Source organism: Notechis scutatus, chromosome 2 (genome assembly GCF_049901735.1).
Source record: "Notechis scutatus isolate UNSWTSFEM ecotype Mainland chromosome 2, rNotScu1.2, whole genome shotgun sequence".
Taxonomy (NCBI): Eukaryota; Metazoa; Chordata; class Lepidosauria; order Squamata; family Elapidae; genus Notechis; species Notechis scutatus.
In genome coordinates, this window is record NC_142010.1 from 110,051,945 (window position 1) to 110,267,845 (window position 215,901).

At 40.2% G+C, this 215,901-nt stretch overlaps 3 protein-coding genes and 3 long non-coding RNA genes across 12 annotated transcripts; 3 read left to right on the forward strand and 3 right to left on the reverse strand.

Moving 5' to 3' along the window:
• Window positions 1-1,812: 1,812 nt before the first annotated feature.
• LOC148132174 (uncharacterized) lies at window positions 1,813-16,667 on the reverse strand. Its single transcript, XR_015747661.1, has 2 exons — window positions 15,840-16,667; window positions 1,813-2,954 (listed from the first exon to the last, which is right to left on the reverse strand). It is a non-coding gene; the product is annotated as an uncharacterized LOC148132174 (long non-coding RNA).
• Window positions 16,668-18,526: 1,859 nt separating this feature from the next.
• Window positions 18,527-29,434, reverse strand: LOC113412097 (uncharacterized). 2 transcript variants are annotated; one of them, XR_015747660.1, is made up of 4 exons: window positions 29,309-29,427; window positions 22,058-22,196; window positions 21,273-21,420; window positions 18,527-18,759 (listed from the first exon to the last, which is right to left on the reverse strand). It is a non-coding gene; the product is annotated as an uncharacterized LOC113412097 (long non-coding RNA). The 2 variants fall into 2 exon arrangements; XR_003370874.2 differs by lacking the exon at window positions 22,058-22,196 and having other exon boundaries at window positions 29,309-29,434.
• Window positions 29,435-29,456: 22 nt separating this feature from the next.
• Window positions 29,457-53,224, forward strand: PRPSAP1 (phosphoribosyl pyrophosphate synthetase associated protein 1). Of its 5 annotated transcripts, none has more exons than XM_087955740.1 (11): window positions 29,457-29,568; window positions 30,931-31,042; window positions 35,054-35,106; window positions 38,121-38,187; window positions 39,631-39,803; window positions 41,085-41,200; window positions 42,315-42,370; window positions 43,465-43,610; window positions 45,304-45,374; window positions 46,355-46,501; window positions 48,148-53,224. In XM_087955740.1, exons 2-11 carry the CDS (start codon window positions 30,960-30,962, stop codon window positions 48,304-48,306), a joined length of 1,071 nt encoding a protein of 356 aa, XP_087811866.1. In that variant the 5' UTR covers window positions 29,457-29,568; window positions 30,931-30,959; the 3' UTR covers window positions 48,307-53,224. The 5 variants fall into 5 exon arrangements, with proteins under 5 accessions (XP_087811866.1, XP_026523297.1, XP_026523298.1 ...); XM_026667512.2 differs by having other exon boundaries at window positions 29,463-29,615; XM_026667513.2 differs by lacking the exon at window positions 29,457-29,568 and adding an exon at window positions 29,672-30,448.
• Window positions 53,225-60,085: 6,861 nt separating this feature from the next.
• QRICH2 (glutamine rich 2) lies at window positions 60,086-124,539 on the forward strand. Its single transcript, XM_087954186.1, is given in 23 exon segments — window positions 60,086-61,093; window positions 66,924-67,028; window positions 69,235-69,306; window positions 70,081-70,182; window positions 74,937-75,051; window positions 75,223-75,294; window positions 75,424-77,689; window positions 77,692-78,815; window positions 80,061-80,155; window positions 83,166-83,266; window positions 85,581-85,695; window positions 88,120-88,365; window positions 90,253-90,375; window positions 95,523-95,597; window positions 96,794-96,958; window positions 101,989-102,110; window positions 106,080-106,145; window positions 106,401-106,502; window positions 108,327-108,530; window positions 113,119-113,287; window positions 119,991-120,078; window positions 120,620-120,745; window positions 124,092-124,539. Coding segments are annotated over 23 exon segments (6,471 nt in total). The 5' UTR covers window positions 60,086-60,406; the 3' UTR covers window positions 124,223-124,539.
• A 30,738-nt stretch (window positions 124,540-155,277) lies between these two features.
• On the reverse strand, window positions 155,278-188,781 carry UBALD2 (UBA like domain containing 2). Of its 2 annotated transcripts, XM_026667510.2 has the most exons (3): window positions 188,173-188,778; window positions 186,603-186,665; window positions 155,278-157,138 (listed from the first exon to the last, which is right to left on the reverse strand). In XM_026667510.2, exons 1-3 carry the CDS (start codon window positions 188,290-188,292, stop codon window positions 156,818-156,820), a joined length of 504 nt encoding a protein of 167 aa, XP_026523295.1. In that variant the 5' UTR covers window positions 188,293-188,778; the 3' UTR covers window positions 155,278-156,817. The 2 variants fall into 2 exon arrangements, with proteins under 2 accessions (XP_026523295.1, XP_087811868.1); XM_087955742.1 differs by lacking the exon at window positions 186,603-186,665 and having other exon boundaries at window positions 188,173-188,781.
• A 4,472-nt stretch (window positions 188,782-193,253) lies between these two features.
• LOC148132175 (uncharacterized) lies at window positions 193,254-199,715 on the forward strand. The gene is made up of 3 exons (XR_015747314.1): window positions 193,254-193,429; window positions 198,296-198,383; window positions 198,902-199,715. It is a non-coding gene; the product is annotated as an uncharacterized LOC148132175 (long non-coding RNA).
• The last annotated feature ends 16,186 nt before the right edge of the window (window positions 199,716-215,901 follow it).

Sequence of the window (215,901 nt, forward strand, 5' to 3'; positions counted from 1 at the left end):
CCAGGTGCAAGCGCCCGCGAGTTAAAAGGAAGCCGAAAGTTGCTGGGAAGTTGCTCGGTCTCGGGCTTCAGGCTTAAACTTTGCACAGGCAAAGTTTGCAGGCGGAGCGTCTTCCCGCCAAGGAGCGGGAAGGTTCGCCCGGCGGGCGGGCGGGCTGCTTGAGGAGGCGACCGGCGGTGCGGTTCGGGTTTCCCTCCGCTGTGCGGCCTGGGCCAGGCGCGAGCCCGCGAGGAAAAGGAAGCCGCAAGTTGCTGGGAAGTTGCTCGGGTGCTGGGAGCAGGCTTTAAAGTGCCGCCCAAGCAGGACCGCCGAGCCCGGAACGGGCACCAAGGCAGGGCAAGGCTCCACCAGCAGCGGCCTAGCTTTAGATGGCTCCAAGCAGCCCGCCCGCCTGCCGGGCGGAACCCTTCCCGCTCCTCGGCCGGAAGACGCTCCCGCCTGCAGACTTTGCCTTTGCAAAGTTTAAGCCTGGAAGCCCCGGAAAAAAGGGGGATCGCGGGACTCACCTTTGGAGAGGTCGCACTCGAAGGTGATTTCGAACTCCCAGCCGAGGCCTTTGCAAAGTTCTTCTTTTCTTTCCTACCCGAGAGTGCTCCGCACTGTTTTGCAGCTTTGGGGGCCACGCGGCGCAGGGCAATACGCCACGCCCAGCTATTTTTTTTCAGGGGCGGGCCGGATTGGACAGACCAAGGGGCGGATGTGGCCCGCGGGCCGTAGTTTGCCCACCCCTGCTCTAGAAAGAATGCAGAGAAGAGCAACAAAGATGATTAGGGGACTGGAGGCTAAAACATATGAAGAACAGTTTCAGGAACTGGGTATGTCTAGTCTAATGAAAAGAAGGACTAGGGGAGACATGATAGCAGTGTTCCAATATCTCGGGGTCTGCCACAAAGAAGAGGGAGTCGAGCTATTCTCCAAAGCACCTGAGGGCAGGACAAGAAGCAATGGGTGGAAGCTAATCAAGGAGAGAAGCAACCTAGAACTAAGGAAAAATTTCCTGAGAGTTAGAACAATTGATCAGTGGAACAACTTGCCTCCAGAAGTTGTGAATGCTCCAACACTGGAAGTTTTTAAAAGGATATTGGATAACCATTTGTCTGAAATGGTGTAGGGTTTCCTGCCTAGGCAGGGGGTTGGACTAGAAGACCTCCAAGGTCCCTTCCAACTCTGTCTATTCTATTCTATTCTATTCTATTCTATTCTATTCTATTCTATTCTATTCTATTCTATTCCTTCCACTGAAACCTAACAGATGTCAGTGGTTCTGAAAATTACCTTGCCTGGGCCGTGAACATCGAACATTATACAGAGCCACTGATATTTGCATAGCAACTCCTTCCAGAAGAAAAGGTAAGCATATTACCGTATTCCGAAAGAAAAAGAAACCTTCATAAAGTGGCTTGAAACATCTTAAAAATTAAGGTATTTCTTATGGCATGTCTTGCTTGGATCCCTTTTTTTAAAAAAAAGAAAGATGAAAACCTATGGGGGAGGGGATATCCAGAGCTGTCCAAAATCCCCTATAAAATATTGTGCTGTGGCATATTTTAAGCATAATACTACTAGATGCCTCCTTGTTTCTATGATAAGTGGATAACTATTATCACCCATTACTTATTAAACAACTAGTAAAGACACAAGGTTTGCTGAAAAAAGAAAACCCCAAGGTTGTAAGACCTAGCACAGAAAAAGATATGCTAAGTAAAATTTTAGCAGCTGAACTTCTGCCTGGGAGGCTCTCTAACACAGAAGTAGTAAGAGCAGGTTGCTAGAAATAGCAGCAGTCCAAACCAAATAACTCACAAAAACATGGAATTGTCAGGTATTTATTTCCATTTGTTGATTCCAGAGGTGTGGATGTCTTCAAATAATTATTTACCCTTCCTCCCATTTTCATAACTCTCTATGCACAGTAACACTATTTTGCTTTGATCCACTGATTCTAAAGTAATTGATTGCCCAGCAACAATTGCACAGCGAGTCTGGCTAAAGCCTGATTGAGAGCTTATACTGTATATGATTCCAATAGAAGAGAATATATGTAGCTCAGGACTGAATCATGGAATCTTTGGTACTCTCTGAACTTGAATGTTTGATTGTAAATGTTTCATTATCCAACTAGGCTAGTCAGTAGGGGGTTTGCTGCCTTTTTACATACAGTAGTTTGCTCTTTTAATGTTGATGGGAGAGGTTTTCTTTTAGAAGTTCCTTGATTAAGGTATTGTTTTTCACTTGATTGTTTGATGTTAATTCTTGCTTATCTGAATGTAGCTGCTGGATTTGTTCTGGCCTTTTTGTTTCTTTCTTAGGTTTTTTTAATTGTCTTTTTTGAATGGTGTGTAAATGTGGTTTGTATGTCTACTGATGGCTGATTTGTCCAAATGTCAAGTTTCTAGGAATTCCCTAGTGTTTTTGGATTTAGCTTGGTTTAGGTTGCTCACAGTTTCCCTCTTGAAACAGTGGCTGAATCTGTCCATGTGTTATGAGAGTAAGGAATTTTCATCATGCCGTTTGACTGCTAGTTGATGTTCATGGATGTACTCTACTAATATTCTGTCTGTTTGTCCTACATAGTGGCTGTTAAAGTTGTTACACTCTATGTTATAGATTCCTATTTTTAATTCTTGGGCCAGTGGTTCTTTCGGTTTACTTTACATGATATGTAAACATTTAGTGTAAAACATTTAATTAGTTTTGTGCTCCAGTGATGCTGTGTGATTGTAATAATCGGTTGATTGTTTCCAAGATGTTTTTGACTTGTTGTTTTCTTCTTTCCTTGTGAATGTTATTCCTTTGATGATGTTGTTTCGTGTATCTTTTCTCTTCCCCTTTTTATGATGAAGATTATCATTTGCAAACTAGATCCATACTTTTGGTTGCATGTGTGGGAGTACTTTAAACATTGCGGTCCCACATATACAACCAAACATATGGATCCAGTATATTAACAATACCTGTAATAAAAAAAACAAAAAACCAACACATTATTCTTCCTGGATGTCATCATCTGCAGAGGAAAAAACAAATTAGAAATGCAAGTCTATCAAAAAATAACCCATACTAACCAAGTATTCTATTACCAAAATAATAACCGAGCAATGTAAGAACACTATTCAGACAAACAAAAACGCAGAGCACTAGAAAAAGGAAACAGACCACCTACACAACATCTTCCAAAAAATGGATTTTTTAAAAATAAAAAAGTGCCTAACCACTTAATCCACTTCAACACAACCAACCAAGCTACGTAAAGGTTAACAGCAGGGGTGGGATTCTACCAGTTCGCACCTATTCACTACAACTGGTTGTTAACATTCTAAGCAGTTTGGAGAACCAGTTGTTAGAAGAAATTACTGGCCTAATCCTGTAAGGAAGGCAGGAAGGAAACATTCTGGTGTTGCTTACAGAAACTGCCTCTCCATTAACCCTTATTACATTCTTGACAGGACTGGACTTCCTGTCTCAGGAACGTCTCTGGAGTTTTTTCCCCTCCTTTGCTGTTACTTTGCTTGTGTGGAGTGACCATTCAAAGTTACAATGGCACTGAAAAAAGTGACTTATGACCATTTTTCACAGTTACAACTGTTGCAGCATCCCCACAGTCATGAGACGCTAGGCAAGGAGATGCGTGCCTTGATGTGAGTGATATTGGGTTGGCCACGTCCAGCCAATAACATGACCACCAAGCCACGCCCACCAACTAAGCCATGCCCACAGAACCAGTTGTTAAAAAATTTGAATCCCACCCCTGGATAACAGTACCATACATAAAAAACATTTTAGAAACAACCAACATATTATTGCAACTATATAGCATCACCATAGTGCACAATTGACAAATAAAAATAAATAAAATACAAATAAATAAACAAACCAATTAAAACCCTCCAAACCATCTTACATAAATCCAAAGACCCAGTAGCCCAGGAAGAAGAAGAAAACAAGAGCCACCTACAATATACAGTCAATATGTAGAACAGATAGACAAAAGACAAGCAGAGCACATCCATGAACACCAACCAGCAATCAGAAGACACTATGAAAACTCAGTCTCACAGACTTAATCATAGTTTCAGCAGAAAAACTGTGAACATCCTAGGTGAAGCTAAATCTAAAAACACAATACCCAGTTGATTAAGACCAGGATGTGATGTTACTTTCAACTGCTTTCTGATAAAGTTCAAAGGTGGATAGATAGAATCAGCAATGCTCCTTGATTCAGCCAGTTACTTTGGGATGCATTTTGAAGAGAGGATAAAGCTTGAGCTCTCCTGAGCCTTAAATCTAGGCCTGCATTCTTTAAAAAAAAAATCCTTGCATGTTTTTGCTTTACTTATTCAAACAATTGATTTTATGCTATTTATACCTTGAACACATTCCTCCTCCTCTTTTAAAAAAAGTCATTGCATTTTTAACACAGAAAACTCTAATTGGTTTTATTCCTTTTTAAAAGCAAGTGTTGCCTGTTTTATTTGTTTTTTTCTGATTAATTTTTTAAACCAATGGAATCATGCTCTCCTTTCTTGCTTAGCAGAAACTATATACAGCCACAAACTCTCAGTGCATAATCCCAAAGTTGTATCATCGCTCATGCTGATAGCTCTTTGTCTCTTTATTGTGCAACCAAGAATTCCCCCCCCCCCTGAAATTGAGCATTGAGTGAAGCCAAATAAGTCTGTGGCAAAATATTATAAACCTCTTTACCTATTTATATGTCAAGTAAAGGTCAACAGATTATAAAATTCTTTAGATCTAGGGTTAGGATTAGATTTGGGCTCTTAGGTTATCTTTGAAGTATGCTGACTGTGAGAAGTGAGGCAGAGGCCAACTGAGAATTGCCATTTAAGGGACTTCCTGCCAATAGAGGCTTTTTCATATCTTTTAGTTGTGTGCCCAAATCCTGAGAGCAAAAAAACAGCCCACTGGAGGTTTTGGCCCCACACAGGACAGAATTCTTCCAGTGGTGAGAGCAAAAGGACTACTTGATGGAGAGTGTCAGCTTCATGCAGGGTCAAATCCCTCTAGTTATCTTTCACACCATTTAACAACCCAGAAGATTGCTTAATGACAGCAACCAGAAGTGCTGGGATTGCGGTTTTTTTAATAAAGCAGTCGTGTGATGTCTCACTTCACTCAAGGACCAAAGATTCTGGTCTCAATTGTGGTTATATGTCAAGATTACCTGTAATGTCCAACTCAGAATTACTTCAGATCCCCAACAAAAATTCCCTTCATACATAATGAAATAAAAAATAATGCCTATCCATGTACCCTGTACACTCACGTGTTTAATTCATATTGTGTTACAGTAATTGTCTGATTCATTTCAAAAATGAAATACCTAATCTGAGTAGGTGTTTTTTGATTGCAAAATTGCCTTTGTGCTGTATTCCACTTTCAAATCCTTTTGCAAGCTGGGAGGTGAAAGCAAATGATAGCAGGCTGACTATTCTAGAACCAAGCCTTCTTCTAACATGGTTGTATTCTATTCTGGGCGGACACCTGGAACACACTAAAACCCAGAAGTACCCACAAGATCTGGAGAGCTGCAATATTGCACAAGAAAATAATAGCTTTGCTCTCGTTAACAGTTGTACTGACACAGAATTAAGGTGGGGGGGGGAGGCCAAGCTGTCAAATTTAAATGTGTTTTAACTATCTGAATTAATTTTAGTTAATACAAGATAATTTGTGACGTATTTGGTTATCATTTTAGTGATACCAAATTCATTACCAGTCACTGGCAAAGTTCTTAAAAATTCAGGGAGATATTCAAAGATGCATCTCCCTATACAAAAAAATATAAACAAACATCAGCAGTTGATCAAGGAAATTTTTTATGATGTTTTATTTTATAAGACGAAATTACCAAATACCAGATTCCTTATCAGATTCCTTAATATCATCACAATGGCAGACCTTCTAATGTACTAGAAAAGATTGCTAAAATTCAGGGAGATATTGAGATATATCTGCCTTAAAAGTAGACTATACTTAATTGTATAGCACGGTCAAACATCAGGAGTTGACCACAGGTAAAGCTAACAGACAAAAAAAGGTTTAGTTTAGTATATAGATGCTATCCATATATTAACCTTCAATATATTATATTGAAATTATTACTTCTGCGGTGTCTTTGGGAGATGCTGTATCCAAGAATTCTGGGGGCACAGACTGAAATCAATCAACAATCACTGGTCTGAATTTTATGATTAACAAAAAGTATTGACAACGATGCATGCTTCTTATGCAGGCCAATGCAGTATGCATATTTGAAACTACCATAGAAGGGGCTAAGATCTTTATATGGAAAGGTGGTTTGATCATTTGTTTCTTAGCCAGAAATGTTAAACTATATACCCTTGTCTTTCCCAAGTAGCAGCAGATCAGCAAGCTGAGAAATAACTAGCTTTTCATTATCTGTAGTTTACCTTAATAGTGCTTAAGAAAGCTAAGCAGGGAGAGATCTAAGGTAGGTAATATTGGAATGAGAATTTACCAAACATTTTCCAAAAGGATGTTGAGAGGTTTAAAAAATGTAGATTAGAAAGTAATATAGTAATAATAATTAACCAAGAAAACTGCATGGAGATTTTTGTGACACTAGTGACAAGTTTTAGCTTTTGATTTTATCATCTGAAAATTTCCCCAGTCATATATCAGAAGTCATAAGCAAGGAGTAAGTCATAGGCATGGACTATTTCCCCATCCTTGAGTTCATGCAATATAATTCTGTTTAATTTCTCCTGCTACTTGCCTTAGGCAACATGTTACAACAGCTCATGCCCTCATTACTACTCCTTTGAAGTGCTCCAAAGTACTTGCCATAGCATTGCCTTTAAAGACCGTGAGAAGCTGAGTTAATCTAAAATGCAGTGGTCATCTCATTCCCATTATTAGGAACATATTAACATACAGTGTGGGCCCTGCATTGGCCACTAATTAACTTCTAGGTGCAACTGAAGCACTGGTTTTGATGCACTGCTGCTGAATTGGCCTAATCTATCTAGAAAAAAAAAAATATGGATTCCCATTATTGGAAAATAGAAGCTGAAGCCGGGAAAGGCCTCTTTTCAATATCGATTCACTCTCCTATGGATGCCATCCCTAACTACAATCAAGAAGACATTGAAAATGGAGCTGTTCCCAATTATTTTCCCCTGTTTGGGATAATCTTTTGTTTTATTGCTGTTTTGATTCAAAGTTACAAATTTTTGTTTTATGATTTTAAGTTTATTGTAGATGTTCTCAAACTGTTGTTTATGTAAATTGCTGAGAGTTGAACCTATTGCAACTCAATAAAACAAATATCATTTAATATTTATTTTAAAAATAAAAATAAACAATATATATTTGCCTAATAATAGTAATAGTAAAGTTACCAATGTCTCTCCTTGCTTTTAATAGTGTATATTAACTTATTAATTTAGCTGGTTCTTTAGTCTGTCATATTCCCTTTCCATTACACATTTTTTATGGATTCTAAATTAATCACACACACACACACACACACACACACACACACACACAAACAAACAAGTATAGGTTTCCCCTTTTTTACTATTTTGAGTGTAACACCTTAATGATTAGAATATACCTTTATTTCCTCATCTTAATTCCCAGTGAACCATTAATCATTACATCTTTTCAATTGGATTCTGCAGCATATTTCCCCCCCTTTATTTTTAATAAGAGTTATCAGTATCTATATTACCCTATTTTCTAAATATTTTTAGTTGCAGAAATATTCTTATTACCCCTTGTCACCCTGCAGAATCCTCTTTTTAATTCATCAACCATTATCTCTGAAAAAAACAATTTCTTTTCAACCTTTTACTATTTCTGTATTTATTTATTTCATATGCCTGTTTCTTACTGTTCCTCCTCCCCCTCTTTTCCCCATATCTTTTCTCATTCCAGCTTATATCCCTCTCTTTCTTAATATCTTCCTTTCCCCTTTTCTGCTGGGTCTTTCTGCCTTTCCTGACTTCACAAGTATTCCCTCTTTTAATTGCCTTCTTAAATCTCAACTTTTTAACCTTCCTTCTTTCCCCACTTCTTTGTAGCGTTCTTTGTTTTAATTGTCTATTTAAAATGTCTTCTCCTTGAATCGACTCCTCCTCCTCTGAAACTCTTTCTTCTTGTTCTTCAATAGCCATTTCCATTTTTTCTAGGATAGAGCAAAGTGATTAGCCTCTTTCCTGTAGTAATTCTCTCATATTTTTAAGTTCCATTTTTAATTCCCGAAGAGATATCATCATTACACGCTCCTATATTTTATGATTGTTAAAGTCCACAAAGAAAAACCACTTTTACTTTCCTTCTTTCTTCTTTCAATTTTCTAAGGTTCTCAGTTATTCCAGTCCAAAGTTTATACCAAAAACATCAGTCAGTCCCACAAACAGTCTTTCCTTGCTTTTTTTTTTTTTTTCTGGTTCTGCTTTCACTTTCTAAAATTCTTACTTTGTTTCAATATTTCTGTAATGTTATATCCACACAAGTTCATTCAAAAACAGGATGCTTTCCCTTTTATTTGAGCCAAATTTTTGTCAAGAGGTGACACTCTCCATTATACAAAGTCTTCACCTTTTTCCCCTATTTTTTTATTTAAGGTTTTTCGAACCTCAATATTCCAACGCAGTCCAGTCTCCAATTTGTAAACTTTGTTATTATTATTCTTTGACAATCTTAAGTCCAGCTTTATTTTATGCCTGTTTATTCCCAAAATATTTTAGTCCAATTTTGTTAAATCTTTAATTCCAGCTTCTTCCTTTCCCGGTTCGAAGCCCCGCTTAGCTGTTAAAAATATTTTCTTTTCTTCTCTCTGTCCCTTTGTAATTTCGCCGCTCACTTTTCTTTTCTTAAAAGTTCTATGTTACCTTAATCCCGGGGGTTTAGTTGTATTGCCCAGTTGTCCTGGTTAAGATGTTATCCACCTCTTTCTTCCCTCCTGCACAAAGCTTAATCCAGCTGAGTCGTCCTCTTCGGGGTGGCCATTTTAGACCACCGCAGCAGTCGTCTTCGGGGGGGAAAAAAACAAGCCCAAGGGGGAGATGTGGCTCCCCACAATCTGGCTTGCTGCTTCCCCTTACTCCGCTGCCCCTCCAAGGCAGTTTCAGCCCCTAATCATAACAATTGGGGCTCTCCGACGAAAGAGCACGGACCATAGCCGCAGAGAGTTGCGATCTACCGTCCGTCAGCGAGGAGGCTGTATGTATTTGAAATAATTGAAATGAAACAAAAAGATGCTTCGATTGAGATTAATGAAAGAGGCCAGAATTAATGTGTTTGTTTCTCTTCTTATTGAAAATTTGAAATGGAAAAGGTAATAATAGAATTAAGTATCCATATATGAATGTATAATTGCTGTCATATTTCTATGTAAAGGTGAGAATCTATAAAAAAAAGTGTAATGGAAAGGGAATATGACAGACTAAAGAACCAGCTAAATTAATAAGTTAATATATACTATTAAAAGCAAGGAGAGACATTGGTAACTTTATTATTACTATTATTAGGCAAATACATATTGTTTATTTTTATTTTTAAAATAAATATTAAAGAATTATATTTGAAATAATTGAAATGAAACAAAAAGATGTTTCGATTGAGATTAATGAAAGAGGCTAGAATTAATGTGTTTGTTTCTCTCCTTACTGAAAATTTGGAATGGAAAAGGTAATAATAGAATTAAGTATGCATATATGAATGTATAATTGCTGTCATATTTGTATGTAAAGGTGACGACCCGGAAATATGTTGTCCACTAAAAAGAGATTTTTGTTTTCAAACTGAAAAACTGAATAAAATTTGTTTAAAAAATAAATAAATAAAACAAATATCAGAGTTAGGAAATGCTCAAGCAGCACTGCACACTACAGTAATCCACAGAAATCATTATGGCTCTAGAAAAACCTGTATGCATTTTCAATCAGGTGTTACGACATCTCAAAGATTATTCTAGTTCTGAAACCATAAATTGTGAGGCAAGGACGGCGACATTATGCAACCCACCATTTATATTGGCCCAAGTAGGGCAATCAGTCTACAAAGCGATGTGCAATTCCCTTTGGAATTCTTCAGGGTTAGTAAAAATACCAGTACATTATGTAACATGTGTCAGGGGACCAAGGAACATGCACATGCAAAGCCCCAAGGCTGTGGACCTGTTGTATAGGCTTTGTAGCCCAAAGGGTCTGTGAAGGTCCTCTGTGTCTGGAGAACAGGAGAAACTATCTCATCCCCCCTTCTTCTGCTTTTCCTTCTCTAGCCCACCAACCCCACCAAGTTTCTTCATCTACGACACCACTAGAAAGAAAGGGTGTGGCAACCCAAATTTTGTAGAAGAACTTGTAAAAAACCTGCAAATACCATGTTGTTCTGCTCTTTTAAGGCAACAAGAATTGCCCATGCTACAAGTGCCAGCTGAGCATGGAAGACAAGGTGAAGAAACTACAAACAAAACTTCCATCATCTAGCTTCTCAAGAAAGATAAGGAATTCATTAATTGGACATAAGAATCTTTCAGAATTATAGTGGTACCAAGCAGGGTGGGATACCACAGGGTTAACAACTGGTTCGGGTTTACGAGCTTCCCTGCCTGCTGTGAGCCACCTGCCTGTCAATCCTCATTAGCACGTCATTAGCATGCGAGAAGCAGCCTTTGAAACAGCCCTCTTTTCTTGTTTTTAACTACAGCTGTGCCTAGTTTGGCAGCTGAAGTTGAAAAATCAGGAAATAAAGATCAGGTAAGAACCTGGGTGGGTGGCTGGGCAAAAACATCAGCAGACATAGAACCGGTTCTATGTCTGCTTCTCTTCAGAGCTACCAGTTCTACAGAGGTGGACAAACAACATACGTGACCAAGCCATCTGTAAAATTGTGTCTTTCTGCAGTCCACCCTTGTTCATTATGTTTCTGGATGAGAAGCAGCTGTTATAAACTTCAGAGACTGAAAAGTTCTGAATGTGAGATGAGAACAAGGACTATTTTTTCCATTGTTTGAGATACCAAACATACTACAAGAAACTCTGCCTGAATGTTACTCTATTTATTTTCTAAGGCAGCAATGCATTGTATCTGTTTTGCACTTTTTTCCTGTGTAATTTTCTCTATACACATTGAATCATATTTTATATAGTAATATAGTAATTCCTTATTCTTCATCCTCTCGTCTGTAGCACCAGCTGTTTCTTTAATTCTAGTAACTAGGTTTATACATGAAATGGGAAGTGTGTTTTGCTTCAAGAATCATTTGGAACCAGCCAGTTGAAAAGAAATGAAACCTGGAAGAAGCTTCTCTGTATTTGTCAAAAAGTAAATATGGGGGCTACAATTGCACCGTGGAAACCCCATATCTTTTTAATGTACACTGGACTTGTCACCCACATTGAAAAAGGGCTGGGGTTTAACCATGCAGTTGTGGGTGCAAACTGACCTTTATTTTTTAATCTCCCCACCTCTGGACACCTCTGCCTGGAACATTTTGGTACTTTTAGGTTTCACATGAAACAAAATTCACAACAATCCTGAAATTATTTTATGCAGTGTGTTGCACAAAGTGCTTCATTTCTTCCTCCTCCTGTCCTTTAATCTTCTTAAGCAGATTTTCCCTGAGCTGTAGGAATATTTGAAGTAGCAAATATTCTTGGTCTATGGAAAGCTTTCCATAAGTGATATGTGTTTATTTTCTTTTACCTAGACTTATTCTTAAGTAGACCTAGGTCTAGTTATGTGGGAACTACAACACAGTATTAGAAATTATATTAAAAGTTAAGTTTTGAGGCGATATTTGTTATACAGATCTCCAAGTATTTTATGGAAATACTAAGGCTTAAGCAACGAAGTGATTAACAGCAGAGTTGCTTCTTTGAGCTTTTAGTCAGCCAAAAAAAAAAAAAGTAGCAGACAAAGGAATGGGGCAATGCAATGGAGAGCTTTGAAGATCAAGACTTCTGTCATTGTATTTTAGTGTTATATAGAAATGCTCCAAACAAATAAGCAAGAATAAAAGAGGATTTCTTCTGCATCCCAGAATAGAAGCCCAGGGAAAGATTTAAAGAATGTCACATATCACTGTGACAAGAGCATATTCTATCTGGAGGTAAGGTTAAAAAAAAGGGGGGGCAGAAGGTCAGTTTGTGAATCAGAATGTTGTTGAGGAGAGGAAAAGAAAGGCAACACGTTTGCAATTATACCAAAGGAATAAAATGATCACTCTGTGAATTCAGTTTGGAAGCAAAGGAAGACAAATAATTGAAGGGTGTAAGTGGAATAATTACTTAATTTTAATGTATGTGTCTTATTTTAGCTGAGTTAAAATATAGGGTTTTTTAATGATTCAATAAGTTGTGTGAATCCAGTCAGTGAACAATGGTACATAAAATAGTATCTGAGACTTATGGATATCTCATTTCCTCTGTTCCTGGAGAACTTCTGAATGTTATCCCTGCATGGGACATACAGGTGGAACTCAAAAAATTAGAATATCGTGCAAAAGTTCATTTATTTCAGTAATGTAACTTAAAAGGTGAAACTAATATATGAGATAGACTCATTACATGCAAAGCAAGATAGTTCAAGCCGTGATTTGTCATAATTGAGATGATTATGACTTACAGCTCATGAAAACCCCAAATCCACAATCTCAGAAAATTAGAATATTGTGAAAAGGTTCAATATTCTAGGCTCAAAGTGTCCCATTCTAACCAGCTAATTAAGCCATAACACCTGCAAAGGGTTCCTGAGCCTTTAAATGGTCTCTCAGTCTGGTTCAGTAGGAATCACAATCGTGGGAAAGACTGCTGACCTGACAGTTGTGCAGAAAACCATTATTGACACCCTCCATAAGGAGGGAAAGCCTCAAAAGGTATTTGCAAAAGAAGTTGGATATTCCCAAAGTGCTGTATCAAAGCACATTAATAGAAAGTTATGTGGAAGGGAAAAGTGTGGAAGAAAAAGGTGTACAAGCAGCAGGGATGACCGCAGCCTGGAGGATTGTCAGGAAAAGGCCATTCAAAAGTGTTGGGGACTTTCACAAGGAGTGGACTGAGGCTGGAGTCAGTGCATCAACAGCCACCACACACAGACGGATCCTGAACATGGGCTTCAAATGTCGTATTCCTCTTGTCAAGCCGCTCCTGAACAACGTCAGAAGCGTCTTACCTGGGCTAACGAAAAACAGAACTGGTCTGTTGCTCAGTAGTCCAAAGTCCTCTTTTCTGATGAGAGCAACTTTTGCATCTCATTTGGAAACCAAGGACCCAGAGTCTGGAGGAAGAATAGAGAGGCACACACTGCAAGATGCTTGAAGTCCAGTGTGAAGTTTCCAGTCTTGTTGATTTGGGGAGCCATGTCATCTGCTGGTGTTGGTCCAATGTGCTTCATTAAGTCCAGGGTCAATGCAGCCGTCTACCAGGAGATTTTGGAGCACTTCATGCTTCCTTCTACAGACAAGCTTTATGGGGATGCTGACTTCATTTTCCAGCAGGACTTGGCACCTGCCCACACTGCCAAAAGCACCAAAACCTGGTTCAATGACCGTGGGATTACTGTCTTGATTGGCCAGCAAACTCGCCTGACCTGAACCCCATAGAGAATCTATGGGGCATTGCCAAGAGAAAGATGAGAGACATGAGACCAAACAATGCAGAAGAGCTGAAGGCCGCTGTTGAAGCATCCTGATCTTTCATAACACCTCAGCAGTGCCACAGGCTGATAGCTTCCATGTCACACCTCATTGAGGCAGTAATTGCTGCAAAAGGGCCCCAAACCAAGTACTGAGTACATATGCATGCTTATACTTTTCAGAGGTCCAATATTGTTCTATGTACAATCCTTGTTTTATTGATTGCATGTAATATTCTAATTTTCTGAGATTGTGGATTTGGGGTTTTCATGAACTGTAAGCCATAATCATCACAATTATGACAAATCACAGCTTGAACTATCTTGCTTTGCATGTAATGAGTCTATCTCATATATTAGTTTTACCTTTTAAGTTGCATTACTGAAATAAATGAACTTTTGCACGATATTCTAATTTTTTGAGTTTCACCTATATACAATTTTTTGATGTTTTAAGTTACATTTTTTTATTAAAAAAAACATTGATGTGACTTCGTAGTTCCATCAGGATTCACAGTGGTGTAATCAATAAAGATACCGACATATTACCAGTGCCAATTGGCATGTTACCAGTTATCAGTATCAGCACACTGTAAAAAGGAAAATGCACACTGAGAGTGGAAATATTGTGCCATTTTCATTTTTGTGAAGCTGTAATGATCTGATTAACTTTCTTATTTTCTTTGGTACTTCTTTGAAATCTCCCATTTCAGATGGTCTGTGAATGCAGGGAACAAAGTTACAAACAACAGGAGAAGCCCAACTGCACAAGAACAAAGAAAAGAAATAAGCAAATCTGAGTAATCTTGTTCTATTGGCTTTTGCTGCTCCTTTTTTCCCAAACAGATCAAACATGTCCTGAGATGGTCATGTCACAGATGAATGGATGCATCCTGAATGAAATACCCATGAATCTCTTAGGTCAGGCAATATACATGCATGAAGGACTCCCCTCCCCCAAAAGATTATGGGAAAAAGGATGGAGGGGAATGTCCTTTGGGGGAAAATAGCCCTAGATATCAGAATGCAAATAGACTTAAATTGATTCAGGGATTTTCACTGGTTGGTGTTGAGGAGATTCAGTTTCCTTCAATAAGTTACACAAAACATGAATAGAGTTATCTTAACTAGAAGTATAGGTGGGCTTGTTGCAAATAAACAAGAAAGCCATGGTGGCACAGTGATCAGAATGCAGTATTGCAGGCTAACTCACTGTTGACTGCCAGGAGTTCGATTCTGACCAACTCAATGTTGACACAGCCTTCCATCCTTCCGAGGACCCAGATTGTTGGGGGCATTATGGTGACTCTGTAAACCTCTTAGTGAGGTCTGTAAGACAATGTGAAGTGGTATATAAGGCTAAAGTGCTATTGCTAAAGTAAGCACTCAAGGAACCTTGCAATAATATGGTTCTTCTCTTCAATGATGTGCTCCTTTTTCAATTGAAACCATGACAACTTTCATTAATATTAGCATTTTGCAGAAGCAAACCCTCCAGAGTGGCCGGAAAAGAAAGTTCTGTTCTACAGGAAAAGAACACGAATTTCTAGATATTTTAATGAGGACATGTGCCACTATTGTAGCACATAGGCACAGAAACTTCTCTGTTCAAAACAAGCAATGCCAAAGGATCTGGAAATGAAAGCAACTGCTGTGACCTTACAAATTGAGAGCAAAACATTCAAGCTAGACACAAGGGTTATCGCTGCTTATTGTAAAGCCACAAACAACAGAGGACAACTGGTTGCATAAGAACAAAGGCAGTTGGCAAATCCCAGCAAACTTATTATATTTATTTTATATATATTTTTTCTGTAAACATATCAACAAGTTTAGTCACAAGGTGGTCATGTCACAGTGAATGGATGCATTGTGAGTGAATTATATCAGCATTTTAGATCAGACAATGTAAATGCATGAAGGAATACATGAAGGCCACCCTTCCTTCTGATTACGGGAAAAAGATAAATAGTGATGGCTTTTTAAAATAACACTGAGGACACAATGCAATTACAGAAGTTCTGGAATTCTGCATTGAAAATCCAAACTAACTTCTCTAATTATAAAATCTAAAGTAACTGGAACTGATTTTCCATTTCATTAGACTCAGGCAAGACAGCACAAATGTTCAATTTATTCAGTAATAAACTGAAGTTAGCTATCAGCAAAATAGAGATACCGTGAATAGGCAGCTTGCAAGTCTGGAAAAGTACCTGGAGCTATATTCCTCTTGCAGAGGCATATACACAGTTCGGGTCATGGATTCATCTATATCACTCGAGGCCTAGGTGTCACTGGATGCATTCAACCATCTCTATCTCACTTCGCAGTTGCAACTCCCAGGGGATGGCCTGATCACCTTGGTACATGATCTTTGGGTTATTGCAGTGCACTCTATAAGGGTCTGCCCTTTGAAGATGGAAACTAGAGTTAGTGAAAAATACAGCGGCAAGCCTGTTATCTGGAACAGTCTTAACAGACCAAGCAACACTAGCTAGCCCTAGAAGAATTGCACCAGATGCCTGTAACATTACCCCTTGGATGAGGATATTGGATGAGGATATTACACTCTGTAGCAGCAGAGAGGGGCTTTCCTGAGTCTCCTAGGGCTGAGCAGCACATTATTGGGAGAATGGGGGATGAGCCCAGCTGTACAATACCTTTCCCTAGAGGCCTGGCTGTTGGCAATACTACCTGCCTTTTGGTACCAGGTAGTTTTCCTTGCTGTAACTTATGACTTTTGTCTTTTAAGTGCCTCTCTGTCAGGGTAATTTATTTGTGTATTTTAAAGAGTATGATTTAAAATAATCTATTACTTATTTGGCTTTATTGTATTATCTTATTACTTGTTGCCACACTGTTGGAATAATAACTGGCCTAAATGTTTAAATTGGTCAATAATCAGACAGGTTGTCTGTCTGGGCTGAATCAGGTAATGATAATCTGTATATGTTAGCATGTTACAGTCTTCTAATTTTGTGTAAAAGTATCTTCTCTATTTTTAAAATTATAATTATTGCTAGTATTATATGTTTATCCCACTTTTTTAAATACAGTATACTGTAACTCAAAGTGGTAAATGTACCTAATACTCCTATTCTCAGCTTGTCATTAATCCATACAGTAACATAGCTTTCCTATTCTAATATACAGCTTTATTATTTGTTCTGTGCTTTCATCAGGTCAGAAGTATACATTGACTTACATCCTTGTAAAAATGTCAAGCTGTTATTCAGAGCAGTTCATCCCTCTGTACGTTAAATGAAGCACAAGCTTATATTTATTCAGTCACAATATAGGATTTCTCTGTGAGAAAATGAATGTACTTCTACTAATTCAAATAGGGTTTTTTTGTTCTCTATGCAAGATTTTCTCATATTCTTTGATTTTTCTGAAAGAGAATTACCTAAAATAAATATTCCCTGAAAGTTTAATGTCTTGTATCTATTGAGTTTAAAAACATTTAAAACTAATTTATTTTCATAGTCCATGTATTTTTTTTCCTTACAACATTTAAATAACTGTCAGGAAGAACATCAAATCTTGCTGAAGCTGCTTCATTGCAAACTATGCTTCTCAAATTATACAAAATGCAAATGAAAGGCAATTATGTACTACATAACATACATGTCAATGGAATAATTTTCTTCAATTCATGGAATAATAAATAAACATTAGTTCCAGCAGTTAATAAAAAAGTAGGACAATTGATTAAGGATTTTATTGCATAACAATAACTGAGACTCAGCACAGGGTGACATCCAAGTCATGCCAATGTCTCTTGTATACCATCAATCAATGGTTGTTGTTGGACCTACATTAATGTAGCATTAAAAAAGAATGAAATCAGTAATGAGAGAAAGCAGTAAGAAAAAGTGCAAGTATATTGCAATAGAATCAATGCTACAATTGAGCCAACAATTTATAAGTTTTTAAAAAAGCACAAAAGAAAGCAGAAGAATTTTAGTTAAGAACTGTAAAAGCCTTCCTCAAGAAAGCATTAGGGATGTTGGGCAAACACTGTATTGGAAAAGCTTCTCATAGTACTGGTACCAACATGGAAAATCGAACTTGGGAAAACTGCACTGCCTACTAAACCATCTATGCAGGTATCCTGTTTGAAAGCTTGCCTCTGAGGTTTTTACTGCTCCAAGTTCCCCCAAAGAGGATCTCTTGAATATTAGGATTTTCCCACTTCCCTGCTATATCTGTATTTTTCTACTTATACTCTAGAAGTTCTCCTAATTCGCCAAAGTAATTTCAGAGAGGTAAGAAGAAACTGTAAAAAAGATGAAAATCCATTCCACCAGTGCTCAATCATTAGCTTAGATAAAGTAACCGTCCCTCTGTTTAAATTCAGTTAATAAATAAAACTCTATTGAGAAATTATGCTCATTTCCAATTCAAGCTTGCCTTTGTTTCTTTCTCAGCTGGGGAAATTGAGTCAGTTACACATTTGACTTGGCTGCCCATTTTATCTGACATGGCACATTGATTGGATGAAGCCTTGATTATCTAACTGTCCTACAGGTCAGATAATGAGAAACGTATCCTTCCTACCAGCAGATTCATTCTTAGAAATTTTTGGGTGGGAGGGGAGGGAAGACACTGTCCATCAGCTTTGCTGTTCAGAAGCTCTTTGTATAATGTGTAACACTACAGATCTCATGGAATTCTATCACTTAATGTAGTAAGCGAAGTATTTCTGTGTATTCTTTGTTTTCCCACTATTTTTCTTTTAATTACATCCATTGTATAAAGCAGGGGTCTCCAACCTTGGCAACTTTAAGACTTGGGGACTTCAATTCCCAGAATCCCTCAGCCAGCAGCTGGCTGAGGGATTCTGGGAATTGAAGTCCCCAAGTCTTAAAGTTGCCAAGGTTGGAGACCTCTGGTAGAGAGAACTTCTACTCTTTTGACCATCTGTAAAGTATGTTTTTTATTTCATTAGTAACAAGATTAGCATCAGCACCAGCCATCCCTGGGCTAAACTTAACAATAAAAGTTAATCCAGCATAGAGTAGCTGAACTAGCTACCATTTAAATGTCTCATAGTGTGTTCTATAAGGGATGAGTCTAAGTCATATTCAGAATTCAGAACAGGGCAACACACAGTGGGACACAAGAGTTACACTGAAATCAAAGAAATGGTAGAATAGACTCATTAAAGAAAGGATACAAAAGGAGGGACAAAATGAAATGTGAATGACAAAAAAATTAAAATATTTTAAATTAAGTAATTCAATTGAACTGTTGAATTATTCCCACAGCAAGTTATTGCAAGTTAAATTATTCCTAGGCCAGTTGTCTCATTTCGTTCAGAACAATGGTCTGGCAGCGTTAATTATTTAGTTAACAACCTTTTGGCAGAGAAAACCCTTCAAAGAACAGATTATGTAGATCTTCCTCAAATTTATTGTTAGATTTAAACAGCAACCACAACTTGCGTTTTACAGTAGAAAGCCTGCAGATAAAATAATTTCAGCTAGAAATTAAATTAGTTGGAGCAGTACACTTTAGAGTTAGCATACACTGCAAAATGTACATATTGCTGCCCACCCTTCAGCAAATACTGAATGGATTCACACATTAAAGTGATTTGTATTTTTTAAAAATTGTATTATACACGTGAAACTACACACAGGTGTGCAGCACGCACACACACAGAATGTGGAAAAAAGGAAAAAAAACCAAAATCTTTTTCTATATCAGGGGTGTCAAACTCATGTCGTCATGGCAGCGTCACATGACGTATCAGGACTTTTTCGCTAATGTGGGGGTGGACATGGCCAGCACGTGACGCATCCGGTCCGCGAGTTTGATAGCCCTGTTCTATATTCTCAGCAAGTGTAATCAACATTAATAGCTTATCACCATCTCTTAAAATAAAACCCATATCTTTGTCCTATTACTCATATCCTTCTTTATAAATCAATCTCATCACACCATCTTAGCCAGCAAAAGTCCATTAAGGATTATCAAAAGTAACTACAGTATTAATAAACTATATCTAATAAACCTAGTTTGAACATTTCCTTTTACTTTTATATAGTATTTTCTTTTCTAGCAATCTATTTATTTTAGCCTTGATCAAATAAAACAATTTATCTTTCCACTTTTTCCTGAAAATCTTTAGTCCCCTCAAACAATTTCCTAACATCTGCCTTTTTCATATTCTTTGAAAGCCCTTTTTGTAATTAAAGTATTAAAAGGTTATCCATATCGCAGTGTTCGTATTCTTTTTGTTCTCAAGAAATCAATGACAACTTCAACAAAGTCCCTTTAATAAATATTAATATATAAGGAGAATATTCACATCATTCTTCTGGTTTAGTAGTTGTGTCTCTTTTAAATTGTTAAATAATCAACAAGTCTCATTTGCAAATGCAATTTTGGGGGGGTTTATCTACTATTTCATCTTTTTTCATCTCTTATATGCTGCCATTTTCAAATCCACATTCAAATAAATTTGTTTTATCCAATGGAATTTGTTTCTCTTCAGTGACATCATCCATTTTTTCTATAATAACAGATAAAATTATTTTTGGAGCCCAATAATCATAGATTTCTCTTCAAGAATTTATTGATAAATTTATTTCCTTCCTGTGCCCTCTAGTGACCAATTTTCAAAGTCACCTTATCAATTCAAAATGCAAACAGATATCTTTCCACAGAAAGGATTCTTATAGTTACTGTAATTTCAAAGTTCTAATTCAAATCCATCTCGACCCTTAATCCATTTAAAAATTTCTCAAATAGCACTTTTGCCACATATTTAAAAAATATTTTTTTGCAAAAGCCTGAATTATAATTAAAACTTTTTTCTTAAAAATTGAAGAAAAATTTAGTATGATTACAGTTGCAGTTCTGAAGGTCCTTAACCTTTAAAAAGCAACAACGCCAACAAAAAGTAAACTCCAAAATGATTAAGTGAGGTTCACAGTTGAACCGTGAAAGGCTGCAGTGGCTATGAGTTTGGTGGAATCCTGAAAATATCAGCTGTTTGAAAGCAATGAGAAACCTCAGTTACCACTCTTACCCCAGCTGTCCATTGTATATATGGGCAATCTCAAGCTCTCTCCTTTCTCTAGAGAGATTTCAATGGTCTAGATCAAAGATCTTCAAACTTGGCAAGTTTAAGACTTGTGGACTTCAACTCCCAGAATTCCTGAACATGAAGCTATCAAATTAGAAGACCCCTGGTCTAGATCCAGCATCCAGTTGCTGTTTTCAACCACGTTTTCTGCTGTTTGTTGGGTATCAGTTTACCTTACCATTTCCTCACCAGAAATCTCCTGAGCCAGAATTTTTATCAATCAGCTTCCAGTAGCCTTACATTCTAAACACTGCATTTATTTATGACTAGATCTTATGTATTATCAATTTTTAAGCACATAATGTTGTCATACAGTAAATCATATTAATACTCTTAAAACCACATTAATGTTTACAGTTGTTTTTAATTATCACAAAGTGTTCAGAAGTCTTCATCAAATAATTTCTTTCGCCATAACAATTCTGTTGTGTTACACAAAGGTTATGCTTTATTTGCAGCAAAATTGTTGCATTTAAATTCAGTTAAATGTATTTTATCGTATTTTGATTTAAAATAGCTAAAAATAGAACAAAGTATATGGCAAAGTTACCTATGTAGAATCATTCATAGTATGAATTCAGTCAATTATTTATGTAGTTGGTTTGAGCGCCGGGCTTGGTGATTTGGTTGCAAACGTTTCATCCCCATTAGAGGAGATGTCTTCTGTGCTCTTTGGATTGTGCTACCAACCTGAGTTACTAATATTCAAAGACATCGTCAATTATTATTTGGAAAGCAGAATAAAATATAAAATTAATTGGAATACTGTATCCTAATGAAGGGTTTAAGAATAATCACACCTGAAATAAAATTTCCTCTTTCCTCATTAACACATATCCACTCATTACAACTATTAGAACAGATGGAAAACCAGAGGGAATCCTGCCCATTAACTCTTATGCAGGGCTATCAAATCAAGACTGAAAGATGCAGACAACAAGTTGGCAGCAAAATGGTTCAGAAAACCGTTTTACTGCTAACCATCGATCATCCATATTTTTGCACCACAAGATTTGGCGGCCCACTTTTCACTGCATTTCTGGAGAGCTGCTAACAAGATCAAACCTTCAAAATGTTTAATAGTTTCTTTCTAAATTATGGTCACGGATAATTGATTCAGAACATTCCTGTTAAGTGACAGCATATGTGCCTTATTTTGGGGGGGGGGGAGCCAGGCAGTTTAGTCTCCCCACAACCACAAGCAATGTCAGCGCGTGCACAGTCAAGTTCATCTAACACCAACGGACAGGCTTGACTCTTTGTTGAACAAATCTGATCTTTCCTTTCCTTGCCAGCGCCACCCTCATATATTATATACGCCAGCACTCCACATACCTTGGAACGACATCCCTTGTCAATAAACCACTCTCCACGCTGATTGGTAATATGGGAATTGTAGTCCAACTCAACTGCAAGATTTCCAGACTGCTACCATATAGGTCTAGCAGGTGCATACATACATATCTATCATACGCTGCTCAAAAAAATAAAGGGAACACAAAAATAAGACATCTTAGATCTGAATGAAATATTCTGATTAAATACTTGTGCATTACATAGTTGAATGTGCTGACAACAAAATCACACAAAAATTATCAATGGAAATCAAATTTAACAACCCATGGTCTGGATTTGGAGTTACACTCAAAATTAAAGTGGAAAAAAACACTACAGGTTGATCCAACTTTGAAGTAATGTTCTTAAAACAAGTCAAAATGAGGATCAGTAGTGTGTGTGGCCTCCACGTGCCTGTATGACCTCCCTACAATGCCTGGGCATGCTCCTGATGAGCTGGCGGATGATCTCCTGAGGGATCTCCTCCCACACCTGGACTAAAGCATCCCCCAACTCCTGGACAGTCTGTGGTGCAACGTGGCGTTGGTGGATGGAGCGAGACATGATGTCCCAGATATGCTCAATTGGATTCAGGTCTGGGGAACAGGCGGGCCAGTCCATAGCATCAATGCCCTCGTCTTGCAGGAACTGCTGACACACTCCAGCCACATGAGGTCTAGCATTGTCTTGCATTAGGAGGAACCCAGGGCCAACCACACCAGCATATGGTCTCACAAGGGGTCTGAGGATCTCATCTCGGTACCTAATGGCAGTCAGGCTACCTCTGGCAAGCACATGAAGGGCTGTGCGGCCCCCTAAAGAAATGCCACCCAAAAGAGAAAGTGAGAAAAGAAGCAAGAAACAGCTTTGGATTATTGGATGATTCCTAGAACTTTGGATGGAGGATCCTAATGAAATAACATAAAATCAATTGGGGGTTGTTTAAAAAATTTTTAAATGGCATCACTCCTTGAAGAGTTAAAAATGAGACTTAAAGAACAAAAAGAAGAAGCACAAGACGAAAGAGGATCTTTTGGCTTCGTATTTCAATTTTTAGAAATTGAGATCTTGAACTATTAAAAACAACAAGAAACGCTGGCAGAACAAGAAGGGAGGGACAACGAAGAAGCCATCTTCAATGACCAAGCAATTTTAAGCGGGGTAAAAAAGGGAAAGGGGGAAAGGGAGTTAAAAACTTAAGCACTGAAGCAAAAACCAAAAAAAAAGAGTAATTTGAAAAGTAATCATAATATCAAGAAGCAAAAGGGAGGATCACAGAAGGGAGAATCAGATAGAAAGGGGAATAAAAAGGGGAGGGGGAAGAAGAGGGGGAAGATGGAAAGGAAAAGAAGCTATAAAGGACAGAAACAAGATATAGAGAAACAGGAAATACGTACAAGAATTAAAGGTATAAACCTATTTAAAAGACACAGAGACAATGGTTAAAATTTAACTTAAGGAGAGGATTCTGCAAAGGTGCGTAGGATAGCATTGTTATACTAGAAATAGAAAAGAGTTAGAAAATATGTTAGATGATTAAACTGATAGAAAAAAATTATATTGATGTGTAGTGGAATATTTGTTTGTAAAGAGAATAAGGCTCTCAATGATTTAAAAAGAACATTTAATAAAAACTGAAAAGAAACATGGAAGATTTTGATCAGTTGATAAGATGAATTTGAATAAGAATAATTTTATTGACTATGTTAATAACTATTGTTTGGTTTTTTATTTAAAGACAGTAATAAGTAAAATATGAAATATAGATGATTAAAGTGAAAGACAACTGATATTACTAGGTAATGTTTGTTAAAAGAAATAGAAATGTAAAAGATTGTTACTAATATTAATGGCAGAGCTGTACTTGAATAGAATAATTATTCCATTTACTATTGTTATACATATATACACAGATATATATACATATATACTTTTTTAAGAATTTAGTGTGTATTTTTAAGGGAATGTACCAAGCAGAATTCGATTGAAAATAGGTATGTGTTATAAAATAGAGGTTAGAAAATGAATGTTATAACTGTAAAGATGTAACTTAAATTTTTAAATAAGATTTGAAAAAAGATACAAAAGTCTAGTAATTATAGGGGAAAATTTGTTTTATGAGAAAAGATAATATGAAATTGTAAACAGGACAGACGAAAGTATAAAAACATTGATTTAATCAAATGAAAGATTTTAAAAATTAGAAAAAGATATGTAATTGAATTAAGAAAGGAACGAGATAATTTAAAATAAGGCTATAGGAAGTAAAGGGAAAAGCTATTGAAAAAATTGTGAAAATAGTTATAAGATATGGATTAGAATGTATAAGATAAATATGTGTATTGAGTTTATGTCTGTATGGAGAAGTGATAACCCGGGGTCACACTGTTCTCAAAAAAAAGATATTTTATTTGTATTTGTATGTTTTGTGAAAACTTAAAACAAAACTTTTATTAAAGAAATGCCACCCCACACCATTACTGACCCACTGCCAAACTGGTCATGCTGGAGGATGTTGCAGGCAGCAGAACATTCTCCACGGCGTCTCCAAACCCTGTCGCGTCCGTCACATGTGCTCAGTGTGAACCTGCTTTCATCTGTGAAGAGCACAGGGCGCCTGTGGCAAATTTGCCAATCTTGGTGTTCTCTGGCAAATGCCAAACGTCCTGCACGGTGTTGGGCTGTAAGCACAACCCCCACCTGTGGACGTCGGGCCCTCATACCACCCTCATGGAGTCTGTTTCTGACCGTTTGAGCAGCCACATGCACATTTGTGGCCCGCTGGAGGTCATTTTGCAGGGCTCTGGCAGTGCTCCTCCTGTCCTTCCTTGCACAAAGGCGGAGGTAGTGGTCCTGATGCTGGGTTGTTGCCCTCCTACAGCTTCCTCCACGTCTCCTGATGTGCTGGCTTGTCTCCTGGTAGCGCCTCCATGTTCTGGACACTATGCTGACAGACACAGCAAACCTTCTTGCCACAGCTCACATTGATGTGCCATCCTGGATGAGCTGCACTACCTGAGCCACTTGTGTGGGTTGTAGACTCCGTCTCATGCTACCACTAGAGCAGGGGTGGGCAAACTTTTTGGCTTGGGGGCCGCATTGACTTTTAAAATTTGACAGACGGGCCGGGTCAGCACAAGATACAATACATATAAAAAACTGCATTTGTTAACAGTACATATCAAACATAAACAGAAAAAAGCATTAAAGTATTAACATATTTTAATGAGCACAGTGTTGTTGATCAGTCATTTTTGCCAGTGCATCGAAGTCTGGTGGTAATTCTGTTGTGGCAATTCTCAGAACAGATCTGAGGTGTTCATCACTCATCTGGGATCTGTGGGGTGCTTTGTTGGTGTTCATCACACTAAAAGTCTGTTCACACACATATGTAGAGCCAAACAACACCAGCATCCTCTGTGCTATCTTCTGGATGTTTGTAAATTTGGCTGCACTTAATGAAGCATAAAACTCATCCAGTTTCAGGGAGTTGAACTTCTCCTTTAACACCATATCACATTGGAGATCAATCAGTTCCAACTGCAATTCCTGTGGCACCGTTTCTGGGTCTTGTGAGAAGGGACATGACACCAGCTGAAGTGCCCAGTCAATTTTTCCAAAATCACAAAACCGACGGCAGAATTCTTCATGCAGGTCATCCAGTGATTTCCTATATTTTTTCACATGTTGCGGGGCCTCTTTTAACGTAGCCAGTGTGGGGAAATGAGCAAATGACTTGTCTGACATTTGCTTGAAAATAAAACTAGCCTGGTTTTGAAGGCTCTGATGTTTCTTGCATTTCATGCACAAACTGGTTTTTCCCTTTAGCTTCACATTCAGCTCGTTCATGTGTGTCAGTATGTCCACAGTAAAAGCTAAATCACAAAGCCAATCTGTGTCATTCAGCTCAGGAAAATTGTCAGTGTTCTCAAGTAGCTCCAAAAATGAAATAATCTCCTGTTTGAACTCCCACACACGTTGACATACTTTTCCCAAACTTAACCAGCGGACATTAGAATGGTAAAGCAAGTCCCTGTGATCAGCGTCAGTTTCTTCAAGAAAATGAATAAACTGGACGATGATGAAGTCCCCTCGCTCGAATAAAGTTAACGAGTTTCACAACTGGCTTCACTACGTGGTCAAGCTGCAACACGGATTTACACAGTGCTTCCTGGTGAATTATGCAGTGTAGGAAAATTACCTCCTGCTCAGGGTTGTCCTCTTTCACCCTGTCCTGGATTCTTTTGAGCATCCCGACGTTTTTTCCTGTCAGATTTGGTGATCCATCTGTGGTAACATTGGCGGCGTACTCCAAGGTAACTTGTGCCTCTGTATGACCGCTGACACGCTGTTAAATAAATCGACTCCCGTGTTTTTCCTTCCAGGGATTCCATAGCCAAAAACTCCTCTGTTATCTCGAAATTTTCATTAATCCCTCTGATAAAAATTAAAAGCTGAGCGGTGTCCTTTATGTCATTGCTTTCGTCCAGTGCCAAAGAATATAATGTAAATGACTCCGCTTTTTGTTTAGCTTGCTAGTTAAGTGTTCGTCAATTACTTCAACACGGCGAGTCACTGACCTGCGTGATAAGCTAATTTTTTCAAATTTGTTCTTGCTCTCGGGACATAAAATACTTGCTGTCTCTACCATGCACTCTTTAAGAAATTCCCCTTGGAGAAAGGCTTGCTGGCTTTTGCTAGTTTGAATGCCAGTAAATAACTTGTCTTCGTGCTTGCTTCTTGGATGGAAGTTGCTCGGTTAAAGGAAGTTGCTCAGGTTTTGCTGAGTCTGCAAGCTAGCTACCAACCTATGAGCGGTAGCCGTACGTTCTTGCGTTGAAAGGTTGCTGGCGTAATTAGCATGCTTGGTGGAGAAGTGACGGCTGATGTTGTATTCTTTGAAAACTGCAATGGTTTCTTGGCAAATAAGACATACAGCCTTTGACCGGACTTCAGTAAAAAGTATTTAGGTGTCCATTCTTTATTAAACACCCAGCACTCACTGTCGACTTTTCTTTTCTTTGACATTGCTGCGGATGGGTTCTGATCTGACCAGTAGAAGAAGAGCGATAATTGGAAATGGCTCGGGCTCTGCAAAATCAAGTCACTGTGCCTAATGCGCAGACATGATATTCTTCCGATTAAAATCGAATTCCTTTTTTGGGAATCGCCCACCCCCTTCCCCCCTTCTTCTCCTCCTTCCCCTCCCCTCAGAAGCCCCCTGAGTCAGGAGTTGCTACCGCCGGTACGGCTCGGCGCGGCTCCAGTCCGCGTTGCCTCGGGAAGGGAAAGGCAAAAAGGAAGAGCCGCGCGGCGCTTGCAACGGCAGCAGCGGCACCGGAGGATCAGGCTCAGCAGCTCCTGGTTTTGCCTTTCCTTCCCAAGGCAATGCGGGACTGGCGCAGGAGCTGCGCGCCGGCGTAAAACTCCTGACAGCCCAGCCGGACACCTGAGCGGAGCCCGGGCGGAACTGCCTGTTGCTGCTGCGGGCGTCTGGCTGCCCAAGTAAAGAACCGCACCAGCTCAGGGCAACTGTGAGGAGCAAGAGGGGAAGCCAAGGTGCTCATTTCATAGCAGTCAACTTCGCTCTCTTTTGTTCCAGTTAGGTGTTCCCAGAATGCACAAGGAGCATGAAGGGAGGCAACAAGGGCATGTGATGGGTCCCTCCACGGTCCCCTCCCAGGTGACAGCCAGGGCTTTGGCACCTATTTTTTTCCTGAGAGGTGTGGTGTCTGCCTCCCTTCATACTCCTTGTGGAGGGACACACATGCCCCGTCACCCCTGCCGCCACTACGTTTGCTCGGCTTCTTCCATGGGGGCACTCTTAAAGTCGACCAATAAGTGGTCCCGGAACATCCGCCCACCTGCCCGGCACCCGCCCTCCCGGAGCACGCTTTCTTCCTTCTCCTGGAGAACGTGCCTCTTCCAGCCCGGCTAGCCAGCAGGTGACCACATGTCCTGGGGCTTGTCGCGAGATGCCTGCAGCATGCTCTGTTCTATGTGTCAGGCCCAGCAAGTCCGAGCAGCCGGCGCATAGAACAGGGTGGTGCCGGACCATTGGAGAAGCGGAGCAAAGCCGGAGATTAGTAGCTGCCTCTTTCGGGGCAGAAAGCTTCCCCCAACCAGCCGGCTGGTCTCCTCCTCCTTGGCCATACAGAACAAACAGGCAGAGAAGGAGGAGAGCAGCTGGCCAGTTGGGGGAGGCTTCTTGTGCTGCGAAAGAGACGGATAATGATCTCCGGCTCCGCTCTGCTTCTCCAACATCCGGCGCCGCCCTGTTCTGTGCGCCGGCTGCTCAGACTTGCTGGGCCTGACACCAAACATGGCAGCGCCGGATGTTGGAGAAGCAGAGCAGAGCCGGAGATCATTAGCCGCCTCTTTCGCAGCACAAGAACAGGGTGGTGCCGGACCATTGGAGAAGCGGAGCAAAGCCGGAGATTAGTAGCTGCCTCTTTCGGCGAAGAAAGCTTCCCCCAACCAGCCGGGGGGTCGTCTCCTTCTCTGGCGGTTTGTTCTGTATGGCGGGGAGGAGACAAGCCGAGAAGCGCGCTGCCAGGCGGGGGCCACGTGGCGCAGGGCAACACGCCACGCACAGCCCTGGCAAGGGAAAGCAGTGGGCGTTCCCCGGGCGGCGGCCTCGGCCCCGCCACCAGGGAAGCGGCTGCCCAGCTCCGGAGCTTATCCACACCTGACCGGCTGGAAAGGGTGTGTAGCGTTGATGTTGTGTGTGCGATTTTTTTGGCGCGCGGCGCAGGGTCTCTTTTGGCCGGCCCCGATTTTTTTTTCAGAGGTGGGCCGGATTAAAAAGACCAACGGGCCAGATGTGCCCCGCGGGTCGTAGTTTGCCCAACCCTGCACTAGAGTGAAAGCACCGCCAACATTCAAACGTGACCAAAACCATCAGCCAGAAAGCATAGGAACTGAGAAGTGGTCTGTGGTCACCACCTGCAAAACCACTCCTTTATTGGGGATGTCTTGCTAACTGCCTATGCTTTCTAAAACCTCTTGTCTATTCCATTTGCACAACAGCATGTGAAATTGATTGTCAGTCAGTGTTGCTACCTAAGTGGACAGTTTGATTTCACAGAAGTGTGATTGATTTGGAGTTATATTGTGTTGTTTAAGTGTTCCCTTTATTTTTTTGAGCAGTGTATAATACCTATCATACATATATATCATACATATCTATTATATACAAATCTACCATACATATCTATACCTATCTATCATACACACGTCTAGCATACATACATTCAGGCGCGGCTCAGGTTTGTAACAAACCGCCTTCCAGACACCTCTGTCTGACGCTCTTCTCCTCTAGGTTCAAGTTGCAGTAATTAAGCACTTTTCTCTACGCACCTCAAGCACGAAATTCTAACTCCGCCCACTTCCGTTGCAACGACTATTAAGTTCCTCTCAAAGGAGATTTCCCCTGTTAACGGTTACTTGGCCCGCCAACACAGCTAACCTTCTTTATTGATGGAAAAGAATCCTCCACGGTTTAAAAAAAGGTGCATGAAACCGTAGGCTGAGTGGCCGGCGTTTTAATTTTTAAGAGGTGAGTCGACCGAAGCTTGCCCGTGCGCTAAAGGGGAAAAGCGGTAGGTAGGTAGGTTAGCGACGGACCGTTTCTCCTCTGCCCTCACTCAATATGTCTGCGTTTTACAGCCGAGAGCAGCGAAGCGCTAAGACAAAATGGCCGCTGGGAGCGGGAGGGGGCGCTCTAGCGCGGCGTCTCTGTGTTCTTCGGAGCGTGCTGGCGGATTTGAGCCTCGCCGAGTTTGAGGCTGGGACCGAGCTCGAAGTTCACACTGCCGCCTCAGTGACGGGAGCTGCCTCTGCTTCTCTGGAAGCTTCTGCTCGAATCCTCCGACCTGTCTCATCCGATTTCTCTGTCCTCGCTCTTTCTGCGCGCGCCCGTGTGTGTGTGTTTGTGTCTCCGCGCCTTCTCCCCACGACTTCACTCCGAAACCTGCCTCGGCTTCGGTCCGCCTTTTCATCCCGCTCTCCGCTACCCGTCTGGCTCCCTCTATTTTTCTAGTGGGGAAAAGTTCTCCTTTCATTTCGCCTCAGTCCGAACCGTGTCTCTGGGACCTCTGGATCAGCTACATAGGTTCACTCCTCAGCCCCCCTCCTCCCCCAAAGTCCCAGGAAGGTGGCTTCCTTCCTTATTTCTCCAACCCGTTTTTCATTTCTCCATCTCTTCTGGATTGGGGCATTCCTGCCTTCCCTCTTTGCCCCACAGAGTCGCTACCAGGAAGACCCTATCCTGCCCTGCCTGCTTACCTGTAACTAACTTTATTCGGGGCTGCCAGAGGGGACAACACCCCCCCCCCATTATCCCTTTTGTCTAGAGAAATTGGCTCTCCTCCTGTGTGTCTTCCCTGTTTGGTATGTAACCAAATTGCATTGCTTCATTGCTTGTTGCCTTCGCTGCCTAATCGCACTGAGGACAGTCCTCTCACCTTTTTTTTTTTTTTTTTGGCAACACACGTAAAAAAAAATCTTCTTTTCTCTCTGATCAACTTCTCTGGCCTGTGATATTTCCACTTTGTTGATAATCAGTGTGACGGTTTGTTAAGACTTTCTGACTACCTGGAGGCAAACGCCCAGCCTTGCCTCCATTGTTGTATGTCTTACTGAAGGGCTTTTCCTCTCACCTAATGTTTTAAGTTCTGCTGCTGCTTTGAATGTAACTTTTTTTTTCCTGATTACCCTAATAATTGGAAAACGGCAAGTCTTTCCTAATCAGAATTCTTTTTATCGCTATCATTATCTCAGTGCGGTGTGGGTGATATTAGTATTTGGAGAACTAAGGAGGATGCCAAGGAAACTGCTGTTACCTTATAAATCTGTGTTTTCTCACTCTCGAGTTCGAAGGGGGTTGCATGATTCTTTGGCAATGAATGCAGCCAGAAGTGGCTACCGGGTCTTCTCAGCAAATTCCTCAGCAGCCTGCACAGAACTAGCCAAGAGGATCACTGAGTGAGTGTTATTACAATTTTTAGCATTGTGTTCTCTCATTCTTTTTTCTTAATGACTTTTAGTCCTTGGCAATTACTATAAGACAATGCAAATTCTCTTGTAGTAATTGCCAAGGAGAAGCAGGTTTACCACAGTTTTTTCAGTATAATTCAAGAACGTGTATTACTCAAAACTGAAGGCTCTTACTGATTTTCATTTAAAGAAGCAAAGTCTTGTAACAATTATTAAATTACAGCTGGTATTTTAAATATTTTAGATTGGACTTGGCAGCAAGCATTCATATATTTATGTGCATGTTTTAGTTCCATGCGTACAGCTGAGAAATAAAACCTATTACATCTATATGTTAATCAATATAGTACTTTATATTGTTGCTGGGCAATTTAAATATATTGTTTAACTGCTTTTTTCCTTTGTATAATTTACTACATTTAGGTTGTACTGTTGAGCTCCTGCACAGCCCACCTAATAGTTCAGTGGCTGATTTTGACAGCCAACCAAAATTTGTATTGGGTAATAATGATATTAATTTTAAGGTGTTATGGAGCTAGAAGAGATCACATTTCTTTTTAGTGTATCTCTGAGGTTTTACAAGATTAGAGGTAAAAAAAATTCTCTGCTCTCAAGAAACTTTTTAGAGTCAAAGCTGAGTGCCTATGTTCTGCCACTAGGGACTTAGTGTTAAGATTCTATAGGCCCCAATTTTTACTGATTAAACCATTAGTCGACAACATGATGGCTAATTTGAAAGCTATTAACAGAATAATCTCATTGACTTTCCATTAATCACACAGATGAGAAGCTGGGGTGTTGATATTGTTAGTTTCAGCTTACTTGAGCTGCCTTCTGTTGAGAGAATGCTTTTGTTATTTTGGAGCCTTATTTTCTTATATGCAAGTTTAAAACATTGCATGTGCATTATTTTTTTTGAGATTGGAAATAAGTAGATACAGGGATTTCATATATTGTATCAGTTTTTTCTCTCATACATACGTTGTCTATCAAAATTTGTTAAAACAGCATTGAGTAGATACCTAATAGGTAATGCTGGAAAACCTTTTCTTCATATCTAATGCCTTACTAGCTTTTACTCATTCTTCTGTTCAGTTTTTTTATATATATCTACAGTTCTGGACTGTCTCCTACAGCTGTCTTTTATGACTTGGGTGTCAGTTTCATTCAGTGGGGCTTCTTTAATTTTTTCCTTGTAGAGAAGGATATGTCAGTTCTTGTTATATCACCTCATTTGTTCTGATAAATCTCATTTGAGATGATGTAAACTCTATAAAGGTAGTAACCATTTTAATATTTTAAAGAACTCAATGCTGTCCTATATATATTTATACAAAGTCTTACCATATTGAGTGGGTTTGCATTGATTAGCTTCATAAATTAGCAGCCTAATTTTGACTAGTAAGATTGACAGAGGAAGCAATGTTGCTGCCATCAACTAGTATGGAAACCTGCTAAAGTGCTTCCGTGAGGTCGAGCAGCATAAAGGTTGGGATCACTGTTTTAAGAATCAATGCTGTCCTATATTATTTATACAAAGTCTTACCATATTGAGTGGGTTTGCATTGATTAGAGCGCCTAATTTTGACTAGTAAGATTTTGGAAACTTGCTAGCATTAGCTGATTTTCAGTCAGTTTCCTGAACAGCTAAATAGGCAACTTCCCCAAAAGCTGTATTAGCATGCCCTTGAAGGAGTATTACTTTCCATGAAAAATATCAGACCTACCTCTTCCAAAAATCTCTGTATAACTAAAACTGAAAATATGTTCATTATGAACTAATAATGTTAACCCTTGAAATATTCTCAATATATATAACATAAGAACAAAATTAATATTTCAATATTAATAATAGTAAAAAGTGTTTGTATAATTTATAAACCATCTCTTTACTGCTAGTTCTACATTTTGCCTTTTATTAAACATGGCTTCTCCATATTCAAGTACTCTAGCCTCAAATGCTATAAGTTTAACTTGTGTTTAATCATTTCAAAATATTACTGATCATAAGAAGAAAAGCCCCATCCAATAAAAAGAATAGGTAGACCTAAATTATATCCAATAGAATTTACTGTATATTGGACTTGTAGTGCAAGCTGGTTCTCTGTTCTGAATGATGTTAGAGTAGATTGCTAGCTTCTAATTTCTTAATTGTATGAAGCTTTTCAAGTAAAATGAAAACAGACTTAAAATGTACATAATGTTGCAATTAAAAAGCAGAACAGAACTACCATATACCATTTTTTTCTCTATAAATATGACGTTCTGTTCTTCAACCTGAGTAATATTTCCCTCTGTTAAGAACATCTTATGCTAATATTTTCAGAAAGATCCCAGATTTATTTCCTCTTACTCTGCTATTAAATGTTTATTTTGATGAAGAGGAAATAAAAAAAATCATTGGAGAGATAATAATTTGTACATTTTGTCTTATGTTTTGTCTAATGTTTTGTATACCTATATAAGTTTTTGGTGCACAAACAGCCACATGAGTTTCTTAAAGAACCCAAGATAAATAGGGAATAATAAGGTTCCTGTATCTCAGGATCAGCTTTTGGTAACCACAGATCTTAGTCTCTTTCCTTACATTTTGGTTCCAGCCTATAAATCAATAAAGTGATAGGACCAAAAAGTAAGGAAAGAGATAACAACAAGAACAAGAACAACAACAACAACAACAATAACAATAACCCAGTGCTGAACTATTCAGAGACAACCTGATTCTAGGTTTGGGTGTTATGCATAACAGAATAGCTCTCTTGCTCTGTTCTATTGAGAGTCAATCTTTACACAGCCTTCACCATTAATCAAAACTTTACATGATTAGGTGATTGTCACTGAAAGACTAAAGCAATACAGATGGTCCTTGACTTACAGTAGTAATTGACCCCAGAATTTTATGGTTGGTTGTTGCGGTTATAACTCAAAGCATCACATAACAGTTGTAAGTCGATGAATATCTGTAGAGATATGGCTTGATGAACTATATTCAGAAGTACCATATGTATTTTTAATGCAAAGTTGCTATTAGAGAGAATTGTTTTTTAACGCAAAGAACAGTGAATGCTTATCAAAAAAATAATATGTAGGCATTTTTAGATTTTATTTTAGATATAACATTTATTAGATTTACATTTATTTTACTGACTGAATTCTCTTTTGAAATTTTGCATGAACAAGGCACTGAAAATTATTAGAAGACTTGCTCAGAATTTCTTTTAAGAACATCATATTTGTTAGTGCAGAGCATTGTAAATAAATAAATCACATTTTGTTAACTCCTCCCAAAGTAATTGGAAGACTTTAGAGGTTTAACTTGCAGATATAATATAATTAGAAATGAATATAGTGTTAAAATAGGACTGGTACAAAATCAGTTTCTTTAGGTAGCCCATAATTACATAGTTATTTGTTTTTTATTCTTAGAAAGCTGTAGATTGTTTAATCAATACAAGGTTCAAACAACGTCCCAAATCCACATTTTAAAACCCATTAAGGAAGATTGCAAGATGATCATTGAAAATGATATTCACATTTTATTATGATTTGTGATTTAAATATTTTTAAATATTTTAAATAACTAAATTTAACTTGATGTAAATATAAAGTTAATATTGGGCTAGGTGGCAAAATAATTGCTGTATAATTGCTTTATACAGTAGCAAATCAGATCAGTGGCTGGGAATAATAATGGTTTTATGTTATCTCAAGGAACAGAGATAATACTAGCCCCAAATACCAGTTGTCTAGAAACACAAGTTCTGTGTGGCAAGGTTGTGTTTATGGACTCCCGTAAAAATCTGGTTGCCATTGTTGGAATAGTATGCTGGAAAAGAGATGCCTTGATTTGATTCAGCTTTGCACATCTAATGTTTATAGAGTAATAAAGTTTAATTTTTGTAGACAGGTGAACTTCACTGTTCTAATAATTGCACAATAAACAGTTTCATATTAAAGCTATTGTGCAGAATCTAAATCTTGAAAATGCTTCTCTTTTAGGCGTCTTGGTGCTGAACTTGGAAAATCCGTGGTGTACCAAGAAACTAATGGAGGTATGTCAGCATGATAAAAATATGTGAGATACAAGCCTAGATACAATCAGATAAACAATTTAAAACGCCACAGCGTACGCAAGCTGATCATTCTTTGTTACATTTAGAAACTCGCAAAAAAGAAAAACTACTCGACCAGACCAATCTAGTCTACATGAGTAACAATAATACAATAAAAACAATAAAGGTTAAAAGTTAAAGGTGGCAAGCATGATGAAGTTCACACTCCCTTGCCAGAGGCCTGGGTAAAAAGGTCTTCATGGCTCTTCTGAATAACGGCAGAGTGGACGCTATCCAAATCTCACAGGAAATCTAGTTCCTGAGGACAGGCACTGCTATAGAAAAGGCATGCTTTTAGGGTCCCAACAGATGACATTGTTGAATCAGACAAACTTGGAATATGCTTATCCTGTAGGATTGAATCGAATGGCAGATGTCAGAAGCAGGCAGTCGCTCAAGTAATCATGTCTTGTGCCATGTAGGGCTTTATAGGTAACAACCGGCGCCTTGAATCATGCTTGGAAGCATACCAGAAATAAATGCAGCCCACAAAGCAGAAGTGTTACGTGGGTGTACAAAGGCATGGCCATCACTGTTCACACTGCCACATTCTGGACCAGTTGAACTTTCCAGGTGCAATTCAAGGCCAGCCCCATGTTCAGCACAATGAACAACTCAAGCCACAAGGTGACTACCGGTAGGTCATGAGTGACAGGAGCTCCAATCTAGGAAAATGGCACAACACGTATACTAGATAGAATTGACATTCATTCCTGGCCGCAGCTGGCATCTGTTTCTCAAGCAAGAAGTCTCCCAGACTGCAGGCCATCCTTAAAGGGGGAAGTGCTATTCCATCCAAGATCAGAGATGGAATATCCCAAGATCTGAGGGGTCCAAAGACCCATAGATACAGTAGGTATAAGCAAAACATACAAAAAACAATAAACAAGTTTGAAACCCAAAGATAGTTTCTGTTCATGATCCTATTTATTCTTTTCTGATTTTAAGATGGCCAATGAGATTCAGGTAGTCCTGGACTTACGACCACAATTGGGCCCAAAATTTATGTTGCTAAGGGAGACATTTGTTAAGTGAGTTTTGCCCCATTTTATGACTCTTCTTTCCACAGTTGTTAAGTGTATCGTTGCAGTTAGGTTAGTAACATGGTTGTTAAGTGAATCTGGCTTTCCTATTGACTTTACTTGTGAGAAAGTTGCAAAAGGTGATCATCAACCGTCATAAATACGAACTAGTTGCCAATAACTAATTGCTGAATTTTGATCCCTTGACCATGGGGGAGCTGCAATAGTCTTAAGTGTGAAAAATGGTCATATCACTTTTTTCAATGCCACTGTAATTTTGAACGGTCACTAAATGAACTGTTGTAAGTCAAGGACTACCTGTAATCCATTTTTGATTACCTTGTTGCTTCCACAACATTTTGAAACATTTCTATATTTCTGTCCATGAGTGGGTAACTATTGAACTAGATTCATTTCTGTGTGGTGGAACTACTTAGACGTTGTTTATTCTTATAAAATTACCATAATGGGCTTTACAGTGTATTTCTAAACAAAATTTACCATGTGTTTATCCCCTGTTTTTTCAAGGATTCAAAGTTTTAGCCATGCAACAATCTTGTGAGATAAACAGACCTGAGATTTTCATAACTGAGTGCAGATAGGAATCTGTTTCTAAAGTCATGGACTGGAACATGATTTTTCCTACATCTGAGTTGCTATACAGGTAGCCCTTACTTAACCACAATTAGGACTGGCAACTCTATCATTGAATAACATGATTGTTAAATGAAACATCATTTGATGATAATGAACTTACATTCTCGCTTTTACCACGGTTGTTCAGCCAATAACCCACAGTCATCAAACAAGACATCAAGTGATTGTGACTTGCAATTTTATTGCCAACTTCTGCATATTGGAAGTTAGCTGTGTAGCATGCAAATGGTGATCATATGACTTCAGGGACACTGTAAATGTCATAAATGCGAGAACCAGTCATGTTTTTTTACAGCAAAGACATCACTTTCAACAATTGCTGAACAGAGCAATCATTAAGCAAGATCTTCCTGTATCTACTATCAATATTTCAGATTTGAGCTAGCTGCATCAGAATTTTTGAATGGAGGGTGTCTTGACATTGGGGCTGTGCAGAGCTGAAATGTGATTTGGAATGTTCACCCAGCTTTACAGCTGCATGTTTTCTTGGTCTTCTGCCCAGCAACAGAAGCATGACAACTATCTGATGATGATACTATTGCTTATAAAAGTTGATAAATTGAAAGATCTATATAGGAATTAAAAAATAATGAAAACTTTCATCACAGCACCTGGAGGCAATGACGTATATGTATTCTTAACTAATGTGTGCAGGTTTGCTTTGAGAAGCTGTTTGATAAATTATATATTTCCCTCCCTGCCATAATGGGAAATCTTGTCGGAAGAATTATGAATGTAATAAATCTTCTGTTCAAAAGGCATTTTATATAAAATGAGGATTTATTTATTACGATTATTTAACTCGTGCATTAGAACCTCTAGGAGCTCAAAATGGTATACTCAGCATTCTATCCCTCAATTCCTTGTCTCTGCAACAGCCATTTGAGATAGACAGAGACTCCTCCATTGCTAAGAGCAGACTTGAATCTGGCTTTCCCTAGTTCAACTTTCAAAACAGCTAGAAAGAGGTGGAGAGTAGCTAGAGCTAAGGATAGACAGACAGGGATGGCTTGGCAAAGTGAACAGAATGTATTCACATCAGAAAATATTTGTGGTGTAAAAACCTTTGTCCTTAAATTTAATATATAATAACATATTTCTTTTAAGATTCAAATGTCATTCATTTCTGTAGGATATGTTTTCATTAGACTAGAATAGGTTTCTAATGGATTATTTTTAACCCCATCCAACCCATGTATTTCATTGCTGCTATAAGTTTAAGGATACCGTTAGACAGTCTTACAAAGTTTGTTTAATTATCTGTGTTGTCTACAGAAACAAGAGTTGAAATAAAAGAGTCAGTCCGAGGACAAGATGTATTCATTATTCAGACAATTCCCAGGTGAGAGTTTTGTACATTATCCTTGAACTGTGAAGATTAAAATGCATTTTCTTGGATAAAGGAACTGTCCTGTTGAGCTTACTGGTCCTGTATGAAATTTCTTCTAACAAATCAACAAATGCAAATACACTTCTCCCAACCTCACCACTAACCCCTTGCTGACAATGATAATTGCAATGTTAATAATTGTGCTAGTTAAATTTTTCTTCATTGTGAGCTAAGACAGCTTAGTCTGGCCTAGAGAAATGTTGATATCACTTTTAAAAACCACAAGTAATTTTAAAAGAAATTAAAACCAGTTGGCTGAGGGAACATAGAGCTCATTGGTGCCTATTAGTACTAAATGGTCTACCTCTGTTCTGGGATTCCTTAGTTCAAATGCACTATGTACAAGTTAAATATTTAGATTAATTAATTGTATACAAAATGTTGTGTCCTAGAACATGGTCTTAAGAACATGAATTGCAAAAGTTTGTTAATGATTTACAAACTATTTTTCTAAGCTGCTTCTCTACTGTACTCATTTTCATATACATGAATTTCTGTTAGGTTTCTACAGAATCCCAAGTTTCTTGTATACATAGTTGGGAAAATATCAAGTTAAGATAAAAAAGCTGACTAGTTTGTTGTGATATTAAAAAGCATTAATTTTTTTAAATAATTGTATTTGTATTGATAATAGCTGAATTCACATACCACACTGAATAATAACCTGGGGTATTTATTTCAGATTGGCATCATATGTAATCCCAGCTATTACAATTTGTAATCTGTGCCTTAATTTTATGCATGGACTATTCAGCAAACCATGATATAGTGTAAAACAGGGGTCCCCAACCGCCGGTCCACGGACTGGTACCGGGCAGCGGAACAAGTCTTACCGGGTCGCTGGTTGCTGGGCGCCGCCATCTTTTTGATAAAAAGTGCTTCTGGTGAGCTTTTCGGGTAGAAAGCTCACCGGAAGCACTTTTTCATCAAAAAAGATGGTGCTCAGCAGCCTCGGTGAGCTTTCCGGTAGAAAGCCATTTCTACCGAAAAGCTCACCGAAGCGTGGCGCGCCATCTTTTGATGAAAAGTGCTTCCAGTGAGGTCACCGGAAGCACTTTTTCATCAAAAGAAGTGAGGCGCGCTCGGTGAGCTTTTCCGGCAGAAAGCCATTTCTACCCGAAGAAGCTCACCAAGAAGCCGCGCCATCTTTTGATGAAAAAGTGCTTCCGGTGAGGTCACCGGAAGCACTTTTTCGTCAAAAGATGGCGGCGCTCAATTGATTTTTGTATTGGCAAAAGCCAATATGCAGCTGATACCGGTACCGGGCCGCGGCATAAAAAAGGTTGGGGATCACTGGTGTAAAACATAACCCTAATTGATTTTTGTATTGGCAAAAGCCAATATTGTAAGATTATGGACACAGGGATAACCTATTTGTATTTTCTTCCTTTTCAGAGATGTGAACACTGCAGTAATGGAACTGTTGATTATGGCTTATGCACTGAAAACATCCTGTGCCAAAACCATCACAGGTGTAATTCCCTACTTCCCTTATAGCAAACAAAGCAAAATGAGGAAGAGAGGCTCAATAGTCTGTAAACTCCTTGCTTCCATGTTGGCCAAATCAGGTAAATGGGCTAATTAGAGGCAACATTGGTTTTAGTTCTCACAGTTCATCTATGTGATGTTTGATCTGTCCCCAAAGATAGCGACAAATATAACTGATTTTGTAGAGTTTTGCCTTCTACTATAAGAAGACCTTTCTTTCAAAAAGTTATCAGAATATTTATTAAAAAGAAAACATGTTTAGAATCATATTGATTTTTGAAAGAGAGTTCATTACACACTAGTGAACAAGGATTAGAAGTTTCACAGATTCCAAGATTGTGTGCTTTAATCTTAATGTGTGCACACGCTTAGGGTATGACAAATCTTTGTGTTAAAAATATCTGTAATTTTTCCTTGTTTATGCCCTTCTGTGATATTTCCTATATTTGTGAGTAAGAAAGGAGGGGATACAAAATGCAAACGGTTCAGCTGCTCCTTTTTTAAATCAATAATGCAAAACAAAAAGCTACAAGTGGTCATTCTGTTAGTATATCATAAGAAAAATATCCTGCAAATAGAAGTACTCCTCGACTTACAACAGCTCATTTAGTGACCATTCCAAGTTACAACAGCACTGAAAAAAGTGATTTATGACCGTTTTTCACACAACCATGGTACATCCCACGGTCATGTGATCAGATTTTAGCCATTTGATAACTGACTCATTTTTATGATGGTTGCAGTGTCCCAGGTCATGTGGATCACCTTTTGTAACCTTTTGACAAGCAAAGTCAAAAGGGAATCCAGATTCATTTAACAGCCTTGTTACTAATTTAACACTGCAATTATTCACTTAATATCTTGGAAAATAAGTCATAAAATAGGGCAAAACCCACTTAACAAATGTTTCACTTAGCAACAGAAACTTTGGGCTCAATAGTGATTGTAAATTGAGGACTACCTGTAACCACAAATAATTGGACTGGAGGTAGTTCATTTCTTAATGACTTCACCAATGTTAATCAGCTTCCTTGGTGCTAAGATCATTATACCATTTCCTTTTAATCTGAAAAAGTTTTTATTAAATATCCCTTATTTGCTTCTTAGAGTACGAATCTTTCCTGAAACACTGAAGAATGTGTATTCAGGTTATAACAGACATTAGGAACGCACATTATGATTATAGAGTCTTTCTTCAATAACTAAATGTTATTTTAAACATTAAAATGAGATTTTCTGCCTTGTGATTTAAATCCATCCTGATAGCAAGCATCTTCATTAATTCCAGCTTAAATAATTAGATATCCATCTGTAATTGTTGGAAGTTGTATATCTAATATTTTACATTTGTTGGTTTTTAGGTTTAAGTCACATCATCACTATGGATCTTCATCAAAAAGAAATACAGGGTTTTTTTAGCTTTCCTGTTGATAACTTGAGAGCATCACCTTTCTTGCTTCAGTATATTCAGGAAGAGGTATAAAGTAATTTTGATCTCTTGATAGTCATAACCTTTGTTCTATTAGAAGATGATGTTTTTATATCTATATTAACTGAGGCAATACAATAATTAAAAAACAACTTTTTGAGTGCTGAGTATTGTTACACCTGCTCCCAGATTCAGTTTATGGTCATTCACACATGCAGCCTATCAAGACATGCAGATTTTGCAACTACCTGGGTTTTCTTCCTGGGTTTTCCAGATAGTTGTGACTAAAGCATGTGAGACACGCAGCCCCATTGAACAGCCAGGAAATAATTAGGAACACACAGAAATCCCTTTTAACCAGACACTGAGGCATGTCAAGTTCTGATGGAATAAATGGAGACCTAATGATTCAAAACGACAACAAAACTACCAATTAAACCTGCAGTTGCTCTCACACATTCATCCCCATTACCAACATCCTTCTCGGTTGCCAGGCACTAGCTAGATAGACTGAAACTGCCATGTCTGAGATGATTCAAACAGTGGGCGGGTTTCAGGATCCCTTTTATCCCACAAATCTCTTGCCTTGTTGATTTACAAGTATGGTAACTTTCAGTGGGATGGGGGAGTCTGAATGTTAAATTGCCAATCTCCCTTGTATGTCTGCTGCTATGTCTCTATGTATGCGTTTGTAGATGTATATATGTATGTATGTATGTATTATGTATGAATTAAATTTATTTGCTGCCCATCTCACAACCAGGTGACTCTGAGCAGTATCATTTCTTTTCTGATCCTTAATAATCTGGTTTGTACTTAACCTACCTCCTGAAGAGATCTTTTTGACAAGATTCCTTGTTCCTGTCTTCTTTGTGTACATGCCTGCTTCATATTCACATGATGGCATCTTCATCCTGGCCTCACATTCTCACATAACTTAGCCTCATGTTCTAGTATTATAATGGGTACTCCCCTCACACAGTTAAATAAAAAGGAAATGTAATTATTTTATAGTAGTGGATTTGGCACTTATTTAAAGGTTACTGAGTATGGTGGTCCTTAAATGATTTTTCCCATGTCACATAAAAAATAATTACTTATAAAAACAATTACTTTCAGAAACAAACTGCTTTAAAATCAAAATATTTTCTCTCTCTTTTAGATTCCTGATTATAGGAATGCAGTTATAGTAGCAAAGAGTCCTGATGCTGCTAAGAGGTATTTATTTTGATATGAATACAGGTAGTCCTTGATTTATGAGTGTAATTGAGTCCAGAATTATAGTTGCAAGTCATGGTGGTCATTAAGCAGCTCACCATGTAGCCATGTCCAGTTTTACAACCTGTTTTACAACCTGTTAAGCAAATGCGTTGGTTGATAAATGAATCCATATTATTCAATGAGCATTTTTTGCTGAAACTAGAAGTGCCAGAAACCACTGAAAATTTTGGTCATGTGACTGTAGGACCTGCAAACAGTCATAAAAATGATTCTGTTGCCAAGCACCCCAAATACAATCATATGTCCACAGGGGAATGTGCGGCCATTGAAAATCCAGAACTGGTTGTAGGGAATCTGTCATAACTTCAAATGGTTGCTAAGTGACAGGTTGTTAAGCAAAGACTACTATATTACAAAAATTCCTGTCTGAAAAATTCCACCTAGTAGGACTGTCAAATTATATTTTTCTCTTTAGATCTGGGTTTATGCACAACCATAGAAATTGGACCTTGTATGCCAATAACTATTTGTGACTTCCAACTTTTAGGGAATCATTCTCCAAATAATAGCCCTCAAAATGGATCTCTAATAAGTGGAATTAAATGGATATATGCACTGAATCTCTTTAGGGTAGAAATTTTTAATTAAGGTCACCAAATTAAAGATTAGATTATCTTTTATGCATATGTCAGTATGCTAAATAATAGCTAAAAATATTTTTCCTGGAAACCCAATAAGACATTCTTTACAAATGAAAATACAAGAGCTCTTTTGTACATCCATGAATGCTTAAAAGAGCTTTGGTGGGTGATTGTGATTTTGAAAGGCATTGTGCTCAGAAAGCATTTTTCAACTAATATATACTTAATAGAAAAAATATGCTTATTGTGGGGAAAAAATCAAAGGGCCAAAAGCATCTGTACTATTTTGCTGAAAGGAAGCATAATTTTGCGTTTCATCAATAATTGATGAAAAAGAATGCATTTTTTCTTTCTGAGGCTTCACCTTGTTTGAAAAATGGGTAAATTAATGTATGTTTAGAGCTTCTCAGAGAGAAAGTCTTGACTAAGACTTGGTTCTTACTTACGCAGGGCCCAGTCTTATGCTGAACGACTGCGGTTAGGCCTGGCAGTTATCCATGGAGAAGCTCAGTGCACAGAACAAGACATGGATGATGGACGTCACTCTCCTCCAACAGTAAAAAATACTACTTTGTGCACTGGCCTGGAGCTACCCTGTATGTTGTTACATTTTTCTATATTTGTACACAGTAGCTTGTCAAACTAAACTTGTCCACTCACATTGTCAAATTATATTTTTCTCTTTAGAATTATACATCAGGGGACAATCTGAAATCTGTTATATTTGGCTAAAAGTCAAGTTGTCAAGTATAGGATTTATCTGTATTTACACTGCATTTCTTCATGGGGGCTTATATGATTAAACATATCTAAGTATAGAAATAGCATATTGAAAATAACTAATAACATTTTAGGGGATGCGGTGGCTTAGTGGGTAAGACACTGAACTTGTCGATCAGAAAGGTCGGCAGTTTGGCGCTTTGAATCTCTAGCACCGCGTAACTGAATGAGCTCCTGTTACTTGTCCCAGCTTCTGCCAACCTAGCAGTTCAAAAGCATGTGAAAATGCAAGTAGAAAAATAGGGACCATTTTGGTGGGAAGGTAAAAGCATTCCGTGTGCCTTTGGTGTTTAGTCACGGAGATGTCTTCGGACAGCGCTGGCTCTTTGGCTTTGTAGCAGAGATGAGCACCGCCCCCTAGAGCTGGAAACTACTAGCACATATGTGCAAGTGGAACTTTTACCTAATAACATTTACTGCTTTTTGGTTTATGACAACAAAACTTTACCAATTAAACCTGCAGTTGCTTTCACACACACATTCATCCCCATTACCAACATCCTTTTCGGCTGCCAGGCACTAGCTAGACAAAATATCTACAGTGGAATCCTTTATAAAATCACTGAGCATGTAAAACATAATATTTCTAAATATTGGGTAGGTTTGTACCTTTAGGTAGTATCCCATGTTTACAGTACATATTGCAATAGGTAAAGAAATGTGTATAATTACTACTGCTAGCATTATGATTTGGATTGCAGTATAATCAACTGAAGGTTAATAGCAAATTATTTGCATCAGTGTTGCAAGATTATGAAGCAACATTTGCCAGTAAAATATTAGTAAATTTGTGTTTAGCAAATCATAGTTTTTAAATGGTAGATAGCTATCTGTTTATTGTAGACAGAAATGCTAATTTTGTGGAAGCTAGCTTGCATTTGGTTTGTTTGTAATTAAAATGTTTTTTGAAAGTTATCGCCACAAATGGGCATGGTGGAACTCACTTCCAAGTATCCACTGATGCAAAATTAATCTGCCTACACAACTGCCTCCTACAGTAATAATAATGTTGAATGAAATCTTATTTGGAGTGGTACAATATCAGCTACTTTACTATATGCCTGTATTATTTTGTCTGATTTTTTTAACATTTAGATCCCAAGTCTGGTTGATTCCAACTGTTTCATTTCAGTCTTTGGTTGTAATTTTTTAAAATGTCAGATAGGCAAACATTAATGCTTAGGGTATTTGGGGTTTAAAAGGGGAAGATATTTATTTCATGTAGGGAGCTTGTAATATATTGTCTACATATGTATATACATTAATTCACATATAGAGTAATTGGTTCTGTTTTGGTTACAATCCAATTAAAGAGATATCTTTAATTATTTCCTTATTGGTTATAATCCAATTGTAATCAATAAGGAAATAATTAAAGATATCTCTTTACTGATGCAGAATGAATACTACAGTAAAACACTATGCTATGCATTAATTTACAAAGCAAATAAGAACATGTATACCTACCATACAATATATCTATGATTCTGGTTTATTTCCCTCCTTTAGTTATGATGGCCAAAGAGAAACCACCCATAACAGTAGTTGGAGACGTTGGAGGTAGAATTGCCATAATTGTGGTAAGGAATGAAAAGGCCAGAGAGTGAATGTGAACATCTTCAGTTTGAACTTTGCTTAATTATTTATATCTGAATATAGCTTGGATTTTAGTTCTGGGCTCAAAGCCAATAATGATTATGCTGACACTTTTAAGCAGTCATGCAATATCCCTTTCCACTTTTGCTGTGCTTAATTAAAAACACATGTTCTACATCATTCATACTATCCTGTTTGTAATAGGACATAGTATTGGTTTCTGAAATCTGTATGTTTTGATAAATATGTAAACAAAACACAATTCTAAAGCGTTAACAGTATATATAGTTTTCCTATTCTGAAGGATTGACTGATAGGTTTTACATTAAGTCTTACTAAGGTTATATTATATTCTATATTACTGTAGCAAGTTTCAGCAAGATAGCTTTTTATATCTTTTTAAATTATAATATGAATTTGGTATGTTGTTTCATTATGTTACTAAATTCAGTGGTATTGTAGATAAATCTGGCTTCCTGATACTAGGTATGTCAGTTGACAGAATCTAAAAATTTATCAAAATATAAAGGCACCATGAAACAGAATCTAAAAATTGGTTGAAATTGAAACAGGGTGACCTTTTTCGAAGATATTAGAGATTCCAGGTGGTCACTAGAACATGGTGTATTTCTAAATCAGGGCAGCTATTTTGTAAATCTAACCTTGAGAGAGAGAGATAACTAACAATGCAGTCAAAGTTAAATTTAATTTTTTGAAGATGATTTGTTTTTTAAACAGACTTTCAGATATTTTTGGTGAAACATTATTACATCTTAAGATGCAATCTATATTGCACTGATAGAAAATACTTGTTAAAATGTTTGTGGCTGGACGAACATTAGGCAAATATTTTTAATTCTTCAGATCTTTTTGAATTTACATTAGTGCTAAAGCATTTGAGGCAAGAGCATAGTTCCTTTTATCCTTTTTCCAGAATTTAACTGGGATATACTTTTCTTCTCAGGATGACATAATTGATGATGTTGAAAGTTTTGTAGCAGCTGCTGAAATCCTGAAAGAACGTGGCGCTTACAAAATCTTTATCATGGCCACTCATGGTCTCTTGTCTGCTGATGCTCCACGTCTAATTGAAGAGTCCTCAATTGATGAGGCAAGTTTTCTGTAGGCAATCGATTAATAACTTGAATGTCTCCCCACTCCCCCACCAAAAAAAAACAAAGAACAAAAAACAAAACTAGAACCAAAAAACTTTCCCTAAAGCAAAAGAACATTTTTTTTGGGGGGGGGGGGGGTCTAATTTAGTATATACATGAATATATGTATATATAACACACAGTAAATCCATGCAAAGCATTTGAAAGCAATAAAGCCTTTTCATCCAACTACTTCAAGGTCAGTTCAACTGTTCCCAGTTGTCTCTGCCTGTAGGTGTATGCCTTAGCTACTTTACTTTGCGGGCACCTCTAGGGAAAGTGTTATTTGCAGCTTTGTTTTGAGTCTCTTGTCTAAAGAGTTCTGGTTTTGAAATATCCCATAGTTATTAGCAATTAGCCGATATAAATGTGTAGAGGACACTGCTACTGTGTGTATACAGAGCCCAAAGAGAAATTCTAGCACTTCCTACTTGCATTCACCTCATTCTGCCTTAAATAACCTGTGGCAGAGAGCAGGCTTTCTTGGGTTAAAAGAATAAGTTGAAATTGGAAACTAAGTGTCATTAGTCTGTCATTTCAGAAAAGTAATAGCTGAAAACAAAATGTTCAGACAGGAGAGAGATATATGAATATATGTTTTTTTGTGCCTTAAGGTCCCTGCTTTTCTCCTTTTCAGCACAGTTTGCTCTTCATATAGCCATAATTCAGTGCTGAATGTTTGCAGACTATGGAAACAAAGGGTCTGTTTTGATGCCTTCCTGTCCAAATAATCTGCCCTTTCTGATCTGCATATAATTTTCCTCACCTAAAGAAAAGTTGTGCCTCCCAATTGTTTTTCTGAATTAATGGTGGAGGGGAGGGAAGAAGTGATTGCCAGTGGCAGCAGTCAGATGCATTTCTTCAAGTAGGAAATATAACAGAGCAGTACAGAGGGTATAGTGGTGCATTGTGTCTACCAATTTAAGATTATCTACACACACAGCTACATGTCAGATGATGTAGTCAATTATAGAGTTGACAGAATGTTAACTGCGAAAATAAGGAGTGCCATGCTGCTGTACTAAGGTGCCACCAGTTAAATCAATGGGACCTATAATTACCACTCTTGGGTACTACAACCCAAGTGTCATAAACCTTCATAAATATGAGTCAATTGGCAAGCATCCAAATGTAAATCACATGAGGATGCTGCAATGGTCATAAGTGAAAATGGTCATAGTTCACTTTTTTTAGTGATGTTGAACTTTGAACGATCACTAAGTGAACTGTTGTATTTTACCCTTTACTTCTGTTTGCACCAGTGACAACACCATTGGTGATCCAGCTGATCGATTTGCTTTCTCATATCCAAAACAAATTTATTTTTAATTTTATATGTCTTGCAGTAATTCTGTTAACTGCATTTCAAACTATGCCAAGGGACATCACAAATACTTTAATCTCAAATCTAGCTACAATTCCTTCTTATCTGATGAAATCTTACATACATAATCTGTTTCCCAATGATAATTCCAAAGAGCTGCTGGAGTTCTTCCAAAGAGAATTGGTTTTTTTCTTAGGTAATATTTTTCATGGATGGATTCTAAATGAGATATTTCAATCATGTTTTCTGATGCTGTTTTCTTTTACTATACTTTGATAGGTTGTGGTCACCAATACAGTTCCTCACGAAGTACAAAAACTGCAGTGTCCCAAGATAAAGACTGTGGATATCAGCTTGATCCTCTCTGAAGCTATTCGCCGAATCCACAATGGGGAGTCTATGGCTTACCTCTTCCGCAATATTACCATGGATGATTAAATTTATTTTTTCTCATTCTACCATCAGTTTCCTCAAAGAGAAGGGAAAACAATATGTATATGAGCAAGAGTGCCATAAAGTTGATTATTTTAAAAAATATAACAGGGCTGAGTATTTTGAGCTGAGGTTCACAAATCCTGCATGGAGACTGGATCAGGGTGCAGGTAGGCATTGGAATATATTGTTAAAACTATTTGTATGATGCTAGTTGTGGCTGTTTGCTCTTATTATATCTTGTGTATCATGAGAGGCAATTGGGGGATGACTTTAACAGTGCACTGAGATTTGCTCTACCTGCATATCATCAAATCACACAAAAATATTTTTTCCTTGCCATCTTTGGAGCCATTTTTAACATCATGGTAGCAGCAAATTAAACGGTTTCCAATGATTTATTTCCATCAACAATAACTTGGTATGATGCTATCTGGTTTCAAAGTTGAGGTAAAAAATTGAATGTGCTACCTCTTTTTTGTTAGAGAATATGTTGTAATCCTGACTAGCTGCTTGAAAGAGAATATATAATGGTTATTACAGTGTGTGCTAAAATGTATAGTTCAATGGGATTTGTATTCTGTGTTTGTGTATGGCACAAGATGGAAATTTTAGTTAGAAGATAAAGAGAATTCGGTGCAACCCTATCTTGTGCCATACACATCTTTATTCACTGGTATAGAATGGTTAACCTAGTGAAATGATCTCTGATTTTTAGAGCACTAAGTTAGTAATCACACACACGCTACAGTATTTTAACACTAAGGCCTTTACTGGGATGATTGAGCCTCTTTTCCAGTGCAGTGATTCTTGAGCATTTTATTAGGCATTTAGCTTCTGGTTTAGAAGTAAAACTATCTACTTCCACACAGTTTCCTTTTTTCCTCTGGTATGTGTTCCTAGGATGCCAAAATTTCATCTCTTGAATTTACTCCAGAGGTCTCTTCTCTGCTTTGAATTTGCTTGATTAATTGTTGCATATCTTCAGAGCTTCAGACTAGAAAATTAGATCTTGATGTCATCTATTGCAAGTTGTTTGAATTAGGTTTGAATTGCATATATGATAGCAAAAGGGAAGCATGTTTTCCTTTTTCCACAGAACACACCTTGAATTTTCTAAAATATAAGAGCATCAACTTCCTTCAGAAAAGTTCATGAAGCCATCCATTCTTAATGCCGTTTTATTTCAACTTATAGGAAGGCAAGAAGTGGATTTGCGAAAAATGCTACCCACAATGCAGATAAGCCTAAATCAGACCAAATTTTACTCAGCTTCCTTAACCTATAATTTTTTGGATTGGTTTGTTTTGCTTCTTTGGGGATTTATTGATTCCTATATCTGCTCCAATATTTTGTACCTTTTCACACTTAAATTGGAGACAATGTATTGGAAGTGTTTCCCCGCTTCTTCCTCCCGCCCCATTATTTTGCACTTCCTTGTATTCCTTATCTTGCTGCTCTTCTAGCCATTCCAATTCATTTTGGCCTCTTCAACTTGCAGTTCTTTGTCTTTTTAAATTTGCTATTATCTGTCTTTTCAGTTTAGTAAAATGTCCTTTTGATTAGTGTTCTTTGGCAGCTTGATCATTACAAGAAATGCCTAAAATAGGGTTTCTGGATCCTGCATGTAATGATTAAAATAGTGGGAAGACTTGCCTTCAAGAAATTGATGCTTTTTTACATCTTTTCTCATTAATACTGTTATTACATATAACCTCTAAAAAGTATACATGCAACCATCATTTTTCTCGTAGCCCAGATGCTTTATTTGTTTAAACAGCTCTTCATACCTCATCCCTTATATAAAAGATTTCTCAGTTGTATTGACCATATTGAAGTCGTGTTCTCTTTTCACAAAATTTTTAAAAGTATTTAATACCAGGCAAGGTATAAATCAACTGTTAACTCATAAATATTGTTATTAATTATCCCATTATTGTGATTTTCTTACTAACAGTGTTAATCACTTAATGGTATTATAGCATCTTATATATTATTGTCCAAGTCTTCATGATCATGGAAATATTGTTCACCGCTTTAGTGTATATTGTTCTCATATTCCTGCTTTAAAGGAAGAGAAAAAGATTATTCTTTGCTATAGCCAACCTAGTCCCAAAACATGGGTAAATATGAATCTTAAGAGCATCTAATTCACTAATAATATCAAAAGCACAGCCATAGCAATAGTCAACAGTTATATGCTGAATGCTGAAAGTACAGAAATATTACCCCAGATTCACAAGCAATATATGTTGGCACAACTAATTAAGTGCCTTAACTATGGGATGGTGATTCTAATGCACATCAGTGATTGCCAGAAGAGATCTCACATGATCTTCTAGACAGATTAACCAAAAACAACTAATGTTATCTCAGAAGGTTTCTCTGCATGACTTATAAAAAAATATAGGCAAGATAACATAACATTCTTTCTTTGTTTACTATTGAGAAAAGGGAACTCTTCTTAATTTCCCTTACATTTTTTCACCCATCGAAGCATATTTAAGTAACTTTCAATTCATATTCAAGGATAAAGAAGACTGGAAGTCCAGAAAGGGTCTTGGCTGTTCAGCAAACCAATCCCTTTGTTTATCTATACCAGCTTACAACTCAGCTACCTTTTTACATATCTCTCACGAGTGCAGAGATATGTAAATCTAAACATGGGGACATCTTGTTCTTATTTCAGTCTGGTTAACAAATCAGAGTATTCTGAGGTAAAAAGCAATATTATGAGGTAGTCTCACAAATCATAAATGATGACTGATTTAGAAAAGTCATGTTTAATCCATTGTTATGATTTTCATAGGTTGGTCTTAGGTTCAAAGTTCAAACACTTCTGATTTTAAGTCTCTACTTTTTAAGGGTAAACAGTATTGGCTGAACTGTAGGTGAAGTCCAGAAATGTGATTTCTAAACTCAAACAAATGGAGATTTATGCTGCATGTTTATTACCTGTTTTACAACAATCAATGGCATCCATATATAGTCGAGTAAAAATATAGATCTATGCAAATACTGCAGCATTAAAACAATATTTGGCATTTTGATCTGCTTTAAGCAAATTGTCATGGTCATGAAGTTCAGATCACAGATTCCAGAGCAAGAGTGATGACTGATTAGGATTAAAGTAACATAAGTCAGGCATGGCATTTATCTTTTGTGAGATAGTATAAATATGTCCTTATTAAGCACAGAAATCTATCTGCTTTTAAACTGGTGGAATTTTTAAATAAAGATGAAAAAGGAATGCCTCTCTTGTTATACCACCCTGAATTCATGGGAAGATTCTGCCTCTTATTAAGCTATCTTTTGAATCCTTTTGTTAGTTCATGGCTTTTTAAGAAGCTTGATTTTAGATTTATAATTCTCCCATAGTATTGGAGATCTCAGTGTCAGCAACCAAATCTTCTGATTATGATTTTATCTTTCCTGGTATAACCTTCCTAACATTTTATTATCCTCAAAACTGTGTGCAAGATCCTATTTTAAATGGATACCAAAGCTGCAATGGCAAGGCTTGGGATAGGGTTTGGGTTGTAATCTAGCTAGTGATCTGATAATGACAGTTTTATAAGGCAAGTGTTCCTTGGCTTTTTAATCAGATATTTAAAATACCTTTTTCAAATTCACTCCTTGGTCTTTAATAGTACAAATATTTCCTCTCCTTCATACTTCTGTCTTGTTTTTGTTCTGCACTTCATATAGGTATAAAGGGAAGGGGAGCAGCTTAATTAAATTAGTAGCTAATTAAACTCCCTTAAGTTGAGGATGTGAGACAAGATGAAATAAGTTGTCAGTTTGGTTTCTGAAATATTCTGACCCATGAGAAAATTGGTTATGGACAACACAATGTGAAACAAGAGGGAGCAAAACCACAGGGCTTCTGAAAAATTAAATATTAATCATTTTGAAGAGAAGATGGGCCATTATATTTTAATTAACATTCAAGTGACTGTAATTGGTAACTTTCCAAAACAACAAAAAGAGTAATACTCTTGAACATTTCCCCAAACGTAAGATACTGAGTTCAGAAAACCAATGCTTCAATAAGGGAAGTGCTAAATTGAAGGAAAACATGGAGATACATATGTAAGGGATTCATAGCTAACAAGTGCATGCTAAAGTACAATTTAGATCTAACACAATGTGAAATGTCCATTGTTTGTAGGCTGCACATATTCAATTCAAAGCAAAATTTAAAAATAGATCATGTAAAAACACAAAAATGAAAGCTGAAACAATTTTCAATCTAGTACAATGCCCACTGCCTTTATAGAAGTAGATGCAATTGAACTACTAGCCTACTAGCCTATTTCATGTAATGCTAGTTTTAGTGCTACTTGTTCTTTGTTCTCCATTTAAATCTGAAGTTTGAAGAAATATTCCTTTGTCGTCTTTGGTGCATCATTATAGTTCTAAAAGTAGTTCCATAAATGAAGGGGAGATGATGTATTCAGAATAATTTTGCAATGCTTAATCAGTGAGAAGTGACTTCATATTGTTGAAGTCCATTGATGATGCAGTGGGTAGTATAAAAAGCTACTGCCATGTCCACTTGTTCAGTTAGAGATCTGATAGGATTTTTTATGAATCCAATATATATCAAGCCTGATTATTGCAGCTTGTTCTCAATTTTACATGCTTGCTTCTAGGAGCCTCAAACCTTTTAATTATCTTCTAATAAATATATACAGAAGCATATTATCTTTTCAGTTTTGGAATGAAAGAACATACAAGCACTGTGTAGTATTTTTATGACTTTGGAGGAGCCAAATCCTTATAACTCACAGTTTCATGTCTTCCTTAGAATCTCCATTCAAATGGTTAGGCAAATGTTTTAAATATTCTACCCTTTCCAGTGTCTGAGCTACTGCAGTTACATAATGTTGAACGTGATATTAAATGAGATCCCCTCTTTAAATGGTCAAATTGATTAATTGATTTATCTGCCACCTTACCAAAAGATCACTCAGGACAACTGGCAGTTTAAAAGTGACTCGGAAATTCAAAGTAAAAACAATAAAAACATTTAAAACATGAATATTAAAAGGACCAGTAAAGGCTTGGCAAAAAGATGCATTTTTACAGATTTACTAAAAATACGGAGTAGAATGGAACTTAAAGCAATTTCCATGAGCGATGCAAGAGAAAATCTTTTCCCACGTGCCTGATAGCAAGATTTTGTGAGCAATAGGGATTATCGTCCAAAAGACCTCCAGATCTTACCTCAGGTTTTTAATGGGAAAGGCAATCTATCAGCTGCTTAATTTTAAATTGCCATGGATAATACCAGTAGTAATTTGCAACTTCCAGTCAACTAGAGAAGGGGCTGTAGAATCTACCCCAGATATGTCATTTGGTACAACTTTTGTATACTCCAGAGAACATTGGAGCTGGGAAGGCTAAGAGGCTTAATTGATTACTATGAATGATAAGGTCAAAGTTACTGGTTATCCCTCATGTATTTAAGAATTCATTTTTACCTTCAGTTGGGGTACTTTAAGATCCTTTGCAGATTGTAGCCAGGTCTTTTAAGAAGTCAGTGCAGTTCTGGGTTTTGGGTCGTGTGTCCTCTTCCCTTACATTGACTGATGCTGTTTACCAAGGCAAGGGTGAAGTGTGTGAACAAGAGGAAATTCAGAGTTTATTTTGGCAGGTAAGAGCACAATACTTGGTACTATACTTGAATCTGGCTCTGTGCTCCATTTGATGTGGTGTGCTGCCATCTGCAGGACACATGAGAATCTTAATGTTCAGATGCTGTTTTAAGCATAATTAATGTCTCAAACTGCTTCCTACCCATATTCCCCCATAAGTGAAAGTTTTATCATGACTTCTAAGTAAATTCATACAGGGTCAAAATCAATTGCCTTTGGCTGCCGTGGGACTTAGAAAAATAGGTGAGGGGATATGTCAATGGAACAACCTATGAAAGGGAAACAAGGAGAATTTATTTTTCTGTTGCTCTGATATTGAAAAGCAGACTTCCTTTCCAAATGGCTGCCCTCCAGATGCAATGAATGCCATCTTCAGTGTGGTGCAAACCAACAGGTCCTTGATACTTACTATCTCTCACATCTCCCCTCGGTGGTCATAGGATCTTCAACTTGTTTCAGAAAAAAAATGTCTTACAGATGTCTACATTCCTGAAAATATACAGAACTATATGTTCCATTCTGGTCTTACTGCTTCTCAGCTCCAAGAGCATCAATCACAGTGGCTGGGCAGCGTCCATTTAAATACCTTGTTTGTTTGACATGGCAAATGGCTTCATCTCCCTCACAGTCAATCAGGCTAGAAGTGCTGTTTTGATTAACACGAGTAGCAAATATGGCAAAGAAATCCTCTTGATCATCCATTATACTCTCGGAATTCAGCAGGGACTTCCTTCTCATTAAGAAACAAATATTTAGCATGAATTTATGTATTTATTACATCAATATGTATAGATACCCATCTTGCAATCATGACTCCAGGCAGCGAACATAGGAGAAAAAAACCAAAACTAATGAATAGTAGCATGAACAGTGACACAATAATAATATAATCACTGTTATTAAAACAGAAGTAGATACTAGCATATGTCTGCCAAGTAGTAAAGTATCTGTCCTGTGGTATGAGAGTATGCCTGGCTTCAATGGGAAGTACAGAAGACAGTTGCTACTCTTTCACATCTTATTACGAAGATATCCAATTATAGGTTAGAAAAACTTCACAAAATCTAATGTTTCTTTTCCAGCATCAAGATGCTGACCTTACATAGGTACAAACTCTATACAATTATAGAACAGTTATATGATCAATAAAGTTCTTCCAAATTGATTCAGTGTTGTGTTGAATTATTCAACGTACAGTGAATACCACACCTAATTCTTGCAATGTTCTCCTGTTTTTTCCCCCAAAGGGGAAAAAAAAAAGCTTGAGCCCAGGCATATTTATCCAAAAATGAATCTATTGGAGTCTCCAAGTGATGGTGAATAATACTTTAAAGATTAATGATAGAGAGATTTTTACTGCTAAATTTGGTGGCTGCTCTTAAAAAGCAGAGTAAAAAGCTAAGACTTCACTCTGATTGACCATATGTGGTTGGCTTATTGTCCATACTGATACATTACAGCAGTAATTCTCAAAAGTGGTGTCTGGAGACTCCTGGGACTCCCTGACTTTCAGGGGATCTGCAAAGTCAAATACCGTATATGCCGGCGTATAAGACGACCCGGCGTATAAGACGACCCCCCAACATTTCCACTCAAAATATAGTTTGTTATATACTTGCCCCCTCTTCCGCACGCCTTCCACTTTTGCACTTTTTTTTTTTTTTTTGAGGCACTTTTGTCTACCGTGGAAACGAATCCCGTGAAGCTGAAAGGAGCAGCCAGCCTTCTCCCAGCTCCCAAGGAAACGAGGCTTGCACCACCCGGGCTCCGCTGAGGTATCCGGCTGGGGCTGTCAGGAGTTGTTACCGCTGGCGCGGCTCCGCGCGGCTCCAGTCCCGCGTTGCCTCGGGAAGGGAAAGGCAAAAGGAAGAACGCGCGGCACTTTGCAATGGCAGCAGCGGCTCCTGGTTTTGCCTTTCCCTTCCCGAGGCAACGCGGACTGGAGCGCGCGAGCCGCGCCAGCGGTAACAACTCCTGACAGCCCCAGCCGGATACCTCAGCGGAGCTCGGGCGGTGCGAGCCTCGTTTCCTTGGGAGCTGGGAGAAGGCTGGCTGCTCCTTTGGCTTCACGGGATTCGCTTCCACGGTGCGCAAAGTGCCTCAGCCGCGGGCAGCCGCAGTGCTTCCCAATTACTATTTGCCGGCGTATAAGGCGACCCGGCATATAAGACGACCCCCCCCAATTGGAGGCATCTTTTTCAGGGCAAAAAAGTCATCTTATACGCCGGCAAATACGGTATTTTAAAATTTTAATTTTTAATAAAGTAAATTTTAAATAGACATAACCCACACAAATCAAAGCTCTTTGGGGTCCTCAATCATTTTTAAGAATGTAAAGGGATCCTGAGATAAAACATCTCAGATCTGCTGCTGTAATGTATCCTGCTGATAAATAAGCCAAAGACATCCAGTCAGTTTGGCAATGTCTTTAACTTATTGACTATTAGACTAGCTGGAGTAGGGTTTAAAGTAGCTCCTTGATTTTGCAGCTATAAATTAATTTTCAAAAGCAAATTGGAAATGTTAATGTCCATGTTTTAAATTTTATTTTCAGAATAAATTCCAGCTTCTAGCATTTGTACTGAATTTGATTTAAAGTATACGAGAGCTTTTAATAGCCACAAATTTCAAATCAGCCTCCAATGATCTGGTGTAAGTGACATGATACAAAGGCTAATGGGACTCTTATTCCTTATATGACAACTTTTCTCATTGCAGTTTGCTGAATGTTGGTTTCTGAAATTCTTCCTTGTATATACAGCTGACAGAAGAACTATCCCTTTTGCCCTCTGCATTTGGCTCTCAAAATGTCTGAATGAAAAGAATTATGGTTCATATATAAAACAAAGCTTCATTTAGCTAGATTCACACAACAGATTAAATCATAAACCATTGTTTACAAAATACAATGACTGTATTAGCACCACATATTACTTTTTAACCAAAGCACTCAATGCCTAGAATGTTATGAGAGTGAGGTAAAATGAGGGACATAATTGAAGATTTGGTAAGGAAACGGAGCTTTACAGCTGCTCTCAGTTACCTGAACCATGTAATTTTAAAATATATTCATAACTAGGCAAAGTTGATTAGATATAAGGTTATAATCTATATTTTCAAAGTGAAGACATGCATTCATACCCGCAAATTGAAGGGACACTTTCTGAGCCCAGTAATACGTATTCTTTCATCCTGCCTCCAGCAGTTGACCCTTTACAATTACTCCTTGACTTTAAAGAGGTATGTAGTAAATCTGCTCAAGTAGTAAATCTGCCCAAATAAGGACTAAAGGTGAATATATTCCATTTACATTTAATAAAATATAACAAGTATCTTCTTTATTCAATATATTGTCACAGTCAAAAAATGTAATTTTACAACGTGAAGAACAGGAATGTCTGGCCCAGGATAAAAAAAATTCAAGAAGAAAAGGAGCGGGGAGAAGAGGAGAGAAGGAGAAGAAGTGAAAGAAAACTAGACTGTCTCAGCTAGGGGCTGAGGATCAGACAAAGACAGCATCATAGCAAATCATTACTAGGGATATTCCTTCGGCAGTTGGCGGGATGAGGCTATAAAATAACTTTGGTTGACTTAGCCTTAGCATCACTGACCACCACAGCAGCGGTCCCCAAAACGGAGCTTCATGCATACGCATGAGTGCCCGCCACTGGCGCAAATGAAGCTGAGCGCATGCGCTCACCCACTTGCGCGGTGCAGGGTGGGGGAATTGGGAACCCCTGATTTAGAAGGAAGGCCAAGCCTAGCAAAGACTGCACCGTCAAAGCAATCTTTGAAAAATCTTTCAGGACCAGCTCCTTGCCAAAACTATGGTCACAAGCCACGGTCATCCCCATCTTCAAAAAGGGAGACCCCAGCCTAGTTAAAAATTAACAGACCAATCTCCTTATGCTTCGTCACCTGTAAAGTCATGGAATCAATTATTAACCAATCCATCATCCTCCACTTAGAAACAAACAACCTACTCTCTAATAAACAATTTGATTTCAGAAAAAAACTATCCTGTAATCTGCAACTCTTACACTGCAAAAATATATGGACTACACAACTCAATCAGGGCAAAGCAATAGATGCAATCTACATAGGCTTCTGTAAAGCCTTTGATTCAGTGGTACATGACAAACTACCACTAAAACTAAAATCTTATGGTATCTCTGGACACCTACATAACTGGATAGAAGCATTCCTGTCAAACAGACAACAAATGGTCAAAATTGGGAGTGTCCTATCAAATTCTGTACCTGTCAATAGTGGTGTCCCCCAAGGCAGTGTTCTAGGACCAATTCTCTTCACACTCTACATAAATAACCTCTGTGATTATATTAAGAGCAGCTGCGTTCTCTTCACTGATGATGTAAAGCTATTCAACACCACAGACAATACTACTACCCTCCAAAAAGTATCAGAATGGTCAATCAAATGGCAACTTCAAATCTCAACAAATAAATGCTCTGCCTTACATATTGGCAGAAAAAAATATCAGAAAATAAAATACAAACTAAATAGTCAAGACCTTGTTCATGATCCAAACTTTGTCAAGGACCTTGGAGTACTCATCTCTAATGATCTAAGTGCTAGAGCCCACTGTAACTACATAGCCAAAAAGGCATTAAGAGTTGTTAATCTAATCCTACGTAGCTTCTTCTCTGGTAATATCATACTACGAACTAGAGCATACAAAACATTTGCTAGACCTATACTTGAATACAGCTGATCAGTCTGGAACCCATAGCATGTATCTGATTGAAAAAGTTCAGAAATATTTCACAAGAAGAGTTCTCCACTCCTCTACTCATTGCAGAATACCTTATGCCACCAGACTCGAAATTCTAGACCTACAAAACCTTGAATTACGCCGTCTTCGGTCTGATCTAAGTATGGTATATAAAATCAAACATTGCAATTTCCTACCTGTCAATGAATACTTCAGCTTCAACCATAACAACACAAGAGCAAACAATAGATACAAACTCAAGGTTAACCGCACTAAACTCGATTGCAGGAAATACGACTTCAGCAGCAGAGTAGTCAATGTCTGGAATACTCTACCTGACTCTGTGGTTTCGTCCCCAAACCCCAAAAACTTTAACCTTAGACTGTCTACTATTTACCTCATCCCTTTCCTAAGAGGTCTGTAGGGGGTGTGCATAAGCGCACCAACGTGCCTACCGTCCCTGTCCTATTGTTTCTTTTTATTTTTCTTATATGTACCCATTTCATGTATTCATAACTATGTATATACTTATACCTATTCTCTTGTAAGCGATTGACAAATCAAATAAATACTAAAATACTAAAAATACTTATCACTCACCAGATTTCATCCACTTGGTTTTTGTCTGCTAGAACAGAGTCCCCCACCCCACCCCAAGCTTTCCGGACCGGCGGCGGAGGGGCAAAAGGGATGGTTCCGCGCGAGCGGCTGGCAAGCGGGCGCACAGCTCCATTTGCACGAGCAGCGATGCCCGCGCGCCTGCCGCTCATGCAAGTGAAACGCGCGCGCGTGCTCGCCCGCTGCTCGTGCGAGTGAGGATGCGCGCTTTCGCTCGACAGCCGTTTCCCCAGCCCAGTTGAAAAAACTGCTCAGAGGTTGGGACCCGCTGCTTCTACAGTATTTTAACATCACTCTGACGGGGAAAATAAAGTCTTTTGATTGTATGTACATGAGATATATTCTTCATATTTGTATGTATAACTGTGAGCGACGGTGTCCGCCTTTAATCTCAGAGGAATCTTTTTTCTCGGAAACGACGGCTGCTGTGACAGGGAAAACTAAACGTGAAGTAAACGCTTCGTATTAACATTTCAAATTCTCCATCGGACCCTTCTTCGTGCGGCTCGCGGCCGTAAACGTACGCGTAACCGTCCCGAGTCGCCTAGCAACCACGAACGCCCGAACTGCATTCAATCGGCAGAGGCAATGGAGTAAACAAAAGCACATGGGCAGGGACGACGGCGAATCCCCGAGCCGGAAGGTTTTGTTACGCCACCAATGGAATGTGAGAACTGACACAGGGCTGGATTGTGAGGCGGAGAAGATTCGGGTCGCTAGGAGGAGCGAGAGACGCCCTCTTCTATCCCGGCTTTAACTAGCGGGTGTACGGAAGGGTTCCGTAAATCGGATCCCGTTCGTGAAAGAACAGAATAGTCTTAAGAATATTAGAGAAGAAAGCATAGTAATAATAGTCCTAGGCTGCTTTTTTAGGATGCGAATTTGCTCTTTTTGTTTTGCCGCAGAAAAAGAATCAGTCTTGTGAAGGAGAAAGATCCATTAGTGGTAGAAGTGCTTTCCTAACCAGAAGGTTATATTTTCTAAGAGTCAGTATATGAGCAACAGATGTATATAGTTACATTGGAAAACAGATTTTATATATTTATTTTTTAAAGAATTTTTCAAGCAATTGTCCCACTTAGAATTCGTTACCAAAATGTCTATCAAAGTCACATTATATGAATTGGCAGATCTCTCCATAGGGACCCCGGAGATTGGCATTATCAATTTCAATGCCCTCCATGCTCTCCTCCATGCTGTCATCAGCTACCTCAACATTCAAGATATCAAAGCAGATGTAAAGATGGACAGAGGTCCTCCAACCAAGCCAGAGATGGCCTTGCTTTCTGCTACAACTGAGACAGAACCTAGTGATTTATTGGGCCAAGAGGCATTACCAAAAGAGAAGGAGGACAAGGGAGGCACTTTGAGAGAGGAGCCGGATTCTCGGTTTGCTGACTTGGAAAAGAAACTAAAGCTGATGGATACCAATCTCCGTGGTGTGAAAGGTCAGATTAAAGGGATAGAAGGCCAGGTCCAGGGGGTATTAGGTCAAGTCCAAGAAGTAGAACATCAAGTCAGTGGGGTGCAAAATCAAATTCATGGAATACAAGATGAAGTCCAAGGAGTGCAAGATCAAACTCAAGGAGTGCAGGATAAAGTGAAAAGAATGGGGAAAGACCTCATAGGGGTTGAAAAGCAGATTGCTGGACTGGAGAAACTTCCTTCGGGGATTGAACTGCTAGAGAAGACCCAAAGTGGATCCGGCACAGCTGTATCTGACATGTGGCAAATGATGCAGATGCAGAAAAAGATTGAAGCCAGTGAGAACGGAATCAACCAGGTAGGTCAACTTTCAGTCTAGTAATTAAAATGTTAGCAAAATGGAGCCTTATATGGACTCCCAAACAAATACATATATAAATTTTTTAAATCATAGCTGACAATTTGCATTGGGACCTTAATTGTAAAGGGTGCATAATGTCTTTCTTTAATAATACACTTTACTGTATTTCAAAGCACATTGTGATTATCCCACTGGAACATTCCAGAACCACATAATCTGCATGTATTGTGAGATAAATGAACCACAACAAAAATGTTGTGCTATCAGATCATGCTCTCTGGTTCCAAATTTCTAATATCACTTCCATTTGGGTTGGATGTTTGCTTCATACACACTGTAGCTGTTTTTTGAATTAAGAATATACTAGTAACTTTAGTTTGTAAAGCCAGTGTATGTTTTCTGGTGTGCAATAGGCTGAGGTTTTCCATTTGTTGGAAAAAAATAAAAACAGTATGAAACTAAGAACCCCACCTCCCCGAATGACATTCTTTTGGAACTAAAAAGGAAAGAACCAGAGCCATGAGGCAAGAAATTGGGAAAAGTTGAGTTTATAGATATTGGCTGGGCTAATGCTTTTATACCAGCATCCTCTTTGTAAATGAAAACAGTAATGGTTTTTAATAAGATATAGACATCTGCAAGAATGAACTTGACACAATAATGGCACAACACAATATCTTGTCATAACATTGGTAAAGGGTATTCTTGCCAACAATATTTGGGAGATTAAAATTAGATAATATTCAAGCAGGAATGTCTCCTTTACATACACAGTAAAAACCCAACAAGGCAAATTTAGACTACTAAATAGAAACAAGCAATAAATTTCAACATTCAGTGTAAAGTATAGATACCAAAGTGTAGTCTTGTTTGGAAAAACAGATTGGATGGAGTGGGAGAATTTATAGCAAGTTTTTTCATAATTCTTTTCTCTATATTCAGTAGTTGATCTTTTGTTTCTCTTACTTATTTTTCTTTTTTGTATATCATTATCTCAATATTTTTTTTAAACAAAATAATGGCTATCTTGATGTGGCAGTTGCAAGAATGAGAAAAAAACATGTAAGTGGAAATTTCAAAGACTGTATGATGGAGCTTGCTTATGATTGTTTTGAGCTGATTTGGAGAAATCCAAGAGGAAGACTATAATGGTGACCATCCACTGAGAATCAAGTAAAAGGATAACATAGCTTAATTGACTAATCAAGAAAAAGATTGTTTACCCAGTTTTATTATATCATTCTTTGGAATGAATTTTACATGTGGTTCTTTGTTACCAGTTTCTCTAGATACAGGGTTATTTAAAATTAGATAATTGGTAGCATTCAGGTAGCAAAAAACACTGATCTTGACATACAGATTTTTCTGGTTTATAAGAAAAAACATTATTTCATTTTTCTTTTGCATATGATCTGATCATCCCAATCTTTGCTAGTCCAGTGCCCTCTAGATATGATGGATTATAATACCTGTCCTTCCAGACTCAATATGGCCATTAGTTATCCTGGATAAGAATTATTGGAACTGTATATCAGTTATACAGACTTATAAATAAGTCAAAATTCATTTAACACAACAATAGTCCTATTTTTTTTAAAAAAAAAGTTTACATGCAAAAAAAAAGCAGTAAGGAAGGGAGTCCACCCCCATGCTAATCAAAACTAATTTGACACCTTTTTGTGCCTTAAAAGCTGATCAATTTATTATGGAATAAGTTTATGTGGACTTTTGTCCTCTTCACTAGATATGTGAAACATCCTTCTTTCCTTCAGTTAGCAATAGCACTAGCATTTAGATTTATATACCACTTCATAGTGCTTTACAACCCTCTCTAAGCAGTTTACAAATTCAGCATATTGCAACCAACAATCTGGTACTCATTTTGCTGCCCTCCGAAGGATGGAAGGCTGAATAAACCTTGAGCCAGTCAACCTTGTGCCATTTAAAGCATTTATGTGACTGCCCAACTTAAGATAATGTGACTCTGGGCTGTATACAAAAGAAAGAAACAACACTGGCTTGAAGGTACCAAAAAAATAAAGGTAACATATTTTCTCAAAATATGAATTATATTGGAAGAAGCATGATAAATAAATTCATATCTCTGAAAAACAGATTGTGTTAACTTTTAACTTTGTTGTTTCTTGCATAACTACTTATCTAGCTGAATGTAATTGCTCTGCCAGAGAACTGAGAATCTAAGGGATTCAGATCAGGCAGGCAGGTATCTATTACAATTAAAGAATAACTCTGACAGATATAAACCTGGGAGTATGCCAGTAATGTCTGTTCACCCGTATCCTCCCTATTCATCTTTTTTTCTTAATTAGAACTGCTGAATCAAAAATAGTTTAACCTCAAGCTGAAGTTATTCCAAGAATGGCTCCCCACAGAGAGAAGCCATGCAACAGGTCACTACCAGAGTTGTAGCAATGCATTCCATCTGTAGGAAATTTCCATTTGTTTCTGCCAGTATGCCCTGATGAACCAGATGAGATGGATAGGGAAGTTGCTCCTCCTCTTGCTGTTTAGAAAGTACCATATTTCTTTTGGTGCTGAAATCGTAGAATTTTATATCACTAGTAGTGGGAGACATTTGCAGGACTAGTCCTACAATTAGGCAGAATGTGGCAGTGGTTTTAATTTGTAGAAACCATAGTCTTCCTAAACAGCCTTACAAGTAATTCTCATTTAGTAACTGCTTCAATTATAGACCATTCACTTTCAGCAGTGATTAAAAAAGTAAGTGTACGACCTTTGTAGATCTACAAATCAAAGCTGAAGTAAGATCATAAGCACAGTTGCAATTTTACTCATTGACTGCTTCTCTTAATGACTGAGTATCCAGTCCAATTGTTGTCGCTAAACAAGAACTACCTTTACTAATTTTTATCTCCTGAAGATACAGCTGTTTTCTGCTTTCTTAACAAACCTCCTATGGTTCCCCTGAATATGGAAATGAAACAGATTAGTAACCATTCTTAGTTGATTCTACCTTCTGATGTCCAGAAATATCTCCTGCTGCATTCTAGAATATAAGAATCATTCTTCCCATTAGAAATCTTCTGTATAATAAGGCCCTACTGTAATATTAATTAACAGAACAATAATTTTACTATTTTTGCTGTTTTACCATTTTAATAATAGTAATTAATTATTATTAACATTAATATTAATGCAGTTCAGAAGAAGAAATTGATGTGTAATTGCACAGGCAAATTAAAGTCTTTACATGGCACTTAAGAGAGGACTCACCTTGAGTAACCTCATTATCCTTAATCCCAATTCTATTCAGTGAAATTGATTCCCAAAGAAGCGAGTAGTCTTGCAAGCTGAACCTTGGTTTCCACTTTACAAGGCTTTTGGGTGTACATTGAAAAGTTCTATGTTGTGGGGAAAGATATAGAAAAAGTCAGATATATATATCTATATCAAATTGGGTGGTCATAATAGTGCAAAACCTCTCTGTGTGAACACTGAATTAATGGCAAATGTTATGTCCAGTGGTACCAAGCAAAGTTCTGGGAAGGCATGTCTACACTTGATTTCTTAATAAGATGCCTGGTGCTTTGATTGTTAAGAGACTCCTAGGTAACGAATGCATTGAAATGAGAAAAAAATCTCAAAAGATGTATGGTCTTTCAATCCCCCTTTAGATCTAGATAGAGATGTAGTTATTTCTTTTAGCCAAGGACATAGGCAATCAGTAACTATGCTATATCTGTGTTTAAAAAAACTCCTCAGAACTTTTAAGATCTAGCCCACATGGCTTGTATGAGACATCATAGTTATAGTGTAACTAAATAGGCTACAGGTTACTCATCTCTACTGTAGACTAAAGCAGAATTTCTTCTCTTTAACTTGAGACCTCCAGATATGTTGGCTTATTATTTTCTATTTTCCTGGTTTACATGATGAAGCAATTAGTTTTTAAAACTTTAATTCATATCTTGGTGGCTCATTTGAGAAACATAGTTGCTAATGAAAACTAGGTAGCCTGCTGTGCAAACCCATTGCTTTGACTGGTATACTTGTGGAAAGGGAATTTCACAAAGGCAGTAGTGTCACAAAAAACAGGAAAAGCCCAAGGGGAACATCAGGTCAGCCAGAAAACAAACTTACATAGGAAAAGAAATCAAATAAAAAATATTAAAGAATCCCTATAGACAAAAGCCTAAGTAATTAAGAAAACTAGACAAATAGGAAAAGGAAACAAAAGATAATTTAGAAAACCCTTACAAGCACAGGACATACCAAATAAGCAAAACAAACAGACAAAAGACACAAAATATAAATTACAAAAGGGACAGACAGGAGATTGCCACAGAACAAATATGAAAAACTATCTTAAAGCTAAAAGAGATTACAGAAAACCAATAATACAATCTGGCCACCCCACGGAGTTTGCCCTCCGGCGGAAATAAAGACAAACTCAAACAGGATTTGAAACATTAGGCACAAATACAAACACTCACACAAAATCAACTTACAAAGGGAGAAAAGGGTATAGAAAACCAGGGACTTACCATGGGAAGCTAGCTAGCCCAGGAACGCAGACTTCTCGCTGTTCTCCGCCTTCCTGAAAAATAAAAAGATCCAGCTTTCAAGCAGTTGTCCGTATCCTTGCGCCGGAGCTCTCCCAGTGGGAAAATCGAATCCTCGAAAGAAAGGCATTTTGACACCTTTCAACATACTCTATACCATTGTGCTGTGTGATAGTTTGGCTGAAACAACTTTCCTTCAAATCATCTTGCTGTTATAGAAACACTACAGTATTTAGGGGGAGAAAGGGGTGATATTTCTCTCTGTTCTCTTGCTGCATGTTTCAAATAAAGTACCTACAATTGCTCTTAGGAAGCATTTACTGTATCTGTGATTAGCTCTCTGGGTGGCTCTCCCATCATAAACAAGTAAATGGACTTCTGTATGAAGTAGGGATAGCAACTAAGTAAATCCCTTTTCCTTCCAAAGTAACATTTTGTTAGTAGAGCTTTTGCATCTATAGGATAGCAGAATGCATAGCAAAATACTCTTCCAATGAATGGTTTCTTATAATGGTTAAACCTGAGTATATCAAAAGAGAAGCTGGGCTTCTAAATCTTGCAAAAATATTCTCAAGATTTCCTGATTGTTTTTTTTTTTTAAAGAATGTGTGATGAGGCTATTTGAAGATTACATTGTATGGTAGTGTTCATCTTCAGTGAATGTTGTTGGTCTCAACTGCCAGTGGCTTCCTTGTTCTCCCCACAAGGCCTGTTCCAGCAATTGGAACATGCTTTTCTCCCCTAAGGGAGAAACCTATTGGTGTTTTTATTCCCTTTTGACTGAGAGGGAACTCAGGGAATTTAATTCAAATATGTTGCTGCCGTGAATATTCTCTCTTCTTATTTGGTTAAGAATGATTTTGATTATGGAGTGGAAGCTGAGGCCTCTCCTTCAAAACTAGCATTTGGTGGAATACTTTCTGACACCTTCAGTAACTACACATTAATTTCCAAAGAATGATCAATAGAGAGACCTAGATTCCTCCTGAGAATGCATTCATTTTTCCTTAAGAATAAAAATCTGCATTTTCCTGATTTCCTTTCCTTCTTTTGCTGCAGTTTAGCTCTGAGGAAAAGCATTCTTCCATCCAGTCCCCTATCAATTGCTTTAAAATAAGGTTAGTTTGTGAGATCAAAGCATTGATTTCCCATAGTATGTTTGTTTGGTTTCAGATCTCAGAAACATGAGGAAGACAAGGACTAAACTGGAGACCATCCTTAATCAATTGTCTAAAGGAGTAAATACATTCACCTTTCACTTTCTCACTTTCTTCCTTTTGTAGGCTATGTCCCTGTTACAAGATTTAGTGGATGAGACGAGCAACATGAAATCAGCCACAAGCAACTTGGAGGATGAAGTAAAAAAAATCAAGGAACACTTAGCTGTGGTAAGCAGCTTTTATTTTGCTCTGTTGGCCTTGCAAGCCTTTGGGAGTTGGCTGCATATGTTCATGACTTGGTTGTTTAGTTCTTTCTTAAAACCTCAGGGATCTAGATTTTCTGACTAGGTACTATCTGCACTCACTTCCAAATGAAGGCACACATAGAGATCAAGGGTAGATTGAATTGTCTTTTACTTTTCAACAAAAGATAGAGGTTTACAAATCAGGGTAGCAGCAATAGTTCAAATGCTTTTATTTTGCTTTGTGGGCCTGGAATCACAGGGGCTAATCCATACAAAGAAGTACAGGTTATCCTTAACTTATAACCATTCATTTCAAAGTTACAACAGCATTAAAAAAGTGACTTTTGACCATTTTTCACACTTACAACCATTGCAATATCCCTGTGATCAAAATTACAGTCATTCACTTAATAACTGTGGCAAGAAAAGTTGTAAATGGGGCAAAATTCCTTTAACTAATGTTTTACATAACAACATAAATTTTGCACTCAATTGTGATCGTAAGTTGAGGACCATCTGTACAGAAATTACTAGGGTGGGGTATACATGCACATTTTGGCAAAAGCAGTGTGGGATATAAACTGTATCCTACAACAGCCCTGAATTGATCAAGTTCCTAAACGGTTTATTTTGTGTGGGTGTGTACCTACTAGAGTTAATCAGAGCTTCCCTACCTTGTCTGAAAATTGAAAACAGCTTATTTTATTAGTACTGCATTGGGGTGGGGGGGATGGACAACTGTAGGTCAGAGACCCCAAACTCTTCAGTTCCTCAACCTCTTCATGAAATTTCATATTGTTCATTGAGTTTCAAATATTTATTTTATGAAAAGAATGTAATAAATAGTACTTTAACTAATAGTACTACAAACAACAATAATAATAGTAATAGCCACCTTGGGCAATACCACCTTTAACAACATCAGAGAATATTTGCCTATTCTAGGATTCTGGGAAGGAATCCAGGGGTGGATAAAAATGCCAAATCCAGTCTAAGCATTTGGTTAACTATAGGACCAACCATAATAATAATCATTACTACATGTGGCAGTCACTGGCTGTAAGAAAAGCCAAGAACCCTTGCTAAAAGAAGTCAGTCAAGGAAAGCTCTTGAAAGGCAACAAAGGTGAAAGCTGAATATTTAAAAAAAATGAAAATGAATTTGTTAATTGGAAGCATAAGCCAATATATAGCCAATACTTGAAGGATACTGAAGAAAAGCAGATTTTAAAAACCCACATGGTTAAGCATTTAAAAAAAAGAAACTGAAGGCTTTATTTTAGCTGCTTAAGGTTTGTCAGCTAATTGCATGAAGGTGAAAATATTGCCTTTCTGGTGATCAATGGCTGCAGCAAAATTTTACAAAGTGACTACAGGCAGAGTTGTAAATTATTTATTGGAAGCTTTTGCCAGAAGTTATAGTAAAAATGTCTGGGATCATTATATTGAGAAGGTTTTGGAAAATGATCAGGTTAAAATTTTGGGGAGTTTAAGATCCAAACAGGCATGCATCTTGTTCATAACATGGTTGATATAAAATGGTTATTGAAAAGAAGAAAGTCTGGTTCATTGATGTCACTATAACAGTGATGGTACCGGTAGGATTGAGGAAAAAACAATTGGGAAAAATTTACAAAAACTGGGACTGACAGATCAAAGTTGAATGCTTATGGAAAAATAAATTCATTGTTATACCAATTGTGATGAGAGTCATCGGAGCAATGCCTAAAAGACTCCCTCATTATCTGTCAATATTGAATTTATCAAACCTGAACACTATAATTTTACAAAAAAAGAACACCAGGCTTGGAACTGTTTATATTCTTAGACACTATTTATATTGATAGTTGTTTATATTTTTGAGTAATATTAAATGAACTGTATTCTAGAGCTGTTCCTTGAGACCAATTTATCTCCTGGTGCTTGTTTTTGTTTCTTTGCACTCTGGGATTAAAGATGTTTACTCCCCCCTCCCTGCCCAACTTATAAGAGAAAAAAAATGGCCCCCAGAGCAATACACTTATTTTGACTTAGGCATTCTTTTTTTCTTTTTTTTTTTGCTTGAATTTTCCCTGTGTGAGCGAACCAGCTCATATTTAACTTACCTTTATGACATGTTTAGTGCTTATTCATAATCACAACTTATATTTGAATAAAAAGGGTAATCTAAACTTTTATTTCATTTTGCAGCTAGATCCTCGTGGGTTTGATGATCGTTTAAATGTTTGCCTGAGTGATCAGAGTAGCTTGGATCATGATTTGGTATGTTCTTGCCTTCTACAGAAAAGTAATTTTTGTGCCTGGTGGTTGTGCAAAATCCGAAGTATCTGAAACAGTTTGTCCAGTTGCCCCAGTTGCTCTGTGTTAACTATATCTTTCATCCTGGTCTGAAGTTCTTTTAGTGTGCAAGCTTGGCATTGTTATTCTCTTCCATTATTAGATTCATTTTATAGAAAGCTGCCAGAGTTCATGCAGATGAACTCTGACAGCATCCTCCAGTGCTTCTGGTGCAAATTAGTGGCATGAGAAACTCCACATCTCATTTGTGATCTCCAGCTCTCTGAATTGCTACATAGTCATTTTTCCTGGCGAAGTCTCAGCACATTGGCAGGTCCTAACAAAGCAAGACTGTCATTCATTCAAATAATCTCCATGTTTTCTCTTATGATGTCATTGTACCATGATATGATTTTGTAATTGGTGTCATTTTCATTATTACAATTGACAAATTATATAAGTTGCATATTTGAGTCATTACATCATGATCATGACATAGTTGCTTTCAGGGATGTCTGTGATGATAATCTCTGCTGATGGTCTTAAATTAGACTTAACACAAAAAGAACAAGGAACTGAGAAGAAAAGGACAGTAAGTCCTGGAGCACCCAATTGCTGGATGATTTGCTTCTTAATTTGATGCTGTTATCTAAAGTAATTCCCCGGGCTTCCAAATTCCTAACGAAGAAGGAATGATGGTGGACAATGTATAGGACAGAAGGATGATTTTCATATGATTTGGTTTTGATTCTTTTCTAGAAAGATTTAGAGAGGAGGTTAAACCAATTCCCATCTCCAGAAGAAATGGTACGGTGGGAGGTTCTTGAAGATATCCTTGTGAAGGGAAAGAGCCCATCTCCTGTGAGTATGGTTTAGTTAGAATGGCATGTTTCCATAATGGATTCATGCTGAAAATAAGCTGTGAAAAACATAGGTTATTAACTTGTACCACATTTGGAGAAAGAAAAATCCCAGAATAAGTTTGATATTTAGTACTGTTGCCTATTTTCTTGTACATTACAAATTTAATTGCTCTTTATGATATGAAAGAGTTATTAGACATGTACCACGCAATCTCTCTCTTGTCCTTAACTCTTGAAGAAAGAAGGAACCTTCCATACTATTCATCCAACAATTTATAAATGCAGTATAATGGCCAAAATTTATAGAGAGATATAAAGGACAACATTTGTCCTCTCCCAGTCAATTAGCACTTCACTATTTCTCCAGGATCTCTCATATCAATACATAATGGTTTGCTCTGTCTATCAGCAAATTGCTTTAATACTCTAAAATTAATCTGGATGTTGACATTTAAATTAATTAGAAATAGATATTCCCTAATATATTTCTATCAGTCTCAATATTCAACCCTACGCCTTCAACCTGCTTTTTGCATTTGCCTGAAGGAGCAAATGTGCTTTTGCTGGTCAAGGCTGAACCAAAAGTAGGAATTGGGTGTTTTTTTTTGCTTTGTTTTGTTTTACATTTTGTTATCTCCCTTTTTAAGGGATGGGGTACTTTTTGCAGTCTTCATCTAATAGTTGCTGCAATAATTCTTTTCTTTTTGTTTTGTCTATACCTAAAAAAGGACTTCTTGTGGTTTTAACATTCTTTATCAATCTTGGCTCATTCTGACCTTTACCTCCCCTTATATTTCTCCATACTTCTACACAGCCTGTGTTTTTTCCCATGACAATCAGTCCCTTTGTACTGCTTACACACGTTTTTTTTAAAGCTCTCCCTCTCAACTTGAGTTACTTTTTCATTCATAATTACTTTCCTAATATACCTGCTATTTCAATTTCCTCAGTGAAATAATCCTAGTAAGTTAGTATCAAGTTGAGGAAATTTCATCCTCCTGTTTTCTTCTCTTTGAAGGATAAACCAGTAATTTCCTGAAAGGACCATACTAGACAGAATCCATCTCCATACAGATGTTGGGATCTTTATCCCAAATGTTAGGATAATTAAAGTTTCTCATCAATACTACTATCTTTAAGAGAACTATACTTTTCTTTTGGGAAGCATAAGTTTCATCTATTTGGTGAGGCAATGGTATAGACAACATTATTACAGAATAAGAGAATAGTAGAGTTGGAAGGCACCTTGGAGAACTTCTAGTCTAACCCCTGCTCAAGCAGGAGACCCTGGGCCTGTACCATTTGAGACAAATGATTGTCCAGTCTCTTTTTAAAAACCTTCAGTGTTGAAGCACCCACAACTTCTGAAGGTAAGTAATTCCACTGATTAACTGTTCTGTTGGGAATTTCTTCTTAGTTCTAAGATGGTTCTCTCCTTAATTATTTTCCTTCGATTGCTTCTCATCCTGCCTTCAGGTACCTTGGAGAATAGGTTGATCTGCTCTTTTTTGTGGCAGCCCCTTGGAATAGTGCTATCATGTCACCCATAGTCCTTCTTTTAATTAAACTAGACATACCCAATTCCTGAAACCATTCTTGTATGTTTACCCTCCAGTCCCTAATCATCTTTGTTGCTCTTCTCTGCGCACTTTCTAGAGTCTTAATATCCTTTTATATCATGGTAACCAGAACTTGATGCAATATTCCAAGTATGGTCTTACCAAGGCATTATAAAGTGGTATTAATACTTCCCATGATCTTGAATCTGTTAATGCAGCCTAGGACTGCATTGGCTGTTTTTGGCAGTTGCAGCACACTGCTAGCTCATATTTAAATGATTATCCACTAGCACAAGATCCCTCTCACAGTTATTACTATGACCCATATAAAACCTATTCCATACCTGTGCATTTAATTTTTCTTTCCTAAACATGGTTTAGTTTTTCCCCTTATTTTAAACATTTTCTATGGCATCATCAAGTTTATTCACTTGAATTTTAATCATACAGTGCTAAACCATACCATGATAATTCTCCTTTTCTATTGCTCGTTCTACTTGTGAAAGTATATCCTTCAGTTATATCCCTGAATAGAAATCATCCTACTAAGTTGCTGTTATATCTATGTTTGCTTTCTTGAGGGCAGAGTTCAAAGACAACTTGTTTATATATCATACAAAGAGTATTAGTGTATAGATAATAAATGCATATAAAAACACTTTGTCCTTCTGTCACAAGTTCAGATGCCCTCCTACTTCTATTGTAGATGTATTTATGTGTTTATGTATTTATGTGTTTATGTGTTTATGGATAATTTTTTAAATTATTTTTTATTATGCAATTTTCTTTGTTATATATAAAATTTCCATATCCACAAAGGCAGAGTACTGACTGGATACAATCTCTTTTAAATGCAAATACCGATAATAAATCTTATACACACAATAACTATAACTATTATTATCAAAATCTATTCACCATAACCTTATTAAACATTTTCCGTTATTTAATTAAACACTGTTTGGTTTTGTCTATAATTAGTTAATAATAAAGCATTATAAAACATCATATAACTGTCACATTTGTAACCATTTATCCTCCAGGTCTATTAATCATAATGTTTACTTATCCTCATTATTTAATATTCATTATTTAATTACACATTTACTTCATTTTTATTTACATGTCCTCCTTAATTCTAAACTTCTGCTTCTATTTTCTAACCATTGATAGAAAAATTCCCAAGTTAAAAAATATTCTGTTTCCTCCTTATCCTTAATTTTCAATATTAATTTATCCATTTCAGCACATTCTAGTATTTTCTTTATTACATTTTCCTCGATAGGTATATTTTCATTTTTCCAGTTTTGTGCATACACAATTCTCGCTGCTGTTACCACATGTAAAATTCAATATGTATTTCTTTTATTATATTTTATGGATACTTTTAGTGTAGTTTACTTTATTGTCATTGCACCTTGTATAACGAAATTAAATACCATCTTCAGTGTACATTATGACTATGAAAATAAACACAAACACACATCCTTCACATTCTATACATTGAATTCAAAACCCCTGATATTGCATTAATATTGCACTATACAGTAGAATTCAATAGAGCTACTGCCCTGGGATAGAAGCTGTTTTTCAGCCTATTTGTCCTTGTTTTTATTATCCTGTACTGTCTGCCAGATGGTAATAGTTTAAAAAAAGGGTGCCCAGGATGAGATGGATCTTTGAGAATGTTTTGAACTTTCTTAAGCAGCGAGAGCTATAAAGCTCTTCCAAAGAGGGGAGAGGGCAACCAATGAACTTCTGGGCAATGACGTTAACTCTCTGTATTAATGGATACTACTGAGTAATAGAGCATTTAGAGAGGTTTTCATGGGGATGTAATTCTCTTTTCCTTTCAAACAAGTTTTGTTGATGGTTTAGAGCAGGGGTCCTCAACCACCGGGCCGCGGACCGGTACCGGTCCGTGGAACACTCTGTACCAGGCCGCAAAGAAATTTTTTTTTAAAAAATGGCGGCTTTCTTTGCCTTCAGTGAATGCTGCTGGGATCGGGGATCAAGGACACAAATGAAAGAAGGGGAGGGAGGAAGCAACTGAAGTCTGCCCTGCTCTCTGGCTCAGCAGCTTCGGTTTCCTCCCGCCTCGTTCCTCTCTCAGTCGCTCTCTCGCTGCTCCACCAGCCCAGGAAGAAACTGCTTCAAAGAAGCCGGGGGGGTGGCTTTTCCTGTCGCCGCAGCTCCTCCGAAGCGCCCGTTTACCCCCACCCCGCCCGCCCGCGCGTGGTTCAATTCAGTGCCCCGTTCTGCCTGCCTTCTTCGTTTCGGAGCAGCTTCGGCTGAGAATAATAACTATTTGCCTCTTTTTATCAGCCGAAGCTGCTCCGAACGAAGAAGGCAGGCAGGAAGGCAGGCAGAACGGAGCACTGTGGATTGAACCACGTGCGGGCGGGCGGGGGGGTAAAGCGGCGCTCGGAGGAGCTGCGGCGACAGGAAAAGCCCCCGGCTTCTTTGAAGCAGTTTCTTCCTGGGCTGGTGGAGCAGCGAGAGAGCGACTGAGAGAGGAACGAGGCAGACACCTGAGGGAGGGAGGGAGACACCTGAGGGATGGGGCTGAGGGAGGCAGGGCCGAGGCGCTCCCTGAACTTGGTGGTTTGCTGGCAGACGTTTTATTACCCGACTAGGTAACAACATCATCAACCACCAAACTCGGATTCTCTCCCCCGGTCCTTGAAAAAGTGTTTGTGCTTGAAACTGGTCCCTGGTACAAAAAAGGTTGGGGACCACTGGTTTAGAGGAAAGGTCACCTATTAAAATCAATAAATTCTTTGATTGGTATGACTGTTACTATGCCATTTAGCTTTGAGAGACATCTTGTCACATTGTTATTTCACCTTTCCATTTATTCTCACAACAGCTTTCTGAAAATGAGTGAGGCTGTAGTAAAGTGACTGAGCTAGTAAGCCAGGCTGATCAGGGACTCTGCTTCTTGGTTTGAACACTCAGTTTTATTCATCTGTGACCAAGGATCAAAAGCCATGCCAAATTCTATCAGAAATTGTTCACATTCTATAATTATGCACCTGCATTGTTTAATCATTTAGAACTATAATAATGTCAGTGAAAGAAAATTGCACTTTTTAAAATATAGCTAATCTTGCCTCCTATATAATGCTTTAATAATCATTTTTCTTGTCTTTCACTTGTTATTAAATCTATCCCCTTTCCATTTTCATTTTAGCACACAAGTCCAGTCCAACACTCTCCAACTAGTTCAACCTCACCAGAAGGCAAAACTGTGGCATCTCCACAAGCTCAGCCTGGCACTGCTACCGCTACTCAAAGAACAGAAGGAGGCCAGATCCCACCAACTGGGGCTCAGGCAGGAGCACCAGGGGCTCCAAGTGGAGCAGCTGTCCCTGGAGTACAGCCAGGCATTGCTGGGATTTCAGGACCATTTGGACCTCAGCTTGCAGCACCTGGGCTATATCCTGGGGCACCTGGAGCTCAGGCTCCCTTTCCTGGAGCACCTGGGACTTATCCTGGGGCACCTGGAGCCCAGGCTCCCTTTCCTGGAGCACCCGGGGCCTATCCTGGGGCCTATCCAGGGCCCCAGGCTCCCTATCTTGGACCATCAGGGGCCCAAGCTCTGTATCCTGGGGTTCCACCGGACCAACCTGTAGGTCCTGGGGCTCAGCCTGTAGGTCCTGAAGCCCAAGGCCCTTATCCTGGGGTACCCGGGACCCAGCCTGGAGTTCCTGGAGTGCAACCATCATATCCTGGAGGACCTGGGGCCCAGCCTGGTGGTCCTGGAGCCCAAGAACCATATCCTGGAATACCTGGGGCCCAGCCCGGAGGCCCAGGAGCCCAAGCACCCTATCCTGGGGCTCCTGGGGCCCAGCCTAGAGCACCTGGAGCTGAGGGCCCTTATCCTGGGGTACCTGGGGCCCAGCCTGGAGGACCTGGAGCTCAAGGCCCTTATCCTGGAGCACCTGGGGCCCAGCCTGGAGGCCCGGGAGCCCAAGTACCATATCCTGGAACACCTGGGGCCCAGCCCAGAGGCCCTGGAACCCAAGCACCTTATCCTGGGGCTCCTGGGGCCCAGCCTGGAGGACCTGGAGCTCAAGGCCCTTATCCTGGAGCACCTGGGGCCCAGCCTGGAGGTCTGGGAGCCCAAGCACCCTATCCTGGGGCTCCTGGGGCCCAGCCTGGAGTTCCTGGAACCCAAGGCCCTTATCCTGGAGGACCTGGGACCCAGCTTGGAGCTCCTGGAGCCCAAGTACCATATCCTGGAACACCTGGGGCCCAGCCCAGAGGCCCTGGAACCCAAGCACCCTATCCTGGGGCTCCTGGGGCCCAGCCTGGAGCTCCTGGAGCCGAAGGCACTTATCCTGAAGGACCTGGGGCCCAGCCTGGAGCTCCTGGAGCCCAACCATCCTATCCAGGAGCACTTGAGACCCAGCCTGGAGGCTTTGGAGCCCAAGCACCCTATCCTGGGGCTCCTGGGGCCCAGCCTGGAGCTCCTGGAGCCGAAGGCACTTATCCTGGAGGACCTGGGGCCCAGCCTGGAGCTCCTGGAGCCCAACCATCCTATCCAGGAGCACTTGAGACCCAGCCTGGAGGCCTTGGAGCTCAAGCAGCCTATCCTGGGGCCCAGCCTGGAGGACCTGGAGCTCAAGCAGCCTATCCTGGGGCCCAGCCTGGAGGACCTGGAGCTCAAGCAGCCTATCCTGGGGCCCAGCCTGGAGGCCTTGGAGCTCAAGCAGCCTATCCTGGGGCCCAGCCTGGAGGACCTGGAGCTCAAGGCCCTTATCCTGGGGTACCTGGGGCCCAGGCTGGAGGTCCTGGAACCCAAGTTCCTTATCCTGGGGCCCAGCCTGGAGGTCTGGGAGCCCAAGCACCCTATCCTGGAGCACCATGGGCCCAGCCTGAAGGTCCTGGAGCCCAAGTCCCTTATCCTGGGGCCCAGCCTGGAGGTCCAGGAGCCCAAGCACCCTATCCTGGGGCACCATGGGCCCAGCCTGGAGGTCCTGGGGCCCAAGTCCCTTATCCTGGGGCCCAGCCTGGAGGTCTGGGAGCCCAAGCACCCTATCCTGGAGCACCATGGGCCCAGCCTGAAGGTCCTGGAGCCCAAGTCCCTTATCCTGGGGCCCAGCCTGGAGGTCCAGGAGCCCAAGCACCCTATCCTGGGGCACCATGGGCCCAGCCTGGAAGTCCTGGGGCCCAAGTCCCTTATCCTGGGGCCCAGCCTGGAGGTCCGGGAGCCCAAGCATCCTATCCTGGAGCACAAGGGGCTCAGCCTGGAGGTCCTGGAACCCAAGTCCCTTATCCTGGGGCTCCTGGGGCCCAGCCTGGAGCTCCTGGAGCTGAAAGCCCTTATCCTGGGGTACCTGGGGCCCAGCCTGGAGGACCTGGAGCTCAAGGCCCTTATCCTGGAGTACCTGGGGCCCAGCCTGGAGGTCTGGGAGCCCAAGCACCCTATCCTGGGGCTCCTGGGGCCCAGCCTGGAGGTCCGGGAGCCCAAGCACCCTATCCTGGAGCACCTGGGGCCCAACCTGGAGGTCCAGGAGCCCAAGCACCCTATCCTGGAGCACCATGGGCCCAGCCTGGAGTTCCTGGAACCCAAGTCCCTTATCCTGGGGCCCAGCCTGGAGGTCCGGGAGCCCAAGCATCCTATCCTGGAGCACCTGGGGCCCAACCTGGAGGTCCGGGAGCCCAAGCACCCTATCCTGGAGGTCCTGGGGCCCAGCCTGGAGATCCAGGAGCCCAAGCACCCTATCCTGGAGCACCTGGGGCCCAACCTGGAGGTCCAGGAGCCCAAGCACCCTATCCTGGAGCACCTGGGGCCCAACCTGGAGGTCCGGGAGCCCAAGCATCCTATCCTGGAGCACCTGGGGCCCAACCTGGAGGTCCGGGAGCCCAAGCACCCTATCCTGGAGGTCCTGGGGCCCAGCCTGGAGATCCAGGAGCCCAAGCACCCTATCCTGGAGCACCTGCAGCCCAGCCTGGAGGTCCAGGAGCCCAAGCACCCTATCCTGGAGCACCTGGGGCCCAACCTGCAGGTCCAGGAGCCCAACCACCCTATCCTGGCATACCTGGGGCCCAGCCTGGGGGTCCAGGGACACCTGGGTGCAGCCCGGAGGTCCTGAAACTCAAGCACCCTATCCTGGAGCACCATGGGCTCAGTTTGGAGGTCTTGCAGGTCCTACAGTCCAACCTGGAGGTCCTGGAGCCCAGGCCCCCTATCCTGGGGCACCTGGAGCCCAGGCTGCATATCCTGAGGCAGCTGGAGCGCAAGCTCCATATCCTGAGGTTTCAGAGGCTCAACCTGGGGCTCAACCACCCTATCCTGGGGCAACCAGGGACCAAGTTCCATATCCTGGTGTTCCAGGGGACCAGACTGGGACTCCTGGAGCCCAGCCTGGTATTACTGGAGCCCAACCTGGAGTTTCTGAAGGGCAATCCCCATATCCTGGGGCACCTGGGGCCCAAGTTCCCAGTGTTCCAGGGATCCAACCTGGGGCTCCTGGAGCCCAGCCTGCTGTTCCTGGGGCTGAGCCTGGAATTCCTGGAGCCCAATCCCCCTATCCTGGAGTACCTGGCCTCTATCCTGGGGCCCCTGGAGCTCAAGCTCCATATCCTGGTGCTCCTGGGACTGAGGCAGAGTATCCTGGTGCCCCTGGGGTTCAGCCATTCTATCCTGGAGCTTTAACTGGGACACAACCCGGATATCCTGGTGCCCCTGGATTCTATCCTGGAGCCCTAACTGGATATCCAGGCCAGCTTGGAGGGCCCGGGCTCTTTCCACCTGGATATCAACCTCCTGCCTTACCTGCTGCTCCATCAGGCCAGTTGATTGCGCCACCTGTTCTCGGTGTTGGAGCTACACCCCCATCATCTCCCCTCTACCCCACCGCCACTCCTATGGGGTATTCTGAGATTCCCTCCTCTTCTACCCATTTGGCTCCAAGTCGCTACGCGGAGACGCTGGATGCCCTGCGCTCTCTATCCCAACTGAATGACCTCTACCAAACTCTCAGAGACCAGATCGCCATGCTGGACTACTACAAGTGTGGCCATTCTGATCTCCGCAGGCTACAGGACTTCCTCACTGATGCACGTAAGGACTGCATGTGCATGTAATCCCCTCACCCCATGTTATAATATAATTCTTTCCTCGAAGCTTATCTGATACCTCGAGAATGCATGTGAAGAAGAGGGAGGCATCAATAAAACGAGTGCAGTAATAGTGAACCTTTTGGGCTTCGCATGTCAAAAATTCAGAAAATGCCTAATTTGACTCTGTTGGCATGTCATTCCGTCCTCCCCCCACCCCAAACTAAAAAAAAAAAAATTATCTTCCCCTGCCCCGTCTAGCAATCCCAAACTGCGGCATTCAGTGGTAGTGCTGAGGCTGGCCCTGAAATAGAGGCCATTGCCATTGCCATTCAAAATGGCCTTTGATTGCCCCTGCAACATGGCATTTCCTGGGATCTGCCATGCCCTGTTTACCTTACCTGATCTCTTTCTGTTGACAGGCCCCTGCAGCCTATGTCAGGCTGCTCCAAATTGCACAAGGCCCTCATTCTTGAACTGACATTGGACAATGCTCTTCCATGGCCTTCACACAATTTTGGAGTGCTCTGGAGGCTGCGCAAGAGCATAGGGAACTACTGGAGGGTCTGGAGGCTGTACAAGAGCACTTCCCATTCTCACCTGGCTGCCAAAAATCACACAAGAATGGGGTGTGTTTTGAGAACAGGTTTTGGATGTTGGTGAACACTGGTATGTCCTCAAAAGTGTCATGGCATGTCACCCTTGACACACATGTCACCATCACTGACCTAGAGATTGCTGAAGTATTTTTGAAAAGCAAAATTGTCTTCAACATCATCACCATTCCATATATTTTGTGGGAGCAGAGGTGGGTAAGGCCAGGATCCTTCTGAAGGGGTGAATCTCATAGTATTGATAAAAAGGAAAGGAGCCCAAGAAACAGCCCATCCACACATCCTGCTTCTTGTGGGAATACTGCACTAACATTTTCTCTCAGATGGGGCCTCGCTGCATAGCCTTTGTCCCATTGCCATCCGACCGCTGAAGTAATCTAAAGTCACTACCAGCCTTATTCCCATTCTGAAAGATGGGAGGAAAGTATATTTCTATGGCTATCTAGATGAGCTGTACGATTTAACCTGTTCTCAAATCATGAAGAATGCTACTACTTTGAAACAGAGGTGGGGAAGGGAACAGAACTTTGAAAAGATGGGGAATGGGACCGTGGGCCTGGCTGATTATATATTATTTTGTTACAAGATCTACCTGAACCATATTCATAGCTTTTTTCCTCCTTATTTCTTGATAGTTTATAAGACCTTTGCTACCATCCCACCTAATCTGTCAGAAAAACTTGACGCTATGCGTTCCTTGGAAGAAGACTTCAAATCTGAAAAAGAGGTGGTAAGTGGAGAAGGAACATCAGGTTGTGAGAATGGCTACTTTCAGATTTTCCAAGGAGATGGTGCTTTAGAAGGCTATCTAGAACATGGGCTGCAGCTGAATGATTCATTGTTTAAAGTGCTTTATTGAATACAGATAGTCCTCAACTTACAACAGTATATTTAATGATCATTCAAAATTACAGTGGCACTGAAAAAAGTGACATGACCATTTTTCACAGTTACAACCTTTTGTAGCATCCCCATGATCATGTGATCAAAATTCAAATGCTTGGCAACTGGTTCATATTTATGACCATTGCTGCATCCCAAGGTCATGTGATCACCATCTTTTGACAAGTAGAGTCAATGGAGAAGCCAGATTCATTTAACAACTGAGTTACTAACTTACCAACTGCAGTGATTCATGTAACAGCTGTGGTAAGAAAGGTTGTTAAATGGGACAAAACTCACTCAACAAATGTCTCACTTAATAGAAATGTTGGGCTCAATTGTGGTCATAAATTGAGGACTACCTGTAATTGATTCCTAATGCATTGAATTCGATTTTAAAACTAATGGAACAATATTGTTACAATATTTTTTCTATCCTAAATATATTATGAAGTTCCCTGTAGTTATTTTGGGCTTTATTATCCAGTCTTGAACTGTGATCCCTTTCAATGGAAGGTGAGATGTTTTTATGCTTAAGTGTTTGGTTTTGAGACCAAGCACAGACAGCATTTGGTGAATATGTCAAATCAAATCCTGATTACTACTTGAAGACATTGCAGTGATCACCAGTTCAGACTTTGGGTCTCTAAAAATATGGGATGGGTTTATGACACAGTTACAGCATGTCAGAGAAAGCTACTAGTTTTTGGAGGCAGGGATTTTGTGAAAGACATCCCACTCCCTCTGTAGTCCCTCTGTGCCTTGTGATGTGATGTCATTCTAGGCAGCCAGATGCTGCTTTTGATTACTGCTGCTTCTTTTAAAAATGAGCCTTTTTTGGTTATTAGCATCTTTCAAGTTTGTAATGCTCAAGCAGCATTTCAGTCAGGGCAGATTAGCCAGAAATATTGGCCTAGTAGAAATGGCATGTTAGTAACTACGTGCTTTTCATAAGACCTTATACTGAGCAAGATCATAAATTCACCTAGTTTAATATTGTCTGCTCCACTTGGCAGCAACTCTCAGTTTCCCCAGCTCTGCCTGGAGATGCCGAAAACTGAAATTGGAATCTCCTGCATAGGTCATCTAGCAACAGATCTGATTTTTGCCTTCCTTTTCTGGCTTCTGCTGTTGCCCTTGGGCAACAAGAGTAAAACTGTGAGGACAGACGGTAGCTGGTCTTGCCTTGCCCAATTTTCCACTTTCTTTGCTTTCCCATTGGGCATTGCAGGTTACAGGCTGTATAAAGATTCAATTTTATTCCTAATGACAACTGTTGAGAATATTCACTCTAAAACCTGATTGATTTGTTTTGGAGAGCTGAATTAATTCATCTTTGCTTTTAACTGCTCTGATTTTGTTAGCATTCCAAGATAGCCCAGATAAGAAGCATGGCTATAATTATTAGTTCTGCCTTAATTGTAAGGTTATATTAATACAATTTTGCACACCTGAAAGTAACTCTCCCTTTCTTCACTTTACTCTCTCCAAAACTAAGGAGGTCCCTTCTGAAATGCTTTCACCACCCCTCCTTTTCTCAATCTCAAATTTTGTTTACCAGGCCATTGTTTAAACCAGGGGTGTCAAACTTGCGGCCTGCAGGCCAGATGCGTCATGCACTGGCCACCCCCATCCCCAGTTTAGCAAAGGGGGGGGGAGTCACAATACGTCACATGATGACAACATGAGGCTGTGAGTTTGACACCCCTGGTTTAAGCCATTGCTCTTCCCCTGTCTCCCAAGGTCATTCTCACTTACCATTACAGATTTATTAGATATCACAGCAAGGCTGGCATTTTTCAGTACTCCACTGCAGATAATCCATTCTCCCTTTAGCAAGAGATTTTGCCTGATTCCACTTCCTAAGCTTAAATAAATAAATAAGCTGGTCATAATCTTTCTTACAGAGATTCAGCATCCTGTTCCCACACCAGGGAAAGGAATCCTAGCACTTTATTTTCTTTTTGTGTCAAGTGAAAGCAAGCAGATTTTTGTGACTGATAATACTTCAAGGGGTGAGAATGAACACTGGTGGGATTATGAAATGGGATTATGTATGGTCGGTCAGTCATCTCAAGGAAAAGAGAAAGGACACTGACTCTTGTATAGGTAGATGATTGCAGATTGGTTCCAGATTTTCCAAGCTGCAAAAAACTGCTTTTATGGAAGTGTTGTATCTTCAGCCTAGCAGAATTGGAAGCATGTGATTCTAATTTGTAGTTAAGCATTTTGCATTTATTTGAACTATTGGGCATAGGTCACCATCATCTTTTACTCATTGGATATCCTCCCATATGGCTAGGAATAAATTCCCTTGCTGGCTAGCAGTTCTAAGAATTGTAATCCAACATATCTACAGGTTGTCAAGCTGAAGGTTATAGAACAGTTTCAGTCTGTGGAGCTGTGCAGTGCATTGGTTCTGATTTATAGAAGTATTTTGGAATGCTCTGGAACATGAACACAGTCAGAAATTTATTAAAGCAGCTATGTGACTCTTCCACGTTCATGATGCTGCTACAGAAAAATTTCACTCACAGTCTAGCAATCCTGCACAACTCCTTAAATAAATAATAGACAGATGCTGGGATCTGAAAGCATCTATTTTAGATCAAATCTAAAGCTTTGCCCAACCTCAGGTATTTATAATATTTTATTTATTTCTACATAGGCAAACTGAATCTGTGAGGGTTCTGATCCATTTATCTGCCTCAAAACCCTCTTCCCTGCAATAAAGAAAGCTGTGGTGCCCCTTTTCTCTCCCACATGATGTTTTATTCTATACAGGAGTTTTGTAATTCCAGTTGTTTGTGGCAAATCTGACTTCTAAAAATTACTTTTCCTTCCAATTGTGATTCTAGTTAAGGAGGATTCAGAATGCAATTGAAGGAGAATTGCCAGGAGAAGAGATAGAGAAAATGGAGGGAGCTAATCAGATCACCTTCCAAATAGGTTATCTCAGGTAAAAAACTAGAAAGCAATAGATATTGCTGATGGGCCAAGCATGTTTGTTTCATTGATGCTCTTAAGATCTTGCTAAATATAGCAACGGCAGACAATCTATCATATGCATATTGTGCTTGCTATTGGAAGAAAAGTAAAAGAGATATTTATTCTGAAAAACTGTGTAAGAAAATATTAAAAGGTTACAAAAGTACATGGCAGATCTCAACTTAATTATCATTTTGAAGGAAGTAAATGGCTTTTTAAATTAAAGTGCACAAAGCTGTTTCAAACTTAATTTGATGCTTGGGGCAGAGATGCTTTGAATTAGTCTTGATGCTTGGTACTGCCTGGACAAGTCTCTGAAGTTTTCTGGGCAAGATTTCAGAAGTGCTTGCCATTGCCTCCTTGCTCGGGCTAAGAGAGAGTGACCGGCTCTGTGCCTCAGGCAGGACAAGAACTAAGAGTATCCTGGTTTCTAACCTGTAGTCTTAACCTGTACCATCTGGCTTTCTCAATTACAAAATATTCTGATGTCATATTTCTTTATTCATTTTTGGGGGAAATGTCATTGTTTTTCCTATGGCTTTTCTGACAGATACAAACAGATAAGCCCTGTCTAGCAGAGATTTCAATTCCATTCACTAGAAAACATATAGTGATGTTTTTTTTAAAAAAAAAAAATCTATAATTTTTCCTTAGAAAGGTATGGTCTCCCTTTCAGTTGCTTTTTCAAAACAGCCAAAATAAAACCCTTGGTTAATACCTCATGATGCTGGTTACACGAGTGCCCACAGGGTCAAAATAATCAAAATGGGGATCAGTCAATTGATTCTCTACCAAGAGTTTTGGTTGTGTAGGCACATTTTTTGACACATTCTCTGCAGATGCCTTGCAGGGAAGTGATGCATAAGTAATGTTTTTGAAATGTAATTTTTATCAAAATCGATTGATGGTACCAAAGCAGCATTTTAAACATTTCCATGCTACCCTTCAATATAAGAATTCAGTGTTACTCACATATTTGAAAATAGACCAAATATAGCAAGTTAGTTACAAAACTGTTAATATACCTTGCAGAGTGTGAACATGGATTTTAATCTGTTACTGGTCTGTGCTTTTGTTGTAATACAAATAGGCTTTCTGATTAAAGTGTTGTGCTAGAAAATAGGAGATCAGGAGTTCTAGTCCTGGCTTAGGCATGGAAACCAAATGGATATTAAGGAAAAATAGTAGAAGGGAACATTTATTTCTACAAAATAAGAGTGGTACATTGATCTAATAAATAAATAAATAACCATGGCCTACTGAGTAAGCTTTAGTTGGTTTGGTTGATAGCATGTTAAAACACAAACAAGGACAGTGATCTGTTTTGATGTGTGAAGCCAACTATTGCAACTGAGCTCTTTCTCATTTAAAGGCACATTTTATAAGGGCTTCCACCTGAAAAAAAAAAAGAAAGAAAGAAAGTTGTCTGTTAGAGAGGGGGGAATTGGAGCCAGGTCTGGAATTTAGCTGAGATCAGCAAGGGAGTTTTTCTTCCAGTCACGGCAAGGAGCTGATTTCCTTGGTTAGTACTCTTTCTGAATTGAAGTCCTAAACCTAGATTATGAAATTTATGGATGTTGCTCACTTCCATTTTCAGAACAACATTTAACTGAGCAAAAAAGTGCCGTGTTATTATGCAATTTTGACTTCATTGGGTGGCATATATCAGGTAAATGCAAAAATGCTTTTATTAAAAATCATGCATTTTATCAAGAAGTTTCAGCATAAAGATCTGGTTACACAATATCTGTTATCACAGGTAGTTATGACATGAGCAATAACTCCCTCTCCCTTGGCCCCCAAATGGGAAGAACTGTGGTGGTCAGCTCGTACTATGTGGCTCTTGTGGCCAGGTGCTTATTACAGTAGTGGGATGTTTTGCTATGGGGAATTGATTCCTGTGATATAGTTGTAGAAGCAAAAGATTAAAAAAAATCAAGAAGGGTTTCTGACTCAAAGCCTGTGGAGTTACTATTTAATCCAGTTTCTAACCTGCAGGTGATTTGCCCGGCTCATTTGCCCTCACAGTTTTATAGAAAGAATTTTGTATTTCCAGGTGGACATTGCTAAACCCTTAAGGACACCTACATCCTATTTGCAGGGAACTTCAAGAGAAGGGGATAAACAAGCCAAATTTGCTGATCTACCCTTGTTTCAGGATTACATTTGGAAACCGTGTATTAGTTTCTATAGCGGACAAAGCACACACATGTATGACATCTACTCCAATTTTTTTTGTTTTATTTGCTGAGTGACACTTCTTTTTTATTGGTTTTGTGGTGCAGAGCAATGGTACATGATATAGAGAAAGAGCTAAAGGAGCTGAGACAGAAACAAGATGTGGGGAAAGCCAAGTTGGAGCAGTCGATGACCGACAATGCCTATTACCTCCAGGAGCAGGTTAGCAAATGTCTTTAGCTAATCTAAACAACAAAAACAACAGAGAACCCAAGTAACGGGGAAAACATGGTGTGTGTGTATGTGTGTGTGTGTGTGTGTGTGTGTGTGTGTAAGATTGCTGTGTCCTCTCTAGAATTTATATTTATTCCTAAGCATTGTGGACAAATCCTTTGTTAATAAAAATGTGTTGAATTGGTTGATGACTTTTCTAGCTAGTGACCAGAATGTTGAACTTGCAAGATAATAAATGAGTCAGGAGTGTGGACAAAAGTCACAATGTTGTCCACACATTCACAGTGAGAAGCTTTTGAAATATAAGCAGGAGGTGAAGTAAACAAAACAAAAAAGCAGGCTTGAGAGCCAATCCAAGTTTTAAAAACCAAGGCTTTACCAAGTTTGATGGTTCATCTCTTGCTTTACTTTTATGTAGGCACCATGGTCAGTTTTCAGAGTTACTGGCTTCTTGAATACCTAACTTAGTAATTGACTTGTATGCACTGCCTGGCCATACCCAGAGATTTAAATCAAGTTCTGTTTGGGAAGTTAAATGTCTGAAATGTGTAGGAGTAACTACACAGTTTGAAAAAAACATTACAGTGCTGTGGTCTTATCTCCCCTTATTCCTGGCCATCAACAGCCCCTGGAATTTTTCCTAATTTGATGGGGTTTGCAGAGATGGTTTTCCAATGGAAAATGAATGGATGGCACAAATTCAAGCAATTCTAAATAAGACCTGAATGAAGCAAAGCTGCCTCTATTTCAGGAACAATGATTTTCAGCTCAGTATTCATCTTGCAAGTAACAATTAACTAATAGTAACAAGATATAGGAATAAATGATACTTTCCTGGTGATTCACTTTTTTCAGCTCGTCTTCAACGTGTCCAAGATCTCATTACATGATGGGTAGCTTCTAACTTTCTTTATTGAGAGATGTGACTAAGAATCAGCTTCTAGAATCTGGTGCCCTCCATGAGTTTGTAATTTGTACTATCAGGAGGTTGAAAATGACAACTGATGGAAATAGGCAAATTGTGGGAAGGCTCAGCAAAGGGGGAATTTTATTTTTATAATAATTTAAAGAAATTGTCACAGCTTTCCCTCCTTTAATCTCTGGGCTGGCATCTAACTTTACAGGATTCAAGAATAAAAGTTTTCATATGGGTCCTTGCCTCTTTTTCTGCTTCAAAAAGAAACATCTGGCTAGAGTATTGTGGTTGTTCCTGCCCAACTAGTCTGCCCTTTGTTGCCTTGCAGAGCCTTTATTTCTTGATTTAGAGCCATACCCATGGAGTTATTCCTTAAACGAGCTTTTGATCTGCAGCTATTAGCAGGAGGATAATCTTTAGCTCCTAGCTGATTAAATGTTTAAGCCAGTGATTCTCAATCTTTTCTTCACCACGGGCTCTCTTTAAATACCTTTTGCAGCCACGGACCACTAGACACAACATTTCTTCAAGCCTTTGTTGACACCCTGTGAGAACATTTCAGCCCCCCAGGGGTCCACAGAGAACCTATGATGTAGCCTATGACTCCTATTAACCTTGTCCTCAAGGGAAGTGAACATTGTTATCCAGCCTATCTGGAGAGTGCCAAGTTGAGGCTATCCTTTAGATATTCCGTTCAATCTGTTGGGGAACTCCCATTTCCCCCCCACTAATATAATGGAAAAATTGCTTACTTTATAATACCATAATACATCTTTCATCATTTGGTGTCATCATGGCTGGCTGCAAATGCCTATGGGAAAAGACCTATTAAAGAGAGTAAAACCTTGCTCCACTGGAAGGTCCTTCTAGCTGCCCTCAAAACTCTTTTTGCTCAGGTTCCACATTGTTGCAGTGGAAGGGGGTGGATTTTCAGCAGCAGCAGACCTTTTCTTCCCTGCACTAAATCCTAAATCACTCCCCAAAGCTCTTTCTATTATTCCCTGTTACTTCCATGGACAAAATATTTGTGGGACACTCTCATTAACATCAGTGGAAGCTGCCTTTTGGAGTTGGGATTTAGTTTCAGGGAAGTTCTAGAAACTTTTAAAACGATTCACCATTATTGTAATGCACTTGAATTCTACCATTACAAGGTTATTTTAGCTTTATATATATATTTTAGATATATCTTAGCTTTGCCTTAATGGATCAGATGCATATATGGTATCCTCCAATCTGGTGTCCTGGAACTAACAATGTTGGAACTCCCTCCGCCTTCCCACCCACCCCCATGAAAAATCTCCTATTGTGCATGTCCCGAGTCTGTGGACTCTGGCCATTACAGACCCAACCAAAATAAAGTCACCAAGCCAAGGAATACTGATTCAGCCCAACAAATTTAAACAGCTTGTTCCTGTCACCACTATATGTTAGAGATGAAAACCAGGATTTCCTTTTCAAGAAACCAAACTCCTGCTTTTCTCACTTGCTCACAGTTAGACAAGCTTAGATCTGTCATAGAAAACATGATGTCCTCCTCGTCAACCTTGCTGTCCATGAGTATGCCACCCATCCCAGAGTCTGGTGCAGCTCAAGTCCAAAGCACGTGTGCAGCCTGCAGCTTAGATGTCAGTGAGAAGGTTAGCCAGTTGTTCAAGCGGTACGAGCAGCTGCAGGACTCAGTCAACAACTTCATGTTGAGGCAGGCAGAAAGCAAAACGAAGAAACCCAAGCAACGCCAGGTAAGGCCAGAAAGAAGATGGCTCACACTCCTCTTCTTTTCAGTTTTCAACTGGATAGCTTTGTAAACTGCCCACTCAGGTGAGAGGGGTGGTGTGGAAATTTAATAAATTAAAGCTAAGGACATGGTAGTCCTCTGCAAGATGGACAAGAATGGAGATGCTTTGGAACACAGTTTGGATAGGGAGGCCTAATCTGTTGGAACTTTGTAAAGGTGTGGATAATCTGTCTAGCTCAGTATTGCCTGGTGTTTTCTAAGAGTGCCAGATATAGGTATTTGCCAGCTGTTCCCAGAGAAGCCAGGAACTGAATCTGGGAGCTTTTGTACGCAGAACATAGTCTCTCCCCCTGAGCTTTATCAGAACCTTTTACCTTGATGATAATGGCTGCATGCTTGCTAGTGGGGAGGGAACTGTTTTGCAGATTCATATTCCTTTAAGATCACGTTATTTACTGACTTGGTCCATACATCATGCTAAGCTAACTTTTTAAAACAATGATTTCTTAATAAATCTCAGCCATGGCAGTATTAGCGAGGCTTTCGAAGTACTTTCTCCCTTTGAGGTTTTTTCAAGCAGTCACAAGTTCAACATGTTGCATGTTTTTTTTGTGTGGGGAAATGGAAGGACATAAACATACTTCGTACTTCATGATAACAGCACAACAAGTGCAATATTGTTAATACAGAAATTACCTTGGTAGTTTTGGAAAGAGGAACTATAAATATCATACTCTGCCTAATGATTGTTTCAGGAGGTTTTAATATTTTGCCCACTGAAACTAGCAAGTTCCCAACTTCCAAAAATTGCTTTTTAAGAATCATTTCTAGGGTTCAAGTATATTGTTGCATTCCTGATTAAACTGAATACTTTTACACAATTTCAAGTTTTTAAAATAAGAATCCAAACTTTGCTTCATGCAGCCCCGTGTCCTTGGCAGCTTTATCTTAAACCTTATGCTACGTCATGAAGTTCAATAAGATTGTTGATATTCAGAATTGCAGCCTATCTCCTATAACACTCCATTAGTAAGCCTGTTATGCTTTGCTTTGCTCTTGTTCCATTGATTTGTCTGCTATTTTATCTTTAATTTAAAATAGCTGAAGAAATTATGGCACAAAGTTCAACCTTATGCAAGATTTCTGGTTTTGTTCTAAAAGAATATCAATCTTTTAGAACTGTATGCAGACAAGTCTGTTCAAATGGCCAATTTCCAAGGTCCTAGGGGTTTTGTTTTGTTTGATTTTTTTGGTGAACTTTTATTTTACTCTCTTATTCTTAGATACTCTTCCAAGGGTGCCTTGAAGGTTGAATGCAGGGACCCCAGTCTGACATAATACTTTTATGTGCTTCTTGAACTTGGATGTTGGCAGAGCATTTTTCCCAGTTTCAGACTGATGTGATTTTTAGGTTGCCACATATAAATCTAAGCCTAAAAGTTGTGAGAATAAGTAGTACCCAAAGAGCATGTCAGTGTCCTAGATATGAATCTATCTTCCATTACTATGTCAAGAATATTCCCATTTTGTTTCTTCCAACATTTTAATGGGAAGTCAGAATATATATAACAGCGATTATCATGAGTACAAGTAAGCCAGGGCCCAGGTTGTAGACAATGCTTGTCCCTGTTATATAATAAAGATCCATTTATATTATTCCACATATATCTTGAGTTTATTTTATTATATTCAAATAAAATATATCCTGATTTTTGAAGCAAACTTTCTTTGCAGGTTTCCCTATTTGTCATGAAGAGATGGATCAAACTTTCATTATTTACTCCAAGTTGCCCAAAGGCAACAGTTTGAACTCTGAAAAATAGAACAGGGGGGTTAATAAGACTCACTTTTTTCTTGTTAACTTTGGTATTCATGCTTTTTTCCCAATCAGGATGAAGAGGTGCTCAACCAAATCCAGAGTACTATCCTGCAAGTCCAAGAAGATTGTGAGAAGCTGAATGCCACTACTGGCAATCTTGTTGAAGATCATCACCAGAAACAGAAAGAGATCAGTGTACGTAATTTTGAGTCAAAGTTAGCAGGTGGGATCAGAAAAATGACAAGAAGTTCTTGGAAACTGTTTGGAGTGTAGTGGATATCAGTTCTACTTTTGATCAGGATTGTTGTCCTTGCTGAAGATTGTATAACAAGGCTTAAAGAAGCTATTAACCAGAATAGCCCAGAAAGAAGGAATAGTAAATAACCCATGGCCCATAGGGTCATTGTTTTAGAGATATTTCCTTACCTAAACAGAGAAACAGAATATAGGTAATCCTTGACTTTTGACCACAAAATTTCTTTTGCTTGGTGAAACATTGGTTAAGTGAGTTTTGCCTCATTTTCTAACCTTTCTTGCCATAGTTGTTCAGTGAATCACTGTAGTTGTTAGTAACACGAATTGTTAAGTGAATCTGGCTTTCCCATTGACTTTGCTTATCAGAACGTCACAAAAAGTGATCACATGATTCTGGGATACTGCAATTGTCGTAAATATCAGCCAGTTGCCAAGCATCTGACTTTTAATCAAATAAGCATGGGGATGTTGTAATGGTCGCAAGTGTGAAAAATGGTTGTAAGTCACTTTTTTCAGTGCCATCATAACTTCAAACAGTCACTAAATGAACTTTTGTAAGTCAATGACTACCTGTAACCACAAGCAGTTAACTTTCCTTGTAGGGAGTTGGCAAGTAACGTTGGAAAGGATGATCACATGACCACAGTTGACCGTGGATGCATGATAGCATAGCAGTGTGTGTGCACTGAAGTCACTACCAGTTTGCCAAATTTCAGTCCCGTGGGAATCATGGGTTCTGGATTTTGGATGCATTTTTTAATTAAACCCATTTCAAATACAATGATTAAAAAACTGTTGCCTTATGGCAATTTTGCCCAAATAAAGTTTATAAACAATCAGACATAAGAATTTTTGTTGTATAGTACACAACCTGTGACCTATTGGGTCATCCTTTCAGAAACATTTCCTATCAGATTCTTCAGTGTCTTTAACAACAGAACTAATGTAGTGCCTTCACTAGAAAAGTTGGGATACATTAAAAGATGTACCTGCCTTGAAAATAACCCATGTTGAACTATATAACACTGTCAAACATCAGCAAAGGAAATGTCCTGTGAAATTTTGTAGTATGTCATATACTGTTTTATGATAATTTTAATGTCAGGAAATGTTTTATAAGAATTTGCCAAAGTTCAATTCCATGGGAATCATGAGTCACAGATTTAACTTATTCTGTAAATTAAACCATTTGAGGTATCTTGGTTCAAAAATTTTTCCCCCCCCCCCCCCCCCTTTTCCCACCAAAATAAAAATAAAAGAAATTTATTATTTTATATAAAAATAAAAAAAAAAAAAAAAAAAATAATTCTCTTTGTAGCTTTGTTTTTGTTGCAGAAAAATAAGATTCTTATATACATGTGGCTAGTATTTAAGGGCATATAGTATACCTAAGTTCAGTATAAGCAGTATAAGTAAGCAAGGATATAAACTAAAATCAAAAGACAACAATTATTAAAACATCTAATCCCAAGGCTACTACAATTGAAATCAGTATTGAATATTGAGCCACTGAAAGAAAATAAGCATTTTAAATCTAAGGAAATAGTGGTGTTCCCCAAGGCAGTGTTCTAGGACCAACTCTCTTCATAATCTAAACGACCTTTGTGATCATATCAAGAGCAATTGCGTTCTCTTCGCTGATGATGTAAAGCTGTTCAATACCACAGACAATACTACTACCCTACAAAAGACCTAGACTATGTATCTGAATGGTCTAACATATGGCAACTTCAAATCTCAACAAATAAATGCTCTGTCTTACATATTGGTAAAAAAAATCAGAAAATAAAATACAAGCTGAATAGTCAAGATCTTGTTGATGACCCAAGCTCTGTAAAGGACCTGGGAATACTCACCTCCAATGATCTAAGTGCTAGAGCCCACTGCAACTACATAGCCAAAAAGGCATTAAGAGTTGTTAACCTAATCCTACGTTGCTTTTTCTCTGGTAATATCTCACTACTAACCAGAGCATACAAAACATTTGCTAGACCAATACTCGAATACAGTTCATCAGTCTGGAATCCTTATTACGTATGTGATATTAACACAATTGAGAAAGTCCAGAAGTATTTCACAAGAAGAGTTCTCCACTCTTCTACCCGTTGTAGAATACCTTATGCCACCAGACTCGAAATTCTAAAACTAGAAAACCTCGAATTACGCCGTCTTCGCTCCGACTTAAGCATGGTATATAAAATCATACATTGCAATGTCCTACCTGTCAATGAATACTTCAGCTTTAACCATAACAACACAAGAGCACACAACAGATACAAACTCAAAGTAAACCGCACCAAACTTGATTGCAGGAAATACGACTTCAGCAATAGAGTGGTCAATGTCTGGAATACTCTACCCGACTCTGTAGTCTCTTCCCCAAACCCCAAAAACTTTAACCTTAGACTGTCTACTATTGACCTCACCCCTTTCCTAAGAGGTCTGTAGGGGGCGTGCATAAGCGCACCAACGTGCCTACCGTCCCTGTCCTATTGTTTCTCTTATTCTTTTATTTTTCTTATATGTACCCATTTCATATATTCACAACTATGTATACACTTGTACTTATTATCTTGTAAACAATTGACAAATCAAATAAATAAATAAAATAAAAATAAATAAAGCCAAACATAGTTTAAGGGGGAGTCAAATCCAAAGAGTAGGAGCTAGATGTGAGACAACTCCTCTGACCTGAGGAAAAACTAAGCACCCCTGATTGCACAATTCAACTAAGCACACAGAAGCAAGAATTGTTACCAAGTTCTTCAAATAAGTAGGTGTTCCTACACACACAGCCTGGAAAATCTGCACCAGCTGTTTAAACTTTTAATGCTTCTGAAGACCTAGCCAATGTAAATATTGGTGGAAGGATGAAGTAAAGGTGACTCCAGGGAGGTCCAGGACTACATGGGCTGTCTTATTCTGGACCTGAACCAAAGGACAGAGAGTAGATTTGGAAAGATCAGCCAAAAAGCTGTTGCAATTATTCAAATGAGACACCACCAAGGCATGTCGCAAATTAGGAAAAAAATTGATGGAATTCTGGATACTCATAAGGTGAAAGAGACCAGATTTTGTAATTGTACTGATGAAACATAGCTAAGAAGTCCAGATCTTATATACCATCAGAGACATCAGTACCTGGCAGTCTCAGAAAGTGAAAGGCAGAAGAAAGGATGATCAGGGTGAAAAAACAATAGGCTCAAATGTCCAAATTTAATTTAGGCTGCTGAGAACACATCCAGCTGGACATTTCAAGCACTTGGAGAGGCAAGACCACAATAGATTGTCCACCCCAAGACTGGGGTTGAGGAATACACCTGGATGTCATCAGCAGAGATAGGATAGCTAAACTGTAAAGAAGAAACAAAAACAAAGTATCAGAATTGAACAAAATTGGGCCAAGGACCACACTCTGAGGGGCACTCACTTTTAAAGGAAAGGATTGAAAACCCAAGACAGAAATAACAGAAAAATGTGATGGGAAATATAAGACTGTAAGTGCCCAATTGAGGTTCAGTGAAGTCAAAGTAGATATTAAACTTTTGTGGTGAAAAGTGTCAAATGCCACAAATAAAACTGTCAGAAGAAATACTATTGTTGTGGGTTTGCCTTTGCTACCAGCAATTAGAGACAATCTATGTCAATGCCAACTTAAGGGACTGATCTGCTTAAATCTATGATTGAAATGGTTCAATGGAATTATTTTTTGACTGAGAGGACAGAAGGACAGAGAGAATATCTTGTTTAATAACATTACACACAACATAACAGAAGATAGTTTTGATTTGAATCCATATAGGATTAGAGCTAGGGTTAAGTTAATCATTCACTCTAGACTTGACTAGCAGCTTTTTTTTCTTTTTGATGGGATTAGATTAAACATGTCATATCCAGTAGGGGTCATGACCTGATGACACCAGAATCACATGAATGTTGTTTAGTTCAGTGATATCACTGGCTAAACAGAGCCTTTTTAAAATTAGTGTACACTATAACTACTAATAGAATAGGAAAGATATAAACTGTTGGGCATCCTGAAACCATTTTGGCTACATCTTGAGTACCTGGAGAAAAGCCGGACCTGCTTACTATTTGAATAGGGAACCACTAAGAGGATTTTAAAATTATGTTATGGATCTGCCCCTGGATCCCTCTCCAGACACAAGTTCAGAGGAAGAGGGTGAGTTTGAGTCAGCAGAGGCAAGCACAGAGCCAAGTAGTGGTCAGGATTGGGGCTCGGGGAGTGCTAGCCTAATGGAGCAGCTTCAGCTGGGTCAATCGGATAAGCCACAGGGTAAGGCTGAGCAAGACGAGCCACAGTTGTAGCAAGATGGCCAGGCAGCTCCAGGCAAGGATTGGGAGCAGTTGCCACCACTAGCAATGAGGAGGAAGTGGAGTCCCCACCTCCTCCTGATCCAAGGACATGTAGAGCGGAGAGGAGATAGGCACAACACTGGTCAGCAAGACTAGTCATGAGAAGGCAACCTTACCTATTATGAAGGGCTGCACTGGTGTTGCCTACTTAATCCTGTCCCGAGGACTTAAGTGTTCTTGCAGCAATGTGCCTATTTATGTGCCTTGTGTTCTCATACCGTATATCCTGACTCATTCGACTCGTGGACTGCTTTCCTGAACTTCTTGTGTGCCCATTGGACTTGGTTACTCAGAGATTCTAGCCGTGCTGAACTCAAAATTTGAAGCTGTGCAACAGGGGTACATTCCGAGGACCTATTTGGGGGGTGGGTGGAATAAACAGCTGTAGACTCTTGCTATATGTGCATGGGAGAGGGGAATGGGGCAGCACAAACTAGGAGACAAGACTAGGAAGTTGAAAAAACATCCTGGAAGAAGAAAATGGCAAGCCCACTTCCATAAGCAACAGGGATGTCTCCCTTACATTAACCATAAGATGTTAATGTATCTCTTTTACGTGGTAGAATATAGGCAACATCTAGGCCTACAGAAATAGGGAAGATCTGCTTACAGATTATTTGTAAAGATACTGGTGATGATAAACTTAACAGGAACTGGAGTTTTTGTTTTGGTAACAATGTCATTTTGTTTTGCTTTGTGTTCTTTTAAAGGCACTGTACAAATCACTGGAGAAACTAGAAAATGAAAAAGTTGACAAAGATTGCCTAGAGACGGAAATCCATGTGGTAAGCTGTTTGATTTACTGACAAATAATGGATATAGAATCCTTGGGGAACCATGAATAGATACTCTTGAGAAAGTTTTATTTACAAAGGAGCCTGTGGGGCAGTCACGAACAGCAAGCTTACTCTCTGTTTTGAATGGCTATCCTGATAAATCCTTGAGTTACGATGGCAACTGGTATTTCCATTCCTAAGTGATGCAGATGTACAGTGCAGCGTTATGTGACTGCATCACTTAGTGATGGTAATCCCTGCTGTCCCAGTTGCTGCTGTTAAGCAAGGATTGTGAATCGTTAAGCAAGCATCTCCTCACAACTTTCTGCCGAAGTCAGTGAGGAAGCTGGCAGGAGGTTGCAAGTTTTAGGTGACTTTGCAAGCAGGTTGGCAGGCATGTAAATGGCTGCTACTGGGTTGGTTGGAAGGAAAGAAAGGAGTGGCCAGGGAAGTGCAGCAGAAGTGCAGTGGGCTTGGGGTGATTGCTGCTGGGTAGGAGACAGTTTGTGAGGATGCGTTAATGGGTGGTGTGGCATGAGCATGGCAGAATTTGGGATGGCTGTGGCTGGGTAGAGAGGATGCACAAAGGCATATGAATGGTGGGAAGGAGAAGCATGAGCGTAGCTGGGCTTGGAGTGGCTGCTGGGTGGGAGAGGGAATGAGGGGTGCACAGATGGCCAGAGAGGTGCAGCACAGATATAACAGGGCTGGAATGACTGCTGCTGGGTAGGAGAGGGTATACAAGGGTGTATGAATGGCTGGGAAGGTATGCGAGTGCAGCAAGGATCAGGAAAGGTATCCAAGTGAGGAAGATTTGCCCAAGCAATTCGTGACCTTCACTTTTGGCTTCCCCATTGCCTTTGCTCATGGGAAGCTGGCAGGGAAGGTCACAAATCATGTTGTAACTGTCGTAAGTGTGAGCTGATTACCAAGTACCCAGATTGCAATCCCCTGTTCATGGGGTTGCTGGGAGAGCCTAGTGGTAACCACTTCTCTTTCAGCGCTATCGTAACTTTGAATGGTTATTGAGTGAGCGGTTATTAGCTGAGGACTACTTGTATTTACCATCTTTTGAGATTGGGTCAGGTAGGAGTAGTGCTATTTTGGACTTTCATGTAATTTGTGGCTTTGGAGGGCAAAAGAGGGAGAGATCCTCAGATATCAGTGAGACCAAAGATCTATCTCTCCTTTCTTTTCATTTTCAGAAAGCAGATAAGACTGCCCTTGCGGCAAAGGTCAGTCGCACCCAGTTTGATGCCACCACAGAACAGCTACATAAGATGATGCAGGAACTGCTAAATAAGATGGTTGGGCAAGAGCAAGACTGGCAGAAAATGCTTGACAAACTCTTGATTGAAATGGACTCCAAGGTAAGCAAGATGTATCCTTCGTAGCCATTTGCAATCCCATCAGCAGGAGAACTACTTGTGCTAGTGGTCTGTATTGTGGTGTGCAGTGAGGCTGTAAAACACCTTACAGAAATGTTGGTCCTTTTCTCCTTGGCCAGGAGCATGTATAGATGGTAGAATACATCGCTTGTGTTTTCCCCTATAACCAGGTGAACATGAAGCACATTATGTCTGCATTCTGACTTCTAGCTTGTTTTTGGACACAGTGAAAATTCTGTTTTTGTTCTAAAGGACACTAACACTCACATCTCTTCCCCAAGCTGGTATTTCCCAGATGCACTGGGAATTAACAACTCTGGCTGGGAATTTGAGGATTTGGCTTCACTGCCACGAGAGATTGGGAAGTTGAAAGAGGTTGTCAACAAACTGAGATGAAAATTATGAGCCCTCTTGTTTCCTCCAATTATTCAGCTACCCCTGCCATATGAGCTATGACAAGAAAGGGGGGAAATAGATCCTTTTCTCCGGTGGCAAAGATGCCTCTGCAGGGAGATCTCAATGCTTTTATTGTGTAGGCAGCAAATCAGGATTATTATTTTCCTGTCTTTTGCTTCATTTACATTGTTATTTTTTATTCTTTCTTCAGCTCCTATTGCTGATCAAAAATAATAAGAAGAAAGTGTTAATTTTATTACTGTTTATGAGGCTTCTTTGAAAATTTTTCTATCATAAACTACTTGGAGCATGGATAATAGAAAGGCAGGAACAGTAAAATAAAAATAATGGCTTTATAGGAACAATTCCGCTACTGTTTTCCATGCCTTGCATGGAATACTTTTGGAGCTAATTCTATCAGCCTTTCCCTCTACTTCTTGTAGGAGAAGGCTTTCTTGCAGAAAATACTATCCCAGCATAAACAAACAATATAAAGAAATGCAGAGCACAGGAGCAAAAATGTAATAAAATCACAATCTAAAAAAAGTAAAAGAATTAAGAACCCCCTGTGGTATGAACAAACTATATAGAAACAAATCAACCACATATTTATTGTTCATGTATTAATTAATTAAACTTATTGTACTGCCAACTACCAAAGTCCCTTGGTAGTTTATATGTAACATTGAAATTAAAATTCAAGAGAGTGGGAAAAGCTAGCAATAACAATTAAAAGCAATTTACAGGGTGTATTTAGGCTGTTTTTGAAAGGAAGCAAAGCTGTTAGGTCCCATAACCCAGCAGGGAATGTGTTCCAGAGAATGGAGGGGCTAGAGAGAAGACTTGACCTCAGCTACAGCAATTGAAGATGAACTTCCAAAATAATCTCTAGGAGTGGGTAGGGCTGTGGAATCTTGTAGAGGTGTTTCCTCAGATAGGCTGGAACTGAATCATATACCGGTTTAAAGATAATAAGATAATAATATCCCTTCACACTTCACCCAAAGGCAAATTGGTAGACAGTCCAATGTTTTTATCATAGGTATAATGTGGGTCTTCCCGACAGATTTGGCTGGTGAGTGCTGAACCAATTGAAGTTTCTAGGATAGTTACAAAAGCAGCCACACACACAGTTCGTCACAGGGATCAAACTTGGATGTTAATATGTGTCATTTTAAGGGTGAATTTGGTGTATCAACCAAAATTGTTACATCATCCAAAGCTAATGAAAGGTGCTATTGATTATTGCCTCAGTCTAGAAAACTAAGGTGGTTCTACCACCTCTCTGAACCTGTAACTCTGGACCCAGTTTCAGTTTATTATTGTCCATTATCCAGCCATTATCAACTACAAGCATGGACACAAGGAAGTCTAAAGATGTTTCGGAAAAAGGGGACATTATCAGCATAGTTATAGCACCCAGCTCCAGATTTCCTGATTATCTCCCCTGGCAAATTCATATTGATAAGAGTACTGCAAGCAGAATGGAGTCCTGAGAGACACTTGTTTCAAGGAGCAACTGTTTCCAGGTGACATAATCTACCCAAGGAACTGTTGCAGAGTATTGCAATAATTCCTATTCACTTATCTCTAGTGATGTTTAATGCCAATCAAGGTGTCTTCTTTTGGACAGTGCTGTACTCTTTCCTTAAAATAAATGAGACCAGCTTCAGCCTGTGAAGCAGTGAAAGCATTACTTGAATATGGAGTGGGGAAAAATCATACCAATGATAAATCTCCACTTATGCAAGTCAGACTAAGAACCTAAACAAAGCCCAATGTCAACTAAAAAGATGCTCCTTTGGTATTTTTAGCTGCCAGAAAAAGGGAATGGGGAAAAACAGTGCATTTCTTAGGTGCCTAGATAATCACCCTGGCAGTCAAAAGTTGTCGGAGCGCAAGGATATCATCGGAGAGCATGATTGATGACTCTTTGGGATGGATGTGTCCCATTGGAGAATACACAGCCAGAGGGTGGGGAGAAGACCAGGGTCAAGGGGGAAATGAATGATGCATTTTAGTATCGGCTGCATTTGTTGGAGTCCTGTCACCCAACAGTTAACTTCTTCAGTTTTATATCCACAAGCCTCAAGGAAGAAATGTATAATAAATACCTGGTCCACTTCTAAGAAAGTTTCCCTGAAAAAGATCAGAAATCCACCACTGACACAGCAGAAAAGTAAGAAAATGAATGAGATCCAGATTTGATAAATTTAAAGGTCTGACATAACCGATGTTAAGGAATATAGCTTCCCACATACTGGTATGTGCACAGGAAAATAGCAGATGATAGCAGAACATTAGGTAAGGATTCTCCCAGTTCAGGAAAGCTTGTTAACTTGTTAGATAAATCCTTCCTGTAAAGTTTAGTCACAAAAGTTTAGTCTGACACCTTTATTTCTGTGTGCGGGCCCTAAATAGAAGCCCAAATAACTGTTTGTGGGCTAATATTACATGTCCTAATCATGCAAATGAACACACACATATCCATTATGCTATTGTGTTGGGAGTTAGGCAATGTTACTAAATGCAGGAAACGAGAAAAGTAAAAATAGACTACTTAAAGGCATTTTACACCAAGAGCATTCATTATATCTTTCTGTACTTTTCTATATTTGAGAAACATCTTTGCTTTTAGCTATTCATTCATTATCTTTTTTCCTTTTTAAATCGTGCATAAGTCTTTCAAGCATATAAAATATATATGGCAATGGCTGCCTGCTGATTTTTATGATAGGAAAAAAAATCCACGTTACATTGTTTTATCTGCCTGCTGACATGACACCAGCAGAGGGAATGTTCTTTAAAGAACCAAGCCTATAGAGAGAACAGCACCAGATTTGTATTGCCACACAATACGAAGAACAGGGTGCCAGCAGAACAGCAGATGTCCTCCTTTCTGTTTGCTGAATGTGTTTGAAGTCTTCCTGCTTTTGATTTTAACCCACTCCATAAGTGCTTCACCAGATGCCAGATTCTACAGCCCAGGAGCTAGCTTGTCCTCTATTAGGGAATAGTGATTGCCAAGACCTAATGCCTACATTAGCTCCCAGACCTCTTATATTTGCCTGTGGGCTTTTTGACATCACTGCTGTTTTCACTGCCTAGTCCCTTAAGAGAGATTTGAAGAAGATCTACAACCGTCTTCTGTTCCACAAGCTTGGCAATGTTGAAATAAAAATCAGTGTGTCTGCCTTAAGGTTCCAGTCTTGTGGTAACCTATCCTATGTGCAAAAAAAGAATGAAATACTTTGCTTTATTCCCTTTCCATGTTCTTCCTAACATGTGCAAAATATATCCTAGTGGTTTCAATGAGAATAAGTTAATGGTAATCAATTCCATTGGTAAATTATGTTATCTGTGAAGAGTTATCTTCTGTCTACAAGTAGTCCTAGACTACAACGGTAATTGGAACTGGGACTGTTGTTAAGCAGTGCAGTTGTCATGTGACCATGTCACATAACCACAGCAGTTAACAGCAATTCTGGTTGCTCTTGTTAAACAAGGATTACATGGCTCATTAAGTGAGGATCTCATGTGTAATCCCAACTTCTGACTTTCTGCCAGTTTCCCAATTGGACTTTTCTTATGGGAAGCTGGCAGGAAATGCAATCATGTGACCTCAGCTTGCTGCAATATCTGGAATTCTAAGGAGTTTTGTAAGTCTCCCTTGTTCAGTGTCATTGTAACTTTGAATGATTGGATAAAAATTGGATTGTAACCTAAGGACTACCTCTATTTTCCATCAGCTTCTAATCAGTTTGATGGAATAACTTCTGGTCCCAATATTTTGTATGCATACACAAATGTAGGTAGTCCTTGACTTATGACCACAATTGAGCCTAAAATTTCTGTTTCTCACTGAGACAGTTGTTAAGTGAGTTTTGCCCCATTTTATGACTTTTCTTACCACAGTTGTTAAGTGAATCATTGCAGTTGTTAAGCTAGCAACACAGTTATTAAATGAATCTGGCTTCCTCATTGACTTGGCTTGTCAGAAGGCCACAAAAAGTGATGACATGACCCCAGGACATTGCAACCATCATAAATATGAGTCAGTTGCCAAGTATCAGAGTTTCACTTTCAGAATAAGGAAGTTATGCAAAGAGCAGAAAAAGAGTAAGATGAGGAGAAAAAGCTTTCCTTCTCCACTTTCTGTAGGCTGTGTTTGATTCTCTGTGTCTCAACCATGTTTCTTGATTGCTGTCCTTTTCCCAAAGCTGAGGAATTTCAGATATTCCAGCCTTCCAAGATGGAGATCGAGTCTCATTATAGTTTTATTCTTTTTCCAACTCAATTGCATATTTCTTCAAACCTTCTACTCTGTGCTTGAACTTTGCCCCTGCATTGGAAGTAAAACTCTTCCTGCACATATTCAACAAGTCTCCAGTGCTATTAACTCCTTAAAAGCAAAAATATTGTTGCCACATACGAGTTGATAGGTACCTATAGGTACATATTTCAGGAAAGAGAAATGGCCCACATTACTGTTTAGATTCTCCTGAAGTGAGGTTAATAGGTCCCTGTGAGTCTGTATTGCACATGATGTGACAGTTAATCCAGCTTTGGTCTCAGTGCCTTAAGCCCCAGAATCCCTGAATTTTTTTTCTGAATAGCTGGACCGCTTGGAACTGGATCCATTCAGGCAGCAGCTGGAGGATCGTTGGAAAGATATCCGGAAACAGTTGAAGCAAAGGGTTCCACAAGATGAAGGCGACGATGCTGCAGGGATCAGAAGGTAAGAGAGGCTAGAGAAAGACAGCTGTAGCATTAAGAAAGCCCAGTATAAGAATGGGCAGATGTTCAGTGGCAACAGCCGTCAGCCTTGACTTCCTATCCTACACTTGTGGTACAGTTAAAAATAAGAAGATAAAATGCATATGTGGGTCTTTGCACGCAGCCTGTAATCCCTGATACCACATACATTGAGCCAAAATGCACTTTACTTAAGGAGAATGTCAATGTGCTGAGTCATCACTTACATTTCCCTTCAGCATCTCCAAGTACCTGGCATATTTTGAGAAAATTAAAGGAAGCTCCCCATCTCCACCCCAGTCCGATAACAAAAATAGAGCTTTTGTAGAAAATGTAAATGTTTCCAAGACACTGCCATGAACATAACAGTTTTTATGCCTCCCTCCCTCCCTCCCTCCAAAAAATCACCAGTTTGGGGGAGCGGTGTTAGTGTTTGGAATTTGATGCCATTAGGAAACCTCAGGATTATAGGTAAGTTTTGGAAGTGGAAAAACCATCCTAGAATAAAATAGAGGCAACCATCTTCCATTCGGCGGTCAAGAAAAACTGCAGGGATATGTCCACATAATCAGGAATTGAGCTTTATTTGAAAAAGAATATATTTTTCTTTACTAACAAACATGACAGCTGGACACATGTTACCCTCAAACATGGAGCTACTGAACACTTATCTGAACTCTTACTTGCTTTCCCAGACCTTCACCTTGTCAATACAGGTAATCTTTGACTTACGACCATTCTTTTAAAAAACATTCAATGTTACAAAGACACTGAAAAAAGCAACTTATGATTGGTCCTTACACTTACTGACTGTTACAGTGTGCCTTCGGTCACATGATCAAAATTCAGATGCTTGGCAGCTGCTATATATTTATAAATTTATGATGATTGCAAGCATCCTGGGCTTATGTGATGGCCCTTTGCGATCATCTCAGTCAAGCAAAGACAATGAGGGAAGCCAGAGTTGCTTAATGACCACAGCAAAAAGATTGTAAAATTGAGCACGACTCATTTAACAACCGCATTGCTTTAGCAACCAAAGTTCTGGTCCCTATTGTGGTCATAAGTCGAGGATTACCAGCAGTCCTTTCCTTTAGAATGGCAAACTGCAGCCACTCCAGTGCACCACCAGAGGGCACTTGTACTTTGTGTGTTGACCCACTGGCTCGGCTTATTGACAAGGGAGAGAGGAGGGGGAAGCTGCTATGAATGTGATTATTTTAGCAGTACAGATCAGCAATTCCTGCTACATACCGTTAGATGATAAAATACACCAAGCGCTCCTATGCAAAGTGTCCATTGTATAAAATGCAGCAGAATCTCTTTGTCTAGCTATCTTGGCACCCCAGGAGTTGTCCTGCCTGTCCTGGTGTCTTGCTTTAAAAATCCTTTAATTAAATTAGAGAGTGATTATATGTAAAGGCTTGAAGAAATAAGATGCAAACATGGCGGGAGGCGCTGGCTGCCAAGAAGCATGTTTTCCTTGGATTTGGGGGTGGGGGGTGTTTCTCTTGAGGATACTTTTTAGAGAAAAAAGCGGTTTGGCAAGTCTTCCGCTCAGATTTGTCTCACTCAGCATCGGGGACAATGCCAGTTCCTGATTCAGGGTCCCACATCCCAGCCCTGATATGTCATGAGGAATTAGATGAAGGTGTGTCATGTTTGGGATAGGAAGGTCACCATAGCGATCTTATTTCCTTGGAAGGAACCTGCAAGGTAGCAGTGCAGTGGATGCAGCGGCCTTCAACGAAACAGAGGGGGGAAAAGGAAAGAAACACAAATGAGGCTAAACATATATGTGTCCCAGGATAATGTTGCAGCATCCGATCCTGGTCAGTCACTGGGATCAGAGGTTTTGTCTTCCAAGCTTTTGAACTCATGCTGGAGTCCATCCTTAGGGAACTTCTCTCTGTCATAAAAAAGTTCCCTGAGGATGGGCTTCATTCAACACGAGCCCGAAAGCTCGGAAGACAAAACCTGTGGTCCTGGTAACTGACCCAGATTGGATCCTGGAAAGAAAACAAACTAAGTGCAGCCAGTGCAGTGTGGAGGGAAAGACCACTCTTTGTTTTGTCAAAGCAAACTTTGAAAGTCCACAAGAACAGTTGCTTTCACATGAAGTTGTGAGAAGTCTATTATTAGACTTTGCCAGCCCTCCCAGAGGAATGATGGGAGCTGAAATCCAATCTGAGGGGCTGGACACCAGGAGGGTGAAGAGTGATGTAGTTTGACTATTTTGGAAATCTCTTTGCTCCCCAAACAGCAAGAATGAGCTCAGAGCTGGGTCTAGGATAGGCAACCTGTGGCCTCCCCGACGTTACTAAACTCCAACTCCCACATTCTTCCCAAGTGGCCATGCTAGGAGACCACTTGGGAGTTAGTCAGTAGCATCTGGGCAGCTACAATTTCCTCAGATCTAGAGGAGATGATCAGTTTAACATGTGGTGCCCCTATCAATTTTAATATTTGGTAATGCCATGGATTGTTGGTACTAGGGTTTTTGGAGTGCATCAAACATTATGTAGAAAGTGAGGTGGAAGAAAGCTAGTGATCTTGTTCGCTGCCTTTGGGGCTGGAAGGAGAAAGCACCCCACACAGCTCTCCCATAAAGTTCTGTCTGGAGTTCTCCAAATTGGTGGGGGGGAAACCTCCTTGTTTTGGAGAGGCAAATTCTCTCCCTCTCCCTCCCTTTTTCCTTTTCTAAGCACAAACAAATCATCATCATATTTCAGATCATCTTTCCATTCATGAAACCCTTTTGCAATTTCTCCTTAGTCAAATGTAATTGGATGGTGCTATTTTATCTGCAACTCACTGGCTGTGGAGATAAGATAGTCCTCAACTTATTGCTTAGCAAATATTTGAAGTTACAACAGACACCCCCACCCCACCCCACCCCCACATTCCCCAAAAAGGAACTTATGACCTGATTTTGAAGCTCTGACATTGCTCTCTCCCTTGTGGTCACAGGAATCGTGTTTTGGGCACTTGGCATTCTGCCCATAGTTACAGTCATTTGCAGCGCCCCACAGTCACATGATCATGACTTATGACAATTTTTCCAGGAACCAGTGTTTACTTCCAGTTGTCAGCAAAAACCAAGCTTTAAGGAACAGTTGACAACTGCTGTATTTGCTTAACAACCACTGCCAGAAAGGTCATAAAAATGAGTCCACAGTTCACATGGCGACTCACTTTACAACCATCATGACTTATGAACATAATGACCAGACTCCATTAGAGTCATAAGTGAAGGACTACCTGTACAGTGGCCAAATTTTGCCATCCATTCAGGGACGTCTTTTATCCTCCCTCATAGTAACTGTATTTACCCCTGGTGTCCAGGCTGAGCCTTTGATACAGATGTCCTCCCTCTAAAGTCTTCCTGTGGTTCCCGGACACTTTTCAAAATTACTATTGCGTTTTTTAAGATGGCAAGGGGGGGAATTATTAAATGCGTGGAAAGTAATCTAATTAACTGAATGTAACTAATTGAATAAAATATAATATTAGTCAAATGTAGCTCTTGTTCCAGCCCTGGCTGTTTCTTTGTCTCTCCCTTTCCTCTTTGAATATGCTGTAATTTCTGATACTGCAGCAAATTCAGAGTTCGACACTCCCCAGGGGCATTTTTAACATATAGTTGGTGAGAATTTCCACTATGCATTCCTGAATTTCCATCAACAGAACTCTGAATCCTTGCCCAATGAATGTTTTATTTTACTTGGCTTCTTTAAAGTGGAACTGTTTATTGTGGAAATAAATACTCAATTTAATGGGTATGTTAAAAATGCCTCTGCATGATATAAACATGCTAGGTTGCATTTATCCCCTACTCTGTGGCCTTCTGGTTTAAAAAAAGAAGCATGCTCCTGTTGCCAAACATATATTTTACCTCCTACTCCAACCATTCCCCTGTCTGATTTGTTGTTTCTTTTTTGTTCTCAAACAGGAGACTCCTGGCTCACTTCCACTGCATTTCTTGTGACCGACCCTTAGAGATGGTGGTGCCTGGCCCGTAAGTCTTTGCTTTACACTTTCAAATCAGATCAGTAATTGATCTGCTTAGATGCAGGTATACAAACACCTCTACTAGGCTGTAGATTCAGCTAGTCAGCGAGTTGCTGCCTATGTCTATCTATCTCCTGAGAAGCTGGCCTTTCCTTCATTAAGAAAGTGCTGGTAAGGTGTTAGGCCAGGAGCAGCTGCCCTCTGCTCTTTCACTTATTCTGCATCCTCCTTTATTTATCTGGTCTCCGTATTATCTTGACAGGCGAATTACGACTCTCCCAGCTGTTCCAGGTTTACCTGCTCATCAATCCCTTCGACCGTATATGGTTTATGAAATGGAACAAATCAGGCAACTGAACCGCAAGTAAAATGCAGATAGGAGCTTCTGTGTTTTCTTCTCTTGCAGTTTCTTTATTTCTCTATTCAGGAAATGAGTGAGATAGAGATTTGCAGTAGGAAGCCATAGGGAGGAGTTGAATATATAAAGTGAAAAGTATCCATCTAGTCAAATGATGTTCTTCGGATGGAACCTTCATTACATACGTCAACTTGCAACCATAGTTGAGACCAAAACGTCTGTTGCTAAGTGATACAATAATTGAGTGAGTCATCACGTAGCCATACCCAATTTTAGGACTGATTGCTTAAAGGTAAAAGTTTCCACTATCCAGTCATATCTAACTCTAGGAGGTGGTGCTCACCTCTGTTTCTTAGCGAAGGGAGCCAGCATTGTCCGAAGACATTTTCTGTGGTCGTATGGCCAGCATGGCTATATGCCAAAAGTATACAGAACACTTTTACATCCCCATCAAAGTGATACTTATTTATCTGCTCATATTTGCATGCTTTTGAACAGCTAAGGTTAGCAGGAGCTGGGACAAAGAATGGGAGTTCATTCCATTCCACAATACTCAGGTTTCAAACCTGGGCTGTCAGCTCTCCAGCTGACAAATTTCACATCTTTAACCATTGAGCCATCTTGTCTCGTAGATTGCTAAAACAGTCATTAAGGAAATCTGGCTTCCTCCATTGACTTTGCATGTTGGAAACTGGCTAGGAAAGTTACAAATGTGTTCATGTGTTCCCAGTATACTATAACTATCCATAAATACAAGCCAGTTTCCAAGCACTCCAATTGCAATATCAGGATGCTGTGATGCCTGTAAGTGTGAGGACTGGTCATAAGTCACCCTTTTCAGCACCATTGTGACTTCAAGCAAAGAATTATTTGTGAAAAGAATAGTTACAATTCAAGGGCTACCTGTAGTGAAAATTAAAATATTTTCTGTTTCTGCTGTAAAACTTTAAATGGCAGTGGAGAAAATGGGAAGTGAACATCTTGTTTCAAAACATCTCTTCATTTCTTATATTTCTTATATCTGTAGAATTGCTTCCAAAAACTTATGGCTGGATCATATAGCATACATCTTAGTTGAATGAACCCATAGAAGAATATTATTTTACTTTAAAGTCTGTTCATAGTTGTGTGAAGCTAATTCACTCTTGCTGATTACAGAGTTCTACATTAATAAAAGGCAGAGAACTCCTAGCTGGAAATGACCTCTAGGACCCTGCCAATAGCCTCCCTTCATCTCCCTTCTTCATGCAATCTCTCTCCTTTCTCCTCTCTCTCTTGCGCGCTCTCTTCCTCCCTCCCCCCTCTCTCACACATACCTCATCCCTCTATCATCTATCTATCTATCTATCTATCTATCTATCTATCTATCTATCTATCTATCATCTTTTAATTTTGTTTTGATCAGTAGCTATGGAATTTTTAAAAAGCCCAGTGACATGTCTATGTCTCAGAGTGTCCCAGTGCCTTAGCCTGCTTGATTCCCCTTCCCTGAGAATTAGGGAATTAATCTTCCCATTGGTGCTAATTTATTTCTTGTGACTAGGGAGACAGGGCGAGGGGCCATGTGGTATGTGTGAGAATAGAAAGCGGGTATATGAATTGGGGAGGTATGTGGTTCCCCAGAAAGTTATCTATTGCAAATGCATTTTGCATCACTGAGTAGATTCTTTCAGTGCTGCCTGTTATATGAATGCTAGTAAAAGATGTTGGGTACATGTGCCTTGCTTAACAGCATGGTTCTTTCCCCATCCTCCTCCTTTGACTCTTTGCTCTGGCACTGGGCTGCATCCATTCCTCCTCTTCCTACCTCTTCCCTATTCTATATTGTAGCAATTTGAAATTGGGACCGGGTGTTCGTTTTGATGCCCTGGAGAAGAGTGCTAGTCTGAACAAGTTACGGCGCATCCATTCCAAGATGCTCATGGACATACAGAAGGTGCAGAGTCATTATGGCGGAGCTGCCAGGGTCAACGCTCAGATGATCAGGGAAGCCCTGCAGTCCCAGTATCTTGGCTCAAGCCCTTTTGGCAAACGGTAGGACTTATGGGATAAAGCAAACTGTTCACCTTGCCAGACAGAAATATAGAAAACAAAGCAGGGTTCTGATCAATCTGTCATCCTGGTGCTTCACTCAGGAAAACATAAGATCAGAGGAACACTGCTCTGCCTTTCCTTAGCACTATTATGGTAAACAATAGATTGAGCATTACTACTCATTTCTGCCTACTTATAGTCAGTCATGCCTCACTCCCACCCCAAATTTACCAGGAAAACAGAGAGGGAAGGAAATTATAAAAGCAGCACATTGGAAAGGGAATAATTTTTTTTAAAATTACAGGGAGAATGATGATGTTTCTCTCAACGAGCTCTGAATATCCCATTGAACACAGCATTTGTCCTATCAAATTAAGTGTTGACACCAGGTCTGGAAAAAAAATCAAATTATAGGCCAAGAACTGGACACAGTAAAAGACCACCGTCAATCTAGAACTAACCAATGCATTTAATCAGATTCACATGAGGTATTTTGCAATATATGGATACTTGTGACTCATTAAAGCAGCTATGTACTTTTCCAGTAGTTATCCAGTCTGGGGGAAAAACCATATATGCTTTAATGAATTGCCGGCAAGTGCTATACAGCATTCATGCATTCCAGAACATTTCTTCCGAATCTATTTAGAAGTATTGTGCAGCAGCACTCATCTGTCTTAATATATGAACTGCAATGCTGGCTAAAGAGTATCTGATAATCCAGGTCACATAAACTGATGGTGCCACCTTCTGCAATGCAAATATTTGCATTTTTAGAATGATTTAGAATAGGAGTCCCCAACCTTTCCAGCTCTGTGGACCAGCCGTGATGGTGGTGGGGAGAGAGGATGGTTTTGTGCATGCCACTTGCCCAAAGAGAGCTTTGCGCTTTCATCTGCCATTTGCGTGGCCTTGTTCCCAATGGTCCATGGCCTGGTACTGGGCCCCAGACTGGGGGTTGGGGACCCCTGATTTAGAAGGAGGGGCCAGTAGTTCCTTGGCTTTAGCTTAAAGCTGAATTGATTAACTATATCCAAGAAATAGTGACTTTTTACTCACACCTTGGAATCAGGATCCTATTTAAATTTGGTAACCGTGTAAAATTGTTTGAGTGAGGAAAGGTTTGCGAAAGGAAGCTGTAAGCAGTTACAATTCCTGCAAAGATTTATTTGTTGAGAAGATTCTCTACTCCCTTTTACATAGTGTATACTGAAAAACTGCTATATACAGCAAAGGAGCTTCTTCCATTAAGAAATTTATCTTGTATGTATATCATCTCTGTTTGTATATATGAAAGGAAGCCATATGTATGCTTAGTATCATGAAATTAGCAGGAAATATTTACATAATTTTTTTCCATGTAGGAATTTTGCCATACCCTAAAGCAATCTTTTCATGTCCTTCTTTTACATGTTTGTAGGTTTGTAATAAGACAATGAACCTTTTAGTGGTTGGACTTGCTGCTTGGGTAATCATTTGCAATCCTAAAACAGGCTCAGAACTTCACAGATTTGCTAAACAAGTCAGACTTGATTGTTATCATGTTACAATGTATTCAGTGATGTCTATAAAGTGGCTCCTATACATGCAAATCCAAATCTGAAAATAATGTCCAAACTAGCTTAGGCTTAAGTTTGGCTCAGACTAGACTTCTTGTCTATAGTGAGATGCAAGGATTTTGTAATCAAATTTCTTCTTATCCAACCTTGCAATTTAGCTTGCATTTCTGCTTTACCTTAATATTAGTTTAATCCTGCTACTGCTGCATGTCTTGTTTCCCTACTTGAAATTCTGCTTTCTGTCTAGAAAACTGCTTTCCAGAAGTGGCTTTGTGAAAATAACTTTATGTTTGTTCCATATGTTTTATGTGCTTTCCTGTCCTCCAAGCCAGAGGCGAGGAACATGATGCTCAAGCAGGCTACTGCTATGTACTCTACCAAGTGTTTCAGTGAATCTGTTCCCAGGATTTCTCTGGAGAAGCTTAATGTTTCCTGGTGTCTTTAGGAAAAGGGATAGGCCAAAAGAGAGTCCTATATGATCTGATTAGCAGGCAGTAAATGGGTAGATCGGACCAGGAGAGAAAGAGTGCAGAAGTAGAGACTGGGGCTGTGTCTCTGTTGAGAGAGCTGAGCTCTGAAACAGCTGACCTGTGACTTGAAGAAAGCAAATGGGGTCATTCATCCATCCATTTTTCCAGCAAAGGGCTCCACTGCAAAACCTCATAGACCTTATCATTAAAAATAGCTGCTATTTCACATCTTCTTATGTGAGGACAAAAATATCATGTTGTATTAACTGTCTCACAACAATCAGGCCATTTAAAAATATTATTTGGGTTTTATTGTCCATTTTTGCATTTTGGAAGATCTAGCAATGTTCTAGACACTGTGGCACTTCTGATGCCATAATGGGAGGATATGAGAAAGGTCACCTATGGAGATATTAGGACAGTTTTCTTGCTGTGAAGAATGAAAGTCTAAAAGTCTGATTCTCTAATCCCCATCCTTTTAACAGACTCTAAGTTGGGAGCCCCACAAAGACTTTACTTTTCACTTCTATAATGGGCAAATATGGGTTATGCTTTGTTGACAAGCATAGCAAAGCCTGCTCAAAAACAAAATAACCTAAGCTCTGTGTCTTGTTTCCTTTTTCTGCTGACTCGGTCTTATTTCTTAGGACCACAAAAGATAGTTTATTGTTTCATTACCACTACCTTTGTTAGGGTAGTTTCTCATGATCATATAGGATCGGTTTGAGACTTCTACATTTCCAAGCCTTGGATAGGACCTCTTATCACATCACTCATGAGACCAAATAGGCCCCAAGTCTTACACTAGACTAGACCTTCATGGCTGAGAGAATTGATCATATAATCTGTAGGAAAGGACCAGGCTGAGCCAGAGAAAGGGATCAAGCACGTCATCAGTCTCGAGTCCCTTTATGTGCTCACAAGAGATCTAAGTCCAGCCCAGCTTGAATTCTGTTGACTCCAATTTACCACCAATTCACTTTGGCTATTAGTAGTTGAGATTTTTGCATAATGTTGGCATGCAATAAGCCTGTATTCATTTGAACCACCTTGACTCCTGATTTCCTGTCCTGATTTGACATAATCTTTAGGAGCTTTCTTGCCAGGGAGGCTTGCAGTACTCAAGGGCAGAGTGAACACAATTTCTGCCTCAGATTTGTGATACTGAAGAATCAAAGTAGCATGCTAACTTTTCAGGCTAGAGGGCAGATTTGGAATTTTCAAAGTTAACAAGGACATGCTTAAAATATGGCTGACAGGCGAGGTGAATTTAGAAAAGACTGCTTGAGCAAAGCTATTTTCCCAAATGCAATTCACCTAAACACAAAACGATGAGGTGGTTTCTGCCATTTCCTCACACACAGACACACATTCCCCCCCTCCCCCCATTTGTTTGATTTTGCCATCTCGTCTCATCTTTATGTCTTCTGGGCAGGTGGGCATACGGGCATACTTTCAGCATAGCAGTGGAATGCAATCACTCATCATTATGATTTCCTAAGAGTGGAGTCCAGAGTTTAGACCCTATGTAGAATGTCATAGTAAATGATGCTCAGACTAACTCTTAGCAATATGTCAGCTGAACTTCCTTCCTTTTCCTGTTGAAGGAGGACAGTTCTAATATCTTGTCCCATCTTTGGCATTTGGATTACAGACAACTTTGACTTTCTCTCAACAGAACACTCGAGCTATTTATCTTGCCCAGATAAACATCTTAATAATCAACATCTTAGAGGTCCTCCCTCCTCTAAGATGTTGATGATCGTTTTATCAACATTAGGAAAGAGTGATTACTATCTCATTGCGCATTAATACCATTTAAGGAAGCCATTTTGGATGCAGAAACCTCATATGATATCACCTGAAGCCAGTGCCATTTTTAAAAGCACTTTATTCCCTTTGGGGATATGAAAAATAGGAACGAGGATAGAAGACCTCTGAGAGATGCTATTCTTTTTTTATATATAACTAATCTACCCTACCCCTATTCCCCCAGAAAAGGTGCAAATTTTATCTGATAATGTTTGAATTTTAGCCACACAATGCTCAACTGTTACAGGGAACAAGGGAGGATTGAAAGGTGGAAATAGGAGCAGATTGCCACCCAGAGACACTCCCCCCTCTTTCACTCTAACCCTTGCTGTGAGCCTGTAAAATTGCTTTGTTGACAATCAGTCATTTTGCTATACTATGCTAAGATATAGTGGATGTCCACATGGTAGGATATAAGTATGCTGACCTTTTATACATTCTGGTTCACCAGATTAATCCAATTGCTTGGTTTACAGCACAATGAACCAAAAAATAAATATATTAAATATTCACACTGGCCACGGGGCCAAAATCACACTTCAAACCAGGCCTCTACAGAAAAGTCATGCCTGATCTTGAACTCCTAATTCTTGATTACAATGCTTCCCCTGCCCTCCCTTCTGCTGCTAATGCCCCAAAATGAATCTAATCGTTCAGAAACAAAGCGGTTGCTCTTTGGGGGTTTCTGGGATCATAAGGCTGCTGGACTTTGCCTCATGTCAATTATGGGTCCTTGCCTCTTTACAGAGAGAGACTTCCGGAGATGGCTGACATTAGCTACATGAGTGTACCTCGGCATTGTGGAGGCAGCCATACCCTCACCCATCCATTCAGACGCTCTGTGAAACTGCAACAGTTCAGTCAGAGTATGCCCTCTGTCCCGTCAGATGAAAGCACCATGCTGGCAATGATGAAGGTAAGGAGGAGCCAGGTGGAGAGAGAGGATGAACACTGGCACGGACCTAGAGCTGGACAACTGCATTTGAAGCTTAAAATGGCACTGCCTTTAACTGTTTCACATGATCTGCCCTCCAAAAGGGCAAGGAACTCTTACCTAAAGTGGAGATGTAAATACGGGTAGTCCTCGACTTACAACCCACAACTGAGCCCAACATTTATGTTGCTAAGTACTAAGGTTGTTAAGTGAATCTGGCTTCCCCATTGACTTTGCTTGTCAAAAGGTCACATGACCCCGGGACACTGCAACTGACGTAAATATGAGTCAGTTGCCAAGTGTTTGAATGCTGATCATGTGACCATGGTGATGCTACAACGGTCGTAAAAAACGGTTACAAGTCACTTTTTTCTACCCGTTCTGTTTAACTTTGAGCAGTTGCTAAACAAACTGTTGTAAGTTGAGGGCTACCTATAGTACAGGTTTAACATTTTGTCATTTAGTGCCTGAGAGGTTTTCCTTCCTGAGGTGTTTGCTACCTGTTTGTGGTTATTTATTAGCCATATAGTTTTGATAACACCTGGAGAAGAGTCTGGTATTGATCTGGTGGCCTTCCAGATGTTGCTGAAGTACAATTCCTAGCAACCTTATACTGACTGGCCAAGAGAGACAGATGTTGAGAGTTGTAATTAAGCAATGCAGAGAAGGTAGTAGGCTTCACAGCCCTTGCCTAGTGTAAGAAAAAGCACAGCAGGGTTAAACCACAGGTGTTCTTTGTCCATTGTTTATGTTCTTACAGTGCCTCAGGGTGAGGCTCTATAAATCTTATCTTTATTAAGCATGGAATTTGCCTCATTTGTAGCAATTGAGGCCTGGTTCCACCAGCACCTCCCCCAAGACCCCATTCCTATTTAGATACAGACTGGATCAACTACAGTAGAGTATATGGGATATTGTGAACTGCACTCCATTATGTATAGGCTACTTTGTCATTTTCATGCCCAAGGTTACCCTTTCTGTTTTAACCAATGGTTGTATATGGAGACCTAGTCATACTTACGCTAGGCCCATTAAAAGCAACATAGTTTACCTAGTTGGTATTAATGCCTCTGCTTTAAAAATGACAGTTTGTGTCTTCCTAAAGGTTCCTAAATTGGGCAGTTGTATGCTGTAATGGAAGAAGAAATACAAAGAAATCTCTTGTTCAGTCCTTCCTTGTGATTGGAGACATGTTCTTTTCCTTGAGAATTGGGGACCCACTAGCAGATGCTTTGCTAAAAAGTTTTACTAGCTTCTTTTGGAAAAATAAGTCTATTTCACGAGCTTATTTCAAGATTCGTCAGCTTTTCTTTTGTGTCTATGTTAGTGGGAGATAGGAAGGGGCAGAACAGGGTAGAAAAACCAAAAGTGAACAATCCCAGCCTTCAACCCTGAAAGTAGAAGAGCACATGAATAGGAAATTTCCAAGGCTTCATATTTGGGCAGCACTGAGAAATGCAATCCAGTGCCAGCCAACCGTTTGGTCAGACAAGCTTGTCAGTCTTTCACAACAATCTCTCGCCTTATTTAAGCACTTGGAGAAGAAAGAGTATAATGCCTTTCTGAATAACAGCGATAACAACATCACTGGGTTTTTTTTAGAGTCTCCCCTTTCACGCTCTTAACTTCAAGGTCGCTGGCTTGGTATTGTCTTTTGAGATAATGGATATACTTTACTACCTGTCTCTGAGATTTCTATAATATAAAAGCAACTGAAGAACAAAAGTCTTTTTAGCCACAGGTTCCTCTGTAATTTCTTTTTATTCTCCTCCGTTAGCAGAGATATGATAACACAACTTGGCCATCTTTGCTAGAGTCATTCATGCTAATACAATTCCATTGTTCTGACTCCAATAATGCTAGATGCAGCTGAAAACCTTCCCATCTGGTACAACACAGGCACATGTACACACACACACACATATGAAGTATGACTACAAATCCTATAGCCATTCCCCCCATGATTGTGTCAGCTAAAGATGAAGGGAAATGTAATTTAAGAATTCTAAGGGAGGTTGCAGATTGGAAAAAGCTAAACTGAATCTCCTGGGTGGTTTCCTGATTATAGCCCCTCACTTTTGTGTGTATGATCCCGTGCAGCATGCACTACCTATCCCACTTACCTTACATGCCAGGCAGCATTCCACTGTGAGGCATTAGCTTTTTACTCCCAAGTGAAGTTGGGGAAAGTTAAGTCAGCGGTTGTCAGGGGAGGACTCTATTGGGTGAGAAAGGATGGAAAGAAAGGAAACAAGGCAATTTAGGATTGTGAAGATTTTATTTATTTATTTTATTTTTTTTATTTTTATTTATTTGATTTGCCAATTGTTTACAAGATAATAAGTATAAATGTATACATAGTTGTGAATACATGAAATGGGTACATATAAGAAAAATAAAAGAATAAGAGAAACAATAGGACAGGGACGGTAGGCACGTTGGTGCGCTTTATGCACGCCCCTACAGGCCTCTTAGGAAAGGGGTGAGGTCAATAGTAGACAGTCTAAGGTTAAAGTTTTTGGGGTTTGGGAAGAAACTACAGAGTCGGGTAGAGTATTCCAGACATTGACCACTCTATTGCTGAAGTCGTATTTCCTGCAATCAAGTTTGGTGCGGTTTACTTTGAGTTTGTATCTATTGTGTGCTCTTGTGTTGTTATGGTTGAAGCTGAAGTATTCATTGACAGGTAGGACATTGCAATGTATGATTTTATATACCATGCTTAAGTCAGACCGAAGACGGCGTAATTCAAGGTTTTCAAGTTCAAGAATTTCAAGTCTGGTGGCATAAGGTATTCTACAACGAGTAGAGGAGTGGAGAACTCTTCTTGTGAAATATTTCTGGACTTTCTCAATTGTGCTAATATCAGATACGTAGTGTGGGTTCCAGACTGATGAACTGTATTCGAGTATTGGTCTAGCAAATGTTTTGTACGCTCTGGTTAGTAGTGTGATATTACCAGAGAAAAAGCTACGTAGGATTAGGTTAACAACTCTTAATGCCTTTTTGGCTATGTAGTTGCAGTGGGCTCAGCACTTAGATCATTAGAGGTGAGTATTCCAAGGTCCTTTACAGAGCTTGAGTCATCAACAAGATCTTGACTATTCAGCTTGTATTTTATTTTCTGATTTTTTTGCCAATATGTAAGACAGAGCATTTATTTGTTGAGATTTGAAGTTGCCATTTGTTTGACCACTCTGATACATAGTCAAGATCTTTTTGTAGGGTAGCAGTATTGTCTGTGGTATTGAACAGCTTTACATCATCAGCGAAGAGAACGCAATTGCTCTTAATATGATCACAGAGGTCGTTTATGTAGAGTATGAAGAGAGTTGGTCCTAGAACACTGCCTTGGGGAACACCACTATTGACAGGTACTGGATTTGATAGTACGCTCCCGATTTTGACCATTTGTTGTCTGTTTGACAGGAATGCTTCTATCCAGTTATTCAGTTGTCCAGAGATACCATAGGATTTTATTTTTAGGAGTAGTTTGTCGTGTACCACTGAATCAAAGGCTTTACAGAAGTCTATGTAGATTGCGTCTATTGCTTTGCCCTGGTCGAGTTGTGTCGTCCATATGTTTTTGCAGTGTAAGAGTTGCAGATTACAGGATAGTTTTTTTCTGAAACCAAATTGTTTATTGGAGAGTAGGTTATTTGTCTCTAAGTGAAGGATGATGGATTGGTTAATAATTGATTCCATGACTTTACAGGTGACGCAGCATAAGGAGATTGGCCTGTAATTTTCAACTAGGCTTGGGTCTCCCTTTTTGAAGATGGGGATGACTGTGGCTTGTGACCATAGGTTAGGCAAGGAGCTGGTTCTGAAAGATTTTTCAAAGATTATGCTTAGAGGTTTGGCTATGGCAGTGGATAGCTTTCTTAAGAAGTAGGCACATATTCCATCCGGTCCAATAGATAGAGATGGTTTTAGATTGCGTAGTGCTTTTTCAACATTGTCTTCTGTGAAATCGATATGTATTAGATCATTGTTGTTATCTGTGGTACGGCTAGGAAATACTGGGCATGATCCATTGCTGTTTACAAATACTGAGCCGAAGAATGTGTTAAAGATGTTGGCTTTAATGGTGTCAAAGCAGTCTTTACCATCAGGTCCTATCAAGGGAGGGATGGACCTTGAGTCTTTTAGTTTGTTGTTTACAAAATTGTAAAAGCACGGTGGAATTGGTGCTTAGAAGGTTTTCCTCTTGTTTAATGTGATAATTGGTGCATTCGGTCTTTATCTGGTGGCATAAATTTTTGTATCGGTTTTTGAAATTGGCAACGTGACCAGATTTGTTTTTCCGCCAGAGTGATCTCTTTTTGGATTGAAGTTTCCTTATTGATATGGGTAATCTGCTTTTTTGTTTTGTTTTGGGAGTTGTTGTTGGTACATATAGTTTGATGACTCTTTTGACTTCAAGTAAAAATATGTTGTAATGGTCTTCAACAGTATTGCATCCAGTGAATAGAGATTGCCAATCAAGGGATGAGAGATCGTTGTGTATAAGATCATAGTTGCCTTTTTTGAAGTTACAATTGGGAATTACATCATTGTGGTGATTTTTGTGTGGACGTATGTTGAGACAAAAGTCAATCATATTGTGGTCACTACTGGAAAGGGTTCTTTAGTTTGTATTCCGTAAATTAAATTCAAACTATTGCAGAAGATGAGATCGAGGCAGTTGTTTAGTCTAGTGTTGTTGGTTACTAGTTGTTCCAGTCCCAGATTTGTAATAGCATTGTAGAAGGTTGTGTGTATGATTTCAGTTGTACATTCATTTAGGGACCAGTCAATATGAGGTAGATTGAAATCACCAAGAAAGATAAAAGGGTATGGGCAGGATGCAGCCCATGTTAGTAATGTATTTAGCTTGTTTACATGTTCGATGTCATAATCAGGTGCTCTGTAACATAGTAAGAATCGAATTGTGATATTTAAGGATAGTTCACAGATGATGGTCTCAGGAAGAGCAAGCTCCTGGGTAACTTGGATATTTTTTAGATGTAAGGATTTTTATAGAAGATAGCAACACCACCTCCTCGACGATTTTCACGATCTGATCGGTAAACATGATAGTCTCTACTGTGGTAATGGAGTCGGGAGAGATGCATTGAGCCATGTTTCACAGACAAATATAATGTCAAAGTTAGCCATATTTAGGAGGATGAGAAATTCAGGTATTTTATTCACGAGGCTTCTTGCATTGAGTAGTTTGCATTTAAGGCCGGCAGTAGTTGGAATTGAGGTAGTTGGGGGCGTGCGTGCCTAGTCTTGGGTGATGGTGGATCGGTTGAGGTAGGGTTGTGGTTGAGGGTAAAAGCTGAGTATTGGGTTGCGTGGCTTACTTTTTGATACAGTCAGCATGGTAGTCAATGTACAGGTCCTTCTCTCCATTGTCTAGACGGTTTTTGAGTTCAATGCGGAGTACACGGGAGCGGGCACGTTGCTGTATGGTTAGGTCAGGGCGGCAACGGAGGTTCTTATGGTTGGTGTTGGTTTTGGCGAGTGAGTTTATAGTATAAATGAATTTACGTTTGCTTGTTTCATTTTTGCAAATGACTCTGCACAGGCGTGGGGCTACAGAGCCGTCACTGTTATTGAGCTCTCGGCCAATGCGTGAAATGTCAAGTATTTCATCAGCGGAGATGGTTGATGCTTGAACACGCCTACAACAAACACAACACCTACAAACACCGTTCATTACCAAACAGTTTCTATCATAATACAGCAGACTTTTCCGCGACCCACAACCCTACACCTAACAGGCCAAACAGAACCAAAATGAGCAACAGGGAGAGGAGGAGTGAGGTGAGAACGGGAAGAGGAAGGGCGCAAGGGGGGCGTTGTGACGAGAGGAGTGCCTTGAAGGGCACCGCCGCGGCCAGGCGGCTCCAGCGCGGGGGAGACCACGGGCGGGCACCGAGCCCCCGCCACCCCACCCGCCCCCCAAGATGGAAATCTCCACAGCAACACTTGGGGCAAAGTGATTGTTCCTGCAATTGGAACTGTAGTATCTCCTTTGGAGAAAGTTCTGAAGTTGATCGGTTTGGCAGAAGCCTCCAGTGATGTCAGGGACATTCCAAAATTGTGACTGGCACATCCTTTGTATGTGGAAGGAGCTAATCACTCAATAAGACCCTCGGGTTCTCGGGTTAATAAGAGAACAGAGGATAGAGCTTGCTTAACTATGCTCAGAAACAAAATTGGACCACAGTGAATTGAAATCTTCAATAAGTTCAATTAATTTCCAAGCTACATTTTTTTGAGTTCCATGTTTGTTCCTGCCCTGCTCCCACACAAGTAGGCTCCCCAATGGTAGCATGTATCTTTTTACTGCAAGGGACAGAAATCCCCACTTGTTTCTGTATAGTTCAATACAATTGGATTTCTGAATAGCAATTGACAAACCTGACATGCCTTTTCTAATTTTCCAGAACTGGAAATGAGGCATTGTGCAGCAGATGGAAGGCAGCAATGATTAGGGACAAGACATGTGTAACTGCCTGTGAATTGTTTTAAAGGAAAAAATCCAATTTCTAAGTTCCAATGGTCTATCCAGTCACCAGAATGTGGTTTTCAAGCTCATTCTTCAGCTTTACAAGTAAAAACCCTTGTAAAAAGTGGTTAACCTTTAGCAAGGTTCAGCTGAAATTTCTTCTGTGTTTGCATTTACTTCCAGCATGAAGAAGTAGATATACTGGGTCTTGATGGTCATATTTACAAAGGACGTATGGACACACATCTTCCATCAATAACTGGAAAGGAATGTGAGTTTTGTATTCTGTTTGCAGGTGCTCTGAGTAAACCTAGTCATTCTTTCTTTTTATCCCAGGCATTTTGAAGTATTTTGGCACTGTACCTTCCTGTCAAGTAACTGTCAATAGCAGTATCCTCCAACTTTGAGCCTTTTGGTTCCAAAACGTTGCAGACAGCATGACCTTAAGTGAGAAATTACGGAAGTTGTATTTAAATTAGGTGGGATCCTGATGGAAGAACACCAACCTATAGAACAGTCTTCAAACTTGACAGTTTTAAGACTTGTGGACTTCAACTCCCAGAATTCCTGAGCTAACATGACTGGAGGAGGAATTCTGGGAGTTGAAGTCCACAAGTCTTAAACTTGCCAAATTTGAAGACCCTTGCTATAGAACAAACAGATCTCTGTGTTTGTTCTGGTGGGGAATTGACCCTGAGAAATATACAGCAATTTCACAGGTGGGCATATTTGACTTCTTGGTGTTGCTTGTGGGACTTTACCTTCATCTGTGTCCAAATCACTGATGCCTCCCCTTACACTTCTCTCATCAGATGTCCCAAGAACAAGAAGCAAGCTCGCTCGGTCTTCCTCACAAAGGCAGCACCCAATGTTCAGTGACCTGGCCAACCTCCCCGCTCGCCCCCACACTGCAAAAGTGTCTGTGGGCAGCACATCAGGTATGTTACAATCCTGAATCAAGCTTGATTAGAAATAAAAATGATGCCTGAAGCCCACCCAGAATTGCTTAGAGAGTGTTTCCTTCAACTATCTATGAAATAATTGCCGAGGAAAGCAGAGCAGTGATGATGCTCAAATGAAGTTTCTGAGTGATGGTCTATATTCAATTTTATCACCGTAGGATGGGCACTGTGCAGATAACACTTGCTGAGGACTCCAAATAACCTGCTGCTTACTTGACAGAACCATACTTCACAAGATTTCCTTGAGAAAAGCAAAGAACTATTGAATTAGTGACCTTTCATAAAATTAAAAGTTTTGAACAGTGAGGTAATAGCCAGGCAAAAATGGGCATTTGTGAAATCTCCAAATTTGGGGTGACTCAAACCCCAACATTTAATTCAGTCCTCACTTTAAAAAAGTAACTTGTGATGTTTGAAGTACTGAAATCTGGGACTATTTCTTTGTTAGAACCTCACTTAGGCTAGCAATATAATAGCCAGACTGCAACTTTCTCTTTTTCAGCTTTCACTAGTATGTTTATGTTCTTCTATTTCCCATGAGAGATGAGGTTAGTTTCCCAGGAAACTGGCAGATCCTGCTTAAGCATTGAGCCTCTGCCTTTCTGCAGACACCCAGTAACAGGAACCCCTCTTTCTATCTATGATTCGTGTAGGCAGTGGATCTCCAAGGCATGAGAAAGCCTTCAGGACATCATCTCTTTAGTAAAGAGTCCCTTATGGGCCGGACAGAAACAAAGCATAATTTCCCAGCCTTGTCCTGACCTTCCAACTCTGTTGGACTCCAATAACTGCTTTGTCCCAAAGCTTCAAAACAGAAAATAATAGGAGCTGTAATCCAGAACTGATATCATTTTGTGGAAGGCTGCTGTTTTCAAAAATGTTTTTAAAAGTAGGAATAAAACCGGTAGTTAAGAACTGATATGCAGATCCACGCCTGGTAGGCTTTTTATTGTTTTTGTGAGAAAACTCTTCCGAGCTGAGTGATGTCCATGTGATCACATCGCTCCATGATCACAATCCCAGCTTGCCCAGTTGTAGTCATTAATCAGACAAAGAGAAAGAGCTGTCTGCCCAAGTGGGCAGGCAGTTCTCCATATCTGGAAAGGACCTCCTGTGGTAGATCCAAGCCTTGGTTCTGCAGCCCGTCACAGATGTCCCCTTCCCCTCATGCACAGAAGGGAACTCATGCACCAGGCTAGAGAAAGCAAGTGGAGATATTTCCAATTCCCATTTTGTTTCTCCACCCCACTACACTGGTTCTCTTTCCTCCATGCGCAGAAGGGAACTAGTGCACTGGGCTAGAGAAACGAACTGGGGATTGCAAAGAATGCTGCTTTGTTTCTTCAGCCCAACACATGAGTTAGTGTCCCCTTCTTGTGCAAAAGGGAATTCTTGTGTGGGGCTGGAGAAATTAAGTGGGCATCTTCATAATCTTTAGCTTATATCCTTTCTTCTCTGCGCATAGAAGGGAACTGCTATGCTGGGCTGGGGAAACAAAGTGGGGGTCACAAATTTCCAAGCTTTGTTTCTGTAGCCCTATGAAGGATTTTTGCCCTCTCCTTGTGAATGAAAGGGAGGGGAAATTCTTTGGCAGGTGGTATCAGCTGGCAAAATTTCCTGCCAGCTTCCCCATTGACTTTCTGGGGAAGCCGGCAGAGAAGACTGAAAATAGCAATCACATAATTGTGAGGCACTTGGCAACCTGTCATAAATGCAAACAGGCTGCCAAGCACCCAGATCAGAATCATATGACTGCAGGCGTGTGTGTGTGTGTGTGTGTGTGTGTGATCTGCTTTACGGAGGGTAAAGCGCCATTTCCGAGTCATCATGACTTCAAACGGTCATCAAATGACAGTTTTAAATTGAAGACTCCTTGTAATGGTTGCTCCTATATTTGGTTTGATGTATTGTAAATAGCCCGTTATGTACTTCCAGAAACACAGGTAGTCCTCAATCTATGACCACAATCGGGACCAGAATTTCAATTTCTAAACAAGGCCATTTTTAAGTGATCTGTGCCCAATTTTATGGCCTTTTTTGCCACGGTTATTAAGTAAATTGTTAAAGTCATTCAATGAATCGTGTGGTTGTTAAGCGAACCCAGCTTTCTCCATGGTTATGGCTGTTAGAAGCTGACTGGGAAGGACCCAGGGATGCTGCAACCATCATAAAAATATGCCAGTTGCCAAGTGCACAAAATTTTGATCAGGTGTCCGCATGGATGTTGCGATGGTTCTAAGTGCAAGGATTGGTCGTAAGTAACTTTTTTCAGTTGCACTGTAACTTGGAATGGTTGCTAAACAAATGTCTGTAAGTCAAGGACTACCTATACAGCATACAGATTCCCACCAGTGAGAATCACATGATCAAAGATATTGGCAGAATGATAAGCATGCTTCGTGTTTCATTTAGCTGGCAATCAGCCTTCCTTCTTACCCTATTTTAGTCCAAGTTAAATCTGAACTTTACCTTTTACCAGGTACACACTATAGTGAAGTACACACTAAGTTGAGCCCCAAATTTCTGTTGTTAAGTGAGAATTTGTTAAAGGAGTTTTGCCCCATTTTACGACCTTTCTTGCCATGGTTGTTAAGTGAAATGCTGAAGTTGTTAATTTAGCAACCTGGTTTGTTAAGTGAATCTGGCTTTCCCCATGGACTTTGCTTATCAGGAGGTCGGAAAAAGTGATCACATGACCCCGGGACACTGCAACCGTCATAAATATGAGCCATTTGCCAAGCCTCTGAATTTGGATCCCATGATCATGGGGATGCTGCAAAAGTTGCAACGGTGAAAAACGGTCACATGTCAATTTATTCAGTGCCGTTGTAACTTTGATCGGTCACTAAATGAGCTGTTGTAAGCCAAGGATTACATGTATGTTAAACCTGTCTTTCAAACCAAAATAGATGGTCAATCGCCGATCATCAGAGGAATTAGAGACAGGCAAGTTTCAAGTGTGGTAGAGTAGTTAAAATGGCTTGTAAGCAGAATGACATCATAGCAGATCTGGGATCCCAGGAAATTTTCTTTGTCAGTTCAGGGCTTCTTTTCACCCTGTTTGGTTCCCCTGACTAGCAGAACCTTTCAGGATTTCAGACAGGGGGCTCTGCCAGGTTTAACTAGAGACACCAAACTGAAGTCTCTTCTTTCATCATTTAAGGGCAGGGACCGGGAAAATGTCAAATTAAGGTGGTTTTGTGCATAGAAATCAGGGGAAGGGAAGAGGCTTTCACAGGGAAAATGGACTCTGCTGATTGGCTCAACCATTTTTTATAAGACTAACAGTAAAATTGGATGTGGCTGTTTTTGTGTGTTTCAGCTAAATCAATAACAGACAAGTCTGCGTCTCCGTTAAGGAACTCGGAAGAGTCTGGAAATTTGGAGAGAGAAACTTTTGAGGTTCGAATGACCGTTTCCTCAAGACAACGGTCTGATGAGCAGTCTACTTAAGCCAAGAGGATCTAGTTTTGGAATCGCGGAGAATAAAGAGTGTTTTAAAGGAGAAGGGTGCAGATCTTCTGCTGCTGTGGAGCCATGGCCCTCTGGCTATGCCCATAGTGTCTAGTCTCTGCTCTTTCCTATAGTGATGTTCCTGGAGGAATCTGCTAGTGGGTGGAGCAGGGGTAGGTGTGTACAAGGTGGTGGAGTGGAGTGGGGTTTTCTTCTGCATTGTTCCACTGAGTCTACAGGTCATTCATTTTTTCACGAGAAGTTCAATTTCAGTACAAAATCCTCTATATAAACTGACTAAAAATAGTTGATTTTAAGTATCTGCTAGTCCCCGTTTTCTATTTGTTGATTTGTGTCCACAGTGAGATATAAAAATAGCCATGTAAAAGAAAGCCACTTTTATAGTCTGAGAAATTTCTCTCTGCTGTGTGAAGAGAGAGAGAGAGAGAGATTGGATCTATCATCTCTCTTTATCTATCTCTATCCCAGAAGTGGGCTACCTTCTGACCTTTCACAGGTGGCATAATATCAGTATGTAAAATATGTGCATATTTACAGATTTTTGCATCCATTGATGATTTTCTGGAAAGCTCAGAAATTGTTGAGACTCTTCTTCTTAGTGCAGAAATCACAGCAAGTCAGGCTCTAACTCCTGGACTGAGCAATCTTGCAGTCAGTATATTATGCAGAAACAGTCACTTCTAGAGAATCGGTAGCAGCTGTTAACAGCAATAAATCAGTATGGAGAGGCAGGGTGAGGAGTTTATAAACTTGTTCACACGTGTGCTGCAAGGAGATTTTAGGGTTGGTGGTGGGTAAGATGGGCTTTGTGTATTGTTAATGAATGTGCAGATCCGTACATATGAATGAATATACACATGTACAAGCACATACCTAACGCCACCAAATTATTTTCTGATGCTGCTTCAGCCTTGCCTTATTAATAACAAGTTTAATTTGGCAAACTCTTTTACCCTGCTACTCATGAAGATCAGTAGAATTCCTAACTTTCATCTAATTCCAAATCTGAGGTGTATTTTGCTTCAGTGCAAGGCAGAGGATAATTGCTTGTCATCAGTTGCTTATATTTAAAGCAAAAAAACCCCATTATTTTCCACTGAAAAACGCAAAAATAGCCAAGCACTTAAAAATATCCGCCCTGGCTCTGAATCCCATTGAATTAGTGTGCCGCATTACATGCAGGATGAAACAATGACAGGTCCTTGATTGGTTGGTAATCTGCATCACCTTTAAAAGTATTTAATGTGCCGGTTGGTTAGCTGTAGTTGACACTTTAGCAGTCAAAATTTAGTAGCAGAGTGAACCCAAGAAAAATATTTCTAGACTTCACAAGACAAACAATTATTCCCTTGATCTCAAGCATACATTTGAAGTAATCACACTGTTTCAGTTGGGCAAGCAACTAATTCCGCTTCTCTGTGGCCAACAGATTTAGTTCCCTAGTGAATCTTAAATCACCGCTTTAGAATTTAGAAAGCTTTCCAAACCAAACAAGACTTTGGTGGAAAAGAACATTTGGTTTCCCAGTATGGCTGTGGATCTTTCAGTGCCTAGTTACATAATACAAAATTCAGCCAGACTACACAAATATCACTGTCTCTCATTCTGCAACAGAAAGACTTCATTGCGTTTTTTAAAAAAACATGCAGAGGAGCTATTGTATTGTTCCTGAGCTTGAGAACCTCAGCCAAATGGTTTGTAGGGATGAGAATGAGCACTTTCTTTCAAGAATTCCATCATGTAATGTAGGTGGCTGCTCTGCTTTTCACTGATAGCATGCAAAGGCTAGCGGTATCAGACTGGACCAGGGCTTAGGGACTACCAGTGGGGCTTCTCTGCCAACACTGCTACCATTTTGGCAGAATGCCAGGGGCAGAAGTAGTCATTCTCTTAGACCCAAGGAAGGCTTCTTAGATGGACCCCCTTTGAGTATTAGTCATCAAAAAGCCAACGGCTACATTGGAGGAAGCAGACTTCTGCTTGTGCAAGCTTGCACCGTCATCAGATAAACAACAACTAGGATGCTTCCTTAATATAGAGGCTACCAGATTTGGACTGCAAGAATCTGGGTCATTAGAGAGCCACAAAGCATTTGTGTGTCTCTGCTGCATTCTACCACTTGCCTTGGTCAGTACAAGCTACAGTACATTTGCAGCCTACTTCCAGCTGCCATTCTGTCATCACCCACTAGGCCCGAGTTCCCCTGTGGGTGGCAAGCTGAGTCTGCAGAAGACTACCAGCAGATTTTTTGTTATTTTAAATTGAAGTAGTGTTGAATTTAAATTGACCCTCTGCCCCGAGAATCTCTAGGTGGCTGCTGCTCCTGTTGTGTTGGCATTTGTGGCCCTGCAAAATGCTCAGTTAAAACTTGTGTAGTAGAGTCCAGCCTTTGTTTCAATGACACACAGTCAACAAGAGTTCCTCCTACCTACTTTTTTCAGGGATTTTTCTGAATTTCTAAGGTTGCTCTCAATTTTGTGGAAGCTAACATGCCTCCCCTTCATTGTCTGCTCTAGAGAAAGCAAAGGTTTTTTTATGGAGAATATTTTATATGGGGAGCGCCATTGCGCCATCCCCACAGTCACAGCACTTGGCGACTGGTTCAGATTTATGACCAGTTTATTTATTCATTGAATTTATATTGCCACCTATTCACCCATGACAACTCAAGGTGGTTTATAGAATATTAAGCCACATTTTAAACAATAAAACCAACCAAAAACAATCAAATACATCAATATAATACAATGTAAAATCACATACACACTGCCCTGGCGACAGCAGATCACACGAGCTGGGAGAGTACTGTGCCCTGCGGAACCCTGCAAAGCAGTAGGCTAGGGCTAGATCTCTCCCCCACTATCAACACTGACTAAGAGCGGCTGCAGAGGAAGGAAGTGAACCAGGATAGCACAAGGCCTCCCACTGCCATCCCCCCAAAGCCACCCCAGGAGTATACCATGATCGATGGTATCAAAAGCTGCCAAGAGGTCAAGTAGAGCAAGGATGGATGCGCTACCCCCATCCTGCTCCCGCCAGAGATCATCCAAAAGTGTGCCCAATGCATTTTTGTCCCAAATCCAAGCCTAAATTCTGACTGGTAGGGATCAAGATAATCTGTTTCATCCAGATTGGAGACAGGTTGAAAATTGAAAAAATTACTTCTTAAAAAGAGGGCAGACCACAACCTTCTTAAAGTGCTGGGGCACTGCCCCCTTCTGTAGGGAAGCATTTAATCACTGCCAGTCCACCCGCCTGTCCCCTCCTGGGAAGCTTTCACAAGTCAGGTGGGACATGGGTCTAAAACACAGGTGCTTGCTTGCATACTCCCTAGGATCCTGTCTACTTCCTCCATCAAGATAACAGATTCCCAGATAACAGGGCAAGAACCTACCTCGGGCTTCCACTGGACCAGCAACCATGACAGAATCAACTGGGAACAAAGTCGAGGGATTTTTGCCTTCCAGAAAATTTGCAAATTCCTCAGAGCGCCCCTTCAGGTAGACCTCAATCTCCTTCCCCGACAGGAGGAGGCTCACCTTAAAGAGGGTCTCTGGGCGATTATCTGCAGATGCAATTAGTGCGGAGAAGTATTTACGCTTCACCGCACAAATCGCCATGAGATAGGCCTTAGTAGCAGCTCTTACCCATGTTCGATCGAGTTCATCCCTTGCCTTCCACCAGCGGTGCTCTAGATATCTCCTCATGCATTTCATTCCTCTCAGTTCCTCTGTATACCACGGGGCACAGAGAAGTCTACGGGTGAGGAGAGGTCGCATGGGTGAATCCTATCCAAAGCCTCAGTCACCTTCCTATTCCAAACTAAGAGCTCGGCTGGACTGCACAGTAGATCTGCAGTTATAACCCCCAGCTCCTTCTGGAACCTATCTGGCCCATTATTCGATGGGCGCAGGCCAATCTAATAGGTCCTGCCTCCCTGTGGGGGGGGGGTACAGCTCTTGAGAAACTCAATGCCACCAGACTGTGATCTGACCATGACAAGGGGACCAAGGACAGGCCCACCAATTCCAGATCACATAGGCAGTGCTCCGACAAGAACACCAAATAGGGTGTATTACTAGTCAGGCCCTGGATGACCTGGGACAGGCCCATGGAAGTCATGGTTTCCATGAAATCTCGGGCTACCTCCGCCCCCAGGGACAGCAGGTTGAAATCCCACAGAACTATACGCCTGGGGAATTCCACCACCAGCCCCGTGGCGAGTTGCAGCTCCTGTGATCACATACCACAATATTTGATCTTTCCAGCTGGTTTCTAACAAAAAAAAACACCAGATGGGGAAGCTGGATTTGCTTAAACATCCATGTGATTCACTTAACAGCCATGTTGATTCATTTAACAGTGAATCCAGTAATGACTCACTTTTCAACTGCATTAATGTAATGCCACTAGTGGATGTGTGCATAATTATTAATTAGTATTCTCATTTCATTTATCCTACTATGCTTTGCATAATATTGGAAGCCTTGAGGAATTTATAATAAATCACAATTTCATTCTGACTCCTCATTCCCCATCAAAATCTATGTATGCCATTCCTCAAACAACAACATAATTCTGAAAATTATGAGGGTGGGGGGAAGTTGGCTTGGTTTTACCTCTGTGATGGAATGGGTTCTAGAGATTGATATTTGTAGGTTAATACAACAAAGAAAAAAATAATGTCAGAAGATAATATTAGGCATATTAGTGGTTAACTTAAAAGCTTTATAAGCACGGGCAAATTTAGAAGACTCAACAGCCAGTTGCTGAACATACAAGAACCTGGCCAAGGAAAAAGGGGGACACCTTTTTAACAGAGATCATTATTCTCCTCCCACCTGCTTGTGGGGGGTAAACATTTAAGATCTTTTCAAATAATGCGGTCAACCTCTAATTTGAGCAAGATTCATCCATTAAGAATGATAAAACTAGCAGCATCGGAGAGCTTGTATTATGAGTACATCTGAGGTGTTGGAAGAATTCTAGAGTGAAAATGCCACAATTCTGTTAGGAAGCAGACAAACATGTTAAGCTTGTTTCAAAGCGGTCTGCTTGGTAACCATCAAGCAAATATGGAATGTATTGAAGCAGCATTTTCTCAAATACCGGTAACTACATGTTGTCATAACAGCAGGATCTAAGGCTTTTTTCACGTACACCTGATACGAACATGCAACATCTTTTACCTTCTGTGTCCTCAAAACATTCCCTTCACCTGATTTCCACTTCACACCTAAGACAGCCTCAAGCCATTCTTTTTACTGTGTCAAAATACTGTTTTTTTTTCTTTACCCAAACACAAGTTTTGCCACTGACACACTGACCCCTATTGCATTTTCAAACATGTTGCCCTCAATGCCCTCATTACATTTTCTTGTTTCCACAGTACTGCATCTTGCTAGTTTTTGTTTATTCTTTCCAAATATTGCTTAAGTTCATGGAATCCCTCATGCTATTTCAGCCCTTGATGTATTTGGACTCGGGCCATCCATACCTCTTACCTGACTTTAGATGGTTGGATGTGGTTTAGAATTTGTGAACCAACATGGTTTTCTAAGGCTGTAGATTTAATGGAACAATTATTTAATGGGCATTATAGACTGCCATAATTTCCAATACCTCATAAGCCTAGGAAAATGATCCACAATTTTCTTCTGCTGACCTTGAAATACAAAGAACAAGGAGCAAAGAATGTTAATGAACAACACACCCAGGGGTGGGATTCAAATTTTTTAACAACTGGTTTTGTGGGCGTGGCTTAGGTGGTGGGTGTGGCTTGTTGGTCATGTGACTGGGTGGACGTGGCTTGTTGGTCATGTTATTGGCTGGTTGTGGCCAACTCAATATCACTCACATAGAGGAACACATCTCCTCACCTGGCATCTCATGACTGTAGGGATGCTGCAACAGTCGTAAGCGTGAAAAATGGTCATAAGTCACTTTTTTCAGTGCCATTGTAACTTTGAATGGTCACTCCACACAAGCAAAGTACCAGCAAAGGAGGGGAAAAAAACTCCAGAGACGTTCCTGAGACAGGAAGTCTAGTACTATCAAGAATGTAATAAGGGTTAATGGAGAGGCAGTTTCTGTAAGCAACACCAGAATGTTTCCTTCCTGCCTTCCTTACAGGATTAGGCCAGTAATTTCTTCTAACAACCGGTTCTCCAGACTGCTTGGAATGTTAACAACCGGTTCTAGCAAATAGGTGCGAACTGGTAGAATCCCACCCCTGAACACACCCCTCTTCTGAACAGCCACATGATTTTATCTAACAAATCCTTCATATCCATATCCTTATGTTGTGCTGTGTGCATTCGCCTAGACCAGTGGTGGCTAACCTTTTTCGGCTCCTGTGTCCAAAATTGTGTGTGCACTTGTGCGCACGCATTCGTGTGCCAGCACCTAGAAGGCAATGTATGCTGCCCCCCATGCCCCCTGCGCATGCATGCATGACCCCCCATGTGTGCTGCACATCTCTGTGCATGACATGCATTTCCCACGCACCCCTGCCCCCTACACATGTGTGCCAGATACCCAACAATCATCTGTTGGGCAGCGGCACACGTGCCCATGCGCAGGAGGGCTCTTCTGGGCGACCTCTCATGTGCCGGCAGACGTGGCTCTGTGTACCTCTTCCGGCATGTGTGCCATAGGTTTGCCATCAAGGGCCTAGACATATGCAAACAGGGTCTAAGAGATTACAAGCTACAAAGCTATCAAGCCATTTTTCCCCTTAAAAGAATATTTTAATCAACTGAAATAGGTCTAATTGTTTGGAGGCAGGGTGAAGAAAGAATTCCTGCGAATGGGGAAACAGAGTATACAACCTCCACAGAATTGCAGTATTTCAAATACTTGTCTGCCAAACATGGACAGTGGTGTGAGATCACAAAGATGCAACATTAACTCCATGTTTGTGCAAAGACCCGATATAATACATCCTTTTTTTTATGACTTCCCTGTTTTGTTTGTTTAATAAAAATTATAGTTAAAAACAATTTACAATCAGTTTGGAAATCTGGAGAATTGGAGGCAATATTTTAGACAACTTCAAATCTGTGGTCACCAATGTGCCTCTAAACAAGCCTGGAATATTGTAAAGCTGCTAAATGAATTATTATGATCCCACAATCCAACAAAGAGCCCAAAATGCTCATTTAGAGCCTTCTAAAAGTTACCATGAAATTATGGATTGCACTAAGATGCTAGTTATTTGAGAGCAGCAGCTAACTTTCTATAACCATTTTTTTTTATGTTACTCAAGTAGCAAATGAATCACTAAACCTCCAGAATTATTTATAGGGATAAATGTTTATACGTTATCCAAAAGCATGTTAAGCCTCTTTCTTTGGGGCCTCTGAGATTTGTGTCAGTCAAGGTACTTCCTCCTAATTATGAATTCACCCCTTGATGGAGAAAAAGCAACTAGTCTCTCTAAAGGGGTTTTTCACGTGTGATATAGAAAGTGCCTTTTCATTTCTAGAGTGGATGGTTTCTGAATGATGCAAACAAGGCTTACCTTTCATCTTTCATTTTGCAGATATAGAAACTATCTTCTCTAAAATTGTTAGGAAAATATGGCAAGGTCAGGTGATCATTTAGGGAGGGATCCCCAACTACCTTGCCACAGTACAGTAACTTATAAACACAAGACGTCACTTCTGCAACCTCTGCACAGAGTTATGTGCCTGCAGAACAGATGAATTATGTTCTTCTCTATTTCAGTCCTCTGTTGCAGGAAGTGCCATCAGCTATCTTCCATTCTTTCATCAGATGACCCTGACCTCTTCTGTTACTCTGCCAAAGCTAAGGAAAACCATTGCAAACAGCATCAGGCCAGCAGGCAGCTGGAAGCTTAGCTACTTCCATCTCTGATCACTTGAGATCTATGGCTCCTTTACGACTGGTGGACTTCAACTCCCAGAATTGGGAGCATGTCTGGCTCAGAAATTCTGGGAGTTGAAGTCCATAGATCATAAAGAGGCCAAAGTTGCCCACCCCTGCTTGAGATCTTCATAGCTGGACAATAGTTTAATGCCCAGATAGTGAAAGGGGCTCATGTATTCTTTGCAATAAACTATATGCCGCAAAACCCTGTGGTTGTTAGTCACACTTTTTCATTCAAAAGTCATGGACTCCATGAAACTAAGGTGGTTAGAAACAGGTTCAGTTCTCTGTATCAGAGTTAGCCCTCCTTGCAATCCCCTGTTCACAGCTTCTATGAAAAAATTGACTTTTAGCTATACAATTTGGGATGAGCACCCTTTGAATGGTGTAGCACTCAGGGCAATAAGAAACAGTATTTAAACTAGTCCCAACAACTCTGAAGATTTGGTAGTTTTCTCTTGCCAAACACATGATACCTTTTAGCCAGGGGTAGGATTCAAATTTCTTAACAACCAGTTCTGTGGGTGTAACCTAATTTGTGGGTGTGACGTGGTGGTCATGTGACTGGGTGGGCATGGCTTGTATGTAAATATTATAAATATTGATGTAAATATTGATTTTATTATAAAAGAGCAACTTTTACCCAAAAGCAGGCAAAGCAGGCAGGCAGATTGAGTTGCTCACAGAATCACAGATTCACTTAGAGATCTATCTATCTGCAATCGGCTATTTGAGTCTGTCACATAAAATTTGCTTGCAAGCAAACTCACAAAACTAACTCACAGCGCACCATGTGTGTAAATATTGATTTTTTTATTAAGAAAAGAGCAACTTTTACCCCAAAGCAGGCAAAGCAGGCAGGCAGATTGAGTTGCTCACAGAATCACAGATTAACTTAGAGATCTATCTATCTGCAATCGGCTACCTTGGTCTGACTCTGCACTGAAAAGTAGAAGCTTCAGTCCTAAGGAAGGTTCAGCTCTGCTTTTAGATTAGCTAGAAAGCAAGAAATCCAAGGATTTCCTGCTTTCTAGCTAATCTAAATCTCCTGGCTGAGCAGAACAACTGATGGTCGGGGGCGGGGAAGGAAAAATAGCAACTTATCAAACTAGGTAAGTTGGATGGCTCGCATGCCAGGTAAGGAGTGAGTGGGCGGGGAGGGGAGGGGCCAGCCACTGGAGCGATTTTCCAGATCTCTGAACTGCGGACAATCATGTGTGCAGCACCGTTTGCAAGAAATCATCAGCTGTGCCACCTGGACAGCTGACAAGCGCTGCGCTTGGTTTGAAAATCCGGTTTCCTGCTTTTTCAACCTCAGCTGTGCTGCACAAAGCAGCTGAAGCGGGGAATAAAGGACAGCCTAGAACACGGGCAAGCGGGTGGGCCAAACACTGAACCGGTTCGGTGTCAGCTGCTCTTTGCAGCTACAGGTTCTATAGAACCAGGCTGAGCCGGTAGCATCCCACCCCTGCTTCTAGCTCAACCTTTTACATCTAACTCAAGTGAACAGACCCAAAGGTGCTTTTTTTCAGGGGGCAACTGAACTTCCTTGGTTTTTTTTTTTAAAGACTTTTCACTTTTCATCCAAGAAGCATTTTCATCTCTGACAGGATACTGAGGAATGGAAGTACTCCCACACCATTCAAAGGGTGGCTGATAAACTCTACAGCAGGGGTGTCAAACTCAAGGCCCGGGGTCCAGATACAGCCCATGAGGTGCTTACATCTGGCCTGCAGGGCTGGCCCTGGAAATAGCAAAGGAACAGCCTGTGGTGCCTCTGCCAGCGAAAATGGAGCTCACAAAGGCCACGTGAGGCCCTCCCAAGCTTCATTTTCGCTGGTAGAGGGTTGCAGGAGGCCGTCCCAGCCGAAAATGGAGCTTGGGAGTCTCCATTTTCACTGGCAGAGCACTTGGGCCGCCACAGACGCCCCCGACATGATGTCAAGCTGGCCACACCCACCCTGTCCTCCTGAGGTGAAACACAGACCTGATGTGGCTCTCAATGAAATCAAGTTTGACACTCCTGCTCTGCAGACTTTTAGCTATAGAATTTGGGATGTATACCTTTTGAATGGTGTGAGAGTAGGAATGGATTTCCAGAGAAAGAAAAAAATTGCAGACTACAGGAACCAGGAGAACTACTCAGGACACAGATAAACCTCCAAGTGCTTCAATGACCTTCTAAAAAGATGCAAATTACCAGCTGTCTGCAAGGAATATAAATCTTTCCATTCCCCACCATCTAGTCAGAGCTGAAGAAGCTTCTTGGATGAGAAGTGAAACGTCTTCAAAAGAAAAAAACAAGAAAGTCCAGTTGCCTCCTGAAAAACACCTTTGGGACATGAATAAATTGAGTTTTCTAGTGTTGCGGGTACAACTATTCTATTATTATTTTATTTTGAAGAAACCAATTTTAAGACTACTCCCCAAAACAATTATCAGACAAGACATTCATTTGCTTTATTACCATATTCTATAGATCTTTCTGAAAGGGAGGGATGCCTTACATAAATTACTTGGTGAATAAAAATAAACTATTCTTTCTTAGGTAAATATTTTTCCTCTCACCCCAGAGAAATGAGAACATTCAAGCAGTGAGTCATATAGCAAATATAAGTTCACCTGCTATTTCTTAAATGTTAGATTTTAAAAAAATTCTTCCTGGAGTTGTTACAAAGGGTAGAGAGCTGGAGGAGTAAAGGGCAAATTATTATTATTATAAGAAACCATTATTTGTTTCATTGTTTGACTTTAATGATTAAAGATGGGTACATTTGGATCAGTCTTCTCTCAGCTAATTTTGTGAGGTAGCATTCCTAGATTTAATCTTTCTTTTAGAATAATTGGAATTACTTTCTGAATTACTTTATTTTATTTACTTATATCCACCATTATAATTTTTAGAAACAATTTAAAGTGGCTGACATATCTTATACTCCTTCTTCCTGCTATTTTCCGAACAACAACTCTGTGAGGTGAGTTGGGCTGAGAAAGAATGACTGCCCCAAAATCACCCAGCTGACTTTCATGTTTAAGGCAGAACTAGAACCTGTGGTCTCCTGATTTCTAGCCTGGTGCTTTAACCACTAGACTAGACCAAACTGGCATTTTGGCACTCTAAGTTTTTGTAACTGTTTTCCTCGTACAGTATATTTTCTTCCTATTATGGAATAATTTGTTTTGATTTTCAGCAGCTATCTTGCAACAGTAATATTTAATCAAGAACCCAATTTTACCAATGTTTATTGTCAATTGTCTTTATAATCAAACACCAGGGCAAGTCTGCTAATGCCCTCCTGATGTTTTGGATTTCTATCTATCACAGCAGAGCTTCAGGGTCATTGGCAACGGATTCTGGGAGATTTAGTCCAAAATATCTCCAGTGCCCAATTAGCCCATCCCGCTTACACTGTGTTATTTGTAAGCCTTCTATGGAGCTTTAGTTTTATGGCCACCAAAACAAGTCAAAAGTAGATTAAGAATATGCTCAAAGGGGTAAACAGTGCTGTCAGACACTTTCCAGAAGAGGCTCCTTGGGAGTCAGCCTGAGATACAAGATACAGGACCCATGGGACACTGTTGAACCTGCGAAGACTCCAGGCTGTCACCAGGATAAAGGAGACTGTGCAGGGGTGGGATTCAAATTTTGTAACAACCAGTTTGGTGGCCGTGGCTAGGTGGGCATGGCCATGTGACTGGGTGGGTGTGGCTTGTTTTTTTTGCAGCCCCCATTTTTTGGGCCTTCTGGGCCTCAGGGAAGCTTCCTGGGGGGTATTTTTGCTTCCAGAAGGCTTCCCGGGGGCTCAGGAAGGAAAAAACTGAGCATGGGGGGACGTGCATAATCCCCATGCACTCCATTTTGGAGCCTCTGAGGCCTGAGGAGCCTCCTGGGGAGGCATTTTTGCTTCCCTGGGGCCCAGAAAGGCAAGAAATGGGGCAGCGGGGGGAGGCAGCTGTGACCCCTCCATTTTTTGCCTTTCTAGGCCTCAGGGAAGCCTCCTGGGTGAAGCAGTAAGTAAGAGAGGGAAATCCCGACACAACTGATCATAGGAACAGCTGATCATCGGCAGGGGGGGGAAAGAAATACCTTAAGGAGTGACTGAGGGAGAAGAACACAGTCAGTGATGTTGGGCATTTGCGCAATGTTGCACATACGCGATAAGGACTGACTGGGAGGGGAGGGGTGGGCGGACAGGGGAGGGACAACTAGGGGCACGATTTGCTGGTTTTCCAAACTGCACAGAATCATAACAACCGGTTCTATAGAACCAGTCCCAACCGGTAGAATCCCACCCTTGAGACTGTGCTACGAGACCTTTTTGCCCTCTATGCTGCATCAGAGCAGGAAATGCAAGCCAGCGTGGACAAATTCAAGCAGCATGCGACAACTTCAGCCTCCTTAACACAAAGAAGACCAAAGTGATGCACCAGCCAGCTCCAAATCCCCAAAACCAAGAGCCCATCATCACAGTGAAGGGACAAAAGCTGCAAGCAGTGGGCCAATTTACATACCTTGGCAGCACCCTCTCCCGCACAGTGACAATTGATATTGAGTTTAACTGCAGAATCGCCAAGGCAAGCTCTGCATTTGACAGACTACTGACCAATGTGTGGGACCGCCATGGAATAAAGCTCGCTACAAAGGTCAAAGTCTATCGAGCAGTAGTGCTAACTATCCTCATGTATGCCAGTGAACTTGGAATGTATACAGGAGGCACGTTAGGCAATTGAACCACTTTCTCATATCACCTGCTTCCTCAGACTTCTGAGGATCAGGTAGCAGGACAAGGTGTCAGACACAAAAGTCTTCTCCAGAGCAGGCCTGCCATCAGTTCACACCCTGCTGATTAAAGCCCAGACATGCTGGGCAGGCCATGTTGCAAGGATGCCAGACCACCGCATCCTTAAATAGCTCCTCTATGATGAGCTGTCTCGAAGGAAAGCAATTGCATGGGGGACAAAGGAAGCGATACAAAGACATGCTGAAAGCCTCTCTCGAGTCCCTGGATATCGACACTACCTCCTGGGAAACCCTGGCACAAGATCGATTGACATGGCGCACGCTGAGTCACCAAGGCTGCCAGACATTTGAAGACAGAAGGATAGCCATAGCATAAGAGAAGCGAGCACTCCACAAAGCCAGAGCTGCAAATGCTGCAATAGTGTCCATGCCCATATAGGCCTTACATTCCATGCCCATATAGGCCTTACCAGCCACCTGCAGACACACCGTGGACAGACCACGATTCATTAGATGTCAAGGTCCTCTTCAAAAATGATGGACGAACATCACGGCTTTAGTTTTATAGCCACAAAACAAGTCAAAATTAGATGAAGAATATGCTCAAAGGGTAAACATCTTTTCTTCCATTCTCTGCTTTGACAGAAGAAAGCTAGTCATCTACGGGCCATATCAGACTGGGTTTGCTTCCTGAAAGTCTCCCCAGAAATCAGTTTAATCCCATCCTGGCTTCTAAGCCCTACAAGTCTCAAGGCCAAGGCTTCTCAAAGGAAGAGAAGTGGAGCCCTCAACAAGTAGAGGCTTGTTTCAGCTTTAAGAGCATCAGCACATAATCCTGAAAAGAGGTGGAAGGGCCAGTCTTAACCACAGATGTTCTTATAAATTACGCATCCTTCCATCCTTCCCCAGCCTTCTGTCTGCTACTCAGGATTCGAAATCCCAGCCAGCCTGGAAATGTGGTTGATAAAACCCATGGTTAAAGTTCCAATGGTGCTATTGCTATTGAATCACAGACTTGGATTTGAAAGGATTTGGAAACCCACTTTTAAAAAAAAGGCAAAAAATGGGGTACAGCTTGCAGAACCAAAGATAGATACAAAATTACCGATATAAGATGAAAGTGCTTTTTTTTTTTAAAAAAAAAAGTATACTGGCAACAAAATGTTTAAAACGCAATGCAGAAGGAAAACTTACTTGCAGAAGTATTTGTATTTGGAAAAAAAAAATGCCTATTAGGGAAAAGCTACAAAAACACATCATGATGCCAAAATGAAAACAGAACAAACTGAAGGTTAGCAGGCAAAAAATGAGAAGACCAAATTAATAGACTTTCTATCCATACTTTTTATCTGCTGGTATCGAGTATCTAAAATAAGAGACAGATGTGACAGTTTGTGCCTTCCAGAATATGCTGCTGAAATCCAACCTGTAACAACCCCACCCAGTATGGACAATGTTTAAAGATGGTTGGATCTTTAGCCAGACAGCATCTGGGAGCCTGGAGCTCTCTCACCTCTGAATGACACATAATTTTCAGTTGCAGCATTCCAGTAGTGGGATTCAATTTTTTTTCACCACCGGTTCTGTGGGCGTGGCTTGGTGGGCATGGCTGGGGAAGGATACTGTGAAATCTCCAGTCAGAGGTGGTATTTGCCGGTTCTCTGAACTACTCAAAATTTCCACTACTGGTTCTCCAGAACTGGTCAGAACCTGCTGAATACCCACCTCTGCAACATTCACTCCCTCCATTCTGTCTGTCTACATTAAGATCAGAAACATATGTTGGGCCCTACCTGTATCTATTTGCTCCCATCCAGAGGTGGTATTCAGCAGGTTCTGACCAGTTCTTGAGAACCGGTAGTGAAAATTTTGAGTAGTTTGGAGAACCGGCGAATACCACCTCTGACTGGAGATTTTACAGTATCCTTCCCCTGCCACGCCCACCAAGCCACGCCCACAGAACCGGTAGTTAAAAAAAAAAAAGAATCCCATCAACTGCTCCCATCCCATATTTGTTGCAGAAATAACTACAAGCAAAAGCAACTTTGGTTACGGAAGAGCTGTTAATCTACCTTTTCCTATTGACCAGGTGATAAGGGTGGCCTTAACATATCACCCGATTAGTCCTAGTGACTTTGTCTCTGGGCCTGTTCTCAGGTCTGTTCTTGGGTGTCTATAGAAAGTTCCCACCATCACTTTATTATCTTTCTCTTTACACGTACATCCTCACCTTCAAACTAATAGCATATTTTTTTTTAAAAAAGTGTATGCCACCTCACTCTCAATGACTATGGGTTACTATTTCTGTCATTCCTTTCAAAATAGCCCTTGAGCAACTCTGGCTGTTGAAACACTTGGCTGATAACATTATGGTTCTGATGGGAATTATAAATCTATCAGAGCTCTTCCATATATACAGGAAATGGTAAAGAATATTTTCAATTCAGCATGTGAGAAGAAAGGAAACATGTCACTCTCTGCACCTGGTGAATAAAGGCACATAACCTCATTTCCCATCTGGAACTGTGAAGGACACAGGAAAGTCCCTTTTGCATATTGCTAGGCATTATATACCCCCTTCCGAAGACTTCAGAATAGTATGCATCAGAGGTGGGTATTCAGCAGGTTCTGACCAGTTCTGGAGAACCGGTAGTGGAAATTTTGATTAGTTCGGAGAGCCGGCAAATACCACCTCTGACTGGAGATTTTACAGTATCCTTCCCCTGCCACGTCCACCAAGCCACGCCCACAGAACCGGTAGTAAAAAAAAATTGAATTCCATCACTGGTATGCATATATTTCCAACGAAAGGAATGTAAGATGGAATTACAGTTCTTTATCCCCCCCCCCATCTTTGATCTTTCTGACAGTTACTGAAATTGTCAATTAAAATGGGGCCTATAAATGCCATTTAAAGTGGGGAAAAGAATATATTTGCCATATAAAACTTTCTGAATAGTTTACACGTACACATTCATGAAACTGAAGGACAAAATGCTAGCAGCAGAGATTCTAAGGGCCTGAGAAGAGAAGGAATGGACTAGTATAATAAAAGAAAGGCTTAAAGTTACTTGCTTGTCCGGCTCTCCCCTCTCCCCACTACCACCTTCTTGAAGCACCGAGGCAAATGACCATGCGAGTTAGGGACTAACTACTCTGAGCAGATTTCAACCTAGCCCTAGATCTTCCTGAGAAACATTCAGAATGGCATCAACTGCATTTACATGTCCAAACTAAGCACAAGGCATGTCTCATCCTTCATCTTATCCTATGATACATCATAGAGCTCCGGAATAATGTACAAGTGGAGAAGAAATCCAACTTGTTTGGCTGGTTGCCCAACCTCTTACTGGAAAGAGCCAGCAAACCTGCAGACCGGGTGGAAATGCTTCATCTGCAGCTTACACTAGCTGACTGACGTAAAATCATATACGCTCGCTGTATTTCCAAGTCCCCAAGAGGGTCCACTTTACATAGTGAGTGAAGTCTACTAGCATCCTCCTTGTACTGGTAATCTTTGATTTACAACCATTCATTAACAACCGTTCAAAGTTACAGTGGCGCAGAGTGACTTATGACCGATCCTTGCGCTTATGACTGTCATAGTATTCCCCACAGTCATGTGATCAAAATTCAGGTGCTTGGAAACCAGCATGTTTTTACAATGTTTGTGGCATCCCGGGGTCATATGACTGCCGTTGGGAACCTTCCCAGCCAGCTTCTCACTAGCAAAGCTATTGAGGGAGGATGAATTCTCTTAATGACATTATTTAATGAACAGCTGCTGTGATCTGCTTAACAACTGTGGCAAAAAAGGTTGTCAAAACCAGTCATAATTCACTTAGCAACCACTTTGCTTAGCAGTGGAAATTCTGGTCCCAATTTTGGTTGTATGTTAAGGATTATCTGTAAGATGAGGCAGGCAGGACTTAAAGACAAAGAACAGGTTGAAAGGAATTTAGGATATGTCTTTCTCTTAATATCACAGCACTTCAGATGTTAGAGAAATAATTATTGCAGTATGTCTACTGCGACTCTTCGTTGTTGAATTGGATAACATAGTCCTCTTAAGCATGCCATGAGTATGTTTTGAACGTGTCATTTACTTTGCTTGTCTCACGTAGGCATCAAAGAAAGGAACTTTGAATGTCAGAAATTCACATATTTTTCATTCTGAGAATTTCTGAACACAGTATCCAGGAAGATAAAATATTAATAAGACAACTTAAAGCACTGATGCACATCTAAATTATAGTGGAAGTGTAACCAGTGAGACATTGTCTTGTGTGAATAATGGGTTGATAAAAAGGAAACAAGACAGATAAGGAAGGTTAGGAACAATGACGGAGTCTGCTACATCTGTAGATTATCAGGTTAGAGAAGGCAAGTTTAATAGCCTGGAAATCTTTTACCGATCTCGGAAGGATGGAAGGCTGAGTCAACCTCGAGCTGGTCAGGATTGAACTCCTGGCTGTGGGCAGAGTTAGTCTGCCATACTGCATTTTAACTACTGCGCCACCACAGCTCCTTCATATTTTCACATAACCACTACTGACAAATGTACTAAGACCCAAGAAGCAAAGTAATATCAGAAATCACTTTATATCTTGGCATTCTGAAAGCGGGGGGGGGCGGGGTGGAAATTGCAAAAGGAAAAATGTATTAATCAAGACTATCAGATTGGGCTGAATAAGAGTTGAACTACCACTAGATGGCAGCAAACTATCTCTCTGCTGCCATCCACCGATCTCCCTAAATTTTACAGTGCAAGGCTAGCTCTTAGGAAAAGAAAATAATATATGAAAAAAAATACACTGTTAGTTTGTGGGTGTTATATATAGCCAGAGTAGGAGCGGAGGGGAGCCTTAGCATGGTTGTTTATGGCCCTTCTGATCTGTGAGATGCTACTCCTCCATTTGGTACGTAGAATGTCTAGAAGCAGCTGTCTCTGGATGAAGGCCTTGGGTGGCATCTAATAGCCACCCTTTGCCATTTCTCAGGCATTTTTCTTCAAGATAAGAGGCATCTGTTTTTCTACTTTTTTTCTCCAAGGGCTTGAGAATAACTTTCTCAGTGGTGATTTTTAGCTTATTTTATTGCTAAAGGTAGTGCAGTTTGCTTCTGGCTGGGCTTTTTTGTTTGTTTGTTTGTTTCCTGCTAGGTTTCGTTCCATAATTCTACCTTCTCCCTGACTAGCCATATTTTCTAGCCTGGAAAAAAACAAACAACCCTCATTAGAAGGGAATTCCTTTGGGTTTTAATTGGGAGGTATGACAGTATATTAAAGGCAGACCTTTTACACACAAGGACAAATTCCTTTTTGAAAGGAAGTTAGAAAGCAAACCCCTCCTCTCAGATCTGAAGCCCAAGAACTGAAGTGAGAGCTTGCAAGCAGAAACCCAAAATGTGTCACCAAACCCTAGTAGGAAGTCATGTGAGAGGCAAAAAGCCCTGAAGGATGGAAAATAATGTGACTGTGAGGAACAGTCCCCACCCTTCGCACCCCGGGGGGCCCATCCTTGTTGCTGCGGTAAAATGACTTGTTTGTAGAGTGTCAAAGCTTTGAAACAGTCGGATGCTACATTTATGAATGATAAGCAGTCCAGAACGTCCAATAGAGAGGCCACTTTTATCCTTATCCTTAAAAGATCAGGAAAGGAAAACAGGAAGGAAAGGGATTCGTTCAGTTTAAGGCTGCTTAAGCGAGTCACTTTGATACAATGGTTAAGGGGTCCCACCAAGAACTGGGAGAGAACCGAGTTCCAATCCTGCTTTGGGCACCAAGCCAGCTGGATGATTTGAGGCCAATCACTCTTTCTCAGCCCTAAGAAAAGGGCAATGGCAAACCACTTCTGTAAATCCTTGCCAAGAAAACTGCAGGGATTTGTCCAGGCAGTTGCCAGGAATCCACCCTGCCTCAAAGGCACTCACACACAAGGAAAATTGCAGTGGAAACTCAGGTAAAATGCTGGATATTTACAAAGACAGAAGGCAATGCTTCCCTCCCCACCCCCACCCCCCATCCCACCACAGTTACCTATGAGCTGAAGGATCCTTCTTCCCTTTGCTGAAGCTCTTGAAAACAAAAGAATGGTGCAGATATAATCCCTATCAAACAGGGATGCCCCTGAAGATTACTTGCTTTACTTGCCTGAGAGTGGCTGTTAAGAGTAGATTTAACCTTTTGGATAATATGGAAAGAGGGTTTGTGTCTCTTTTTTCCACACTTCTGTTATCTCTTCCCCTTGCCTCAAGTGCTCTCTCTCTCTCTCTCTCTCTCTCTCTCTCCTCCTCCTCTCTCTCTCTTTCTCTCTCCCTCTCCCTCTCTCCCTCCCTCCCTTTCTCTCTCTACCTTTCTCTCTCCCTTCCTCCCCTCTTTCCCTCTCTCCCTCTCTTTCTCTCTCCCTCCCTCCCTTTCTCTCTCTCTCCCTTTCTCTCTCCCTCCCTCCCTTTCTCTCTCTCCCTCCCTTTCTCTCTCTCTCTCTCACACACACACACAGACACACACATTCCTCTGCTCTTTCTCCAAACAGTTAATCTCAGATTTCATTCATGTCATCCTAAAGGTTGCGGTTGTTTGCTGTTTCTGCTTTGTGTGAGAAGTACATGGTATGTGTCGGCACTTCTATGTAATGTGTTAGTGGAGTATAGACAACAATGGTTGCTCTAGAGGTAGTCCTCAACTTACGGCCACAATTGAGCCCAAAATTTATGTTGCTGAAAGAGACATTTGTTAACAGGGAATTTTGCTACAGTTGTTAAGTGGAATCATTGTAGCTGTTAAGTTAGTAACATAGTTGTTAAGTGAATCAGGCTTCCCCTGTCGACACTGCTTGTCAGAAGGTCACAAAAGGGGATCACGTGATCCCAGGACACTGCAACCGTCATAAATAGGAGTCAGTTGCTAAGCATTTGAATTTTGATCAGGTGACCATGGAGATGCTGCAACGGTCATAAGAGTGAAAAACGGTCATACATCACTTTTTCAGTGACATTGTAACTTTGAACACGCACTAAGTGAATTGTTGAAAGTCAAGGACTACCTGTGTTCAGATGGTATCAATTTATTTTTGTACATGAGGTCCCTTATTTACAAGTATATTTATGGGGATTGTCCCACCTATAGGAATTTACTTTTGGGGCAGTGTAGCTTCTAGGAGGAACACACACTTGCATACAATGCATACTTTTATAAAAGCATGGAACTCACACAAGTTATTTGGTGTGGGAGAGCAGAATTTTCAGTATTGGTTCTTGCAAATATTGCCAACCTGGTATGGAGAAGAAATTGGTATTGTATAAAATCATTCGTGTGTTTTGTATTTTTTTCCTGTTTACACTTTTGAAATATGCAAATTGGTTTGGGAAAAAAAACAAAGCAAAGCAAACAAGGATACCAGTGTGTTGATGAGCAGAGCTGAGGAAACTATAAAATGCAAAAGACTTCCTTTTAAACATGGCAATCTTGCCCAAGTGATGACCATAGGGGGGAAAAAAACAGATTGCAACAAAAGTAAATTGAAAAGTCAAGGAGGAGTGGGTAGCCCAGTGAGAAATTCGAAACATATTTAAAACGCAATATACTTAAATACTTCGGTTCCCTTTCTTACTAAAAAATAAAAAAGCACTCAGAACTAACATAAATAAGAAAAGCAAGATTTTAAATGACAGCATTCACTCAAACTATTGTAAAAGCTACAGTCTAACTTCAAAAATAAAAAAAAAATTGAAATATTGGCCCAAACAATGTGTTCCACCCCTGCCAGACAAACAAATGTGAGATAAGCAGCTCCATCCTCTGTAAGGAGAAAGGAATATGTCACTTTTAGTAGGGGGGGGGAATCATAATCATTCCTAAAAAGGACCCTTGATTTGATCAAATAGGGATACTTCTTTAAGTCTTGCAAGGTAAGTGTGTGTAAAAGGAATTATTACTGTAACAATGGGAATAGATGACTTGAATCGACAACTTTGGCCTTCAACAGTTCAATCAGACCATTTCAAATCACAAGAGATGTCAAACCAGATTTTACACGCCTGCGCTGTGAGCCCTGCTGTGCTGGTGTAAACAAAACCTAATACCATTTGGTATTAATTTCAGCCCCAGTCCTTCACTTTCCCAAACTATAGAACTGGGAAGCCTCTGAATTCAAATTCTCTTCTACTGTTTCATAGTAATTCCTATTTATTAAAAGTCATGTGAACTAAAGTGGTGAGCTGGAGACCCCCGACCTCTTGATATTTGTCTACAATTGGCTGTAAAAGAAAGCCACTCTTTTTTTTTTTAAGAGAATTTCTAGGCCTATGTATTGGGGTTTTGTATTTGGATTTTTTTTACTTTTCTAAGTCACCCAGAAGTCACCACGAGTGAGTTGGACGGCCATATATATTTTTTTAATCAATAAGTAATAATAATTTTTAATACTAAAAATACCCATCTTAGCAAGTTCTGTCTCCTGATTTTGCAGTCCTAGACAATGCAGAAATCATTAAAAGTTCAGCCACAAAACATCTGACAGAACACATTAGAAGACGGAACTCCTGCAAGGCCAACACAATCACAGAGACAGATATTCCTGCCAGAGCCGAAGCACGAGATTGTCTTGTGGCTAGAAAATAAGCAGCTTTCTTGGATGCCATTCACTGTCCAATGCATTAGACTACTTCTCTCTTCAACTTTTCCTGGCCTTAATTGGCCTCTGTCCAACAGCATCGTTTAGTGCAGGGGTGTGTCCAACCTTGGCAACTTTAAGACTTGTGGACTTCAACTCCCAGAATTCCTCAGCCAGCAAAGCTGGCTGAGGAATTCTGGGAGTTGAAGTCCACAAGTCTTAAAGTTGCCAAGGTTGGACACCCCTGGTTTAGTGCCTTAAAATAACCCACTGCAGGGAAGAGAGGGAACCTTTGAGGCGCAAAGTTGAGGATGGCTAGAAGAGCTTCCGCCTTGGTTGAAGCTCCAATTTATTTGCATTGTCCCATTATTTGCACCACTTATCTGGCTGCCGTGATGGCAAACCTAGCATGCTGGAAGTGGCACAGAGAGCCATCTCGGCGGTCGCGTGAGCCATCGCCTCAACTCAGTTCTCCTGCACGTGCGCAGGAGGGCGGGAGGGTTGTGCGTGCACTGCATTATGGGTACAGGCATGCATGCGTGTTCTCACACACCGCACATTTTCGGCACGCGACGACAAAAAGGTTAGCCATCGTTGGTATATGATAACCATTTCAGACTTGTGTTTTGCAGCCTTCCCTCTCTGAACCCATCTGAGAAATCTACCTGGGTTTTTTTTTCTCTCGTCCCGATAAACAAAAATGGAGAAGCAAGACATTGCATGCCATAACTTTAAACTAGCAGGTAATGTTTACCCATGATAAACATTAACGAGCAACGTTCAAGCACTTGTGAGCTGCATAATGGGGTTACATTGAAGGATGAAGGACACGGCGTAGCTGCCAAATAGACTTGACTTGGGATTCCTAAAATAATATCAACATGCAGTGCTGATTGTTTTTCCTGATCTTGTTGCCAAAACAGAGCATTGGATAGGATCTGAATGGCAAGTTCAGAGGGCCACAGAGTGCATGACTACAGCAATTCTGAGCTGTAATGAGTAACTTTTTCCACCCGGCTCACCGAACGCTGAAACCTGATCTAGATGTATGGCACAGCAATGAAAACTCCCCCCACACTCCACGGCCGGTTGTAATGCATCACAGATTTGAAGCTCTGAGTAGGGAAGCGGGGAATTCTGGGAGAACCAGCCTCGACACATGTAAAGGGCATGCGGCTGGGGAAAGCTAATGTTTTATGCAGATAGCGCTGCTGCTGTTGCAGCCTTTAAACACCGACTGATCACTGCACTTCTGCCTGGTAGCAATCCCATGAAAAAACCACAGCCTATGGGAGCGCAGCTTGAAGTCGCCCCAATTCCCTAAAGAAAACCTGCCTATTATTGCCGGAACAAGCGGTGTACACATTAATCCTAACTAAGTGCTCAGGGTACCCACCCTCCGCCTTCAGCCTTCGCTTTGCTAAAATTGCCTCTCAGCAGGCAGCCAGGTTGAGAATAAAACCATTGTAAAAGGTACCGTGTGTGAATTAGCCGGCCAGCTTCTATTGCCTCTCTGAGGAAAGTAGAATGGTGGCCAAATCCTGCTTCTTCCTCTCCTGAGCAGATCCAGCCTCAGAGAGAGAAGAAATAAGTATCAAGATTTTTTTTTTTAAAAAAAGAATTAACCAAAAGAGATAGGTAAGGAGAATACAGCTGTTAGGCATCCCTCTTAGACAGCAGATGTTTTCCTTAAGCATTTGTGTGTGGGGAATGTGTGTGTAAAGCATACTAAGGTCTGAATTTAATCTACTCCGTGTTTACATTTCTACATATCTTAGTCTACTGTACTTTAGCAGGAACATTCAGGCAACCAAGGGAATGTTTGCTTGCCCCGGAACTAATTTCAGTATTCCTGGTAGTCCTTCAATTCATTGTTTAAAGACAAATGGGTGGTATTTTGGATGAGTGAAAGGATTTACACGATTTTCAGTAGGCCAATTTTCTATGTCCTGAAAAGGGATAAATATATTAGGCTTTCCTAAAACCTAACACATAACGCTGAAAAGTAAAATATTTGCAAATGAGTGGGTTTGTGCTTTTTAACAGGTACAGAGATAAGTTATATAAGAAAAAATCCAATTATAGAAAGAAAAAAAAATCAGAACATAGCATATAAAACAGAATAGAAAATCCAGCTTTGGATTTTCTCTACATTTTATACTACACTCTGTAGCAATTAGCCCTCAACCTGGGAGCAAAGCACAGCCATTTAGGGGACTTTTGCCTTGCAAAAGCCAGAAAAAATTAAAGTCCCTGGGATATAAAAGCAAGAATTTGGAACAGGGGACTTGGCCAGTGGTTAAGTCAATCATGAATGTGCTAGTTACCATAATACTAGACATGAAAGGAGGAAAAAAAAATTTTAAAAATTGTAGGCATTATACAAATGAAAGCCTAAACAGTGTGTCCTCTTTCAAGTTGTGTCAGTTGTGACTGTGTAGAGACAGTTGCCTGATAATTCTGAGCAATCAAAATGTATCTTCAAACAAAACCAGCTCTTTAGGTTGAATTAATCAAAGGGATGGTTACATGCATATTCGGCAGACAACTTGATTTGTCTGTGACTCACAGCTTAATGTGTGTGCAAGATAGGGTTTGAGGAGACAGTGATGACACCCACAGTGTTTGATCTCCCGTGACTCATACATCACATGCAAAGTTGCCCAGGATAAATCTGCATGTGTGAACTAAATCTGAAGAAAGTCAATGTAGTATGCAGGGGAGGAGGACACAACCCTGATTGGATCCTAAACTAATCTGTGTCTCTGAAGCACCCATATCCTTGCAAACAAAGATTGTCCCAAGGAAAGCATTGGAATACACATTTGAAAGAATGGCCATACGTTCAGCTGTTTTGTGTACAGCATTCAGAACCTTTATGGACACTCCATACCAAATATAAAGCCTGTCATCAAATTCAGTATTCCTGATAATGCCTGCATTGTGGTATATGGAAGCAGCTAAATACTTAGGACAGAGTTATTTTGATCCCTCCCCACGATCCATTTCCTATAAAAATGGGATAAGCTGATCGTATCAGTAGCAAGGTCTCTATACATACCTGTTTCTATCAACAAGATATAGCTCCCATTTTAATGTTTATTTTTCCCACTGTCCTTTTAAAAATTAAAATACAGCAAGCATACATTGAAAGAAAAGGTTTAAGGAAATATAAATTAAAGCGAACGGTAACCATAGCGTGAATTTAAAAAAACATGCCTGGATCCTCCTGATCCTTATGCTAACGAAAACATGTTTCAAGACAAGGAGGATGGCTTGCTACTGGGAAGTGAAAATCGTACACTCCGAATGAACTTTCGTAGAATCTGTCACAATACGGACTGCAACATAAACTGAAATCCAGGAAACCTTCTTTCTTGTAAGGAACTTGATCCAGGTTTCCTAGAATCTACACCGCATTGCAGGACAAGTAGAAATAACCTTGTGGTAGGCTTCAATCAGGGCTTATGCAACAAATGAAAGGCTTCCATAGAAGGGCACAGACCGCAGCACCTGCCAAACAACTATCAAACAGGGGTGACGCCAAGTTCTTGGACCACACCAACCAACTGGGAGCAAGTTTCTGAAGTGCCAGGAATGGGATAGCATTTAATGATCGCTGAAAGTGCTACCAAGGGCCATCCTTGAAGCCATTGTGTGCTTTTTGCACTTCTTCAGCTTCCTATTGGTTGACATTCTGTGGAAGGCTATTTTCAGACTTGTTTCCAAAGCACAGAGAAGATGTTAGCTTACTTTTCAGCTTCTCCCCCCGCCCGCTCATCCAGCCCTCTTCACCGTATTTTTGGGCACAAGTTTTTATCCAGCCAAGGTTTCATAACATTATGTCAACTCCTGCTCTTATAGGGGCAGCAAGATTCCACCAATTGTGGTATGCCACCCCAGAAGTACCAATGAGAGAAAAACAAACCAAAGGTCGATACACAGCTTTTGAATGTTTAACACACTGATCATACCATCTTGTGAATTCTTACAACCACTTGTAAGCTGCTCCTATTGCAAGTTAGAACAAAATGGTGGGGGTCCCAGTAACAATCTGCTTGCCAAAAGCCACCTCTAGAGGTCCCAGAGGAGAAGGCGAGCTTGTTTTTCAGACTCAAAGTCCTACTTCATGAAGGGGCAAGATATTTAGAAGGCTAGGAAATCTTTGTTGTTTGGAGCAAAACCATGAGCTCAAACAAAAGGGAAAGCATCCTGTTTCTGAATGAACGTGTGGATATAACATTAAAGAAATATTGAAACAAAGTAAGAATCTTAGAAAGTGAAAGCAGAACCAGAATAAAGAAAAAAGCAAGGAAAGACTGACTGTGGGATTGATTGATGTTTTGGGTATAGACTCTCGGCTGGAATAATTGAGAACTTTAGAAAATTGAAAGAAGAAAGAAGGAAAGTAAAATTGTTTTTTTGTGGACTTTAACTATCATAAAATAGAAGAGTGTGTAATGATGATATCTCTTCGGGAATTAGAAATGGAACTTAAAAATATGAGAGAATTACTACAGGAAAGAGGCGAATCACTTTGCTCTGTGTTAGAAAAAATGGAAATGGAGATTGAAGAACAAGAAGAAAGAGCTTCAGAGGAGGAGGAGTCGACTCAAGGAGAAGACATTTTGTTTTCTTTTCTAAAAGATGAAAGCCAATCCAAGAGTGGATGGTGAAGGTGACGGAGCTTGCACAGATAGCCTTGATTAAAGACACTAATTAAGTTTAATGCCTATTGGAAACCCCCTTTGGACTTGCACAAAACAGAAAAAGAAATTATGACCAATGGGTTTCACGATTAGAACAAATAATAGAAAAATGAGTTATATTGTAACTAGTTTCCTTTAAATTTATGCCTTTCACTATTTGTAGAACAAAACCAGAAAATTTTCCTCCTCCCCCCCCCCGGTAGTTTTGGCATTATTCATTCTTTCTTTCCTTCCTTCGTTTTAAATATTTCTTTTAATCTTTCTTATTTAATAATTGCAAAAAAAATTGAGCCACTCCTAGCACATGATTTCCAGATCACGACTGTACTCTTTTTATGCCCTTATTTCAGCTCATAACGTCAGTCAGGTCAAGCTGCATTTAGGCCTGATCCCTATCTAGATTGACAATGCAGGTGACTGTGGCGCCATCAGCAAGCTTAATTAAAAGGCTCCTACTGCCATTACCCAGGTTACTACTAAAGTATTTCCTAACATGGGCCCATGACTAACTCTTGAGGAATGCCACTTCTAACTTATTTAAAACACGAAAGCACTTTGTTCTCCTTATTAATTTCTTTCTAGTTGCACAATATCTGAACAAAATGTCTGAATTTACAAGTGTAAATAGTGAACAGTAGTTTTCCATTCTTCAACAGATCAGTTGGTTCGCTGAAGCAACGGCTTTTCTTCACAAGGTGCTAAATGTAAACTTTGATTTGGTGCTATCCAAAGCAAGTGGACTCTGCCCACATTGCTTTGATGCAAGGGTCTTCAAATTTGGCAAGTTTAAGACTTGTGGACTTCAACTCCCAGTATTTCTGAGCTAACATGACTGAAGGAGGAATTCTGGGAGTTGAAGTCCACAGTCTTAAAGCTGTTAAGTTTCAAGACCCTTGCCTTGATGAATAGAAACCTTCCACTGTTTTGAAAAATAGGGATAGTCCTTCACTTATGACCACGATGAGCCCAAAATTTCTGTTGCTAAGTGAAACCTTTATTAAGTGAGTTTTGTCCTACTTTATGACTTTTTTTTGCCATAGTTGTTAAGTGAATCACTGCAATTAAGTTAGTAAGCTGGATAAGTGAATCTGGCTTCCCCATTGACTTTGACTGTCAGAAGGTCACAAAAGGTGATCACGTAACTCCAGGACACTGCAACTGTCATAAATACAAACCAGTTGTCAAGCGGGCAAATTTTGATCATGTGACCATGGGGGTCCTTGCAATGGTTGCGAGCATGAAAAATAGACATGTCACTTTTTTTGAGTGCCATTGTAACTTCAAACAATCAGTAAATGAATTGTTGTAAATCAAGGACTACCTGTAAACCACATAGGCCCATACATTTTGTCTTTGCAGGATCCATTTCATAAATATTTATCACACATTCACTTATTCTGAAGTTTAGCCATCAAATCTAGCTACCTAACAAACATATTCTCTCATAGTTCTAAACATGGATGTCCAGCACTTGGCAATCAATTGGTTTTGAAGTTGTGGCTTCTGTTCTAGTCTTTTGAAGCTTCTGGAGGCCAGTTTAAAAAAGAAATCTGATAGGGTGTAATTCTAAATAAATGCCTTTTAATGCACCATACTGAAATATTTTAATAGCTCGATACTTCGAAATGGTTGAATTAGAATTTCAAACTTGAAGCTCCAGGACATTGTTCTCGGCAACAAATTTCCCATCCACAACATCATAATTATGACATTGGATATTACAGTAAGGAAGATTTTCTATTGAAGTAAATTTTTTTAGAAAAAGGCAATAAATGGAAAAAGCCTCAAATGACGTAAAGTGGTCTGAAATGTTCAATGGCATCGAATAAATTTAAAGGGAAGGATGCAGCTAAATGCAGAGTGGTGCATAAAATGGGATAGACTACACAACACATCCTAAACAGAGGCACTTTATATTGCATCCATTTATCACAAGTCCCATCAATATATGTATAGTCTTGGGAAATTCTTTTAACGCTTATATAGTTACAAATATTTCTATTTTTTCAAATGAAAATTTGGTTTATTTCTATAGCGTAAGCCTGGATGACTAAAACCCTCCTTGCCACTTTACCCCTACACAAACTACAACAAAGGGTAACAGGCAGAAGCCAAACTTCTTAGAATACAACCAGTCAGTTCCATTCTTCTTTCCTTCCCAAAATACCTTTCGCCACAGATGTTCACTGATGCTTTCAAGGAGCAATAAGCAGTCCATTAGCAACAGCTGCTCAGTTAACTCTTGTTTACACGCTGTGTTGCATTGTAATTTATCAGCTGCTTCTTGAACATGGACACAAAGATTCATCCTGAATCGCCTTTGTGAGTAGAATAAGGAAACATCTTCTTTAAAGATATGTGGACATCAGCAGTCCAAAGCTCCATATTATGGTAACAAACACTGGTTGGTCCCCTTGCTGTCACATTTTATGTCCACTGAAGAGTCTGTTGAAATTTGTAACATGTTATATGTTTATGGGGGGAGGGAGAGAAGAAATGGGGTTATTCGGCTCAGTCTAACTCAGGGGTGTCGAACTCAAGGCCTGCAGTGCCACCTTGGAAACAGTGAGGGACCAGCCCGTGGTACCTCTGCCGTGGAAATCAGCTGTGCTAAAAAAAAACCAGGAAAAAAAGCACAGGGAAAAGCGCAGAGGTGGATGGACGGGGCCAAATACTCACCGGAACCACCAGTTTGCCTGAACAGATCCGAACCGGTAGAATCCCATCCCTCTGGCCACACCCACCCCAGTCCCCCAAGGTCAAACACAACCCTGATGCGGCCCTCAATGAACTCGAGTTTGACACCCCTAGTCTAACTGTTTGTAACACCCTGGTGGCTGGTCTAGGCAGAAGATCTCAAGTTTGTACCATCAGAGCTCTCTACTGTGGGGAGGGAAGTCATGTTCGTTCAGCATGGTCCTTGGTATGAGAAGCACACCATGAATTAGAGAAGATACCTCTGAGACATTCCCACTCTCTCATGCCTGCAATCAGAAACAAGTGGAAAAAAACAACAATTACAGAAACAAGTGAAAAATGTACATCAGAGTATGTAAATCAACAAGCCATTTCAACAAACATGCAATTATAGAAAATAGTCCCTTCTGCTCGCTGCTATGTGGCAAAATCTTTCACTTGTAGCACACGGGGCAGCAGATGCTACAAACACATTTTAGACAAGTTACAGCAGGGCTCTCAAACGCCCGGCCCATGGTCTGGATGCGTCACACGCTGGCCACGCCCAAGCTTGGTTTAGTGAAGGGGAAACACATCACAAGATGCTGCCGTGACGCTGTAAGTTTGACACCCCTGAGCTACAGCTTTCAGCCTCCTTGGCGTACATGATGAGCTCATCGTTGACAGCATTCATTTCAAGCCACAGACCAGCAGAGATGAGAGAATCAGGGCTCTGCTCCGGTTCATTCAGCTATCACTGCGGCCTTAGAACCATGTTGTCGGGCTTTTGTGTTAAATCCAGGTCACCAAATCAACTTTAACTGACACAAGGCGATTAGGCAAGAAGTTAACATTATTACTGAAAATTCAGCTTTGGCGGAGTAACTCCATGGCTGAACCTGGCTCTTCGCATCTTATTCTAATATTATCACTTCTGGACATCAACATACTGCCTGGGGACAACAATCTGCCTGCCAACAAGATCCTCAGCACTTGCCAAAATCTCTTCTCTACCGAATTTTAAATCATTTGAATTGAAAATAATGCACAAGAAGCTGGCACACTCAAAAGCAAAAGCCTCAAGCATAACCAGCACTTTCAACAATGCTTCTGGGGCCCACCTAATTCCCACAAGGATTGTTAAAAAATAGAATGGGGGAGATGGTAGCTCAAAGCTATGCTTTCCATTACAAAGACATTTTGTGATTGGCCACACACTCAAGAAGGCAGCTGGTTTGACACCACCATTCCTACCCTCTCAGAATTGCTGAGATGCCACTGGTCTGAAAAGACTGAAGATCCCTTTCAGTCAGAGGTAGACAACTGATAACATATGGATACATCTATGTTGTCCCTCTACATCAGGGGTGTCAAACTCAAGGCCTGGGGGACAGATGCAGCCCGCAGGGTGCTTAGATCTGGCCCGCTGGGCTGCCCTGGAAACAGCGAAGGACCAGCTCGCGATGCCTCTGCCAGCGAAAAGAGAGCTCACGAGGGCCATGTGCAGCCCTCCCAAGCTTCGTTTTCACTGACAGAGGGTTGCTGGTGGTTGTCCCAGCCGAAAATGGAGCTCTGGAGCCCATTTTCGCTGGCAGAGCACTCAGGCCAGCACAGGCGCCTCTGACACGAGTGACATCATGCTGGCCATGCCCACCTGGCCACATCCACCCCAGCTGCCCCGAGGTCAAACACAACCCTGATGAGACCCTCAATGAAATCAAGTTTGACACTCCTGCTCTACATTGTACTCAAAGTACTCCCTGAGGGATGAAACTGAAACTCTCAAACCCAACTTTCTTCTTTGGGTAATGTAGGTAGGGCAAAAGGTTGGTTTTAAGGGTGAAATTAATTTTTAATACCCGCCCAGGAAGTTTAAGGCGCCTGCTGCACCCCTTGCTAAGGGAAGCTCTCAGTCACTACAAGATGTCATTCTAGACTCTGGGGAAAGAATTATGTCAGCTTTGAAGGCAGCACATATTGTTTCCTGGTGGACCACAGGAAACTTTTTAAAAGAAAAAAAAACCCGAACAACTCAACAAGGGCAAAGTGCCACCACTCCCTCTGGCCTTCTCTGTAGGTTACTGGGTTATTCAGTTTCTTCACCGTTGGCTCTTCCTGATACTTCCTGGGCGGATTGCTCTGTTAAAACTCTTTAGGCTAAAGAATGTGGCATCAAAGTGTTTCATTTTTTTTAAAACCTGCAACATAATAGTAATTCTGAAGGAATGCAGATATAATACTGACAATTGTTGGCTTGTATGCACAAACTCAGCCGTCAGTTGCAACCTTACAATGTTGTCTTCTTATAAATTCTTAATTATGAGACTTAAAGAGACATCTTCCATTTTTACCTTGAGGGTCTCCACAACAAAGAATTGAAAGGACAAAAAACAAGGACCAGTCAGATTAAAAAAGTGTTTTTTTTTATTTTTAAATTAATAAAAAACCTTCAACCTGTTTAAGCAAGATTCTGATTTTAAAACCTAAAAAATGTAGAACCTCAACTCTTAGCCTGCCACTGGATTGAAGGGAGATGTTCAGGAGCCTTCCTTCAACAGATCCATCTTCTAGAATAGCTTGTGTCTCCGTAATGATGCATACGCCTTTGAAAATTTAAGCTGTTTCCCTTCTGGATGAGCCTCCCCAATGCTTAAACATTGTCCTTTTTAAAGGGAATCAGCCCGAGAGTTGAAGGGGGAAATTTTTTCCAAGAGGAAGGGAAGGGAGGGAAGGAGGACAAGAAGGTATTTCAGTTCATGGTAAGATACAAGTTTCAGTGATTTGGGATGTACCTGTTGCAGCCATCATGAAAGTTTCAATAGGCCAAAATGGGGAAATGTGGACAAAAAATTGTACTCAAGTTAGAGCATCTTCCCCCTTCTTAGAAAAACAAAAAGATAAAAACACCAGTAAAGGGGGTGGGAGAAAAATCCAGCCTGCTGCAAGGAGAAAGAGCGGGCTATCAAAATTATTTTGTTAGAGTGCACATATATTAATTAACTCCTGCCCGAGACATGAGAGCCAAAAATAGACTTCTTGTGTGTACACAAAGTTGTGGGCCAAACTCAACATGCTTCTTGAAGAGGAAAGTCCCCAAAGTGTCTAAGAGCAGAGGCATTTTTGCATTGTTTATTTATTTCCAGATTTTCCTGTGGCCCACAGGAGAAGTCTGTGGAGCAGCCTCTGCAGCATAAAATTAACAACAAAAATCGCCCCCACTTTGATGGGAGAGAGGAGGCTGGATTCCTTCAGCAGATAATCCTCCAAAATGCCCGTGTCTCAGCTGCAACCTCTTCCAGCCCCGGTCTCTTCACATAAGGACAAGGGCAGCTACAATTTTGGACACGTGGCTTCCTTCAATGACTCTTTTCCCAAGGCCCCTCAACCCTCTAGCTGCTACAGGTATTGCCACATCCCCGGGAACCAATGGGAAAAGAAGAGGACAACAAAAACAAGAGAACACCCCCCCACAATTTTTGACTCCCCCCCTCCCACACCTGCATGTTTCAAGGGAGGCCCCTTTATCCTGTTTTCAACGCAGCTGCCTCTCTTTCCAAGCAGCGTTCTTAGAATACCACCTGGATCTTTGCAATTCCGTTGCTTTCATTTGTGATGTATATATACATTAGATATATTTATATATTTATATATTATAGTTATATATATTTTTTTCTTTTTTAAAAAAAGAGAAGAGACCAGTTATTAACTCTCCTGAAGAGCGGATAGGGGAAGAAAAGAAGGAAAAGAAGAAAAGGATCATGGGGATAACTGATGACATAGCATCAATTTAAAAAACAAAAACCTATAAAATATTCCAGTGCGATCTTCAGAAAAAAAAAAAAAGCCTCCCCTCCCCCACATTTCCCGTGCCTCAGATTTGCCATATCCTCTCCCCTCCCCCACCCCTCTTGCCCCATCTTCTTTCCCATTCCGAAAACGTTAAGTCTTATCTCTGGCCATCCATTGCTGCCATGGCTTTCTGCTGGGGGGGTGCTGGCTGAGATACAGGAGGCCACATGGGCTGCTGATGATGAAGATGATGGTGGAGGTTGTGACTGGTGGGTGATGAAGGAGGGACCCAGGCAGGTTGATGGTTGGGAGGCGAAGAGGCCCAGAAAGGGCTAAAGCTCCCTGGAGGAGAACATGCCATGGACGTAATGGGACTATTGCTGCTTTGGAGATTCTCTGAAGTCCGCAGCTTGGAAAACATTGCTAGAGCGTCTGGGAAGTTGGGTGGTGTGGCTGGAGTATTGCTGGGTGTGCACATCTGAAGAAGACAGAAGAAGAACAGGATTATAATCAAGGACTCCCAACACTTGATCAGCATGGTAATCAATATGGCAGCACTCAGGGCAATAAGAAACAGTATTTAAACTACCCGTGTTTCTCATATAATAAGGCCGGGTCTTTTTTTTTTTTTTTTTTTGAGCCCCGAAAAAATGGCTAGGCCATCTTTTCGGGGGTGACTTAATTCCCCCCCCTTGCATCTTCGGGCGGGCAGCGACAGCTTGGATGTTGACCTCGGCATTGGTGGGGCACTTTGTATCGGGGTCAACGCAGGCAGCACCATATCCGGGTGTGCCACAAAAGTACTTCCTAACGGCAAGCCCCCCCACCATTCCCCCCATTTCGCATGTTTTAATATAGGCCTTAATTTGGGGGGAGGGGCTTAATTTCATTTCATGCCTATAAAACATGCTGGGACTTCCTATTGGGGGAGGCCGTATTGTTGGAGAAACAGGGTAGTCCCAACAACTCTCTACTTTTCTCTTGCCAAACACATGATACCTTCTAACTCAACCTTTTACATCTAACTCAAGTGAAAAGGCCCAACAGTGCTTTTTTTTCAGAGGCAACTGGACTTTCTTGTTGTTTTTTCTTTGAAGACTTTTCACTTTTCATCCAGCTCTGACAGGATAGTGAGGAATGGAAGTACTCCCCACCACACCATTCGAAGGGTGGCTGATAAAACTCTACAGCAGGGGTGTCAAACTCAAGGCATGGATGCAGCCCGTGGCGTGCTTAGAGCTGCCCTGGAAACAGTGGAAGGACTGGTTCGTGATGCCTCTGCCAGTGAAAACACAGCTCAGGCCCCAAGCTCCGTTTCCGCTGGTAGAGGGTTGCAACCCCAAATAAGCATAACGGTTAAAGGTAAGTTCTTACACCATTCTTTTCATTACTCTTTCCCTACCCTAACTAAAAAAATAGATGCTGAAAATGATTTTAAAGGGACAGTCTGTCACAGCTCTGCTTAGACAGGTGGCAATGGATTCTGCATGTGTACTTTTGATAAGCAAAAGAAAGGACGGGATACTCAGTAAGTGGGTAGGACATTTTTTAAAGACTAACCATTTCAATTAGCCTGTGAACTGCCCTTTATCTTATTTGTGGTTGAACTATCCTAAGGCCTAATTTGGCAAGATGCTTTTCATAGTGTAGGATGTGGTTTGTGGGTTCATAGGAACTCAACTTTCTCCTACAGTTCCTGGGTGAAGAAGGGAGAGAGAAAGGAGACACTATCTGTGGAACCCCCATAGTCAGAGGCGACTTGTCTGATAACAGCAGCAGGAATTCAGCAAGTAATAGATGTTTGTCACAAATTGGCTAATAGCTTGCTAGGTTTATCATTTAAGCATTCTTCTTGAGAAGCCCAATTTAAAGGAAAGGAAAATCAACCGCAGGAAAGAATATCAGCCTGCAGAAATAGCTGTTACGGCATCGATAACAGGGAAGAACAAGTGGCACTTGTTTAAACCAGTAGAAGAGCTAACAGCTTGGCCTGTCGCCCCCTTTTTTGTCCCCTTGACCAATCTACTTCTGATCAAAGCGCTAAAACCTTCCACTTGATATTAATATAAAAGCAATCTCATGAACGCTGCTTTTCACAAGCCTGGAGTTATGAATAGTCAGCAAAGAACAACCTAAGCACTAAAAGGCGCATATTGCCTTCTTTACCTGAGACAGACTGAAGCAGGGTTTCCAAAGGATAGTTAACTCTTCTGCTGAGGGGAGGAAAAAACTCCCTCTGCCCCCCTCCCTCCTGACTTTTACGGCAAGAAAGTTTAAGATCAAAGCTTCAATTTGAAAGAAGCCTGAATCTCTCTCTATTACGAATAAGGGAGGCAAGAATGATTGACTGCAAAAGTATTCACACTAAAGCTAGGTTCTAATGAATATATAATCAAGCATTAGAGTATTGCTGCCCAGATTATAAATAAATTGCAGGTGTTCCTGAAGCTGGTTAGTCAATGGAAGTGAAGTGTCTTCTGCAACTGGAGAGAACTGATGAAATTTCTATGGATTGCAAATTCTGTGGATTGCAAATCACAGAAATATTTTAGCCACAAGGAGAAGCGTACAGGTAAGTTGTACTGCAAATTTTCATTGGCCCACAACTTCTGACGTAATTCCAAAGAACGAAAGAGAGTCCCATATACTATGCCATCAAAAAAAAGCATGCAAATGAGCATTAATGCACGCACTTTGCATAATTTCCATTAACACAAGAAGTACTGCAGAACTGGTGACTTATCATCATGGGTATCACCAATGAGTAAACTCACTCTTACCAGGACACTTATATTTTCCTAGGTGGAGAAGACTGCTCTTTTGTATGTTGTACCATAACCAGGTTCCACTTAGGGGGAGGGGGAATTCCTTGCACTATTATTATATATCTCATTAGCATCCCTTCCGGCCCTGGGTGCTGCAGCAAATTTTTTGATTCATGGAGGCTCCTCCCATCTGGCTCTCAAAAAGAAATGATACTTCTGAGAGATAAGAAACAGCAAGATATGGTGGTGTTTGGAATTATGCATGTAATGAAACACTCCCAATTAATTGCCCTGCCCATTTTTCTGTCTGTCATATGGCATCTTCACTGCGTCTAGGACTGTACAAAACTCTCCCTTTGTGACTCATTTGGTGAACTAAATAGTAGGTTTTGAATAGTTTTTAACCCAAATCAAATCATGTGGTCTTCTGGTGTTTCGGTGCACATAGGAACCAATTCAAACATTTTTGTTCTGAAAATAAAATTCTGTGGAGGAGGAGGAGGGGGTTTCCTTGGGAAATGTCAGCAACAGCTGGGAAGGCAAGAAGACCTTGAGAAGATGGTGGAGGTGAGGTAGTGAACAAGCCATGTGAAGAGGGACCAACGCCCACCCATCTTGTTCTATTTGCCCTGTAAAATCAGTCTGAGATCCTGCTAGATGCAACTTTTGCCAGCGCTAAAACAACCAAGAGTCCAGGTTTTTTTTTTCCATTTGAACTGCAGCTAATCCAAAAGAATTCAGCAGAACTTCTGTAGTACAATTGGTTCAGGTTTCAAAGAAAAGTTTTTTTGTTTTGTGCACACCCCAATTTCGTCCTTCTATTTTGCAATCCACTTAGATGCTCTTTCAAGGATCCTTTTTACTAAAAAGAGGCTCTTGCGGCTACAGAAATTCTGATGAATTTAACAACTGGAGTAGTCCAGACCTTCCATCTAATTTAGGTTCTGAAAGGGGTTAGGTATCTGGACAATCCATTAATGATAATACTGTCATTTCAGTAGGTGAAAGAGTGGGTGCTAAAAAAGTTTTTTTTAAAGCTACCACAAGAGTCAATCGCAGCAATTATGGTTCTCCCTGAAGAAACTGTCCATGGAGAGACCGCCATAAAAAGACTGATGTGATGGGGCACCATCTTTCCTCTCACACTCTCTGGATTCTGTCATTCAATTTGGGATGCAGAAATTCATTCTGTGCCTGACCTGCGCGTTAAAAATTAACTATTCCAGGATAAGGATACCTTGAAATAAAAATACACCCAATATAAAGAAGATGCTTTAAGACTGCTAAAAGCATACAGTACAAATCTACTGCTGGATATTGATAAATGTACAAAATCATGTTAAGAATTATTAATCAAGGAGTGGAAGCGAAGGATGGTTAAAATCTTCTGGTTCTATAAACCAGGGGTCCCCAACCACGGTCCGGACGGTCCCGGTCCGTGGAACAAGTCCTACCGGGCCGCTGGTTTGCTGGCGCCGCCATCTTTTTTGATGAAAAAGTGCTTCCGGTGAGCTTTTCCGTAGAAAGCTCACCGAAGCACTTTTTCATCAAAAAGATGGCGGCGCTATGCTCGGTGAGCTTTTCCGGTAGAAAGCCATTTCTACCCGGAAAGCTCATCGAGCGCTAAAGCGCCGCCATCTTTTTGATGAAAAAGTGCTTCCGGTGAGGTCACCGAAGCACTTTTTCATCAAAAAGATGGCGGCGCCCAGCTGATGCCGGTACCGAGCCGCGGCATAAGAAAGGTTGGGGATCACTGCTATAAACTGCATGACAAAAAAAAAAAAAAAAAAAGCCTGATCTGAACACTTCCAGAATGCTCCCATCCCAGGATTTAATGCCTTCAGTCAAACTCTTTGGGAGGGCCATGCTTTTCACGCTATATTCTAACTGGGTACTTCAACAACATTTTAGAAATATTCTGCTATTCTGGTGGCACAACCTGTCATAGTCTACCATCCTGGCATCTGCTTAGATCCCTCAGTGCCTTCTGTCTTTTAAAAACCTACATTCAAGAGCTCAGTTTGAGATGCACACCAACTTGAAACATCAAAGATGGAGGCCTCCCAGCCTACATCTTGGCTGTTACACAACATGCTTAATTGTTCTCAGTGCTACCATCTATCTTCCTTGCTGGGTGAAATTCACACGCATCCTTATATCCTTTGTTTTGAGAATGAATGTAGGCCTGCCGTATTCTGTTTGCTAATTTTTATATGTTGCATCCACTCAAGTTTTCTTTTTATAAACGAGATTCTCTCTCTCCCCCTCGCCTTTTTGAGAAAAGGACCCATTTTACCAATAAAGGAGAATATCTGCAGCACAGGGTCCCTGATGCTCTCTGTGTTTGATTGCTTTATTGCAGGCATTTCATTATCCAAACTAGGTAACATCATCTGTGCCTAGTTTGGGTAATGAAACATCTGCAAGAAAGCAACGAAGCTCAGAAAGCATCAAGGACTCATTTTAGCTTGAACGGCACACTAAGAAAACTACCATTTCATTCTGGGTATCTTAACTACAGTACACAAGGCTGAATCTATAGGGTTAGAGGATAGATACCAAAGAACTGTACCAAATCTCCATTCCCCAACATTACCCTCATTCCTCCTATAAAATGAAACAGGTTGAAAAGTAGGTGGACTTATATGCTCACCTGTTGTTTACATTCAATGGCGGATGGGAGAGCAAGGGTGCCCGTTCCTCAACCCTACTAAAAACAAACACTCCCTGAAACTCTTCCAGCCAAGAGACTGAAAGCCTGCCAATAATGTATGCTTATTAAGCCTTGCTCACCCATTATGATGCACCTGCATAATGAGATGTACCCATTTATTTACACAACAATGTATTTCCGAAACAGCAACTCTGCCAACCAGTCCAGTACTATCTTTCAAAAGATATGATCTGCAATTTCTTCATACCATGGGAATGGCTTCTGTATGTTTTCATTTACTTAGCAAATGTTCTATATGATCCTGTACACAAGCTGGGGAACTGTACATTCTTTCATGGATTAAAGCTTATAGACTGGAGCTCATTTGCCTCCCCATCCAGTTGAGTAACAGCTACATGTTTCCATCAGCTGAAAGTATATTTTAAAAAAATCTTCATATTTTGTGTCCTTAGTCGTATAAAACATTTCAAGGTGTAACTTTTTCTTCAATAGGCTTGTTCCAGGATTAGTTAGAATTTCACCCTGTTCCTCACTAGTATTTTGAATTTTTACTGAGCTGTTTACAGATTTTGCATCAATTTGTTTTAGACTTCTGAAAACCCTAGGATTCCCCAAGCTTAGATACATGCATGGTGTGTGTGTGTGTGTGTGTGTGTGTGTGTGTACACTCATTCATTCATTCATTCTAATAGCAATGTCCTACCTGACAATGACTACTTCAGCTTCAACCATAACAACACAAGAGCACACAATAGATACAAACTCAAAGTTAACCGCACCAAACTTGATTGCAGGAAATACGACTTCAGCAACAGAGTGGTCAATGTCTGGAATACTCTACCTGACTCTGTGGTTTCTTCCCCAAACCCCAAAAACTTTAACCTTAGACTGACTACTATTGACCTCACCCCTTTCCTAAGAGGTCTGTAGGGGGTGTGCATAAGCGCACCAATGTGCCTACCGTCCCTGTCCTATTGTTTCTTTTATTTTTCTTATATATATCCATGTATTCATAACTATGTTTTTACTTATACCTATTATCTTGTAAGCAATTGACAAACCAAATAAAAATAAAAATAAAATAAAATGGTCACTGGGAATCGAAAATAACTTGATGGCACATAACCAATCCATCAGTTTAGCACAGTTCCAAGACTGTGGTTGGTGTGTGTTACTAGGTAGGGAGGATATATGACCCAAGAATGCTCATGCATGATATGATGTAAAGGAAGAATCATCATATTGATCTAGCTTCAGGCTGTGGAGATAATCAACATATTTATAAACTTAAAAGAGAATAGAATTGCTAGTAGTTTTCTAAAAAATGAAAATTCTCATACTTTCAGGTGAAAATCCATGTAGAAACTGATCAAAGATTCTGTGAGGGTTAGAGAAATTTGCCTTAAGGCAAGTAATTTCAACTGACCTACTTCTTCTAGCACCAACTTTACATGTGGTGCTTCACAGAGGCATTATACAATGCACATTCTCTTTCTAACTTCCTTTCAAACGAAGTTGTATACCCAAACCTATCGGTTTGATCCAGACCACACACATTCATTTTTTATTCATCAAATCAATCTCAATCTCTCTCCCCTGCTCTCCGTTTAATAACCAGCTGTCCATCCATCAAAGCTGTTTTTCTCCAATGTTCCTGTCATTATAAGTACAGGGTCATTAAAGGAGATATCTGGGGTTCTTTTTATATAGGATGGGATTCCATTCTGTATCTAGCCAGGGACCCCTGCCATGTTAACATCACAAAATAATTGTACGTTATTGAAAATAGTGATATGAATACTGTAGAAAAAAAGAATACTGATCTAATATCCTATCTGATGGAGGTTCATTGCAACCTTAACATTTGTTTTAAGCACTACTATGGAACTAATGGAATGGTGGTAGTGAATCACCAAAAGACCTTTTGTGGAAGCATTAAACAAGTGATTTAAGTGTTTCAAGGCAGAAACACAATATACCTAATACTCTATACATAGGACACCGTTCTCACAAATTTGTGTCCCACCATATGTGCTCAGACTAAAGATTCCACTGATCAAAAGTTGGCTAATAATTCTGAGAGTTATCATCCTAACATCCTGGGAGACCAATGACTGGGAAAAGCTCTTAGATCTCCTGTGGATAAATGATTCAATGATCTAACCTTTTATATTACCTTGGTACCTTAGCACCTTTATTCTTCTGCCTCACAGCATATTGATATTATTAACACCTCTGCTTTCATAGTCACCATATAAAAGTAGGCAAATCACACTACAAATAAACCTGATTTCAAAGAATTAAGAAAACATTGCATTTCAAAATGTTCTTTTAAAACAAAGACCACTCTATTCCTCCCCCAATGTGACTTCATTACAGATTAACAACCAGTATCTAATCTCAAACAGCTGAATGTGTAAAACATAGGCTCTGGCTGCCAAGTACATCTAACCTGGATCTGTTTTTAATTTCACACTAGCAACTTTAAAAGAAAATCCCCTTCAAGCAGGCCCAAAGTATATTTTCAGTAACTTTTGAATGTATTTATGTCTGTCTGTCTGTCTGTATTATTTTTTGTGTGTGTGGGTGCTGTTTCTAAAAGTGAAGAGAAACTACAATTACAGTAACCATGGTGTGTGTGTGTGTATGTGTGTGTGTAAACAATTACATACATTACATACATGTGTATGTGTGATAAATCACGTGTTTTATCTTGACACATGATTCTGGGTAGCAAACTATGTAAGAATCAGAATAATCACAACAAATACAAAAAAAATTAAAATACACAGCAGCTGAGACAGCTAAGTAACACAGGCCCAATCTCTAATACAGCCAGGAGACAGGTCCCCTTACACACCTGGAGCCACAGGCTGTATTGTGGACAAGGCTTTCAGGAACCACAAAGGCTGCAAGACAGTCTCACTTCTGCCGTTTATCCTGCTCAGGTTCTCTCTAGCCTTCCCCACCATAGTCTGAACTGCTAACCCCTTCACCAGGCTAAGCTAACAATGTGATTTTTCAAGGTCAAACACAAGGAACTTCTAGGTGACTGAAAAGACTTCCAGGTGATTGAAAAGATGGGGGCAAAGGGCACTGCTTGAGAGTCTTGTGACTGTAGGGACAGGCCCATGCTGTTTTCCTAGCAACAATAGGGAAGGGCTTTGCCACTTTCTTCCTCTGTTTGTTTGTTGTGGTTGTTTTACTCCTCAGTTTAACTTTTAGCTTTCAAATTTCACAGGGACCTCTTAACCGGGTGTCATCTAGGCTTCAACTTGCTCAGCTAGAGCCATTACTTCTTTTATGTTTTCTTTATGGTACCAACTTGCCAGCTTAAATTTTGGGCAGAAGTGCCCTTAATGCAAAAATGTTAGCCTTACTTCACAAAAGAAAGACTCTGGGGCTCATGTTGCCATTTCCCCCTCAAACCGGCAATAATAGTACATTAAGAAAAACAAACTAACATCAAACTCAAAGTACAGTTGCATGCTTTCTCCTTCTCTCTCTAGAAAGTTGGGGCCACGTTAACAACAGCATAGTGATCGAGCAGCAGCATAACCACAACAAAACAGTTACAAAACAAGCCAACAGTGGCTCTTCTCCATCTTGCTGTTCTGAATGAGTTACAACTGATCTCTCCCTCCCCAACACCTCCCTCTCCACCAATCCCACATATAACTGGGCTTGGCGAAATCCATCATCAAAAAGGAAGTCTTTTTACATTATACAGCACCTCTGTTTGGGGATATACACAGACACAAATATATACATATGGGTGTGGGTCTGTAAAGAGGTGTGCAAACAAAACACAAAGTGCAGCCGCTTTTTAATTTTAGAAACAAAAGAGGCTTCTTGCAAGCAGTTAGGTCCATGACCTCTCTCTCTTTTCAAGCTATGTCCCTTCAGATAAATGCATGTGGGTTGGGACTGGGTCAGAGACAACAGGCTAAAGCAAAATCATCTGTTGCATATGTGGAATGAGCTAAAGCAGACTCCCCTTGCCTAAGGCTCTCCAGAGATGTGATGGACTTCAAATCCCACAAGCCCTTGGCCACATAGCATTACTGATACTCAACTTATCTGAAAGAAAGCAGATTGAAGGATATTTAAATAATATGGGCTATATAAAATTATCCTATCTACAAACATCTTTCATCTGAAGGGCTCTAGCAAGCTTAGACCAAGGCTTTGGTAAGTAAGTTAACATTGTGACTTGCCCATGGCAAGCCAAGTGGAGGAAGGGGATATGACTAGATCTGGGCCAGAAGGTAATGTAAGAACACCATGTTGCAAAACAAAAAACAACATCAACTCTGTGATATGTAGACTAATCATATTAGCAAGCATCAGACTGCTTTTCCTTCCCATATACAAACAAATTCAGCCAGCAGCTTGCATCATCACAAATCCTCTGGAGACGCCGAAACAAAAGATTGTGGAAGTTTTCCCCTCATCAAGCTTCTTTACTTCCTGGTAAACTGTGACCATTCCGTTCTAATTATAACTTCTCAAACACAAAAAACACTTTTTTTACTGTAGTTCTCAACTGCAGGTCTGGTGCAAGGATGATGTGTGTGTGTGTGTGTTTTTTTAATGGTGACATTACACCTCTTTTTTTCAGTGGGAGGTGGGGAAATGGTGAGGCCAGGTACAGGAGGGAAAAAATATGAATTATTCTCTATGTAAAAAGAAAGAAAGAAATATAGAACTGGGGGCTCCCCAAACCTTGGTCTGTGGACTGGCTGCGACATGCCAGAAATTGGGCCAAGCAAACAAGCAAATCCTCATCCGTGAAATGCAGGCAGCACGTGAAATCACACCCTTTCAGTCCGTGGAAAAATCTTTCTCCACAGAACTGATCCCTGGTGCCCAAATATTTTTGGGCAGAGCACCGATATAGAATATATCTCTGAGATATAGAAATACTAGAGCTAGATTCAACCATAAAAGCTCACCAAATCGGACTTCCGGTGGCATTTCCATCGTGGACAAATCTCTGTGCTCTCCCCCGTTGGAGGGCTCCGAATGGGGATGGAACCACCCTGGAGGGGTGATGAAGAAGGGGGAGACTGCCTGTCGGGTTGAGGGGAGCCACACCTCCCCCCCCCCACCAAGGCTAGGTATACTCCCTCTGAAGACAGGCTGTAGCAGTGGTCAAAAATGGCCACCCCGAAGACGGAAGGCTAGCCAGGACACAAAATTGTGCTGGAGTGGTGAAGTAACAGACAGTGTGGAGACCAGGCAAACCAGGTGCAGTATATGGACATTAAGGTACCCCAGAATGAAGATTTAAAGTATTTTTTAAAGAAAGACTGCAAAGGCGGTGACCAGAGAGAGTGGGGAAAAAAATGGAAACAGATGAAAGTGGCTTTGAACTTTGAAAAGAGTCAAATTGAAGGAGGAAGAGGAAGTTGGAAGAAAATATTTGTTTAAACTGGATTATATTTTTGGCACTAAACAGGTATAAATAAAGGCTGAACTTGAATGTGTCAAACTGATAACTTGGATTTATTGAATTGTTGAAATTTAAAAGCCCTAAGTAGAGAAAAGAAAGTGAAAAGAAAGGGTGGAACTTGGAAATAACAGAGTGCCACCTAATGGTAAAGGAAAAATTTCAGTGACTCTTTGGGAAGTTCTTGGTTCTTTTAAAAACTGGAGTTTGATACAAAGAGGAACTGTATTACAATAACACAGAAACCCTGAAAAGTTTGTGAATAACTTACCCTGGGACTACTTGGTGACTTTGGACCCAACAGAAGAAAATTAGAAATAAAAACCTATGGACATTGGATTATTTGGTGACTCTGGAAAAATTTAAAGAGGAATTATCAGAAGATGATTGTTAGAAATAAATATTAAAGACGCCGGTTGAAATAAATTACTGGACAATTGGACTGGACTTAAATATCACAGAAAGGGATAAATAAAAACTAAAAGAAGTGCACAAAAATGGCAGAACTTTGTTTGGAAATAAATCACTGTTAAATTACATATAGATATAACTGGAATAAATATGAAAAAGGGAAGTTATGATACGACCACTAATCATATTTAAAGAACACCGTTAAAATTAATTATGAGGATTGTAATGAAAAGATTAATATCAGTTTCTACAATTAATTGAATAGATTAATGTATTTGAAATAATAAATGATCTAGAATGTAATCGAGGGAAAGAATACCATGCAGAATCTGACTTAAATATATACACTGCTCAAAAAAATAAAGGGAACACTTAAACAACACAATGTAATTCCAAGTCAATCACACTTCTGTGAAATCAAACTGTCCACTTAGGTAGCAACACTGATTGACAATCAATTTCACATGCTGTTGTGCAAATGGAATAGATAACAGATGGAAAGGATAGGCAGTTAGCAAGACATCCCCAATAAAGAAGTGGTTCTGCAGGTGGTGACCACAGACCACTTCTCAGTTCCTATGCTTTCTGGCTGATGGTTTGGTCACTTTTGAATGCTGGCGGTGCTTTCACTCTAGTGGTAGCATGAGACGGAGTCTACAACCCACACAAGTGGCTCAGATAGTGCAGCTCATCCAGGATGGCACATCAATGCGAGCTGTGGCAAGAAGGTTTGCTGTGTCTGTCAGCGTAGTGTCCACAGCATGGAGGCGCTACCAGGAGACAGGCCAGTACATCAGGAGACGTGGAGGAGGCCGTAGGAGGGCAACAACCCAGCATCAGGACCGTTACCTCCGCCTTTGTGCAAAGAGGGACAGGAGGACCACTGCCAGAGCCCTGCAAAATGACCTCCAACGGGTCACAAATGTGCATGTGGCTGCTCAAACAGTCAGAAACAGACTCCATGAGGATGGTATGAGGGCCCGACGTCCACAGGTGGGGGTTGTGCTTCCAGCCCAACACCGTGCAGGACGTTTGGCATTTGCCAGAGAACACCAATATTGGCAAATTTGCCACTGGCGCCCTGTGCTCTTCACAGATGAAAGCAGGTTCACACTGAGCACATGTGACAGACGTGACAGGGTCTGGAGACGCCGTGGAGAATGTTCTGCTGCCTGCAACATCCTCCAGAATGACCGGTTTGGCAGTGGGTCATTAATGGTGTGGGGTGGCATTTCTTTAGGGGGCCGCACAGCCCTCCATGTGCTCGTCAGAGGTAGCCTGACTGCCATTAGGTACTGAGATGAGATCCTCAGACCCCTTGTGAGACCATATGTTGGTGCGGTTGGCCCTGGGTTCCTCCTAATGCACAACAATGCTAGATCTCATGTGGCTGGAGTGTGTCAGCAGGTCCTGCAAAACAAAGGCATTGATGCTATGGACTGGCCCGCCCGTTCCCCAGACCTGAATCCAGTTGAGCACATCGGGACATCATGTCTCGCTCCATCCACCACCACCACGTTGCACCACAGACTGTCCAGGAGTTGGGGGATGCTTTAGTCCAGGTGTGGAAGGAGATCCCTTATGAGACCATCCACCACCTCATCAGGAGCATGCCCAGGCATTGTAGGGAGGTCATACAGGCACGTGGAGGCCACACACGCTACTGAGCCTCATTTTGACTTGTTTTAAGGACATTACATCAAAGTTGGATCAGCCTGTAGTGTTTTTTTCCACTTTAATTTTGAGTGTAATTCCAAATGCAGACCTCCATGGGTTGCTAAATTTGATTTCCATTGATAAATTTTATGTGATTTTGTTGTCAGCACATTCAACTATGTAATGAACCAAGTATTTAATAAGAATATTTCATTCATTCAGATCTAGGATGTCTTATTTATTTTTTTTTGAATAATATATATATATATATATATATATATATATATATATATATATATATATATATATATATATATATACACATACACACACATACATACATACACATACATACATGTGTGATATGTAGTAATTAGGAGATTTTTATTAATTTAGAAAGTGATAATCAAAAAGTGATTATATTATGGTAAATTTTTATGACAAATTAAAGGGGAGTACACAGAGTGACATATAAGATAAAGGGGTGGTACACTCAAACTGATAATTAAAGGGGGTTAGGGTTAAAGATAAAGATAAAATTTATTGAATAATGGGGGGGAAGTATGAGATAAAATTGCAAATGTGACAGATAAAAATACAAAAGTATAACGAATATAGAATAAAAAATAAGAATTTTAGATATTTTTAAATTAGAATATGAGTATGTTTAAAGAAAAATGAAATAAGCTGAGATGTGAATATGATGTGAAATTAAATATGAAAGATAATCTTGTAGCTAAAGTCATGTTTGTATTGAAGTGTAGAAACCTGGAACCACATTGCTCACCAAAAGAGATGTTCTTAAAATATAAAAAATGATTGCAGACCCAATCATGCTCTCTCAAGCCAAACTACCTCACTGAGTTGTGGGGAAGAACTATGCGTACTGCCTTGGATGACAATGGAAGAAAAACACTAACAAAAGATTGGAGGAAAGAGAAATATTGGACCAAACGCTGTTCCTCAATCATTTTAATTTTGTATTAAAATAGGTGATTAAAACGAATGATTAAAAAGTGCCGGCGAGCCCTTATACATAGCCTTTGATGAGCAAAGGCACCTCTCACATGCAATCTTTAAGCAATTCACTTTATTTGCATGGAATAAATTTGGCATTCTGCTTGTGAAAGTAATTAACACGAAAAGGATAGATTGCCTGCCCTGGCTGCACCCCCCGCCATCCTTCCATCTATTTTGCCCAGCCTGGAAGCAGCAGGCCGAGAATAGGAAAAATGGAGCTGGTCACAACAAAGAGGTTTCAACCAAGCGGAAGTGATTGTGTAATGCTCCACATATGTGACTCAACCTTCCTGCTTGCCCTATTCAAACATCAACAAAAACAATTCAATGGACTGAGTTCTGTGGCACCAAAAAGACATCATCACTAACATTTATGGGATGGCTAGTCAACCACACTTCTCTTTAGGGATTTTTTTCCCCCTTGCAGCAAAGAGGAGAAATGTTTAACGAAAGTTGTTCTATTCCCAACCTTTTCCAAATATATTGAGTTACAGTTCCTATAATGCCCAGCCATCATGGCCAAGAGTTCAAAGTACCAGAAGATAGAACTATGGCTAAATAGGCAGAAAAACTAGACTTGGCCTCTCTTGCATAAATAAGCTTAATTGCCCATGGAGGGCAAAGTCTTCTTTAACAACACTAGGCAACTGAAACATGTAAAGCAATCTAAATAGAGAAAAATAGCCCTGAGCTTGCTATGTTAGTATTTATCTCGCACGCACAGATACACAAATCCATTTGTATCTATGCACACAGACACCCACAAACTTCACAGTTACCTTTATTTCTTGAACTTGCCCTGGAAACTGCAAAGCTCCCAACAGCATCAATAGACAAGGAAATATTAATTAGCATTTCTTGTGTGAAAGTATTTATGTGTGCCAGAATGATCAAGTTACTCAACTGACTTTTCGTAAGTCCACATTGTGCTAGCACTATCTACGTGAGAAAACAACCATTTCAACCTGAAGCATCTCTGCATAATTAATGCATTGTAAAATAAAATTACCTGTAGGGGTTAAAACGAAGGGAGACAGACATATAGACATTTAGAACAAACCAAAAAGTGGCTCATTGCAGTAGTTTAAAGGAGGATGAAAACATGCAGATGAGCCACCCAGCAAAATCAGGGGTGGGAGACCAATACCATAACCAAACTCAATCGATTCCAGACTACACTATAACTGGAAGGTAAAACTTAAAAGTTCAGAAAATTGAGGATTCCTACATAAATTAGCAGATGAGCTTGCTTTCTGCCTAGTGTGGCCCTTTCGCGCAGTGAATTTCTATGTTTGAAGACTCTGGTCTATAAGCATCTGATAGCCAATGCCCCACAGAACTGCAATCAAACCACACCTTCCTTATATAGGCATACTATATACTTTTGTGCATTTGCCATAAAATATTTTTTTTACTCTGCAAAGCTCAATTGTAAAGGGGCAAACTGATCTTCTGCACAGAAGGAATGTGCTCTTTTCACACCAAGTTCCCGTTGTCCCTAACATTCAGGAAATGTTTTGCATAACACAATGTCATTCTGAACCACAGAGGTTCGTTTGCAAATGTTGGAATGAGAAAATGTTGCAGTTAAACGGAAAGCAAACACTACACTTCACTGTTTGAGGTCCAAGCCAACACTAATTCCAAGATTATTATGGATCAGTCTGTCCACTTGCTTGCTTTTATCCAAAAAGACATTTTCAGCAACATCTGGCCTAAGCAAAGGGTTTTCCCAATATGGTTCTTTTGGCTTTGGCTTTTGTTATCCATGGAAGGAAAGCCTTTTTCCTTCACAGAGCTCCTCACCGGCTTCCAGGTTTTAGTTGTGCATTTGGTCTTGTTGAGCTGCAGGATATGACCTTTATAACATGAAACTGCAGAGTGCAGAGCATTTATGTGGACACCACTCAAAGTAAAAGATTCAAGCATGGCTGAAGAAATTTCAACACCATCTCTAACGTATAAATTAAATTATTCATTCTAGCTTGCACCACTTCCTATTTATCAATCTAATGGTCTCTGGCCACAATCCACCGAGCCTCTTCAGCAACTTCTTATTGCTTTTTTAACACAACTTGCAGGTCAGTGTGATAAAGCAAATAAGTGGCTGTACTGAACGGTAATCATTCAAAGCATACAGGAAGTATGATTAGAGGCAGATTCTGTTGACTTATTTCTCAGAGAAATTTATTTGGTAAATAAAGCATTTGCCTTTGTCAAATCCATTTATGTCACTCCTGTTCTACCTGCTGGGAATTTTGCAAGGCAATCAAGCTTCACTCTCTTGCATCCTTTCAAATGCAGAGTTTGTATTAGCCCCATGATCAACCTACTGAAATCAAAAGCAGGGTTTGCTGGTGGAATAGCAGACTTCTCCTCTTGTATCAACATATGCTTGATACCTATAAAATGACCTATTAAAAAAAGGTATACCAAGCCATCAAAGGTATCTGTCATGTTTTGTTTGACTGTCAACTATATGCCCCTTTTAGGCTTAGATATTTAACATCCCTACCTGAAAGAACAGCCCACTGGGAACTGAACTGCAAGTTGTCCTATTTCCTTCTGGACTTCAATGTATACATTGTGAACAGAACCATTAAGTTTATAGTTAAAGCGGTTGAGCTAAGAACCAATGTTATATCAAACAGGTTAGAGTATCCTGTAAAGACGATGTATTTTTCTGAATATTGATTCTTTGTATTTACCACTGCATTTTCTTTTATCTATTTTACCCTGGAATTAGATCCTGTTATTTTATTTTTCTTTTATTCTTTTGATATGGTTGTAAGACTAATCAATCAATAAAGTATCTACTTATAAAAAAAGGCCAAAGGTTTGTGGTTCCACACTGCATTACCAGAAATTGCCAGCGTATCTATAACAAGATGAATGTGGCCTCCACATATTCAGAATTTCCTATTTTTCAAGTCCAAAATGAGAAGTCATAGAATCAAAGAGTGGAACGTGTTGGCCTAATTGGCCTTTTCCAATGCCTAAATTCAAATTTAACCAGATTAAAATATCTCAGATTGATAGCTGCCTAATTAATCTCCATTTGAAAATCCTCAGTTAAAAAGAGGCCTTTTTTTACTATTGGATTTTCTCCCCTCTCGCCCCCATCCCCCTAAAACTGTCTTCCTGTAACTTTAATCCATTATTCTGTATCCTAAAGTCTGGAAATAAAGGAAACTGGCTGGGCTTTTTGTTTTTTTTGTCCCTTGTTAGCATTTTGCCATCTTCACTTGGCAACTGAATTGACGGGTGCTTTTCTTTCTTTTAATCTGGATGTGTCTAAAAACGGCACTTTTTATTATTCTTAGACGCCAACAATTTCAGTTCGCTTAGTGGGAGAAAAGCAAAACTCAAGAGAGCGAGCTGAGATTCACCCAAACTAATAATTCTCTAAAATGTAGTTTGGGGAGCCCTGGGGGTCCCCCAAGACCTTTTCAGGGTATCTCCAAAGTCTAATACGAGATTTTCTCTGTTTTATTTTCCGATAGAAAATATTAATAAAATACAACCCACATAAACCAAGTTCTTTGGGATCCTCAATAATTTTTAGGGACGTAAAGGGATCCTGAGCCCAAAAAGTTTTGAGAATCCCCGATCTAACCAATTCCCGTTTGCCTGGATGTTACTTTCTTGATAAAAGTTCCCCTCAATTCTTCTCTGCATCCTTTCTGTCCTTTTCCTGTTTTCAAGCCTCTACTAAATGTCTTGGCTTCTTCAGCTATCCTTCAACCTTTAAACTAATCTTCAGATATTAACTTGACAAGTAGCCATGGCCTTCTTTTAGTCTTCCTCCTTGTGCTGAGCTGAGTCAAGGCATTCAAACCAGAGAGGAAATGATTAATCCCTCACTCTATGTCCACAGTTCCCAGCCCCTTACAATTGGCTCCCTAGTAGAAAAGGCCCTGCAAAATACTTGTATTTTTCCCCTGCAGTAAGGATTAAAATCCTTCTACAGCTGCCCTATTTACCTTTTCCCACCTGTGATGGTGAAACTAGAATGTAAAAATGGCTGTCTTCTCATTTCTTTTGAGAATTATGGGGAAAATGGACAAAATAACCCCCGCCCCCCAGTTTCCTTTCCTAAACTAAGTTGTTATTATACAGGTAGCCCTCAACTTATGACCACAATTGATCCCAAAATTTCCGTTGCTAAGCAAGATAGTTAAATGAGTTTTGCCCCCATTTTACACCTTTCTTGCCACAGTTGTTAAATGAATCACTGCAGTTGTTAAGTTAGTAACACGGTTGTTAAGTGAATCTGGCTTCCCTGTTGACATAGCTCAGGCCTGTCAAACTTGTGGCCCGCGGGCCGGTTATGGCCCATACAAGCCATACCCACCCTGGCTCCGCAAAGGCAAAAAATATCCCGATACCTTACGATATGGCCCACAATGTGATCGGGTTTGACACCCCTGATTTAAGCTTCTCAGAAAGCTGCAAAAAATATACCCTATGACCCCTGGGACACATCAACTGTCAACAATTTATGCCAGTTGCCAAGTGTCCGAATTGTTAGTGTGACCCTGGGGTTGTTGCAGTTGTCTAAATAAAAGTTATAAGTCACTTTTTTCAGTGCTATTGTAACAGACCACCAGTAACATAGGTCAACTCTGATATACGCATCCATGGAAGAATCTCTGTGTTCACTTTTTATATTTATCACCAAAAAAACTGAAGGACAATTTTCCCAACAGATGCAAAAAAAAACCATAGATGTCTCCTTCCTGCCATTTCTTTTCTTCTTTACTTGATTGCAAGACAATGACGTTTAGTATGGGATGAGGCCAAACCCTTGATTTTGCATCTACTGTTTTGCTCTTTATTTTTTCAAAACCCGTTCTAGTTATGAGCTAACCCAAAGTAACTTCCTGACATCATTTGTCAAGCTCATCTCTGGCTATACTACACCTATCTTCTTACCGCAAACATATTAAATATCCTTGATATTTCAAAATAATCCCTCAGAGGAGAGAGTCCGGAATGAGGAGGGGAGGGGGAAGACACTACAATCCTTAATTAGGTTAGCAATAGTAATACCATAATGCATATGCTGACACAAGAGTATCATGGAAAAACTTGACTGTACTTGCTATTTATACAGCACCAATAATGTACACACACTGCTTTGCAGAACATCGTAAGTAAACACACAAATGGTACACATAAATGGTCCTGCCCCACGGAGATTACCATCAACATTTCAACATTACAGAGAGCGGAGGAGGAGGAGGAGCAATAAAAGGGTGAGACAAGAAAGGGAGAGTGCAATCAGATGGGAACTTAGGCACTTGTGCTGATTCTGCTAGAAATATCTGACAGGCCAATACTAAGAGGACCAAGCAATGAGAAGCAGACTTTTTGGTTTGACTGACACCACACTGTAGGACTCACATTAACACCTGAAAGTCTGCTCAGCTCCAGCTACTTGAAGGCTGTTCTTTGGGAGGAAAATGGTCACCCCAGTAAGGAATCAAAATGTTTACCCAAAGAACGGCTGAATTTATCAGACCTTAGCACTGAAATAATACAGTGCACAACCTCCATCCCAAAACTCTCCTTTGCTCCATCCGAAGGTAGGGTAATTGTACTCATAAATCAAGTAAACAGACGAGGTGATCGTCTTGGGGGGGCGGGAGAGCAAGAAAAAACAGCTGAGCTTTAGTTTCTGTGCCATATTTTCAATACCTTTCACACTATAAAAGCTCTGTAGTAGAGATCCTCCCATCTGCAAATGATTTGTTCCTCTCCATTCACACTCAGATGCCAATCAAACTAAAGGGACCAATCTACAGAATTTCCTTACTTCTACAAACTTGTCTTTATAATCATGTATTTAAAATGTATTTCTATTTTTTTTTCCCTTGTTAATAAAAATCATTCCCAAAAAGGTTTCTTTGCCGGTTTGTAAAAATATTTTTTTTAAAATACTGAAAATACAGAATACACAGACAAATGGAAAAATAAAACAGTAAAAGAGCCAGTTTAACAAAAGGTACACATGCTAAGTTTAGGTTGGTGTTAGCGTGTGTATGTGAGAACGAGCAAGAGAGATATTTGTAACCTGACTTTTCCCCAATTGGCACTTCAGTTAGCGAACAGCTAAATATATTAAATCTCTTTGAGTAAAAAAAAAATCATTTTCCTCTGAATCTTAAAGGACATATCAACTGATATCAGGGACATGGATCTGAGGACACTGCAAGGCCAGGGAGCAAAAGGTTTCTTAAATCTCCAATATCTCTCCTGGGAAGAACACAATTCCCAGATGACAGTCCTTGAGAGGCCTTATATGGTTTGGCATCAAATTTTATAGGTCAGTGTGTTTGTGTTTGTGTGTGTGTGTGTGTGTTGATTATTTAAGCCTGCGAAAACAAAAGGAGACACTGGAACAACTTTAAATCTGTTCTGGCCTTCACAAGCTAGGACTCTTATCCATTTTATTCAGAACTTACTGATGTTTTCAAAGGAAGCCCCGTAGATAGAGAGTGGTCACAGTGGCATAAAGTGGAAGTTATCAGGCCTGGATGACTCTGGTCAAGTGGAGCTTTATCCATGAGGAAGTGAAGCTTCCAGCGAAACCAGTGTTTGACTCCAGCCTGAGGGTAACTGAGCTTCAAAGGCTTTTAACATATGCAATTGCTGGGTAGTTGGAGGTTATGACACTAAAACAACTAACCTACGGTCTACACTCCTGTGATGGAGGAATGTGAATCTCCATTACAGTATCAAAAGAGTAAAAGTAAACGTAGAAGGGGCCAAGGGAACATTTGCTCACCATTAAATTCTATCTAAGAAAAAATGAATTTTGTAAATCTGTGTAAACTCTTATTAAATGCGCCATTTTGTACTATTTTAGTATCCCATTCACCACCAAAGCCTTTATCAATTTTTGAGTCACTGACAGTCCTAGCCAAACCTAGAGTCAACCCTTAATACTAGAAAGGAATGTGTGTGTGAGACCTCTGGATTGAGCATGAAATAACGATTCTTCTAGGTGAATTGATACAAGTTTAACAGCCTGCTGTATCTATGAAACAAAGTGAATAAATATATTAAATACAAAGGGGCATGCATATTAAGAATGACATCACTATATACTGATGTGGGACGTGCAGCATCCAAAAGAAGTAAGGGGGGATGAAGTTAATTGATTTGCAGCTTCAGGAGAGTTAGAAATAAGATGTAGAGCATGATCCAGGATGTGTTCCTTGTCTGTGACGCTATAAAGTACAGAATGAAATAAAATGTTTGGAATGCCTCCCTCCTACATTATTCCCTATCAGCCTAATAAGCCTACAACAGAAACAAAGGGGCCAGGAAAACTGCATCTGCCTGATACAGAAATTCTGTGGTTATATTGTTAGCAAGCTAGCTATATCCCTTGGTTGTGTCAGAGCAGTGTTCCCTGACTTTCTGCTGTCCTGATGTATGGATAACAATACTCATAACCCTTAGTTAGCTCCCATATGGATAGAGGAAGATGGAGCTACAATATAAGATATGGCAAGAGTATTTTTTTAAAATTTTGGAACCGCCATGTTTCATCTGGCTGTAGTTCCAGAGTTGCCTCTACACAGGTGGGTTGATTTCTCATGCATCAAGACCTCAAGGCATATATTTTAAGGCCATATCCCCTCCCTCGATTGTTAAAAAAATCCCCACCCCGCACCCCATTTTTCCCTATCAGAAAAATGTAAGAGGTTAGTTGAGATATGATTAATACAACAGTTCTGAATGAATTCCATAACTGAGCAAGGATTGGAACTTGGCCCTGATTGATCATTTCTGCACCCTATTTGTTCCTCTTAACGTTCACCTGAGACTCTAGACCAGGGGTGTCAAACTCACGGTTTGCGGGCCGGATGCACCACATGCTAGCGCTGCCCCCGCCCGGTTTAGCGAAGGGGAAAAAAAAGTCCCAATATGTCACGTGATGCTGCGAGTTTGACACCCCTGCTCTAGACTCATCATTCTAGAACTAATGAAGGAAAGGAAATATAACAGCACAATCAGCTCATGCACACATCCAAAACTTGATAGAGAAAAGAAACTAGTATAAATCAAGGAAAATGGATCTTAAAACTGTTCAGACTTTAAGAACTGTCCATGATAAGCCTCTTTTATTTGTTCAGTTTCCACTTTAAACCTAGATAAAGAAATTAAATCAAACCTTAAACTTACAGGAATTGGATTCAGCTCCTTCTCTGGTGAAAGCATCTCCTGAACAAGGTGGAAAGAGGAAGAACATAAAAGATCTTCCATTCCTTTGTAGCATAAACTTTCCAAAAGCAGATTCTGAGGGGAGGATGGGGTCTTCTGGGTAAGATAATAGAGGCATCAAAGATACAGTACTGATTTGGATAACTTTCAACCACAAAAGAGCCTGAATATGTCTCCCAACAGTCATGGGTTCAGATACACTAACGGAACAATGGAAGCCAGATGAGGAAAGCAATGCAAGTTCTGCTGGTAGATATTGACTGCCTGCCCCTCCAAAAGTCAACGGAAATCCTACTAACAGAGTACAGGGAAGAGATGGGGAAATACACTGCTCAAAAAATAAATAAAGGGAACACTTAAACAACACAATGTAATTCCAAGTCAATCACACTTCTGTGAAATCAAACTGTCCACTTAGGTAGCAACACTGATTGACAATCAATTTCACATGCTGTTGTGCAAATGGAATAGAAAAGAGGTGGAAAGCATAGGCAGTTAAGCAAGACATCCCCAGTAAAGGAGTGGTTCTGCAGGTGGTGACCACAGACCACTTCTCAGTTCCTATGCTTTCTGGCTGATGGTTTGGTCACTTTTGAATGCTGGCGGTGCTTTCACTCTAGTGGTAGCATGAGACGGAGTCTACAAGCCGCACAACTGGCTCAGGTAGTGCAGCTTATCCAGGATGGCACATCAATGCAAGCTGTGGCAAGAAGGTTTGCTGTGTCTGTCAGCGTAGTGTCCAGAGCATAAGGCGCTACCAGGAGACAGGCCAGTACATCAGGAGACATGGAGGAGGCTGTAGGAGGGCAACAACCCAGCATCAGGACCGCTACCTCCACCTTTGTCTGGAGACGCCATGGAGAACGTTCTGCTGCCTGCAACATCCTCCAGAATGACTGGTTTGGCAGTGGGTCAGTAATGGTGTGGGGTGGCATTTCTTTAGGGGGGCGCACAGCCCTCTATGTGCTCGCCAGAGGTAACCTGACTACCATTAGGTATCGAGATGAGATCCTCAGACCCCTTGTGAGACCATATGCTGGTGCGGTTGGCCCTGGGTTCCTCCTAATGCACGACAATGCTAGACCTCATGTGGCTGGAGTGTGTCAGCAGGTCCTGCAAAACAAAGGCATTGATGCTATGGACTGGCCCGCCCGTTCCCCAGACCTGAATCCAGTTGAGCACATCTGGGACATCATGTCTCGCTCCATCCACCAACGCCACATTGCACCACAGACTGTCCAGGAGTTGGGGGATGCTTTAGTCCAGGTGTGGGAGGAGATCCTTCAGGAGACCATCCGCCACCTCATCAGGAGCATTCCCAGGCGTTGTAGGGAGGTCATACAGGCACATGGAGGCCACACACACTACTGAGCCTCATTTTGACTTGTTTTAAGAACATTACATCAAAGTTGGATCAGCCTGTAGTGTTTTTTTCCACTTTAATTTTGAGTGTAACTCCAAATCCAGACCTCCATGGGTTGCTAAATTTGATTTCCATTGATAAATTTTGTGTGATATGCTTGGTATCCGCCTGCCAATGTCTGAGCCATAGCAGTCTCCGTGCTGATTGATGAGATATACTAGGCCACGTGGTTCGCTGTCTGTCGCTGGTGCCGGGGGCCTAAGATCGACCCAACTGCCCCATCAATAGGACAATTATTGGACTTTTTACAGGAGGGGTTGACCACGGGCCTATCTCCAAATACTTTACGCAGACAGGTGGCGGCCTTAGCCTCGGTGATATCCTGGGGTGACCTTCGTTCTTAGCGCACCATCCACATGTCCGCAGCTTTCTTAAGGGTGCTGCAAACTTACGACCTCCTGTAATTCACCGCTATCCCACTTGGGAGCTCAACAAGGTGTTAACCGCACTTACAACTGGCCCGTTCGAGCCTTTAAGAACTGCTAGTCTCAAATTCCTGACATATAAGGTGGTCTTCTTAACTGCGATCACATCAGCAAGGAGGATTTCCGAGTTGGCAGCATTGTCGATGAGAAAGTACCTGTGCGTGTTTCATGCGGACAGAGTGGTTCTCAGATTGGATCCATCGTTCATCCCTAAAGTAAATTCAGCCTTCCACAGAGCGCAGGAGTTGGTGCTTCCAAATTTTTGTCCGAAACCAACTCATAGACTGGAGCATCAATGGCATCGACTTGACATTCGAAGGGCGTTAAGCATCTATCTAGACCGCACGGCGGCATTTCAAAAATCTGAGGCTCTATTCCTATCCTTCAACCCATCCACTTTAGGACACAGGGTGTCATCGACGACCATTGGTAGATGGTTGAGAGCCACCATAGCTAAAAGTTACGAATGCCAGTCCATCTCAGTTCCTAAGGGCATTACAACCCACTCGACAAGGAGTGCGGCAACATCAGCAGCATGGGCCACTTAGGCTTCCATAGACGAAATCTGCAGAGCGGCGACTTGGGCTTCACCATCGCCCTTTGTCAGAAATTGTAAAATTGATGTCTATGCCTCAACGGACGCTTCATTTGGCAGAAGAGTCCTGCAGAGGGTCCATAGAGTTTAGGAGTGGATTTCGATCCAGATGGAGTCTCTCCCTAAGGACAGGCCAAGCTTTGGTATGTCCCACTTCTGGATGCTCTGAACAGCTCATGGGAGAAAGGTCGTTGGTACTTACCTGATATGCCAGTTCTCTGTGAGCTGTGAAGAGCATCCAGCCCCACCCATTTCTTTCCATCTGGTGGGGTTCCGTTCCGGTCAGGGATCTAGATTAGGTGATGAGTCCCGGACTTTGGCACTCAGTCTTCACAAAACTTGGGAACGCTGAGGAGGTGTCCCGTGGAGGAGGAGGAGCGTCCCAGAGTTTTAAGCCCAGCCTTTCCAGAAGAGACTGAAGCACCTCCCACTTCTGGATGCTCTTCACAGCTCACAGAGAGCGGGCGTATCAGGTAAGTACCAACACCCCTTTTTCTTCAAATTGGTTAGGAAAGCCTTGATTGTAAGATGTAATATAGATCATACCATAAAATTTCCTCAAATAAAAAGCGGATAGCTATTACAGAACCAGTGATGTGGAATTTTAGACCAATTCATCAAATGTATTTGTCCTGCAAAAACTAAGCCAGTTTTATCATTCAGCTGAATTACCCAGATGTTGTAATTGCTGAGATTCCAACTTATGATGCCCTTTAATATAAATAACATAAAATGGAGATACAAAATCTCAAAAGGGTCCAGAATTTATGATGTCCTTGAATTTCTGGAGTAAGAAGTGAACCCTGGGCTTAGGAATGGCTGTTCTCTTCCATAACCTCAGTGGTCTATCAATATGTAGAGCTTGCATCGCCAACTATTCATCCTTTAACTCAGTGTTTCTCAAGTCTCAGCAATTTTAATATTTGCAGACCTCAACTCCCAGAATCCCCCAAGCAGAACTGTATTTAAAAGACTGCAGTGAAAGAACTTTGGACCTTCTGTATTTAAAACATTAAAACATGATCTCTACTTCTGTTTTGTCCTCTGAATTTGTGTTTTAATAGAAAGAGATTTATGTATCTTATCTACTCACAACTTATAGTTAGATAAGAGATTTTACTTCCATAGGTTTTTCTACAGCATCTTTGCAAGATTTTCACCAACTATGTACAATAATCAGTTTTCTCTAATAGAGCAATCCCAGATTTTTCATTACAATTCCTGCTATTCCTTTCGTAAAGTTTCTTTTCTGTTCAACTTTCTTAAATCTATTCTGTTCACAAACTATGAATTTCCTAATTCACACTGGGGAATGGCCTATAAGCAGCAAAAATGGAATTCAAAACTAGGTACCATGTTTGTCTGAAAAGCAACTGAGAAATGTAGATGAATAATGCTTGGGCAAATCATAACTTGAACATTGGTTTCCTGATTAATGTGTAACTGGTTATAAAAAGATAGGGGGAGGGAAGACTTGAGAAGATAGCATTCCCAAGGAGACAGGATATCCTTTGTTTGCAATCTCTGTTAAACTGTCCCTGGCAAATGCAGAAACTGTAAACTCTTTTAATGCTCAGCAGTTGGGAGAAACATTCCAGAGCAAGCAAGAATGGGCCCTGCTGTCTCATTACAGTTCACATGCGGTTCTGTTTGGCCGAAATCTGCATCTAACGCACAGATTTATGAATAAATGGGATGGCCTGGCAAAGCCCACGATGCACACAAAGGAAAGAAACAAGATATTTTAAAATTGCCAGATGGGAAGATGGATTTTTTTTTTTCCTGCCTGTTGCACATTTACTCATTTTGTGGGCTTTTCTTGTGATGTCTGTGTGCGTATATAAAGTGGGAGGGGTAATATGTATTTCAAGTGGCAGATAATGGTCAATTAATAGCAGTAACCTCCTTTGGGGAATTAAAAAAAGCAGCCGCCGCCGCCAGAAATGGATTTGTTAGCAATATGCACAGAAGGATACCCAGCACCAAGGACTGGATGTAAAACCGATTAAATAGGCTCACTCGAACTAGGTCCCCCTGCTGTGTGGTAAGCATGTCAAACACCTTGAATCAAGTCTGAAATCCTACTTTCTTGAGTTGCACAAGGGGCTGCAGAAGAATAAAGGCTCCTGAATATTCTAAGCTGATTTATGGTTGGGATATTAACAGCAGCATTCACTTAAAATTATATCCAGAAATTGGATGAAAAGGGGCATCATCAGCTCATCTCCATACTAGCAATACCTGTTCAGAAATGCAACCTGCAAAAATGCAGCCCCTTGGGAAACGAAGTAGGCTGCCTTGGAATGACTCTACCCCCAGGCAGCAAAACACGCTTTTCAAAGGCACCCAAGCCCTTACAGCCATGTTGCTGGCCCCTTCCTACCAACTGCTGCCTCACTGGTCCATCTTCGCCAAGATTCCTTTCTTGCAAGGCTTCACAACCAAAGACATCTTTGGGTATAGAAGTTCTGTGATTTTGGTTCTTGAACTGAAAGGATTCCAACTGCTGCCCCAAATAAGGGTTTTAAAACAAAAATGGACAAGCGTGGCAGGAAGAGCAAGAGTGATAACAGAGAAGACGACACATGCAGGAGGGAAGGAACGTGGGGTAATGGACAGCCTGTCAATCCAAAGCTCCCATGTAGTAGGCATTCTGAAGAAAACACTCCAGCCAGGGACATACATTATTCATGATGGCTGCTTCTAACACTGGAAAAGTCTTAGAATTTGGGCCGAAACTGCTTTCGTTACAACTTTTTGTAGGAATGTCCTTTTTCAGCAAGAACCCGAGTCCCAGAATCCAGGGTGACCTCCACAGCACAGCTTTGAAATCATTAGGAATCATAGAAGTCAACCAGTTCTGAGGACGATGAGCCTTTTACCGGGGAAGGGGTAGGATTCCTTACAAGGAAACCGGTCCAGGATGTTCACCCATGTTTCAAGCTCAAGAGCAAACCTGAGATCTACTTTCACATTTAGGTTTAAAAGAGCATGCTTAAATTAGCTCACTGGCTGCTTGTTTTAGCTTCCAGGGCAGTTATGAATCATCTGTCACCACTTGGCAATCACATACAGAACATTTATCCCTTATACTAGTTTCTTATTGCACAGCTTGAATTTTCATCCCAGCGTCATGCAATCAGTTTTGTAGAGAACTTCACAGGGGGAAGCGGGGAGAAAATACACATGAACCTGCCATTTCACCCCCTCCTCCCAGTAATATAAATAGAATAATCAAACTACATAAACAAATTCAAATATTCTGAAGCCATATTATACTGTCTGGAAAGGCTATTTCAGACAGCAGAACTGTTTTTCTAAGCCAAATGCAAAGTTTCACATTCTTTGTAACATTTACTCTTAAGAATGGTAAAGCGCACATTTTCATGCTGTAGTGTTCTCCAGCTCGAAAAGGGAGAGCGAGCAGATAATCATAAAGACTGCTGTCTACCCAATGACCCCCTGTCAATTACCTTCTAAGGCAGCTTTCTACTATTCTGAAGAACAAAGCAGGTTATGCCCACTCTAAAAACTAAACAGAAAACCAAATAATGATATTTCCAGCTTATCTAAGCAAACTGGTGATCATATTAGGTTCCAAGTTTCTACCATGTATATGCTGTTACATTAGAATACATGAACTTCCTGTAATTGTTATTATGTGTGATTAAGAATTACACGTTGTATGCATTTCCTTCCATACCTGGGTAGAAAAGCAGCCTTTTCGGATCCTTTAAACTATTTCATATAATAGCTGAGACAAGTTCTCTCTTCCCTTCAAAATCTAGATAAGCCTTCTAAAAGTTTGCATTTTTCAAAATTACAAACCATCCAGGTTCAGGGATGAAATGACTGTTGCAGCTTCTGCATTATGTAGAAGAACCCTTTTTTAATCCAAATTATTGGCTCTAATAACACCATTCCCCTCTTGCTATATCTAAACTACAATTCCCATGCCCAGCATTTCCCCTCATAAAAGCATTTGAAAATAGTTCAAGACTGTTTGATAGAACACCAGTTGCAGAACACTGAAATCTGACAATCGCAGTCCTTGTCAATTTCAAAAAATTGCAGTTATTTTACATGAAATGCAGTAAAGCCTGTTTTCTGTATAGAAGACTTGTAAAAACAAGCTATTTAGACATTTTATAGCACACTGATGCAACCAATAGTCATTTAAATGTTATTTATATTTTCCTAAAGTTTACAATATGTAACTTCCTAACATAAATTATATTTTCTCATTAACAAGTATTTCTAATGAAGAAATAGTCTTATCAATGTTGTCAGAATTAGAGATTTCTAGTATTATCTAGTCAAAATATGAAGTCTAACTGAAATCTACAATTAAAAGCATACATTAGTAGATCAATATTGAAAATATAATTACATTGCTATGTAGGCAGAAAAATCTACATAGCCAACAACAAACAAGCAACATTAGAATTTTATGAGAGGTTTTTTTGGCATTTCTAAAGCTATACATAGGCTTCAACAATAGACAAGTGAAATGCTGTAGCTTAGTCTGTATTTTCTATTATCCTTGCACACAATACTAATTCAGTTTCCTAAAAAAATAAAAAACTTATTTTGCTTGCCAAAAAACACTGCCCTCAGTCAAGGTCATACAAAGTTTTGCTCAAGTTTAGTCGAAACACACTAATATACACTAACAGAGATGTGGAGGGGGGTGTACCTAGCAGCTTGCCAGCGTTTCCTCCTTTCTTCTAAACTCCCTGGATTTTAAGTAATTATGGAGAATAAAAATGGTTAAACAATTCCATATGAGGTAAAGACAGAGGAAGGAGGGAGGGAGGGTGAGAGAAGCAGAAGTCCCTGTTTCCTGGCAGACATTTTGGCTCTTGTTTACATTTGCAGTCTGTGTTTCTCTTGTTGCAGAGCAATATGGCTGTCTGTAGAGCTGACAGCTTTGAATGCACAACCACTGCTGGCTGCAGGCTCTTGTTCCCTCCCAGTATCAAAGGTTGTGTAAAATTATGCAGACATTGCATATCCTAGACAAGGAGTTCCTCCTCGTATTTACATGGCTTGACAACTCATACACTGTTCAGCGTGGTCTTTTATTTCTCTTTTAGACCTGCTTTCCAAGGGGTATGGAAAAAAGCTAAGGATAGTTTGGATTTGTTCATGGAAACAAGAAAGGCTCAAGGCATTAAAACACACCCATAGACAATTTACCTAATGTAAATTTCCAGTGCTTCCAAAAGGAAGGGGGGGATGGGACTGTGAGGAACAATATGAACCTGAGAACTTTGTACTACTTACCATTTGATGGTGGTGATGGGTATTGGGAATGTTGGTTTCTTGAAAAAATGCACTCAAAGCCGTCTATGTTTAAAAACAAACAAACACACAAGCCCACTGTTAGAACAAGGGACCACAACCCCAAGGGAAAAGTCAAGTTGGAGGGTAGGAACAGCAACATATTTTTTACAGGGAAATTCTTGCCCAGCCCATTACTCTCAGTCCTCTTCCCATTTTTTAAAGGGCTGACCTAGGACAATGCTAATCTTTCCCTTTGGGGAAGGAAGGAAAAAAAAAGGAAATCACAAGAGGACATAGGTAATCGTTGTCAGCCTCAAACCAGGTTTTATAACCCACAAGCCAATAGACCACAGCAGCTTTCCCTAGCTGGCTGCCATCCTCCAAATGGGGATGAAGTGAACTGTAGTCCAACACAGTAGGAACAAAGCTGGTTGGGGAAACATTTTAAAATGTAGTAAGAAAGTCTCTATCCCTAACACTTAACAAAATTGGCAGAGCAACAAAAATGTGTAGTTTTAAAAAGGCAACATGGGGGTGGGGTAGGGATTGGCTTCAGGGAAGCTAAAGACAAGCCGATAGCTTTTGTTAAGTATAAATGCTATGCCCAGCAGAAATGGACAAAGGCATTTTTATCTTTGTTGATGCCAAGGGCTTGGCTGAAACCAATCTTTTCCTCCTTGTCTTGTAAAACAAAACAGAGGCGGCATTTAAAACATTGTGACTAGACCAGGGAAGGATTCGGCCATATGTAAACAAACAAGACTCCTTTAAAAGCAAGAATTTCTAATCACATCACGACACGCTATCTAGTTTCTTCTCCAGCTAAATAAAGACCACACATACGAAGCAGATGATTATCAGCAGGCCTAGTTCAGAAACTAAGGTCCCTACTGCGTCCCTAAATAATGGGACGGGACGGGGGAACAAGTCTCGATATTATTTTGCTACCAAATCAAGTGCCTCATTCAGGAATGAAGTGAAGGGGGATGGGTGGGCAAGATAAAACCTTCACTCTCAACCCCACTCTTCGTGTGTGTGTTCTTTTTTTTAGATATGTGTTTGCACGTCCATGGAGGAGTATTTTAAAGCCATTTATTCCATTTGAATGCTTGAATCAGCACACACACACACACACACCCCATCCAGCGGGCTGTGTGGATCACGCGTTCTGCACCCTCGCCGCCTGGCCAATTCAAGATTATTAATGTTGTCCACTCGCTTCTCCTCCTCCCCTTTTTCCCACGACCAGCAGCAACAACAGATTAGTCAACACGCAAAGGCCTAGCACATTCCTAGCCCCGGAAGGCACTCATTGTACAAAGAGACAGTAGTTATTAAAATGGCTCTGATGGATTGTTTACATGCCCAGTGCCAAGGGAAAGGCTCCCTCGCCTTACACCGGAGGGGGAGGGGGGCAGGGAAGCAGAATATCCCTTAAACCACCTTAAGCCACCACCGACCCCAGACCCCCAAAATTATTTAAGGCGGTCGTGGTGATTCTCCCCCACCCCCCCGCGAAGAAAGGCGGAGGGGGGGGGGAGACGGAGAACCAGAAAAGCTCGCAACGCACCTCAAATTGCCAATGTGCAGCTTGCAGTAGCTGCTTCGCCTGATCCGCCGCACAGCCCGCAGCCAGCACGAACTGGTTAATCATGACTTGATGCCGAAGCTCCTCCATATTCACCGACATGGCGAGAAGCGAAACCACAACACGGAAGGGAGGAGGAGAGCCAAACGCACTCAAGGTGGTGATGGTGGCGGTGGTGGTGGTGGAGGCGACGGCGGCTGGGATACGTGTTTTTTTGGGGGGGAAGGAAAAAAATCGACAAAGGCTTTTTCTCCTTCTAGTCCGAAACGCCGGGCGCTTTCTCTGCTCCGAGGCTTTTCAGCTAGCCCTCTCGCCGGGTTCCAGCCAAGCCGCCTCCCGGCCTCTATAGCTTCAGTCAGCAGGAACAAGGCTGTGTTGATATTTCCCCTTCCCCTCTCGTAATTCTTCGGCAGCTAAACCACCACAAACAACAGCATCTATGGGAGGAGCGTGTGGAGAGAATCGGGGTGGGCAGAGGGGGAAGCCGGAGGTGCCTCAACGTTCGATTCCACGCTTTCTTAGCCCGCTGATTGGTTGCTGCAGTATTCTCTTCGTGTATGAACGTTCGATTCGAATCTTCCAGGCGGTGGATGTTTCTCTTTCTTACTCCCACCCCTTCTGCCCCGTTGCTTATATTTCACTGGAGGAAGTAAACCATCAGGTTTCTTGCTCATTGGTTAGCTGCTGTGTTTTGGCTGAGAACGGGGGTCATTATTGGTCCTTTTTTTCTCGTAAGGGAGGGGTAAAAAAACTATGCTCTTGTTTGAACTGAACTGGAAATTCTACTCCCTTTGTTGATTGGCTGCTTTGCTTCCCTCCTCCCCCCCTTTCTTTTTTCCACTGTTGTAAAAAAAAAAAAAGAATAAGTATAGCTATAGACAAGTTCATTGATAAACTTCTGTGTGACAAATATATCCAGCTGGAAAAGTAAGGATGTGCAGCAGTGTCTCATTTCCTTTGAAAACACATGTTTATCCTGAAAGCAAACTTGTATCAGGTAATTGAAAAAAAAAGTTAGAGAGAACATTCATAGTTCTTATCGGAAACTCTCGCGAACTTCCGGATCCTTAATGCTCAGAGAATGAAGATCGGAATTTTTTTTTTTTTTTTTTTCGAGAAACCTATATTAGAGTTTATTTTACTAAGTCATAATGGAATGAACTGGTAATAATAGTTTCCTTTTGAAGAATCCACAGTCTTACAGAAATACGGAAGTCGCCTTTTTTTCCCCCTTCATTTTTCTTTTTTTTCTTTTTGGCCTTGAATGAAAGCAAGCTCAATCCCACGCCCAGCATTTGCGGCCCTCGAAAATAGAGGCGGTCGCCTTCAATTCCCGAGAACTTTTTGCTGAACTTTTTACTGACAGATGTGACTCACAGTTAGCATAGGCTGGACTGACATTATGAGATCGGACGGAAAATGGACTTTTCGTCTTGGGGTGGTTCCCTGGTCCTAACACAAAAAGGGGCAGCTCTTAACAAAAACACCCACTACTTTAATTCCTAAGTGCAGTCACCCAGGAGTGCTAACTACATACACCACGGCTTTAATAATACACGGCAGCTGCATTTAGAAATCAGCCGAGTTTGATTGAAAACTGCAGCTGTGGAGCTTTTGGGAGACTGGGAGTCTTTTCTGACCTGTGAGAAGTCACTCCCTTCCCAGAAGAATGAAATATTTTAGGAAATATTAAAAAGACAAAACATTATATTTCCCTGGATGATAAAAGAAGAAACACCTTTTAAAGACAGAAAACAGTTCCCTGCCCTCAGCAGGTATTTGGTGCCCATTAAGAAAGACTGGGCCAATCGACAAAACAAAAGACCTTGATGGGATTATCCTTCAGGGCAAAGCCATTCAGCCACAATAGGAATTGCCCAGCAAGCCCCTTCGTTGCATCAACAAGCTTCAATCAAGCTTGGCTCAGACAGCTTACCAAGTTAGCTATGACCCCTATAACAGCCAATAGAATACGTGTTCTTGCACAGGAAAAGGAAGTTCAAGTACAAAGCCCAAAGAGAGGGTATAAATACCACTCGCTAGCTCTCAACTCCATGTGGTCAGTTACCCAGAATCACATGTGCTGGGTGGTTCTTTTCATCAGTAAATGGACTCTCTTTCCGATCAGCCTCCATTTTGTCTCCAGTGCCTTTCTCCCGGCTTGGAACTGAACCAGGTGGGATATTTGTTCCAACAGGCCCAAAGCTTAATCCTATGTCCTATGAAACCAGGTGCATCCATGACCTAATGTGACCGTTTGGGTAGATGTACAGATAGATCCCATATAAAAATAATGTGATAAGGACCTATGTTAGATTTAGTGGCTCAGACCTTTGCTCTGACCCATTTTGAAAAGATTTGGTAGGCTCACTTTGGTTTCATAAACTTAAGAATTGAGTTAAATTCATTGCTGAGGTTTTGCTTCTCCATATGTTAATGTGGGATAAGAGCGTTGCTTTGCTAAATTTAATCTGCTTCATATGACCTAACACAGGCTCTATGTGTTTGTTGCCGCTGGGACTCAGTCTTCAGTAAGTCAATAGATCAGTTCTTAGTTTTACCTTTTCAGCGTCAAATTCGTTATAGGTAGTCCCTCGACTTGCAACCACAATTGAGCCCAGAAATTAAATTGTTGCTAAGTGACGAATTTGTTAAGTGAGTTTTGCTCCATTTTTCTTGCCACATTTGTTAAGTGAATCACTGCAGTTATTTTAGTTACACGATTGTTAAGTGAATCTGGCTTCCCCATTGACTCTGCTTGTCAGGACGTTGCAAACGATGATCACATGACCCCAGGAAATGGCAACTGTCATAAATATGAACCAGTTGTCAAGCATCTGAATGTAAATCACGTGACCAGGGCATGCTGCAATGGTCGTAAGTGTGAAAAAATGGTCATGAGTCACTTTTTTCAGTGGCATTGTAACTTTCAATGGTCACTAAATGAATTGTTGTAAGTTGAGGACTACTTGTGGTTTGCACTGACATATTTGGATTAGATTTGAGTTACCTTTTCATGAACTCAACTGGAGAAATCCTCTTTAATCTGTACACAACTTTTGCTTTTTTTATTCACTTGACATCAGCCTTACTCTTGATTTTCTCCTGCCTCCAAATCATCAATAAAGTGCTAGAGATTTCACACCGGTATAAGAGTTGTGTTTATTAATTCATGACACTATCTCATTTTTCATTCATAAATTGAAGACAGCATATAAAGCACTCTTCCTCCTGTGCTTTTTTGCCCACAAAAAATGACATTATAAAGTGTCATTGAGAGAGCGATTGGCCCAAATTTATTCATTCATTCATGCCAATGTTGACTTATGCGTCCTGTGAAAATACCATATTATGTTTATTTTTCATACCAGGGTGTTGAAGCACTTTTAATTCCGTTCTGGGCTCATCATTTCCTGTAGATCAATTTATGACAGTAAAACATGCTGGGACAGGCAGTCTTTTGAGGAAGTTTGGTTACAGCCCGATCATGGGTTTGCTTATTGAGGGGGGGGGGGGAAGGGAAGAAAAAACCTCCTGCCACTCCCTAATTCAGTTGCACTTCTAACTCAAGTAAGTGCAATTATGCAATAGTAACTATAGAAGTGAAAGCTATTGAAGCAATACTGATCTGTTCCCATAGTATTTCTGGAAATTCTTTTTCCCTCATTACCAATCTTCATTGTCATTCATTTACAATGTTCCTGCGTTAGCCATGCGTGAAAGGCACAAATCAGTATGCGGTGACTGCATTACGCAAAGGCACAAACATCTTTCCCAACCAAAGGAGAGAAAGTGTCGCCAGGAACAGACAACAGTATCTCAGCAAGCTATCTGTGGCTTCCCATGTCCCAAGCAGTTGGACAACAGGTATGAAGAGATCAGATTTGCGCCAGGAGAAGAGTCTGAGCATCTCATGGTGCCAGTGATGAAAGAAGATAAATCTAATAATTGCATATAACCTTATTCATATCACACATTATCTGAGTCAAAGATGGGAGAAATATCTGTTTCGTGAGCATCCTATCCTAGTCAATTCACTCTGACAACTAGCAGTTTTAGCTCAACACAGTCCAGGTTGTCTTTCTGGACAAACCTTGTGAATTGCTCAAAGCATGTTGGCCTTTACCTTCCTTCTACAGGTCGACCTTGACTTACAACATTTCATTTAGTGACGTTCAAAGAGGTCACGTGATCCTCTTTTGCAACCTTTTGGCAAGCATAGTCAATGGGGAATCCAGATTCACTTAAAAATCAGTTACCAACTTACCAACTGCAGCAATTCACTTAAGAACTGTGGCAAGAAAGGCCGTAAAATGGAGCAAAACTCATTTAACAAATGTCTCACTTAGCAACAGAAACATTGGCCTCAATTGTGATAGTAAGTTGAGGACTACCTGTATTTTCCATTGCAGCTAAAGATTGGGGGATTGAAAGTGGATAGTGGATGGGCAAGAAAATGCTGGGCATCGTGGTAGTTTCATTTAACCAGCTTAAGCCAGTGCCCCCAAAATATGGAAAATTCTCTTGCTCTCCTTCCCCCCCCCCCCTTCTCTTCTTCAATAGTATAAAGGACATTGTGCTCAAGGCTTGGGTTCTGGCCATCATCTTCAAAAGATGCATCATATCTGTCCTTCTCCCGCAAGACAAAGCAAACTTCATCTGTGTAAAGTGTAAGTTTGGGAAAATACGGTCAGCAACATTTAGGGAACTGGAAGCCAGAGCATTAACCTTACACCTTAGATGTCAACATGAATCCATTGTGAATAATAATGGTCAATACCATCACCTGCCACAAGCAGGAGAAATGGTAAGCTTAAGTTTCATCACAGGACGAAAATGAAGGGAGTTGGCAACACGTTGCTGTCAAAAGCAAAACAATCACAAAGTAAACCATTCCCATCGCTGACCACCAGTTCCATCCTCTGAAGAAGATACATGAATGATCCACAAAACCAAACAAACTATCATTGAAGTTCTGCCACTTGATGCTAATGGAAATGATCCATCACCAATCATCAAACAGAAAATGAAGATTTGTGGTCAAACAGATCTTTAATCTCCACGTGTCTGCTGTCTTCTGGGTGCCTAAAATCCAGACAGATTAAACATTGGATTTACTAATCACAGACCTTTCCTTCTCATTTACATAGGCAAAAATGGTACTGCAGGGCAAGATCTGCAGTGAATCAGGAGAGACTTCACGACTTTGGAAAGAGGATGAAGATTCTTGGGACCCCAGGTGATGTTCTCATCAATATTTACCATTAAAGACAAAGATCTGGCAAAAGAATGGAAACTTTTTCAAGTGAACTAGCTGTCAAGTGCATGCAACAGAGGCTTGGGTTTTTCAAATAGCAATCTTCAAGGAAGAAGCTTTGAGGAATGCAATTCATCTAACTAAGGAGGGAAAGTAAGTCTTTGGATAGGAGCGGACTAGCTTCGTCAGGAGGACTTTGAACTGAAACACAAAGGAGCAGGAGTGTTACAGCTATTGATGAGTAACAAATTGGGAAATATTGGATTAAATACAGCAGCACTAGTTTATCAAAGTAACAATGGAGGTACAGAGATAAAGAAAAAAGGGAAACTGGACATAGGGAGTCTAGTCTATTATCTTAAATGTCTATTCTTACAAATGTATGAGAAACAAGCAAAATGAGATGGATGTCATGAGACATAAAGGCAAGTATAATATAATAGGATTTACAGAAACATGGTGGGATCAATTTCAACAGTGCTGCACTGGACTTGAAAGGTACACATTATCTCAGAGGAGAGGGAACACAAGAGAAGGATTGATATAATAATGTTTTATATATAGAATGAGGTTACCTGTATAAATTCCAGCTGATCTGATAGTAGCATGAGTACTGTAAACTTCTGGGTTAGGATAAAAGGGCAAACTAAGGGATGTTTTGCTATGAGGCTACTGTGTTTCATTCAATCAATTTATTAAACTAATAATAATCCTAAAAATAATGAACTGGCTGTGATAGGATATTTCAACTACCCAGACATTTGTTGGAAGACTAATTCTGCTAAATATTAGATGTCATACAAATTCTTGATTTGGGTTAGTGATAATTTTCAAAAAGTTAAGCAGGAAACTAGGAGATCTAATCCTCAAATCTTCATTTTCACAGAAATTTGGTAAAGAACAATCAAACATAATCCATGGATTTTAGAAATGTTGATTTTAATAAACCAAGAGAAATTATAAGGGAGAGGTCATGGGAGGAACAGCAAAAGTGGTGTAGTCAGCTGGGGTTTCTTGAAAAGAAGACTAAAGATAGCTCAGCCTCAAACAACAGTGAAAGATCTGGGAGAACAGCCATTATATCTCTGTCAATTATTTTTGAGGAGTTAGAGAACTGGAGATGTCCCAGAAGTCTGGAGCAAATGTTCTTTTCTTTAAGAAAATGGGGGGAGGGAGAGGATCCCAATAATTAACTATCATTGAGCCTAACTTCAATATGTGGTATGTTAGAGCAAATAATAAAAGAGGCCACTTGTAAGCATCTTGGAGACAATGATGCATTTGCTAAGATGCAACATGGCTTTCTCCAAAAAGGGTCATGGGAGATAAACCTTGTCTTTCATTCACAAGATATCTATAGATGTAGAAAATGTTTGACTATAGTCTGTCTGAGTTTCACCAAAGCTTTTCATAGGGTTCATCTGACATTGTCACTGATAAGCTGTTACAGTGTGATTTGGATGGCAATACAGTCAAGTGTATCCACAACTGGCTATTTAATCGCATTCGAGTCAGCACCGATGGCTCTATGTTGAGGTGGAACACTGTAATCAGTAGGATTCCTAAGTGCGATGTTATTCAACATTTTTATTAGTGGCATGGATGATAGGACTGATGAGCTGATTGTCAGATTTTCAGATGATAAAAAGTTTGGAGTTCTGGCCAACATCCAAAATGACAGAATGATATTGCAATCTAATCTGGAAAGGTTAGAAGAAAAGACAGGACCAAGATGTCTTTTTCCAGAGGGGGAAAATGTGAGATATTACATTTGGGGAGAGAGAGAAGAAAAGGTATGGAAAAAGATACAAAAGAGCAGATTCATGGTTTGGAAGTAGTGCATTGGAGAAGGGCTTGGTTATGGTCATTGACCACTTGCTCCAGTCAAATGTGACAGCTGCTAGAAGGGTTACAGCAGAAAAAGTGAAAGTTCTTTATTCTCCCTACTCTACCATGGTGAGGGCACCCCACAGACTCCCATCTCATTCTTCCCCAACTTCCAGAAGGCCAAAAAGGCCTTGGGGAGGAGTGTTTTTCTGCTGAATTGCCTAGGAGAGGGTTTTTTCACTAGGTAGGCGCAGCTATGGAATGTGTCTAGTCCAGGGTCTCCAACCTTGGCAACTTTAAGACTTGTGGACTTCAACTCCCAGAATTCCTCAGCCAGCTTTGCTGGCTGAGGAATTCTGGGAGTTGAAGTCCACAAGTCTTAAAGTTGCCAAGGTTGAGACCCCTGGTCTACTCCATCCCACTTTTAGAGGGATTGGATGCCAGTGTTCACTTTTAAGGGCTCCATCCTGACTTATTTTATTCTTTGCCAGCACTTTACCTATTTGTAAAACATGCAATAATATTTCCATTTAAATGCATATTTTATTAAAACCCCTCTTCCTTTACACACACACACACACACACACACACACACACACACCACTTTAGTTTCTTGAGGCAAGAACTACATGAGATTATTTAATAAGCAGTGAAGTTTGTGAATATCAGGACACTCATTCAGAAGATGTGAATTCTGAAATTCACAAAGATCAAATTCCTCAAAGGTGCTTATTTTTCTTTCCCATTTCCAGTGCTCCAATTTTAAGACTTTCTTCCTACTTTCTAAAAAGACAGTTTGCCCCCATTATTTTAAACAATGCATTGAGAAAGTGTTCTGCTGCAACAAATTTAAAAACTGAAAAGTAGCCACAGCAAAAAAGCAAATGTTCAAAATAATATTATGCAAAAAATTACTATCAAACAATTCTGATGAATTGTATTTTACTATTGCATTATTATCTTGACCGAGAACTTAGGGTGGTCTCTATTGTTTCTCTCATAGCTTCACTTGATTTTCACAACATCCTTGTGAGTTGGGCAGGGCTGAGAATTAGTACTGCCCTGTGTTTATGCAGGAAATGTAGGGAGAGATTTAAGACTGGGACTTTCCAGATCCTAGTTTGGCACTCCGATCACTTTACAACACTGGATGAACAGCAAAAGCATGATAAGTAACTTTCTTCAGAATAATGAATTTTTCATTCACCGTCATTTATATTTATTTATTTATTTATTTTATTTTATTTATTTGATTTGCCAATTGTTTACAAGATAATAAGTATAAATGTATACATAGTTGTGAATACATGAATGGTTACATATAAGAAAAATAAAAGAATAAGAGAAACAATAGGACAGGGACGGTAGGCACGTTGGTGCGCTTATGCACGCCCCCTACAGACCTCTTAGGAAAGGGGTGAGGTCAATAGTAGACAGTCTAAGGTTAAAGTTTTTGGGGTTTGGGGAAGAAACTACAGAGTCGGGTAGAGTATTCCAGACATTGACCACTCTATTGCTGAAGTCGTATTTCCTGCAATCAAGTTTGGTGCGGTTTACTTTGAGTTTGTATCTATTGTGTGCTCTTGTGTTGTTATGGTTGAAGCTGAAGTATTCATTGACAGGTAGGACATTGCAATGTATGATTTTGTATACCATGCTTAAGTCAGTTCTCAACTTTAACAATTGTGACCAGAATTTCCATTGCTAACCAAAGTGAATTGTGCCTGATTTTATGACCTTTCTGCTACAGTTGTTAAGCAAATTACTGCAGTCCCCCAAGGCAGTGTGCTAGGACCAACTCTTTTCATACTCTACATAAATGACCTCTGTGATCATATTAAGAGCAACTACATTCTCTTCACTGATGATGTAAAGCTATTCAACACCACCAACAATACTGCTATCCTTCAAAAAGACCTTGACTATGTATCAGAATGGTCAAACAAATGGCAGCTTCAAATCTCAACAAATAAATGCTCTGTCTTACATATTGGCAAAAAAAAAATATCAGAAAATAAAATACAAGCTGAATAGTCAAGACCTTGTTGGTGATCCAAGCTCTGTAAAGGACCTTGGAATACTCATCTCTAAAGATCTAAGTGCTAGAGCCCACTGAAACTACATAGCCAAAAAGGCATTAAGAATTGTTAACCTAATCTTACATAGCTTTTTCTCTGGTAATATTACACTACTAACTAGAGCATACAAACATTTGCTCGACCAATACTCGAATACAGCTCATCAGTCTGGAACCCACATTACGTATCTGATATTGATACAGTTGAGAAAGTCCAGAAGTATTTCACAAGAAGAGTTCTCCACTCCTCTACTCGTTGTAGAATACCTTATGCCACCAGACTTGAAATTCTAGACCTAGAAAACCTAGAACTACGCTGCCTTCAGTCCAATCTAAGGATAGTATATAAAATTATATATTGCAATGTTCTACCTGTCAATGAATACTTCTGTTTCAACCATAACAATACAAGAGCACACAATAGATACAAACTCAAGGTTAACCGCACCAAACTTGATTGCAGGAAATACGACTTCAGCAACAGAGTGGTCAATGTCTGGAATACTCTACCTGATTCTGTGGTTTTTTCCCCAAACCCCAAAAACTTTAACCTTAGACTGACTACTGTTGACCTCACCCCTTTCCTAAGAAGTCTGTAGGGGGCGTGCATAAGCGCACCAACGTGCCTACCATCCCTGTCCTATTGTTTCTTTTATTTTCCTTATATGTATCCATTTCATGTATTCATAACTATGTTATACTTATACCTGTTATCTTATAATCGCTTAACAAAATAAATAAAATAAAAAAATACATAAAAAGTTAAGTGAATCACACAGTCATTAAGCGAATCCAGCTTTCCCTATTGATTTTGTTTGTTGGAAGCCAGCTGGGAAGGTCACCAATGGCGATTATGTGGCTCTGGAATGCTTCCAACGATCATAAATGCACGCCGATTGCATTGCTGCCAACTTATGTTTTGTATTTATTTAAATCTTTCACAGGATATGCCTGCCAATCACACAAAGGTGATTCTGGATTGCCTGCAAGAATTAGGACAACAGTTTTAAGCAATGACCCATGACATCCAAGGTAAGCAATAAAAAAGCCGCAACAGAGCTCACCTAACCTCCTGGCCTGAATGAAAACAGCAAGGTTTTTAGAGCTTTGCAAAAGGCTCGTAAATTTTGGGTGGGGTGGGGAGTCCGGCCAGGGTCCAACAAGATGGGAATGGTTGATAGAGGACCCTGGGGCATGCCCTCCCTGCTAGATCTGATGGGGCAGGCAGACACCAAGAGAGGCAATCAGAGTAACTATTTAAATAGTGTTTCAATTTCAAATTCATATTATTGCCCCTTGCTCAAGTTTAAGGCTACCTGGCGTTCTGAGTAAATTCTAATTCACTCTTGTCATTTTAAATTTTATATAGTGTTTTTTGTTTTGATATTTTACATGTATATTTTACCTGCCCAGTGTCCCTCTGTGAAGCAGATGACAAACTGATACATGTATATTTTACCTGCCCAGTGTCCCTCTATGAAGCAGATGACAATTTGATACATAAATAAAAGTTGTAGACTAAACTTTGTACATTTGCTGTGTCCTGCCAGGTACCACGAAGGGAGGACAAGTAGTTTTATTCAGCACGAGGAATCGAAACGTTATATATTTGTGCCTTCTGATAGAAGGCGGCATCCTGTGACTCCTGAACATCATCTATCTGTGAGCATCACTTCTGGACATCCTAAATTCAGTGCTCAAAGCTTCAACCTCCCCAGCAATGTTATTGCTCCATTGTTCTTCTGAACGTTTCTGTATCTCATAGGGAACACAGGCTCTCTACCCGGTGTCACGAATAGGGTCTACTTTGCCATGAGATGCTGCAATCCGGTTTGCACGATTGTGCTTCCCTATCTTGAAAGCAGGCCAGCAAAGCCATGACACAAAAGAAGCAGGAATTGTGTGTCACAGCTTTGTAAAAATAGGTGGGCAGAGCAAACAGTGGCAAACAACCTTATCTCCCTTCATGTGGCTAGATTGTATTTGGTTTGTGGAGGTTGTGGGGCGGGGGGAGCAATTGATTTGCTGCCTTTATATCAGCCAGAAGCAGAAGTGACCCAATTTCCCATGCTGCTGCTTTTGTCTTTTCTCTCCTAGAGTAGCACCTGGCTTGACTATTGCCGCATGTCTTTTAAAACAAGATGAAAAAGGCTCAGTAGGTGGGAGGCTTATGAAGGAGAGTTTTAGATCCAGCTTCTAGCCAGGTTCATAGAGAAGCGGGCAGCAGTACTGAAATTGGTAGGAGGACAAACCCCTGCTCTCCTGCGCTTTTCCATAAGAGTAAAAGTTGTATTTTTCTCTTTTGAGCACTTGTCATTACGTTTTTCTTTCTTTTGCCAATGTATGCATTTTTGTGTTTTGTTCCTCTTTTTTTTGGGGGGGGGGTTCCCTCTGTTATTATATTAAAAGCATTTTACAAAAAGATATAAGCGTGGTTGTAAGTCAAATATTCTTTTATTTTACAGACAAAACGAAAAAACTAACAATTTTACCTCCTGTTTTTAGGCTTTCCTCTCTTTCCTCTTGGCCCATAAAGCCTATTATTTTGTTGTACTTTATCTGCAGTTGTGTTGAATTTTTTAAAGGTTTGACAACAGATCTGTATTTTTCCAAAAAAAAAAAAAAAAAGAGTGGTTGTAAGAATGATTCTTGCAATACAAGACAAAACAGAAAAAAAATAAGAAATATACATTGTTTTTGCTTTCTCTTTCCTCCCCATAAAACCATAATTAGATGTGCTTTACTGCAGTGTGTGAAGCATGGATGTTTTAGTCTTTTGACAACAGATCTGCATTTAGACCAATAACTTAGCATTAAAAAAAATGCAGTGGACGACATTAAAACTTGTTTTCAATGGATGGTTGAGAGTTACTTAGAGTCATCATATGAGCCAGGTGGCCATATACATCCTGTAAATAAAAATAAATAAATATGTCCCTGCACGGAGGTAGAGCAATGGAAAAGGCTCTCTTGGGGGGCAGGGGGAATGAAATATCCAATTTCAGATTCAGCCTTGCCTTTGAGAGTTTTAGTGGGGGAAAGCTAAGTGGTGGGACAAGCTTTTTGCATCCTCACTTCCTTGCTCCATCAGCCTTCAGTCCAGCTGAAAAATACTTGCTTTGCAACATCTGTTGCTTTGTATGATGGGAATATTTTACACACTTCTCCTGTGGTTGTAGCTATCTCCTTCAACTGATAAGTCTGAATTTATTATCCCTGCTGCTGGCTCCACCTTCTGGCAAAACCTATACATGGAAAGTCTGAATTTGATCCCCATTCAATTCTAAACAGTGAACAAATTCTGAAAAATAGGGAGGTTATTTTCTTGACTTGTTTGGCCACTCGTTTTGGCAAGATGGGCAGCAGTACTCTGCAAAGGTGACAGAACAACTATGGAAACCTGGAGCAGGTGCATTTCTATTTCAAGGCTGGGAAAAGAGTAGCTCAAAAGGAAAGATTTACACCTTGAGGCTCATTGAAAAGACAGACAGGTAGTTTGATTTCTCTATTCTGCATCTGACTGAACTTAAATGTTTATGTAACATTATCTGCAACTTATCCAGCAGCTAGCTGTTATCTACTGTAGCTTCTGAAGGTGGGGCTGAGTTTCTGGAAGATTTAAAGACTGCCCTGATAGTTACAATATGATGACATACAATATGATAATGTGTTGCAGAAAGTTAGCACCCACCCATCTCCTAGAAGAATAAAAGGTTTTGAGAAATATTAATAGGGCAGAATATGCTATTTCCCTGGATGAGAAATGGAGAAACATGCTCTTGGAAAGCAGCCCCCAACTTTCTTAATATCGCTCAGCAGATGTCAGCACTTAAGAGATAAAGAGGTAGCTAGCTCTATTCATAAGGAAATATCCTCACCCAAGATCCAACAAAGATAGGATTAGCCCTTCCACAATAGGAATTGCCCAAAGCCCTTTCATTGCATACTCCCAGCAAACTTCAACCAAACTTAGCTCAGACAAAGTCATAGGATTTGTATATGCCATGGGAGTCTGACAACAGCCAAAAGTATACATGCACAGGAACAGGGAGCTCAAGTGCAAAGCCCAAGAGAAGGTATAAAAACATCCCACTTTCAAGTCCATTTGGTCAGCTACAGTGGTGGGATGCAAACCTTTTTACCGCTGGTTCTGTGGGCGCGTGCTTTGAGATGCACAGCATTAGTCAACAGAGAAATCAGTAGGGACGCACACAAATCATGTCCAATCAAACACCAAGTTACAACACGTTCTTGGGAATATAATAAAGAGACCCAGTGAATTTAAAATAACAACAAAACTTTGCTAGGGGTCCTTGGTGTTCTCTGAGCTTGCTTGTTTTCTTGCAGATGTTGCACTAACTAGTGCTAGTAAGGAGTGCTGTTTGGTGTCAATTTATATTCTGGTGTCTTGCCTATCTCTCTGTGTGTGGGAGGTCTTAGGGATTCTTTGGTTGGGCTGTTTACTGATGGCTCTTTGGCAGTTTCTTGATTGGGGTATTGCTTACTTGATTGTTGCTTTGCAGTTAACCTTGGAGTTGATCTGAGTGCTGATTACCGGTGGAGAGGTGCTGGAGTCCTTATCTCTTTTGGGCTGGTTGGTTGTCTCTTTTGCATAGTCTAGGTTAATGTCTATTTGTCTGTGGATGGCTGATTTGTCAGAGTGCCAGACTTCTAGAAATTCCCTGACATTTTTTGGACTTGGCCTGGTCTAGGATTGTCACATTTTCCCAAATGAAACTAAATATGTCTATATGTTGTGAAATTAAAGAATTTTTGTCATATCTTCTGACTGCCAGTTGGTAGTCATGGATGTGTTCCACCAGTCTTCGGCTTGTTTGTCCTACATAGTGGTTGTTGCAGTTCTTACATTGTATGTTGTTATTGATTCCTGTTTTTTCTTCTGGGGTTGCTGGTCTTTTGGTTTACTTAAGGTGTTTTGAAGGGTTTTAGTTGACTTGTGTGATACACTGATTCCATGTGGTTGTGGTAGTCTGTTGGTTGGTATTCTTGATGTATGGCAGTGTAATTCTTTTAGGGTTTGTGTTGGTTGTGCTGTATTGGGTTGAGTGGTCAGGGACTTCACTAATTACAATATCCTTTTTCTCTTTCTCACAGGTATAAACCCATGCTCATCCACACTCATCTCCTTCCTTCTTGACTAGGCTGCCAGGCACCAGAACGGGACAATTTGCAGCCAACTCGCCACACCCAACTCATCACATCCAACTCACGTTGGGACAAGGTGCCACAGATTATTAATTGTGGGACAATTTAACAATATATTTAAAATAATTTTTTCAAAATTTTTGTCATTCATATTTTATTCTGTCTTTCCTTTTGCATCCTTTCTTTAATGATTCTATTCCACCATTTCTTGTTAGTGTAACTCTTGTCCTGCAGCGAGTTGTCCTATAGTGAGTTGGCTGTCACAAGTTGGCTGTGGTGAGTTGTCATAGACCCTCAAGGCACTAGTTAGAACAGGGGTGTCAAACTCAATTTCAGGGCCGCATCAGGATTGTGTTTGACCTCGGAGGGGCCGTGACCAGGATGGGTGTGGCCAGCTCAACATCACTTGTGTCGGGGGCACCTGTCGAGGCCCGAGTGCTGTGCCAGCGAAAATGGGATCCCAAGTTCCATTTTGGGCTACGATGGCATCCTGCAACCCTCCGCCAACAAAAACGGAGCTCAGGAGGGTCGTGTGTGGCCCCCCGAGCTCTGTTTTCATTGGCAGAGGCATCACGGGCCAGTCTTTGCTGTTTCCAGGGTGGCACCACAGGCCAGATCTAAGCACCCCGTGGGCTAGATCTGGCCCCGGGCCTTGAGTTTCACACCCCCTGAGCTAGAAGGATGGAAGCTTACCATGTCTGGATCCAAAGATAAGTAATGAATGGAATTCAGGACCCCCTTTATCCCTCAGAGTCTTTGCTTTGTTGAATTCATAAGATTAGTACTACTCTTGCTTTGTTAATTTATACCTTTGATAGCTGTTGATAAGAATGGAGTAGGGTTTCCATGCACTCAGGTATAACTTTTGTCTGGTCCAGGTGACATTTTTTTTGTTTGCCTTCTTCCTTTTCTTATATAACTCCCTGGTAGATAAGTAGGAAACAAGATTTTAGATAAGACTTCTGGCTTTTGGTCCTCTCTGCTTATATCCTTGCTTCATCTTTAACTATGGCATCTTCAGCCTAGTCTCACATTAGAAGACCTGTGGGCAAAGAGGAGAGGCTCAGCAAAGCTTTGTTGAATTTTCAGGTTTGGGAATGTCCCAGCTTTCCTGGTTAATGTTGTGATTGTAGTTGCTGCAGTCTTTACTTCTTTCAAATTTTGATAATTCGGTCTGTAAAAGTTCCAGTTGCATACTGATTTTGAACTGGGATGGTGAACTGTAAAGATGCACTGCATTGCCACTGTGCTTGATCAAAGAAAAGGACAAGAGCCAAGCTCTCCATTTTACATTTTAAAAATACTGCTAAGCTCTGATTTTCTTTCGCCACTTTTAATCACACTGCGCCATTCCACTGCAGTATGGCACCATAAAATACTCTGCTGCTTCTGGAGCAAGTGCAGTGTAAAACATGAACGCTGTACATAATGGTCTATGCTTTACGGGGATTTGCAGGCGTAGCAGAGAATTATTGCCTTCTCTAGACTTCAACAGCCCGTTTCATGATTTTTAAATGAACTCTCACCGAGAAGGCTGGTGTTGTTTTTCCCTTGATTCACCATGACTGTATATAGCTACAGTTTTTATCAACTCACCATATCATCCAATGAAACAGTGATGTGTCTTTATTGAACTATATGTCAATGGACTATGCAACATGTAGTAACATTTGCATAATTTATTCCAATTATGTTCTTTGCGATACGCAGAATTGGAACATGAAGCACAAACTGTGGTGAGAGAGAGGAAGAAAGCAAGGGAAACAAAAGAGAACAAAGATTTATAAGCAAAACTAAGAAACCAAACCTGTGGAGAGAGCAGCAAGCCTCTGCTCATTGATTTTCAGTGTTGTCAGATATAGACTGGTTCATGAACAGTATTAGGATTTTTTAATGATAGTTATGTTGAATAAACCACAATGGTTGGCTTAGCAGAACTCATTAGGACCAAACCAAACAATTTAAATTTGGGTTTAGCATGCTGAAATAGTTTCCAGTTAAGTATCGCTACAGACTGATGACAGTTGCCATTTCAGGTTAATAGGAGTTAATTCGATTATATATTTTTCTTTCTATAGACATTGTGGGCTCTGATTCTTCCATATGTCCTCTCATGTTCCTTTGCTCTAGTCATGGTAAGGATGCAAGCTTTTGAATTGCATAGTGTATATGAGATAAAAGAGGGGGAAATCTATTTCATGAAGGATTCTCTATAACTTAAAAGCTTAACTATTTCTATTTAATTAGCTGCTGGGATACTAAAATACATATTCCTGATTTTTGAAATACTGAAATATTGCCAGTATGTCAGAAATTCCAACATTAAGCAAATATAGCTAAGGTGATTAAATTGCTCTGTAGTCAGTGTCCAATCTATCACTGATTTTAAGTACTTTAAGCCAACTCTGGGCATCTGTTCCTAACTTGGCACATAAGCAGCAGCAAATGGAAAATTGCTAAATGCTCCCAACATACAATTCTTGGTGCTTTTAAGCAGCCTCTGCTGCTTGCTGAGCATTCACAATAAAGAGAAAGAGAGAGGGAGGGAGGGAGAGAGAAACAATAATTGATAAATAACTTGAAATGTCTCAAATGTTCGAATCTCCCCCGCCCTTATTTTTCAAATCAGTAAAGAAAAAAATAGATAACAATTCAATACATCAGCCTATCCCAATTTGGCAAATTCTAGATGTAATGGCACTACAAATCTCCTACTTCAGGTAAGTTAAACTCACGTTGTCACGGCATCATCATGGCAGCATCACATGACACATCACGACATTTCCCCCCTTCGCTAAACTGGGCGTTGGTATGGTGAGCACGTGACTTATTTGACCCGTGGGCCACGAGTTGACAGTCCTGCCCTACTGCATTCCCATAACACAGTGCACCTCCTCATAGTCCATACACCCACCATCATGCAGCACAGCTTATGATTCCATACTGTAGGCCTGTGTTGCTGCCCCTATTATAATAGCCTGACCAACTAACCCTAAGGAGACCATCATGATTTGCTTTGCTTCCATTATATTTCAATCAAACTCCTGGTCTTGACCAGAGATAGTTATAGAGGTACAATACCTAGAGGGATTCCTTTTTTACTGGACCTCTCTAGGACATGGATAGGTAAATATGAGTTACTTCCATGGTCAAAACCCCAAAGGTGCTTTTCCAAAAGTCAACTGGACTCCCTTTGGTTTTCCTTGAAAACATTTTGCTTCTCATCCAGGAAGATTCTTTAAGTCTTCTTGGATGAGAAGCAAAATGTTTTCAAGAAAAAGAAAAAAAACAAACAAAAACAAAGTCCAGTTGCCTTTTGGAAGAGTACCTGTGACAACCATGACCTCCTGGATAACTGTGATGACCCAGGGCATGGCACAAAGACATACAGTCACATAAGTAAGAAAAGTCCCTTTAATACCTCCAACTTTGCCCCCAATGTCCAGTTTTCTTCAACTGGAGAAAAAACTCTCCCAAGAACAGTCTTTAAATGAAGGAAATTCAGTCCGAAAACAAAGTACATATAAACTAAATAAAAATGCACACAAACCACGCTGCAGCAATTAACTGGACAGGGCAGGATAAGGTACTGCAGACTTCAAAGGCCAACAAAACACACACAGTTGGGAAGATGCCAGGAACCCAGATAAGCCTCGACAATAAAAGATATCTCACAATTTGCTTCCCACGAGTTGCTGTGTGCAGACTCCCTTTTTAAACACTTTGTTCCCAGCTGCAGCTAATGAAGGGAATCAGGGCCCTTTCCTCCCCCATAAGCCACGCAACTCACATTGCTCCCTTCTCTGTTCCTCCCTGTGTGCCCTAGGATGAAGAAGGGGTGGGCCTGGCTCTTCCTCTGAATTCCCTCTGCCTTGCTCTACCTCTCCCCTGCTCTGTCCAGCCGGACTTTGCCCTTCCCCAATTTCTTCCACAGCCACCGGACTCAGATTCTGACAGGGGCATGACAATAACTGAGAATCTCCCTAGATATCCATGATCAAAAGTTTCATCACATGGCTTGCTGTGAGTGGTATTTAACCCTAAATATCACTGCCCCTGCTTTGAGGTAAATAAAACATTTTTGTTTAATTGACTAGGTTAATTCCTCTTTGAAGTGCTAGTAGCACGATAATCATCCCCCCTTCCCATGATCCAGTTAATTATTTTGTGGGGACGGAGCTCCAAGGTTGTAATTGCCAACTTAGGACTTATGGACAATAAAATCCCAACACTTGTAAGGAATACTAGTTTAAGAAGATTTCTGAAGAAACACTCTCCCAATAATCTTAAAAGCCCAATGCATGCAGTGCATGTTTAAAACTCAATCTGTTGGCACACTTACACACATAGGTTACACTAAAGTGTGACCTATGAAGAGTCAGATAAGGCATCTTTAGCAGGGACCACTCTATTTAGTACTTTATAGGGCTACACATTCTTGCCATTTCAATTTCCTACAATGTCTTAAGGCAGCATCACTCTTGGGGCATTCTGGGAGATTCAGTTGCCATTTGAATCAACTCATTAGTGCCATTGCTCTCCAATTATCTTTTTAAGGGAGGCTTATTGAATGAGATTTCCTCCCAAGGAAAAACAGAGCTTTGTAACCTGAATCCTGTAGAAAGACAGATCTAGCTCAGATATAATGCTAAGAGATATTTTAACATGATTTGGGTTTTGCATAAAGAAAGACACTTAGAATGACAATTGATATTATAAGAAAGTTAAGCAAGAGTTGAGAATTCTGAAGGTATTAGAAGCAAATCTCTTTTAAGGATGACAAAAATCTTTTCTCATTGCTACTTTGGAGTGGGAATGAGGAGGAACATAATATAAACACTTTGTTTTTTTTAAAAAAAAAACAATACTTCATTTTTAGAAAATAATCATAAAAGAAAGTACTTCTTTTAAAAATTCTACACTGAATATTTTCCTTTGAACATGCTAATTACTTTGCTGATTATATCTATCCTTTAATATGCATCTATATCCAATGGTTTAACTGGGATGAAGATGTACCATTAAGAGCTAACTAAGCCATATCAATCCAGTATATAAAATGTATCAGTCCAGTGCCTCAAAAATTTCCAAAAAGTTTTCAATTTTTAAAAACTTTTTTAGTACCCAAAGAAGTTAAAGATATATTTCAGTTATGTATACCTCTGTTAAAAATCTAGTATTTTGGGAAACTTGATTGGCCTGAATAAATCCAGCCTGAACTGGAAATTGAAGAACACAACGTAAAACTGTATAAAGGCCAGAGTAGTTATTGTTTAAATGTTAATATATTATAATGGTTGATATGAGCATAATTGTAAGACATTATTTTAAGTCTGTAGTTATAAACACACTCATTGACAATGAGTCCCATTGAACAAGATAGTATTTAGTAAAAAAAAAATGTGATAAAATCAGTTGCAAAGCAAGCTGAATGAGATTTCATTTTTACTAAAAGAAATATCTTTAAGTAGGAGCTTAACTTAAGAGTGTTAACAAAAGCATAAGGTACCCAGCATGGGATAAGAGAGAATTAGTCTGTTACCCTGTTAAAGCAAAATATGTGTTAGTATGTCACTGTGTTTCTACTGCCTATCTACCAAAATAGTCCAAGTATAAGCAGCAAAAAACAGCAACAATAAAGTAACATAAATAGAAGAACCTGAGAACATATATTTCTTATCCTTGACAATGTATTTGTGGTAACGATCAGATTCCGATAAAATCCCTTTCTTATCTAGATTACAAGGGGTGTTACTAGCTAATGGAGGGCAACTACCTTATTTGTCTTGATTTATCACATATCAGAGTTTAAATATGTAGCATTTTTGTTTAAATGCACACACACTCACACACGCAGTATAGCATTATGAACCATGTAACATAATATTAGAAACTAAAATAATAAACAAGTCTGAAAAATTAGAGTGCATAAACAAAATAGTCCATAAAATTTGATCAAGTTGCTCAGAAATCTTTGTTGCCCTCTTGTTAAAATAAAACAAATGTTGGCAAGAATCCATTGCTATAGATTTGTTGTATGTTTCTCCTTCTAATGTCATATAATCATTTGTTTGGCTCAATGCACATTTTGCAGGCTTGAAAAACTCTATAGCTCTAAATACTGTATATTAATAAATCCCTAGGATCAGGAGACAACCAAGAAGGTCATACATAAATCCAGTTGCTTGCTTCTCCAAAATATGGTACTATCTGTAAATAGGATAAACTCAGACTATAATGTTCTACATAATTCCTGAATAGGATTTCCAACTCAAAGTGAGTGCATTATTAAACTTTGAATATTTGTACTAATCTTATTTTAACAGCAAAAGAAACTGATTTTTAGAATACCTTTCTATTGATAGAATGCCAATTTCATCAACCCCAGCTTAAACCCCAATTTAAAATGGGTTACTGGCTAAGGAGCTACAATGGATTTATAACCAAACTTCTAACCTGTTTAGAACTCCTAAAGCAGTTGGAATGTGGGAATGACCTTGAGAGACAGGTGGGAGTGCCATAGACCGGACAACCGGGCATGTAAAAGATATCTCAATCTACAAAAGTAGGGAGGAAGTGGAAACACTTCAGAAAGAACATCTCTAGTTTTCCACTGAGTAAAAGGAAAAGATAGGGGAAAATAATAGCACTAGCACTTAGATTTATATACAGCTTCATAGTGCTTTACGGCCTTCTTTAAGTGGTCAGCATATTGCCCCAAACAATCGGGGTCCTCATTTTACCAACCTTGGAAGGATGGAAGGCTGAGTCAACCTTGAGCCGGTGAGGATCAAACTTCTGGCAGTCAGCAGAATTAACCTGCAATACTGCATTCTAATCACTGCGTCATCATGGCTACTTTCAGTCTTTTAGTCTTATAAGATTCTGTTAATCTAACGTTAAAGTTAGTGCTAATACTTTTGGTTGTGCTTTTTGTCTAGACTATTTTGTAGGCCTAAGGGAAGTAGTGGTGATCCAGATGAAAATGACCAAATAACGAATGCTTGGATTGAATGCTCTTTCATTGCTTTAAACTGCCCAAAAGTTTAAAGATCTTCATTTAACTGAGATAAAACCGCCCAGAGCTGTTGGATATGAGATGGGCAGAAAATACATTTTCTAAATAAATAAATAAAAATGAGGGACTGGGAATGCACAACACCTTGAAGAACAAGATGTAATACTGACCAGAATAATTGTTGTTTTAATGTTGATACTTTATAATGGTTGATGTGAACACAATTTTAAGATACTTAAAACAAAATAAAAAATTGAATGATAAATAGTCTCAAAATCAGAGGACTAATTGACTCACTAAAAGTATTAACAAAATTACCAGGGATTAAAAACAAGAGTTGTAAAATTCAATAGTTTGACTAAAATTTTAGGCTTCTTAATTGATAGTTCTAGGAAGATATACATGAACAAACAGACATGCAACAAGGTATATTGGAGCAGGCATAGGCATGCTGTAGTGTCTACTTTAACTTAATCACATATTTTTGTGGGATCACACAGCTATTATTACAAGCTTTGGAAAAAGATACTTTTCTTTAAGGAGATATTTGTAAATGCAGCATGGGCATCCACACCCGTTCTAAAGCATCTTTCAAATTTTGGATCCAAAATACAATACATTCCAAGTAAAATCCTTCCTTTAAAATGTGCATTAGACCAAATCTGGTGATGCCTTTAAAATAGCAAGTAGAAATTAGTTTGAAAAAGTTTCACAATATCCATTCAATAAAATGCAAAATAAAAAAATCACTGCATTTTTGTACCAATCCACTGGGAAATCAAACATACCAAATGGCTCCCTTCATTTGCTTATTATACAGATTTCTATAAAATGAAATCCATCCTTGTAATTAACATATAATGTAAAATAAAATATAAAATAAAATAAATATATTCCAAATGGTTTCATAATTTAATTGTAGTAATGATTTCTTGAAGTGAAAGTCATAAGTGGTGGTAAGATTTGGCCCTATAATAAAAACTGTCTGGCAATCTTATATTGTTGAAAATACCCTCTATCTTAGCATTTTTAATTAAAAAATAGAACTCTATAATTTAGAATAAAATTGAAAAAATTGTAGATACTTCCAGAATTTGCATACATCTGTCCTTTTTTGTATCCCAAAGATATGTTATAATATTATGCTCTAGCACTGTAGAGGTTTTTTTTAGCTTTGAAAGGAGAACTGGGTAAGCTTGGGGCCTCCAAAATAGATTTTTTATTACATTGTTAAAAATAATGACACAAGGAAAGAAACAAAAGTTTTCTGTGATACTGACCTTTAGACTCAAATATATTAAACATAATAGAGCTGTGCAACACTTCCTTCAAAGAGGAAAAGGTGCTTGGAATTTCTGGGAGATACACGGTGAATTGAACATACCTTCAAGAGATTGGAGATAAAACCTTGGCAATTTTTTTTTAAAAAAGGTGAGTTGGCTGGTTTTTTGGGGGCCTTTCCAGACAAGGTGTGGACAAGAGATCACCCACATATACTTTGGATGGCTGCTCCTTGTGAAGAGACTCGAGGACAAGAGTCACCAGCAGATAGTGCCAGGAGATGAAAGGATCTGCCATTATGTTTGCAGAAACTTCTATAAAGGACACTAGGTTTGCTAACCTTGCTTTATAATCATTTTTGGCAATTGCTTATTTAACTTAAAAAGCTATTGGAGATGTTTAAAACAATATGTTTGAAAAGCCACCTTGTGAGTCAGTCTTCATTCATGAAAAAAACCACAATAATTTTAGGAACTTAAAGAATTGAAAATAAATAGCAGAAAGTTAAATAAGATTTTTATCTAAAAAGTTATAAATGAATTAAGGCTCCACACAAATTTGGAATTTACTATATGCTTTTGGAAATAATTGTATAAAATGAACAAGACGATGTTTATGGATTTGTCTATAGATAAGAGATGGGATATGGGATGAAGAGATTATTGGTTAAGGGCGTGAAGAGTTACAAAAATATACTTGTTGTGATGAAGGTTCAATGTCACTACTTTTTCCTCTTTTTTCACTACATTCTTACATTTTTCTTTTTTCCTTCTATTTCTCCTTCTCTTTTGCATCTTTTGATTCTTTTTTCTATTTTTCTTTCTTTAGTTGTATTAGATTGTTTTTATATTTTTTTTAAAAAAGATTTCAAAACAAAACAGGCTGAGTATTGTGACTCAGCAGCCTAAGATAAAGGTGAAGTCTTCAAGTCTAGTTCAGTTCTTGGTAAGTTCAGACAGCATTGAAATGGTTTTGCCTGCCAAGGAATGGGCATGAGTGCATCATTTGCCCCTTTTGGGATGTTTTACATTTCCCTATCTAGCCTACAGTCTTGGGATTCCCTGGTAGTTTCCTATCCTTATGTTCAGCAGGTTGAACTTGCTTAGTTTCTAAGTCCAGACAAACTCTGTCAGGTGTTGCCTTTTACTGAGGCTAGCAGTATAAACAGAGAGGGAACAAAAAAAAAAAAAAACACCAAACAACCCCAGATGCCAGCATAGGCTAGTTGGATGTCTCAGTTGACTCAGGACATTACCACAAATCCCAGCTCAAAAATGTCTTCCTAACAATGCTTTAAGGATATCTCCACATGACACAGTTTTCCTCATCCTCACATTTCTGCAGAACAAACTGGTGCCCTACAGAGTGAGCAGATGGCTACCACATTCTGATAGCGCAAGCCCTGGGTTTAGCCAATCAGTGGGAATCTTTTTCTCACCAGCAGGGAAATTCACCAATCACTACATTCTACCTTGCCTTGTGGGAAGTGTCACTTGGCCACCTCATTAACAAGGCTAATTAACGGTCTAACCCTTCCCATTGGCATACTTTGTGCCTCCTCATGGACAAGAGGGAAGCAAACTAAATGGGCAAGGGGTAAGGTCAAAGGACTTAGTAAAAAGACTAGGCAACTACAAATCAGAACGAAAAGGAAGTCCTTTACCAAGATAAGTTGAAAAATCATAAAGCCATTTTATTATATAGCTGGGTTTGCACAAGGTGCTTATCCATGGTTTGTAGTATTATTATAAAGATCTGTATGCTCTCTGATTTAGCAGACCCTAGGATGGGCACAATATTAAAAACAATAAAACAATAATAACATTTCTAGCACAACTCCCACATGTGCTATTGTACACAATTAAAAACCTTACTACCCAGGAAATGATAGTTTTCACTACTTTTCTGCAGGATAGCAAGCTAAGGGCTAATTAGACCTGAGGAGAGCAAACCCACAGGGAGGGTGTTGCTACAGTAAAGATCAGCCTCCAAGCTGACATGGCCCCTTTTCCATTGAGATCATGTAGGGCAATGTGGTGGAATGCATTCCCTCCCTCCTGGGAATATGTACTATACTTCACCACAGGTGAGATGTTTCTACCTCAAGAAAATGTTTATTGATTTGTCTTGATTTGTATGGCCACCCATCTCAGAGCACAATTCTAGGCAGATGATAACAATATTACTTATCCCCAACAGTAAGGACCATAAAACTAAAAACAAAAACCCAATAACCTCAGCCAACCAACTGGGATATTTCCCAACAAATCATCCATAGGCAGGTTCCCATCTCACTCCCCCATTGCCTGAGGGAAGAGCCAAGTCCAGATGGCTTTTCAGAAGGCTAAAAGGTTGCAGGCCTACCATATTGCCTTGGGAAGGATGCCCCACAGATCAGGGATCCCTACAGAAAAGCCTTCATTTTGAAGGTAGTAGAGACTCAAGCCATGTATGGCTGTATTATTAATGAATGATTCTTGGAACTGGGGCTAGAAGCAACTAGTTTAACTCTTACAAAATGGGAGTTCTGTTCTTACTCAGCTGAGCGAGTTACTATGTACTTTATTTTACTGAATGATCTAGGTTTGTATATGCCATAAACTAACCAATCATAACCTTGATCATAATATAATCATAACCTTAAACCCAAATTAACTATGAAGGCTGGGGTTCCACAACACACTAAGCTAAAAAGTAGTTAACCAGTTCATTTGCATGAGCACAGCCTCTGCTTCTAAGAAAAAAGCAGTGCAAAACCACACAGACAACTGAAAGCTTCCCTAAATAGCCTCTTTATTCTGATTACTTCCAGCTGTGGATTATACTGTTATCAGACAATCTCAAATTTTCTAGCAGATGATAAGAATTATAGCATTTTACAAGGCTAACACATTTTATTATAAGGCATCAATCTTTTGTAAAGAATGATATTAAGATCAAATTCATCTGTTAAATATTACTTAAATGCTTCCTAGAAGAAGAAAAAATATGGGGACAAAGCTTTACATTTTAGTTAGATTAGTTAATGGTTAATTAAAAGAGCACAAATGAACAAATAGATATAATTTACAGACAAAATACACAGTTTTCCTCAATCTAATTTCCCAGACAGTAAAGCTGACATTTATCTCATGTTATGCCATTTGGCAAATCTAATCCAGTCAAGGATTAGGTTGATGAATTTAGTTATCAGATGCATCATTTGCGGGGCAGCTTGTTGTGCAACAAGGTCACATAGTGTAATAAGATTGGGTCTGGGTTAGGGACTTCTGTCCTCACTGTGAGTTATGTTGGAGGGGGGATTGCACAAAGGGAGGCTCAGCCAATCTCATTGTACACATGTTGTACTCTGACAATAAAGGTAATAATCTGCTTTTGTCTTTGTTCTTTGGGGTCTTATATTGATTAATTGATTGTGTATGTGTGTGATATTTTAAATTGGTCAAATAGCACAACAATGTATTACATAATACCTTTTGTTTGGGGTAAAGAGACAAAGGCTATAGCTCAGTAATGGCACATACGCTTCCCTGCAAAGGTCCTAGGCACCATCTCTGGCATCTTCAGACACTGCCTGAAATTCTAGAGAAGTGGTTGGTATGGACACTAATGAGTGAGAGGGCCCTACTAAAATCAGCAATCATCTAGATGTGAACATAAATATATAATTTCTTCATTCAAAACAGCATGATATCGCAATTGACATTTTCTGAGGGAAGAGTTGGACTAAAGCTCATAAATCTCATTCACTGAGTTGGTCACGTGATAATAAAACACACATTTCAGTGAGGGAGGCTGTTTTCATTGGTGACCCAGTGAAAGATGTAATTGCTTGAGCAAGCTGAACTGGAAATTATGGATTACTCAGTTTACCCAAGTTGTTTGAATTCACATGGCATCCTGAATTATAAACCAACCAATCATCAGGGTTGAGGTTGCATTCATGCTAGGCTAAAGTAAGTTTGCTTAAGGGTCAGTATGTGAATCCAACGTTGAACTTTACAAGTCTTTTAAAAAAAAAAAAACTAGATAAGAAGGAACCACTACATAAATGGGATGCAAGTGGGCTCTTCTTTCCTCCAAAGTGGGACTCCCCACCCAGGCCAATGGGCAGAGCCAGCTTTTCAGGCCCTTTTGGAAGGCCAAGAGGACGATGGCAGATCTGTCCCCAAGGAGCACAATGTTCCAGGGAGCAGGAACCACAGCCAAAAAGGCTCTTCTCCTGGACCATGCTGGCTGAAATTATTTGGCTGACAGGATCTGCAGCATGCCCCCCTTTTCCATAGGGAGTGAGGCAAGCCAATCCCATTGGGGTGAGATGGGTTCCTAGTTTGAACCCATGCCATAAAGGGCTTTAAACGAATAACCAGAACCTTGAATTGGCTTGAGAAGCAAACTGGCAACCAGTGCAGCTTGCACAACAATGGTGTTAACATGGACCACCCTAAGGGACCCTAGAAATGTCTGCATTGCTGCATTCTGTGCCAGCTGCAGCTTCCAAATACTCTTAAAGGCCAGCCCATATTGCCAGATCAGATGGCAATCCCAAGTAGGCTAACTGTCCCACTGAACTAAATGGTACAGATTTTCAAGTAAACATTTTCAGCTCAGATAGATTTTACATCTACTGTAAAGGCTGATTTCCAATGCACTGCTCCATATACTTATTTCATGGTACATGTAAAAGATATGGGGGACCCAATGGGGGAGTACTACACTGGAGGTAGCCACTACGGCGGGCAAGGCCCCCACAGCGGCCTAGCTTTAGGGGCCAAGCGCCCGCCCGCCGGGGACCTTCGCCCGGGAGCGCCCAGCCGCAAGCTGCCGCGAGCCCCGAAAGGGGACGGGACCCCGGGGTCCCCGGGATTTACCCACCAGGCCTTTTCACCCCTAGACGCCCGCACGTTTTGCAGCTCAGCGCACAGGGCCGCCACCCCAGCGTTTTTTTCAAGGGCGGGCGGAGACAGACCAAGCGGTTTCAGGGGGGGCAGACACGTTTCGGGGCCGACCCCCCCCACTAGAGACTAGACCAATAGCAAACCTCACCTTGCTCCTGTGCTTCTTGCTTCCCCCTGCCCATTTTGA

Coding starts and splice junctions, on each gene's coding strand:
- PRPSAP1 (XM_026667511.2), top strand. CDS start 30,879: ATGCCAAGGAAACTGCTGTTACCTTATAAATCTGTGTTTTCTCACTCT. Junction 31,043..35,053: donor CTAGCCAAGAGGATCACTGA/GTGAGTGTTATT, acceptor CTTCTCTTTTAG/GCGTCTTGGTGCTGAACTTG. Junction 41,201..42,314: donor TTCAGTATATTCAGGAAGAG/GTATAAAGTAAT, acceptor TCTCTCTTTTAG/ATTCCTGATTATAGGAATGC.
- UBALD2 (XM_026667510.2), bottom strand. CDS start 188,292: ATGTCGGTGAATATGGAGGAGCTTCGGCATCAAGTCATGATTAACCAG. Junction 186,666..188,172: donor CTGCACATTGGCAATTTGAG/GTGCGTTGCGAG, acceptor TTTTAAACATAG/ACGGCTTTGAGTGCATTTTT. Junction 157,139..186,602: donor CCCATCACCACCATCAAATG/GTAAGTAGTACA, acceptor TGTCTTCTTCAG/ATGTGCACACCCAGCAATAC.